At 49.4% G+C, this 271,948-nt stretch overlaps 9 protein-coding genes across 35 annotated transcripts; 3 read left to right on the forward strand and 6 right to left on the reverse strand.

Moving 5' to 3' along the window:
- Positions 1-1,179: 1,179 nt before the first annotated feature.
- On the reverse strand, positions 1,180-9,276 carry MAVS (mitochondrial antiviral signaling protein). 5 transcript variants are annotated; one of them, XM_054202611.1, is made up of 7 exons: positions 9,026-9,276; positions 8,288-8,417; positions 7,991-8,165; positions 7,366-7,598; positions 6,358-6,946; positions 5,444-5,598; positions 1,180-4,933 (listed from the first exon to the last, which is right to left on the reverse strand). In XM_054202611.1, the coding sequence occupies exons 2-7, from the start codon at positions 8,402-8,404 to the stop codon at positions 4,247-4,249; spliced, it is 1,956 nt and encodes a 651-aa protein (XP_054058586.1). In that variant the 5' UTR covers positions 8,405-8,417; positions 9,026-9,276; the 3' UTR covers positions 1,180-4,246. The 5 variants fall into 5 exon arrangements, with proteins under 5 accessions (XP_054058586.1, XP_054058584.1, XP_054058588.1 ...); XM_054202609.1 differs by having other exon boundaries at positions 9,016-9,276; XM_054202613.1 differs by lacking the exon at positions 9,026-9,276 and adding an exon at positions 8,941-8,962.
- Positions 9,277-9,558: 282 nt separating this feature from the next.
- PTPRA (protein tyrosine phosphatase receptor type A) lies at positions 9,559-135,382 on the forward strand. 4 transcript variants are annotated; one of them, XM_054202219.1, is made up of 25 exons: positions 9,559-9,695; positions 37,701-37,837; positions 68,211-68,282; positions 96,559-96,751; positions 106,229-106,307; positions 106,736-107,098; positions 109,881-109,898; positions 116,230-116,314; positions 117,639-117,712; positions 120,574-120,710; positions 122,647-122,737; positions 123,228-123,304; positions 124,462-124,498; positions 125,785-125,882; positions 126,028-126,147; positions 127,082-127,248; positions 128,250-128,385; positions 129,142-129,291; positions 129,415-129,508; positions 130,891-130,967; positions 132,542-132,676; positions 133,051-133,176; positions 133,670-133,821; positions 134,142-134,277; positions 134,974-135,382. In XM_054202219.1, the coding sequence occupies exons 4-25, from the start codon at positions 96,749-96,751 to the stop codon at positions 135,046-135,048; spliced, it is 2,430 nt and encodes an 809-aa protein (XP_054058194.1). In that variant the 5' UTR covers positions 9,559-9,695; positions 37,701-37,837; positions 68,211-68,282; positions 96,559-96,748; the 3' UTR covers positions 135,049-135,382. The 4 variants fall into 4 exon arrangements, with proteins under 4 accessions (XP_054058194.1, XP_054058190.1, XP_054058191.1 ...); XM_054202215.1 differs by lacking the exon at positions 96,559-96,751; XM_054202216.1 differs by lacking the exons at positions 9,559-9,695; positions 37,701-37,837; positions 96,559-96,751 and adding an exon at positions 59,995-60,013.
- A 2,733-nt stretch (positions 135,383-138,115) lies between these two features.
- Positions 138,116-140,065, forward strand: LOC128910484 (progonadoliberin-2). Its single transcript, XM_054203737.1, has 4 exons — positions 138,116-138,137; positions 138,657-138,805; positions 139,747-139,830; positions 139,941-140,065. The coding sequence occupies exons 2-4, from the start codon at positions 138,668-138,670 to the stop codon at positions 139,962-139,964; spliced, it is 246 nt and encodes an 81-aa protein (XP_054059712.1). The 5' UTR covers positions 138,116-138,137; positions 138,657-138,667; the 3' UTR covers positions 139,965-140,065.
- Positions 140,066-140,892: 827 nt separating this feature from the next.
- On the forward strand, positions 140,893-143,607 carry MRPS26 (mitochondrial ribosomal protein S26). Its single transcript, XM_054203736.1, has 4 exons — positions 140,893-141,188; positions 141,952-142,089; positions 142,836-142,959; positions 143,365-143,607. The coding sequence occupies exons 1-4, from the start codon at positions 140,908-140,910 to the stop codon at positions 143,494-143,496; spliced, it is 675 nt and encodes a 224-aa protein (XP_054059711.1). The 5' UTR covers positions 140,893-140,907; the 3' UTR covers positions 143,497-143,607.
- Positions 143,608-144,634: 1,027 nt separating this feature from the next.
- Positions 144,635-145,713, reverse strand: LOC128910485 (neurophysin 1-like). Its single transcript, XM_054203738.1, has 3 exons — positions 145,594-145,713; positions 145,201-145,408; positions 144,635-144,684 (listed from the first exon to the last, which is right to left on the reverse strand). The coding sequence occupies exons 1-3, from the start codon at positions 145,711-145,713 to the stop codon at positions 144,635-144,637; spliced, it is 378 nt and encodes a 125-aa protein (XP_054059713.1).
- A 2,480-nt stretch (positions 145,714-148,193) lies between these two features.
- Positions 148,194-151,044, reverse strand: LOC128910278 (vasotocin-neurophysin VT). The gene is made up of 4 exons (XM_054203298.1): positions 150,972-151,044; positions 149,873-150,105; positions 149,121-149,322; positions 148,194-148,458 (listed from the first exon to the last, which is right to left on the reverse strand). The coding sequence occupies exons 2-4, from the start codon at positions 150,059-150,061 to the stop codon at positions 148,286-148,288; spliced, it is 564 nt and encodes a 187-aa protein (XP_054059273.1). The 5' UTR covers positions 150,062-150,105; positions 150,972-151,044; the 3' UTR covers positions 148,194-148,285.
- A 4,861-nt stretch (positions 151,045-155,905) lies between these two features.
- UBOX5 (U-box domain containing 5) lies at positions 155,906-163,783 on the reverse strand. The gene is made up of 4 exons (XM_054202705.1): positions 163,687-163,783; positions 161,435-162,617; positions 158,329-158,490; positions 155,906-156,855 (listed from the first exon to the last, which is right to left on the reverse strand). Exons 1-4 carry the CDS (start codon positions 163,738-163,740, stop codon positions 156,644-156,646), a joined length of 1,611 nt encoding a protein of 536 aa, XP_054058680.1. The 5' UTR covers positions 163,741-163,783; the 3' UTR covers positions 155,906-156,643.
- Positions 163,687-175,521, reverse strand: FASTKD5 (FAST kinase domains 5). Of its 16 annotated transcripts, none has more exons than XR_008466574.1 (4): positions 171,421-171,499; positions 168,542-170,930; positions 167,759-167,970; positions 167,567-167,644 (listed from the first exon to the last, which is right to left on the reverse strand). XR_008466574.1 is itself a non-coding variant. In XM_054202703.1 (3 exons), exons 2-3 carry the CDS (start codon positions 170,890-170,892, stop codon positions 163,780-163,782), a joined length of 2,355 nt encoding a protein of 784 aa, XP_054058678.1. In that variant the 5' UTR covers positions 170,893-170,930; positions 171,421-171,499; the 3' UTR covers positions 163,687-163,779. The 16 variants fall into 16 exon arrangements, 14 of the variants coding, with proteins under 14 accessions (XP_054058678.1, XP_054058676.1, XP_054058679.1 ...); XR_008466575.1 differs by having other exon boundaries at positions 167,570-167,644; positions 167,776-167,970; XM_054202703.1 differs by lacking the exons at positions 167,567-167,644; positions 167,759-167,970 and adding an exon at positions 163,687-163,783.
- A 3,212-nt stretch (positions 175,522-178,733) lies between these two features.
- LZTS3 (leucine zipper tumor suppressor family member 3) lies at positions 178,734-234,549 on the reverse strand. Of its 5 annotated transcripts, none has more exons than XM_054203327.1 (4): positions 205,902-206,201; positions 192,850-193,338; positions 190,366-191,127; positions 178,734-187,410 (listed from the first exon to the last, which is right to left on the reverse strand). In XM_054203327.1, the coding sequence occupies exons 2-4, from the start codon at positions 193,297-193,299 to the stop codon at positions 186,700-186,702; spliced, it is 1,923 nt and encodes a 640-aa protein (XP_054059302.1). In that variant the 5' UTR covers positions 193,300-193,338; positions 205,902-206,201; the 3' UTR covers positions 178,734-186,699. The 5 variants fall into 5 exon arrangements, with proteins under 5 accessions (XP_054059302.1, XP_054059299.1, XP_054059300.1 ...); XM_054203324.1 differs by lacking the exon at positions 205,902-206,201 and adding an exon at positions 234,339-234,549 and having other exon boundaries at positions 178,737-187,410; positions 190,366-191,196; XM_054203325.1 differs by having other exon boundaries at positions 178,737-187,410; positions 190,366-191,196; positions 205,892-206,199.
- Between the last annotated feature and the right edge of the window lie 37,399 nt (positions 234,550-271,948).

Consider the following 271,948-nt stretch of genomic DNA (forward strand, 5'->3'; position numbering starts at 1 on the left):
TCCTACCTGTCCCCAAAAGGCACACACCACAGGCTGGCTCACCCCTAGGGCTCCCTCACCAGTGAGGGGTGAGCTGGAGCCAGGCACAGCGGTGGTTTTGGTGATGTTGGTATCTCTTTTGTGCACAGCGGGCAGAGCCCAAAGCTGTTCAGCAGATGAGGAGCGGCACCTGGAGAACAACCACCGCTGCACACCAGAGCTGAACCTATGGCCTTATTTCTCCCACAGAGTCTTACAGCTTGCAACAGTATGCAGCTCAGACCTCTACTTAAAAGCCTTTGGTGCAATTCTCCTCCCAGAACTTGTCTAGTTCCCCTTTGGCAACCACAACATCCTGAGGAGACCTTCTCGCTGCCTCGAGAACCACACTTCCTGTCTTCATCCTGAACCTGCCATCTGGGCTTCCTATGACCTGCTGTGGCGGGCATCCTCTAGACCAGGAACTGTGCTGGACGGAAAACTGTCCCCAAATCCTTTCCAGCTCTTCCTGATATGGACTGATGGCGTCAGCCTTGCTGTGTCACTGCCAGTAGTGCCCTTCAAAGTATTTCCTCTGGCAACGGTTTCATAAACTTCCTGCCCCTCAAGACCCCAGCATAGATCCAGACGTTGGTACAAGCAACAGAGAGGGCTTTACCTGCCCCTTCCACCAGAGAGAGGAGTGCAGATTCAGTGGTTCTTAGCACTGTCTGAACCTACCCCCAAACCCTGAGAGGTCACCTCTAGTTTCTGGGATACTGGAACAGGAGGTGTCACCTCAACATGCCCAATACGCAACCCCAAAGATCAAAGGAAGGGTCTTACTGGAACTGGCTGCCCAGAGGCGGACTGAGGAAGATGCATGGAAGCCCAGCAGACGCTCCTCAATACGCAGGCAAGGGCTCTTCAGGACATCCAAACACATCTCCACAGCAAGGGAAACGGTCCAGCTCCCACAGACAGAGTTGCTTAAATTGTATATGGCAAAAGTTATACCAACAGCCTTCTCTAATTAAAAGCACCTGTCTTCTTAAATGGGAAAACCAAGGTGCATGAACTTGAGAAATCCCCCAAAAAAAGCTGAGGAGGGCTGTTCGGATCCTTCTTTGCAGCCCCCACTCCCTGAGCAGGTACGTTAGGTGAATTAATTCTCCAGCCAACTTCTACATGAAAGCTTTCCTTCATCCACAGAGGTTTCAAAAGCTGAGATACGTTCCCCTCATCTTACAAACACACACAGCAACATCACAAGTTGAGCGTGAAGTGGCAAATGATTTTATTACACAGTTAGTAAAGGCTTTTTTTTTTTTTCTTTTTTTAAAAGATTTGCAGGGACACAGTTCCCTCCTGCAGGTTCACCTGCTGATCCCGCTTTAAAAGTGCTACATTGCGACTGTGAAAATACTGGCACTTCACAGCAGAAAACTGAAGGTGTGCTTTCTTCGAGTCTGAAGTGGTGATAAATGAGCTGTTTCACAAAAGTGATTTGACGTGAAAAGGCAAAGCATACAAGCCATTGCTAAAAAGTAGTAGGAAAATACGTGAAGAATTTTGCAGGCGAGTAAAGCATCAGAGAAGAGGGCCTTGGTACAGATGCTGCTGGTTTGGGATCTCACAGACTTCCTCCGAATCACGCAGAAAGCATGTGAAGGCACACACCCCCTCCCCTTTTAATGAATTTTGGGATGGATACTGCAGTGTGGTTATGTAGGTTCACGTACGCTGCTTTAAGATACATATTCTGCTTTATTTCAGTACAATACTCACGAGCCTTTTAACAAGGTGAAAGGATTTGGGGAGATTTCTTTACTCACTGCAAATAAAGAGCAATTCTTAGTGCTGAAAACTGCAGCTTTCACAGGGAGGTGACAGGTCTCTTCCAAGCCCTCACTGACAAAATTACAAAAGCTGAGGAAAAAATACCAGCTTACTGGGGACCACTGAAGGGGAATCCCAGGTCCTTCTTCCTGCTTGCAGGGAGGTTTTGGACAAGTCACCACATTGCCTTCAAATGGGGAAGACAGCCCCCATGTTCCCTCTCCCAGCAGAGGAGGTCAAGGGTATTTAAAAGCACTGTCCCTTCCTCTGAGGGATAATGCACTGGGCGCTGAGCAAGCGATGAACATCTCAAGTTCACCTGGAGAGCAGCCCCATCAGATCAAAGTCAACACCTCACTATTGCTTATATTTATTGTCCTTATCATTTAAGGGAGGCACTTCTTGCATTTTTGGGCAAAGGGGAAGTGGTAGGAGGGAGGAACAGCTGTTTGCCCCACTACAGGGTTGACAGACCCTTCCCACCGCAGGCTGAGCTCCAGGTATGATGGCTGCACTTTGCGGCCAGGTGTCAGGGAGCTCATCTCCCTCCTGCCCCCCTGCCAGCAAGAAGGTTGTATTTCGGGAATTTCCGTTAGCCAAATGGAAGGTATCCAGAAGGAATAAGTTACTGGACACAGTAAAGCAGGGAAGATGCAACAGCCTGGATTAGGAGTGCAGCCTGGCCGTCAGCACCAGGCCAATGCAACAGTTTAATGCCCACGGCATCCTTGCGGGCTTGCCAGATTCAAACCGTGGCAGCCCGTGGCACAAGCCTTCTGCTATGCAAATCCACCACCAGATCGACAAGACATTTTGCTCAGTCCTGCCTCCTGTCACAGCTCCCCTGTTGCCCACACAGCAGGTCATGAGAGGGTAGGACAACCCGAACATCTGCACTGGCATCTTTAGAGCTTAAAAAAAAAAAAAGAGAAATCCTCTAGCTACAATAACCCTCTAACTATGAAAAAAAGTAGTTCTGTTACTTTTGTGCCCCTGTGCTTTTGGGAGGGAGTACATGAGAGATGGCAAACAACCTGCAGGTGCAGCAACACAAGCGGGCATCACTAAACTCTGCCTGGAGTTAGAAATGTGTGCCAGCAGCAACTGAGCAGGGTCGCTTCTGCCCCCGAAAGCTGCCCTGGGCAAGGGGAAGCTGGGATATTTATTTGGGTCTGAGGATTTTATTTTAGAAATTTTGCAAGCCCAATCCCCTTGCACTCCAAGCTGATCTCTGGGGATAGCAGGAAAATTATGGGCTGTAATTTTAAATGGGACCTTCAAGATAACCCAGAGCATCTTAGCCACCAGTTATGGCCTCCCTGCAGTGCACAGGGTTGATCCTATTTGTGTCGTAGGCTAGACCCAAGCTTCCTATTTTCCTATCCCACAGTACCAGGTGTTGGGAAAGGCAAGAACTATATCCACCCTCCTAGCCAGGCTCAAAAAATACAGCCAAAAGAGCAAAGACGCCCAACAATCCTGTGTGGAACCAAGTCTGCTTAATGCTGGCATTGCATGAAATGTTCTTCTTAAAGCATAAACCCTTTCCCTGCTTGGAGCAGGGTGACATGATGCTGATCCTCGAGAAAGCTGGTTAGATGTGGCTCTTTCCTGACCCTCAGCTTTATGCCCAGGATGTCAGTGCTGCATGAATCAATCCCAGAGCCCATCTGCGATCCTCAGCACCAGGGGATGATGCTCCAAAGCAAAGCACCAAAGCAGGACAACAGCTCCCGGGAAAGGAGCTAGCTTACACGGAGCCTGGCCTGGTGTTTTCTCATCATGGGGCCATCTCTCATCACGAATGAGCAGAAGGCAGAGTGACTTGCTGCACCGGGGTCCTGCCCATGCACCCAGCACCGAGGGAAAGGAGCAGCAGAGATGAGCCAAGGTCCCAGCAGCAGAGCTGGAGACACCAAGTAAGGCAAATATAAGGCACCTGGTGAAGGCTGCTGCACGCACCCTTGGACACATTTTCAAGCCGAGATGAACAGAGCGAACAAGATCAGCTCCACTTTTACAGAACATCTGTAAAACCTCTCCTTGCTGCACTGCCTGGAGGGACCCGGGGCAGGGTCACCCTTGGGACAACCAGGACATGTTTCCCTAGGACCAAACAAGGAAGACATGGAGAATCGCCATGAGAACTTTCTTTTTTGACTCCAGGGATCACTCCCTGAGCGAGAGCCTCTCTATAGGTGTAAAAGGAGAAGGCTACAGGCAAGAAGACGCTTGGGAAAGGGGGTGGGGGGAACAGACCTAAACCCAACAGCATCATGCAACCAAGGCCCCTTCCAGCAAAACTTCCAGAAAGAGATTTAACAAGACCTCTACCGCCCCCCTGCTGCTGCTCCTCTTCAGGCTTCAAATGCATTGGCCAAATTCCTACTACAAAGAGGAATCGCCCAGGCTGAGTGAAGTCGTGGCATCCCATCCGCTCACTCCAGCGCTATTTCTGCAATCGAGCGTACACTAGAAATGCCACAGCTGAAATCACAGCGATACCCACAGCTGTAACGGTGTATGGCAGGGACGGTCCATTGCTGTGCCCTGGGGGGACTCTGGCCTGAGATGAGCTGGTCGCAGTGCTACGGCCTCCGTTTGAGACATGAGCCGGACAGTTTCCAAGGGGACCGGCTCCATCTTGGAGGTCGCTGCCTGCCCCAAGCTGGATGCTGGGGCCATGATCCACGTGGACCTCCTGAGTGCCCAGGGAGGTGCTGTCCGAGCTCAGAGGTGGATAGGAGTCTCTGCTTGCTCCAGCTGCCTCCTCTCCCCTGGGGTCTTCATGAGCCGCTGGAGCCGGGCATCCCAAGGGGACTCTGGAGAGTGTTTCTCCTGAGCTCGAGCTATCTGTGCTTATCATGATCGGGTCACTGCTGAAGGTGAGGCTATCAGATGCTCCAGAATAGGGGCCGCTGGGCCCACAAGAGCTCGGGCATCTGCCAGTCGCCCCTGGTCTCCCCCCATCCATGGAGAGGAGGACACCCGGCTTGCTGAGCTCCACATCCCTCTCCATGTTGTTGCAAGATGCCCAGATGCTCGTGGCAGAGCTCACCTGGGGTGCCATCCTCCCAGACGTGCCTTCAAAGCTTCCTGCAACAGTCTGGAGAGGGTCCACCGAGGCCAGGAGGACCTTTGGGAAACAAGGAGAGGGGCTGGATGCCACAGGGAACACCTATCTGGCCTGGTCTCAGGCACCCGTGTCATGCAACAAGCCCACTTCGTCACTCAACCACTGCATCTCCAGCCACTAACAGCAACGTTCGGTCACAGGTAACTACGAGGAGTAGGGAGTTGTTGGGGCTCTGGGGAGCCTTTGGGATTTGGGGAGATACGGGGGATTTGGGAAGGAATGGGAGAAAAGCAGTGACGAGAAGGGGGGAGAGAGGCACCTGGAAGCCAGGAGACTGACTGACAAGTCAAGGAGGGGAAATAAGGAGTCAAAGTCTGACAAATCTCGGCTCCCTTGCCCCATGCTGCAAACTATAGCGTCCGGATAGGGACATGAACACAGTGGAGAAAAAAAGCCCTGAATAAACTCGCCACCAGCTCAAAATCTTACACTGCAGCAGAAAATCTCCTGCCAGGGGGAGCTCGCAAGGACCTGAATGAAATGCAAGTGGTAACAGGAAAGGTCACCTACTTTCTCCTTTGTCAGCATGGAGGGGGTGCTGCTGGCTGTCTCCTCCACGGGCTGGTTTCTCTCTTGTACAGGAGGCTTCAGGGAGGTGTCGCAGGATGGGGAAACATCTCTGGGTGCAGGGGTAGCAACTGGGGTGGTTGTTTCCATCCAAGTATCTGTTGGGGACAAAACAAAATGCATTACATTAATCTGGAGACCTAGAAGGTGAGTTTTGCTCTTCTTCAAGGACACTGCAACAGCATACTCCCAGAGCTGAGAAGGCTGCACGGGGAGCAGGACCCAGCATCGCTGAATGCCACCCGTGTGGCCCTGGCTCTGCTGCGTCACCAAAGCTCTCCTCATAGGTACAGGTAAACCAGACAGCACCAGGAAGCCAGCACCCCCAATCTGTTCCTCCCTTTGAGAGTGAGGTGGCCCCAGGCTACTAAAATGGGGGTGCAGAGACATTCAATCGGGGTGTTCTACATTAGAAATGAAGCAAGTGCCTCTGCCAAGCCCTGGTCAGGATGTTGTGCCAAAATACAGCGAGCAACAGCAACTAGAGGGAAAACCAGGGGAACACAAGCAGCAAGGTTGGATTTCTGCACAACCCAAGCTCTCTCCCTTCCTGGAGGAGGTCACTGCGGCCCAGGAGATGGAAAAGGAGGGCACAGAGAGCTGTTCTCTGCACCTCCATGAGTGCTCATGAGCCCCAAAGGCAGACAAAACCTTGGGCTGTCCTCTACCAAGAGCCACAGCTACCACTGTTCTTTGGGAGGGTCTGCATGGCCTCCCAGCGGGGCCCTACCCCACACCTGCACCTTCTCTGCCACTCTCCATCCTCCCTGTCAAGCAGGATGAGCAACGAGCAGCACCTTCAACCCTGCTCCCCATCAGCACAGTGGCTACATAGAACTGCTGGGAAGGAAACCCACCTTCATCTCCTCTATGCTCTTGCAGCATCATGACCTGCTTCTGCTCCGCATCAAACTGCTGCTGTATGAGGAGGGGGCTGCGCACATCCACGAAGCTGCCCGGGGTCTCGCTATGCTCAGAGCTGGGCACAGCTGGTTTTTTTGACAGTGAGTTTGGGGGCTGCTGCCCTGTGCTGCGAGCGGTCTCTTCCAGCCTTGGGGGTGACACAGTGGAGATGTAGACATCCTCTTCGGGCTCATTCCTGGGCTGCTCAGGGCTGCAAGCAACACCTGTGTCCCTTGGCAGAAGAGACCTTCCCAGACCCAAGCGTGGTGCACCACGTTGCAGGTGGTTGGCATTCCCAAAACACCCGTTGTCCACACACACTGGGTGCTGCTGGCGGCTCAGCCAGTCCTGGCCCCACTCAGGGGTGACAGCCAATGGCACAGCCACGCTGGCTGCCACAGGGGTCCCTGCTGACACCTGTGTGGCCTTAGTGGGGTGTGGGAGATGCCCCTCTCCACTGTGCCCATCACTCACTCCATCATGGACTATGCTCCCAGGTGGAGGTGGTCGGGGACTTTCTTGTTCCAGGAGGTTTTTAGGGAGCTGGAAGGAAACGAGCTGTGTTAAATTTCTGTGCCACGATGAAGGAATCGGGGACCACCAAGGCCCCAAACTCTGACCCAGTGACCCACATAAGCCTGGTGATGAAGGGGGTCTCTCCTTGGCACCCATGACAGGGCTCACAGGAGGTCTGCATGGGGTCAGGGGCGGTGGAGGGGAGCCTGGACTAACAGAGTGGACCCTGCACTCCCACCCATAGAGGGGAAGCAGAAGAGGGGAGCACTTATATAGGCTATAAGTTACCAGATGCAGCAAGCATGCAGCACAGATCAGCAGCGAGAGGCTGCCTGCGCTGTCCCTGAATGAGCCTGGCCGTACCACGGGCTCCCCACACCCTACTGCACCAACACTCTGGTCTAAAAGCGACCTTTATGTCCCTGTCTGACGCGTGCCCTGCTTACCGATTCCTGCACCGGGGCCCTGGCATCCAGGTCTGTGCTCGCAGTGGTGGCATCACTGGGCAGGAGAGGTGGACGGCTGCTGGCAGGCAGGTCTTGGCGTGGCTGCTCAGCCAGCACGGCTCCCGGAGCAGGTTTCGGTCCTGGGGACAGCGTCTGGGCACCGATGGAGGAGATGGCAGGATGGCCAACATTGGCTGCTGGAGGGAGGGAGGAAGCAGCAGGAGCCGGGGGACCTGGAGGAGCCAAGGCTGTTTGTGAGTGGGGATGTCAAGGGAAAAGCCAAAACGAGGCAGAGGATGAGCACGGGGCCAAGGCAACCCCTCATGTGCTCTGTTCCCACATCAGCCAAGCCTGCAGCACCCCTTAATTCACCTTTCCGTTTCCCCTCAGGCAAGAAACCCAGCCCACTGCCAACCCAAGCACCTTCAAACAGGGACCCTGCCATCCTCAGGCATGTCACCGCAGAGAGGGACATCCTTGGGGACGGTCACAGACACCCCCAGGCCCCTAGGAAGCCAGGGCAGGGAAAGAGTCCAGCTGCTTGGTGCACATCAGGAGACGTGGTTCAGGTCCTCATCTCCACCAGACCCCCGGGGCAGCAGCCAGGGATGACCAGGCTACTTACAGGCTTGCCAGGATTCATATATGTGCTGCAGCTCATCAGCCAGGTGCCCTGCATTGTTCTGGCGCAGCGCGTCGATGAGATCCAGCACCCAGCCCTGCCGGCATTTCAGGTGCTGGTAAAACTTATAGACAGTCGCCTGGCTCCCCCGCATTTCCTCCCGGGCGTGAAGCTCATCCTAAATGAAACACACAGCGGATCTAAGGGAGGGTCTGGCTTAGAGCTAAAGCAGTTATATATTTTGCCTGCACTATACATTGGGGAAGGAGCCTGTCAGGACTCAGAAAAGCAGGGAATTACCCTGTCAGCATCGGTCAGGCAGCTCAGGGAATCGGCCAGCGACGCCACACGGATGTGCCTGAAATTCTTGAGGTTTTTCAAAATGTAGTCGTACACTTTGTCTTCGGCAAAACCCATCCTGGCTCAGCACCTGCCGTGAGACACAGAAAGACAACGTGAGCAGAGGGCTGCTGGCCACGCTCGGCTTCTCGACAGGCCCCTGGATTGGGCTTTTCCATAGGAACCTGGAGGAATCGGCACAGGGGGAAATCCTAGGCGGAAAACACACAAGGACAAATCACTCGGGTTAAAGTTCGACTCTCGACTCTGCCCTCACAAACCCAGCCCCTCCGGCGGCTCCCCAGCCACTATTCATTCGGGTGGATCCCAGCCCGGCCGCGCCAGGCGAACCGGGCCTAGGCCGGGATCCTGCTCCAGGCCGCGGGCGAGGCGGCCTCCCCCCGCGGGGCAAGGACGGCGGAGGAGAAGCAATAGCGCGCCTTCCCGCGGGGAAATGGCGGCCGGGGAAGGGCCGGCCGCGGCGGGACGCTGCGCGCTCTCTCCACCCTGCCCCGCAGCTCGGCCTTTCCGCTCCCGGGGGGGGGGGGGGGGTGGGGTGGGGGGGGGTGGAATAAGTTTATTTGCTTGAAAATAAACTTAAAAATCACACACACACACACAGAGAGGTCCCCGCTCGGCTCCGCCACCAACCGGCCGCCCTCCATCCCCCCGCAGCAGCACCCCCCTACCTGCGCCCACCTCGGCCTCACGCCCCAGGGAGCTCGCTGAGCACGCCCCACCCCTCCGCTGATTGGCCGCCGCGCACGCCCGTCGCGTTGATGGACAGGCGGCGCGAGGAGCGGGGCGGGGGGAGTGCCCGCTTTCTCCTCCCCGGGGCTGGACCCCATGGCGGCGGGACGGGAAAGGGGGGGCAGAAGGTCCCCTTTTCCCGTTCCGCCCGCGGGACGGGGCCGCCTTCCCGGCACCGGCAGATGGCAGCACCGTAACGGCAACCTCTCCCCCCCGGGCACCTGGCGGAGGGATCCTGCTGTGTCCGCACGGCCCCGCCCCTCGCACCGCCCCCCTGGCCCCGCCCTGGCCCTGTCAGCGCAGCGCGCCCTGCATGGAGCCGCACCATGGCGGCAACGGCGGCAGGAGCGGGCGGGCGGCTGCCGGGGCGCCGCTGAGGGCCGGCAGCCCCGCGGCGGGGCGCTGAGGGGCGGCGGCGGCGCCTTCCCCCCCCTCCCCTTCCCCTTCCCCTCCTTTTTTTCCCTCCCCCCCTCCGCCCCCGACCCCCGCGCCCTCCCCCGGCGCGGCGTCCATGGTCGCGGCCGGCCGCCGCGGCGTCGCACCGGAGCCGTTGGGCGGCGGCGAGAGCCAGCGAGGGAGAAGGAGCGGGCCCGGCCCGGCGCCGCCCGCCGCCCTTCAGGTGAGCGACCGCCCGACGGGGGGGGACGGGCCCGGGGTTGTTATGGTGACGCGGGGGTCGCCGGGCGGGGCCTCTCCGGGCGGCACCCACGCGTGTCCGCGGCCTCTGCGTGGGGCTCGGCTGGGCCTGGCCTGGAGTCCCACCTCGCCCTCCCCACCCCCAACCCCCGCCGTGGGTTTTATTTTTTAATAGTAAAAACTAAAAGTGAATCGTGGGTTGGGGCGCGTGAACTTCCACACGTGGGTCTGCAGCCCCCTCCTGCCCTGCTGCCGTGGGGGCGGACAAGGGGGTCCGAACTAGGAATGGGACCCCCCTCCGACACCCTGCAGACAGGGCACGCCGCTGGGCCACAGTCTGACCCTGCGATCGCCAGCCGCCTCCTCCCCACCACGGCTCGCCTCGCCCTGCTGCATGATGGCCAGGCTCCGTGGACACCATCATGCAGGACGCCGGGGGTCCGGCACTGGGCCCCCCGTGAGTGAGCCGCCCACCAGCCGTCCTGGGCCTGACCCACAGCCTCCTCCACAGCTCTTGGCCTGTGCTGGGGACATAACGCTTCTTTTTGGGAGTGGTATGCCAGCCAGCCCTGTAGGCTGCTGGCCTGGCTCCTGCCCTATGCCATCCCTCGGGGAGATGCTCCAAGCTGGAGCGTTGGAGGGGACAACTCTCCTCGCCACCAGGTCCGAGGGCTGTGTCCCCTCCTTCCAGGTGTCTCCTGGCACATCCCAAATGGGAATGTACGGGCTACCACGCTCTGGGCTCTCCCATGCTCGAGTAGATGCATCCTCCCTCCTCAGCCAGCACTTGCTTATTTCTGATCTTGGATGTCATCAAGGGTGGAAAATGTGACAGGAAGGAAGGGAGGCTTTTTTTCCTCTTGCTAAATATGGACTGACATTAAAACCCAAATACTGTCGTGAAAGGAATCCCAGCCCCTGTTTGTTGGAGGAGGGAAAAACGATGTTTTCTGGCTTTTCGGCTGTGAGGTTCCAGCTGGGAAGTTTCGCAAGGAGTGGCGGGGTCCTTGCTGAGAGCCTCAGGAATTTACTTGCTTGTTCACAGGACACTCTCTGCGGTGTATTACGCTAAAAAAATTAGTCATCCCTTCTCTGCCTGTCTGTGGCTGGGGGGAGCTTGCTGCGATCATGCAGGATGCTTTGAAATCGCTTAGGGATTTTTCCTCTCCTGTACAAGGACTTCTAGAAATGAACGGAGTGCGGGCAAATAAATCCGCAGCCACAGCAGGAGTTTTTCATCCTTCTTTATTTTAATTCCTGTTGCTGCGGCTGCCAGTGGCAGGGAAGGAGATGCACAGGGTGGCCGCAGCTGATGCAGGGAACTGCCAGGTTTGCATGGAGGATTTATGTCTCTCTCTGTCAAGAATCAGATGCAAACTCATGCCGTTATTCCCATGGTGAGGCTGGGAAACTAGCTCAATGATGAGGAATGGAACCCCGGGGATGGTCACTGTGCTACCAGTTCCCCCAATAACTTCTGCTGTGACCAAGGTGAAGACCCAGGATGTTTTGAGGGGGCATGGACTGCAGCTTCGCTGGGACCTGGGGGTGCTGGGCGAGAGAGGTTTGCTGTCTGTTCTGGGCAGAAAATGAGCCCTGCCATGTTCCTCCTCCACACGTTCCTCTCCATCCCTTTTGGAGAGCTTTTTGGGGTGTATCTGTGTGAAGCTCTGGGGCATTTGCCTGATCTTTATAAAAACAGTTTGTTAAAGCAGTGGGGGGATACTGGGAGGTGCTGAAAATAGATGTTTCCCGTTTCCAGCGGCATTGCTATCCTGGCATTGGTGCGGCTGTATTGTTTTCAAGCTAATAGGATACATAGCTCTGCTTTTCTGAAATGTCACTCTCAAATAACTGATGCTTTGTGTGGACCCGTGATATTGGTCCAAGTCCAACATCAACATCCTTGTGGAAGAGTAGTTTGAATTCCCTCTCTCCCCGTCTCCTCCCGCCGGTGACCTACATCTGTTCTCCTCAAAACCTCTATGTTTGCAGCAGGATGGCAGATCCCAATCCAGTGGGAAGGGAGCAGATTGTGTCTTCAGCCGTGCTCGGCCTGCAGGTCTGCCGTAACTGCTTTGGGTAAGGCAGTGCTGAGCCACAGCTGCACGGTCATGGTCTGCGTGATGCCTCAGAACACTGGGGAGCGTGGGGTGGGTTATTTTGGGTAGAACAGAGCGCCCGTGTGCTTGCATAGGGTCAGGAGCAGTGCAGCAGATGCACAAGCTGCTGACTGGTACTTTATTCTTGGTGTTATATAGGAAGGAGGTCAGACCTTACGTCTGCTTTCTGGTTTCATTCACAAATTGCGTTTTCCTCTTGAAATAAAACAAATCCCCGGGCTTTCCTGTTGCGGTGGAAATCATTTGAATGTGACCAGGTCCGTAAGCATCTCTGAAGCCCACGGACCGGAAGAAACACTAGAGCAAAGAGGTAGGAAATGTCCGCATTTATAGCAGTGGGCTGATTCACCTCCCTGCTCTTAACTCTTTCCCTCCTGCTTTTGGTGAGATCCAGCTGTTTTTCTTCCAGGCTTGGAGGCTGAGGAGAGTGTCGCCTGCTCTTTAGATGGATTGCAAAATACTGCTGGGTTTTGTACATCATGTTTATGTGGTTTGGGGTGGAAAAGGATTGGGCTGTTGGGGGTATGCGGTTATCCGAATCAGATAACCGGAATGTCGGCAGTCACATTAGGAAGGATTAATATTTAATATATGGGGTATGAACCATTGTCCTTAATCACTATCTGAAGGGCTTAGGAAGAGATTTACCAATAAGCAAGTGATTCCTGAACTGTCCAGAATGATTTCTTGCATCTTCATTGGGAGCAGCTGGTCCTGGATATTGATAGAGGCTGGCCTGATCCTGTTCTTCCTGCTGTCTTCCTAGTGTTTGTAAGTGGCTTTCCTCATGAGTGCTTTCTTCTCATTGAAGTCACAAAAAATTTTGGAAACCGTTTTTCTCTGATACAACTCACATGGCTTTCCTGTAAGCTGTAGTACCTGTTAGTCCTTGAAACTTAGGTGTGTAGCCAAAGCTCGTGGGAAATGTGTCTTGGGCTACATGGGCACTGTCACATTCACCTGCCCAGCCACGAGTCCGGAGCTGGCTCATTCCTGCTTTTCTCTGGCTAATGTCTTCAGGAGACCTTGAATTTCATGTGTGCTTCTAGCGTGGTCCTAGAAACCCTTGTGATGGCTGTGCTGCTTTCCATGTCTGCCCCACGTTGACCCATGTGGAGTTTTCTGCAGCGTAAGGTGTTTTGTAGTACAGCAAGGTACGGTCCGCCCGTTAGGGTTGGGTGCCACTGTGTTTGTGCGGGAAGGAGGTGATGGTGGGGGAAACTTCAGGGCACAGAAATGATCAATCTCCACTGCCGCGTGTCCAGTGGGACTAAATCTAGCCTCCAGGCACTGTGCACCAACAGCACAGGCACTCATGGGGCACTTGCTTGTTCCAAACCCTGATGTCCACCCCACCCATGGTCCTCAAGCTCACCACCCTGTACACTCGCTGCTCGCACATGTGCTGTACAACTGCAGTTGATGGAGGCCTGCGTGTCCTGCAGGTCGGTGTTGAGCTGGTTTGGGGTTCAGAAGCAGACGTGGGAGGTGGAGGTCTCACTGTGACTCTGGTAGGACTACCAGGGTTTGACTAAATTTGAGGGTTGTCTCTTTGTCTTGGGAAACCCTGCATTAGGGTGCATGCCTGTGTCCCCCTTCCCTCCCTGCCCTGAGTCAAAACTCGCGTAACTGAAAGCATCATCCATGGCCATCAAACACGCTTTTGCTGTGGATATACTTATGGTACTGCTGTGTTTATGGTGTCTGCAGTTTTGATGGTGGAAGTCAAAACAACGGAGTGTGGGTTGGGTTTTGGCATGTTGGTCATGTAGGAAATCCTGATGGCTACTGTAACAGGTGTGGGGGTTAGTAATCTTTTAAAAAAATGGAGTGGAGACTGCTTTTTTCCCCAAACACCTGTGGGAGAGCACCTCTTTTATTCGATGTACAAAGAGATTGCTTGCTTAGGCAGCAGTGAGTCCTCTTTATTCCAGAATAATTTGTTGTCCTAATTCATTCCTGTTGAAGCAACTCTGTTTTGCATGGAATAATTAGTACTAATTTGGTCCTGGGATGGAGAACAAGAGTTCTCCGACTTCAGAAGAGTAGACAAGATGCTCTTATGCTAACCTCTGCCTCTCCTGCGTGAGTCAGGTTGTGCCATGCCATCCCTCCTCTAAAGCAAAATTAAAACCTGTATGTGAGGCGAAACATCCCATGTTGGTAGGAGGGAGCAGGAGATGTAGGTGTCACCAATTTTAAGTCTTCTGCTGTTGCAGGGAGCTGAGGACATCTGTGGTGAGGGGGAACAGACCACCACCTCCTTCCTTCTTGGCTAACACTGAGGAACACCGAGGAACAAATAAACAAAAATGTTCCCACTGCGCTGATGTAAAAAGCTTCTTCTGAGCAGGTCCGGTGTGTTGGTGTATTCCTGGCGCCCTGGCCAAGTACTTGAGACCTTTTTATTGCGATAATGAGGGCTTCCACATCCTGCCCCACAGTCTAACTTGAGCCACAGCTATTTTCTGTTACTTCCGGGAAGACATCCCTGTTCTCCCTTCCTTTGCGTAGTGAAGGGAAGCCAGCCAAATTCCTTCCCTCCCCCAGATGCCTGCGTGTTTGAAGAAGGGGAGGTGCAGGCATCCTTCCTGGCTTCCCCAGCGTTTACCTGGGAAGGATGAGATGAATTACGGTGCGAAGATACTGCAGCCAGGATCTCCCCTACCTGTCTTGCAGCCACCTTCCTTGGCGCTGGTAGGTTCATCATTTCTGCTGGCGGGGGTGGTGAGCACCGAGGCTGTGTCCTCATTTTACAGAGTGCTGCGTGAACGTCTCTTCTGGCTGAGCCCTGGAGGCAGTGGAAATGGGGGATGTCTAGCCTGGAAATCCCAGCTGGCAGGAGACATGCTGCGAGTGAGACAGGCTTCCCAGTGTCTGGACACCTGACTGCCAGAAACCTTGGCTGATGGATGGTACCTGCCTGCAGGGTTAGATGGGGGATTTTAAGACCTGCATTCATAACTTGGGGGTCCGGAATGCTGTTTGACGCTCCAAGATAGATTGATAAAAGCATGTAACAGGCTTATTGCAGAGGTGCTGCGGCAGCATACCAATCTTAAAAACAGAGTTCAGCATGTTCGAGCTTGTATGTTTTGTGTATCCAACTTAAGTAGTAGGTGACAGGAAACCTTGATTCAGGTATGAGCAGTGAATCAATCAACACTGGATTGCTCTGTGGTTGAGTCGCCCCCCCCGCCCCTTGGGATGACTGTCTTCCCATATCATGCCTGATGTTTCGAAATAACCTCTCCAAGTTACGATTGTTCTGATGATCTAAAACCCAGGGGTTTAGCTCACTTTGGTCTCCACCCTGTTGGCGGTGACTTTGCTCCAGGGCTGCAGAGAGCAGCAGACATTTTTGGTTTAACTGCTGAAGGTAGGTGTCTCTCTGTATCTCTGCTCAGATGCTCTCCTCCAAGGAGGCGGGGATCCTCTGACCAGAAGGCAACTTGTCGATGGTTTCCCCAAAACTGGTACCCAACTATCCTCGCTTGTCTTCTGTGCATCCAGTGTGTTGTCTTTTGTGTCTGTTATTTATAGCGTATGGTCTGGTGCGCTCACAGAGGCTCATCTTTAACTTTGGTTGACCAGGTGGTAGGAAGAGCAGTGATCAGAAGTGGTGTGAAAATGGGATGGACTAGGCAGCTTTTGGGGCTTCTCTGGAGGGTCGCTGCTCTGGGGGGTACTGATAATAGCTACAACTAAGTTGTTTAGCCATAGTGGTGAACCTTACGGTACTTGCACACCAAGAAGCAGATCCCCCTGTAATCCCTGGGATTGTGTGAGTCTATCCTTTGCTTGTGACCCTGCGTTTTCAGAGTTGGTGTTTCCATGCATGCTCTGGGGATTTCAAACACTTCAGTCACAAACTGCAGCTGGCTGAGGGCTGATATTACTAATCTGTGTTAGTAAATTACGTCATAGTACATGTCAGAGAGCGTTCTGCAGCCAGGAAATCTGTTCCTGGCCTCAACGTGCGTTGCAACCAGCTTGCACCCAGTTGGGCATCTCTTACTGCACTCTTTGAAATGGAAGTTTTGCCTTTGTGAGCTTTCAGTGAGCACTGAAGTGATAACTGGTGATGCGATCTCAAGAGGTCTTGACAAATGTGGGGAAGGTTTTCTGTTTACTCATCTTTATTTAAAAAAAAAAAAATGAAAGGAAGAACCTGCATTCACCTAGATGCCAGTCCACTTAATGTAGGAAGATACTGGCCATAGCTGTGCTTACTCCATCCACAAAAGACACTGTTATGCACCACACAGATCCAGTCCCTCACCGGGGACATGAGGAGAAATGGAGATGGAGGAAGAAGCGGCCCGCCTAGACGGTGAAATAGGTTAGTGGAAGAAAAGCCAGGAAGGCAACTTGCATCTGGCTGCTGGTGGCAAGGTGACCTGAGAGACTCAGCTAAACCCAGGGGGCAGAAGGGACAGACAATACACTCATGATACTGTTAGAAGCTGCTAAAAGGCAGAAACCCAAGTAAGTAAATCTGGCTGAGTAAGAGGAGAAATATGAAGAACAGGATTGGCTTTTTTTTAAAAAACAAACCAAAACATTTTAGTGGTTTATAAAGATTCCAGCAGCGCTCTGGGAAAGGGCAGCCTCTTGTTCCAGGCACCATGCGCACAGCACAGGGATATCCTGGCTCTCAACCTAAAGGTTTTGAGGTACCATAAATTTTTCTCATGATAGCGTGTGGCAGGACAGCATGCAAAACTTCCCTGCTGCTTTAAAATTTGAATAATGTTTTTATCATGCCAGTAGATAATCATCTCACTTTTGTTCCAGAAGTGAAGCTCTTATGGATATGTTTGAGAAGCCTGAAAATAAATATATTCGCACGTGTTTGCCAGTGTTGCTTATCACGTGGTATACCTCAGAGCCTCTGCATTTCACTTTCTTGCGAACTGGCCACTCTGGAGTACAAAGGCTCCAAAGTGTAACTTTAGGCCCACTCTCAGCTCTGCAGGTACATATTTAGTTAGTCTCCAAGTGGAAGTATAGGCTTAGTCTTCCCTCGTCCCTCTGCATTGCTAGATCAGAAGGGCAGTGCTTTAGTCAGTCTGTGGCAGCCCAAATGCTGCAGCTCCATGTCTGTCTCCTAGAAGACACTAAGGCCATCCATGCTATGCTGGAATGATGAATTAGAGATGAACAGAGATGAGTTAGAAATGAATAATAAATTGGAAAGCATGGATAATCCTCAAGATTTTCTCCTGAGGAGACTTTAAATCTATTTGGCTACAGACAGAGTGATGTTTTTAATCCCAGTCGCTGTGTAGAATTTGCATTCTCATTCTGGTGGCAGGGTGGGAACGCCAGGCAGGATCTTTGGTCGACTCAATGTCAGCAGCTTGTTTTTTATATACTCGGCTAGCTGGAAGACCATGGCTGGGATTAGGGAGGTTAAATTATTTTATAAGGATATCTAGGACTATATGGAAAAGACATGAGAAGACCGTTTTCATGGCTAGCATGCTTTTACTTTGCAGTTTTGTGAAAAAATTTTTACTACTTTTTGGTTCTGCTTCACTCAGACCTTCAAAATCTTTCTACTGGGCAGTGGTCTCCAGCAGCTTAATTTGTTGAGCCCTCATTTTTGCCATCATTTTAACCATTTGAGAAATTTAGTGTATGCAGGTTGCTGCATAATGGGTGGATTTGCATTTCAGTCCTCCGCTGGGATCTGAAAGTCTGCACGGGTTGGCGAGCTCATCTAAAGCAGGCTACAGACATTTCCCGTGGGGCTATGAGAGAATCTCTTACGTAGCACCGCCTTTAAGAAAAAATATTCAGCCAACTCATCTATCATCTTTTCTATACCTGGCTTGACTTGCAGTGGTTGTGTACGAGTTATTTTGGTTTTTTTACTCCAGTAGGTACTTGGAGGTAAAATCTGTGACCCAAACATTAATCTGCGTGGCAGCAATGCCTGGTCTGGGGCTGTACTTCAGCTCTCACTGTGCTGAGCAGGCGGGTCTGGCCTCCTGGAATCCAACATCCAAACGAATAAAATGCACAAAAGAGGTATTGTTACAAAGGGAAACTGAGGCATGGGCTAGTTGGCATTCAAAGGCAGCTTTGGAAGGGTTAAGATGAATCTCTGCTCTCTGGGGAAGTGAGTAATCTAAATGCTGCATGATCATCCTTTCTCATATCTTAAAACATGATTGAAGTAGGAGTGGGATGGGCAGCTTGTAGCCTTGTCTGTCCATGCAACCCAGTCTCCAAGAGCATCTCCTCCTGCTTGCATCCTCTGGTGTGTAATTCTCCCATACCCTCCTCAGCTGAGGCCCCAGAGAGGCTGACAAACTGGTGGCTCCATGAGTGTTTTCCACCCTAGTCCGTCGACATCACTACAGTGTCTCTATCCCTCTTGGTTGCTATTGAGAGGGTCCTTGGCGGAGGTCGTGTCCCTCGGTCAGGGCTGCAGGGAACTCTTAGTGATGCAGGTTTAAAAGCGGGGCCGCAGGTACATGTTCACAAAGGTAGCGGATCTCTTGGTTTGCCCAAGAAAGGTTGTGTAGTCATCTGTGTATCCGAGATTGCTTCTTGTGTCCATGCCTTGTCCTCTACGTGACAGAGGATTTACTCTTTGCCTTCCTTGAAATTCGTTAAACTGAGTTCAGTGCCTGTGCAGAGGTAGTTGTCTTTTTTCCAGGATACAGCATGTTCTGCGGGGAATGTTTGAGTTTATGTAACTTCCTATATGTTGCTCTCTTCATGTAGAAACTTGAAGATAAATTGTGAAATACAGGGAGATGCTTTAAAAGGATATACTCTCAGCTGGATCTCAGCCTGTTTGTGGCAAGAAAAGAGGAACCCAGGGAGACCTCTGTCCTTATTTTCTCTCTCACACAGCTGAGTGAGCAACGTGGGATGGAGCATCTGATGCTGCCCTGTTGCCCAATGCTGTGGTGCTCCTCCAGGAAGTGGGCATGGTGAGCTGTCAGCAGGCTTAAGATCAGGCACGTGCTGTTAGGAAGAGTGGCCGTTTCTCCATGGAGAATTGTTCCCTGCAAGCCGGCTCCCCTTTCCAAAGCCACTGCATCTCTGTCCAGCAGAGAGATTGGCATTTTTCGTGGAGCCTTAAGTCAGTGTTACTTGAACCAGTTGGCTGGACCTAATCTTGCTGGGTTCTGCTTCGTCTCCATTCCCCTGTAGATCGAGGGGGTTTGAGGGTGCTCAGTGTCTCACGGAAGAGGGTCCTTTGGCTCCTGTGGGACACAAGCGTGGCAGCTGGTAGGAGACTGATGGATCTCATTTGCTGTAAGCTTGAAAGAAGCCGTTCACCCATCTGCCCAGCTTATTTCTGCTCATTATTTTTGAAAATGGTTTAGTTGCAAGTGTAAGAGCAATTGTAGGCATGACTGCTGCCAGAGTTTGCAGCCTGCCTCTATTGAATAACTACACAGCACGTAATGAGAGTATCTGAAAACATCCATTTCCGTTCCCTCTCCAACCCCCTGGGAGCAAAGGGAAGAAGCTCAGCCCCCAAACAACTCCCCCTTTTGAACTTCAAGGTTGAGAAACTGAATTTTTACTCTGAAAACTGCTTATTTGACTGGTGGACAGAGAATGAGGAAGTCTGTGCACACATGGATGGGAGAGGTGGAAGTTCCTGGGGGAAAATGTGCTTCAGAGATGAGCCACACAGGTCTGATGATAGCTAGGTGGAAACTTCAGCCAAGGCTCTTGGGCAGCGAAGCAGTCTCAGCAGTGACGGGAAAGCTGAGCTTCACAGCATCTAAGCCCAGGAATTGACCTATTCAATGTGGTTTTTTGAAGTTACTGCAAGATCATAACTGTTTTTAGGAAGCCAAGGACTTTGCAGTTGCTCAATACTTGCTCAGCTGCTTTCATATGGATTATTTGGAATGATTTTATTTTTGCAGAGTGGATTTAGAGTTGCCAACATGGGATCTTTGGAGATTAGTATGTTTAGCTGCCGTAGAAAGATGTGGTGTGGCGAACAGCAGGGCAAGACTCTCATAGCTGCTGTGACGAGTGGAGGCCTGGCCATTCTCGCTGGCTGCCCCTGTCCCAGCGAGGTGCTGCTGTCCATCAGGCTGGTTTGGTGATCGTGGCATCATTAGAGGTGACCAATCCCTGAACATGCTTGCAAGCTTTGGACTAAAAGACCAAACCTGTAGTCTAATTTGTTTAAGCTGACATTGCTTCCTGAAACAAGTTCCTGCCTGTTGCTGCCCATGATCCCAGGGTGCCTGGCTGTGGAGGGGGGAGATCTTACCCATGGACAGTTTTGCTCAGTTTGGGAGACAATCTTTAAAATCATGTTTTGCAGTGTCTAAGGATTCCTCCTCTAATGGGACTCACGCTGTAGCTTCTTGCGGAGCCGTTAGCCCAGGGAGGGTGTTGCGCTGCGAGTATGATTTGATTTGGGGCCATTTAGTGCCCCATTGGTTGAGAAATGTGACACAGATTTGAGGGAATTAAGGTTTGTGGAGCCCCGTCTGCTGAAATGCCATCCACTTTCATCATAGAAGGTGGCCAGCTGAAATTGCCTCTTTATTTTGGTATTGGATTTTTCTCCCTCTGATGCTTCGTTAAGGTGATGTAATTACAGAAACGTGAGTAATTAACTAATGAAGGACATGGGTGGTAGCACAGTAGCCAGCTTGCATGGGTACGTGGACATTTTTCCCCAGTTCACAGTCCAGCCTGGAAAGGTCATCTCAGGATACCTCTGCCACGCTCATTGTGGCTGTGACTGGTCCCATCCTACAGCCAACACTTTCCGTGTCACTTCAGCTGTTTCCAGCCCCCCAGACGGTTGTGGCAGTGTGTGGTGTCCTGCCTCTGATGCCGGAGTGCAGGCAGGCTCCCAGCCCTGCCAGAAACCTTGCCGGCAGCAGATCCCGAGTCCAAGGGAAAGAATAAGGCTGCTGCTTCCACCTTCTGTTTTTTGTTCCCTCTTTGCTTATTACAATAATTGTTACAGAACTTTTAAAGCATTGCTTGAGTTTTGTCTTCACTAACAGGACTGGCCTGTTGGTGCAGTGCATTTGCAGGAGGATTATTTTGGGGTTTAGGTGACAAATTGGAGCTCAGCTCCTTTGGGATGCTTTGACTTGACTCTTGATGAGGTTAGCCTCCTGAGTGAGTGCCCGGCATCCAGAGCTCAGTCCTTCATGTCCCTCCCACAGTTCGAGACTGGGTTATGGCAGCAAAAAAGGTTTTTTTAAAAAAAAAAAAAAAAAAAGCCTCTTTTCAATTCTGATCTCCCTGCAGCCTGAGACATTCCTGCCTCTCTATCTCCCTGTGCCAGCATCTCCGACAATGAGAATGTGCGATGCGGCAAAGGCTCCAGTACAGCGGAGATGGGCTTCAGGCTGCGGCAGTGTAAGAGGGTTTTTCTCCTGTCCTTTGGTCAAAAGGACTGTCAGCAATTTGCCCCTGGGGTCCAGGTCATGCTGGCAGCGTGCCAGGCCCAGTGGCTTTCCAACATGAGAAGCAGGCTATGGGACTGTTTTATGTGAGGCGAAAGACGTGTTTCCCCCAAGATCTTATTAGAACGGTGCTGTCGGCAGGCCCTTCCCAACAGCCAGGTTCCCCAACAGCCCTGCTCCCCACCCTGGCCCTTAGGAAGACGGATGCCAGAGGGTTGAGAGTGGGAGCAGATGCTGAGCTGTGCTCATGGGTTTGCTTTCACCTGTGATTCTTCATAATGCGTTTCTGTGTGGCTTGATGAGGAATTGGAGAATTATGATTTTTAAAGATGGAAGTGCCAAACTTGGCTATAGGGCTGGAGCAGATGCACCATGAGCAGCAGGGACATAGACTTTCCTTCCACTGCCCTCCAAAGGTATTGCAGCCTCTGGTCCAGAGGACTCATTTCAGCCACTGAGTTCATTCAGTTTGGTGGGGTTTTTGGAGACTTTTGGAGAGCTAATCTTGCATCAAGCCTTGGGAGGTCATGTGGCCTGTAACAGCTACTGTGGCACAAACCCATCATTTGGACTTGGGCTACCAACTTCTGCCTTTGGGCCAGCTCCCAGATAACAGTGGCTTTTGTCGAAGATATGAAGGTATTTTGTGTCCCTCTTGAATGAGGGTCTTCCAGTGACCCTGTTGTAGTTCTTCAATGTTCTCCATCCAGTTCTCAAACATCTCTGAGTACCCCAGTTTATCTGTGGTCATTTGATGTCAAACTGTAGTGTTGGGTGTTACGTTAGAATCAATTTTTCTCATTGCTGATGGTTTTACGTTATATATTTTTGGAAGCTAGAACCTAATTTTATTTTGAAGCAGTCAAAACATTGAATAAAACTCTCCAAAGCTTTCAAAGCATTTGAACTACATTCTCCCTTCAGACATTCTCAAAGTCACTTCCATCCTGGAGCTGACTCTGAGTACTGGCTCTGAGCTGTGCCTGGGTTGCAGAGGCACTTGGATCAACCTCTGGGGAGGAGTGAGAGGCCTGGGGTACATTGGGAAGCGATGGCATGGGGGAGAGGAAATGAATACGTATGTGGTGCTTAAATCTGTTCTTGCTAATAAGAGTGATTTAAATTTGTTTCTGAGTGCAAGTTTGGTCCATCCTGTTCTGGAGCTAAATTCATGGCTAGCTTTTTCGGTTGTCTACTACTTCCCTCTTGTACCCCAGCTGCCAAACCCTGGCTTCTCCACCATGCCCTGGCATACAGCATCACAATGACTTGAATTCCAGGACTGCAGATATATGTGCCAGCAGGAAACACCAAGCTTGTATAGCTATAAATTTTGGAAGCACCAAAAAATGATGACTTCAGAAAAACCTTCTTGTTTCTGCTGAATTCGCTCTTTGCTCAGAGCCCAGCAATGTTGAACAGGCACCTTGGAAGCTTGGCTTATTTCAGTCTTTGTGCAGCATTTGGGTTTGCGCAGAATAACTCCCAGGCTTTGTTGCAGTCCTTGCATGCTCGCTCCTCTAATCGGCCCAGGCTGGAGCAGTGCGACGTGCGTGTGGTTGCAGTGCTGTGGAAGCAGAGCCCAGCGCAGGTGGTGGCAGGAGGTCCACCTCACCCTCTGCCCTCACAGCAGGCAGGTGAGGGCTGCCAAGACCAGTGGTGCTGGGTCACGCTGAAATCTTGCTGCAGATCCATCCTGCAGTACAGAAGTGAGACACCAAGAAGCAGTTTTCACCTGTTTTCATATCCCCACTGTGAGTGGTTCTTGGATCCTGCCCCTCCATCTCCACGGCCAAGAGCCAAAATATGATCTTGGAATAAGGTGCTTGCAGGCAGAAAGTCTGGAAGTACCCGCACTGCCCTTTTTCCCCCTGTCTTCCTTTGTTTTTACGAACCTGTTCCATAAATTGTCTCTGTTGACAAAATCACACTTATGTCAAGCGCTTGCCCGCTTAATTCTTCCACTTGTAGTTTTTCTTTCCTCTGGGCAGGGTTGTTTCTTAGCAGCTTTAAGCGCAAAGATGCCTATTTGTTAAGTCTTTCCTGGCTTCAAGCAGAGGAATTGAGACTCTTTAATATTCCTCTCTTCTGTGAGCTCTCTTCCGTGAACTTTCCTTCACTTGCCATCCTACTCCCATTTATCGATGCCTGCCTTGCTCACAGATTTCGTGCCCAGAGAGGGCCTGGGGTGTTCCTGTTGTGTCACACCAGACTGCCTGCTGCCTGCAGGGAAAAGGGTAAAGATGTGAAATAAAAGGAGGAGTTGGTGCTTCCACGCCTTTTGAGAAGTGATGGTTTTTGAAATACTCTCAGCCTGAAGTCTCTTGCTTGGAGAATAGATATGATGTGTCTAATGAAGCTGACTGTTTCCCACTTGAGTTGCCCACTGCCTGATCCAAAAGAGATTTGTTCCTTCTGAAGTGGGGCTTGTTCAGCTCACTTTAGTTAATAGGCAGCTGAAAAAGCAATACTTTTGCTTTTTTCCTAGCAGAAAACATCCTGCAGAGGATTTATTATTAATAATAAGCGGCTAAACCATGTCATCTTTGATAGCCAGGCATGTGCTATTAGCTGAACTCAGTGGTTTAGTCCTGTCCTATAACCTCCCTTTAACCTTGGTGCCAGCTGTGCCTATTTCACTGTTAATATTTGCACTTAATATTCCCACTTACTGCTTAATAACTGGGGATCAAGCCCTGTCTCGTCAAAATTAGGTGTTCTCTGGCACTCAGGCGCAGCAACATTGGCTCATTAGCTAGTACTTGGTTGAGCAGGGAGGGCTGTCACCACAGTGCCGAAAGGGAATTAAGGTGTGAAGAGCTGATTGTTGTTATGTGGCAGAGGTGAGCTGATGTAAGGTGTAGGTGGTGGTGTTTTGGGGAGTTTATTTTTCTGTTCCCTCTTTTCTGCACGTGTTGGACCACATCTGATGATCGGGTAAGGCAGCTCAGCTTGCTTACCTTGGCATAAAACTGCTCTCCCCAGCACAGCACCCTGTCCCGGCTGACGTTTTGGCAGCTTAGCAATGCCAGTTGGCCCGCTGTGGCTGACGCAGAGCCTGGCACAGGCGGCTGTGGGAACGTCTGGGGTGGGGAGGTGGAGGAGAAGGGAGCTCTCACCTTCTGGTGACAGTGGCCTGTGTGATCACCCAGCTCTGAGAACCCCACGTAACCCACCACAGAACTTCTCCCAGCTCTGGCTGGTGTCCTGACCGCCTTACTCTTGCCTCTTGGTAGGCTGAAATGAAAATGTGGAAAACAGATGTGACCTGACGATACTATCTTGTTTAACTATCTATATCCAGATGTTTCCAGCTTGTAGTGCTAATTTCCACTTACAGTCATCCAAGAGCTAAATCCAAGATGCTCGCTGCCTTCGTGTCTGGGAAGAGGAGTCAAACTAACCTTAGCGTTAGTCCTGTGATCCATTACTTTGCTCAATGCTACATCTCTTGCATCCGGCTAGGGCAAGACTGTCCATGCCCAAACTGTCATAAGCATCTAGAAATCTCCTTCCTGTAGTGAAGGTTTTTCTTCGTTAGTTGGATAAAAGTATTGAAAAGCAAGAGGAAGGAGAGGAGAGTAGTCTATTTTTGAGAGTAGTCTGTATTTCAGGATAAGTACTTTGTAAGGGCTTTTCATCATGTCCTTTTTTGAAGACAGTATGAATAACTTTCTCTAAGGGAAGGGATGTTCTTCCCTCGAGACTGCACATGCTTTTCTTAAATTTCATTGGCACGTGACCACTGAGCACTGAAGGACTCATATGAGTTTTTCTAACTCCGTTTGAAAGGCAAGCTGTTCTTTCAGAATCTGTATGACAAGAGATGCTGTAATCATGCTGCAGCGGTAATTGCATTTGTAATGTGAAAGACAGAACAGAGTCTAAAATTCTCATCCTTGACTGGCTCTGTCAGGACTCAAGGTAGTTAAAGAAAAAAAAAATGAACCCAAAACCAACAAACCCAACCATTGCTTTTGACATTTGAAATTGGTCTGGGCAAAACATTAGGAAACAACATACTCCAGGGGACAAGATGATCTAATACATCTGACTTTAAAGAAACATGCTCCTGTGGAAACTTGTTTCTGTGCCTATTCCAAAGTACTGGCTGCTGCCCTGATCTCTCCTGCCCCCCCATACCATCTCAGCGTAGTCAGCAAGTTCCAGTTAAACTTCTCTTCTGCCTTTTATTTTGGGCATGTACCTGAGTTAGCTCCATTCCTAAGTAACCAGCTCTTTGTCAGAAGAAAGGCTTCCAGGATGCTACTGGAAACTTATTGTCTGTTTCTGGAGGAAAAATGCATTCTTTTAAGTATGTTGTCCAAGATCTTGACTGTTCTAGGGCAGCTGAGGCTTCCTGCATTGGTTGACCTTCTTGGGATGAAGTTCCAGCCACCCACGTGCACCGTCTGCATTTAGCTTTAAGAAGGAGGTTTGGAGAACCAATCTGTGCCATAGGATTTCGCTATCACCCCTTTGTTGTTCCTTTGACGTTGCAGTTGTGATATATGACGATCTTTCACGTAGCAACAGCGATTTACAAGCAGAAGGCCTCTGCTGTTTAATGCTATTCAATTTTGAGGGGTGTGGAAAGGGGAGCTGGGCCAGAGAGAGCCGCAGCAGTCAGATGTCCCCAGCGCTGTGAGAAGTCATGGCTGGAGCTCAGCAGCTTGGGCTAGGGATGCTTCTGCGGTGGCAGATCCTCACTGGTCCTTCTGCCCTGACTGCAGATCAGACCCTTATGAAAATAGCTCTTTGGTACAAACACAGTGAAAGGGGCTTGGCATCCCAGGTGGATATGAGCTTGTTTGCATCTGAGTTACTCCAGGTTTTCCTTTAGTGTAAAGGTTTGGCATTCCGTGTTTGGCTGGCTTGAACACTAGGCTGATGCCCTTCATGCGTGTAATCGTAGGTGTGGCATGGCCTTTCCCAATAGGAGGTTGCTTATGAAGTTCCATTCCTCTTTCCTTGTGCTATATAAAGAATATAATAGACTATCTTTTCTGATTCTTGCTGGTTTGTTCAGGAGCAGGTGCCAGCACCCACCATGTATGAAGTGATACAGTAGAAGCTGTCTGGAATTGACTGTAGCCTCCTTTGTGCCTCTGAGGGATTTGACCTCCTTGAAAGGTTTCCATTTTTGTGAAATCCACGTGTAGCAACGAAACCTGAAAAAAATAAACCACCAGCTCCAGCAGACTGTCTCGTGTTGGTGCTTGGGTTTTAACTGGGGTGAATGCACTAGCATTATCGGCACCTCTTGACCACTGGTTTCCTGTTCTTCTGGAGGCCTGTACATGACTGTAGGAACAGCTCTTGCCTCCATCCTCCTGCCTCTTACGAAGCAAGTATTTCCAGTGTACTAAACTACGGAGAAAGAGGAAAAAGCACTCTGTGAGGTTGCCTCAGTTTGAGAGGGGCAAGTTTTCTGCTCCTTGTGCTCTCTGTTGTCTGTCCCAGCTAAGTCTCAAAACTTCTCACAGGCTTAGTATCTTAGGAGCAATCCTTTTAAAGAAAAAAGGGATACAGCCATTTTCCCCACCCTCCTCTATCCCTGGGGGAGCAGGAATGGTACTTTCTTTATCTAAAGACCTGCTACTTTTCTGAACTCATGCATTTTGCATGGCACACTGGATGAAATTCTTACATTTTGCTGGCTGCACCTCCTACTGACCTCTTCCCTCTTTCATTTTAAGTTGCAGAGATTGTTTTGTCGGGGTGCCACAGGCACTTAATATGCTTCTCCATCTCCCACATCCTGTTCTTGGCTCTGCCTCTGACCTCCTGCAGAGCGAAGGAGATGCTCTCCTCACATTTGTTACTCGCTTTTTCCTTTTGATGAAGCTTTTCAGGCCAGGGTGCATGTTTGCAGGACCGTCTGGATGTTTCGTGTTGTTGGAACTCGTGCGGTATGTGTCTTCTCTGCTTATTGTCTCCAAAAAGAGGGCCAGAAACATGCAGAGATCAAGACCCTGTCTGAACCTGAACTTATGGTATCATAAGTCTAACTGATGACCTTAGGTAGCTATACATAGTCACTCCAAAAAAAAATCTTTATAAATCAGCATTTACACTATAGAACTTCATGCAAGTTGATTGCAAAATCACTTAAAGTGCAACAGAACAAAAAATGTTAACTGTTACGAGGTTAAAGCTTTAAAGGTAGATAAGTACCTATCTAGAGGCCATGGAGGACTGGCGACTAGGAAGTTATGGCAAAATCATACCAGAGTCTTGTTTAGTCTTTGGGATACGGCCTCGGTGTCTCAGGACCATCCTTTGCACTCCTATTTTTTGTTGTTCATCTCTTCTTCCTAATAGAAGGACACAAGGACATGCAATAATGCCACAGAAGAGCATATGTGCCCGGGTGCTGAAGGCATGTCTTTGGCATGTCAGCACATGGGAGTATCTGTATGGAAACTGACACTTGTGGAGATGAGAACCATCCCAACTGAAGTCAAAGCAGATGGGACGCGCAGACTGAACCAGCCCGTCTAGTTTATGCTTTATTAATTAGACGTGTTATCGGAGTCATCTGTATTTTCTTTCCTTTTCTCTTTCCGAACCAGTTCTTCTGCTTCTTCGCCCGCAGAGGTACTAATGAGGAGCGCAGTTTGAATCTTTAAGACTTGCGTGGCAGTGCTTGTCTGCCATGGTTTATACTAATGCTGTAAAAACTTTGGGGTAAGAACTTAGTGGAGCTTTATGAGCTGTGGGTATCATAATTTTTGGAGTTGATGGTACTGCCCTGGTAGCACATCCTGCCCCTGCATGATATCGGTGTTTGTAAACACTTCCACACCATGTGTTGAGCTATGCTGCTACTTGCTGTAGAATGCTTAAAAACTTACATGGATCGAAAAGGTGACTGGATAAACTCATGGAAGGAAAGTGCAAAGATCCTTGGGCAGAAGCAGTCTATGCTGGAGATGGGGAAGTGTTCTGGGGAGAAAATGGCACGTGCTGGTGTTCATCTGACCTTGCTTCCTACAGTTGGTGCTGATTGCTGTTGGAGGTATTGAATTACAGGCATCTTAGATGTTATCTGTCTTGCTTATTTGGACAGTCTCAGACTGTAACTATACGTGCTAATTTTTTAGAGTTTCCTGAGTACTTTGGAGCTTAAAGCACTCATCTGGGAGCTGGAAATTGAAGTTTCCCCATATTTCCTTTGGATTTCTAGCCACCAGTGGGTTAATATCTGCATCCTCAATGGCAGGGCCCTTATCTGTATATGGAGGGTGAAGTGGATTGTAAAACCCTTCAACTGTGGTGTGCCCGTGTCTCATGTGGGAGATGGCAAAACCTCCTAAAGCCAACCTGTACCTGAGTATCTGCCTTTGGGACAGGTGGAGCTGTTTTACAGCTGCCATTTGGCAAGATAAAGGGGATAAAGCTGCCGTTTGGTGAGATAAAGTCTGTGGATTTGCTTTATGTCTAACACTCTTCCAGAAATTACTCGTTCACTGAATGAACCGCAGGATCATCCCTGCACAAATCGGGGGGGAAATGGCTGTTAAGGATCGGTTTGTCAGCTGACTTGGATATTGCACAGATCCCTTCCCTTTACAGCAGGACAAGATGATGACCGTGCACATACATGCAGCATATGTTATCCTGGAAGTCCCTTTCTCAGGCGTGGCATGCCTTTGTGCATGCACAGCATCTACCATGTTAATAAGATGCTGGTGTCTTATATCAGCTAGTTAATTGGGTCCCTCGGTGCAGGGATGTTTCCTGCTGCTGCATCCTCTTTCTAAAGCTATACATCTACCTTGGGTACTTCACTACTGATGAAGATAAGTGATGCTGAGCTATCTGCCATGCCCGAAGCCAGCGGAGGTTAAATCGCAGATAAACCTTTGGGATTGCTTTGAGGCTTGGGGGGATGCACATGCTGAGAGTGCTACTGGAGTCATTTTAATTGTGGTGTGTTTATCACGCTTACTGTAAACACAGCAGGAGATTGCTGCTTCTTTGGAGCCTGAAAGCTGTGCATCACCCTGCAACTGTGTATTGGTCCTAGAAAGCTATGGGGCACAGGGATGCCCTGGTTGAGATCTCAGCTGCGTTGTTTCCAGATAAGGATGAAATCTCTCTGGGTCCTGTGCTTCCTCCTCAACTTGTGCCAAACTTAAGTTATTTTGTAACACAATTTTGTAGGCTGATTCCTCCTCCTGAAAGCAAGCAGCCCTGTTGCTAGGGGAGGAGGGGGGGAAACCTCAAGAATAGTAGTCTTCATCGGTCCAACACTGTAGATAACATTGAGTCACTGCTGAAAGCCTCAAAGCAAAGCAGATGTTCAGTTTCTAGTGACTAAGTATTAAAGGTACCAGATGAGCAAAGTTTTAGCTAAAGTATTTAATTTGTGGTTGGTAACTGAGACAAAGCATGAGCAAACAAGGTGTAATGCAAAAATGGGCTTCTTTTCTGTCTTAGAATCGCCTGCATATTTTCCTGAAAACTATTTTCCATTTTTTTCCCTTTTTTTAAATAGGTCTTTCCGGCTTGACTCATTTTCACTGTAATTGTAACCTTTAGTTCTGGGTGGGAAGGCAATTATTTTGCAAGACATGAGACCAGTGGTAGGGTGAGTGGGCTTTTATTGCTGCCTCTGTCATCTCACTGTTTGATAAGTCGCTTCTCAAGGAGTGTCTTGTGTCTGTGAAGTTGGGGATAATTATACTTACTCTCAAAAATTAGGAAACTGGACTTAATGGTGCATCTGCTTAGCCTTACTTTTGAATTCATGAATGAATATAAAAATTTGAATCTGAATGTGACTCTCATACAGCTGTTAGCCTTTGAGTAAGAGATAATTTTTGAAGACTTATGATCTTAAAAAAAAAAAATATTAAAATAAGATCAGAACTGTGATCCCAGAAACCTGGGCTCTGCAGGCAGCCGACACTGAAAGCTCCTTGAGATGCTTCTGGTTTAAGTATCAGGTTCCCATTCCTTTGATCATTGGCGAGAAACCTGCAGCACTGTCTGGCTGTTTGAAGCACAAGTGCTGTGTCCCTCCTTGCCACTCAGAACTGAGCATCCATGCAGATTTATTGTTGGAACACAAAAGGGAAGGATTTGTGTCCTGGTCCCTCATCTCATCAGTGTGTGCAGTGTGAGTGCTTGTCAGTTCCTCAAGTTCAACGAATATCGTAATATCCAAAGAGTATCTGACGTAAAACACACAAAAATTCCTGAGAAAGAGGACCATGGCCAGAACTTCCCTCCTACCTAATTCCATTAATCACTATGCAATATACTTTTTGGTGTAGTGATTTACATGTTTGGCTACTTAGCATTGTACAACATCAGGGAAGGACAGAAAAGACCATGGACTGACTAGGCTGCCCTGCCTGGTATGTGAGAAGTGGATTTGGACTACTGAGCCCAAGTGTGAGCTTAAGCCAGAGCTCCATCACACTGGTCTTGCAGGATTTAGCTGTTCTTGTTGGCAAGTTCTAGGTGGTTTCTATTAAGAAAAAGGACTTTCGGATCTCTTCTGAGGGTGCTTCCCTTTGTAGGCTTTCTCAGGAGCCTGTATGCAGAACACTTAAATCTTCCATCCCACTTAAGGGAAGAGGGGCAGATACCAAACCTTGTTGGCACCTTATTTCACTTAATTCTTGCCTTTAATTGTTCTTGATTGGGCTTTTAAGAGAGTCTCTGCCAAAATCAAGAAGCTAAAAATTAAAATAATTATTGTGGTGATGGAAGCATCAAAGAGGCCATCGGGTTCCTGGTATATGCGCAGTGGAGAAAAGGAGCAGGCTGGGTTTGATTTGATCTCCTGAGACATGCTGGGCTCCAAGAGTTAATTTTGCCCCTGGATTCTCTCTCCATGATTAATCCATTTGTGCTGGAAGTAAATGGCAATTTCTTGCAGTAAGGATAGGCTTCACTACTGGAGAAAATGGTGTATATTTATCATCCATACAGCTCAAGCTGTCTGCGCCTCTTTTACTTGTTCATCTAAACTAAACTCTTTGGTGATGAGCTTGCCTGTATGATATCAGATTTCATAGTGACCTACAAGAATTTTTCTTTCTTGCATGTGCTGTTTCCCCGCAATTTCTACCACTGCAATAATCAAGCAGTATCCCTCAAGAAGACTGAATAGATAAATGTGAGATTCTCCACCTTTTTTGACCCAAAACTGTAAGTGCAGGTAGGAGATGGAGCAGCTCATCCTGGAAACCATTCCCAGGCACTTGATGGGTGAGAAAATATAATATATAATATATAATCATCAGGAGTGGTCAGCATGGGTTTACCAAGGGGAAGTCCTGTTTGACCAACTTGAGAAATTTCTAAAAGTGACTGCCTAGGAGATGAGGGGAGAGCAGTTGATATTGTCTGCCTGGACTTCAGCAAGGCTTTAGACCATGTCATCCATAAGATCCTTGTAGAGAAGCTTTTGATGTACAGACTGGATGAGCAGACAGTGAGGTGGATTGAAAACTGGCTGAATGATTGAGCCCACAGGGTGGTGACCAGTGGCATGAAGTCTACTAGGAGGCCAGTAACAAGCAGTGTACCCCAGGGGTCAATACCGGGTCCTGTCCTGTTTATCAGCTTCATTAATGATCTGGATGATAGGGCAGAGTGCACCCTCAGCAAGCTTGCTGGTGACACCAAACTGGTGTTTGACTGAGAAGAGTGGCTGATACTCCAGTGGGTCATGCTGCCATCCAGAGGGGCCTCACCAGGCTGGAGAAATGGGCCAACAGGAACCTCACAATGTTCAACAAGGAGAACTGCAAAGTCCTGCCCCTGGGGTGGGGGAAGGAACAACCCCAGGCACCAGTATGTGCTGAGGTCGCCCAGCTGGAAAGCAACTTGGCAGGAAAGGACCTGGGGGTCCTGGGGGACACCAAGTTGACCATGAGCCAGCAATGTGCCCTTGAGGCAAAGGTGGCCAGTGGTGTCCTGGGCTGTGTTAGACAAAGCATAGCCAGCAGGTGTGTGTGGGGTGATCCTTCTGCTCCGTGCAGCACTGGTGAGGCCACACTGGAGCACTGTGTCCGGTGTTGGGCTCCCTGGTGGAAGAGAGGTGTGGACAGACTGGAGAGAATCCAGCAAAGGGCCACGAAGATGAGGAAGGGATTGGAGCATCTCTGCTATGAGGAAAGGCTGAGAGAGCTGGGACTGTTCAGCCTGGAGAAGAGAAGGCTCAGGAGGGTCTCATCAATGTCTGTAAATACCTGAAGGGATGATGGAAAGAGGACGGAGGTAGGCTCTTTCCAGACAGGACAAGGGGCAATGGGCACAAACTGAGACAGAAGAGGGTCCCCCTGAATGTCAGGAAACACCTTTTCACTGTGAGTGTGACTGAGCACTGGGACAGGTTGCCCAGGGAGGTTGTGAAGTCTCCATTCTTGGAGATCTTCAAGATCTGGCTGCACATGGTCTTGGGTAACCAGCTCTGGGTGCCCCTAGTTGAGCAGTGGGAGTGGACCAGATGACGTCCAGAGATCCCTTCCAACGTCAACCACGCTGTGATTCTGAGACAGGGAGGTTGAGGTCCTCATGAGATACAGGGATGGGCTGAGCCCTCTGTAGGGGTATGACTATGTGTATAAATGCACCTAGATTTTGAATCCTATAGCACTATATGATCACATCTTCTTTGTTGTATAGAGCGCTGTATGTAATGTAAAATGGCTTAATAATTCTTCTCTTGCTGTTTTGGATTAATTCGTATCTTTATGCTGTGTGTTTTCTTTTGCTTGCTTCCTCCTTTCACCTTCCCAGATGTCTCCTCAGAGCAAACTTCCGTGACTCTTATTGTTCTGCTTGTTTTCGTTCCCCTTCTTGGGTAAATGTATTCTTTTTTTTCTAAGTGTGGTTTCCTAGAACTCTGTGAAATGCTCTTTCTTTTTTGATACATTTTGAAGTATTAGCTGCAAAAGAAAGGCGAGGGAATCCTAATTCAGGTGCCTTTCTTCCTTTATCTATTTTTCTTTTTTAAAGTGACTGTAGCCACAAATAAATAATGCTAATTTTTGCTGCCATCTGTGAACGCAGGACCAAGCTGTTTCAGAGTGGCATTTTTAGTGCTTGCTTTATCTGTTAAAGGAAGAAGAAAAAAAGCTCTTTGCATTAGCAGCAATAACCTATCTCCCACAAATTGTAGTCTGTGCTCCCATCCACCACTAAAACCCAAAGCAAACAAAGATTCGTGCAAAGACAGGAAGTGTTTTGGGTGTAATTGCCGGTAGATCTTTGCTTTCACAATTTTTGGTTTCACCCAAAAAGGCAGCCGAGCAGTGCTGCGGTTCACTTGGGTGGATTTATTATGAGTTCTCGCTGTGCTCTAATTTGACGTTTTTGGCAGCTCTGTGAGTTTTAAAACATCCTCTGTAAGAGTCTCCTGGCCACACTAAATGAAAATGTCCCATGGAGGGGAGGGAAGGGGCTGGTGTGGCAGCACGGGTGAGCTACGCCCTGATGACAGCCCTGCCTCCAGGCTCCATTTTTTTGGCCTTAAGCCTCCGTTTTCATAATCCTGCTCTGAACCCTCCCCTTCTGCATGGATCGGAGTTAGAGAACCCTCCAGTTTGACTAGATCAAACTGGGAAGCAGGTCTCTCCCATCACCTGAGCGAAGAGCAGTTGGCCTCAGCTATATCAGAAGCCCTCACCAGTATCAGGACCTGGTTTGGGGACTACTTTGCACGGTGAAAAAAAAAATCAAATCTTGAATATAGTCCAGAAAAACATGGAAGAGGTCTGGCTCCTGGAGCCATGTGTTGAATATCTAGGTGGTGCCACAATGCAACCCACATTGGGGGTGAGGTCTCCCTGTGAAGCCCTCATGGCTTTTTCTGGTGTGTTTATCTCTTGTTCATGTGAGTTTACCAAACCATAATTGGACTGTGATTTAGCATCAGGTCTTTAGGGAAGTTTGCCACAGCTATGTGTAACAGCATAATAAAAACGTAACTGCTTAGCTTTAATGTGTCAAAATGACTCATTTAAAATACCATACTGGAGATATGAGGGACTAGAAGATAAGTAAAATTTGCATTGGGAGGGAATACTGATTAATGGACCCACAGCTATAATTGGGGGGGAATATATCTTCCATTTCAGATGTGAAGAAGTGGCTTATCTGCCTGAAAACATTGTTTTTCTCCACTGTGCACCGAATCAGTTGGTCTGGCAGAAGTCAGCACTTGCCTGGATAGATGCATGTGAAGAATTCAGCTACTTAGCAATGCAATCTTATGCATTGTGCAACTTGAGCAATATATAAATTGCTTGAGTATTGATCCTGTTTCCATAATTCTTTCAAAGTAAAGCTTTGTCTCAAAAGCTTCAGTATTTCTGGTCTCATGATCTCCTATAGCACTTCACGAAGCGCATAGGTATTTTTCCCCTGTACCCCAGTCTGTAAGTAAATGATACTGCTCTCAGCTTCTCCAAATATTCTTTGCTTGCTATGTGTAATAATCCTGTTACAAATAACTGCTTTATTGAATCCTAGAGGCAGATGCCATCTGCATTTCTATATTATATGGAAGTTGAGGTCTAGCAGCTTAATGCATAGGCCTGCCCTTTTAAGAGGAAGAAATTGAGATTGAAGCTGGGAAAACATCTGTGTGTCTATAGCTAACACCCCCCTGCCCTTTCCCTATAACTAAACCCCCTTGTTTGAATATAGAGCAGCCACGTACATCTCCTCCTGTCCCGCAGGAGGCCAGGAAAGTGGCAGACAGACACGCAAAGGATTATTATATTTGATCAGGCTTTGAAATGGGCTGTAAATAAAGCCCTTGGTGTTTACTGGGCCATTAAACATTTATTAGCCTCTGTCCCAGTGTGTTGCTAGCACTGTAAATAACAGCTGTGATTAAAACGGAGAGCCGGGTCAGCAGTTGCCTTTTGCACTGATGTTTGTAAATGAAGAAACAGGTTGTGTAATTTTAAAAGCCTGGTTGGGGGAAGCATCTGCCCAGGTGCCTTGGAGAGAAGGGGCAGCCGAGCTGGCAGACTGGAGCTCCTCTTTATCACAAGGAAATGCTGAAATCTTAGGAAGTGGGAGAATTTTAACAACAATGAAAAAAGATTAGGGCCTGCCTAAAAAAAATTTATCTCTGCCTTTCCTAACAAAAATGCTTAATGTCCGTGGATCAGAATGGCTTTTGCATGTGAATTTAATGAGGTTGAAGGAGGGTTCATGCCTCTCCCCCCCACTGCCCCAAATAACCCCCCAGCTGCCCCCATGCTCAGCCATGCATGCCAGGCTCGCCAGGTCCGTGTGTTTCACTTGTCGGCATTTCCATTATCAGACTTTTATTTCCCTTTCACTCCCTCCCCAAGCTTTAACAGCGAGAGGAGAAGCATCGCCGCAGGGCTGAGACTGGGCTTGTGGGGTCTTAGCTGTGGCACCTGGTCGGGTGATAGGGTTTTTGAAAGGAGGAGTATGAAGGGATTACTCTGTATTGCTGGGAGTATCACAGCCTGGTGATTCATACTGCGGGCAATCCCTCTGAAGTCAATGAGATTCTAAAGCGTGTAAATCAGCATGGAATTTGTCATTTTCCTAGAAAAGTGGGGGATATTTGTTTTACTTGCATATGAATTACTTCTAATAAGACTCTCTAGAGATGACTGATCCTTCTAATCACACTGTTGCAGTCCCGAAGTTACTCTTGGTATCCTCTCGTTTTAAATAATTTTTAAAAAAAAACACTTGCGTGGGAAATACCTGTGGTTGCTGCCAGGCTGTGAAGCGTTGCTGGGAATGACTCAGGTGGGAGCGTGTCCTTGTGCGCTTGGGACCTGCAGTGTGAATGGAGAAAGGAGACAGTCTTGTTTTGACACTCTCTCATTCTGAGTCTCTGCAGTATTCCTGTTCCGTCATTTAGATGTTGTCAGGCTGAGGGATAATTAGAGGGAGCCTGTTTTGCTACAAAGCTGGATTAGGAGTCCACGTTGCTGTGAGCAAGCCTGGGTTACTTGTTGGGGAATGCAAAGAGATGGAGTGGGCGTCTGGAGAGCGTTGCTGCACCACGAGGGAGAAAACGCTCTACTGCTTCTTCCCCGTGTCTCAGAATATATCTCCTTTCTACAACAACTTAAAATAATGAAATTGATTTGCCCCTTTTATCACATACAAATATGAAAGCTGTGACTGCAATGCTTTGAGTTGGAGCAGGGATATCAAGTTCTTTCAGCAGTGCTCTGCAGCCTGGCAGTCTCCATCAGCTACACCGAGATGCTCATGGGCAAACCTGGAAGCTGCTGTCAGAACTCCCAGGCATCGGTTCAGCTGCCAGCTTTGCTGCTTGGGTGCGAGTGGGTGGTTTGGGTGCTGTGCACAGTGGCTTAGTCCCTATATGAGAGGGCTTTAATGCTCTAATAAAACACTTCAATAAAGAACATCAGTTTTTCACTTGCTTCAGGTGAGAGAATCATTAACTTTGGCCAAGATGTTCTACCAGCATAGGTGATTTTAGCTATTTGAGACTTGCCTTACCTTGTAAAAATGCATCTTGCCTGTTTATGCGTTGTGCGGCATGTGGAAAGTGTGGCGAGTTTTGATTGAAAATGAAATCTAAAACTGGGAGAAGTCCTACAGAAATTAACTTAGAAATTGAGTATATTTAACTGAATAATTGAGAAAATAACTGTGTCCCATTGAGGTGGTTGCCAAGGCAATAACTTGCTCATCTCTCCCCCAGCTTGATGAGATAGTTATTGTTTTCCTCTCCTCCTTACTAACATACCTACAACTCCAGAAGAGCCGCCTATCCGCTCCCACAGATGGTCTAACTGATACATGCCTAATTCTACCTTGGAGCCATTTTCATGAGCAGAGCGTAGCTTTGAAGGCACCTTCCCCTGTGTCAGGCCTCCAGAAGGGTCTGTGCAATTGAAAGGTTCGTCCCCTTTTTCTGTTGATGCTGGCTGGCGCAAGTGCTCTGCTCCTGCCCACAAACTTTGCCTTCTCTAGAAAAGGGAAAAGAAGGTTGTTTAAGGCAGCAGTCTAGATTTGAATGTAAAATCTGACACAACTGGAGAACTTCCAAGCTTTAGACCAAGTAATATATGTTGCTCATCCTCTCTGCAAAACACAACAGTTTAAGAATAACTATTTTTGTTTGTTATGCTCCTGGTGTATTAGCAGACTGCATAGCCTTGGGTTACTCCCTAAGTGGCCTGAGCTATGGGCTTCAGTCTTCTTGACTGTCTCCATGCCTTCTGCAGGTGTACCTGCAGCTGTGCTTGTAATACTTTGATAAACTTATATTATGTGGAGATTACGTTAGTGGCTGGGACAATCTCAGTTATATGGGACAGTCCCACTCATCCACAACAAAACCCAAGCAGTTGCGGCAGTAAAAAGGCCGTTTGCTTAATATGGCTGATCCGTGTGAAACGACTCGCTCGTCTTGGCACAAGCCATTAACTGGGTGTTTCTCTCTTACAGGGCGCATCGAGAATAACATTCAGCCTTAATAAGGATTGATTGTGTACTACTCATCATCGTCCCGGTTTGATACTAATTGGAAGAGCTTTGACTGTCGTGTTGGGGAGGTGAAAGGTTGAACGATCGTCCCTTTTAAGGTATAGTAGAAACATTAATGAGACGTTTTGGGTATGAAGCTAGTACTACGGTAGCCTACAGAGAATAGCAACCTTCAGAGGTGCTGAGGGTACAGCTTTCTCATGGATTCATATCTCTCAGTTTTACAACATCTACCTGGTGAAACCTGTGCTCCATCCTTCCCCTGTTTGATCTTCATGAGCGTTGTCTTCTTAGACTGGGGGACTGCCTTTGTTTTGATGCAAACTTTCATGAATCCGGTATTTTTTCGTTGTTTACTTGAAAGAATCTTTCATTTTTGAAGCTTTTAGTTTGTGCTGCAAGGCAGCACAATGAATATTTGCACTATTTTTGAAGAGGGCTTTTCTTAAGGTGTTTTTTTTTTTCTTGATTATACAAACCAGTATTAGGCTGAAATACACTGACATCTGCTATTGCCGTGGCACAGATGGGTGCATAATTCTGGCATGAGTGATGGGGAGAGGAAGGAGGGAGAGAGAAAAAATCCAGGGGTCCTTTTTGAGGAAAGGAAGGTCATGAAACAAGAAAGAAGGTTATGGAATAAGAAGGAACATTATTCAGGACGTTAGTGAATTAAAAAACAACATCCAGCAGGGGGGTTGTGGGCAGTTGTTCTGGTCAAAGTTCCTCCCATGGTCTGACTTGATGAAAAGTTTGAGGAATGCTTTAAAAAAAAAAATAATCTTACTGTTAGATTTCTTGTTTGTTATTTCAAAGGACTTTCCAACCAAAATGGATTTGATGCTAGGATAGTGTTGCTAGAGTAGCAAATTGAGATGTGTGTGTGAAACCTGGTGATTTTTATAAATGAGGTCTTTTTTTAAAGCATTTCTTGTTGCTGTGGCTTTCAAAAATTCAGCCTGTCTGGAGATGAAATTGGTGTATGTGGTTTGATAAATCCTTAATGCTTGCACATAGGGTCCTGCTGACACTGCGTGCTTCACAAATTTGGCCAATTTATGGTTTCATATAAAAATTCTTTGAACTCTTTGCAAACTTGGTGTGATACTTCTGTGCCAAACTGAAGCCAGTCATAACTTTTACGGATGACTAAATGCTTCCTTTTGAGTTTGTGTGTTACTTAGCAATGAGTTGCAGATCTCTTAGTGTATCTGTATGTACGTGTATGTACTTAATTGAATTTCATGTTGTGTTTTGCTAGTGTATTTTTTAGTCTGCTTGGTCACTTTTGATTTGGAGAAAACTTCTATTGAGGTCAATAGCTAATTTACTCAGAAGTGGGCAGTTGTCCTAGAAGAAGGACTTTGTCTTTAGTGCAAGCTTTCTCCATAGCCGATCCCAGAAAAGGATTAAGTTTGATGAGAGTAAAGTCAGAGATTCAGAAGAAATTTGCCTGTGATGCACAGCATAAACGTTAATACCCTAAACTCTTTTTAATATTCAGTTTTTGCTTGTATAAGAAAAGCCTTTTTAGAGAAGCAAGAGACTGATGAATATGTACAAATATCTGCCAAAATAACACAGGTCCTACTGTAATTCAGTGAATATGTAGGACAAACATGGTACCTGCACTCAGTCAGTATCTTTCTCAAAAAACTCTGTGGTCTGGATGTGCCTATCAAGGCTTCTTAAGTTGTCTGGAGGTGGAAGTGGGCAATTCAATGGCCAGCTGGAATCCTAAAGCCGTTCAGATCAGCAGGATGCACCTGAACTCACGTGAAGAGGAGCGGCTGTGGGCTGGTGCTTCGCTGTGGCCAGTGCTGTCTGATTTGACTAGCCAGTGTAAATGGTCTCAACAAAATCGGTTGCATGAGAGTGAGTTGTCTTGCACGATGAAGCCAGATGTGGACGTGACTCTGTTGGCTAGAGTGAAACAGTCCACCAGCACTTTCCTTCCACAGCAAAATCTTTTTGGAATAAGACAGCAAGGTCCACACACAGCTAAGGTCACGATGGGACTTGTTCTGCCATTTCAGGTAGTGTGGGCTGCTAGGCAGGATGCAAAGCTGGATGCTGGGGTACCGGAGGTGTCCGTCATACTGTGAGCCTCGTGGTTTTTGTGGGCTGCTGGAAAGTCATTTTGGGCTGAGTGGTTTTTCTCTCTAAAACTGGGGTTATAAAATAGCTGATGTCAGCTGGAAGGGTTTGAGCACCCTTTTATGCTTTTATGGGTGGCTTTTTAAGGTGTTTCATTATACATCCACTTAGTGATTCATGTCACAGGTCCAAAGCATTCAGATTTGGATTACGTGGGAGAAAACTAATACATGAATTCTATACAAAGCTGTCCACTCAGATGTATTGCTAGATTTCTGGGCTTTGTTTTCCCTGGTCATGTTCACTTGTCAGAAGTTACTGTCCTCTTTTTGTCATCCATTTCAGCAGTGTCGCACATTTAGTCTATCTCAGACTTAGCACGGGGTATAATGCTGGCAGACCAGGGTGTTTGCATTTGCAGAACGCAGTTAAGAAGACTTCAAAGTTTAGATCTGAAGCCTCGATTATATCCTAAAAGGTTCTGCATGTGTAATTGGAAACCTTGGGATCCCAGACTTCGTAGTGCTCCCAGGTCTGGTGGCTCCTCTGAGTAGAGGTCGCAGTGGTCTCAAATCAAAACTGGCTAAACTGAAAACATTGTGTTACTGGAGGAGGGGAAGGAGGGTGGGAGCTAGAAACAGACCCACTAGCAAACACTTGCCACCTCTCCCAAAAAGCATAAGTGAGAATCCTGCCTTTGCTAGGCAGGGATGATTGCACTGGCTTATTACTGCCTGATCTTCCAGGGCTTTGCTGTCTGTCCCAGCTTACCCTACTGGATAGGATGGTTTCACCAAGCCACGGTTGGGTTAGCCCAAGTTTTTCCACCATAATTATATTCATGATCCCAACAGGTTTACGAGAAGGGTAGATTGGAAGCATCCCAAGTGATGTGCAAAACTTGCAATGAGAACAAGGGCGGGCTCATCTCCCTGAGCCTTGGGCCACCAAGCTTGTTTTAGGCTTGCCTAAACAGTTGTCTTTAGAGGAATTGAGGGCACTCTTTGAAAACGCTGTGCTGTTTCAGTGCTACACTAGCAGTAAAGGATGTGGCATGGGGTCAGCTTTGTAGGAAATTCAGCTTTCAAAATCTGCAGAGAAGCTGCCGCCAGCACCAACCCATCAGCGGGTCAGAAGCTGCATTTTTAGGATTATTGCCAAGAGACGTTTCTTGGAAACTCTTCCGCATGCAGTGCGAACAGCAGGACAGGAGGTCTTGATTTGAACTCTAGATGATAAAACCACAGAGGTTTTGGCAGGGCTGCATGTTTGGATGCTTGTTCTTGGCCTTTCTCATTTGAGTGTATAGGTGAACCCCTGCCTGGGCTGGCTCAGAAACTTCCATCTGACTTTGTAGCAAGCTGAATTTTCCACTGCATAGGAAAGTTTTTTGGGAGTGAAACAACTCTCTATTTTTTTGGATGGAATTCTCCAACCCACTGGCTACACCCATTCTATTTTTCTGAATCAAAGTAGTGCTGAACCTACCCTGCAGGGTCATTAATATTTCTTAAAGCTGATGTTCTTCTTCCGTGTTTGTCCTCCCTGACGTGTAGTCTTCCTGCTCGCGTTACCTCTTGGCTCATAAGAGGGAATGGTAGTGTAGGTCACCTGCCTGCCTGTGAGTCACCAAGACTCTCGATTGACTAAAACCTGTTTGTTTTTTTTCTGGTAAATCTCATTTTGGACAGAAGGGGAGAGGGGGGAATAGATCTGTAATCTCTGACTAGATCCAGCACCAATTTCTTCAGTAGGAATCCCTAAGCACTGCTGCAGTGGAAGTAACACTGATCATTATTATTTACCTTTAAATTCCCCCAAAATGCTTTCAGTTCCCAGTAGAGGTTTGGAGGCTCACAATGTACGACAAGACATGCTGTTCTTGGAAGGTGAGTTACATACTCACGTCTTGGGGTGTATGAGCATGCAGACAGCAGCAATGTGTGGAGATTTGGTTTCTGCTGCCCCAGCTGCTGTGGTGGAACTTCAGAAAAATAAATGGAAAATGGACAGAGCTGTGGATGTAGCCTGGAGCGGCAATTAGTCTTTAGCCTGGGTCAGACTTTCCTTGGTCTTTTTTCTGTATAGATTCCCCATCGCTTTCTCTGTATCCTGTCCTGCTTTTCAGGAAACTTTGAAATTTCTGTAGAGAAAGGAGGAAAAATCTCTTCCTTACTGCAAGCATCTTTTTTGGAAATCCCTGTGAGAGCAGTTTGTCAGAAAACGTTGGAGGAATTGGAGAGCTGAGCCTAGCAAAGCCAAGCTGCGCTTGAATGCCCCCTTGGTTTGAGCTCATTCGCATCAGCAAGGTGCAGTGGGAGCAGAAATCTTTTTATTGGCGACTGTACAGAATAAGAATGAGAATTTCCCAAAGGCTAAGCTTCCTCACAAAGTTTTGGTCTCTGAGGAGGCCCTGAGAAAAGCAGATACACTGGGAAGTTGGTAACTCCAGACGAGTATGTGCATGCACCGGTGTGCATACCCACATGTATGTACACAGAACGCTTTTCCAAATAGCCTAGAACCTGAGAAAATGGAGATAAAATCAAAAGACAATTGAAGTTAATTATGTTTTGAAGGCAGTTGGAGATTGGTTGAAATCTTGTGGGGTTTCTGAGCCCTCCCAGTGCAATTTCAGGCTGAGTGTGGGGAGGAAAGTTTTGTTGCTGTGGTTGTTAGTGCCTCAGTTGTCATTGTCACCTACTGCTGGTGTCAGGTGATGATGGCTTTTGGGTTATGGATGACACAGATGTCACCACCGAAACACAGTTATCTTCTCACTGCAAATTGTTCTTTTTGTCACTTGGCTGTGTGCTATATGTATCCTTTCATGGTGGAGGAAGCTTACCCTTGCACTTTAAACTGCACAGCACAAATTTGGATTCAATATAAGTTTTGGCTTTAGATTAAAAAACAACAAAAAACCATTTTGACATGTGACTGAACTTCGTTGCTCTTCTTCCACCCACGTACTTTCCCCTTTCTTTTCATCCTCACCGCAAACTGGCCTGCATTTTGTGTTTTGGGCAATGGTGAAGTTGCTAGCCTGACTTTGAACTTAAGGGGAAAAAAAAGCCAAATTCCAAGAAGTCTTGGGTATTTCCTTTGTAGAGGAGTTGGGATGTGACTGAACTCTTACAAATGCCAAATATTGAACATCAAACTCAGGAGTTTACAGGTGAGCTGGTATGGAGTAGCTGAATTAGAAATCCACTGTGATGGTTAAATGTCTTGTTTTCTATAATGTAATCTTGAGAAACAACAGGAAAAGCCTTGCTTTAACCCTAGAAGAACCAAAATCTTTAGAGATCTAGGAGTGGGAGATCACAAAATACATGTGTGAAAAAACTGTATGGGACAGTTTTTCATGACATGCCCTTCTGCACCTGTGTGAATTTAAGCCAAGAAGTGCTCCGCCAACTTCAGAATTTTGTCTGACCTAACCTTTGGGTCTACAAACACGTAATGAAGTGCCATCAAATGCATTATGTGAAATTGCACTGCACATTTTTTCGTATGTTCATACGAGTATTTGTTCAGAATTAGACTTCACCAGGAGAAGCACGTGATTCTATTCAAAAGATAACACATACTTGGTTTTATTCCCTTAAGATGGAAGATCTTTCTTCAAAGAATCATGAATAAAACAAGGCAGTGCCTCATAGCGGGTATTAAGGAAAAAAAATAAATAAAAAAATTCTTTGGAATGGTCTTTCCCTCTGGCATCTTTATTTGGGTTCTGCAATCAGTAATTCAAAGGAGGTTTTGTGGAAAGGAGAGGCAAGATGCAGGAGTTGATATGACTTCCCCAAGGGTGAGAACTTCTAGAGCTGGTACCTGAACATTAATCTCTCTAATCCCAGCTCAGCATTTCGCTGAGAGATCATTATTCTGTTTGATTAATCGGCACAATGCCTCTAAAGCCATAATGCTACATATGCATTGAAGAGTCCTACTGCAAGTCCTTGTTTGGTTATCTGGGAGTCATTTGCTATCCCTGACACCTTTTTGCTTGAACTTTGCCTATGAGGAAGTATTCCCTAGTCCTTGGTTGGTCTTACTCTGATCTGATCATCAGTGCTGATGTATTGCTAGTGTTTCTTGGGGAACGTTGTTTTCAGTAGGGACAAAGAGTTCTTAGTGCAAAAATTAGCTAAAATGCTCATGTTTGGTAGGTACGGATGCAATTGTGGTGATGACAATGTCATTCATGGTTTTCATATAATGATGAGTAAAGTGCTGTGTTCTTAAGCTTAGTTTCCTAAAGATGGGAGAGCAGTAACAGAACACAGCCTGCATTTATCAGCCCCTCTATCCCAAATAGCCTTTTTAACCCTTGAGCAATTTCAGCCACATTTGAGAAACTTCAGAGTCCTCAAATCTTGCAAGTTCTGTGAAAACTGAGTAGCAGAGAGGATGAGTGGAGAGATCATAAGACTTCACAGGCTTGATGGTGAGTCCGCAGCGTAAATTTGCTTCTTGCTTGCCACTAGGTAATCTATATTTGATTTGTAGCATGATGCCAACTCCCCAGTTGAGGTCATGGTATTACCAAAGCCTCACGTGTGATACTGGGCAGTCGTTCTGCCCCTCTGCCGCCTTAACCCCTATTGTACATACGGATGACTTCATCTCTGTTCACTTGGAGGCACGCGCTGCCTCTTTTACAGGCATTAGCAGATTTACCGGCAGCACCTCACAAATCTAAAACGCTGTGTAAATGCCATCAGCGCCCCATGCCTGGAGACCCGCGAGTATCTAATGCATCACGTTGCAAACTGTGAAATTGGAAGATTCAGTCCCACTTTAATGTTTCAACACTGTAAGCTGCAGAACTAATGTAGCTCGGCATACTAATGAGGGAGGTATTTAATGTTAAGTGTCGAGCTGTTAGAGAATGGCTGGTGTTCAGCTTCACCCTTGAAACCTTTCTGTGAGGCTGGTCTTCCTCTTGGGCTGAGCCTTGCAGGATCCTCGGCAAACAACTGCCATCGCAGCTAGAGCACAACTGTCAGCGGAAGGAGAAAAAGCCCAACTTGATGACTTTCAGGGAAATAGCTCAGAAAATTAAATCCTCTATATGTTTACAAAAGACCTTAAGTAAGGAAGGAGGAGGGATTGATGGGGAACTGGTTGTTCTTCTAGGGGAGAAAGTGAAGATGAAACCGAGAAGAGACCTAAGCCAGTAGGTTACCGTGGGGATAAAAGTGAGATGATAACAGCTGATGGTATCTCTTGGGTGCATCAAAATGTTTGTATTTTCATTTTGGAGAACCCCTTCTCCAGCACTGTCTTTTTGGGTCACTGTCATCTGTTATTTTCAGTTGGAAAATATGAGTGAAAGTATCACTTTTAACCTTCTCTACACTTGGTAGAAAAGCATTTAGAGCTAAAAGCTGGTTTTGGTGTTACCTGGGAACACTGAATGGAGGAGGCTTCATTGAAATGAGAGATGACATAAGTACAGGACTACAAAAAAAACAGTGAGTTTGTACATCATTAGGGGCTCACTGGAAAGGAAGTATCATTTACACTCCTCAACTTTGCAGTCTGGGCAGTTTAAGCTCTTTGTCTAGAAAGGGGTGGGGGAATACTTGTGAGAATTTTGCTTGCAAGGATGCTTCCACCAGGAGCAGAAGATGCTGTGGAAAGAGCGCCTGTCCAAGAGGGTGTGGTGGTTTCTGTGAATTTGAGTAATTTCACACCAGCCTCTGGAGGCTGTCCAGGTTTGAAATGGCAAACCTCTGAATTATGTCTGATGTAATAGCCGAATCACTTAAAACTGAAATGGTCTCCTGAATATCTGTCCTCTTGGCTTGGGTGGAGGGCCTCCAAGAGCGAAGATGGTTTTAGTTTAGGTGCCCTTAGCTGTGAAATGTGTATCAGAAATCCCAAACACACAAATTCTGCCCTAATTGCTTGAGATCTCCACATCTAGCTTTTATATCCCTGTGATGATCTTGATTTGTTTCCACTGAGAACATGAAATTCCTGCTGAACTGCATGGTGCAGAACTTGGAGCAGTGCGTTGACACAGTGTTGATTGGGAACCCGATGAGTTTTAAGAGCCTGATGGGAAATTATAGCAAACAAGGGCTGTTGGCAACCAACTTCCAAATCTGAATCCTCCATGAGCACAATACACTACAATTATAGCAGCTTTCCCGGGTCAGGAAACAAATGCTGTGACTGCTGTATTCCTGTGTGTGATATTTATGACACACAATGTTATCTTTGTAATTGTTACGTATGCTTTTATGTAGTGCAATTAGGGTGGGGCTGAGGTTAATGGTAATGTTAATCGTTTTCGTGTTCTTAATTTAGACTCTGAATGCTGTCATTCAGTAGGGAGTGAGTAACAAAAATTATTCATGCTATTGTACTGCTGTCACATCTGTGGTGGAGGGAGATGGCTACAGCACAGCCTAAATCAGCCGAGATCACTCAAGTCTTGGATTTAGCCGCTGAAAAGCTCATTCACTTAAGCTTTGGTGTTTTCTCCTGCTTATTACACATTGGAAAGTCCTGACGGTCTTAATGGACGGACTTGCACTGAAACCAAACCCTGAACTTGGGGGGGTGTCTGTCTGGATGGACTTCCACCCAGCTGAACTTCAGTTGAGGCAGAGAAACTGTTTACGATATACTTATTCAGAGAAACTCACCTCTGACATAATGACTTTAATTCACCCTGAATTTCTCTTTTCTGAAATGTATTCTGGAAATGCAGTGGAAATTAGTGCAGAGTCCATGCGTATGTGGTTATAGGGCTTTTTTCTTCCTCGCTAACTTCCATGAGTTGGGATGTGTCTGGCTACAGGTTTTATAGAAAACACCAAGCTCAAAATATCAAAAAATAACAAAAACTAAAAAAAAAAAAAAAAAAAAACCACAAAGCCCAAACCCCCTTAACTTGTTTTGTTTAGTGATCACTCCTAAAATACTTCTGCTCATCAAAGTCAGGGAAATAGGCATCCCGTGCATTCTGACTATTGGCTGAGGGGTACAGCTTAACGAAAAATGAAAACAAAATAAATATAGGAGATTGGCTTTTTTTCTTTAATTCTGCAGTGTCTGGTGAGAGTAGCAGAAGATGAGGAGAATTACTGCTGTCTCCAGGATCAAGTCTTGCTGCTGCTGGTGGATCTCATGGGACCATTCCGCAGCAGCCTTAAGTTAGGTTGCTGGGGTCCTCAGCTTCCTAATGGGTTGAAATGCATCTTTTTGCACCAATTTAAAGTTAAAAAGATATTAAGTGCCAGTTTCTTTTTCTCGAACTGAAATGTCACAGCCATCTTCGGGCAGTTGCAGAAGAAACACAGGCAACCGTTTTGTCAAGGATCACACTTCTTTTTTTCTTTTTTCTTTTTTTTTATGATGTGCTCAGTTCACAAATAAAAAGCTTATTTGCTAGAGAACGTTTGCTTTTGCTGCAACCAGACTGAAGAGGCTGTACTCAGGAAGCACCAGAGGGCTGGCTTAATTTTATAAGAAAAAAAACCCAACCAACTTCTGAGAGTGCTCTTCGTGTTGTACTTCCTCAGTTCAGGACTCCAAGTCTTTCACAAAACTGAGAAGCATCCCATGGGGCCGCAGCCATCCTGGGGTGGTGGATTGAATGACATAAGTATCTTTTTTGGTCTGACTTGTGACTGTAGCTTTAATTTATTGCCTCCTCTGTAAACCACAGATATGTTTGTTATTTGCAATTACATGGTCAAAAAAAAAAAAAGAGGAGCTTTATTTGGATTTTTAAGTCATTCTTTCTCTTTGCCTTGGCCTTTGTTGCAATGAAATCCTTTTGTGAGGCTTGTGGAGAGAGCTGGTTGAAATAGCTTCTAAACAGGACACGTGATGGGCAGCAGTGGTACAATCCCAAGGAAAGATAAGAACAAAGGTTTTATGGCTTCATTGAGATTCACTGGTGAATGCAACCTTCACCCAACTCAATTTTGTACTTTGGCTATTTTAAAATTGTAGCTTTTTTTTTTTTTTTAACTCTAGAAGCTCTTCTGTCTTAAATTTAAACTACCTACTGGAGTTGAGTTTCTCTTTCAAAAAAAAAATCCCCATGATGGGCACGTACCATGGTCTGATAATGATGGTCACCATATGCACATACCTTGATTCAGCAGCAAGCTTGCTTGTTTGTCATTTGACACAACTTTAAAATGTTTACACTGAAATTTTCTTGCATGTATTACAGTTATTCTGTTTTGCTTTACTGAATCAGATAGACTAAATTTTCCTTTTCACAGTGGAGAGAAACTTGCAGTCCAAAGTCAGTCATTAGTGATAAAATACTTTCAACAAATTTAACAAGCAGTCTTCTGTGTTGGTTTCTAGTCTGTCAATCTCTTACAAAAGCAGAAAGCTCTGTATTACCTGGATGGTTCCCCGAAGTGCATGAAGCTTGTATGATAGGTTTTTCAATGTCCAAAGAAGATGCAGTTTTTGTTTACACAAAAAGCTTTGCTCTCGTAAAATTCTGTTCTGAAAATGGTAGTTACTGACCTCAGCTTTCCAGCAGTGCTGATTTCAGGAGTGTCTTATGTCTGGATTTCAGACTGTGGTGGAGAAGGTGTCTCATCCACGGTGTGGTGGAGTCATAGGCTCAGTGCATGTAGCAATTGGGCAAGAAAAAAAAGTGAAAAAATTAGATTTTTCATTAATATTTTACTAAATTAAAAAAATGTAGCCCCATGATTACTTTCCTATAATTACCCTCTGCCTGCGTGAAAATAACATATGCCAACATGAACCCCAGTGGCAATGGGGAAGGACTGAGTGGGAGAAAATGAAGTTATCTCTTGATCAGTGTTTCATTAGCTTGATAATAATATTTTTATTAGGAGAAGTATTTCACGGTGCCCCCAAAGAGGCACAGGCTTCCTTGTGTTTTCTGTTTCTGTCATCTAGAGTTATTTGGGGAAGGCTGAATAGTGGATGGCTTAAAAATACAAAACCATTAAGATTTCACAAGGAATGGATCATCTTTTAAAAACTCCATCATCTGCTTTAAATACATTTTATTTCCCCAGCCTGAGTGCTTGGAAGGAAGCTGGGAGCTCTTCACTGTTAAGTGATACTGGTTTGCTCTGGCCACCTTTCACTCGGGAAAGGACAACTCCTGAGCAGGGTCAAACGTATCAAAAGGCCCTCTAGTTAAAGGATTACCAACACAGGAGGTCTGGGTGGTCTTGTGGCTGCAGCCACAGCTGCTGTTGCTGTTTCTGTGTGTCCTGGGCATGGAAATGATCTCATGGTTTGGGTCGGAATGGACCTTCAAAGATCGTCTAGTCCAACCCCCCTGCCATAGGCAGGGTCATCTTCAACTAGATCAGGTTGCTTAAAGCACCGTCCAACCTCACCTTGAACACTTCCAAGGATGGGGCATCCACAGCTTCTCTAAGGCAATCTGTTCTGGTGTCTCACTACCCTCATGGTAAAACACTTGTTCCTTATATCTAATCTAAACCTACCCTCTTTCACTTTAAAGCCATTACCTCTTGTCCTGTCACTACAGGCCCTAGTAAAAAGTATTTCTCCATCTTTCTTGTAAGCCCCATTTAAATATTGACAGGCTGCAATAAGGTCTCCCTGGAGCCTTCTCTTCTCCAGGCTCAACAACCCCAGCTCTCTTAGCCTGTCCTCATAGGGAGAGGTGCTCCATCCCTCTGATGACCTTCATTACCCTCCTCTGGACCTGCTGCAACAGGTCCCTGTCCTGTTGGGGGCTCCAGAGCTGGATGCAGTGCTCTAGGTGGGCATCTCACCAGAGCACAGTAGAGGGTCAGAATCACCTCCCTTGATCTGCTGACCACGCTTCTTGTTAGGTATCCCAGCCATCCCTGTGTGCCCTCTGCCCCATCTTCACTCCCATTGGGAGCACCTGTCCAGTTCTGCTCAGAGCTGTGCATGGGGGAAAGTAGAGGAAAGCAGGTTTTCCCCCCTTTTTTCTCCCTGGGATGTGGGTTTGATGGAAGCACTCAGAGGCAGCCTATGCAGGGCTCTGCAGACCATCGCAATGAGGACAGACCCTCTGCCCCACTGCTTCAACATGTGCCTTCAGGGTTGCCTCTTGTCTGTGCTCTTGTGTCACTTTAAGAGCAGCAGCACCCAGGCTCTCAGACAGCACGGGGCCCCATGGAAATAATCTGATTTTTTGGGTGGGTAGACTATTTCAACATCAAGACACAACCCTACGATTCTTGGCTTTGGGGTGCGACCTGAATTAATGGACTCAGCCCAGGCTGCCTTCCACCACACTGCTGTAAAGGAGGAATAAACTGAGTACATGAAAGGAGACGCGCAGAGTGCAGTAGGTGAGAGCTGCGGGGTGCAGGGTGAAAGTCCCTCTCCCTGCTACTACTGTTGAAAATTGAGAATGAAAGGCAGTATCTTAAAAAAAGAAAGTTCTGAAGGTGATGCTTGCATGTAGCTCTTTTTGTTCTATGTGGTAATAGTGTTATCTCGAAGCTGTCTGTACCCCTGATGCCCTTAGGTGTTCTCAAGCTCTGAAGTCTGAAAGCTTTTGTGCAGTGTTTAGCAAAGGACTGCTTCAGGACTGCAACACACGGGTCTTTTGGCAGTGTGGGGTTTGCAGTTGTTACGCAGTTAATCATTAGGCTACAGCTAAAGGAAAACAGAAACCCTTTGCTCGTTAAATGGGTGGAAAAGGAGTCAAGTTTTGCATAAATCAGGGCATTTATGCAGCAGTGTGATTTTTGTCGCGGGAAAAATCCACGGGGACCTCGAAGATAACGGGAACAGCAGCACCAAGCAGCAGAGGGTTGTTTGGTGGTTTTTTTTGGATGTTAGAGAAAATCGTGTGGGCAGAAGTAGTAGGAGAGCCTATGCACCTATATCAAGAAAGCTTCTAATAGGTTTCACCAAATATTTTCCCAGTGGATTGAGATCGTGGGGGAGATAAGATGATACAGCTCACAAAATGCCTGGAGGTTCCCTTGAGAAGGGTGGTAAACTGGATTTCTGGGCTTTGAGGGAGCAGCCGTGGGGGAGTTATCAGGAAGACAAAGCAATAAATCCAGGATTACTGCTCGGATGTTTGCTGATGGTAAACAGATCCGTGAGATGCACAACAGCAGCTGGAAAAGCTGTAAGTGCTGATGCTGGATACAATGCAAATATCCATGAATTGGTTAAGAAAAACCCCAAACCCTCAGCGCTTAAACTAGTTCTGCAGGCAGAAGAGGTGGAGATGCCAAAATTGGGAGGAGCTTTGATACCCAGCGATGAAAAGCTGTTTCCTGACTCGGAGGCTGGAAGGATGGATTCTGTAGGTTAGAGTAACATGGGGACGCTGGCTTTCCTATTGCTGTGTTCCCTTTTCACTGGGCGATATTTGTTATTTCACTTGGGTTATAACTTCCTCGTCGGCGCACGGGGGTGTGGGAGGGCGAAGGAAATGACACTTGCTTTCTTTGCAGGACGTTTCGAAGATTTGCAGATTAAAGGCTGGCTGTAAGAGCTAGGTGTTACCAGAGACGGTAGAAATAATGCGCTTCAGAGAAAATTCTTGCAGGTACATCGGCTGAAACCTGAGACCTGGCATTCGGGGTGCGGCAGAGGAAGATTGCAACCCAGCCAGTTTTGCTTTGTAACATAACACACCATGGAAAAGGGCCTGTTGCTTTTTTTAACGTGGGGATTTTCTTGTTTTGTTTTGGTTTGGTTTGTTTTTTTGTTTTTTTGGTTTTTTTTTTTTTTTTAACCTTGTCTAGGCTCAGTGGTTTTCGGCACTCCCAAGCTCTTGCTCCTGCCTGGTGGGAGTTAAAGGTAGCCGTGCTTTGTTTGCATGGTTGCCTCCAGAGCCCTGTTTCCCTTCACGCAGTCACAATCAGGCAGGAAACGGGTTTCTTGTCCGCTGAGCCAGCCTGGTTTTCTCGACAGCGAAAGCTCCCTCCTTGCTTTCTCCCTGGGTCCTGCTGGGAAGGTCTTCAGCTCTGCTCACCCCCACACTTGTCTGTGGAATTCTTCCAGAGTGATACCGAGCCAAAGCTTTGGTCACTTAGCCTCACCTGGTTCTGCTTGATGGTCCTTGTAGTTTTTCTACCTTACCCCCAAAAAAAATCAAACACCCTTCCCTGCTTCTTTTCATATCATTGTACAAAATGTGGCCGTCACACCCACCGGCTTCCTTTTAGGTTTTGCCCGGCGCTGGGCTCTGGGCGCCTTGAATAAAGCATTTTATGCTGGGACGTGGCAGCGGCAGGCTTTCCTACTGGCATGACCAGACTCTCAATGTGACATTCAGAGCTGTAAAATACTCCCTGACAATAGCTGGTGTTGTTCAAAGAGCAGCATAAATAATCGAGGGTTGTTTTTTTTTTTTCTTTTTTTCCAAGAAGAATAACATCTCCCCGGGCTGGCTGGGGAGGCGGAAGGCTGTTTGCATGCATAGTGCTGTGGGAGAAGTGTTGTAGTGGGGAGAGGGGTCTCAGGAAAGGTGTGACATCGCAAGGGGGGACTTCACGTTGTTATCTGGAAGGTTTTCAACATTGTGGCTCTGGGATGTCTCTTAAAGGAAGTGTTGGGACCTCTGCTCTCTTGTATACCCATTCTTACACAGAATAAAATAATTCCACCCTCCAGATTTTTGTGTGTTTGTAGCATGACAGGCTGACTTTGTGGCACAAGCTTTAACTGCTGATGGGATGCCTGGGAAAACAGGCTCATAGGGTGGTTCAGGTTGGTTAGATGAGGCCTCAGGAGGTCTCCAGTCCAACCTCTTGCTCCAGGCAGGGTCAGCTGTGAGGCTGGACCAGGCTGCTCAGGGCTTTATCCAGCTGGGTCTTGAAAACCTCCAAGGATGGAGATTGCACAACCTCTCCAGGCAACCCGTTGCCCTGCTTGGTTGACCTCATGGTGGAAAAGCTTTTCCCTACATTTTGAACATCTCTTGTTTCATCTTCTGCCCATTGTCTCGTGCCCTCCTACCATGCTGTCCTGTGAAAAGCCTGGCTCTCTCTTCTGCCTGCCCTCCTTGGAAATGCCAGAAAGCTGTTAAGCCCCTTTTTTCACCTGCTGCTGGTTGCTGAGTGTGCCCAGAGAGAAAAAGGGACAAATAAATCTGTATTTGTGGGGCTGCCACATACCTTAAGTTTTTCCTTGTCTTCCCCTGTGCACCTGGGTCTGTCTCACCTCCATAGTATTCATAGATCAAAAGAGGGGGGGAAAGCTTTTCTGTCTTCATGTGATCTTTGGCTTTCTCAACTTAGAATCATCCAAATTAGACTTAAAAGTAAAGATAAAATTTTCTTGAAGAAGCTACCAAAAGTCTGGATCAGCAAGTCAGTGAAATTTGGTCCCAGGTCATTAGACCACATGTCTGGTGACTTTTCTCTTATGTATTCCTAAGATTTTTTTCCTTCCAGCCTTGACGTTTGTTGATTGCAGTGCACCTAACGGGTGATGTGGTGCCAACATCATTTTGGGAATTAGGCAGCTTTTCAGTGCTGTCACCTGAATATGGGGCAGAGCAACTGCTGATTTCATCCTTTTCTCTTCAACGTGATTTTTCTGATCTTTCTTGTAATTCTTTCAAAAAATCAAGAATGTCAGCCCTAGAGCAGCTTTTTTCTTTATAATTTCTCCAATACCATGGAAATAAAGAATTGAAATAAATGTATTTTGTACAGTGAATATGCACAGGAAAAAGCTTTTGTGTATCCTTTAGACTGAAGCTGACCCCAACCTCATCTATTAAAATTACATCTTTGTAAAAACTGATTTAAATATGCTTATTAAAAAAACTCCAACTGTTCTAAAACTAAGCTTAAACTGGAAAAAAAAATAAATACAGTAGTGGTGGCCGTGCATAGACTCTGCTCAGCACGTGACGTGGGTATGAATGAGCCCCGGCGGTTTTGTCTCCAGGCTGGATTAGGCACAGTTGCTACTGGTTACTGCGCAGCCTGGCTCGGCAAGGCTCTGCCGTCGGGGCCATTGCCTTTCCTCTCCGAAAGCACCGCCGAGGCTTTGGATCCAACAGGGTGGTGAGGATGTGCCCTCAGCAGGGGGTGTCAGGGTATGTCTGAGGTCTTCCCAGCCCACACCTATACAGCGTCCTTTAATGTCATTTACTCGGTTTTTGGATGCTTAATAGTCCTTTGACCTCCAACAGCATCCAGAGGAAGCTTTTGCTTCTGGGATTTGCTCTGAGTTGAAATGTTCTTACCTTTATTTTTTTTAAAAAAAGCCTCTTTACAGGACTGAAACCCCACGAAGTGTGCTTTTTAGCAAAGATGCAGTTTGGTTTTTAGCCCTGCCTCTTGCACAGGCAGCTGTCAGTCCCAGAGCAAGTGATGGTGGATTTTTTTTTGAGATGTAAAACAAAAGCGGCTCATGGTTGGTGTGTGCTGCTTTCTGCTGTCGGGAGTGAAGTGGCAGCCTTGTTCTCAGCCCATTCCTGTCCTTGTCTTCCTGTGAGTCCATTGAACTGGCTCCTGTCCATCAACGATGCTTTTAAAACAAATGCGTGGGATAAAGCTGCAAAATCGCTCCCGTGTCAGCTCTGGAGTGATGGCTGCGCAGCTTGATTTGTTGATGTACAGACATACCCATGTGCAATCATTTTTGCTTGTCCGAGGTGTGGCAGAAATCATAATAGGGATAGTTCAGTCAGAGATATCGGAGGGCAGGACAGCTTCAAGCGCCCCGTGTCTCAGTGCTCTAATCTGCAGCAGAGCTCAGGTTATTTTCCTTATGAAAATAATCAAAATCTGGGACCTCCTGGATCCCATACATGCTGGTCTGATAAAACCAGCTTTAAACTGCAGCCTTGCTTAGTGGAGGTGGGACACAGTAGTGTATAGTCCCCTCCAGAAGTAATAATTGGGAGCTCCCGTATACAGTGCATTTAAATGTTAATCTGGTTGCATGGCTAAAGCACATGGTGGTGTCTGCACAGAGGACGCCTTTTGCTGTGGGGAGATCTCCCCTCCTGGTGCTGACCTGCCTGTCACAGGCTAAGCAAAATGCATTCAGGTTTTATTTCACCCTGGCAGCGTATTTTGAAGTATGGCTGACAAAAGCAGTGGACTTGAGAGCGGTGGTCCACACCTGGGCTGCATGGACACAAAAGGTGTGGACAACTTCCCATCTCTAAGTTTGCCCCTGAAATAAGGCTGACCTTGCAGCCCAAAAGTACCGCCTGGAAAAGGAGAACAACATGGTTCCAATAAATGAGTCCCAGGTTTGGTTGTATGGATCACAAAAGCTACTTGCTTGCAATGTTTTTCTCAGATATTTGCTCATACTTCTTTATCATTGAGTGCTGTGCTTGAGTGAAACCACCAGCCGCCTTGCTTCAGTAGATGTTACTGCTGTGGGTAGCTCTCAATGCAGCATTGCCACCATGAACCAGGCTTGTAATCTTCTCTGTTGCCGGTGAAATTCTCAGTCCTTCCAAAGTGATCACCTCCGGTTTATACCTGTATACCTGGAATTATTCCTCAAGCCGTGTTGTGCAATAAGGGAGCGTGATTCCACATGTGTTCTATAAAAGCAGAAGAGGATTTTGGGTGCTGTGTTGGAAAATCAAAGCCCTATTTGGGGGAACTTGCGGTCTGACTATCCAGTTGGACAAGCTCAGCTTTCCCTGCAATTTAAATATACTCTACCAGAATTTTAATCATGCCATTTTAACTCTTTAGGAGCGTGCAGGGTTTCTGAGCCACCATCACTCTCCTGTTTAAATCATACAGTCTCAGAGGAAAAGAGCAGCTTTGAATGTGTGTGTGCATCACCTTCTTATTCCTCTAGAAAGCTTTTACAGCTGCCATGTGTCACTTGGGATAATACAGAATATTTCTGCACAGTGCAAAGATGTCTTTTCCTCACCATCGGCCTTCTTGGAGCTTCCTAATCCTGCCTGTAAGTACGCATCTCCCTCTGAGCAGTTTTTTACCTTTACTCAGCTCCGAAGTTCCTTTGCATCTTTAAGGTTGGCTGTACGATATCTGTAACATCTTGGCACTTGAATGATGTTTTCTTGTTCTCAGTTTTTGCTGGCACTTAGTGCTTGAAAATATGGCAGTTTCCTAACTAAATTCAACCAGAATAAACAGTGTATATAGAGAGAACTTCTAGCTTGTGTATTTCAACAACATTGGAGGAACAGCTGTTCAGCTCAGGGAAAAGGCCCTGAAAATCATTATGTCATTTATGAGAAGCAAAATAAAAGAAATAATCTGCTAATGCGTCAGGTATCGGAGATAGAGATGGGGTTTTCTCAATTTTGTTTTGTTATGGTATTGTGGGAACCAAGTGCACTTAGTCCCAGCTGGAGCTGCTGCAAAACCTGTGCTCTGAAATGCTGGAAGCTTTGCTGTTGATTACATGTATGCAGATGCAAACCCTGGGTGTACCTCGCTCGCAGATTGTTGTTCTGCCATCAATGAAAGTTTTTGCAGGAAAACCTTCATTTGACTAAACAAGATTTAGGATGGTAAGGAAAACAGGGATAGATTAGGGTAAAACAATTTGGTTTTGTTAATGCTGCAGGCTAGTAGTAGAAATAGAAAAAGAAAATTAATCTCCTTTTTCCCAGGAGACTGTCTTACCTGGAGCATGTACCTTCCCTAAGAGGTGGTAGATGGATTTCTTTGTTTTTCCTTAGGCTTGTGAAAAGTCTGGGGTTTGGGAAAGAACAGCTACATATCTTGAGAGTTAGATTTAGATATCTCATTGTAGCCTGTCTTATTAATGCCTGTTGTAGCTGATGCTTCTGGTAGGCTGGACCTATCAACACACAAAGTCTTCTGACTCTGTCCTGGACCCTGCGGCAGCTGGGTTAAGTTTCAGTGCTCAAGGGTCTCCATCAGATGTGATGGTGAGACTATGCCTGGGCCACACTCGTGCTTAGAGCCAAAGCTAAGCTTCTGCTCTTGCTCCAGTGCCTCCTACTGAGAAGCTTCCTACTTGGAAGATTGTCTCAAGCACTGAGTGCCTGACCATCATATGATCCGCAGAAACGTGTTTCACTTCCTTAGTGCCTATTGCAGTATGAGGCATGATCTATGGGGGAAAAAAACCACATTTAGCCCTGCCAGAGAAACCTCTTCCATGCAAATCAGCTGCTTAATCTGTCACCCTCGTGCTTCCCACACACCCTCCCTCCACAGGTTTGTCCAGTAGATGGGGTGGGAGCCTCTTTGTGGGGTAGGAGTTCCTACGCTTCTAACCATGGCACCTAATTTTCCACAGGGCATCCCAGCCTGGTGGGTGCAATGCTGAGAGCTGCACTGGCTGCCTAAAGCTGTATCTGGTCCAGCACTTGATGTAGCTGCTGCCAATCATCCTACTTATAACTTACAGACTTTCAAATTTGGCTGCACCAGGGTTTCAGAGTTTGCAATGCTTATGCCAAGCATTATGCTTATAGTGGGTGTCTGAGTACTTGGCACCTTTGCTGCTATTTTTTTCTTTTAAAGCTTGGGTAATGAATTGTGTCGAACAAATAGTGTAAAGTAGGAATGTGATAATCTGTGTGGAGAGTTAATCCTGGTTGGAGGCTTGCTTTTGCTTGGGTGAAGGACCTGAGCAAATTTGAACTAAAAACGTGTGGGTTTAAATAAAAAACCAAGCACAACCATTTAAAGGAGCATTTCGTATTTTTAAACAAAAAATACCATGGTCGGAGAGGACTTCCGGAGAACCATATGGCTTACTTTACTGCTGAAGCAGGGTCTCCACTAATGAAACAAAGCAGAAACCCCTGAAGAAAACCAAGCCCTCTTGCGTTCTGTCATCTGAAGACTGCAGGAGATCACCATGATGGATTAAAGAAAAGTCCTACAGCTGCACGCGACATCTGGCACCACAGCTCAGTCAAAGATTTTTCCATCCATGAGGAGGTCTCATCCATGACTTTTGGCTCCACTTTCCATCTTCAATGTGTCCAAAGGTTACAAAATTCCCATGGTAGGACTCCTCATGTGATGTCGCAGGGATCTTACTATCGGCATGATGAGTCTCACAGGTTATGTCCTGCCATCCACTGTATCCCTCCAACAGAAACATCAAAAACTGGCAGAAAAAAAAATCGGGTCCTGGGTCTTTGACTGTTAGGGGGAATTTGGGCGGTACAGACCAGGAGGTGACTCCTACAGGGTTGTGTCTCCAGAAGTTTGTCCTATAGCCCTTCTGTAATATAATAGCACCTTACCAATTCTTAATGCTTTTAAACATGTTAAGGATTTTGTCCTGTAATTCTCCTGATCCTTAGGTCCGCTGAGTCACCATGGACTTCAGTGGTGTTTGGGGGTGTGCGTGTCAAAACTGTGAATTTTATCCAGCCTAAAACGTACAACAGAGGCAACATTATTCTTTGGTGCAAAGTGCTAAGTGATCCACAAGAAATAAAAGCCTGCTTTTGCAGCGTGCAAAGAGTCAGTCCCTTGCCTTTTTGGAGTTAGTGCTAGGGCAGCCCCTATTATAGGTGTGTGTTGTTTCAAGCCATTTATAAATAAATAGAAGCAAAAAAAATGTTGATAGTTCCTTGTTCTATATAAAACTGAGTGGATTTATTTGCAAACTTTATTTTGACAGTGAATCTAAAATCAGAGCCTGATAGTCAAGCCTGGAGGTGAAACTATTCCATGAACTCACTGAAGTGGTGCAGTGACAGTGACAGAAGTGAAAACCCTTTTTCCTTTGGTCTCTGCTGCTGTGGCTTAATTTCTGCCCCCCTCCAAGTTTAGCTATTGCTTTCATTAAAAGCCTTATTCTGCGCTATCATCTCTGCCAGAGGTTTGTTTGACATTCAAACGGAGCAGGACTGGGTCAGGGTGCCGCAGAGGTGTGTAATAGGGTGTCCTGATAACTGACAACAGATCTCGCAATGCAGACCGCTGGCTCTCAAAGAAGGGCCAGGGCTGTTGCATTAACCCTGCCCAACCAGAAAGGTGTTGGGGAATCCAAGCATTAATGACAGACATAAAGGAGCCATTGCTTTTTGAGCAGCATGACTCGCTGTAGCTCTGAACTTGCAACCCGAAGGACAAAAGCACAATATCCCATCCCGACTACAATATTGTTGTATTTATAACCAAAGCTCAGAAATCCATCTGTGCAGAGGAATGAAGAACATCCTATCGCTGTCCAATGCTATAACCATTTTTAGAAATCTGGCTGGAGCTGGTTTCTTGGGTTGCTTCTTGAAGGGTCGCTTGGTGTCTCTGCTCCAGCTCTGCCACCCGTGTGCTCAGAAATCTCAGCCGAAACTGCTGCTTGACTCCATCACGCAAGCTGCATCGCGTGGATCTGCCTTAAAAACAGCTCCTGATCACCTTTGAGCAGCTAAAGCTCTGCCCGGTGACTGGGCAGTCTTTGGGCTCGGCTTTGGTGAAATGACAGGGAGGAAAACCCAATGCATGGATCACGAAAATTAAACCTCTCTTGGCAGGAACGAGGAGGTTTCCATCGTGGTGAGTTGCATTCGTGAGCAGAGCAGGTGGTGGCAACTCAGCGCGCAGCTGCATTTGTGGTACTGGGCTGGCATGTGGGTAGGGAGCAGCCCATGTATCCTCTTCATCAGACACAGAAATTCCTGAATTCAAAAGCAGACAAGCCAACAGCCTGATGGGGATGTGGGATATTTTTTCTAGAACATTTGGTGAATCTAGGGATGAGAAGCATGAATGCCAGTTTGCTGTGTTCATTCACTCCTAAAGCGTATAGGATCCTGTAAATAAGTTGTATGTCCCGACAGCCCTGTTCGAGTAGCTCAGATTAGCACACCCTCCTGAAAACAAAGTCAGCCCCAAGCCACCAGCAGAAATTGGCCTCGTCAGCAGCGTGCGTGGTGCTCCTGTGCCATCTGCCCTATGGCAGCTCGTGTCCCCATTGCGCTGCAAAACATCCCATGCCTTATTACCACTTCCGAGCTGCTCCTAGCAAACCCGGGCTGTGCAGAGGACGACTGAGTTGTGCAAATGGGGTTGGTTTTTTTCCCTCCTTCGTAAGTATGTTTATTCATTACGGAAGTCAAAAGAGGAAGAGGAATAAAAAGGGTGCAAATGTTTTGCTAGTTTAGAAAGGAGACCTCAGCAACCGGGCTGCACGTTGCCCTGTGTACGACACGTTCAGTAACTTTAGAGAGTCCCTGGCACGGAGCTCAGGGACACTGATGTGCCTGCCCAACATGCGTTCAGGTAGGGTCACAGCTTGCTTACATATCTACTTATATCGGTATCAGCCCATATGCCAATATTTGACTATCAAATCATCACTGATGAACGCCTCTCGCATACAGTTGTGCATTTCCTCTCTTCCCCATACGTGGCTCTTGGGGTCAGTGGCCACCTCTGCATGTCGGGGTGTCTTTTTTTTCTCCCATCACTTCAATTTGTAGAGGATGCCTCTTTTCAAACAACTTTGCCCTATCTCCTTGCATCTTCCAGTATTCTTAAGAAACAGTGAGACCTAAATTTTGCAAGCACCAAAAGAAGATTGTGCTGGGTGCTCCTGGCCGTGCTGCTGCGCCAGAACTCAGGCATCAGCCCTGCAGCCCATCCGTGGGAGCGGAGCCAGAAGGTACCTCGGAAAATGCAAGGGAATGATTTCTACATGTGCACGCAGATACGGCGAGGAAAGGAAAGCAGCAAGATTTGCCAAGGGAAACGGTCTTGTTACGCGTGGCAGGTTTTCTTTATGCATTTGTTTCCCCCTTTCCTGTGTTCAGGATGCGTTAATTGGGGTTTGAAGATTTGAACCTGTCTGGTTTATCTCTGGGTGTGTCGGTGCTGCAGGCTCTTATCAGGTGTGTCGCGGTGAGCGAAACCATTCAAACAAAACCCTTTCACGTAAGTTTGGGCGCGATATGCTGGGTTCGTGTGTTTAGCCAGGGTTTGGTGTCTGCACTGGGATGGAATTAGTTCACAATTAATGCTGCTACAGGAAAACTGATTATTTTTTTTGTCTTTAATAAATTATTTTGGGGGATGGAAATCCTAGGGTCATTTAGTCCGGATGAGTGGAGGTTAGAAACGTTATGATATATGAGGATCTATGGAAGCACCGGCACCAAAAATTAAGGCTACTGCGTATTAGAATCATGGAATCATTTAGGTTGGAAAAGACCTTTAAGATCATTGAGTCCAACCGTAGAATTAGTTGCGTGCGTTAGAAGTGTAGGAAAGCTTTACTTTCTGAAAACTACCAGCTTGTTCAGTTGTCAGGGAAGAAACCAGATGCTTTCTTTGCTGTTGATTGCTCGTTTAGCTTTGACATGCTTTTTGCTGGGATGAAAGGAGAAACATCAACAGGCAAAACTGCAAGAACTGGCGGCATTTGTTGCTGTCATGCCTGCGCGGTGGTACTGCCAGTACGGTAAATAGGCAGGTAGAGTAAATAGGCTGGATTTTTTAAATTCTTTTTTACAAGAAAGAGATAACAATTGGATGCTGTCCCATTTTCAGGCTAGGAATTGTTTGCCAGACTTGAATTACAGGAATTGCCATAGTGAGGCAGATCAGCGCCTTGTGCCATTAACGCGGAGCTGGCAGGGGCCAGGGCAGCTTCGCACGCCGGGTCTCTGCATTGTGCTACCATTAGAAACAATTAAATAAACTGTTTGTGATGGAAACAAAACCAAACTGGTCTTATGCTTTAAGGGGATATAAAACAGTGAAGAATAACTTTATTGAACTTGTTCTTTAGATCTTGCTGTATTCCCTTCTTAGCAGAAACTGTTCAAACTGATGGTGCAGCCAGCTCATGTTTTGTATTTTCTTTTTTTGAACTGATTTGTTATGAAGAGTCTTTGGACGAAACCTTTTCCTGTTGCTTTGGCTTAGTTGCAATCCAAAACTGATCTGCTAGTGACAGACTTAAACTAATTGTCACCAAAGGGTGGAGAGAAGATTTTTCAAAGTTGCTGCTGTGACAAGGTGTTCGGTGTTGAGAGGGGCTTGGCAATTACTGGGTGCTAAAGCGCTGATGCTGGCCCATGCCAGTATGCACATTACTTCTTAGGAAGGAAGAGATGAGTTTGTTTTCACTTCTAAACTACTCGGGGAGGATTCTGCTTAAAGATGGGGGTGAAAGAAAGCCGCCACCCCGCCACTTGTGCTCGAGGGAAGCTGCAGAAGAGCAGAAGGAAGCTGGCTGCAGGTTTTTTGCTTTGTGCCTTGCTAATTCCTTTGGCCCTGCAGCTGGGACAGCTCAATTTTGCTCCCTGCTCTTGCTGCTTATGGAGCACCCCCCGATTTCCCTGTGCCCCTGCCCTTTTAGTATTTTTATCCTTTCACCTTTTGTTTTCCCTTTCTTGCAATAACTCAATTTTAGCCCTGCACCCTTTGCCTTGGGTTGAGTTTGGGGTGCTCACTGTGCCTGCTTGTAAACAGGATTTGTGGCTTTGATTGTCGATTCCTCCAGATACCTCCACAGGCTTTTGTAATATTTTCAGCCCAGGAGGTCTGCGAGGCATGGCTTGTCCCTGGGCTGCAGCCGGGCAGCTTCTGGGTGCTGCTGTAAAAACCATCTCTTGATATTTATAAGGTTGAAGCAGCAAAGAAGTGCAAAAGTGCAGGAACGCTGACATTGAAGGCATTAAAAACCTTTCACTTGGGCATCTGTTTCTGGGTGGATTTGGTATTTAAGCACAGTTATTCTCTGAAAATTGATTATTTTTACTTCATTCTGTACAGAGCGTATTGTATTTGCTCTCACCCGTGGCACAGTGAGTATTACCATATAGTTTCCTCAAAGTTGATTTTTTTTAATGCTTTTAGTGGTAGGTTAGCACTTGGTGCTTTTCTGCTGTATGTTTTTTAGACAGGAAAAGTGCCAGCATGTCTGTCAGAGGAAAAATCTTAGTTGGATCCTGGAGAATAAACCCTCTGAAGGGAAAGAGCTCAAGTCCCGCAGGTAGGATTTTTCATCTTAGTGATCCCCTTTGGCAGCTAAATTAGAGACCAGTTGTGGTAGGAAAATTGAATGACTTCAGGAGCATCCCCTGGTACGCATACGGAGGAGGGAGTTGCGGTGCAACACCAGACCCACCCCCAGCCCACGGAGCTGGAGCTGAGCATCACCGGCAGCTCCGCAATGCTGTCCCCTGCACAGGGACAACAACCACGGCCCTGCAGGTGTTCAGGGCTCAGGCTACAGGATACCTGTAGGATATCTAAAAAACTCCATGTTTTGGTAGGAGACCCTGAAGGTCTACCTTGATAATTACCTACACTAGGTAGATCTGCTCGTGTATGGCTATTTAGCTGAATCTCAAAAAGGAGAAGCTGTCATTTTGCAGTTTATTTGTTCCTCCGTTATCCTTGTTCACTCAATTGGTAAGATTTAGGTGTTTTTTTTCTTTTAGGGCAGGGTTCCTGAGGGATACTCTGATACATTCCAGATCCCGGCGAGCATCCCAACCTCTGTTGCAATTCAGGTGGGGCCTGGAAGGGGTAAAGTGCAGCGGCTCTGGTTTTTGTGAGGATGACTTGTTTCTTTGTGTTAGGTTTGATATAGCAAAGTGCAGAGATTTGAGTCTCCTGCTCTTTATTTGTCTTGCGTGCACCTTGATGTTTGTACTTTGGTCGTTTATTTTTTATAGCAGCTTCTCTCTGCCCCCATCTGTAAATCAGCCTGTTCCATGCATCGCAAGGGAGGTTAGGATGCGATGTTTAGGAAGTAGAGTTATTTTCTGAGGGTGGCATTATAGCTTACAGAAGAAACCAGCCTTTCAGACGAATCAAATCCCAACAGGTCTCCTCGCCCCTCCTGCATTATTTAGGCTTGCTTTGGGTCATCGTGCGGCCGTCCCTGCCACAGCAGGATGCCAGCGGAGCACCAGCCTTTTCAGATGCAGCAGCTCACTCACAGCGCTGTCCCAGAGGATTGTGGCAGATTGCAAACACACTCTGCACAATCATACCATCCCAATTAGCATAATGATGCTGCCTAATTTATGCACAAATTGCCCTAATTTATGTGTGTCGATACATATGATTAAACCAAGCATGGGCAGAATAGGGTTCAGTCTCAACCCAACCAGGGAAGCCTAAAGCTGCATCCACCCCAAAATGTGTGAAAGGTCCAAAATTTCTTCTCCATATTACTAAAATACGGAGCTTTGTGTTGTTTTGTTCCCGCAGCTCTGGCAGCACGAAGGGGTGTGGGGCAGAACTAAACTCGTGGCAGGAGGTAAAAGAATAAAAGATTCCTGTGCTGAGATTTGCATGGATTAAAGGCAGCTTTAATTTGCCTTGATACATTTGGCTTTCAGGTGGATTACACAGGCGGTGGGATTTGGGGCTGTCTAGCCAACTAATACCTGCCTTACTTTTATTCTAATTATTTTAATAGAGATGGAGGAGTCCTATAACTGTAGGCCATCTTTGCCAACTCCAGATCTTGAACATTTTTGTGCGTAATGTTTTATACCATTAACGTTTCAATTAACAAACCTGCTGTCGTTGTCTGAAGTCCCGCCTAGTGTGGCCGTTCCCACATAACTTTCTCAGCAGGATTCTTCCAGAAGAGACCTCTTACGTTGTGAGCTTGTATTCCTCGTTTTTATAAAAGCAATGGTGTTGCGCCATATCATTGTTCCATAGCGAGCAGAATGATCCCGCACAGAAATGTGCAGCTTGAGTGAACTCATTTTGGGTGCCTGCTGGTCCGCCGTGTCCACCGAAGTAGTATTAATTCCCGTGACTTTAAGTATACCTGTTTGCTACAGAGGATGGCACAACCTGGCTGCATAGGTTTAGCAGCTTTAACATAGTGGATGAAACAGGGTACCAGGCTGTGAATTGGGTTTAAGCTCTCCTACCAGCATGGTCACTGACCTTCTGCTTGAGCTATTCTGGGAAAGAAGAAACACCAAGGAATGGCACCTTTCTCATGGTCCCGGACGGCTTTTTGCAGGTACTGTTTGCAGATGTAATTGCGTTTTCAGGGAGGGAACATCCTACAGTTCTTTATAGCTCATGATAGGGCTCTGACCACAGCTGAGGTGTCAGGACACCACTGTATTAGTAGAAGCTGTTCATCCCCAAGTACGTAACTCACCATCCTTAGCATTTTCCTGTTTGTTGATGGGAAGCCAGCAAGAGAGCAGCAGTTTTGAGACTCTCAAGTGCTGTGAGATAAGCTTCCTCTGTTATTTCTTCAGCATGGTTGAACTCTCTCCTGTCATTAACTTGCACTTTGCCAGTCAATGGTCCAGCCCTTGGACCAGTTCATCTCCAGGTGATGAAGCCTGCAGGTGAGCTTGCAAGCACACAGCTCTTAATCTTCCATTTCTCAGTTTAAATAAAAACACAAACAAAACCAATTCACCTGACTTCTTACCAATAAAACTGTGAATCTAAAATACGAGAGCACAAGGTAGACCTTCTCCTTCACCTTGCTTGCAAGGTTTGCGAAGGAGTCTAATCTTTCAGCACAGCACCATACAGGAAGACATTTGGCTGCTGAATCCAAGGGTCTCTTTCATAACTGAAGCTCTTTCTGAAGCAGCTTTATGTTACAGCATTGCCCAGAAACACCTGGATCAGGTCAGTGTTGGGTTTCCCAATGCTGCTGGACTTGGAAAACTAAATTTTGGCTGTAGAGAATGGAAGCTCCTTCCTGTAGCCAGTGTGCCTTCCTTACTCACAATGTGCTATAACTTCTTTCATCCAAACATATACAACTAACGTATACAAATAATAATTACAAATAGTGATCATACTGTTCCTGAGGCTGGTAGGTTGCAGCCACAGCTTACCGCAGTCAGCTGACTGCACCAGATCCTCAGGATACCATGTTTTTGGAGGATTATCTGGCAAGCAGATTACATTGCTGGCACGTTGGGGCACAGTGGGGTTGGGGGACGGCAGACGAGAGGAAAGGCTTCTGTGTGGACAGGGCTGAAACAGCCAAATGTGGGACACGCCACCTCCTTTCAGTTCTGTCGTACGTTTGCACTTTGGCAGTCGTGTTTCCTCTACGCGCAGGCCGTATGACTAATTTCTAAGAACAGATGTGGATGTAAGATATTCTTGTAAGCATTTATAACGTAAGATGTTTCTGCTCTTACATACTCGAGCAACTTGAGTGCATGCCTGCACCACACTCCTTACCTGTCAAAAGGAATGAGGTTTATGACTCACTGCAAGTCATGCATCATGAATTATTCTCTTCTGGTACTGATCTGTTTTTACAGCCATCTGAAGGCGCAGCCTGCTCTAAAGCCCATTCAAACATGTTGTTTTGACTTTTATAAGCTCTTTTGTTTTCATTCTGCCTTTACATTTGCTTTTTTTCGTTACCTTCCAGTGTCTATTTTTCCTTCAGCAAGATGTTGGCCTCATCCTGGAAGGAGCCATGAGCGTACACTGCATGTCTCTTGCTCCAGGCTTTGTAAAAACTTATCTTCGTTACCGATTCCCTTTTAGCTCTCAGATGATGCTAATAACGGCAGCAGAGTCTTTTGTTCCATCAAGGCTTTCTAAAGCTGGAGGTGAATGCAAGGTCTTCCAACTTTTCTTGCACTTCTCAGTACTGTCCAAGGCTGCGCTTTGAATCTGGCAGCTTTGTGAATGAAGGAATAAATTGACCATGAAAATATTGACAGCACAGTGGCTTACGCCAACTTCCTGATTTGGTCCCGTAAATTTACCCCTTTGTTTAAATGCATATAGCTAACTGAAGGACAGAAGGACCTCATCCCCATTGCATAGGGAGGAGAGGACAGGCTGAAGGCTGGACTGTGTTTCTGCAGCCCCTAGACCCTTCTGCCCCAGGACAGGAGCGTTGCTGGGAGGTGTTGGGAAACGCTGGATCATAAGGACAAAAATGCAAGTGGTATGGGGGGACCAGCAAGTTTGGCACCTCGGGAGTTGGATTGCTCACTTTGAGCCAGAGACAAGAGAAAGCAGACGCCTCAGCCATTCTGGGGTTGCCTTAAAAAAGGAATATTAGGAATGTAACGCAGCTCTCCTCCTCCCTGCCAGATCTAATGTCTTTTAATCTGCTCTCTCTCAGCCTCTCTTAAAATGGAAGTTGCCGGTTGCTGGTGGTCTGCTCGGGTTAAGCAGCGATGCTGGCAGACTTCAGAGCCGACATGATCTCCAGGTCTCGTTGCTTTGAAGCTCCTGGTTCTATCATACTCAACTAAATCAGATTTTTTCTTCTCTGTGAAGGTAGAAATCAGCCTTGCGCGCCCATCTGATTGAAGTGCTGAGACTTGTCTAATTGAACAAGTGCTCGAGTCAACACTTGAGTAGGATGAAAAGCAGCGAGGAGATCACCCAGGGATTGTGTCTGAGCTACGCAGCTACTTGGCATCGACAGAGCAGATGGCTGGGTCACATCCTGCCCAAGGCTGGGGAGAAAAGATGTCTATAGGAAAAAAATATTAATTTGGTTAAATATATTCAACTCTAAAACTAGAACTGCCTCAGGTCTCTAATTTCATAATTTATAGCATCAGCCCAGAAGATGGGATTAATGAAAGGAGGGGTTGGTTCTGCAAACTCCTGCAAGGAGCCCGCTGCTGCCTCAAAGGTGATGTAGGTAAAAAATATTTTGGGAGGGAGAACAGAGATGCAGAGTGGGAGTGACTTGGCTTGTCATGTAAAAGTGGGAATAAACTGGGAACAATCTTGACTTCATGAGTGAACCGTGAGCCCCTGCAGTGCAGCTCTGATGATGAGCTGAGGAACCCACATCCGAGAGCTGGTGGAGAGGGAGGCTGGTTTGTGCAGAGGTGTGAAAACATCACAAACATCACTGCAGCTCACCTGAACCGCAGGGACAAGCTTCAGCCTGTTCCCTGTAGGATTGCACTTGATCCTGCAGCCAAAGTCTGTGTCCAGAGATGTTTGGGCTTGGAGAAGTCCGCTGGTGGCTGTCTCACTGACAGGCCATCAGAAGTCCTGGTGACTTCAGTGTGGCTTTCTGACCTCTTTCCTTGGGGTGGGAATGAATGAACATACACAGAACCGCTTTTTCAAATGCCCCACCCGCAAGGCAAATGTGATGCCTTCGCTATGATAAAAATTATCTGCTTCTTCTAGCTGTGGACCCTCCTAAACCTTGCTTTACCGCAAACAGCAGTGCATGTAGCAAGTGAAGCTGTGAATGTCAGAGTCTCCTTCTCATTTGTAACTGCTGCTGCTGACCTGCTGCTGCCCAAAAAGTGCCCACAAGCACTTTTAACCTTGGAAACTCCCATGGTTTTGCCTTCTGTATTTAAAAGTTATTTTCATTTTTTCAAGTGTGTCTCTAGCGTGAGCAATAATGAAAAGCTTCATGAACTGGAATCACCTTGCTGGTGGCAGTAGAAATACTGTTTTCCAAAGATGTTGATGAATTTTAACTCTGGTTTTAAAAGCTTTTTTATTTGTTTGTTTGCAGGGGACACCACTGGAAGAGCCTTTATGGGGTCCTAATGACATGCAGGTGGACGATTTACTTATGATAATTAAGGTAGGAAGAAGCGTTGTTAATTTTGGCATCTTGGCATTTGTCCTCTCCTTGAAATAAAATCAGGCTCACCGGTGGCCGGCCCGTCATTGCTCTATTTTAGAGTTCACTACACAATGATGGCACTATGGAGCAGCACACGGCCAAGGCATTAACTTGTTGTGTTAAAGTGTCCCTTTAAACACAGGGGGAAGGGAAATCTTATTTAAGAACTACCTGGGAATGTAACTAAGTGGAAAAAATCCGACTTCCTCCCCTAAAGGATAATAAAGTTTCTGTTGGTGAGAGTTGGAAGGGGCATGACTCTTACTTGAGAGCACTCAGCACAGGGATTTTTTTGTTCTGCTGAAATATAGTGGTTGAGTAGGAATTCAGGTTCTAACTTGCCATCTCAAAAAAAACCCCTAAAAATATACTTTATTAGTTTATTTTCGTCATCTTGAGCTTCTGTGGAAAGCTGGTCTATCTCCAAATGTGGCAAGAGAGTACTCAGTTCTTGATTAATGAAATGGAGGAAAATCCCTGATGTTAAATGCACTAAACTATTGGACAGACTTAGAAAAGAAAATACAAATGCATACAGAGTTAAATGTATTTGTAAGTAGTTTTGATGATACTTTAATATCTGGATTCATGTTTTGCTGGGTCATTTCTGCCACGGTTGTTGTGGCTCAGAAGCATCATCAGGGTGGTGCAATGGTTGCTGCTGGTCTCTGCCTCGTGTTGTAGTCGGAAAGAGGGTCTGCCCCATAGTCACCATAAAGACTCTTAAATGTGAGTCGACGTTTCCCCTTACTGTCAAAAAAACCCAGGAGGGCAGAAGTAGACAGCAAGTGATTTGTGATGCAAAAGCCATCTTGACTTTATGCAGGCAAGAGAACCCTACGTCTTTCCAGGCTTTGCTGTACACATTCTCATAACATTTCAACTTACGAGCCTGAAAAGGTGGTAGAGCTGTCCCAGAGTTCCCACCACTATAACAAACCTCTGCAATGTGCAAATACCCTAAATATAGCAAAAGTGGATGCTCTGCTTCGGAGTCCAGTGAGATTTTGGTGAGACCAGTGTCACGGACACGATTTCGTTCTTGCATTTATTCGGACTGTAGACGTGTAAGAAAGCATTGTGGGTGAACGTGGGGTGTGTTATGTCTATCGTATTTTAACACAAGCTTTCCTTTATATTGCACTTGGGGCTTACACTTCTTGTTAGCACGGGTGCAATTAGTGGTTTGGTAGGTGTTTGGTGTCAGCGGATAGTTTACTGGCTGAGTTGTTGGAGGGAGAGGGGGAGATTCAAGCTCTAACAAGAGCAAATTCTTTTAGTACAGGTTTACAGTTCTCAAATGTATTTGTACTTTCTGTTTGGCTTGCGATAAGATGCACTACTGTGGAATTTGCTTGGAGCAGGGATTTGCATGAATTATTGTTTCTTACAAAATGAACATCTGTGCAAGCCTTCTCCCTGTGCTCCACGGTACCAGAGCACCCATTAGAAGAAGGATGTGTGTGCCTGGATGCAGTGGTGAGCAAAAGCCAAGTGCTTGGGGGAAGGAAAGATGGAGCAGTAGAAAGAAAGCTGCTGAAATCAAGGGGAAAACCCCTTCTGGGCTGTGCGACAGCGTCTGGATGTGTGTGTTTATTTTATGTGCTAACTTCTTTCCTTCTCGTCCCAGCACAATTTTTTAAAAAGCAACATCCTCCCGCTAGGAAAAACTTGGGACTCTTGCAGAGTTCAGTTTTGTATTTAGGAAGTATAATGCCATCAATCACAGGAGCTGCTGATTGAAATGGTGTGGACCAAAAATACACCGTAGATGGGAGTAAACAATCATTATGGAAGGTCTCTTGATTCTGCACTTAAAGCATTTCACTTGGAGGGTTTCACGTTCTCGTAGAGAGATCTTTCTGTAAGTCGCTAATTAAGCAAATTAGCTACAGTGTCATCAGTCTGTCTACAAAAAGCAAGAAGCTGGCATTTTGAAGAAACTTTCAAGCTGCAGTCTCAAATTATCCCATATTTAAAATTATGATGTCTCATAGGAATGGAAAAAGTGATGAAAGAATCACTTGAAGTTTGGGTAACTTAAAACCAGGATTCGCGTAGAAAGGCAGGTTTTTTGTTTACTCAAAATTCTACGTGGATGCTAAGCCTGTCATCCTCACTTAAAATACTACTAAACTTCATGGCATTAAATAATTTGCCTGTAATCCTTTATTTTCATTTTGTAGGCAGTAGAAAAGGCTAAGGTAAACATGTCAGGGTGTTCATCTAAAATACTTTGTGTAATGTACTTATTTTCTCAAAAGTTCGTTTTGGTAGGGGAAAACACGGAGGAGAATTTCTTCGTTTACTGAATTAAATCCCCATGACACACAGCATCAGGTATAGGTGTGAGCAATGAGATGGGTGCGGCATTAGTGGTCCCACCATTCGTGTGAATGGTCCTGGGTTGGGAAGAGCGCTGGTGTGTGTTGAAAACAATGGGAGCGAGGTGCATAATGAGATGGAGATATAGCATTGTGTTGTGACATCTGTATTTGAGTATGCAAAACATTGCCAGATATGCTGATTAATAATAGCTAGCTGATGCAGACACCGTTTGGGCTGTGTGTGTGTCCTGGCACCAGTGGGTTTTTTGAGGGTGTTACAGTTGTGCATATGGTTGGAGGTAAGTACAGGCTTACAGTGAGCTACTCAAGAGGGCAGAAAACCATCCGGGCGAGGAGGTTACAGTCATATCAATACTGGTGCAGTGCTGAGCTGAGTGCTGTGTTTTGTTGAGAGGGTGAGAACTAAAACCACATATCTTGTTTCAATAAAGTCCATCCAAAGCCATTTGCTACCTTAGGACCATCCATATCCTTCCACGTGCCTTTTCCATCTGCATTGCCAACATATTTTTGGGGAGGTGGGAGCCCAGCCCTTTGGATTTGCAGAAGGGCTTGACATGTGTGGTTTTCTTTTCACCAGTTCCAGCAGTGCCGATTGCCAAGCTGATGTTTTTGGTGCTGCCCACAGTAACTGAAAGATCTTTCCTGTTCTATAAGAGTCGGTAATTGTGGTTGGCTCGTTCCTCTGCTGTGTGTTCCCGTATTAACTTGAAATTTAATTTTTCATTGGAGTGCTGCGGCTGCGTGGCTCCATCCCCTCCAGCCGTTCCTTCCAGCGTGAAGGCACCGGCTGCTGCAGCACTCAGACCCTGCACCCTCTCTCAGGAGCGGGTCTTAAGGATTGCTCTTCAAAAAAGTGCATTCGCATTGAGTACATGCAGTTGTGAGCCAACTGCAAGAGAAGTGAAGAGGAGGTGAGAGGTCAGGACCTGTCCCAGTGCTGCACTGGTTCACCCTGGTGGCTTTTGCATTGGGTGGTGACCAAGCCAAGAAGTGATCTTATAGTTTTGGTCAAAGCCACCAACAGCTGTAGTCCTTCTCAAACCTTTAAAGATTGCTGTCAAATTTTGGCATTTGTTGATGTGCAGCCTGACCCTTGGAGGGCTTTTTGGAACTCAGAAGTTGCCCTTAGACCAGAAACCACAAATTACTGGTGCTCCTAATTCCCATAGGCACTTCTCCCCATGTCTTTCCTATGAAGCTTCAGACTTCTACATGCAATTTGACGTCACCGATGTGAGCTGACCTGGCCTGCTGCATGCAAAAAATACCCTGGGATTTGTATGAAATGTTTCACAAACCGTCAGTGCTAAGCACAAACCTCCAGCATCTGTCTGTTGAAGCTGAGTGCAGGCTGGGAACATAAAGGAGACAACCGCATACAGAAACCACACCAGGCAGCATGTTGGGACCTGCACCCCGTACCTGCAGCTGCTGTGTATAAATAAACACATCCACCCTCCATCTTATTTCTGACAACTACCTCCCTGAATAGTAATTATTATTTTTTTTTGGTAGCTTGTTCTGCAAGCAGGTTTCCTCTTGCAGGTGTTTAGGAAGACCTCATTTTCATATTAATTCAGTGCTACTATCAGTGCGCAGGCATCGATTGCTCTTGCATCCTTCTGAGGTGTGTGATTTTTCTTGAAATTCAGTCCTGAAAAACTGATACCAGCAACTGATGTACCTGTCACCTGAGTCAGACGGGAAACTGCGCCAAATTGGTGGTTGCCTCAAAAATACGTTGCCAGCCCTTGTTCTGCAGGGTGTAGCAACCACAACTTCAGCTTTCAGGAGGGTTGCAGCTGTGGTCTGTTGCCTGGGTTCAGGTTTTTAGTGGTGTTTCGTTGCTAAGTTGTGAAGGCTTCCTTAATATCATGTCTCCACTTAGATCAAGCAGTGCTAATTACAGCTAAACAGTTACTGCTAATACTGGTGGACCTGAATCTATAGGAACAATTTTTTTCATGTTGATGTCTTCAGACACATCTCTGCTTTGATTATATTTAGTCCCATAAAAGGATAGAGTTGATCGACTTCTCCTTCAAAAGAGTAGATCCTTCACATCAGGCAGATAACATATTAGGCAATTTGACTGACTATTTTTACAGCTCAAAATGGATCTTTTTCTGAGCAAGTAATGCTTACTAGCTCCAGCCAAACCTGCCTTCCTCTGATTGATCAATGTTGTGTAACAAGATGTGAAGGCACATTACTCACCACTGGAGAGTTGATCTGCTGGTCAGAACAATCATAGATGACAAGTCGACAAAGTGAAGATGTAGAAGGGGTGACGTTCAGGCTCCTTCGTCATTGCTGGGAGCCGGGAGGTACCTTCAAAGGATGGAGAATATTGTCTTAATCGTCTCTGGGCTATTTAATTGGGAATTGCTGATAAGTACCAATGTTGCTCGATATTTACGTGGCATTATTTTCCAATAATAGGAAAAAAAAGTTGTTCTGTGAAGGGAATTATTAGAATAGGAAATGTGAACGTATAGCAGTAAATGCCTTTGGTGAGACAATGTGGAGTTGCCTTTGTTTTCAATTGGTGGTGCGCATTCCTGATTTTTCAGGGAGTCCTTCATGCTAATGTTAGCTTTGCATGCCCACATCCTCACTGTTTTGTGAGAGTGTGTTAACAGAGAAGATCCCTGCTATCTGATGGTGGAAAGCAAACAGAGAAGAGCAGATGAAAAGCCTTCAGCAACCCCAACTTTGGGTGGCTGTGGCCTCCCTGTAGCACAGGAGGCTTCCATTAGCAGCTGTGCAGAGGTATTCGAATCTGTGGGTAGACCTGATGGCAGAAATGCCTGGTTAAATAAGACATTATTTAACAAGAAGAAGAAATTTAATCAGACATGCTTTGGGTTTGTTGGTAAAGACACAACTACAACTGCTTTAGTGACAATTTTTTCACGGTACCAAATATAGAGGACACTGAAGCTGAAGGGGCCAGGGAAGAACATCTGGTCCCAGCTGATGAAACCAAAAGCCATGAAATTATGGAATTGCATTCAATAGGTTTCTTGCCCCAAGACCTTACCATGTTCTGTATACCACATCCAGGTTTCAGGAATACATTCAGTCAGCCGGGTGCAGGTCAGCGATGGGATTAGACAGGTCAGTGGTTACTAACACCATTAACTTCTCATATCTCCTTTCCCAGAACTCAGATCTCGTGATGTTATTTAAGCATTTTGTCATCCAAATCCTTGAAGTTCCCTGCTGAAAGCTAAAACAAATGTATCAGTCCTGTCAGTTCTTTCCAAGAGCAAAGCGTGGAAATCCCCTGTCCTCGGGCTGGCACCATCACTGCTATTTTCCTCTCTCCTTTGACCAGTGGCTTTTCCTTTAATATTGCTGTCTAAATCTTCTGTGGCTTAAAAAGAAGAAAAAAAAATTACATATGCTACAGGAATTTGGCAAGCAAGGCGTGGACCTCTTGCAGTTCCAGTCAGTGGTTAGACGGATTTGTCATACTTATATTATACACATGTATGATCTTGCGGTGAGGAACCACTGGTGCTTGGTCAGGGACCTGTTCCCTTTTCACACGGAGTCATTCTGAGGGCAAGCAGATATTTGGGCGGGGGGGGTGGGTGTGTATGTGGATGTAAAAGGGGGGATAAGGCACACTGGAATAATTAATTATTCTCTGGGAGAGCAGAGTACTAACAAGTGCTGCGATGCTTTACCCATGATGGTCCAAGGTAGACATGTTTTGTGGGGAGCAGTATCTGGTAGGACGTAAACTACTGCAGTTGGGGAGAGACAGACAAACTTTTGATGCGTAAATCCTCCAGTTCTGAGACAAAATGCCTTATCAGTCTTAGAAGTTCAGCCAGTTGCTCTGAGCGTCATCCAGATATAATACCACTTTGAGCGAGAGAGAGGACAGTTGGTACCTGTGGAGCTGAGGGATGTGCTTACTGGAGAAGGAGGTAAATTATTTCCTGGGGAACACGGAAGGGTTATCTGGGGACCAAGAAGGAGGACAGTTATACACCGTTGCTCAAGACAGTGAATTTAATTCCTAAACTTGCTTTTTGAATGTGTTTTATAGATACCTATCAAGGTTGATGTGTTTTGCAAGACATACGCCTTTTCTTGCCCGTCCCTTTCTCTGTTACCCAGGTGCTTTTGCCCAGTGTATGAGTTGGCCCTGGTGTAGTGCAGGAGGAAGGTGGTGTACTGGGTGAAGTGTACAGGATTTGGGGTAATGAATACTGTAATCCATGGGGTTTTGCTACTGCAGAAAGCATTTGTGGGGAGAGGGGCTGCGTGTGAGCAAACTTTGCAGCTTGGCCAGGTTCTGCTTCCATTTGATGTGGTACATGTGCCTTGAGCAATTCAGCAAGGTCGAGGAGCTCTTTGAAGAACTGGAGGGAGGGGAAAAGTTCTTTAAAGTAAAATACTTCAAATATAGATGGAGATTATACTACAATAAATCTGCGTTTTAGTTCTGCATGGCTCTTTCCCCATTGCAAGGTGTCTTGCTGGTACAGCGTGCTGGCTTGACTGCATCTCACTTAGCTGATGTTCTTGGCAATCTCAGGTCTTACCTTGGGCTGAGCTTTGAGGAAGCATAAGGTCAAACTGCTGTAGTTCTAGAGGAAGTTTGCAGGTTATAAGTTCAACTAGACCTGGTCCTTTAAAAAAAATTAAAAAGAAAAAAAATAACCACGTGAACTGCTTCCAGTCTCACACAGGGAGTTGGAGAAGTCAACAAGGTTGTGTGAACAAGACCACACCACTAAGGAAACCAGATACCCTAGTGCCTTAGTTTTTTCAGAGGACCTTGTATTTGAGACAAACTAGTTCTGAGAATTAAATGGTGCTGTCCCCACCGAATGAGTGGATATTGTGGCATCTAAACTGACATCCGAGCTTCTGAGCAGGAAGGTCTCTGCAGCTGCAGTCCATTTGTGTTTAGTTGTTGCGTGTTACTGTGTGCAGTGTTCTCCTTGCAGAGAAAAGTTAAGGGGACGTGAGAGCTCTGCAGGAGGAGAAGGAAACGTCTCTGCAACCATAGAATCATAGAACAGTTCAGGTTGGAAGGAACCTTTAAAGGTCACCAAGCAGGGACATCTTCAACTAGATCAGGTTGCTCAGAGCCCCATCCAGCCTGACCTTGAATGTTTCCAGGGATGGGGCATCTACCACCTCTCTGGGCAACCTGGTCCAGTGTTTCACCACCTTCACTGTAAAAAATTTCTTCCTTCTATCCAGTCTGAATCTACCTTCTTTTAGTTTAAAATCATTACCCCTTGTCCTATCACTACAGGCCCTTTTTAAGTCTGTCCCGTGGCTCTAGAGATTAGGCAGCAGGAAAAATCATTTGAGTAACTGCTGAGGCTGTGTTGAGTTGTTCAAGAGAGCGGTTGGTCAGGATCCACATTGCGTTGGTGCATCTTAATCTGTGCAAGAACACTCAGAGAGGTGTGCTCAGTGATGCGCAGGAGAAAGAAGTGATGGACATTGAGCAGGCACTTGCCAGGATGCCCAGCATCTCACTTCCTTCACCCCAAAGGTGAACCCTTATGTTATAGACATGGTAAGGCACAAGGTGGGACATAATGACCCAAAACAGTGTGAGCTTGAAGGATCTTGAGGGAAAGAGTTAAATATGAGCAAAAAGCAAATTGACTGGAAGGGCTGGAGCTCTGCCCTTCAGTGCTTCCTCAAACAAGGACGTGCAAGTCAGGAACCCCATGAATGTCTCCTGCACCCGGCGGTCCTCGTGGAGGGCTGCGTCAGAAGTGGTGGCATTGCCTGGATGTTTTCTTCCAAGTCTGCATCTTCAAATGAATGTGCAGCTTGAGCCGCTCAGAGAGGACAGGTATTCTGCTTGCACGCTCTCCTCCCGTTGCTAGACCAGGTGTCCTCTTAAAGACAGCAGTTACAGTCAAAAAACCATTCTGAAACTCCAGTCGCAATGGATCACCACCTTCAGCTGCAGGGGCACTGACCGTGCACATCAGGCCACCTCGCTGGCTTGTCATCGCTTTTTAAAATACTGCTATTGAAGAAAGGCAGAGCCCTGGTGCTGCAGCTCCCTGCAGGTGCTGGGGTGCACGAAGACCTCAACACTTGTGCTGCTAGTGCTCGTACCAGAGCTCAGAGGCTCAGGTCTGCTGTCTGAGAGCTCAGACACACGTTATGCATAATGAAGATTTGTTTCCTCAAACGACCAGTCACAGGAAACGAATTTTCTGCTCTTCAGCTGCCAGCCCAGCTGGTAGGGCTGCAGCGAGGCAGTCCAGCTCCCACTGTGCCTGGCTTGGCTTGGGTGCTAACAGATAATCCACAGCGGCAAAAGCAAACTGGGAAGCCCCATATAGCACTGATTTGGAACCAGTTTCTCGATGGAAGATCAGCTTTGCTGGGGAATGCTGCCTCCTCCTCTTGGTGGCTCCTTCCCCATTTAGGCTGTTTTGCTTTGGAGACGAATCTGTTAACTTCTTTTCCTGAGCACCAGCCAGAGGCTCGATCAAAACCTATTTAATAGCTATTTCTTTATTTTTATTTCCTTTTGAGTAGGGTCTGAAATGTATCATTTGGGAAGATGTTTTAGTGAGATTTTGGATGGCAACCGACTTTCTCCTCTGTATTAACTGCTTTAAAACATCTACTGCCTGGTTCAATTTTATTTGTCCTTTAATAAAAAAAGATAGTATCTACTAGACACTAGTTTTTTCATCCCTCAGGCAGGTGTTTAAGAGTTTTCATTGTTTTTAAAGTGGCTGTTCCTGTGCTTTTTGAATGGCTGCAAGCTTGCTGAAGAAGATGATTAATCTTTATCAAGTGCTTAATTGAAAATTCTGTTAAAGTGATGTCGTGCAGATCATCACTGGGACACTCAGAATCACCTCTGGTCCACATACTGTGCTTTGAGATCCCTGTTTTGTAAATATAATGAAAGCAGCCCTGTATTTTGAGCAGTAGCAGGAGGAGTAGCTCATTTTCAGTAGTTCATGGTCTTGCTTGTAATGAAATGACTTTATTTTCTCATACGGCAATCATGATAATTTTAATAAACTTTTCTCAGTCACAGAAGGGAAGAGATGTCGTGAACTGATTTGCTGCTTCTCTTCACCGTGAGCCAGACTTTTCCTCTTAAAAGGAAAAGTACTATTTAAAACCTTCCCTCTGCCTTTCAGCATCTCCGATTGAGTTATTTCATCATACACTTATTTTTATTAACAGATTGCAAAAGAAAACCAAGCACTTTTCCTTAGGCATTGGTACTTTCTTCACTCTGAGCTCATCCTAAGTGCAAAATATCTTCTGTGCAAGCTAAACAGAAAGCAAAAGTAACCAAGGCAAAAGCCTTTCTATGGGGTAGGAAAACAAGCTGACTTCTGGAAAATGGAAGTGTGGCATTAGTGCTGCCTTGGAATGAGAGCAGTGGGGATGGCTCCATCTGGCTTCAATAGACATCTACAAAACCTGACGTCAACGTGAATTCCCCTTTGCCATGAATTCTGCTTTTAATTAAAAAGTCGGAGCTGTTAAAAAGCACTCACTAAAGAGTTTGGGTAGATTTATGCCTAAATGTTGGTGATTATGATTTCTTTAAGTCATATTCTTTAATTGAGATTTTGCATATGCTTTAAACTTCTCAATCTTAAACTAACACACATTTTTAAAAATTAGATGTTCCCTTCCATCAAAGTGTTGTCCCAGCCCTTTTTCTTGTTGAGAGCCAAATAGATCTTTTAGATGCTCCTGGTGGATAACAGACTATTAACACTAATTGTGTGTGTGAGGGTGACGGGGAGCCATGCTTACCGGCCACAAGAAACAAGGTCACCAGCTGTGTCTCTCTTCAGGATACCAGGGACGTGCACGGCACAGGATAGAGGGTGGTAACTGGGAAGTGCAAGGCTCACAGCAAGACAGCTTTCAGACCCTTTCAGCTGCTGATCTGCCATGCTCTTTATTCTTGGGAGCAAAAGTATGGAAGAATTTTATGTTATGCAATTTCTTTAACATATATTTGGAAAGTTTCATACAAGTTTTAATTTTTTTTCTAATCATGCTTTAACATCTGTATTTGGTAAAATGTGCTACTTTTTAAGCATTTATATCGGTGACATTTATTTTGCAACTAAACCAGTTTTGATGTGAATTTGTCCAACTTCTGGTTTTGGGAAGGAGCAAAGTTATTTTTTCTCAGCAGTCTACATGGCATTTAATCTGACTGGAGCATGTGGCCGCTGTTATACAGAAAACAACGCTCTGTCTTTGACAAATTCTTCCTTGCATGACTTCAGCTGTTAAAGCTGGTTGAAGAGGTTGGCTTGAATCTCCGGTCCAAGGACTCCCATGCTGTAAGCTAAAAGTTGTTTGTGTTTAAAGATGCTGCTTCTATTTTGGTAGGAAAGTATGCATCATCAAGAAGTGTTTCTTCCCACTAGCTGCACACTCATCCCAGAGTACATACAGTTTCCAGAGCGACATCTTATGAAATAACCCCCTGAGGGCACAAAGCAGCCACCCCTGATTACAGAATCATAGAACAGTTCAGGTTGGAAGGGACCTTTAAAGGTCATGTAGTTCAACCCCCTGCCATGGGCAGGGACATCTTCAAGAAGATCAGGTTGCTCAGAGCCCCATCCAACCTGGCCTTGAATGTTTCCAGGGATGGGGCATCTACCACCTCTCTGGGCAACCTGGGCCAGTGTTTCACCACCGTCATTGTAAAAAATTCTTCCTTATATCTAGTCTGAGTCTGCTCTCTTTTAGTTTAAAATCATTACCCCTTGTCCTATCACAACAGGCCCTGCTAAAAAGCCTGTCATCATCTTTCTTATAAGCCCCCTTTTAGTATTGAAAGGCTGCAATAAGGTCTCCCTAAGCCTTCTCTTCTCCAAGATGAACAACCTCAACTCTCTCAGACTGTCTTCATAGCAGAGGTGTTCTGTCCCTCTGATTGTTTTTGTGGCCCTCCTCTGGACCTCCTCCAACAGGTCCATGTCTTTCCTGTACTGAGGGCCCCAGATGTAGTACTCCAGGTGGGGTCTCACCAGTGTGGAGTAGAGGTGCAAAATCACCTCCCTCAACCTGCTGATAGTGGGCCCAAGCTGGATGCTCCCCAAAAGCAATGAGCAAGGTATTGTGCAGAGGTTGGGTACCATTGAGAGGTTAGTGACTGATCAGATGGTGTTTGAAGAATATTGTTGGCTAAATGAAGTATGTCGTGTTACTGGATAGTAATTTTCATCTTGTAGGTTGAAACATTGGATGCTGTATCTCATCAGTCAGAAAACACCAGGGATAACTTTGTGTGATTTAAATAGACTGGGATGCAATGAGGACACAGATTAGCAGGGGCAGCGTGCCGGTGGTTAATTAACCTATTAGAAATGTGAGGATGTGCAAGGGATGTGTGGATGCAGCTGGTGTGACTAGGAAAGTATCAAACAGACAGCCATTGCCCCTGCATCCAGGGATGTGCTCTTCAACCAAAGAATGGAAGTTAGCAATGCGGTGAAGAGTGAAGCAATTTCTCCCCTAAAAATCGATGTAATAGGAGAGGGGATGTATGCAGGGACTGAAGAAACACCCGTACAGTTATGTTTCCATCACTATCATCACCTTCCTCACATGAATCATGATTCGAGGGGAGAAGGACAGAAAACTGGGTGAGTGGTTGGATGAACCGTTCTGAAAGCCACCATCTACACCAGCTGACAGTCTTGACGATCCTGCTCCTCTTATCTCGGCATCGTACACGCTGTCCTTACGAGTATTTCTAGAGGGATTTACAAAGACGCTGAAGTGAGGTAAGCACTCAGAAGTATTTGAATGTCCCAGTAAGTATTTATCTGCAACTAAGGTCTTGTAAAAACATTGCGAAACGTGAGCCATCATCGAGTCCTGCTTCCCCTTCTGTCAAACTGGCAAATACCAGGCTTTGATTGTCTCTTCTCCCTGTGGATTAGAGACATCTCTTTTTTTCTTTGCACAGAGGACCCACCAAAGCATCTGTGATTGTGCTTGGGCTATTGCAGCCCTGAACAAGCAGCAGCAAGGCCCATGTCTGCAATTTCCAGGGTTCCCAATGCCTTTTGTGAGATGGTACCAGCTTTAGTACTTCAAAGAAAGGTGTCAGAAATGCAAAAATGAGCAATTAAGGATTAATCTGCTTGTGGGGATGGGTATCTGCCTCCCCCTTCCTGATTGCGCTGTAAATTAGTGGTTGACTTGAGCACTGTAGTGTAGCTATTTATACCTTGAAGGTTTGAATTATTGCTGTGTAGATTATATCATCCCTTTGTTTAATCCTTTTTCCTTTCTTCTGTCATGCTTTTGACCTCAGTGATTTTCAAAGCAGTCAGATTCGCTTCCTATGGTTTTCTTGTGATGGTATTTGTATCCAGGAAAGGGGAGGAGAATTTAGATGGCTTTTTCTGTACCATTTTATTTTCTCTAATGCTCTCCCTTACTCATTTCCTCATTTAACAGCCGAGTCCTTTTTTTTAACCTTTTCAGAGGTTTTTATATTACAACCTTCATAGCCGTTCTAGTGCTTTTTATTTTCTAGGGCTTCAAAACAGCATGCACAGTGCTAGGGGACAACCTGGATGAAATTGCACCTTATGGGCTTGAATGCTGCACAAAAAGCTTCAGAAAGGAGGTCTGCTGCCGTGCACCTGCCTTGCTTGTTGGACCTATGCCTCTCCTTCATTCCCCCCCACCAAGGAACAAGCGATGCGAGGGAGGGTATTGTTGCTATTGGATTTATTGGCTGTGATTTTGCAAATAAATGCTTTATAATCACTTCCTTGCTGCACCTCGCAGCCAAGAAAGGGAGACGTGCAGCGAAGGAAGGACAGGCTGCCTGCTTGTGCTCCGGCTTTCCCTTCGGATTTGCATTTCCTATTTCCAAGACTGCTTTCTTTTAGACCTCTAATAAGTGTTAAAGCATTTAGAATACATATTTATTCGTATAGCTCTCTGTAAGTTGCATTTTAAACAAAACCCCCAAAGTTGGCCCCAGGCCAGTGACTGCAGTGGTTCCTGGCTCTTTGCTGGTTGCTGCAATTTGACTGTTCTTGTGCTTCCCATCCAGGAGAAGACATCAGAAAAATAAAGGGGACAGGAGATGCAGACATGCTGAAGTTAGATGAATATTTTTAAGTATTAGACCCTGCTGTCCAAAGGTGGGAAATAAACTTTGCTGGTAATGCAAGCAGGTAGTCCCTCTGCAGTGCGAGCTTCCCTCCCATCCCTTTTGATGGGGAATTCCGTCCTGAAGCAGCCCTCCCACCAAAAACTCTCCCTTTGGCTTTCAGACCCTTGTATAGCAGGACTTTTTATTTGGCAAAGCGCTAAAAGGATTTATGCACATGGTTACATGTTTTAAACAGGAAGGAGTTCAAATAGCCAGCCAGCAATACTCCTGAACACGAGCGTAGACCTTTGAAACTTGAAGTTGAGCTGAGCTGGACACCAGCTGTAATGATAATGGAGGCAGCAGGAACACTAGTGTGGTGGGAACAGCCTTTAATTACTTGTAATATGACCAAGCTGAATGCATAACCTCTAAAAGAGGGGCTGTTGCCTGTTAACATCCAAATGTTAGCACATCAAACCTAAGAGGGGAGTTCAGCCATTTGCCATAATCTTTCCCTGTAACTTCTTTTTTTATACGCTTTCCAGACTTACCTGGAAATGAAGAGCTTGCATTTAAGTTCAGTTAATAATGAAGAGAAACCTTAAAAGCGTAGGCTGGGAAGGTATTGAGTCTTAATTGTCATTTATTTTCCTTTTTGTGGTAGTTGGGCAACTGAGAGGCAGGACCCTGAAGTAGCAGGAGGGCTCTTAGATCCAATAGGTAATTATTTTGTTGAAGTTTGAGAATTTCCATTATGATTTAGCCCAGAATAACCATCTTCTTGAATAACCTAGAATAGTTAGGACTAACAGCTGGCCATCAAATAGGTGGATCTGGGTGTGAAATTCTGTATTGAAAATTGTTGGGGAAAGGCACTGGCAGATTGGAGTTAGCTTTTCCAATCAAGGCTTTCTTTAGGATGTTTTCAGTCAAAGCCATTGCATTTGTGAGGCTCTTTACCAGTATATTCTGTAACCACCAGCCTGATGGATATTTGGGGGTTCTTTGTCTCTTGCAGCTGTTCCAATTTTTCTGAAATTTTTTTTTTTTTTGAGCAGCATTTCAGACCTTGGTCCTGCTTTTTCCAAGCTGCTGCCCGCAGTCTGGCCAGAAGTCAGCCTGTCTCTTCCTTGGTGCCTATTCAGTGTATTTATGTGAAGCGGAAGTTATTGCCCACTGCAGAAAAGCCAGTCATTGGATAAACCCAGATCCTGCGTCTGAAATGGAGTTAGGAATATTCATCAGGCAAAGCCGGTATCGTAGCCAGCATTTTCATATGCCTGGGGAATGTGGCAAGCAATTAGACTGGTCTGATGGGATGGGTCCCTCTCCTCTCTCCCCTTATCCCACCCTTTCTCCTTTTTTTCTCTGCTTTCCTTCCCTCTTCCCCAAAAAAGGAGGGGGAAAAGGAAAGCAAAGTAGCTTGTATGGATAGAGGGGAGGTGTAATTATGAGCAGTGGGACCAATTTAAAAATGGAAGATTTCAGAGAGACTCAGACTTTCTTTGACATGTTGGGCTTTTTCATAGAGGATAAAAGGAAAATAAACTAATTTATTCCTAAATTGTAATTCCTTTTTGGTAGTAATGGGTTTAATTAGTGTAGTTCATAAATGCACATATGCAGGGGAGAGAAGGGGACTGCAAATTGAAATGAAGAAATTTTCAAAAGGAAAGTCTTGATAGGAAAGGCTTCCTGGCAGTGAGATGTTTTAGGCTGCAGGGAGAAATAGTATCCCAAGAGAAGAGGTGGAAACTCCATCGCCTTGGACTTTTATAAGTGAGACTGGATGGAGTAATTTATGAAGTTTCTTGTAGGGAACAGTCTTTTGCTGCGTGGTGGGTAGGACAAGATGATCTAATAGATCTCTTCCCTGTCCAGTTCATATGGTTTTCATTTCCTTGTGTTGAGAGGTGGGGAAGGGAGGTGGACTGGTGAGGAGTCTGGTGATATTAAGGCATTGGTCATTTGTTACAGGGTTAATGTTTTTCTGGGCTGTGATTCTGCTACTCCAAAATATTTCAAATTAAAAAGGACTTTTTAGGCCTTGCTCTGATTATTTCTAGATGTAGAAGGGTGTAACCATCTTAGCGATTATTGCTCTTCAGCTTTCCTGAAACCACAGTTGAGGCATCTCCCCAAACTGTCTTGTGTCAGTAGGGTGTCAGCTCCAGAGCTGAATAACTGAATACTGGTTCGCTGAGATTTGAATGGCTTTTTCTCTGCTTTCACCCACAAGAAATCCCGTATCCTGTTTGCACCACCGTACAGAGCTCTGAGAATGGGTCAGAAGGTAGCTGGCCATGGACGTTTTGTTTCCTCTCTCTTCTGACCTTGGTCATCATGGAGGCTGGTGTTGAGAAAACCTTTTGAAGCATGTTTTGAAGCATGTTGACCTGCTCTTAAGGCTAAATTCTGTGGCTAATGGCTCTTGATACATTGTGGCTGAATTGTGGCTTGAAGGTCACAAGTGGTCTGCCACCAGCCTTATTTATCTACCAAGGTGGTTGCTGTTTCTATTTATGGGAAGAAAAGCAAGGATATATGACTGTGTACGGATTTCTGAGGAGGCATGGAGAGATCTGAGAACAATTTCTTACCTAGGAAGGGTGGCTTTGCACTCAAGCTAGAGATTTTGTGATGGAGGAAAAGGTTGTAGGACCTGGGAGGAGGGAAAAGACAGAAGAGTGGGCTGAGCACAGCATTTAGGAAGAGGGTGGATTAAAGTTTGGTTTAGTGCTAAATGCGAAGGTTGGAGCAGGGAAGATGAGGACTGTAAAGCATCGGATAGAGGAGCAGCTTAAGTAGCTTGGGTGTGTGGTGCAGTCGAGCAGTAGGATGCTGGGTTTGGGCATTTAACTTAAGCCCAGCAGGGCGCCTCCTTGGAAGAGGAGATGGCTTTTCAGGAGGAAATTCACAACTAATTCCCTTTGCCATAATATTAGGAAATGGAAATTGGACAAAAATCATAAACGTACCTATATTGAATGAGTGTGAAATCAGAAGCAGCTTTCCAAATCAGTAGGTATATATAATAGCCAACGCAGGCATTACAGATACAATTGAGTTGCTAAGGCAGGGCTTTCCAATAGTGCCTTGTATAGCCCCGTATCGTCTAATTATTCCGCTTCAGTGTAAGTTAACAATGAAGAGAAGATAAAAGCTTGGCAACCCGTTTGCTTAGAGGGGTCAATTTATCCCAGTTCTTTGTAGGGCAGTGTAATTTTAGGCTTTTACACAGCAGATAACACTGTCCCCCCTGCAGGAACACACACTGCAGCGCTTCTGTAAATAGGTCAGAAGAGTACGGTGTATCATACTGTGTGGAGAGCGATGCCAGAATCCTACCTTGCTTAACGTGAATTATTTTTTCTCAAAGAAAATAAGATGGTTTTGTCCTTATTCACACAGTTTGTAATAAAAACTGGGTCAGTTGGACAAATGCTGGTGCCAGCAGCATGTTTCAGTGTGCTGCATTTGGGATGGGAAGGTTCACCGAGCCTGGGATTAACACTTTCTTCAGCAGCAGCAAGGAGTGATGTCTTTTTTCCCCCCAAGAGGAACTTCTTATGAAATAATATATGGCAAGTGTTTCACCTTTTTAACATTATTCTGATATACTGGGATCACTTGGCATGGTTTATAAACCGATTCCAGGGCTGTTTATCGGTTCCAGCACTTCTGGTTGACCTTGGATCTCATCTTTGGAAGCAGCTTAATCCCCATGATATCTGAAAAGAAGAATCTCGGTTTTCTTTTATAAGTTCTGTATTTTCTGATACTGCAATAAATTACAGCTGTTGGGCATGGTCAAGGGCTTGGCTACAGTGGCAAAGGACACAGCAATAATGGGGTGAAGTTCCTCATTCCTCCTCTCCCCACCAGCAGGCTACTAATTACTCAAGGAGGAAATAGGAGGACTCTGGAAGACAGAGCGTTGACAATCAGATGCCAAGGTAAATATAGCCTGGGCCCTGCCTTTAACCGACTCAGGGCCATCATGATTACATGAGGAGTCCTGCTTGAAAACAGCTGGGATGATACGGCCTGAGGTTAACAGGCAGCTTTGAACGTCCACGAGCAAAGCGATGCAAAACCCTGGGAGCATTCTTCTCTCCCTCCATATACGAGCAAGCAGCAGGCTGAGACCTGTCCTCCCAGAGCTGCTAAAGAGCACTTAGGATCAGAGCACTACAAAGGATCCATAAAAAAGAAAATAAAAATCCACTTCTATCTGCATTAACGTGGATTTTGCTCCAAAAACCACATGGGAGAGATGGACGTGTGGGGAGGGTGAGAAGTTGCATTGGAAACCTTTAGTTCTTCTTCCACCCAAACCACAGACGTTGCTGGTGGGCATGGGATAGCCAAATGCCGGAGATGCTTTTCATTTTGCAGTCTTGCTGGGGAAGAGGAAGGAAAAAAGGCCACTTCTGTTAGTCCGTTTTGCAGGAATGCTGGGACTCGGCTCAGCAGGGACTTAGCTCCTCGTTGTGGTTGCTTCACTTCCCAAGTAGAGCTTCTTTCATCTAGCACAACCAAAGGACTTCTGGGGTAAAACTTTAAATCAAATTTTCCTCTTCCAGTAAAACATGCGGGTCATTTGAGGATGACCCAGTGCAATGACACTAAGTAGAAGCAGAAGAAGGAGCTCACTCTTTTATTTTGTCACCCAGTTCTTTCATTAATCCAAACATAGGCCTTTTTTTTCTCTCCTTCCTCTGCTTCTTGGCATCTTCTGCACTGGCACTCAGGTTAAATGGCCAGAGGCTCCAGCACAAAGGAGCGACCCCTCAATTTGCTCAGCCTCCATACCCATTAACGTGTCTCCTTGCTGCCACCTCTCCAGTTACTGCCCTTTCTCATCAAACGCTCGCCACTCCCTCCCAGGAGCCTCCTTTGATCCTTGCGCTGGTTTCCTTTATAAAATGGGTGGAAAGAGGTTGAATGGCAACTCCCTTGGGCTGGTAAAGGGAAGGTGGGTACGCAGCAAGACACACAAAAAAAGTGGAAACAATAGCTGGCTCCCTGAATCCAAAGCTTCTGTGCAGCAAGGAAGGATGCAGATGATGGTAAAGACCAAAGGCTGGGACTCAGGATGCCTCACTGTCCTTGGCTGCCCAGCTTTTCACCTGCTTCCCAGCTGGCTCCCTGGCTCCCCTGTCAAGGCAAGCAAGCAGTTCCTCATACCGTAGGTGTGGTTTGGGGAGTACTTTGCTCCAGGGACCCACTCGGTGTGACCAAGAGGTGCCATATTTCCCTTCTCCTCACCCTCTGAGTCCTCTGGTTGCTGCAGGGCTTGTGCAGTTAAGTGGCCCCATATGCTCCTGTACTTGTGTGACTCATCTTTTTACCTGCCAAGCTGTTGAACCCCCAATTTTGGTGTGCTGCATCACAGCTTGCAATATCTCAGGTCTTTTGAAATGGAAAAGAAGCAAAAAATGCCACAGACGAGGGCATGAGGACCTTGTGGGACTCAGACACAAGCCAGGCACAGTGCTGGGCAGCGGGGACAGAGCCTGCTCCAGGTGGGCTGATGCAGTGGGGTTGCTTCAAGGGGATGGGGATCACTCCTTGGTGGATGCCTTTGTTGGGTAGATTTAGCTGGCAGAACCTCTTGACAAGTTGGTTAATGTTTTTGTAGCTGAGTGCATCCTTGGCTGGCAGTAAAGGTCCAGGTGGGTTTGAGTGCTTTTGGCACCGTGTCTGATGTGGTCTAAGGATGACGGTTGATCCCAGGGATGGCTGCACAGGTACTTATCCCAGAAAGCTGCAAGGGGTTGGGACCATCCACCTGGTCCTCAAACCTGGGATACCAAGTTGGGTACTTCCCTGCAGCAGTGAGGCAGGAGGGGGAAACGCCAACTGCACGCTGTGTTTCTGGCAGCTCCTCTCTGACTTATTAGGAAAACACTGACCACAGAAAATGTATAATTTTTCTTTCTCTGCATTTTCTTGAAATCTGTTGAACCACTTTGCCTGTAGAGGGAGAAGAGGAGGGGTGATATGGGGGATGGGGAGGAAGAAATAATGGTGTCTCTGTTCAATGAAACTCCCCTAACAGACAGTTTGTGTTGGTTTTTCCCCCCTCCAAACACGTAGATCTGATCTGAAAATCCAGGGCTTAAAAGCACAGATGTTTAGTCTGACACACAAACATGGCATCTTTCCAGCAAGTGAAACAGCTTTGCCACTGGTGAGTTCAGAGGAGCTAAACTGGGATGAGAGGAGTTAAAGCTGCTTAGCAATAGCTACATCCTTGAACCGGGTCATCTGTAACTTTCCTTCTCTTCCCTTCAGGTGAAGGGCTCTTTCCCTTTGTACCAACGCACCCTTCAGAGATGTTAATGCTTCTGTCCCTCAAAGCGTCCTCTGCAGCAGGGGGAGAGGCAGTGGTGGGAATGTAAACCGGATGATGGCGGTGGCACCATGTCAGATCTTGGGAGATGGTTTTTGTGGGTCTTATCTCTGTGCCCAAGTAGGTCAGGGGGAAATGGTAGTGGATTAATTCTGTCTATATGTAAATCTCATAGTCAGAGACATGTTAGGGTGTGAGTCGGGATGGCTAGCCGTTTATTTCTAACTCATTAATTTTAATTCCAGTCCACACCAGCAAGGATTACAAATAGCCCCACTGCTGCTTTTCCTTGCTTGACTCTTAATAAGTATCTCAGCATCTGCCATTTATAACTGGTTCCTCCAGCTGGTTTAAGAGCATCCCACACCTGAAATGCCCTTCTACTGCTAAGGAAGGCCACCTGGAAAGAGGAGGGGCTGCCCTACTTTTGCCTGTGCTCTCCCTTTCCAGAGTGTATCTTTTCAAATGGTGCAAAATCTGCTTTAGATGTCGAGCTGTGCCCATTGTCTTCAGCACCAGCGTTGGAGCTGTGAGGTGGTCAAAATTGCACTCACAGGCATGCTGGCAGCCTCTTCAAAGTGATGGTTGAGATACAGGGGTTTTCCTTCAGCAAAGCAACCAGCAAGCACTTTAGCGCTAAACCCTTTCTTGTGCTGTTCACAGGAGAATTAATTAATTGAGAATGAAGATGCCACCACATTTTCCAAAGCCTCCAAGTCTGCCTTTCCTGTAGCTCATGCTCTACAGCAGAGTTCGAGATGGAGAGGAGTCAGCATCCGACCTTATAACCATACAAGCATCCATTTATCAGAGCACCAGGGATATAAAGAGGATATAAAGAGATCCCATTAACATATGGAGAACTTGTTTTTTAAAGCCAGCTAAATCACACCCAAAACCCATAGGATGCCTGTAAAGCTGTGGGGGGAGAGGAGTAGAGGCTGGTTGGATACACCATGCAAGCACTCAGGCATGAGGTTCACGTTTATGTTGAGGCACTTCTGGAAATGACACCTAGATTACTGAAATTATTTGGAGACAGTGTTTTTGAGAATGGTGTCCTAACATGAAGGTATTATTACGGTAAAAATGACCAAAAATAATGCTGTAATCAACTGACCACTTGTAACATCCCGCTTACTTTGTGTACGTATTAGATATTGCTCCTTTTCCGTCCGTAGGACTCTGTTTTCGACCCTTGTGCAACTCCCAAAATGACATTTCCTATTCTTCTCCCTCCAGTTTGGTGCATCCTTGCATTTGGTTGTGGCAACATTGTTGGGAGGACGGGGGGGTCTTCAACAAGGCCAAGTGCAAGGTCCTGCACCTGGGTTGGGGCAATCCCCAGTATCAGTACAGACCAGGGGATGAAGGGATTCAGAGCAGTCCTGCAGAGAAGGACTTGGGGGTGCTGGTGGACGAAAAATGAGCCGGCAATGTGCGCTTACAGCCCAGAAAGCCAATCATACCCTGGGCTGCATCCAAAGAAATGTGGTCAGCAGATCAAGGGAGGTGATTCTGACCCTCTACTCTGCTCTGGTGAGACCCCACCTGTAGTACTGCGTCCAGCTCTGAGGGCCCCAACATAAGAAGGACATGGACCTGTTGGAGCGGGTCCAGAGGAGGGACACAAAAATGATCAGAGGGCTGGAGCACCTCTCCTATGAAGACAGGCTGAGAGAGTTGGGGTTGTTCAGCCTGGAGAAGAGAATGCTCCGGGGAGACCTTACTGTGGTCTTTCAATACTTTAAGGGGGCTTATAAGAAAGACAGGAAAGGCTTCTTAGGAGGACTTGTAGTGACAGGACAAGGGTTTTAAACTGAAAGCTTGGACATAAGGAAGGAATTTTTTGAGATGAGAGTGCTGAGGCACTGGGCCAGGTTGCTCAGCGAAGTTATGGATGCCCCATCATTGAAAGTGTTCAAGGCCATGTTGGATGGGGCTTTGAGCAACCTGATCTAGTTGAAGATGTCCCTGCCCATGGCAGGGGGATCGGAGTAGATGATCTTTGAACCGTGCCACGGTGCTATGAAAACAAGATGAGTTTGTTAGGCTGGGCCACCGCACCACCAAATACAGTTTTAGTCGTCAGCAGCGCACTTTGTCTTGTATTTGTGCAGTGACAAGCTGCTACAGAAAGCGCTCTCTGTTGTTGTGTGCAAGTTCCTGTACCATTTAATGCCTGGTTAGAGGGGTCTCTTATTTAACGGCGATACTGAGGAGCCTTCTGTGTATTATGCTCATAGCCAGGGCGTGATGGAAATGGGTGTTTTTGTAGGAAAGCTGCTTTTCAAAGCCTTTTGAAAAGGCTGGGACAGCAAAGACTTTCAAAGATGGGGATGTCTCGGTTGCTATCCACTGCATTGCTATAGAAATTAAAATATGTACCCTGAGTGGAGTGCTCCATCATTCCGGATGGGTTTGAAATGAATTTAGTTTAGCATAATTTTTGTGGCTGTTTGGCCTAGGTGCCTAATACAGGGGAATTTGAGCTCTATTTTAGCCTTTTAATGTTTATTTGAATATCACTAAAATATAAGTGACACATAGTGATATTTAGTGCCTTCTCAGGGAGACCTTGTTTATTGGCAAAAAAACAGAATGGGCCATAAAAACTGAATTCCGGCATTACCGTGACTCTGTTTTCTCTCTCATATGCATCCAGGCTGCCGTCATCAAGGAAACTTGAAATTCCCTCTTTGTATTTTTTTTTTTTTGCATGCAAAATGGTCAAGGTACATTGCTTAACTGCTGCTTATGTGCTTGCAAAAATACTTATGGTCCCAGTGCAAATAAAATCTCCAAACGTTTCAGAGAAGTCATTCCTCCAGGCAGCTGCCGCTGGTGCAGAGCTCTGTTGTGCCCAATTGCAGCAGCCCTTCCAGGCTTTTGAGCAGTTTTGGGGCTGGGACTTTGCTGCCAAAGGAGGGCTAAATTATTTGGAGGGGGCTTTGTACTTTGACTGCAGTTTGCCACAATAGGCATTTTACTGACATATTGCAGGAGGGAATCATTACTCTGATGATTTGTTGGTTTTCTTGAAATTGCCTTTGCAAGCTTGTCCTCTTTTCTACCACCAAGCTGCGGTCAGGATGATGCTTGGAGATGATGGGATGCGTCTGCCTTCTCTTTGGGGAGGGACCTCAGGCTTCTCCTGGAGCTCCATCTAGAGGGGAGGAAGATGGGCTGGTCGTGGAGGCTGGTGGCCTCTTTGGATCACCATGGCTCTGCTGTCACCTTACCTAACCTTCTACCTTGTGGCACCTTGCCAGGGCTGTCAGCTGTGGCTTTCCTGGCCCTGTGGTCACTCTTGACCCTGGAGCTACTTTGCTGCTGGAAACCCTTGCTGCAAAGCCAGCAGCTGTCTTTAGCAGGGAGGACACCACAGCCAAACCCAGTTCCTTTCCTTTCCACCACTGGGGAAGGGAATTTCTCTACCGAACCCCAAAAGCAGGTGCCACTCCCTTGGCTGAGCATGTAGAAGCCACGCAGTGCTCTGCGGTTGCTTTTGGTGTCGGTTTCACAAGAGAAATGGTTGCGGTTTGGGCTGGGGCTTTCCTTGAAAGGATGTTCCAGCTGGACATTCCCAACAGCTGCGCTGTGGCTGTGCGGGCAAGGTGGCCAGCATCTCCGTGGACCTCTTTGCTCCAGCAGAGCTTGCTCCTCCAACTTCAGCTTTCCTCTTGCCGTGCTGACAACCGCGCTGTCCAGCCCTGCAACACAGACATTTCCAGCAGCCATCTGCTGAGCTTGTGAACACCTTAGCCATCAGTGCTGCAGTAACCTTGAGGTTTCACCACGGAGGTCTTCAGTCATGGTTCACCTCCTGCCCTTGCTGGAGTAAGACGTGAAGCACAGGACTGCAGAGCTTGGAGCAACACACGGGCTTAGGTAGAGCATCACCTGCTGCAAACAGCAGCATGCTCCAGCCCTTGGCTTTGGTTTAAAGTCCACTATGTGATATTCATATTTTAAATGCCTTCCATTTAAAACACAACGGGGCTGAGCATCAGATTATTTTCCCCTATCCGAGTCCTAATTCTCCCCTGTTTTTTTACAAAGGGTGACACCGGGATTCCCAGCTACCCGGCTGTGCCCAGAAAAAAGGCTGATTTAAACCTTAGCAACAGGGTATTTTTGTTTAGATTGTATTTATTCTCCTGTGAGAGTCATTGTTCTCCCCGTTTTGCCTTGACCGTTTCGAAGGCTGATGATAAAAGCCCTTGCTGACAATAATATGGTTGAGTTCAGCCTTTTGTTGGGGAGATTAAAATAGAGAATGAATTGTGAATAACGTGGGAGGGCTAAAGTTTAGTTGTCCCAGGCTGATGTTTAATCACTTTAAGGGTAAGAAACTGCATTTTAATTATTTTCAGAACTACCGAGCATTAGGTTTTGTGTTGATATCTCTGGGAGCTGCAGGGGCTTATACCCACCTTGTTGTTTAAGACTAGGATCATTTCAGTTTGCAGGAAATAGGTTTATAGCAATGATCTTAGGCTTATGATAGGTTTATAGCTATATATATATAATATAATAGGTTTATGATATTAGTTTTATAATAGGTTTATATCTTTATGTATAAAAATATAGAATCATAGAATCATAGAATTGTTGAGGTTGGAAGGGACCTTTAAGATCATCGAGTCCAACCTTTAGCCTACCCTGACAAGAGCCACTTCTAAACCATGTCCCTAAGTGCCCCATCTACCCTTTTTTTAAACACCTCCAGGGATGGCGAATCCACCACCTCCCTGGGCAGCCTATTCCAATGTTTAATAACCCTTTCAGTGAAAAAATGTTTCCTAATATCTAATCTAAACCTCCCCTGACGTAACTTGAACCCGTTTCCCCTCGTCCTATCACTTGTCACCAGGGAGAAGAGGTCAACCCCCATCTCTCTACAACCTCCTTTCAGGTAGTTGTAGAGGGTGATAAGGTCTCCCCTCAGCCTCCTCTTCTCCAGGCTAAACAACCCCAGCTCCCTCAGTTGTTCCTCATAAGGTTTGTCCTCCAGACCCCTCACCAGCTTTGTAGCCCTTCTCTGGACATGCTCCAACACCTCAATGTCCCTCTTGTAGCAAGGGGCCCAAAACTGAACGCAGTACTCGAGGTGGGTCCTCACCAGTGCCGAGTACAGGGGGATGATCACTTCCCTAGTCCGGCTCACCACACTATTCCTGATACAGGCTAGGATGCTGTTGGCCTTCTTGGCCACCTGGGCACACTGCTGGCTCATATTCAGCCGGCTGTCAACCAGCACTCCCAAGTCCTTTTCTGTCGGGCTGCTTTTGAGCCACTCCACCCCAATCCTGTAGCGCTGCATGGGGTTGTTGTGACCCAAGTGCAGGACCCGGCACTTGGCCTTGTTGAACCTCATACCATTGGTCTCAGCCCATCGGTCCAGCCTGTCCAGATATATATGCTAGGTTTATAGAATAGCAATGATAGAAGATGCCTGGTTTCTTGGTGTGGCTCTAAGACCTGTGCCTACAGCATCGCTTCGTCTTGAACAAGGTCATCCCTCTTGGGCATGGAAGATGGAAAGGAAAATAGATGAAAAAAAGGCAGATGGAAAGTGGAAATAGAACCACCGGAGGCAGAGTTTGGTCCTTTTTCAGGAGTTGACGAGAAGAAATGTTTGGGAGACTGATCTGCTCAAAATGCCAGCAGCGTGAATGATAACGGGGATCGCCCTGGAACTCTGCTGGCCCCAAAATCCTTTCTTTGCTGAGGGTATTTTGGCTGCTCTCTGGGCGCAGGCTCCTTTCTGCCAGGTTATTTATGTTTCCAGTGAACTTCCCGCTCACATCAGCATCTTGAAAAACCTCACATCCCTTCTCATAGACGGCCTTTCTCCCCAGCTGCTCTTACCTGCAGTCCCCATAATTGGCAATAATTTCCCTAATTGCTCACAAAAGCAGATGTTCTCTCTGTGGTCACATCAAACCGGCTTATACTGTACTATATACATGAGCATAGAGCATTAAAGGACTAATTCCTGTAAATAAGCCTATTAAAAGGTTAGAAATAATGCCGCCAACTAAACCATCAATGGCAGCTGGATCCCACTGGTTTTATTAATTTGTTATATGTAACATTGCAATCCCCATCTGCTCGGGACTGGGATGCCCTTGGGCTTTGCCAGTTGATCTTCTGTTGTGGATGGTGAATGTCTTAGCATACAAGATCATCCCTTTGCATTGTTTCCAGCTAATAAATCACATTTATAGGTAATTAACACTACACCTAACATATCCCTAGTATTACTGGTGAATGGGAGAAGAGACCAGTTCATGCAATTGCGAGTGGGGGAACTGTGCTTTCAAGGCTTTAGGTGATGCTACTAAAGAAAAAAATTAATTTTACTTATTCTCCTGCCTCAAAGCGGGAAAAAAAAGTGGTTCCCCGATTCTTCTCCAAGTGCACTTTGCTTTTCACCCTTCATAGGGAAAGGGTTACAGACAGCAGTGCAGCACCGATCCCAGGGCAGCCTAGGGAAGAACCCTTACCCAAGTTGTCAGCTTAATTGCCATCATTAATCCCCTGCGCTACTTGAACGAGGAGCTGATAAGGTGTAATTAGGCTGTGGGAGTGTAATTGTTAGGAGCTCCATCCAGTGGTTGGGGTAGCATTGCCTTCTGGAAGGCCCCTCGATGCTCTTGAGCTGTCCTTTGCTGGTGGGTGCCATTGGCGCTTGCTGTGGATGTGAAGTCCCCATTGCCTGTGCTACAGGGAGAGCACAACCCTGAAGCATTCAGAGGCTTTTTCTATATAGAGAGTGGTTTTTTCCTCCAGTTACTTCTGCTAATTTAAGAAGTAAGGGCTGGAATACTTTCTATAAATTGGGGTGGCCAGAAAGTGGTTGTTCCTTTTTTATTTTCTGGTGGGTCACGTGTGATCTACCATTGCTCCAGCTTTTAATACCTCCAGCAACTGCCTCAGAGCTCACAGTGTTGCATTTTGATCCAAATTTCACCTGCAACATGGATGAAACCTTCATCAGCCATTTGCATTTAAGCTGTAGCTTGTTTTCATGATGGCCTTTGGCTGGGCAAAAGATACTTGTAAAAACAGCAGTCTTGCCGTCAGCCAGGTGGTAGCTGAAGTCCCTAGGTCACCCCCAACTGATTATACTGTGTTTACCACTTTGGACATTTACATTTTACTTACCTAAAGCTCCCTTGCTGCTTTCAGGTGAGAGCTCTTCTCTCCCTCTTTCTTGGACCAAAAGTTTTAGCTCAAGCTTCTGACATCCCATATACTGACACAGAGGAGAATAAAGTTATAGCCCAAAAGCTCTGCTGCATGTCTGGGTTTAGGACATCACAGGTCTTGCACTGGAAGATTTTGGCACTGCTCGACTCCTGCCCTCCCTAGGACTAACCTGAGGACATGCCTGAGCTCAGGGTATGGCTTTTGCCAGCAGTTTGTTTTTCAGCCTCTGCATCCCCTTTGGAGGTGGTGGCTCCTGGTCCTCGTCAGCGGTGCTGGCTGAAGTCAAGCAGCTGGGCTGTGCATCATGCGGTGGCCCTGGATTATGGAGAAATGCAGAGTCTGCCGTTACAGTAAAGAATATTATTAGCTATTAACACAGTTTTGGCCTCTGACCCTGCTTTTTTATTACCATTTCATCCTCTTGGTGCATTCGCCATCCGGTGAGAATGGAAAAATTAAGGCATTTTGATGAGCTGAGTTTTTAAAGCAGCATCACTCTGGGTTTGCGGCTCCAGAAATACCTGTCAGGCCATTTTCCTTTTGCCTGGAAATGCGTGTTGGTATCTTATTTGAAGGTTTTGCTGAGAAATACTTGTGTCCGGCAGTGCAACTGCTCCCAGTCACGTTTTTCAGCTTGAAGCATTCAGCAGAAGACATGCCTCAAAATGCTTTTGGCACTCGAATGAAAGTCAGAGAGGAAAATGTTTGCAGCTCTGGTTCCCCTTGTTTGCAAACCTTGTTTAAAGACCCTTGCAGCCACTGGTAAAATTATGCTTTTGGTTCTTTTCTCTGGCAAGCTGCAACAGGAACACAGTTAATGTGAGATGCAGGGGATGCATCCCTGGCCCCGCTCTGGCTATCGCCATTTGTACATCATCCTCGACCCTTTTTTCCAGTCTAATACATGCAAATATATGTAAAGAGAAAAGACTGTTCCACCGAGTCTTGCACGTTTGTTTAAAAAGAGGGAAAACAGCCTGAATTTACAGGGAATTTGCAAGCTGAATTTTAAGACCCATATATAAAAAGACCCAAAAAGCAGCTGGCAGCGGCCACTGATGCTGACCAAGGCATTGCTTTCTGGCGTCTTTATTTTCCCTGTCCTCGCAATCATAATGTCATTAATATGGAGCTTTTTGAGAACTGGAGTATATCCTAATTAGCAGCCTCTGATTTTTTTTCTAGTTTCATAATCAGTGATCTTGGCTACACCAGAAGTGTTACTGTGGCAACAGGGCTGAACTGAGCAGTGGTGCAGAATTACCGCAGGTAAATTGGTGATTTTACGGATCCACAGCACTTTCTTAGCCCAAGGGCTGCTCCGTGGGACGGGCTGGCTGCTCCCTGCACCCTACAGGTGTCCCGGGCGGATTTCATGGTAAGCACAACCAGCGATTAAGCTGCATGACCGAACGCATGCGTTTTAATTGGAGCTTAGCCTCTGTAATGAGATTTTAAGGCTGTCATGCGAATGATCCCCTCCGACACCTTTGTTTTAAGTTGGATGCTCTGACCGTTTGCCACCCGGCTGCTCCGGCTCCCCAGCTCAGTCTGGGTTTGGAGCTGGGAGTTCGTCTTGATCCTGCAGAAAGGGCTGAGCCCAAAAGCTGGGCTTTATTTTTTGTGGGTTTTTTTTTTTTTTTTTAAACCTTGTTTCTCCTCCCCACGAACCGTTGCTCGCTCTCCGAAAGGCATCTTGCTAGATAGGGATGTTATTATGCTAAATAATGGCCATGCTTCATCCTGACTCCTTGATCAAATGCAACCGCTCTTTTTCATAGCTGGTATGTGAACTGCACTCGTATTTTCTTTGTACATGTTGCAAACGATGCCTGGGACAAAAGAAGGGGACACTCTAAAATCGAATACTTAAAGAAACATATTCCTGTATGACTTGACTTTAAAAAAAATAATATTTGTTTATTAGTTATTTTGAATAATGAGATGAACCGGCGTCACTTGAGCCATTTGGGCAGCCAGTCCCTGCTTCCCAGCACCACATTGCAACTGCGATACCCATCCTGTGGGGGAAAGCATGCCAGGAGACCATATTTTTTGGTCTCATACTAGCCAGGGGTTTTTACAAGCTCTGGAGTAGTTGCTTCAGCAGATCCATTTTAATTACCCCAGAAGGAGGTCTCACCTCCTTCTCTCCTTTGCAACACAGCTTCTGCCACCCCACCGACCCTCACCAACCTGGCCTGCAGCAAACCCTGCGTCCCCAGCTCAGAGTCAGTCCTTCATCTTCATCCTCCCTGACCTGATAGCTCCCTTGGGCTTTAGCTCACTGCTCCCCTTTTTCTTAGGACTTCACCTTCTCTCAGCTTTGTGGCTGTCCCACCCTGATGCTCCTTGATGCCGTGTCCTTTAGGAAACCCTGTACAGCTGGTCGTTCTCCATTGCTACAGGTCCAAGAAGCTCTTCATACCCTTTCGTCTCCCTCCACAATTTATTCCCCAACCCGTGCTGGTTTGTTCTTCAAGAGGTGCAAGAGCAACCAGCATGCACTCCCCCAATCAGACAGCGGCAGCGCTGGCAGAAAAGAGTGGCTGAGGGCAAATTAAACCCGTACTAATCATGAGGGTTATTCAGAAAAGTATTATTAGGAAAATAATTGGGCGTATTTGTAGCTCTTCTCCTCCAAGGGACTCGGGGCGGCTTCCAGACGGTGACTCTGCTCGCTGTACCAGCAGTGCAGCTAGGAGCACCCGAACGTGCAGCACAGTGGGCAAGGACTGGAGATCATCAAGCACCTTGCTCTTAGCTGTGCCACCAATCTGCCCCTGGCATAGCCAGGGATGGAGCCTGCGTCTCCTGGCTTATTACTTCTGTATTTTTAGCAAGAGACCATCGAGTCTCTCAGCTCTATGTTAGTATTTGCCTGTTTTTAAACACACAGAGAGATTTCTTTCCTAAAAGCAAGGCAATACAGAAAACTAAGGTTCTGGTATGCCAGAGTTACAGAGGACAGATACCCACAGTCAACATTTCTGCATCTCTGCATAGGAGCCTGAACTATTTAATGTCTGGATTATTTAAGCATCCACATTCATTGATGTTTTTCTCTGTGTTTTTGCTTAAAACCTCATCAGTTTAGTTTTCCTGTCTCCTAACTGGGACAGTAATTCCCAAGTCTCAGGACTCTTCTAGGAGGCTCGCTTGTCAGTCTGGAGACGCTCTAAGCTCCTTTAGAGGAGGCTGTTATAATGGGCTTGTTTCCTCTGAGCAGCTTTTTGACTCTTTGTTAGTGGCTGCTAGAAGGTGTCTCATACATGGCAAAGGGCTGTCCTGGTGTGCAGTAACTGGTGCTTGTTCACTGAACAACAGCAGAGAGCTGGAGTGACACTGGTGGGATCCGAGGATACATCCTGAACAGTGCAGGGGTCTCCTTCTCAGTGCTGGATGTTGTCTTAATCCACTATGACCTTAAATCCTAGCAGGGTTGCCTTCTGAAAAGTTTGCAGGACAGTAAGTTACAGAATCACAGAGTGACTGAGGTTGGAAGGGATCTCTGGAGGTCATCTGGTCCAACCCCCGTGCATAACCAGGGCCACCCAGAGCCAGTTGCCCACAGCCATTATCCAGACAGAATTTGGAGTTCTACAGAGATGGAGGCTTCACAACCTCCCTGGGCAACCTGTCCCAGTGCTCAATCACACTCACAGTGAAAAAGTGTTTCCTGATGTTCAGGGAGACCCTCTTCTGTCTCAGTTTGTGCCCTTGTCCTGTCTGGAAAGAGCCTGCCTCCATCCTCTTCCACCCTCCCTTTAGGTAGGCAATGATGAGATCTCCCTAAGCCTTCTCTTCTCCAGGCTGAACAGTGCCAGCTCTCTCAGCCTTTCCTCATAGCAGAGATGCTCCAAACCCTTCCTCATCTTCGCGGCCTGTTGCTAGACTCTCTCCAGTCTGTCCATGTCTCTCTTCCACCAGGGAGCCCAGCACCGGACACAGTGCTCCAGTGTGGCCTCACCAGTGCTGCACGGAGCAGAAGGATCACCCCACACACACCTGCTGGCTATGCTTTGTTTAACGCAGCCCAGGACACCACTGGCCACCTTTGCCTCAAGGGCACATTGCTGGCTCATGGTCAACTTGGTGTCCCCCAGGACCCCCAGGTCCTTTCCTGCCAAGTTGCTTTCCAGCTGGGCGACCTCAGCACATACTGGTGCCTGGGGTTGTTCCTTCCCCCACCCCAGGGGCAGGACTTTGCAGTTCTCCTTGTTGAACATTGTGAGGTTCCTGTTGGCCCATTTCTCCAGCCTGGTGAGGTCCCCCTGGATGGTGCAAGACCATCTGGCATCTCAGCAAATCCTCCCAGCTTGGTGTCATCAGTAAGCTTGTTGAGGGTGCACTCAGCCCCATCGTCTAGATCATTGAATGAAGATGTTAAACAGTACTGGACCCAGTAAGTTATTCTTAACTGTGGTCTCAAAGGTCCTTGCAAATATTTCTGAATGAATTAAACCTGTCATTCACTTGGGAAGTAAAACAGACAATTTGGGAGCCTTTTTATGGTCAGTCAGGTTGAAGCACAGGGATTTCCAGTTTTCGACGACAGAGGTAGGAAGGGAGTGTGGGGAAACTTTCCCAAGGTCTGGTTGGTGAACACCTGATCCTCTCTACATCCACCCACGATGGTTTCAGGCACATTACTGCACCCAGAGCATGCTTTGAGAGTCTTATGATTGGCATGGGATAGACTAACATCTTGTTAAAGATGATCTCCATGAGAAAGACTGATCCTGGTTCAGGCCAGCACTTTTTAAAATCATCCTAATAGTGTTAGTTATTTCTGGACACCCAGAATTCCAGGTGGGAGTAGGATCAGGTTCCTAGAATGTCGCTCTTTGAAAGATGACAGTCTGTTCCTCTGTTGGACCGAAGGTCATGAAAATGGTCAGAGGGCTGGAACCCCTCTGCTATGAGGGAAGGCTTTGGGGCTGTTCAGCCTGAAGAAGCGAAGGCTCTAGGGAGACATTATTATGGCCTTTCAATATAGAAAGAGGGCTTATAAGAAAGATGGAGAGAGACTTTTTACCAGGGCCTGTAGTGACAGAACAAAGGGTAGTGGATTCAGACCGAAAGAGGGTAGGTTGAGGTTGGAGGTAAGGAAGAAATGGTTTATGGTGAGGGTGGTGAGACACTGGACCATGTTTCCCAGAGAAGTTGTGGATGCTCCATCATTGAAAGTGTTCAAGGTCAGGTTGGATGGGGCTTTGAGCAACCTGATCTGCTGAAAGATGTCGCTGCCCATGGCAGGGGGGTTGGACTAGACGATCTTTGAAGGTCCCTTCCAACCCAAACCATGCCATGAGTAAATATCAAGGTGCTATAAAGTGGTGGTTTGTTGAAGGTTGGGCAGGTGGAGAAAGCAAAACCCCAAGCTCTTACCGCAGGTTTGTCCTCCTCCTCATGCGCCATTTGTTACAGCGGCTGTCACTCGTGTGGAAGCCGCCTGTTTATTTAAAAGAAAAAAAAAAAAGAAAACGAAGTGGATTTTCAGAAAGGGTGAATGGTTGCTGTGATTCATCTTTTCTGTTGAAGAGTGGAAAAGCAGAGGGTGGGGCGGGGGAATAATGTTCAGTGACACATCAAAGGCCTTGTTTCAGCTTCAGAGACACATGCAAGGAATTAGTCACTGCGTCTTGGTGCAACAAAACCCTTTTACCTCCCTCAACTCAAAAGCTCCTCTCTCTGCAATGGCCAGCTCGCCGCAGCTCTGGAGACAGCCCTGCATTAGCCATCCCAATACAATTTGGAGCCAATTGCATTGATGTTAAAGAAGGGAAGAAATCAATGCACAATGTAAGGAGCCCCCCTGCAAGACACTTGGCACCTGGGTGATTTCCCATAAGGGACCGGGCTTTGCTTCTCGTTGCAGAGCTCCCAGAAGCGGGGCTCACCCTGAGCATTATTTTTACATCTTTTGCATTTCATCCAACGCAAGAGGTTTGGAGCTACAGGAAAGGGGAACCTGGTGCCAGAGAAATCGTTCTGACATCAGATGAGCCCATGGGCAGCTCTCCTCTGCCACAGATCACAGCTCCAGTAAGAGACTGGAAAACCACAAACGGGATTTAAAAGGAGCAGGGAGGGGGAGAGGGAATGGCAGGTTTGTTTTGCAGGGCAGCTGAGCCATGCTGATGGCTTGCTGCCACCAAAAAGAAAAAAAAAAAAAGACCTTTTTCCCCTTTCTTTATGCTCATGCTTGCTCTCGTCCTACTGTGAGCTGCTTCAAAGAGCTAACCGGTGCAAATGCTAACCTTGCTCCTAGTTTTGCCCTCTTCCCTGCCAAAAAAAAAAAGAAGAAAACTGAACTTTGTTTTTAATTTTTCACTGCAGTTGGGGCCAGCACAAGGCAGTCGGGTGGTCTTGGTTGAGCCACTACATTTTAGCATCTTACTGATCGCAGCAGTGGTTTCTAGGGTCCCAGAAAGCCGGATGGAATTCAAGTTGTGTCTCCTCCTTGCACATAGAAAAAGATTGCCTCATTTTCCAGGAATTAGCAATATGTCAGAGGTGGGGGTAAATCCTGCCTTTGATTGTGGACGGCTGTATCCGGGTAGGATCTGGGCAGTTTCTGCAGCACTAAATACTAATTCTTTGCTTTCTGCAAGCACAGGGAGGTGGTCTTGCAGCCAAACCCCCCTACAGAAGCAGCACACACAAGGACCATTTTTAGGCCTCTTATTACTTTATAAAGAGATTATTTCCTTTGCTCCCGCCCCCCAGCATCAGTCATCTTGACAAGATGAACTTATTTTAAAACGCAGGTCCTGCAGCCTAAAACCCAGCCTTTCCTATAGGAAGCTCCTGAGCAGTGTTCGGGAGAGTGTAATGCATGTACACTGTCTCTCTATATATATAAAAAAATATTGCTGGAAACACCGGTAGCAATTATTCAGGTTTCTAACCCTGATTTTTCAAAAGGAAGGTTTAAAATGAAGATGCGATGCTGAGCATCCCAACCCACGGGGGCCGAAGCTGGCTCCTTTCTCCTCAGCAGAGCCGGCGCCGTGACGTCAGGGTGTTTTTCTGCAGAGCTCGCAGGATGTTACAGCCAGCCAAGAGCTGTGTTTATGTTGATAACATTACAAGTATTTCCTCTCCGTTTCCGAAACCAGCAGGGAGGGAGCCGAGGGGGAAGGGAGACTCGGGTTTCTCCAGCTTTGGGGTAGGACTCTGGAGGCCTTTTATGTTAAGAAGCGGGTAACAGCGTACCGCTGGCATTTATTTTTACTGCATTTGGGAATAGGGAGTGTTTAATAGCAGGGGCTGGGAGCCGGGAGCTGGGCTGGCACAGCTCTCCCCTTGCGCAGGGCTCTTTCGCTTGCTCTCTGCTCTGGATCCGGTTTTAAGGTGATAAAGCAGCGCTGGCAGCTGATTGCTGGTCACAGGAGCGGCTCCCAGGATTTTTGTGCAATGATCTGCACAGCAAGCCGTGATGCTCTTGGGGCTGCCCGGTGTCCTATTTCTTTTGACATTCACAGTAATAAAGCCATAAAAACTCAGGATCCACACGGACTGCCTGCATCCAGCTTTCTTCACAAAAACGGGGTAAGGCTTGGGGAAATTTGGTATTCTCTCCCCTTGCCAACCCTTTCCTCCTAATGCGATCCACTCAAGGATCAATGAACTTATTAAATGTAATATCAAGGGGGTTTTAAAGGCAGGCAGCTGCCTGCCCACTGATGTAATCCCAGGACATCAGAGCTGCGCTGCTGGCTCAGCAAAGGAGGGACCTGCATCATCCCACTGTCCCGAAGGGGTTTTGCAGCCGGTACCCATGGCTGGTCCAGGAGTTGCCTTCCGTTCTCATCCATATGGCAATCACAGTCATGGAAATAAAACCAAGTTCTTTTATTGTATGTGGGTTACTTCCCTGTAACGGAGAGCAGAAAAAAGAGAGGATTCGCAGCTTTTACTTCATTTCACCTACCCTCCATGTCCTGCTTTTGATACCAAGGGAAAATATGTTGAGGATGGGGCAGAAGAGCTTCGGATGCCAATGGGACATTCGGCTGTTGGCTTTAGGGAGAGGGAGAGGTCATTATGGGCTAACCCATCAGTCTTTCTTTCCTTAACTTGCTCAAAAGGACTCCAGGGACCACAGATGGGAGAGGAACCGAGTCCTCTGAGGTCCAGTCTCAGCTCTACCACCCCTTTGCTGAGTGACCATGAACAAATTTTCATTGCCCTGGTATATGAGGTGTGCTGCAAGAGCTGGAGCAGCCATCTCAAAACGATCCTTGAAGCCATTGAGAAAGGCTTGGAAGAGATTAAGATCTATATGGTTTTCCAATGATCGGTTAATTATGAGCCATACAGTGAGGAACAAGATCTCAGTGTGAGGAGCCAGTAGGATGCCACATGGTGGAAGCGTCCCCGTTAGCGACTGGTTTGTCTGTTCTCGGAGCAAACTGCTGCTGCAGAGCTAGCGCTGGTATAGCTGTGGGAATCCCAAATGAATAGGATCCCAAATGAGCAGAATCCCAAATGAACAGGATCCCAAATAAACAGGAATCCCAAGTGAATGGGAACTCCTGTTTTGAGAAACAGGGCAGGGGCTTCTTTCCTGGAGCCACTTCCACCTGTGAGACTGGCATTTCTGCACAAATATTCATCAAAACACAACAAACAGTGACTTTTTTTCCTAGCAGTGTTTGCAGAAGGTCTTTCCCTTTACCTTGTTATTGTTTTCTTGTTGCGGTAGCGGTGGGTTGCCGATGAGGGAAGCGGTTGCAATGGCGAGACTGGTGCCTTCACATCAGCCCTTGCAAGGTTTCAGGAGCATCTCAGTGCTGCCATTACATTCATTTGGAGATTCACCACGGGCTTAGGGTCCTTCTGCCTTTGCGCACGGGTCTGATTGCAATGAGAGCCCGTTTTCTATGGGTTTCTGCAGTGGGATGCTCGAAGGATCTGTGTCCTGCAGAGAGTTGCTTTCATTCTTGACAGCAGTGCATCTTCGCGTGCTTCCCAGTTGCAATTAAACATGGGGAGGACACAAACTCCCTGAGGACAACACACTGCGGGGGTGGAAAACCTCTTTGGCTTAGGACCATCTCAGCTCCAGAATGTGATTACTTGTTGAGTGGCCTTAACAAGCACCAGGAGTGGAGCGTGCCATCGAAACCCTACCGGTTGTGGGTTTTCCAGACATCCCATCCTGGAGCAGAGCCTCGGGGAGACATTGCAGGACGAGCCCCGCTCTCACCAGCGATGGGAGTGCCAAACCAGTTCAAATTCATCCAGGCAGATATTTTAATCGGTAATGAAATCCGCTGGAAAGTTGGCTGCTTGCACCAGTGGGACCCCTTGGAGAAAGCCCCGTTCCGCTTGCAGCAGCAGGGCTGGCCATGGAGAGAGCCGGAGGAAAGCTCTTATCTCTGGAGCTTGGTTTCCTTCTGGTTCAGGGTTTGTCTGACCTTTTGGTCACTGAGTAAGTTTGATTTTTGCCAGGTTTTTTTCTGAGGGGAGGAAGAATATGTAAGTGGGTGGTGCTGGTGGGAGGATACTCACGGGTGGGGAGGATCTTGTATTTCTGATATCGTTTCCAGCACATTGATGACTTCAGTGTTGTCCTTTTGCCCAGAGTTTGGGATGGGTCTAGATTGAAGCAGATTTAAATAAATAGAATGAGAACAAACAACACAAGACGTATTTAAGAGGGGGAGGCTTAGACCGCGTATCAGGAATAAAACACTTTCTTGGCAGCTTGTTGAGTTGACTTGGCAGTGAGATCTCGCAGCCTTCTCCCAGGAGACGCTCAAGATGCAACTGGAGGCATGACAAAAGCCTGAAGGACAGAAGAGAGTCATACGGCAGCTGCTGGTTGATGGCACGTAGCAGAGCCATCTCCGAGCCCTCTCTGGGCTCATAGCAGATGAGGGATGCTGGCCCGACCTTGGGAGGCCCCAGGCTCTGAGGCTTGGCAGCTTTGGGCTCTCTTCTGGCCAGGACGATGACGTCTCGCAGCTCACTGTCGTTTGCCTCAGCCTCTGGACCCATATCTGTTCGGGAGGAGATAACTATACCCATTTCTCAGGAGCTTTTTGAGGTCTACAGAGGAAAGAAATCACCATAAAAAAACTTGTATTTAAAAGGGCTGAGGGAGAAAGCCTGGGGGAAGCAACTCCACTGATGTCATCATCCTGTAATTTTGCAGGACGTTTCCTGGGAAGAAATTTACAGTACAATGAATGTGCAGCCTGCACTTGCAGATGATCTTGGATTATTATTTATGGGTATTTGTTTTGTCCCCACATGCAGGCAATCTGATGGGGTTTGAATGGAGCTGAGCCTGTCCTTGTGCGGGTATTCTGCCCAGCCAGTAACAGGCAGGGGCTTCAGTGAGCCAGCAGGGATCTGCTGGGCACTGCCCGCAGGAGGAGCTAACCTCTCCTTCTTCCTTGCCTCTGGTTCCTGGGCATTTTGGATCAAGGCTCCTTGACGTCATCACATGTATTGAATTTCAGTTTGCTTGAAGTATGCTCATTTGCAGACTGTTATATGAACACATTATTAATTTTCTTTAAGACCAGGTACTTACCTTTGCTGCTCAGCTTCATAGCTCGTTCCTCTCATGCTCTCCCACAGTTCACCCATTCCCTGCTTCATCTCTGGTGACCTTTGCGCATCCACCAGACTAGGATCTCTCCATGTGCCCTCGCATTGGGAATGTATGAACACATCAATAAATCCTTCCCATCCACATGTCTGCAGAGACTCCAGCTACACATTCGCTCCTCCCTCCAGCTCTGCACATGCAAAATGCACAGCAGCGTCCCCAGTTTTAATTACTTTGGGATGATGTATGACAATTTAAATAACTTTTCTTTGCTCTCTTCCCCAGGTCAACATGGATTTGTGGTTCTTTCTCCTTTTGCTCGGAAGTGGCCTATTAAGTGTAGGTGCTAACAACAGTACGACAGGTAAGCTACACACATTGTCTCCTCTCTTTTGTCCCTAAACCATCTTTAGCATCAGAGGAGTAAGTGCTCACGTGCTCTGTGACTTACCCCTTCTGCCCTCCACTTAACTATAATATTAAGTGTCAAAAAGAGGGTGACAGGCTGCAGGTGCTCATAAATGGGACATGCAGGTTTCACTTCTAGCAAATATTGATCCTTTCTTACAGGGGCTCTAACCTTTGTACCTCCTCGATGTCATAATATATATTCAAGCTGCTTTTATAGCGTGTGCATCACTGTGCTGTGCAAAGCATTTCTTGTCCTGGATTCGGGGTTTTTTGCCTGTTTTGTCCTTGGAGTTACAGTTGTGCGAATCTGCAGCATCTAAACCCTCCAGTGTTGCAGAAAGGTATCTCATGGAGGTTCCTTTGTGCTTTGTCCTCTCGCAGAGTCACCCACGACAGTGCCCACCTCCCCCAGGAGTCCCACCAAAGGTCCTACAGCACGTCCTGAAGATGGGACTACGACGAGCGCAAACAGCCTCACTATTAGCACTCCAGTGCCTGTTTCTACCATGGCGTCAAAGCCACCTACAACCACAGCCACCAGGATCTCCCCCAACACCACCACTGTCAGCCTCAACATCTCCACCCTGGGGACAACCGTGCCCATGCCTCCAGCCACCTCCTTGCTACCCAGCGTGACGCCGTCTGCTCCACGCACCACTCTCCCTAGCACAGAAGCCGAGACGACAGAGAGGAATTTCAGTGCGACAATGACAACACAAGAGACCTCTTCCGCTGCCCACAACGGTAGGCATCTCCTTCACCTCTTCTTCTCCAGGCCACCCTGCCTCCAGGTTGGTTTCTTTTCTCTTCTTTTGTTTTGCTGAACAAAAGAGAATGAGAAGACACTTTGGGGCAAATTTCACAGTGATACAAAATAATATAACTCACTGAAGTGACCAGATCAGAAGAGATTTATCCTACCGAACGTTCGGGCTTCTTGCCAAGATGCTGGGGCACCAGAAACCCTAGGATCTTGTTCCACTTTTGTCACAGATGAATTTCATCACTTTTTGTGGTTTCCGGAGTGAAATGGGGCTAGTGCTGCACAGCTCCCAGCTGCTGGCTGAGAAGTTGATCCTTAACGGGTCTGTGTAGGAAACAGCAATAAATCACTCCGTATTGCCACTCAGCTGCAGAGCTTCGGTTATCCAGAGTGTTAGTGCATTTATTTGTATTTTGGTAGCCACCGTGAGCTCAAGCCACGGGTTTTGGCACTGTACAAGCATACACACAACAATGCAGTCCCTGTCCCAAGTGATTTAAGGCTTAGACTAGAGGTAGCCAGTCAGGGCTGAGATCTAGCTCTTGGGAAAAGCTTGTAAGTTGGCTTATTATCCAAAATTAGCCAAGCTGGGGATGAAGGATGATGTGGTAGGATGGTGCGCTGGCCCAATTGGTACGGTAATTTCTGTGCTCCACCCAATGGTTGCTAAACTGCTTGCAGACACAAGCCACACATGACAAACCGTCTGAAGATGCTCTCTCCACTGCGATGAGCACCAGGAACAACATGGTGAGACCTTATTGAGCAGAATATTCCACGCATTGGGTTTCTCAGTCTTGCATTTGCTGGCGCATCCAGTGATTGGGTGGATGCCCCATCCCTGGAAGTGTTCAAGGTCAGGTTGGAGGGGGCTTTGAGCAACCTGGTCTAGTGAAAGATGGCCCTGCAGGGGTGTTGGACTAGATGATTTTTGAAGGTCCCTTCCGACTGAAACCATTTTGTGATTTTATGCTTACATTATCTGTTTTTTCCCCATTCCCTGGGCTACTTTAATCTTTGAAAGGTCTGGATGAGCAAGAATTGTCTCTGTTGACATCTTGCTGTCATTCCCCTCTTGGTACATCATCAAAGTGGCCCCTAAGAACATAAAGTTTGGCTGCTCAATGTTGGTTAAAAGCAAAAATCAGGCAAAAAGAGGCTGACGTGACCAGAAATTTTAGCTGATCTGTGATTCTTCAGCCACTGTTTGCCCAAAGCAAAGACCCAGCTTTGATACTACATGCCTCTCAAGCTGCAACAGTCACATAGCAGTGCCTGCTAAAGGTTATAGTGAAAGCCTTGGCAGTGCAGGATTTAGTGGGAAAACAGAATGGGTAACTTGGCAGTGGGTAGAAAAGACTGAAAGAAGGTAATATTGGACTCTCATGCAGGGACAAGTCAAGTGTACATTCCTTAAGAATAAATTTTTCAAGGGCTATTGGGTGTTGGGTATCTAAACCCCTCTTCACATCAGTGAGGTGTGTGTGTCCTCTTCCTCTGGGCATCTTTGGAAACCGCAGCCCATGAAGCTGCAGTGAAGTTGTCTTTGCTACCAACATAGGAAAGGATGTGGCTGAAGGAAGTTTGCAAACCAACTTTCTTAGTGTCCTGCCGTTCGTGAGCTCATACAGCTTCTTTTCAAACACAAATCCTCAAGGCCTCTTCGCAGAGTGAAGGAGCCCAGAGTAACCTTAGGTACATGCACGATGCAAGTTTAGAATAAATCAAATGGGAGTGATGGAGGCAAAAGCCTTAAGTACTGCTAAGATTTGCATTTTGTAATACAATGTCTGATAACAGAAGACTGAATATATCATTTTTGTGTCTTTGCTACCTTTTTTATGACTTGGGTTACTGGTTTTGGTGAACTGCCTTGGTGTACACTATGACACGTTGGCCATTACACCAATCAAGGCCAGATGTGGCTTCTCATTTGATGTCAGTCCCAAGAACAAATGACCAAACCTGATTCTTTCTTTATTTCAAGGAATTTGTCAAGGAGTAAAATTAGTTATAGGGCTGTCCTTGCCATTAATCTTAATGGGAAATTTGGATATCAGTCGTGGAAGATTTAAGTGGTACTCAAGAGAGGGACAGGGGCAGAAGGCGACACATAAATTATATGTTGTACAGGCAATTCCTGCTTCTCCAAACCTACCAAGATTGTCATCAACCCCATGCTGCAGCTTCTAAAACAGGGGCGTGGGGTGCCTGTGCCAGCAGCGTTACAGCAGGAGAGCTGGTCTGTGCTCTCCTCAGCATCCACTTGTTCTGGTTTCCTCCCGATGAGGCATCCAAAACAGCAGGTAGAGGCTTTCGTTGGATACTCCTCATCCCCATCCCCGAGCCCAGCTGCTCTTAATTGAACTCTTGGCTCAGCCAGTCTTTTAAAATTATACACAAGTGTTATCTCTTAGTATTTAAGTGCTAATGAATTACACCAGTAACTTGCTGGTTATAGGGTTAAACAGACTGTGTTATTGATTAAGAGCAGTAAGTTGTGTTTATCAATGTTATAGCTTAGATTCAGCTCCTAGCTCTGCTGATAAAAAATTGGGGTTTGTTTCCTTTTTCCTTGTTATTAAGTGAAGGCTGAAATTTGTTTTAACATCCTGGCTTTGTAGCTGGTGTTTTAAATGAAAGATTTACAAGAAGATGATGAGAGTTACTAAATTTATTACTGTCTTGGTCTTTGATCCTTCCTGACTTATTAAAATGTATATTTCTTTGTTGCTAAGAGACTTTTGTTTTCTTTTTCTGCAGGTAACTCTGACAGAAGAGGTAAGAATTATATATTTCATTGCTCTTTATTCAAGCCCTCTGTAAGACATTTCCAAAAGTATTCTGCTATTAGATAGCTGTCCTTACAACACACTTCTAAAATTGCTTTTAAAGAGCCTATCAAGCTCTTTAGAAGAGCTGGTGACACACTGATATCTAATTTGTGGTGGGCTTCTCTTTTTAGAAATAAGCAATCCTGTACCAATTTGTACATGTCCTGTTAGATACAAAGAGTTCCTGCTAAGTGCTCTGAAAATGTTAGCATTACAGTGCCAAGAGCTGGGTGACCAAAGTCTAAGAAACCATTCAGGAAACTTCCTTCTTTTTTTGCTCATGAATTGTCTTTATTGACTGTGACTTACCCTATTTGATCCGTACCCATTCTGCAAATGATGTGAATAATTATTATTCTCCTTAATTCCATTGGCAAGCAGTAGCACAAATCCATTTCTTGTAATATAATAGCACTTAGGAGCATTTTCCCATCTCTTAGTTCTGAGAACTGGCATCACTACCGGAATATTTGCAATTACTCATTGCTTTAGCAGTATAGGAGCGGGTAGAGTGGAGGTACAGCCAGTCTGGTTGCTACCTATAGAAACACACTTCCTCTGTGTGTTTTCATCATTCCTCTGATGGGTGTTTCAGCTTTGTAAACTCCATGGCAATCTGCTTTCCACTGCTTGGTGTGACAAACCCACACTGTCCTGCTATAGAGGAAAAGACAGATGCTCTGTGATAGTTACTGTCAGTACACATTTGCGCAGAGGAAATAAAAGGGACGCAAGTCCAAGGGAAATAATTTAAAGCAGTGGTTAAGGTGTTGCAGAAATATTCTGCATAATTCCCTTGAATCTGGCATGGCTTAGCTGTTGTTTTGTGCTATCTCTGACTTTGTCCATCCCTGCTCCTGAGAGCACAGAAACAAAAAATGGGGAAAAAATCTGACTTCCTAATGATATTCATATTAATATTGCAAATATTAATATTACTGTTAATATTAATCAAGTAATTAATATTTTCTAAGTGCTGTGACTTGGAAGATTATTCTGGGGGGATAGAATCATAGAATCACTTAGGTTGGAAAAGACCCTTGGAATCATCAAGTCCAACCATCAACCCCATCCTACAAAGTTCTCCCCTACACCACATTCCCTAACACCACATCTAAACAACTCTTAATATTTGGAATGATATTGCAAAATTAAAAGTTTTCCTAACAAAATGTTGGTTGAGGGTTATTTTGAAGATGAGGAGCAGAAAACTATTTTTTATCCAAATTAGTGAAAATCTTCTGCCTCTTATTGCTAGCACTCGTACTACCACATGAAACCACCCACCGTGGTGTATCTCAACCACCAAGTACACTTTCACAACTGATTATTTACAACTCTTGTGGGAAACAAGTATCCTTTTATTTCCACCCCTCTCCCAAATCGGCATTGGCAGAAGAGATCTCTGCAAGCTTTGGGGTTGTTGGGTAATGGAGCTGCCCATGCTGGAGTGTCGGTGCTGAGCAGGGCAGCATGGAAGGATGTTCTCAGGTGGCTCTGCTTGCCCTGGTCTTCTTATTTGGCATCAGAAGCGGATTTTTCCTGGAGTCCAACTGATGGAAATTAGTGGTTTGCCTTTCCCAGCAGCACCCAACTCTCACAGCACCTGCAAGTCGTTCCCCATGGCCTTTTAGTGACTGTGGCCTTTTAGGGCATCCATAAAATCTTTTTGTGCTACAGTTCCTAACAAGACAGTTTAATCCTTTGCAAGCCTGTAAGGGAGAGGGTAACTCAGGCATCTTTGTCAGGCTTGCTAAAAAGTCTTGCCTGCTTTCCCAAGGGGGAAGAGAGAGTAAAGCTGCACAAATATTTATGACTTTACCTGTTCAAGGGGTGATTCTATGCTCCAGGCTCAAGCTCCACATCTGAGACAGCTGTGGGGATATATCAGCAAGACAGATCCCTTCCCAGTGGGGCAGTGTGGATGAGAAATGCCTTGCCTTCTCCTGCTCTATGCCTAGAGTTGGTACAATGGATAAAGCAGTCATTTCAGCAAGCAGAAAACCTTGGCTGGAGGTTGGCTCTCTTTGGCTGAAGAGATGCTAATGCCTCCTGGTGTGCTGCCTCCTGAAGGGATCACCCGATGGTTGCACTATAGAATCACAGAATGGTTTGCGTTGGAAGGGACCTTCAAAGATCATCTAGTCCAACGCCCCTGCCATGGGCAGGGACAGCTTCAACTAGACCAGGTTGCTCAAAGCCCCGTCCAACCTGACCTTAAATGTTTCTAGGGATGGGGCATCTACCACCTCTCTGGGCAACCTGGTCCAGTGTTTCATCACGCTCATTGTAAAAAAATTTCTTCCTTATGTCCAGTCTGAATCTACCCCTTTTCAGTTTAAAACCATTACCCCTTATCCTATTGCAACAGGCCCTGCTAAAAAGCCTGTCATCGTCTTTCTCTTTCTTATAACCCCACTTTTAGTATTGAAAGGCTGCAGTACGGTCTCCCCGGAGCCTTCTCTTCTCCAGGCTGAACAAACCCAACCTCTCAGCATGTCCTTGTAGGAAAAGTGCTCCATCCCTCTGATTGTTTTTGTGGCCCTCCTCTGGACCCACTCCAACAGGTCCATGTCTTTCCTGCACTGGGGACACCAGAGCTGGAGGCAGTACTCCAGGTGGGGTCTCACGAGCATGGAGTAGAGGAGCAGAAAATCACCTCTCTCGACCTGCTGGCCATGCTTCTTTTGATGCAGCCCAGGGTATGATTGGCTTTCTGGGCTGTGAGTGCATGTTGCTGACTCATGTCCAGTTTTTCATCCACCAGGATCCCAAGTCCTTCTTGGCTGGGCTGCTGTCAATCCCCTTATCCCCTGTTCTGTACTGATAGTGGGGATTCCCCTGACCCAGGTGCAGGACCTTGCACTTGGCCTTGTTGAACTTCATGAGGTTCACATGAGTGCAGAAGGGTCCACGTCTACCTTCCAGAAAGGCATCCAGGCATAGTTTGAAGAAAGAAGGCAACAAACCCTCTCCTGGTTTCCTATGGACAGGTTGAAATAATGTGTCCGTATCCCACTGGGTTGGACAGAAAGCAGCAGAGAGACCTGAAGCTCAGGAGGCTCCTCTGGCTTTGAAGCATTGATCTGCTCATTGCGTGCTTCTCCCAAAGCTCCTCACTGCCATAGTAGCACCTTGTAGGAGATAACAGCCGAGGACCCTCTGCCGAGCAGCATACAATGACAGTCTGGCCTTGTCCCAAGCAAAGCATGTGCATGTGTGCAATGCAGTCCTGAAGGAGTAATTTAAGTGTTTTGTGAATATACTCACTGGTTTATCCTGAGCTGCGATGTCTGGTGTGGCTTCTTCCACCTCCCAAATGTGACCAGGAAGGAAATATTACAGGAAAACAAATAGAAGTTGCATCACAGATCTGCTTCTGCAAGCTCTTTGTGATGTTTGCAGGGAAAGTAGCTGGCCTTGTGATTTAACCTCTGCTTGAGATCTAAGAGATAGCATTTAAGCTCTTTCTTCTGCTCTGCTCCCCCTCTGCAACTACTTTGCAGGATTTACTTTTCTGGGAGCTCCACATCTCATGTGCGGGACAGTTTATTTAAGAAGTATTGACCCTACGGCTTTGCTTCCATTTCTTTTACCCCCATTTTTTTTTTGCTTATGATCCTGTAGTTTCTTGTCTGCTTGATTTGACTCAAGTTTTGTGGGCAGACATTGACAGCAATGAGCAAGGAGGGCTGCTCAGTCCTGTCCCTCTCTGCTGGGTGGCTGCACCTGGGTCTGCGTGATGTATAGGGGACAGCCTATAGACCAGTATATAGCATCTCTACCTACAGTTAGAGACATGATCTTGAGCATCAGAAGATGGTTAGCTTGTTCGTCGGGGGTGCTAGGACAAGACATAAGCATCCCGATGCCTTGCATGCTCTGGACCGATGTGGGTGCTTCAGCACTGCAGGTCTGTGGAAGAAGGTTGAGTCCTTGTCTGGTCTCCAAGCGAATTGCAAGCATGAAACCCCCGAGGCCGAGGCTCAAGCGGGACGGAAGCTGCAGGAGGGTTGGCACCACTCACCAGGCTGGCTGGGGAAGGAGGGACCGGCTGGGGACCCTCCAGCTTGTTTCCTGCCTGGGCTTTACTGGGTGGGCCGGGCAGCACGCCGGCAGTTAGCGGCCGCGGTGGAAAAGCTCTAACTCATCCAGCCAGATGTGTCGAAAGAACAGCTGCAAAAAAAGAAAAGAAAACAACCCCCCAGGCTCCCTATATCCTGCTGCCAGAGGCACCCCTGCCGAAACCCCTGCCCGTAAATCACGTTTCCTGCCAACCGGCGCTGCTGCAGTGGCCCCTGCCTGGCTCAGCACCAGTTAGGCTGAGCTTAGCTCTAGCCAAGGCAGGAGAAATGGTTCAACAATGCATAGTCGGGGCATAGCACTGCAGGCTTTGTCACCTTCCCCTCTTCCGGCCAAGATGGCCATGATGGTTGCAGTCAGAGGTCCCAAGGAGAAGCACAGTAGAGGAGATGCAAGGGCCGGCTGTGGTTGGGCTAAGATGCTCCGTGGTTGCTTTGCCTTCCTGGTCTTGCTTTTGGAAAGCCTCACGGTGGGTAATACTAAAGGCTCAAGCAGCTACCAAGTGTGCAGGAGGCAGAAATGTCTCCCAGTAAATTCCTTGGCTGCTTGGCTGGGGGAGATGCCGACACATGAGGACAGTAGATGGAAATATCAAAGACATGCAAGATTGGGAGGATTTCATGTTTTTATTTGCCATACCAGGTCATTGACTTCAAATCATTACACAAAAACCATATCTTTTGGTCGGAAGAGCATTTGTAGACCTTTGTAGACAAATGCAGAAATATAACCAGAGTGCCCCGTGGTAACTCAGTAGTCAGAGACAGACAAAATAAATCCCATGTAAGAAAATCTGCTGGCTGAAATTGCTGAGACATGTAAAGCAGGAATCTGCCCTGGCAGGGAAATGGATACACAGAAGGTGGAAAGGGGGGTCATGCCCTGCAGTCTCAGGGGACCGAGGCCTGTAGGCACAGTGCGGTGGCCCATGCAGATTGAGCAAACTGATGGAAAATGAAAATAGCCCCAGCTAGCGTCGCTGGCATCCACATTTATCTGAAAAATTGCCCTTCAGGGCCATTTTCCTATCTGGTTAGCATTGCTTGGCTTCCAACCCCATCTGGGTAATTTGCCTGTGCCGACCACTGTTTCACTGACCTCCAGGCCAAGTTACAAATAGCTTATTTAAAAAAAAAAAAGCTGTTGTGGGTCCCAGAGGATGGGAATGTTTCAGATATGGCTAATCTAAGTGTGTTTGTAAGGGAATTGTGCGATGCCTGCCCTTGAGAAGCATCTGCAAGGGAGCGGATAACAAAGTGAACCAAATTAGCTCATACTTGGTGGCCTTGTGGTGCAGAACGTGCACAATGGGTTGTCTAACAGCATCTCCTCTCTAAATTCAGTATTTCTAGGGAGGAAAGAATGGGGGTTGGACTAGCTGATCTTTGGAGGTCCTTTCCAACCCAAACTAATCTATGATTCTATGAAATAAGTCCCAGCAGGAGCCACCTCTTTGTGATGAGCCTGGTGGACAGTAAGTAGCTCAGTAGCCCTGAGCTACTTTCTTCAGCAAACCTCAGCCTGAAGGTGTTCAGAGCCCAAGTGCAGCACAAAGCATTGCCCTCTTGTCCTATTTGACAAGGAAAGGAAGGAAAATCATGACAGTTTTACAAATATAGTATCTGTGGGATCTTACAAAGGCCAGCATTTTCACCTATTTTAATATAAGGTTACTTACCATGTTATACCAAACTCATGGACCTGTTAGAAACTTCTCGTATGGATTCTTTCGTCTCAGGAGGAAGACTTTGTAGATCCCCAGGTGACAGAGCAAACTTCTACTGGTGGCTGATGAGCCACCATGGGCATGTTCAATTGTGCAGAAGGAACCCCTAAAATAGCCCACTCACAACTTTCTCAATCGCTGTTTTCATCTTCAAGGTCACAATTTCACAGTGAACAACCCTTAGAGAAGATTGAGGTGCTTTGAATAGTGGTTACAGGTTTTAATCTGTCCTCAGAGTATCTGAGATATGTGGTGCTCGCTCAGCTCATGTATCTGTCTTCACTGTCAGGCTGGAGAAACGTAACCTTACTCTATTATTATTATTAATAATAATAATAATGATATCGTTAATGTTATTAATATTAATTATATTATTTTGCAAGCAGAAATTGTAGAGCTCTGCCCTATTAAATGATGGCGCTGGTTGTCTTTCAATGTTGATAACCACATCTTTCTTTTTCTATTGCAGATGAGACTCCAATTATAGCTGTGATGGTGGCCCTGTCTTCCCTTCTAGTCATAGTATTTATTATTATTGTGCTGTATATGTTAAGGTAAGAGATGCGTTAATGCTGACTTTCCTTGTTTGACAGAAATTAATTACTGAATGAACAGGAATAAGCCTTTTGTGCTGTTTCCTAAGCTAAAGGCTGACACAGACGGTGTTTTAAAAAGAAACCTGTAAGGATAATGAAAATTATGTTTGCAGTTATCTAGTAAATGATACTTATTCCTTTCTCTATAAAGCTGATCTTCGTGTGGGGTAATGCCTGTTCTGCTACTGAAAATGTCATATTTAGTGGGATAGATTAAATTGAATTCCTGTCAGGGCAGTTAAAAAGCAAGTAAGGTTTACTTGCAAGGCTGAGGGTGTTGGCCTGAGTAATCCAGGGAAGCTGAACACAGCTCTTGAGGCAGAAAGTCCTTTGTGTGAATAACCAGGGGCGTTATTCCTGGATTCCCATCTTGATATCGAACATGATCCAGCATCTAGAGCCAAACTCAGCCTTGAGTACCAAACCTGCATGTCGTGCCCGTGCTACAAGATGGCATACAACTGGATCTTGTTAGAAGAGTTAGGTGATTCTATAGCTGGAACTATAACATAACAGAGCGTTTTTAGGTCCATCTTTAAAAAATCCAAGCATCTGGGCTCCTCAAATGTACCATTCCCGGCTCCTGAGTGAATATCGGCTCAGCTAGAAAAGAGTGTTTATTCACCTGCAGTAAACATTTTAATTTACTCAACAATTTGGTGAATAAATAAGTAAGAAAAAAAAAAAGAAAAAGTGCTCTCCTTAGCAGTGGAAAAATTCCCTCGTCTCCTGGCTCCAGGCCTGCCCTCGCAGCGGTGAACCTGATGGAGAGTTTTGCCTCAGGAGTTCAGCAGCAGCAGAGTATGAGTCCTCCCCACCTGGCTTCCAGCCCTTAAAAAAAGGGTTTCTGTTCACCGCTGCCTGCCCGGTGATTCAGCAAAACCCTTAACTTCAGGCAAATGGAGCATAAGCATCTGCTTCAAGTTAAAAGCACATGGAGAAGGGCTTTGCTGCAGAAGGATGGATCAACCTGGGGTTTATGTGCTTTGCTGAATCAACGTGTGGAGCGGGAACTCCTTGGGGTGTCCTTCGTAAAAGCAGCCTTAAAGCTTCTCCTCCTGGCTTTCAACTTGCTCTGGTCTCCCGCAGCCCTTCCAGACGTGGTGAGTTAAAAGTCACACTCATAGGCAGGAGTTTAGAGGGCCTCTTGGACCCACCGGCTAGTTCATCAAACCATAAGAAAGTGAGGAAAGCCCTTTGTGGCTGCATCTCTCATCCAGAAGGCAACCTGGGCTTCTTGGTGGGTGTCTACTGACGTTCTCTACTCCCTTGTCTTCGGTAGGTTCAAGAAATACAAGCAAGCTGGGAGTCACTCCAACTCCTTTCGTTTGTCCAACGGACGGACAGATGATGCAGGTGAGACCCGCGTCGGTGCGACACATGAAGCAAAAATGCATCTTACAGAAGGAATAAGCTTTGTTCAGATCAGAACGGGTCAATGCAAATGTTCTTCAGAATAACAATGGAATATTTTAGTTTTTTATTTTTTCCCCCACTTGGAATCAGCCAAAGTGAAATAACAATCAATTCTCCAAAAATTGGAAAAATGTCATAAAACCATTGAAGTGGCAAAAGCAGGTTTGGTTTATGCCCTCCAGGGTGGCTTGCTGGGAAGCGCAGAGCTACCCAGCTTGGTCTGCTAACCACTCTGCCTTTCCCATTCCTTCCAACATGGCAATGAGACACGTGCAACCTGTTGGGCACGTAGCCGACGTCTTACCCAGTGTCATCTTTTACTGGCCAGCTTGAATGGAAGTGGGAACAAGCTTGCTGAATGCTGGTTTGCAGAGGTGATTTGCTGGAAATGTATAAGAAGGAAAATGAAGATTGCGTTCTTTTTAAGTGTGGTCTTGGAAGGGCATGTGAAGGCGGTCCTGAGTGTATATTTACATTATTCCTGGTGGGAATAATATAAATATTATACACCAGAATAAATATAAACACACCATAATATAAATGTTATACATCAGAATACAGACCTCTGTAAAAGTCCAGCAAAGCCTGTGGATGCAGCTCTGTCACAGTCTGAGCCCAGTGCAATGACAGTACCCGAGGACTCAGTGGGCCGGATGCCACGGCTTTGTTCTCCCACCTCATATTTTTGTAGAAAGTATTTTTTCATCTACATTTTTATTTATTTCTTGTTCTGAACTTTCTCTGTTTTCCATGATTTTGGCAAACCTTTATAGAATGAAAATTTATTTCCCAACTTTCATTGCAGTGACAAAATGTTTGCCCTCAAGCAGTTACTATTAAAATGTGCAATCACTTCTTACACCAAACTACTCACATTCCTCTTGAATTTTCACAATATCTCTGACTCAAATAAGAACCTTTTTTGACAAAACACATCTTTGGGGAATAATTAAATATCCTTCTACCCTTTCAAATTAGGATGTTGGCTAATTAAAACTCTCATGCAAATCTTCATGCTAACTGTAGGCACTGAACTAACGTTTCTGAGAAAAAGCAGGGAATACATTGTTTTTTCTTTATAAAAACCTTTTGGGACCTCTTAAAGATGGATAAATGCGATTTTGAAGTCTTGTGCAAGCCTGCTGTAATGTGTAAACTCTTCTGTCCCTGAGCTTGTCTTGTTTTCTGGCTTTGAGCCAGAGCTGCCCGTTGAGGGTCTGAAGTTGGGCATCTCTGTCCATATGTAGGCACCAAAGTAGGAGTTGAATAGGAACCACCACCTCTTAGACTCAGTTCAGATCCTTTTTCTGAGCTCCCTGCACATAAACCAAACACCTTCGGAGCAAGCACTAACTTAAAATCAGCACCTTTTTTTTTTACGTTGGCAGCTAAGACCTTCCCTACGCGAGTTTTACATTGCTATAAGTGAAGGTGTGAACTTCATAAACTGTCAGTTGTGTTGGTATAACCCTTGCGTGGCTGTTCTTGGCTTCGCTGAGTAACCACAAGCAGCAGCTACCTTTGCTGGTTCCACCTGGGAGTTATGTCATGGTGATGGTGCCAAACTTTCCATGTGAGTGAGGGTGAAGTTCAAATTCAAAGTGAGGTGGTCTTCATCCCCCAATATTGGGGGGGGACTTAGAATCATAGAATCATTTAGGTTGGAAAAGACCCTTAAGATCATCGAGTCCAACCATTAACCTAGCACTGCCAAGTCCACCACTAAACCATGCCCCTAAGCGCCACGTCTACACATCTTTTAAATACTTCCAGGGATGGCAGCTCAACCACTTCACTGGGCAGCCTGTTCCAGTGCTTGATAACCCTTTTGGTGAAGAAATTTTTCGTAATATCCAATCTAAACCTCCCCTGTCACAACTTGATGCCATTTCCTCTCGTTTTCATCCTATCGCCTATTACTTGGGAGAAGAGACTGATACCCACCTCTCTACAACCTCCTTTCAGATAGTTGTAGAGAGCGATAAGGTCTCCCCTCAGCCTCCTTTCCTCCAGGCTAAACAACCCCAGCTCCGTCAGCAACTCCTTATAAGATTTGTTCTCTAGACCCTTCACCAGCTTTGTTTCTCTTCTTTGGACACACTCCAGCACCTCAATGTCTTTCTCATAGTGAGGGGCCCAAAACTGAACACAGTACTCAAGATGCAGCCTCACCAGAGCTGAGTGCAGGGGGACGATCACTTCTCTAGTCCTGCTGGCCATGCTATTTCTGATACAAGCCAGGATGCCACTGGCCTTCTTGGCCACCTGTGCACACTACCGGCTCATACTCAGCCAGCTGTCGACCAACAGCCCCAGGTCCTTTTCTGCTGGGCAGCTTTCCAGCCACTCTTCCCCAAGCCTCTAGCATTGCATGGGTTTGTTAGACTTGATCCTCATTGTCCAATCCTGTCTCGATGACAGTGTAATGCTCAACCACAGGGGGCTGAAAGAGTTTCATGTTATCACAGCATCGCCAAATTTTTGTGCACTCTCCACAGGAAGAGCAAAAGGCCAGGCAGTGTTCAAGGCCAGGTTGGATGGGGCTTTGAGCAACCTGATCTAGTGGAAGATGTCCCTTCCCATGGCAGGGGGGTTGGAACTAGATGATCTTTTCAGGTTCCTTCCAACCCAAACCATTCTATGATTCTATCTATGAAAATATGGGATAGTGAGGATGCGAGGTGGCCCTAAAAGTGGACAGCCCAGGCTGTCTGAGGTCCCTGTGCCCAGCTGGGCATGGATGAGTGCTGAGCACAAGGAGTGGCTGGGTGGGCACTTCTAATGCATGGGTGTCGTTGCAGAGCCACAGAGCATGCCACTGCTCGCCCGCTCCCCCAGCACTAACCGTAAATACCCACCTCTGCCTGTTGATAAGCTGGAAGAGGAGATCAACCGCCGGATGGCAGATGACAACAAGCTCTTTCGGGAGGAGTTCAATGTGAGTCCCTTTGCTTCTTGCCCTTAAATCCCACAGGCTGCTCCCGGCGTTAGGCTTACAACGCACAGTGGGGAAAAATCTGGTCTCAATTCATAGAGCAGGGACAAAACAGCTGGTACATCAGAGAGGAACTGCAGTGTGCAGTGGTACCCGGCTTAGGGACAGCACATCAACCCAGGGAGTAAATGAGTCAATAATATAACAGTGCCGGTGCTGGATGCCGTGCTTCAGAAGAGCTTGTCTGGGAGCTTCATAGTAGGAATGATGGCCTGCCCAGTCCTCAGGGGTTTCTCAAAGGGTTGCAAGGTGGGAGGACTGATTCTGGTCCTAAATCTACTGTGATGGTAGGCAAGCCACTACCCTTCACATTTACTACAGAGAGCAGAGGTTTGCTATCAAGCGGCGCTACAGGGTTATGTTTTTCTGGGTTCAGGAGGTTTTCTGGGTGCCGTCCAGAGTTCTCTGCCTGCTGCTTTCTTCCCAGGCACTGCCTCCCTCTTCGCGATCCTCATGGCTACAAGGGAAGCAGTGCCAAAATGAGTGGCATGTCAAGGTGTGATGTGTTGTTGTCTTAAATCCACAAACAGCCAAAACAAGAGCTCTGACGGAGAAATAGAAATGACCCCATCTATTTCAATGAGCTGTTAACCCTGAAACAGAATGATGGCAGTTTATATGACAATGGTTGCCCTTCAGCAGCAAGTAATAATTCCAGTATTGTGCTTATCCCACAATGCCAGAGCATCTCTTCTGAGATGGCTACAGCCTCTTCCTGACATTGCTGAGCTCTGCACATGCTTGTGACAATAAACCTGTTTCACCTTGGCAATACAAAAATAGGCAGAGCAGTAATGAGGTAGGGGACAAAGTTAAATAACTGGCTGGAGTATCACAGCATGTGACGTAAGAGCTGCTGAACTACCTGGACTCCCCATCAGCCTAATTAACAAAAGGAAACCCACTGTTGATATGGTTGTCTGCACTGCAAAGATGTCTGCAAATACATTAAGCCTATGTCCAAGGCACAATATGGCAATATGAGGATGATGAAAAGAAAAATAAAAAGCCACTCGGCTTTCTCCAGCTGTTGCACAACTTGATACCCTTCCTGGCTGTGCTTCGATGAAACTGAATAGGTGAAATGAATGCCCAGGGTGGGGAATTTTTCGGGTTATAAATACTCAATTGCCCTGAAGGCTTCTGTTCCCAAAGCATGCCTGTCCTGTCAGCTGGAGGAAGGGATGGCAAATACCTCCAATATGTTCTCATCCTCTTCGCTATTCAAAGAGGATGTGGAATAATGGTGCTGGGGAAGCACCTCCTCTGCTCGAGCATGAAACCCAGCTGCTGTGACCAGGACAGTATCGTCTGTGACCCCAGCACGTCCCAACCCAAAGGTCCCTGGTGCTGCTGGATGAAGAACAACTCCCTGCATGGGTGATCCTTCTTATCACTGGGTGTGCTTGGGCGATGGGGGCTTTAATCGGGTCACCGTTAACATCACTGTTAACAGAGGAATTCACAGCAGTAGCCTCCATGAGCAGAAATGAGCTCCTTGATCGCTGGGCTGGTGGGTTTGGTGTCGGAGGCTTTGCTGCCACCTCGTGTTCATGGGTCCTGAGATTCCAGATAACATGTTTCGGAAGGGATTTTCTCTCTCTGGTCCAACCCAGGCTATTTAAATGGTCACATTGAGCTCGGTGGGGACAAGAAGCTGGTGCTGGGGTGAAGGTGAGGGGTGTGGGTGGTGGGGACATGTCCAAAGGGGCAAGTGGACAAGGGACTGCTGCTCACCTACCTCCTGGAGGCCAGCAAAGGGTGACCACCCCTAGATGGGATGCTCAAATGTAATGTGCACCAGTGTGCTGGTTGCATTGTACTTACTGCCATGCCATGAGTAAGGACATAATGAAAAACTCCTTTTCTGGCATTGTAGGCTCTTCCAGCGTGTCCCATACAGGCCACGTGTGAAGCTGCTTCCAAGGAGGAGAACAAGGAGAAGAACAGATATGTGAACATTTTGCCCTGTACGTATCAGAGCATGTTGGGCGGGGGGTGCATGGCCAGTGCTGCTGCTGGCGCCTCCTGTTCCTGTTTTTGGGAAGGGCAAGGACATGCTTGGGCTCATTTCACCTCCCAGATGGGTGGCTGCATCCGCTTTAGCTTTAGATACCTACTAGGAGGAGCTCCCTGATGTTGTCAGCATTCAGGACGCCATGGAAAATTAAATGGATGGGAAATGCCAAAACGGCCAGCTCCTGTTGGGTGGCGTGGGGCGGCAGCCTGCCTCAGGGGCTTCCTCAAACGTGTGCACTCCGCAGAAGAAAAACTTCCTTGGGTGAGGTCTAGCACCTCTCCAGGCTGAAGCAAAAAACATTTGGGGGCATAAAGGTGTTTGTGTGTGCAGGGGAGCCAGCGAGCCTGGAGTCCGCACCAACACCCAGCTTTCTCACTACACCAGATATCAGCTACTCGGGAGGGAGTTGTTTTTAATACAAAGTCTTAATTTTCTTCCAGATGATCATTCCAGGGTTCACCTGACTCCTGTTGAAGGAGTTCCTGACTCCGACTACATCAATGCCTCCTTCATTAATGTGAGTTCCGTGATTTGAAGAGGAAATCCCCACTGGCTGTGCCCTGGCCAGCGGTACCTGGTCCCACCAGGGGTGTGGGACCTTTATGGCTTGTGGCCTGTGCCTGGAAGAGGATGGTTGGGAGACTACCTCCTACATTAACATCTCCCCAGCTCCTCTGGAGCAATGAATTACATGAAGTTTTGATCTCGTAACTTTTGTGTGGCTGCGGTAGAGCTCACTTTGCTTCGCTCCATGCCTTGAGCCTGGACGAGCATGGTTGGAGTAAGAGGCTGAGAGCTGGAACTCAGATTCTAGCTGTAGCTCTGCCCTTGTACAGCTACTTCGCCATAGTCTCATCTTTTCCCGACTTCTAAAATAATGAGAAGCACTTGCACTCCTTGGGTTGCTGCAAAGCCAAGTTGTCTGGTTTGGAAGGGCTTTGGGAACAATTCCTGCAGGAATTGGGGATTTTTGATTAATGGGTGATGAATGGTGAGGTTGGTTAATCATCGGTACTTCCAAGTTTGTGGTGCTGGATGTGGGAAGGGGATGAAAAAGAAAGCAAGGAACCCAGATAAAGCAGAAGCAACATTGCCGTGCTCTGCTCCTAGGAGAAGATGGGTCCTACATGATTATCACCATATAGCTCAAATAAATTGGAAGGTTAATATGAAGAAGTAGACTTTGAGAGAGATGGAGGCACGTGAAGAAAAGCAAGACCCAAAGGAGCTTTTTACTTTCTTGAGCAATAAATAAATATCCATTAGGAAATACACAAAATCAATTCCCATGAGTTCAACAGCCCAACCTCCCAAAGATTAATACTGATTTTCACATGATGCTCTGGATGCAGGGTCTGATTGCAGCAAAAGGGCTGTCGGATACCACTTCTTTAGCGCTCTGTGCGAACAAGTGGGGTTGTTCCCACATTACTTGAGCATGCAAAGTGTTGCTCTGGGGCAGGGACCCTTTGCACAGGGATTTTCCATTATTTCTGCCCCGCTGTTGGTGCTGTTTCTCCCCTCAGAGGCTGCAGCCCCTTCTCTGCACAGGGGGAGTGAGCAACAGAGCAGGTGATGTCTCTGTTTAATAATGGTGGAGATGCATTTCATGACTCTTGATTTAGAAAAATACCCATCTTTCATTTGTCTTCCTTTTTCTCCTTTTCTTTATAGGGGTACCAAGAGAAAAACAAATTCATTGCTGCACAAGGTAAATGCTCAGTTATTCCTGTAACGCAGTATGGTGGCAGTTGGGCTGGGGCCCATCTGCTTTTCAATGCTATGCTACTCTAACCACAGCACAGTGCCTTGCAGATGTGCCCTGGTCAAAAGGAGGCTTGGCTGGTCCACAGTTTGTTCCCAAAATGGTTTTCCCAGTCAAAGATGAGTGCTGGATGCACTGTGGGAGGAAGAAAAGCCCTACCTGTGCAATACCAATTGCTGGAGGGTGTCAAAGCCTTTCTTCCCTGAGCCTTGTCCTTCCACCCTGGCCCACAGCTGCAGGTGGTTGTGATCTCTGGAAATATTGCCAGTGAGCTGCTTATTTAAATTCCCCAAATCTGTTATTACAGAGAGCACCACACTGATCTGGTTTCATGTCTGCTCCTTTTTAAACCTCAGCAGGCAAGAACGTGGGCTTGTGCCCTTGGAGAGAAATTTCTCTGTGGTCTTTAGATGAGACGCAGGACTATAATCTCTTGAGAGCAACAAGCATCACAAGTCTTCCCAAGCTCAGCTGCCCCCAGCCAGAGCATTACCAGCTTGCATGTGCCACGTGTAGCCCTCCAGCTCTCTTGCTTTCCTTGTACCGGTCCAAACAAATCCCTAAAACCAAGTTGCCCACTCACAGGGATGTTCATGTCAGCAAAAGGGGGTTATCTGACCACGGGAGGTGGTTTGCATTTCCTCTCTTGAGTTGCAAGTGGGTTAGGACATCACTTGCCAGTTTACCTGGCTCTTGCTGGAGAAGGAAGGCTGGATCAGGTCCATCAGCTATACCACGCTGCAGTAAAGTTTTGTCTCTACTATTCTCTTGGCTTACCCTTAGCCTCAGCCTTGGCAGGGGAGGTCTAGGTTGAGTCAGCTCCTTGTCTGGCAGGCAGCAGGTAACTATTCTTGTGCTATATTGAAACGGGATCCCGTGGTAAAAACACAAGGTTCGGGGACAGGACTTCTGCGAGCTACTTGCGATGGCCACAATATCCCTGTCTGACCTTGGGCAAGTCATTTCCGTGCCGCATTTCCGATTTCCCCTTCTTGGGCTAAAAATGGAATTCCTCGTCATAAAACGTATCCAAAAAGCCCCAGCTCTTGTGTGATAGGATTGTTCCTTGGGTTAGCCGACATTCCCAGACACCAAAACACCTCCTGTGCTGACATCTATTGGCAAAAAATGTGTTGCATCATCCACAACGTGTGACTTCACATGCTGGGTTTCAGTCTCAGTGCTTGAGGGATTGATCCCAAAGACCACATTTCTTTTTACCTTCCCCTTAGGACCAAAGGAAGAAACCGTGAATGATTTTTGGAGGATGATTTGGGAGCAAAACACAGCAACAATTGTCATGGTGACCAACCTGAAAGAGAGGAAAGAGGTAAGAGCCAGAAGGCTTCGTGGACTGGTATCTAACCCAACTTTATCTGAATCCGGCACATCTCATGCCCTTGGGCATGTCTTGGAGCTGGTCTCAGGTTTGTGAGGGACCAGAGCTCACCTGCACCCATTTTCTCTCCCTGCAGTGTAAGTGTGCTCAGTACTGGCCAGATCAGGGCTGCTGGACCTACGGGAACATCCGAGTGTCTGTGGAGGACGTGACCGTCCTGGTGGATTACACTGTGCGAAAGTTCTGCATCCAGCAGGTGCCGTGGCTCGCATCTCCCAAACCATCCCTCCCCTCTCTGCGCTGGGCATCCAATAGGCGCTGGTGTGCTCCTCAACTCCACCAAGATGTCATGAGTGCAGAGTGCAGAGTGTGGATGAAATGACCCCCAGCATCCATTTTTGACCAGAGCTATTAAGAATTTACTCACCTTAAACACGTGGGAGCCTGTTCCCAGCGGGTACCAGCATGGCTGTACCAAGAGCAGGGAAGCTGATGGATGCCAGGGCTGAAATTCTGTCCACTTGCTGTTAGCAGTATCAGTTCCTGCTCTCGCCCATAGATACTTAATGCCTGCAAATAATCAGATTTATCCCATGAGCTGAGACAAAATCCAGTGCCGTATGCATTGGTTTTCATTGCTTTCCCATCTGTCGCTACATTTTCTTGTCCTCCAGAGGAGGCTCTAGATGCTTTAGTCGCTCTGTCTGTTTTCCTGCTGCTCTCGAAAGCAGGCAAAGAAGAGCTGGCAATTGAAAACCTGTCTGGACCCTGAGCAGGGTTCTTCTGAGCCTTTGCTCCAACAGCCTGGATGTGGGTGGTTTCCTCTCCTGTCTTTAATTAAGGATGCTGAAGGCAGAGGTGTGGGAAAGGACAGAGTGGCAGCTTCTGTTTGAGCCCACTGCAGATGACATACGGCAGCTTCTGCCAGGTCAGAGACACAGCTGAGGCCGGGCTGGCATCTCTCACCCCTAGGAGGCGGGATATGATGTTAGGCAATTAAAATGTCATGCCTTTAGAGACTAATTTGGCCCCGGAGCCTGGGCCCATGCCCTTTCGGTTTGTAGATGCTACTGCTTTTTAAGCCATCCAGCTCAGTCCTGGGTCTGTAGCTCCCTCTCTGCCCTTGCTTTTGGGGAAAGAAAGGAAATATGAGTATTTATCATTAACCTGAATACACATTTCCCCTTCAGGTCGGTGATGTCACGAATAAGAAGCCTCAGCGCCTGGTAACTCAGTTCCACTTCACCAGCTGGCCCGACTTTGGGGTCCCTTTCACCCCCATCGGGATGCTGAAGTTCCTGAAGAAGGTGAAGACGTGTAATCCCCAGTACGCAGGAGCAATAGTAGTGCACTGCAGGTAAGTCCTGGCCATGGCTGATTTCTGCCTCTCCTGAGTGGCTTGGAAAGTATCTCATGTTTAATATGTGTTGTGAGATAATTTATTATGACATAATAGAAGGTGAGGTTTTTTCAGTCAGGCCTCTTTTATTATTTTTATCTAACTTTCCCATATTAAATGGGAATGTTCCACAAGGGAACATTCGAAAAAATGCATGTGAATTGAAGGAATTTCTTGGAATCAGCGATGTGATGGTGTTGAGTGGTCTTCATTTGGGTTAGCTGGATGCCAAGTGAGCCAAGCAAAGCACCACTGCTCAGCATTGGTGACATTTCCCTGGGCACGAGAAGGCAACACCCCTTGTTGCAAGAAGGCAGTACTCAGCGTGCCTGGGAGCAAGGACTGTTGTGTTTGACCACACATGGAGTTGTTTCAGGCACAGCAGCAAGCCTGGGGAAGCCGCGGAGACATTCCACGTTTCAGTAAGGGAAAGCCCCATGGTTAAAGGCAGAGATGATCACATTTGCAGCTTCCCAAGTCCATTTCTCCAGCTTTCTTCTCAGGGGGCAGCTGGCAAAAGAGTTTTGTCTTTCCATAGCGTCTGCTTGGCCTTATCCTTTTTATTCTCCTCAATGGTTAAGTTAACCAGCACAGAAACCAGGCTTCCGTGTGGGCTCACCTTCACCTGATGGAGGTTGATTGGAAGGAGCAGTGGGCAGCTGGTAGAAACACGCAGCCTGTAGGACTCTGGAAGCCATAGCTGGTTCAGTTATTGCTTTGGCTCACCCTGCTCTGTGCCTTCATGGATTCCCATCACAGCAGTTGCTGGAAATGCTGTGTGCATCTCTCTGCAAAAGCCAGGCGACACTGAACACCAGGCTGGGGATCTCTCTCATCTCCAAAACAGATTTTGCTATTTATTCACTGCAGGGAAGCGTCTGGCTTGCGCCTGGGCACTCTACAAGGGACCCCGATGCCAACACGACTGCACTGACCACTTGTCCCCTCTGTTTTTTCAGCGCCGGGGTAGGACGCACGGGCACTTTTATCGTCATCGATGCCATGCTGGACATGATGCACGCAGAGAGGAAGGTGGACGTTTATGGCTTCGTGAGCCGGATCCGGGCTCAGCGCTGCCAGATGGTACAGACAGATGTAAGTGTGCTGCTGTGGTCTCGGCTTTGCTTACTGGAGTTAGATTTCGGTACCCAGCCTGCTGCGAAGTCTACATGCGGGTAGAGCATCATCGCTCATTTTGAAGGATGCTGCCTCAAGTGAGCCTTTCACTGGGTCCTGCTCTTCTTAATCCCCTTCATAGAATCATATAATCATTTGGGTTGGAAAAGACCTTTAAGATCATTGAGTCCAACCATTAACCTAGCACTGCCAAGTCCACCACTAAACCATGTCCTAAGCTCCACATTCACATGTCTTTTAAATACCTCCAGGGCCACTTCCCTGGGCAGCCCGTTCCAGTGCTTGATAACCCTTTCAGTGAAGAATTTTTTCCTAATATCCAGTCTAAAGCTCCCCTGGCATGACTTGAGGCCGTTTCCTCTCGTCCTGTCGCTTGTTAGTTGGGAGAAGAGATTGACACCCATCTCACTACAACCTCCTTTCAGGTAGTTGTAGAGAGTGATAAGGTCTCCCCTCAGCCTCCTTTTCTCCAGACTTGGAGAAAGTTTTGTGTCATGTCAGCTTTGTGTCACATAGCAAATAAGGTCCCAGTCCCCATATATCAACAGAAAGGTTGTTAGCCACTTTTCTGGGGTCTTGAAGGGGTGCCATGTGCGCAGCCAGCGTGGGTGGGGAGTAGGGTGGTGGGTTTGCTGCCAGCATGTGCGCAGGCACCGAGATGCGCTTGCTGAGCATGGAGCAGAGGCTGATGGCTTCTCCCTGCAACCATTGCAGATGCAGTATGTGTTCATATACCAAGCACTTCTGGAGCACTATCTCTACGGTGACACGGAGCTGGAGGTGACCTCATTAGAAATCCACCTTCAGAAGATCTACAACAAAGTGCCAGGAACCAGCAGCAATGGGCTGGAAGAGGAGTTCAAGGTAAGTGTGATTCTTGTCCTGGTGGATCTGCTCAGATGGTGCTGAGCTGTGGGGACCACCATGTGCTTGCCTTGCCTGGAGCAGCTCTGAACGCTACCTCTGCTTTCGTTCCTTCCTCTGCAGAAGCTCACTTCAATCAAAATTCAGAATGACAAGATGAGAACGGGCAACTTACCGGCAAATATGAAGAAGAACAGGGTGCTTCAGATAATTCCATGTAAGACTTGTTTGTTTCTTGGGGAAAGCATGCCCAGTGGGTGAGGGAACCATTTGGGTGATTGTGGAGACAGGAGTCAGGCTGGAGAAATGGGCCAACAGGAACCTCACAATGTTCAACAAGGAGAACTGCAAAGTCCTGCCCCTGGGGTGGGGGAAGGAACAACCCCAGGCACCAGTATGTGCTGAGGCCGCCCAGCTGGAAAGCAACTTGGCAGGAAAGGACCTGGGGGTCCTGGGGGACACCAAGTTGACCTTGAGGCAAAGGTGGCCAGTGGTGTCCTGGGCTGCGTTAGACAAAGCATAGCCAGCAGGTGTGGGGGGGGTGATCCTTCTGCTCTGTGCAGCACTGGTGAGGCCACATTGGAGCACTGTGTCCGGTGCTGGGCTCCCTGGTAGAAGAGAGGTGTGGACAGACTGGAGAGAATCCAGCAAAGGGCCACGAAGATGATGAAGGGTTTGGAGCATCTCTGCTATGAGAAAAAGCTGAGAGCTGTGACTGTTCAGCCTGGAGAAGAGAAGGCTCAGGAGGGTCTCATCAATGTCTGTAAATACCTGAAGGGATGGTGGAAAGAGGACGGAGGTAGGCTCTTTCCAGACAGGACAAGGGGCAATGGGCACAAACTGAGACAGAAGAGGGTCTCCCTGAATGTCAGGAAACACCTTTTGTCTGCGAAAGTGACTGAGCACTGGGACAGGGAGGATGTGGAGTCTCCATCCTTGGAGATCCTCAGAAGCTATCTGGACACAGTCCTGGGTAACCAGCTCTAGGTCGTCCTGCTGGACTAGGGAGGTTGGACCAGCTGATCTCCAGAGGTCCCTTCCGACCTCAACCACTCTGTGATTCTGTGAGCACTCAGGAGCTGTCAAGACAGAGCCATTTGTGCACACAGTAGTAGACTCACAGACTGGCTAGGTTTGGAAGGGACCTCTGGAGGTCATCTGGTCCAACCCTCTGCTCAAGCAGGGGTAGCATGAAGGGATGGGGCAGAGTCAAGGGCAGGTGTTTTTTCATGGCCAAATATAACATTGGCCTTGGCGCTTTCTTGCTTTCATTCTGCCTTTTCACTGCCATGACTTTCTTCTCAGCAGGTTTATGCTGCTGAGGCTTTCAGTCTCGAGGGAGAAGGGAGTCCCTGTGTTGAGCAGGGCCTGCTGCTGGGGTCCTCAGCATCCCCTTCTCCTTCCCCAAACCAGGGCATGGCAGAAGACAGAACTGTCTCCTGTCCCAGTCGGGTGCTGTAAACACAGAGCTCCCCTTCCCATATCTCTGTCCTCTCACCTAGGGCTTGGTGACTTCCCAGCTAAAGACCATGCTGGTTATCACGGAGTCATGCTTTGAAGGTGTTCCCCAAAACTCAGATCATTCCGCTTCTGTTTCAGATGAGTTCAACAGAGTAATCATTCCAGTGAAGAGAGGTGAAGAGAACACAGACTATGTAAACGCTTCCTTCATTGATGTGAGTCTTCTTTAATCTTCTTTCCTTCTTCACACAGTGGAAACTCTTTACCTCGTGCTGCTTCCTATGGAAAGGATTTTTCTCAAAACGTTTCTTCTCTGGGTTTTGTGAGGCTCTTTCCACTTGACTTTGCTCTGTGTCACCAGGTGATGCTAGTTTCTTTCTCCAAAAACCCCTCTGTATATACAGTTTCCTTGTGACCCACGGATAATGGGAGAGGAGAGCTGGAGCTTGAGCAGACCCCCCAGATCCTAGTCTCACTTCTGCAACTCCAGGCTCTGATGATGGCTTTGGAGAAACGGATGCATATAGCCGTGGAAATGATTGCTATACAGCACTGTTCATTTGGTCAGAAAACATCCACTAGATTAGGTAATGGAGCAATACACAGATCCCAAAACCCTTGAGAAAAAACAGGTCAATCCCATTATACCTGTCTGGGTGACGGGAGGAGGCAAGGCAGAGAGGTTAAGTGCTTTCCTCCCTTCAACGAGGAGGTAAGTAATTGCACATCTTTTTCGTGTGAGTAATACTGTTGACTTCAGGGGACATCTCGTATGAGTATTTATCTTCATGCAGTGATGCCAGCGCTGGCTAAGTAACAAAGCCCTGCTCTTTTCTTGCCCAATTTCTATTTTCATCTCCTAATGGTCGGGGGTTTTTTTCCCCCCAAAGGATGATTACTCCCATGGGTTGAACCAGTAAAACCAGCATATTCCTAGTTATAACATCCCAAATTAATTGCTCCCTGAAATCTCCTTTCCTGGGTCTCTGCGGGTTGCTCTGGCTGCGTGAGCATCTGACACAACGCAGCCGGGAGCAGCTGCCTTGTTCTGTCTGCATCGAGATCAGAAAGCTTAAATGTCACGTAAGCAATTTTTGTTGAGGATTCAATTTCCTGCCTCTGCTGAACTTTGCTTAAATGACAAGCTCCAAATGACGAAGCATCTTTAGTCACAGTTTGCAGCGAGGGCACAGGGGAACATCGGAGGGGTTTTGGAAACAGAAGCACTTTGTGGTTGTGGAAGAGCCAGAGTCATCCAGACTTACTACTGGGTTTCATAGATCATAGAATGGTTTGGGTTGGAAGGGAACTTAAAGATCATCTAGTTCCATCTAGTTTTGCTTACTTCTTCCAAAAATCCCCAGTAAAAATCATACCTGAAGTACTTGGAGCTTGGGCAAGGCTCTGCAATGCTCAGACTTTGCAACGTCACTTAGGAGTGCTGGAAACCCAAATCTTTCTTCACCAAATGGATAAGGCCATGTGTGTGTAGGGAATACGATCCCCCTCCAGCTGCATTTCTTTAAAAACAAAGGTCTTACCACGGTGAAGCGCTGGTTGATGGCACTTCAGCTGCTGAGCGGTGGTGTGGCCCGTGCACGAGGACGTAGTGAGAGCCGGTTTCTCTGCCCAGGCTGTGGGTATTCACATGCACAGTCACAATGGTCCCAAAATTTAACTGAGCTTGCTAACCTGACCATGTCCAAGAGCGTTCCTCCCGCTGCTAACCCTCGGCGCCTCAGCAACCGGGCACTGCCGATTCACTGCTAACCCTGTTTTCAAATTGCAGGGTTATCGCCAGAAGGACTCCTATATTGCCAGCCAAGGACCGCTGCAGCACACAATAGAGGACTTCTGGAGGATGATCTGGGAGTGGAAATCCTGCTCCATAGTGATGCTAACAGAACTGGAGGAGAGAGGCCAGGTAAGTGCGCGGGGATAGCTGCATTTGAGCACCAGCGAAATAAATCAGTGTGACCCCTTAAAATGTCCCGACGGCCCCTGCGCTGCCAGCGTCACCCACATTGGGTACTATTTCACCCCTTCTCTGGCAGGAAATGTATTTCATCCTCTACTTCTAATGCAAAGAATGCAATTGTGTGTAGACCAAGGGTGGGGAGATGTTCAATAAACCCACTCTGGACCCTCAGTTCTCAATGCAGCAGGAAGTTCCTCTCCAAAGTGAGCTCATTGGATCCCACCTGGCTTTGGGCAGCTGCGAGCCCCAGGAGAAGACTTCTTCCATTCAAGCCCATGGGGAAAAATACAGGGTTTTTATCCTGTGCCCTCCTTTCTTAGGAGAAGTGTGCCCAGTACTGGCCATCTGATGGCTCTGTGTCCTATGGAGACATCACTGTGGAGCTGAAGAAAGAGGAGGAGTGCGAGAGCTATACAGTGCGGGACCTGCTGGTAACGAACACCAGGGTAAGAGTCTGGCCTTCTCCCCGTGGAGAGCTCTGGGCACTCTTGGGTTGGCTGTCATTAACCCTTGCTGATGTTTATGGCACTTTGCAATTCCTCTTGCAAGTGCTGGACCTTCCTTCTGGCATCTTCAGCTCCATTGTCTCCCTGTCATCCCAAAGTAGCATCCATCCCTTGCAAACCCACCTACTTCCCTATGCTTACCTCCCACCTGTGGGGATTCCTGTCCTGCTGATCTCTTCTCATCCAGCCCCTCTGCCCTGCTGCCACCCAGCAGCCCTCATCCTCCTTCTACTACGTCCTTGTGCCCACCACCCAGCTTCCCTCCTGCTCCCTGTTCCCCACATCCTGCCCTGCTCCATGCCACAGGAATGCCTCCTCTCCACATGCAGACAGCTTTCCTAAGCAGATGGTTTTCCCAAAGCCTTGAGCTGGTGGGTTTCTTGATACAGGTCTCCCACCAGCTTACTGACCTTGAACTGTGCTCTTCCACCAGGAAAACAAGAGCCGACAGATTCGGCAGTTTCATTTCCATGGCTGGCCAGAAGTTGGGATCCCTGGGGATGGGAAGGGAATGATCAACATCATCGCGGCTGTGCAGAAGCAGCAGCAGCAGTCTGGCAACCACCCGATCACTGTGCACTGCAGGTAAAGCTCAGGTGGAGCAGCGGTTGGCCACCCCTCCAAGGGGACCTGCTCTGCAAGAAGTTTTGAAGATGGTCAAATGTCCATCAGAAGACTTGGGCTGAGCAGGAGCAGCTGGGGCAGATGTGGTACAGGGTTTTCCTGCTCAGCTAAGCAACAAGGCTTCAGTCTTGTAGAGCATGTCCTCACTAAACTAGGAGAGGATGGGGCAGGACCATCAGCTCCTACAGTTCTCTGGTGGTTCCCCTATGGATTGTCCCCTGAGCAAAGCCAACATGGTCAGGACAGGCGGTTTCCTTTACCTTCTGGTTTCCCTTTGCCAGTGCTGGAGCAGGAAGAACAGGCACCTTCTGCGCGCTGAGCACTGTCCTGGAAAGGGTGAAGGCAGAAGGGATTCTTGACGTCTTTCAGACAGTGAAGAGTTTAAGACTACAGAGGCCGCATATGGTGCAGACACTGGTAAGCACAGCTGAACACACCCCGTGCTCCTCCTGCCACCCCAGACCTCAGCGACAACGAGCTGGGGACTCGATGTTGAGCAAAAACTTCCTCAGTTGAAGGTTTTCTCTCTCCATGAAAGAGTAAGGGATGGAGATGGGTCAGAAAGTATTGCCCCTTCCTCCTGTTAGGACATCTGGAAGAGTGGAGCTTGGCCGGCTGACGGCACCTTTTGAGCACTGACACAAGCCGTAGGAGCCTGCCTGGAGACGTCCTCAGCCACAGCCTACATTTTTATGGGCTCCAAGAGCCTGGAAACCTGTCCTGGAGCGGCTGTGACACGGGCTTGGGCAGGCAGCAGGGCAGGGAGGGGAGGAGAAGGCAGGACTAGATGAGGTCTTGCAAGAGGGGTTTGCAAGGATGCTCAGGGATTCAAATAAAAGCATTTTTGGGATCAAAATCGGACCTCAGAGAGGAAGGGGAAAGCAAGTTTCTTTTGCTGGTGGCACCACAGGAAGGAGGGTGGGCAGCCCATTTTTGGGGGGCACAAAGGAGGTGGGACATGCTGACGGGTGGGAGTCCTGTTCCTGCCCTCAGTCTGGGCTGAGGACACCTGACTATGCTTGGTCCCAGCTTGCCACAGACCATGAAACATCAAATTATGTCTCAAGTGTGAATTTTCTTGCTCTAATGTTGTGCTCTTCCTGAATCCCGCAGGAACAGTACGAATTCTGCTACAAGGTGGTGCAGGAATATATCGACGCCTTCTCAGACTACGCCAACTTCAAGTGAAGAAAAAAAAACTCCACGCCCTGAAACAAATGACAGAAGAGTTGCCTTCTTTAATATTTTGTAATATTCTGTTTGTTAATATACCCCCCCAAAAAATATGTGTATATATCTTAACTGTTTTAGAGGTTGGTACCATAAGCTTCATATTAGCTGGAGATTTTATATGTAGCAAAGTGTTAGTGCAGATACTGTTGGCTCCTTTTTTTCCAATGTTTTATTGGGGAATTAAATAGCGTGATGTTTGGATTAATATTGTCATACCATCTCTCTTCTGGAGAGTTGATACAGGCTGTTATTTTGTTTGTAAATCTTTTTTTTTTTTTTCTTGAGGGAGTAAAGCCTTTTTAAAAAAAAAAAAAAAAGAAGAAAAAGATATCCTGGATCTCATCTGAAAAAAAAACAAAAACAACAAAACCACAACCCCACAAGCACAAGCTTTTCCGAACCTGCAGGGAAATGGTTTCACATTTTTCTGTGGGTCAGCTCTTTCAAAAAAAAAAAGGAGAAGAAAAAACCAAAAAGCTTATTCTGTGTGTGTGTATATATATATAAATATCCTAATTTTTGTATAAAAAACATAAAAGGTTCCTCCTTCAGGGTCAGGCCACCAGGTGCTGCTGGTTTGGAAACCATAATGAGCAGTGACCGTTGGGATTTCAACCCCAGGAAAAAAAAAAGAAAAAAAAAAAAACAACCCAACAACAGAAAAACAAAAGGGTTTTTGCTCCCTGAAGGAAACGTCCATGTATTTGGTGCCAGATTTTAGACCTGCCACAGGGGTTATCACGATGGACGCTTGTGATGGCCCTGCCATCCCCACTGGTCCCTTCCAGGAGGGAGCGGTACCCGCGGGCTCCCAGCAGCAAGGGATGCTGCTGCGTGGGGTCTGGGGGCTCTGGCTGGAGAAGAAAGCGGCTCCACGCTGTCCGAGCTCCGTGTTCTCACCCATTGTGTCTCTTCCCAAGTGCCATCCACACCCTTCCCTCCTCTTGCTCTGTAACAGCAGTGAAAGAGAAATTCTGGAGCCATCTCAAAACTGTATTTGGTGGTGCAGTGGCCCAGCCTAACAAACTCATCTTGTTTTCATAGCACCATGGCACAGGTCAAAGATCATCTAGTTCCAACCCCTCTGCCATGGGCAGGGACACCTCCCACTAAATCAGGTTTATCAAAGCCCCATTCAACCTGACCTTGAACACTTCCAATGATGGGTCATCCGCAACTTCTCTGGGGAACCTCTTCCACTGTTTTACCACCCTTGTCATAAAGAATTTCCTCCTTATGTCCAATCTCAACCTACCCTCTTGCAGTTTAAGACCTCAAGATGGTCTCCAGATGGTCACTGCTAAAGCATTCACAGGTTTTTAAAGCTGAAGGAGACCCTTCTCCAGCCTGGAGGGTGCCCTTGCTGCCTTCCAGACAAGCTTAGGGAATATTCCTCTTTTTTTTTTTTTTTTTTCCCCTATGGAGGCTCCATCATGGAGATGAATTTGGGTTGTCAGAGAAAGAGGATTTTTATTGTTCCCTTCCCAGAAGAAGAAAAATCTAAGGAAACCCTAATGCTGGTGATGGGACAGGGCACAAGAAGAGTCCTAAGGGCCAAGAAAAGTCCTGAAGACCCAAGGGTGCAGCACTTCTATATTAAAAAAGAAAGGTTAATATGGTTGATTTTAATAGGTTTTTTGTTACAAAGAGGTGTCTGATGAAATACCTTCCTTGTTCCTCCTGCAGTGAGGGGGACTATGCCCTGGTTAACCGGGGGAGCTCCATCCTCTGCTGCAGGCACTGGGAGAACTAGGGTCGGAGTGGAGGTTTCACCCCAAGGATGTGTCTGGGCACCCGGGGCGGTGATCAGGAGCATGAGGGGGGTGGCAAGGCAAAGGGACGGTGACATCCTTGCCCAGCCAAGGGAAGACTCGGGGGATATGGGGTGGAACTCTAGGAAACCACGGGAAAAGCCACCCCATGCATCAAGGTATCCGAGTTTTCCAGTGTAGCTTTTCCATCCCAGGGGGATTTCCTGGGGTGGGAGTGGCTCGGTGGGGGCACACAGACAAAGGGACACCACCCCCCAGCAACCCAAAACATGCCCCAAAAATTACCTCACTGCCGTTGTCGTCCCCGTTCCATCACCTGCCACCCCATCATGAACCCCAGCATCATCACTTCATTAGTAGACTTTGACTCCTGAATTTGGGGGGCTTTTGGACAAAGCTGGAAGTCATGCTCGGAACTAAACCTGCTGATCCCAAAAGAAACGCGGACCCTCCTGGGATGGGGGAGGGGCGCACTTGCCCACTACCGATGCTCTCCCTGGGGACACCGAGCACCCCAAGCGGCTCTGTCCCTCTGCCCGCTGGGTGCTGGCTGCTTCCCAGTGATAATAATGAGGTTTTTCCCCTTTTCCTTCCTTCCTGGGATCGCTGTGGGGATGAAGGAATTTTAGGATCTTGGGGAGCTGCCCTGACCTTTTGCCGCAGCATCTGCTGTGGCCCAGTCCTTCTGCCGCATCCCACCGCAAATAGCAGGGATGCGAGCAGTTGCTGGAGATAATCTGGGGACGGATCCTGCCAAAATCCCTTTCCCAGGCTCCATCACATCCCCTGAGCCAGAGGCTTTGGGCTGCCTGGCCGTTGCCAGCACCTGGCCCTGACGTGGGGGTGATGAAGCTGAAATTGGGGGAGAACGGGTGAAATTGGGGACGGTGCTGGGTGGGGAAACTGAGGCACCAAGGGTTTGCTCCCCCCCACCCCCTTCACTAGGAGCGTCCCCCGGGGCTGCAAAGCGGCTCCTGGATGTGTTGGTCACAGGGCTGGGGACCATCTGAGCCAGAGCAGGGTCAGAGGGGCAGACCCCCCCAAAAAAAGAGGTGTCAGGGTGTTGTCCTGCAGTGTCAAGGGGATTTGTGGAGGGAAGGAGGCGGCAGGCGCTGACACGAGGAGGCCGACGCCATCGGCGAGGTCACGGTCCCCCGTGGGAGCAGCAGCGGGGCCGACGTCACTGTCGCCCAGCCCTACAAATAGCGGTGCCCAGCCCGGCCGGCCACGGCACCAGGCAGCCACTGCCACCACCGACGTCCACCCAGCCAGGTGAGGCTGCCCCAGCGGCGGGGGGTGGGTGGGTGGGTGCTGGCGGCACATGTGGACCCTGGGGTGGTGGTCCTGCTCGCCCTGAATCAGACTCTAACAGCACCCCAAGGTGTGCGTCCTTGCTGGACCCGAACCCCAGCAGCACCCCGGGGTGCTCATCCCCTCCAGCATCTCCATCCTCAAACCCACCCCAAAGAGCACCCATGGGTCCTCATCCCCTCCAACATCCAAGCCCCAAACCCACCCCATGCAGCACCCCAGGGTGCTCATCCCCTCCACCATCTCCATCCCAAACCCACCCCAAAGAGCACCCATGGGTGCTCATCCCCTCCAGCATCTCCATCCCCAAAACCACCCCAAATGGGACCCCGTGGTGCCCATCTTCATTGCACCCAAGCCACCCCAGGCAGCAGCCATGGGTGCTCATCCCTCCAGCACCTCCAGCCAGCCCCCAGCAGCCCCCCCGGGGCACCCACTGGGGTGGGTGCCGGTGGGACAGAGACCCCTCTGCCCCCGCAGCCCCCCCGGCCATGGCACCCCGCGTGTCCCTGCTGCTGCTGGCGCTGCTGCTGCTGGCCGCCGCCGTGCCCCGCTGCCCCGGCCAGCACTGGTCCCATGGCTGGTACCCGGGGGGCAAGCGGGACCTCGCCCCGCCCCCGGCCCTGCAGGTAGGGACCCGCGCCCCCCCGGTGATGACACCCCCCACCCCCGGGGTGTTACCCCCCCTGGGGTTCCCCCACCCCCAGGGTGATGCCCCCACCCGTGTCGTGTCCCCCTGCCCTGGGGTTACCCTTCTGCCCCAGGGTTTATACCCCCCCTGGGGTCACACACGCCCCGGATTGTTGTACCCGCCCCCCTCAGGGTAAAAGCCTCCTGCTCCCGGGGTTATTTCCGCCCCCCCCGGCATTATCCCCCTCCCCGGGTTATCCCCCTCCCTGGATTATCCCCTCCTCCCCCAGGTTATCCCTCCTCGTGGTTATCTCCCCCACCGAGTTACCCCCCTCCCACCCCCACCGATATTATACTCTCCCCCCCGCCTCGCATTATCCCCTCCCGGTGGTCATCTCCCCCCCACGAATTACGGCCCCCGGATTTATATCCCTTCCGATTTCCGCCCCCCCCCCCCCCCCCCGCCCCGGGTTACCCTTTCCCAGATTATCCTCCCCGATTTATCCCCCGCCCCCAGTTTATCGGCCCCCCACCCCACCCCGGTACTGCTCTTCTCCACCGAGATCACCCCCCTCGGAGTTACACGCCCCCACGGATCGTCACCCCCCTGCGCTCATCTCCCTCACGATTTACTCCCCCTCCTCGGATTATCCCCCCCCCAGATTATACACACACACACACCGGTTATGCTTCCCCAAATTATCCTCCCTCGATTAGCCCTCCCCTTGGAATATCCCCCCCCCGACATCATCTCCCCCCCAAAATTACCCCCCCGGATGTATTCCCCCCTCCGGGTTACCCTCTCCAAATTATCCTCCCCGGATTATCCCCTCCCGGATTAACCCCCTCCGCCCCGAGTTTATATCCCCCCCAGCCTCCCCGTCCCCGGGGGTTGTGCCCCGCCGGTCCCGTCCCCCCCACGGCGGCCGCTCTCCCGCAGGTCCCGTCCCGGCTCTGGCGCTGCAGCCCGCCCCCGTGCCCCCCCCGGCAGCCGCCGGCCCCGCGGCGGGAGGAGCCGCTGCTGGTGAGCGGGGACGAGGGGGGGAACACGGGTCGGGGGACCACCGCGGGGGTGGGGGCCGGTACCGGCCCCCACCGGCCCCGGCCCCACCGACCCCGCTGCCGCTCCCGCAGGGGGCTGCGCTGCGCCGCCGCTGAGCGGCACCCACCGACCCCAGGCGGGAGCGGGACCCACCGAGCCCACCCGTGACACACCGAGCCCCCCCACGACCCACTGGCGGGTCCCCGCGGGCAATAAAGGGGCTCGAGGGGGACCTTGTCCTCAGTGGTGGCGGCTGCCGGGGGCGTCCGGCCTGGAGGGTGTCCCGCGTGGGGGTGTGCTGGGGGGGGGGGCGGAGATGCAAGTGTGTGTGGGGGGCTGTGTGCCGCGGGGAGCTGTGTCTCGTGGGGGGGATGGGGGTGTCCGATGGGGGGGATGTGTCTCCTAGGGGGCTAAGTCCCGTGGGGGATGCCGTGTCCCGTGGGGGCGGGGGATGTCCCCTGCAGGGTGCCGTGTCCCGCAAGGCTGTGTCCCGTGCGGGGGGGTGGTGTCCCGTGGGAGGCTGTGCCTCGGGTGGGGAGGGGCTTGTACCACGGGGGGCTGTGTTTTATGGGGGGCTCTGTCCCGAGAACGGGCCGGGGGGGGCGGGGGGAGCGTGTTTCCCGTGGGGAACTTGTGTCTCGTTGGGCTTTGTCCTGCGGGGCCGTTTCCAGGGGGTGCCGTGTCCTACGGGTGTCTGTGTCCCGTGGGTGGCTGTATCCTGCGGGGGGTGCCGTGTCCCCCGCGGAGCTGCCGTGTCCCGGTGGGGTGTCTCTGTCCCGTGGGGCGCCGTGTCCTATGGGCGTCCGTGTCCCGTGGCGTGTCTGTGTCCCCGGGGGGGGTGTGCCGTGTCCCGTGGGTGGTGCCGTGTCTCGCGGGTGTCTGTGTCCCACAGGGTGGCTGCTGTATCCCGTGGGGCGCCGTGTATCACGGGGGGGGTGCCATGTCCCGGGGAGTGCCGTGTCCCGCACTACATTTCCCGTCAGCCCCCGCTGCGCGCTCCCTTCCTCACGGTGCCTCGCGGGCGGTTCCTGTACGTCACGTCCGGTCCGGCGGGCCGCCATGCTGCCGGCGCTGAGGCGCTGCCGCCTGGGGCCGGCCCTGGCGGCCGCGCTGGGCCCTGCCGCCCGCCCGGGACCCGGCTCCGGCCCCGGTACCGGTACCGGCCCCTTCCCCGCCTGGGGGCCGCGGCTGGTCCCGGCGCGGGGCCGTAAGACGCGGCACGACCCTCCCGCCAAGTCCAAGGCGTCGCGGGTGAAGGTGCCGCCGCCCGTCGACCCTGAGGAGCTGCTGGTGGTCACCGAGCGGTACCGGCAGCACCGGCTGGTCCTCGGCGCCCTCCGGTACCCGCCCGGGGGATGGAGGGGAGGGCAGAGGCTGTGGAGGGGGGAGTCGGGAGGCCGGGCCTTGGGGCCGTAGGGCTGCTGTGAGCCAGGGGCCTGGGTATAGGGCTGTGGGGCTGCTGTGGGGTAGGGGAGAGTTGGAGGGCTGTCTGTGGCTTTGGGTATGGGACTGCTGTGGGGCAGGGGGCTGGGTATAGGTCTGTGGGACTGCGGTGGGGCAGGGGGCTGGGTATAGGTCTATGGGGCTGCTGTGGGGCAGGGGAGGGTTCGGTAGCTGGCTGTGGCTCTGGTTATAGGGCAGGAAGCTGGGTATAGGGCTGTGGAGCTGCTGTGGGGTAGGGGAGGGTTGGGGGGCTGTCTTTGGCTCTGGGTATGAGACTGCTGTAGGGCAGGGGACAGGCTGTGGGGCAGGAGAGGTCTGGCTTGTGGCCATTTGGGGCTGCTGTGGTGCAGAGGTGGGTTGTGGGGCTGGCTGTGCGTTTGTGGTGCTGCTGTGAGATGGCTTGCTGTGGTGCAGGTGGCTGGTTATGGGGCTGTGGGGCAGGGGAGGGCTGAGGGGTCTGGGGCCACTTTGGAGCAGGGACAGCTAGACTCCAGTTACTGTGGGGTACAGCAGAGCCAGGGTGGTGGGGCTGGGATAGCTGTGGGGCAGGGGAAAATCGGGACGGTGGGGCTGGCTCTGCTATGGGGTAGGCTTGGGAGAACCCCCCCATGGCACCCAGGCCCTGGTAGCAAGCAGCTCAGTGGCCTCCCCTCCCGGCAGGGCCGAGTTCAGGGCCGAGGTGCTGCAGAAGAAGCGGGAGGCACTGCTGTCTGGGGAGGACTCGGCAGAGCTGATGGAGGAGCACCGGCGCCTGATGGCCTGGAATGAGGCGGAGAATGCCCGGCAGCGGGCACGCAGGTCAGCCTGGCCCCATGTGAAGCTAGGGGCCCACTTCCCTTCCTGGCTTTGACTTTTGCTTGTACAGAACTAAATTCAACACCTGGGTCGGTCAGAGTCATGTTCTATTTTTCACAAAGACACTTGACCTAAATTTTGACCTTTTAAAAATAAATCTGCATACAGAGCAGTCGTGTTTCCAGGGCCTCTTGCTGCTGAGGGGTACGTTACCGAGCTCTGGACAGCCTCCTGCTCTCCTGCAGAGGTGCGTGTCATTCTCCACATTCCCTCCTGCACTGCTCCCAGGGAGCCATCCTCTGGTCAGGCACAGGAACTGTGTTGATGCTTCCAAGAAAATCAGCATCTGCTGAATCTCAAAATCTGGAGAAGGTTAATGGGAAAAGCCCATCTGCCCCGTCCCTGCTGCTGTCCCTTGGCCCGTCACAAAGCACTCAAGCTTCCCCATCCAGTTACTGCTAGAAGAATCACGTGCTCTGACTTAGAGCTCCTGAACGGAGCCAGACCCTGCTAGGTCTCAGATCAGCGTCACGCATGTCCATGCCAGTCACTTTGAAAGCTTTTGCGTTAACGTTTTGCATTGATTTTTCTCTCACAGAAGGAGGGGAATTCTCCTCCCTCCCTGCACTGGGGACAGCACAAGCGCTCTTTGCATCCTGAGGGATTATTGTGTCTCAGAAAAGTGCCACTCCACAGGGCGTGAGGATTCACCAAAACTTTGTTGGTTTGTTTTCCTTTCCATATGGCAGAGAGGAAAGAATTAGGAAAGAAGAGGAAGAACGGAAGAGGCAGAAGTTACAGGCTGCAGAGAACAGGGCCCGGATAATGGAGGCTTTCCTGAAGGAAAAGGAGAAGGAGGTTCTCCAGCTGCAGGTGAGAGCAGCTGGTGCCTGCTGGGGAGAATGCTGCCAGCAGTCCCTGTGAAGGGTTTGACAGCAGCCCGTGGGAGCGATGTGGAAGCCGTAGGCTTATTTTCTGGAGATTTTTTGTTGGTAGCTGGGAATGCAAGTGTTGGCACCTTCCAGGAGGAGTGTTGACAGTGTGTGAATGGGAAGGAGGTTGAGTGAGAGCTCTGAAAACAGGGTGGAATAATCCTGAGCGGGAGAATAAAGGTTTCCTCCTTCTGGACTCGGCTCCTGCTGAGATCCTGGCAATGCTGGTGACATCTCGGGATCTGTCGGAGATCCACGAGCTCTGCAGGCACCAGCAGCTTGTGTGCTGCCCGTAGTGACTCGTCCGCTAATGTGCGTTAAGAGCCACTACTTGTCCTTCATACAGGAGGAAGCCAAAACGTTCATCACCCCCGAGAACCTGGACGCGCGGATTGAGGAGTGCCTGGACAACCCTCGCAACTACAACTTTGCCATCGACAAGGATGGACGGATCGTCAAACGGACGGTGTTGTCTTAGCGGCCCCGGCCCAGGACAGGGGGTGCTAACCTGGCCTCTGTACAGAGGCTCCACTTACGAGCCCGTTTCTTCCTTTTAATGTATAAATCGACCACAGAATTGTTGACAAAAGCCTGCGGGTCTGGCTGTGGTTCTTCTGAAGGGTTAACGCCTGCAAGGGGGAGGGGGAGGGAGAAACTTGGGCTTTCGACAAGCAGCAGAGGCACCAGTAGTCTGTCTTAGCCCTGCGAGGCAGCACAGAAGCTGCCTGAGAAGCTGCTGGTGTTCGTATTCCTGTCACTGACTCTCTGCGAATCCACCTCCCACGTGTTTGGATCCCTCCTGCTTTCACACAAAGCATGTAGGGGGGAAGAGCGGGAACGGTCCCAAGGCGGGTCCTGGCTCTGAGCCTCCCCGTTGTAGCCCCGGCACGGTTTGTATGTCGACCCGTTTAGACGCTTTTGAAAGAAAACAAAGTTGGAATCGCTTCGTAGGAAACACTGACCTCTCACTCTTTGCTGATAGGGGAAAGAATTAATTGTCTTTCTGGTTTCTGCTGTGGTGTAAGGACCTGCTGATCCTTTAAACCCTCCTTTGCACTCTGTTGGTGTGGCTAAATGAGAAAACTGTGCAGAGGATGGCTAAATGATACTGACTTTTATGTGTGTCCCCCCCGCCCCCCCCATCTTCAGCCTTATGGTACTCATCGCCTGGGGCTTACGTTGTAGATAATACTGTAATTACTCTGGGTCCTCTTTGGCGGTTCTGGCTTAGTGTGGTCGTTTTTGGGCTGCCTGACACCAGCCTGGAGTTTGCTGTGCTTCAGCCAGAGCCCAGGCAGGCTTGACCGCAGGTCCCTCTGCCCTCCCTCACTCAGATAAAACACCAGCTGCAGGAATCAGCCCTAAATCCTTGCTTTTTATCTACGCTTTCCTAAAAATGGCTTTTTCTCTCCAGACAGCCCTCCCAAGTGTACCTAAACCAGGCAAGAACATGAAAAACAGAGACTTTTTTTTTTTTCTGTACAAGTTTTATTTCTAATTAAGATCATTCACTGAAATCTGAGTCACAGACCTTGGCTCATCTGTTCTTGGCTTGATTCGGGGCTGGTACAGCTTGATAGATAAGGAATCCTGCAGGTTCTTCTCTCCGGGGTGGTCTATGCAATCAGCATTTCTTGGTCGCAGGATGAATCAAGCACGCAGCCCTCTGCGCGGGGAGAGAAAGGGGAGAGCACTGTGTAAACCAGCCCTCAGAGACCCCCTGGTGCTGATTTCTAATAACCTCGAGCAAGATCATGTTCACTTCGTGCCCTGTAACTCCCCAGGATTTGTAGCAGGATCTCTGGTAGCATCTAACTTAGGGAGCAGGCAGGGATTTTTGGAAAACCATAATGAAAGCAGGAGGGGGCATGGGCTGCTGTGCACCGGAGGGCTGCTGTGCACCGGAGGGCTCCTGCTGCTTGCGCAGCCTCCTGAGTGTGGTTGCTGTCTGCTTTCCCCCTTCCCCGAAACCTCATGGTCTGTTATCACCTTCCCTGGCGTCGGGATCAAGTCTGTGCTGAGTGGGGTGGCCCTGGCTGTTGGGGAGATGGATGGACAGGACAAAGGCGATCCTTTGGGTGACATCCCCTCTCCCACTTATTATCTCTGGTGCGTGAGCGCCCCCCCCACCCCCGTCATGATGAGGGTCCCAGAAGGGAGGTGGACCCGGCTCTGCCCTCACCGCTGCTGCAGCAGATTCCGGGGGTCGCACAGCTGCCTCCGCTGCCGCCGCAGGGCTTGTGTCCCGACTCGCAGGGCGTTGGCAAGAAGTTTTCCTCCTGGCACCGCAGGGTTTCAGAGGTGCCGATGTAACAACCCAGCTCTTCTCCACAGCAGATGTTGGGACCGAAGCAGCGGCCGCCCTTGTTCCTGGGACCACAGGGCATGCACTGGTTGGGGAAAGGGGAGAAGAAAGGTGGGGGGAGAGTTAAAAGCATCTGGGGTCAGGCCGAGCATTTCCCTGGTCTTTTCCTCCCTCCTGCCGGCATCTCCGCAGGAGCCCTCGGGAGGCTTGGGGAAGGTAGGGAGAAGGAAAGGAGGGGGTTAGGAGGTCTCCCAGCCCGCCAGGACTTACCTTCCTGATCTCCATGTCCAGGACGGCACGTTTGCCCCCAATGGGGCAGTTCTGGATGTAGCAAGCAGAGGAGAGAGCCAGGAGCCCCAGGAGGCAGAGGGCGAGCGCCTTGCAGGGCATGGCTGTGGGGTCCGGAAGCTTTTTGGCTCCTCGTCCCAACGAGCGGTGGTGTATATATAGTGCCGACTCCTACTTAAAGATGCTGGAACCGGCGTCACCCGTTTCCCTTAAAAACCACAAGGCATTGCTTTCCACACCGGAGGGCTCTGCTAATAGCCGGAGGTCGAGGACGTGAGGTCAAGGCCAAGGTGTTGGTTTTCTCCTTGGTGATGACGCCGACCGCGGCAGGGGAAACGTGCGGAGGCTGCGGATGCTGTTTGGGGCTTGGGTCCCTTCCCTGCCAACCCCTTAGGGCTGCTGAGCTTGTCACTCTGTGTCCTGTTCGGGACCCCTATGGCATGGGTTGGGTAGGGATGAAGGAAGGCATCTCCATAGCCTGGTGGGATGCATTCACCCGAGTGGGGCGAGAGGGACATTGTTCTTCCCTTGGCTTCAAATCCCTTCTGGTGGGGGGGAAACCAAACCCGTATCTTCCTCTGGGATCATGTGTGGGATCTGGGGTGGGAAATGTGGTGGTGGTCCTTTCTGCCTGTCCCTGCCTGGCCCCTGGGGGATGCTCAATGCTGGGCTTGTCCCGCTCTGGGATGGTGGTGACACCAAGCCTGTCCCTGCCTGCTGTCATCTAACAGCACCGAGGCAGCCTGAAAACACCAAACCTCATCGGCAAAGGCCCGAAAACCCAAATTTCCCCATTGTTTCTGCCCTGGAGCTGCACATGGGGCTTGAAAGTGATGGCCTGAACCACGTCATCAGCAGGTGAAGGATCCGCAAGAGAAACAGCAGGGAGGATGGGGCCGAAGGCTGATGCAATCACACAGAGTCCTGCTAACCCTAACCCCTTGCCTTCGTTACTGCAATTAAGAGCATCCCGCCTTGAATAAACTCCTCTGCTGCGGACAAATCTTACATCTATCAAGACCATTAACTTGGTCCCTCCCTGCGCCTGCTTAATTGGGAATTAGGCAGCCTGGAGCCTGGGAGCCATGACCTCCTCTCATCCCCTCTGGCTTGCTTTGAAATCTGCCACTTAGTGTGGCCATGGTGGCCGGTGGCGGGGGCAGCCAGGTCCTTGTCACCTGCCTGGGGTCAGGCAGCTGATGAATCCTGCTCCCTGGGGACAAGCTGGGCACTGGGGTCCATGTTAACGGGTTGGAAATGGGGCTCAGCAGCTGCGTGTAGCATCCCAGAGGCTCAGCCCCGGCTGCCGTCCCGCTGCAGTGTGGGGTGGAGGGGAAAATCACTGTCCTGGAGCCCCTGCAGCTGGTTTGGGGGTGTCTGGACCCCCGTGGGCAGGGTTGGGATGTGACTTGGGTGGAGAAGCGTGGGGAAAAAAAATCCCGATTATCAGCTCCTGGTGCTTTTGGAAACCTTGACGCCCCGATGCCAAGGCTTCCATCAGCCTGGAGCATCATCCCGGCTTAGCGATGCACCCCCCTTGCTGTAGGAGATGTTGGAGTTCACATCCTGGGACAGGCTGACTGCCAGGGCTGGGCTTCAACAGCCCAATTTCTTTATCCCGCAGTTTAGGGTCACCCATCTGTGCTTTCCCAATGATTTTGGGGTGATTTCAGGTCCCCCACCTCCCCGGGGCTGGGATAAGATGCTCGTCACATGGACTGGGCGCTGGGTTAATCCTGCACCCCCTTGAGGTGCGGGGAGCTGACGTGGGCAGGATGGGGCCCGCCGGCGCAGAGGAGCTCCACCTCCCAGGAGGTGCCACCTCCCTCGGGGACATTATAAACGATGAGCTGTCCCCCGTGCTGTGGCCAGATCCCAGCCCCGAGAGAGCCCGGAGCAGGGACCCTGCCAGGGTAAGACACCTGGGAGGGGGTAGGAGGGTTGGGGTAACGGTATCCCAAATTTGGGGGGTGTGCGTGTGGAATAAATAGGGGGCTGATCCTGCTCATCGGTGTCTGGTGGGGATGGTGGGGAAAGATAAGACCAGCTGGGAGGTTGTATGAAGCTGGGAACCCAAAGCTTTCCAGTCTTGCAGTTTTTTTGGGGGTGGTTTTCCTTACTTTTAATCATTTTTAGTAGATGTGGCTTGAAGCGCCGGCCGTGCCAGTTCCTGAATGTAACGGGGCCCCGAATCTGCCTCGAAGAGGGCTCTTGGCTAAGAGGTAACATGACGGTGGCACCTCCCGGGGTGTGGTGCTCCAAACTGCAGGGGCTGGGGGGGCTGGGAGGCTCAGCGCCCATGGGTGCTGCTGGGGCTCCCGGGGTGGGACTCCATGGCCGGATCCCAAAGGCCAGCTCTGCCTGGGCTTCTTTCCCTTAGTGCTGCCAGCACGGGGCCAAATCCTGCACCCAGCCCAGCAGAACCACTGCGGGTTGGAGCCAAACCGCACAGGGATTCTGGGGGGAGGTGTGGGGATGAAGATCCAACAACCTCCAAACCCCCTCACCCCACCATCTCCGAGCCCCGGACGGGTTCCCTGGAGCCCCCCATAACCCGTCCCCAGCACCCCGGACGAAGCCACCACAGTGCACGAGGACTTTTATTGGGTCTCGTATTTACAAGGCTGGGGTTGGGGGGGTCGGTGGCGGTGCGGGGGACACCCGGCGCCCCGACTCAGAGGAGGGGATGCTTGCCCTGCTGCTGCTGCTGCTGCCGGTTTGCCAAGTGCATCAGCTTGAGGAGCAGATCTCCAGCCGAGCCGTCCAGCACCGTCAGGTTCTTCTCTGCCGCCTCCTGAGCCCCGTCGCTGCCCTCATCCAGGCAGCTGGTGTCCATCGCACAGGTTTCTTCAAGAGGAAGCAAAACGTCGTGATGGTACGGGTTATTTAGGACCACAAGTGTTTTATCTTCAGGTGGGGAAGGGGTTGGTGGCATCTAGGGGTTCCTGCACAGCTCCAACTTTGTCCCTCCTGTTTACCAGGGAGTGGGGCTGGCTGGGATTTTTCTGGCACATCGGGGAGGCTGCGTGTGCCTGGCTGGGAAATATCTCATGGCGGTGGCTCGGGAAGGAGCTCTGAGCCCAGTCCTTACCATAGAATCATGGAATGGTTTGGGTTGGAAAGGACCTTTAAAGATCATCTAGTCCAACCCCCTGCAATGAGCAGGGACAACTTCAACTAGATCAAAGCGCCACCCGACCTGACCTGGAATGTTTCCAGGGATGGGGCATCTACCACCTCGCTGGGCAACCTACTCCCATGTTTCACCATCCCCATCGTAAAAAATTTCTCCCTTTTATCTAGTCTGAATCTGACTATCCCAAAATTATCCCAAAATGGGGACAACACTGCTGCTGCTCTCTGCCTCAGTTTCCCCTTTGGAAGGTGAGGTCTAACTGCAGGATTGACCCATGCTATTGCCATTACCAGCCCCCACCATGGTCCCAAGACACCCCAAACTCTCCTCTCTGGACCCCCATCCCGCTGACCCCCAACACCCCCCGTATTACCGGTGGTGCAGCAGATGCCGGGTGCGGCGCAGCGGCCGCTGGAGCCACAGGGCTGCCCGCCGGCCTGGCAGGGCGAAGGCAGGTAGTCTTCCTCGGCGCAGCGCCGTGTCTCGGCCGTGCCCAGGTAACAGCCCATCTCGGTGCCGCAGCAGATGCCGGGGCCGAAGCAGTTGCCTCTGTTCCCGGGGCCGCAGGGCATGCACTGGGGGAAGGAGCTGCTTGAGTCTCCCCGGACCCCCCAGAAAAGGAGGGGTACACCCTGCTTGCACCTCCTTGTATTCAAAAGCAGCCCCCCTCCTGCTCCGTCAGCCCTCGGGGTGCCGTGCTGGCATGGGGTGACCCATCTTGTCCCTGCCACCAGCAGCGCGGCCTCGTGCTGCAGCGATGGCCCCGCTCTGGGTGCTCCCTGCTGCCCCCCGTGTCCTCCCCATCTCTGCTCCATGGGGGTGCCCTGTCCCCGCATGGGGCTGCTCAGCTGTGGCCCAGCCCAGTCCCCTCTTTGAGGTAACAACAGCATTTCGGGGGGGGGGGGGGGGGGTGTGTGTCACCCATTCCTCTGCCACTGCCCCACCATGTGCCCTTGGGCATGTCCCCCAGCCTCCCCCCAAAACAGGGTGCTCCGTGCTGCTCAGGGGAGCGTAGCACGGCCAAGGGTGCCCACGGGTGACGGGGAGCCTCTGCACCCCACGGAGCTGCGTCGTACCCCCCAGAGCCCCATCCCGTCCCCCCCAAGCCCCCATCCCACCCCATACCTGTCGGAGGGCTGTGTCGGCCAGGGCCCGCTTGCCGCCCCGGGGACAGTTCTGGATGTAGCAGGCGGAAGACAAGGCGAGGAGGCAGAGGAAGGAGAGGGGCAGCGAAGGCTCTGCCATGGCAGAGGGTGCTCGCAGCTGTGCCACGCGTGCTAGGGGAAGCCGGCCACCCTGCCGCTCGCTCTGCATCTGGCCCCGTGCTGCGCCAGCCGCTATTTATGCTGCTGTCACCCCTTCCCAGAGGGGAGGAGGAGGAGGAGGAGGAGGAGGAAGAAGAGGGCTGGGTTGTTTTTTTTGTTGTGAGGTTTTTTTTTCCTGTCTTTTTTTTTTTTTTTTTTTTTTTTTCTCCCCCAAATCGCATCCAAGCAAATCTGTAATTCGAGGTGATTCAGTGTAGGAGAACAAGCGGCAGCTCTCAGGGCTGGTGAATTCCGCCCCACACACTGAGCCGTGGCTGCTCGGAGGGGCACAGGCCAACCCAGGGGTGGCCGGATCCTGGGGAGGGGTGATGGATGGGGGGGAGCGTGGGTTTGGGGAGGAATGTGGGTTTGGGAAGAGATGCTCATTCATAAGATGAGGTTTCAGAGAAGGCTGGTTTGGAGGATGCTGCTTTGGGGAGGGATGCAGGTTTGTGAGGGATGCTGGTCTGGGGAGGGGAGCTGGTTGGGGAGGGATTGTTGGTTTAGAAGACGCTGGTCTGGGTGGGATGCCAGTTTGGGGAGGGAATGCTCATTCAGAAGACGCTGGTTCAGAGAGGGTTGTTTGTTTGGAAAGGCACTGGTCTGGGAGGGATCCTGGTCTGGAGGCAGCTGGTTTGGGGAGAGGTGCTGCTTTGGGAGGGGTACGGGGTTTGTGAGGGATGCTGGTTTCAGCGTGACGCTGGTCTGTGTGAGTGACGCTGGTTTGTGGAGGGAAGCTCATTCAGAAGATGCTGGTTTGGGGAGGGATGCTGCTTCGGAGGATGCTGGTTTGGGGAGGGATGCCAGCTTGGGAGGGGTGCTGGTTTGAATGGTGCTGGTGTGGGAGGGATGCTGGGATGCTGGAGGGGGCGCAATGGGGTCAGGGCTGGGGAAGGGCACTGGGGTGCACAAAGACGCACCTAAAGCAAGGGGCTCAGCTGCAGCGCTGGACCACTCAGCAGCGGGGTGTGGAGCAGGACCCTGCCACTACCCTGGCCCAAAGGCATCTGTCGTCGCCACCCACCGCTCACCTGCCTCTTCCACCTCTTTTTCTCCAAGAAACAAGAAGGCAGAGAAAACACCGGCAGAGGGAGAGATGAAAAGAAAAAAAACACGTATCTTTGGAGTTGGCATTGACCCTCCTGTTGGCATGCAGTGTGTCCCACCTTCCCTGAGACACAGCATGCTCATGTCACTGATGGGCTGTTGGGAACGTCGGTACGGGGCAAACGGCAGCAAAAAGCCCTCCCCGCACCATCCAGCCATGAGTATTCCTGCCAGCCCCAGATGCCCTTTCCAGCAATGCCGAGGCAATGTGAAATTAATATGTAGAGGGCAATCAGGTGCCTAACGAGCATCTGCAGCCCACCCCTCCCCAGAATGCTGGGGCTGGCTCAGGGCATCTGGGGGGGGCTCGTTTGGGGGTGCTGGAAGGGATGGGGGTGGGCAATGGGGGGGGTGTGTGCCACTAGCTGTGGTCGAGCCTCTGGGCTGATTTTCTACCCTTCAGCCCGTCCTGCACTCATCTTCATCAAAGACGGGGAATCGAGGCAGAGAACCATAAAAATCAGCCCGGGGTTTACATGGGGTGGCCGGAGCGTGGCTTTTCCCCACCCTCATTAGCATCCCTCATTTTCTCACCTTCATTAGCATCCCTGTTCTGCCAGACCAGCGACCCACCCTGGCTCAGCCCTGGTTGGAGCGGGAGGGATGGTGGTACCCTGGGTGGTGAAGGGGCTGCTGCTCTGCTGAAGCATCCCTTGGGGGAGCCGTGGTCCTGCTGAAATCCACCCTGGCAAAATCAAAATCCTTTTAAAAGCAAAGTGAGCGCTGTGCTGGGCTTCAGAGGCACCATGCAGGGATGCTGGAGGGGGGGATGAAACCAAGAGCATCGCTTCGCCGCCCAGAGGAAACTGAGGCACACAGGGGTAAGGGCCAGCATCTATTTGGAGGTGTTGCTTGCCGTGCTGGGGGTCCCAGCCCACCCCCGCCTCCTGCCTGTGATTTTGGAAGGATGCATCAACCTGGTGGGATGGTGGTCCTGGGTTTTGGGGGACTCCTGGCCTTTTTGATGGGTAAAATGAGGGTGATTCCCCCCCTCCAAGAGGGGTGAAGGTAACTGCAGCGCCTAACTCAGGTCTCCCTGGGAGAGTTCCCAAATTTGCCCCGTGCCCACCACCAGAGACGCTGAATCACCCACGTGGGGCAGCCGTGGGCAGCTTTAATGACCAATATTAGCACCGGCCACATTTCCCCATCCAAACCCGTCCCTTCACAGCGGGAGCCGAAACCCACTTGCGTTGTAGGACTGAGGAGGATGCAAAAGCCCTCGGCTGGGAAAACTTTTCTTTAAAAGAAACCTAAATGTCAGCTCTAAATTGGGTGTTACATGCTCATGCTTCGTCTCTTCATTACTGTATCGTAAAATTACATTAGCCGGGAATGATCTGCATTCAAATGACTCTGTGTCTGGAATGATAACGCGGGAATATGAGATTAAAATGTAATTATGCTCTTTAAAGTCAAGGAAGGTTAATAAAATGTTTTTCCAAGTTGCAGAGGCTCCGCAGCCGCAACGCAGAATCACTTACAGGAATCAAGGGGAGGATGAGGTGGGAAGGAGGAGATGGGGAGGCAAAAAAATGTGTAGAAAACCCAAAAGGGGGTTTGGGGGATGAAAATATTGGGGTCACCTGGGGTGAGTCATGGGGGAAGTGATCGCAGGATGATGGGGTTTCATGGGACTGGGCAGATCCAGCTGGGAGCATCTTTGCTGGGCATCCAGTAATGCCCACTGGTACCCGGCCGCGGCCCTGGGGTGATGCTGGGCCCCCAACCCGCATCCAGCTCCTGCTTGATGCTTTGGGGCTACCCAAATCCATGCCCCAGATCCCCCAAAATCAGCCACGAGGGTCGCTTCTCTGCATCCCTGGCACCAGATTTGCTCTGCCACGTCCCTGCTCTTCCCCAGGCTCTTCCCGGGGCCCCAGAGGAGCCCCCTTCGTCAGCGCTGATCTCCTAACGACATGCGAGGCAGGCAATGTGGGCGCCGCAGCATTAATCAGCGGCGTTAGCTGCCTGCTATCTATAACCCAGCTCGCCTCGGCTTGCGAAGGAAAGCCCCAAAGGCCTGACACGGGGTGGGGAGTGGGCAGCATCCTCGAATCCACCCCCCAGCCCTCCTGCTCAGCCGAAATACGGCCCCAGCTCTCCCTAGACACCAGCAAAGGGGCTGGGGGCTGCCGGAGAGGCTCAGCCGCGGGGCTCCGCTGCTTGTGCTCTGATTTTCACATCAGGGAATAACCTGGATGGTGGGAAACGGGGTGTCCAGCAGCAACCCACAATGTCTCCGCGCTCTTTCGCACATAAAACACCCTCTGGCTACACCCAGAGCTTTAAAGCATCGTTGCTGCACAGAAATTAAGATTTTTCCAATCCTTGAGTGATCACACCCTTGCACATGGTCAGGGCAAACCACAAGACTATTCTCCCCATCCTTCATTAACAGCGGGAGCTTTGTCACCTTTGAAACCTCCACGGTGGTTCCTAAGAGCCTCCAGAGGCAGGAGAGAGGATGGAGCTGGTGGTGCTCTGCCGCAGCCCATGCGTCCCTGCTGCCCAACACAGAGGTCAGAGCAACAAAGTTTAATCGGAATAAATAAGAGGACACCAGGTACCGCGTGGAAAACTGGATTTTCACCAGATGATTGTGCATTTTTCTGCCTTTGCCTGTGGCTGGAGGGGGATGCAGCTCGCAGCAGAGAAGGAGAAACTTCATTTAAACACGTTGCTCCTGCAGTGGCGATAGCGAGCAGGTCAGGCTGGCAAAGGAGCACTCCCATCTCCTGTCTGGGTGAACTAATGTTCCTCAAATGGGCCTGTCTTCATGGCATTTAGTGGTGACTGCTTCTCCCCCGGCCCGTCACAAGCCTTTCAGCCGGTCGCTGTGAACTTGTGGATGATGAGGGTTAATGGCTGGAGGCTGATGGGGGTGGTGGTGGGGGATCCTGCACCTTCTGTCTGAGCACAGCACCTTCTTTTTTTGTGTCATGGCTAAAGATGCTTCTCTGCTTCCATGACAAGATGGACAACAGCTTTGATGCTCATTTAAAGAAGGCAGAGCAGCTGACGTCAAGATTTGCCTGGGTGCTGCCTTTATCACTCGCCTGTCCAGATCCAGCCCGCTGGGATGCAGACGTCACGTCGGGAGGTCACTGACCAACAAGGGCTGGATTTGTCCTCCTAAAAGCGCTTGAAGGAGAGCGTTAGAGGAAATTGCTCAGGCCTTCAATCAAAGGCTGTTCCCCACCTCCTGAAGAGAAGACAGGCTCGGTGCCGGGAAATAAATTTGCCCGTGGCATCTGCCCATTCTGCGTGGGAGCTCAAGGGGAATTGCTGTGTGTCCTGGCCGAAGACCCCACAGGAAGTCCTGGCTACGTGTCACCCACCACCAAGCCCATCTCCTTGGGGTGTAGAGAAGGTCTCTGCTGCCCACTGCGGTTTCAGAGCCCCGCTCGTTTCGAGGGGAGCGATCAGGAGGACTCATGTGTCTGGGGGAACATGATCCCTCCCAAAGCCATGAGAGGTGGGCGCAGAGAGAAATTCATCCCTTCTCCCTCCCTGAGTCAGCAAGACGGGTCGCAGGGGTCGAAACTTGCTGCCAAAGGGTCCTACAGGGTTAACAAGAAGGAGAAACAGGGTGGATGATGGGTCTGAGAAACCTCATATAACACGGAGATGAGCTCTCCTCCGAGCAGGTGTTGGACCAGATGCCCCCTGCCATCCCTTCCAACCTCTGCTCCGACAGGCTCAGTGCTCGCTCCCTGTCCCTCCCCGGAGAACAAAAGGAACCTCGAGAGAGAACTTGCCTTCAACCCCAGCGAGACGGCTCCCAGCCCCAGTTGCTGCCCACGCGCAGGATATCACTAGAAGCTTTTGGGCAGGAGAGATGCTTGGCTGCGCCGGTGGCTTTGGGTTTTGCTGGAGGCAGCCAGGCTTGGTTAGTGCCGGAGAAGAAGGAGATGGCTGTGGGGATGGGGAGCTCCTGTGGCAGCGATGGCTCCCCAGAGATGTGGGGCGGAGGAGGTGCGAGAGCTGAATCACGCCAGGATGGTTCACCGCAAACGTGAATTTGTCACAGAATTAAGAGGATTTTTTTTGCTGCCTCTGCGTTGTGGGACTTTTAGGAATGTTTTTGCCTGTTTTCTAACAGTTTATTATTTAAGGATGGGGGACTTCCTATTTTTGCTACAAATGGAGATGGATTATAAGCTCCCACTGATGCAGACAAAGAGCAGGATCAGTTCAGTGCTGATACAAAGCTGGGTTTCAGCTGCTTGATGAGCGGGCTATTTCCCGAGACCACAAACATTACGGGTTGCTCAGCAAGCAGGTGCCTTTTAAGAGAGAATAAAGGTATTACATGCAAAGGTGAGTTGAGTCAGCTGGAGGCTCATTATCCCAGAAAACTGGCACAGAACATCAGTGAGGAACGTCTGCTCTGAGGAGAGAAATTACCAATTAAGTGACAACAGCAGGGGGTTACACAGGTGACAAAACCCTCTGCTGTCACCTTACCCTCAACACATCCAGGATACGCTGGAGACAGAACTTATCTGAATCATTTTCCTTCTGGCTTTTTTCTGAACAGCTCTTTGAAGACCAGACCTCCTCGGGTTTAGGTATCTGAGTCTCAACCCTGTGACGGTCCAGGCAGCCGCTGTGACAACTCCCCTAAAACCCACGGGTCTGCAGGTCCTTTGTGTCGACTGACTTAGCTTTTTCCAGCCCATTTATTCAGCACTCTGCAAAGAGATTCACTCCACGAAATCATTAAGACACACAATGAGACCAATTACGAGTCAGAAAGAGAACCTGACTTTAAACATAATTTTATTAAGGCTTAAATGTCTATCAGCCAGACGGGAGCTGGTCCAGTCACACGACATAAACCGAGAGTGACGTTTGGTGTAACGCGATGGCTTTTCTACAAGGGTTCGTACGAGCAGGATGAGATCGCTGCTGGTTACTCACGCATCAACCACGACCTCTCTTCGTGACTGGCTGGACTCCAGGATGAACGAGGTGCTCCTGCAGCGCAGGGGGGGCACCGCAGGGAGGTGGGGGGTGAGGCGGGGAAGGGGAGAAGTCAGGTAGCTTGCATGTTGTCAATCACAAGGACTTCGCCTGGTCCACGACCGAATGGCTGCTCGTCAAATATGTAAATGGTTTTAACTCACAGGGAAGCTAAACTCACAGTCCAAAAGGCACCTATGCTAAACCACTGAGCCACGGGGATGGTGGTAAGAGGGCGGGTGCGACAGGTGGAAATCAGTTCTGTATAAATACATATTCCTCGTTAAAGAAGCTATGGCTTTTATTATCCTCAGATCGCTTTGCTCTGGCGCGATGCTCTAACCCCCCACCCCCCACTACTCTGTAAGCACAAGAAGACCAAGTCCTCTCCGCCATGACGGGTGCTCATCTGGCAAGCTCTCCAAAGGCCTTTGTCCTCCTACGGATCGATACGGACACAGGGAACAGCAGCGGCTCCTTGTTCTCATCCTCCCGGCAGGCTCCGGCAGCCGAGGGCTCAGAAGTGAACCCTCCTGACGTCGTGCGTGGCAGCCGACCTTTTGCAGCTCCCGCACAGTATCGATGATAGAGACTTCTGCTTCTCGGCCAAGCACGGGCGACACATGAGGTGGCCGCAGGAAAGCTGGTAAACAGGCTCCGTTTTGAAATAAGCGGAGAAGGTTTTGCCGCAGGAAGCGCATCCTTGCGTCTGGCTGCTCCTGCCCTGCTCTGCAAAGGTGAGAGGAGAAGTGGCTTGGTCAGGGGGGGCGGGTGACAAGTCCACACTGTGCTGCCCTTTATGTGCCCAATCCTGCCTACGAGCCAAGAGTCCCACTTTCTGCGGGTGTACGGCACAGCTGTAGGCACTCACGGCTCAGGACTGTGGCCCTTTTTCTCTATCACTACCACAAGGAACGGGAATGCTCTGGCTTCTGGGGCAGGTTGTGCTCAGAAGGGGTTGGATCACGTCAGCATTTGCACCATCAGGCGTTTAATTGAGGACAGATGACTACAAAGGGCTTTTCACTTTTACTGAGACTAAATCAGCCTCCCTTCTGCTTTTCCAATGAATTAAATCACCGATTCCCAAGTGGAACGCTTTAGGTATCACTTTGCATTCCTGTCACACACCACCTATCAAGGGCTACTCAGTCAACTCTTAAACAGCAGCAATTTTGAAGGGGACTGGAAAAAGCTTAATAGCTTAATGTCACTGCGAAACACCAAAAGCTATTCAGAGAGAGAGAGACAGCCACTGCGAGCTGCACAGCCCCGGCCTGTTCTCAGAGTCACTTGGCCCCCCTGAGCCCCCTCCTCTGCCACGAGCAGGCAGATCCTCATTCAGGGGAAGAAAAGGAGTGAGCCAGGAGTTAGGGCATCGGCCTGTGGAGGGACACAGGAAGCTTCAATGCTTCCCCGCATCCCGAAGAAATAAATTTGGGAGTGCATACACAGATGGATTAGCATGTCTAGCTAGTAGATGGGATGAAAACTGCAAGGACTCAACATCCTGGCCTATATATATTCAAACCTGATGGGATTCTGGGCACACACTTGGCTGCAATGTTGCTACCGTCACCTGTTCCTGTTAAGGCTCAGCACGCTACATGGCATTTGCTAGATTTACACCTCTCCAGCCGCATCTCCGCACCAGACTCATTCCCCACCCACATGGCAACTGCCCAGCTTGCTCTGTGCAGCGAACGGGCAATGTTGAAGCCCCTCAGCCCAAACTGCAGAGCTCTGGGGGCAGCCCAAGCTTCGATGTGGGGCGAGCTCTCAGTCCGAGCTAACCTGGTGCAGGCTGGGCTGAGCAACGTGTCTCTGCACAAAACGTATCCAGGACCGTCCTCGGGCAACGCAGACAAGACACAGCCAACAGCACAGGGAAATCATAGGACTCATGCTGAAGTCTGCTCTGACTGTGGACACGGACCACATACATACCTCACTTTCTGGAGGCCAACAAGGTCTAATCTGCCTCACTGGGAGAATAAACCACTAAAACTGCTGAGGTGCAAAAGCAGAAGTCAGGGATTGTTAAGTGAAGCTTGCTAGGAGACAATATAATATTTTTATATTGAATATACAATATTTTGGGGTTCGAAGAGGCATAGAAAGATACTGGGCAGCAGCATAACCCTCCCAGTTCTCCTCTCCTCTCTCGCTCCCAAAGGGGAACCAGAGGCGCCTGCTGCTTACCGAGGACGGTGCCCAGGCTCCACGAACTGCTGCAGCCTCCCTCGCTCTGTGCCTGCTGCTGGCTCTTCATCAGCTTGGCCGTAAACGAGGGCATGGAGCTGAGCGCCGAGTTCAAGGCAGTGTCCAAACTCTCCGACAGTTTTTGTTCGTGAGAGACCAGATCTGCAAAGAAAAGCACAAGTTTGAGAAGCGGATGCTGGGAAAAAGCAAGCTGTCAACGCACAACAGAAATGCTGCTTTGCCTCTGAAACTTTGGGACAACACTTAGGATTTTAGGACCTCTGCCACTTGTTTTGTCGAGAGGTTTCTTTCCCCCACCGAGGTGCCAGGATGGGGACGAAGTGCCTCATCTCCTTTGAGTCCTAAAGATGAAAAGCCCTACGGATCAGACATTCATGTCATGCCCCGGTGCCAATGAACATTCAGGTACTGGCTGATACCCACAGGTCCACAAAACGCCAAAGGATCCAGAAACCCATCTCTCTCAGAAACCTCAGGCAGCTCCCTCAGCCTGCTCCACCGAGGGTCCCAGCCCAGTGCTCCCAGGCTCGCTTTGTGCAGCTAACTGGGAACACTTAAGCCACTAACAAAATCTGGGCACTCTCTTTTTTCTCTCCGTCCCAGCTCTAAGTCAAGGGATAAAGCCAAAGGCACAGGGATGGATTTGTCCTGTGCAATACCAAAGGTGTTAATTAAGACTATGCATTAAGAGAATGATGTCTGCATCACTAATTCTGTTAAATCCATCTCCCAAAGGAAGATCTTTGAATTAGTGCCGCACATTTGCTACAGCAATCAAGGCTGATGAAATACTGAAGCATGAGCTTCCTGGGATGAGCACTGGGATGAGCTCCCTTGGGAGCTCCAGGACCCCACAGGACAGTCCCTGCTCACGTGGGGCTGGGGCACACCCCCAGCCGGAGCCGCTACACGTCTCTGCAGTAAAAATAAGTGATTCCTTCTAAAACATGGAATGATCGCTAGGCTGAGATCTCAGAGAAGAAATGTGTCGTCTGACTTCTTCCTACTCTTTCCAGTATCACCAAATACCGATTATTTTCAAGCAAATCTTTAAAGAATTTGTTTAAAATCAAATGACCACCTAAGTTTTTTCCTCGAAACAATTTTGGGCAATTTTGGGAGAAAGCTGATGGGAGAGACAGGTACCAGCAGGCGCGAATAGCACTCAGAAGCTGTGGGCCACATTTTGACTTGTTACAGACCACTAGTTTAGCGAACACAAGAAAACTCGACTTACCTGCCTAGAGACAGCCCTTACGTGACCAGAAGACACGCGTGCACCGGGTATTTATACCGTCCTACTCAGACCAGACTGCTTGCAACAGACGGCCTCAGACACTGCTGTTCTTGTCAAGCTCATCTAAAGATGAGACTGCTGGAGATGTCTCTCTCCCCCCTCCCAGCTTACGTTTACCTTCCTCTTCCAGCAGCATTATTACCTAAAGCAGTAGCGCAGTTTAATAGTAGGAAATATAAATGTTGCTGTATGAAGTACAGTTACATTCACGTAACAGTTGCCCTGGCAGCAACTCCAGTATGTTTCAGGAATTCCTGTGCCAACAAGGGAGAATGCAAACATGGCAAAATAGTTGTGGATTTGGGCAAAAGATCTAACATGGAGTCAAGAGGAGCAATTGCCCGTGAGCCAAGCTCTTCGCCACGGACTGGAAGCTGAAGGTACTAGTCATTAGAGAATAAACCACAAGAGGGAACAGATTTTGGGGAGAGAGGTGTGAATCTCCTTGGTATTTAAGCCACAGATCACCTTTGCTTTCTAAGGACTGTCGCCTCCTCACTGGTCCAGCCCACCCCAGCACTTGAATGCTGCTGGGTGGGAGCTGCCAGACCTACAAGGAGTATCCTACACTCCTGCTCCAGGTGCTCAAAGGATCCAAAGGTCTGTCAGCGCTGCTGCAACGCTGCCTTGGCTGCTTGGTGAGAAGCTGTGGCATGGCTGGGGACCAAGATGGGTGGCAGGACTCAGCTTTTCAGGGAATTTATCTCAGGGCTGCAGGTCTGGACTGTTTTTCTGCCTCCTGGAGCTTATGCCCAGTGACGCTGTGACCAGATCGCTGAGAAAAGCAAGGACAAAAGGAAAACAGTGGCCATTTCCTTCCTCTGTAGACACAAGTCACATCCCTTGTCTGATGTCTCTACCTGGTTTTCTGCTTTAACTAACTGCAAACCCTGTGGCAAGTCTCTCACAGCCTGTGCTGTCTTCTCCTTCCTGCTCTGAAGGCAGCGCTGGCTGCAATTCCCTTCCTGCCGTTTGTTCCACTCCCTTGCGCTGCTGCACCAAGATTCGTGTAGACGGGAGGCTGTGCAGCAACACGCTGCCCAAGCTCAGCCTCTGCCACTGCAAGAGAAACCCTGTGAGAAGACAAGCAGCCAGCGTGTCCCAGAGACACAATCTGTGCAATGACACTGAGCGTGCAGGGAACTAGCTGCCCCAAGAGCCCAGGCTGGCAGTGCCTGGGTAGGGAAATCCAGGAGCAGGATTAGTGTCCCATTCCCACTTTCCTCCCCACCTCACTCCTTGTGATAAGATCCATACCAGCCAGGACTCCCCATGCCATCACCACCGCACCACCAGACATTTCTTTTTCCTGCTGTTGCTTATTTTCTTGCTGATGCAAGAACATATTGGATGGCCGGGATAATAAATCACCCATGATAAAGAAACTTCAAACCAGCACACAGTGAGAAAAATATTGTCTCCACATGGACAGTGGCTTAAAAACAAAGTGGAGAAAAGAAATACAAACTAAAAGGGAAACACAGCGACCTGAGCAAACACGAGGGCTGTGAAACAGACTGCATGGGTAACACAATGGGAACAACGAGCCTAGAGATGAGAAAAACTGAAAGAGAATGGGAGCAAACACCACCCAGGATGGCAGGCTGTGCTGAGGAGAAGGGATATGAATGAGATGATGACCTGACTTCCACGACATCTATCTACAGCAAAATACAATGCCCTTAAAGCTTTCTAGAGGTGGGATGGGAATCTCTACTGGAGCCTCCTGGCTTGAAAACCTGGCCCCAGATGCTCAAGAAACACAAGTGACTTAGGGCGCCACGATACCTGTTGAACAGTCCATTTGGATCAAATGCGAGTCATTGTCAGTTTTCATTTTTTTAGCACTGTTCTCTGAGGTAGACGTGACAAGTAAGTTTGTAGAAGAAAAATAGGGTGGCTGCACAGAGCTCTGATCCATACAGTCCATCTTCCTTTTCAGAGAAGACATTGTTATGGAAGAAGGTACAAGCACTTCCGAGGCATGAGCCCTCCCGAGCAGGTTGGTGCCAGGGATGCTGTGCTGTAAGAGGAAGTGGTCTATCCTGGCCTTGAGGGTAGGGTGAGGTAGGGGCTGCGAGTGCTGGCTGAAGGCCACCCCAGTGAAAGGATCGCTGGGTACCCTGCCCCAAGACGCCTCACTCCGGTTGCATTTTTCCAGGGTAGTCTGGTCGATCACCTTCCCGGAGGGCAGGAGCATGGGGAAGGTCATGATCTCCAGAGTGATGGGGTCCAGAAATTCTTCAGGGATGTCTTGGACGATGTCCACCAGCTTGTGGAGGGTCTGCTGCTCGCTGTCATTGGCGCTGAAGGGCACGCAGTCGCTCTCCATCGGTGTCCAGAGCTCTGGCTTGAGGCTGCCGACGTCCTGGGAGAAGAACTGGGAGGCCACCTGAAAGACACCCTCGATCACCTCCTGGGGGCACGATTTGGCAGGCTGTCCCCACACCTCCAGCCTCTTAATGCAAGGCAGGCCACCTCCGGCCACGTGGGTGATGCAGATTTTTAAGTGCGACACGTTGCTCAGTGAGGCAGGCCCTTTGTTCCAGAGGTCTTGAGATGCAGAGCCAGGGTAGGAGAAGACATTTTCCATCTGATGGAAGGGAGGCCTTGGCTTGAAGCCTCTGTGGCCAAATGTCACTTTGCTTTGATTTTTCAAGACAGCTTTGCCCACCAGTGTGAAAGTGTCTTTGTCTGACACAGGCTGACCGGCCAGACCTGAGAATTGACCCTCAGGGCTCTGCCAAGAGGTTTTATTGCATGAGGTAGAGGTGTAAACTTCAAGCCCGGAGAAGGTTTGGTATCCCCCAGATGAGATGTCGATATTAATCCTGCAGATCTCAATGTTGAAAGGAAAAGAGATCGTGACATGGACTGGAGGTTTGATAAAGTATTCACTGCGGAAACCACGATTTCTCCTGGCAAGGTCTTCAGAGATCAGATTCTCCACTTCGTAACCATCAGCAGAAATCTGTGTTTCAAGAGAAAAATGGATTTAAATTGAAGCAGTTAAAGAATTGCTTTGAATTAATACGGAGTTAGTTTCTAGGAGATTCTGATGATGCTAAGTGAAAATGTAACTACTTGTAGAGTAGAGTAACTTCAGCAAACGTTGTCAAGAGCTGCGTATTCTACTGGACAAAGGGAAAGCTGTAATATTGAAGGGGAAAAGGTATCTCAAGTCAAAGGTATCTCAAGTCAAAGCATGCAAACCTGTAAGCATGTAACATTGTCTTGTTTTGAGATCCTACAAAATTAGGGCTTTTTCCCTCCAACACTTAGTGTGTGCCACATCAGAGCCGTGACATGAGGTTATACAGTGTTCTAACGCTACCTAGCAGAGATTGAAATAAGCACAGACAGGACAAACGAAATTTTGAACAGTAACTTCTGCGAAATCTCTTAATACTGATTTTTCAAAGTACTAAGCCTTCAGCTCCGCTTTATCTTTATGTGAGCTGCAGATCACAAACACCCAGACATGGGTTCTCTCAGTGTTTGCACATCACCGACTCTCTCAAGACCAAAGCACAAAAGGGGAAGGGGATCCGGGAGCCCAGATTCTCAAGAGCAGTTCACAAAACCTCCTTGGTGGAAATGACAGGAGACTGGTGAGCTTGGAAGGGAAAGCTGTGAGCAAACCCACCCAAATCACAACCCTCCCACATCTCTGGAACACGATTTTAATTGACAAAAATGCTCTTGGCTTTGCAGACTAACAAGCCTACACTTTACCTGCATCTGTCCTCGGTGCTTCTGCTGCCGGTGGACATACACAGTGTCCCATGTTAAAATCCCACCCTGAACCAGCCAGACCACACAAAATGACGGGAGTTTGCTGTGAGTTGCCCCTGCTTTGTTTTCTCAGGGAAGTCTGGCATAGCCAGCCAAAAATCAGTCTTCCAGGAACACTGATAATTACCACAGATGAGCAGCAAACAAGCCCTCCCCAGCCCCAACCAGTCCAGCGTGCCACTTCCAGCTAACCTCTCCAGCTCCCTAACCCCCACCCCCCACCCCCCACCCCATCATTATTTTACCTTGTTGCAGTGAATTCTGGGCTTGAACTGTGGGAGACAGACGTTTATTACCATCTTGGCAGTTGGAGACAGCTCACTTTCTGAGCATCAGATTCAGCTTGTAAAAAAAAAAAAAGAGGCAAAATAAAGACAGTGAACACCCACAAACAGTGAAAGGATCTCATGTTTTGGAGCCTGCATGAATTACAAGCTCAGTAGTTCCTAAAATGTAACTCAGATCAGAGTCTAGGAGGTGAAGCCAATATAAACCAAAATGACTGTCATGGAGAGATGGGACTGAGAGAAAAAAAAGTATTATATTAATTAGTGAATCCCTGGACAAACATCAAAGAGAAAATGGCTATTTTAACTAAAAAGTCTTACCTATGGGTAGACTAGCAATTAGACCTGAAAGCTTATCAAAGATGTAGGAGGTTTTGTAGAGTATCACATGAGGATGTCAAAGCTCTCAGCAGCTTCCATTGGACCTGGAGGACAGGGGATGGTCTGTGATCCAACCAGGACATTCAGCATCGCAGACCCTCACTGCTGCGAGGCGGAAAGAGGCAGTGTCATAGAATCATAGGCTTGGAGGGGACCTCTGGAGATCATCTAGCACAAGCCCCCTGCCAGAGCAGGGTCACCTAGAGCAGGTTGCACAGGAATGCATCCAGGTGGGTTTTGAATGTCTCCAGAGATGGAGACTCCACCACCTCTCTGGGCAGCCTGTGCCAGTGCTCTGCCACACTCAGGGTAAAGAAGTTCCTCCTCATGTTTAGGTCCATTCCCACCGTGTGTCCTTGAGCTGCCTGTTTAGTCTCTGTGCCTGGTTGCCCCCGCACGCCAGGTCTATCTGCTGCCTTCAGCAGTCTGAGGCAGGACCTGCCTGTGCTCTTGGACAACATCCAACACGCCAAGCTCGGATGGGGCGTCTCAAGACAGGGCTAACACCAGTCAGCACTAGCACATCGCTGCTGCAAAGAGAAATGTTTCTTGAGAGCTTCAGATGTAAGCTAAGATTAAACACAAATATTAATAATCGGTATTTTATAGCTCCGAGGGAGCAGAGGGCATTTAGTAGCTCTAAGGAAATTATCTGTGTTCTGAACACCGACCCAGCTGATTCTTCCAACAACGTTCATTAAAGAAACTCAAGTGAACGCACCTTCTTTTCCATTGAAAAAAATGTGACTTGAATTGGTTATATCAGTTCCCTTTTAAGAATGAAATTATCTGCGAGGTAAGAGTTTTAACCTCACATTAACCTTAGTTTTAACGTGTCATTGCCTTGGGCAACCTTGCAAATCAGGAACCCACTGCTGTCTTCAAGAACAAGCAGCCCTTTAATGATTTTTCAGCTGAAGTTGTTAGTTCAGCCAAAATGAAATTGGCCTTCTGGGGGCACGTCAGTCCGGCTGCTGAAATGCAGAGTGTTAACAAGCTTGTTTTGCCTGCCTGCTAAGCGTGTGGGTGCAGCCTGGTCTGCGTGGGATCGAGTGCAACAGCCTGAAACCAGAAATGCCGTATCCGCGGTACAAATCCCACATACAAAAATCAACACAACGGAAGCCAAGCCTGCTGAGAGCAGAGTAGAGCTTGAAGGTTACAACGCCAATGCTTGACCGAAGCAGGCGTGAACCTAAGGAAAGCTGTAGCAGGCCAGACGAGCACCCCTTCTAGCCCGGTATTTGGTCAGACAGCCATCAGGAGCAATTCCTGCTCCTCAGCAGGGAACACGGGAACAGGACAAGCACAAACCAACGCTCCCTCAGCGCTACTTTCTTGGCTTTCTGAGCCTGAGAGGCTTCGAGTACAGGGCTGCCAGTGAGGAACTCTTCAAACAGGCTTTTGAACCGGTCTGACTTTTGGCACCCACATCTTGTGGGAGTAAGCTTGTCAGTTTAACTACAGGCTGTGTGACAAAAACTACTCTTTTTGGTTCATTTTGAACGTGTTGCCTGGTAAATTAGCTTGGCCCTCAGCGCTGGTATTATGAAAAATGGCAAATCGACTCTTTCTGCTCCTTTTCTTGGAATGACTCAATATTTGCCCTCTGATCTATTTCTCCTCACGTCTCTTTCCTGGTCTGAAGACTTCTCCGTTCCCATCTGACCAGACTGGTGCATTCGCATTCAGCAAGTCTCGGTGAGACCTTCTCCGAACGACAGTGAGGAAGGAGAGGCTCCTTCACCTCAGCATCCCTGCAAACTCATCCCTTTAACTCACTTCTCATGAGCCGCTGCCTACTGAGATCCTGCCTACAGTGCATGCCAAATTCTCCCGTGGACCTTGTGGTCGTGCAACCTCCTCTTTCGTAGTGCTGTCTTGTGCTAGGCAAATCATGGATACAAGGAAGCCATTCCTCAGGACAGACTCACGTCTCCTTCCAAGCCTAAGGCTGTTGTGGAGGTTGAGTCTTTTCTACCATGCTTTTAATAATCTGTGGCAATTACCTCTGGTTAATTACAAATAATTTATTCTCTCACTAAACTTGCTGTCTTTCAATTCAACAAGTTGCTCCTTGTTCTGTAGCACAAGGAGTTATGCATGTATATATTGGTATATTTTATTGGATTTCCTCCTAGCTGTTTGTGACCCTGACAGACTTAAACAGCTCAGGCTAATTTTTCAAGGTTCAACGTCTCAGTAAGAAAATGCATTATTCTCCATGACCCAGTCACCGCTCCCTCTTCTTCTGAACAGCTCTGCTATGCTCTTGCTACACTCAGTTGGTCACTAAATTGCTTTTACCCATGGCTGTGGTTTTTTTTTTTTTTTTTTTACTCTTTCCACGAAAACGCAACTCAGAAGACAGACAGCAGGGATAAAGGGACAGATTAAATGAGAAACCAGAATGAGATTGGGACTAAGCTTCTTCTCTGTAAAAAAGGAAAGCGAGAACTGGCTGGACACACTGTGATAGGAACGTTAAGGCTCTGGCTGAGGTCAGAGAAGCAGGCTGGGGACAAGAATCAGAAGGGACAGGCAAAAGCAGGTGAGAGGAACAGATCAGAGGAGGAGCCAGGATCAGATGGGGACAGTGAGACCAAGACCCCGCTAGCAAAGAGCCTGGGCTGAAGCAGACTGTAAAAATCTCTGGAAAATGAATGGGATGGGGCAGCAGATGTGGCTTCATAAGGCTACTGCTGCCATTACACACCAAATGTGTGGAGGTCTCCTGTGCTAGCAAGAACTCACATGGTTGTGGCACAAAGGAGGTTCTGAATTTATGAACACTTTAAAAATACAATACCCACAAAACTGCATTACTAAAGTCACTACTCGTCAAAACAAATGACTCAAAGATCACAAAGGATTCATGCCATCAGGATGTTACACAACTGTCCACCTATCTGGAGTGCGTACCTTCCTTAAGGTGAACAAAGATCTTTCTACTGAGGCACTGAAACACAGACCTGAAGGACTGTATTCTGTACTTTTTTATGCCAGCAAGATCATCTGCGGTCTTGGACATGTCATTTAAAACCAGGCTTTCTGGAGGTAGTCACTAAGTGCCTTCCTGGTGTCCTACATATGACTAGGGAGCTGCTGCAATAAGGAACGTGCATAGTGGACACTGAACTAAGGTGCTCCATAGGCTGAGTATTTGAGGGAGAGGAAAAAAACAGCCCAAACATTTTAAACCAGGCAGCCAAAATGAGCTAATATACAGTATCTGTCTTGGGACAGCAACCTGCTTACTGGCACCTCTCCTCCCTATCCTTCACCTCCATACGCCTTGAAATGCCACACTGCAAAATAGCCAGAACAGCTTGTCTGCCTTTGCAAGTGGGAATGGGAGTTTCACCTGCTGCTCCATGTGAAATAATCCCTGCAGCTCTGGTCAGATGCAGGGCCTGCCCTGTGCACCTCAGGAAACGTCCCTCCTCTGGCAGAGAATCACCACCTGCAAGCTCAGGAAGAAGCCAGCAACTCTGTCCTCAGAATGGCGTGCAGAAATCAGACACCAGGCCGCATCCTGAGCAAGAAAATAATGTGGTAAGCCATGTGACAGAGGATGAAAGCAACAGCCTCCAGAGCAGATGCTCCACACAGCTAGAATTTGCACTCTAGTTTGCACAGGACTCATCACCTGGGCAGGAGAATCACCTAGAGGCGGATTTGTCATCCCCATTCAGTGGCAGACATTATCAACAGGGTCAACAGGATGCAAATCCTCTCTGCCAGGCATTGCTGAGAGCTGAGCACAAAATTCACATCTCAGGGTCAGAGCACCCCGACCCTCAGCTCCAGATTCCATCTCATCACTCAGCTTTCACCACCTGTCCTGCTCATGCACAGCTCCTAAAGGAGAAACTCAGACTGCGTGCCCACCAGCCACAGCTCGATGGTGATGGAAACAGTAAGGAAACACCTATGTGTATTCCTGGCACCCAGGTCAGTTTCATGACTAAAAAACATTCCAATTCTCTCCCAAATATCACTGTTCTGCTCTCAGAGTCACTAAATACATCCACTTTCATCTAGGGCGGAGAAGAAAGTAATCACGGAGAAAAATGAATAGGACAGTTTTTATTTGTCATGGAAGCATTTGAGGATCTACGTACAAAAGGAGAGCGCGGGATATATGACTGTCAGCAGAGCAGAATTGACTAACATAGCAAAGCAGACCGAGCATACAGAGGACCTGCCAAAAACTTAACCAACACTTAGACATTGTTTTAACTGGTAATCAGAAAGAGAGATGCATCTGGGAGGCCGTGTCAGCCTCCGAGCAAGCACCACACCAGACTAGCCAGCCCTGCTAAGCAGAGCTGGGTCGAATACTTTGTAATGGAGGTAGCTCAGTTTCTCCAAACGTGTGCGTTTGAGCAGAGGAAACCACTCCCAGAAGGGAAGCTCAACCACCACATACCCTAGCTGCCGCAGCTGCCGCCGTTTCAAACAGTGCAGCCCCAAGAGCCGCTTGGAGCAGTAGCAGTAGTGGTTTCGGTTGGACACCTGAATAGCCAGTTTCACCCCCTGAGGCTGCCGATTCAGTGTAAGAGACGGGAGGGCTTCAAGACAGCGCCCCAATTTAGGCTCAAGTTGCAATCTGGCATCTGCAATAAGAGGTGCACCTGAAAATGCAGCACGATCCCCGGTGCGTGGTGTTCGTGCTTCTTCCCCTCTTTCCTGACCGGGAGTCCTGTCTGCATTTTCCACTTCCACAGGAGACTGGTTATTAGATCTGCCTTTTATAAGCTGAGTCATTAAGTCATCTGTTAGACTAACTCCGATGTCTTTTAGTTTCCTATCTGGAATAGGGTCTTTTAAGTTGAAAGGGATGGGATGCCCATCCATGGCTAAATGAACCTCCAGATCACTTGATCTCGTGTGAGGCAGGATCATGTGGTTCTTCACATACTCAGGGCCACCTAACATGCTCTGAAGAAGAGACACGGCTTCCACAATTTCGGGCCTGACATAGATTTCTTGCTCTGCAAAATTCAAAACCATCTCGGTAACCTCTTCATAAAGCTGAGGTGGAAGGCGGTTGCCTTGGTAGCTTGGGCACTCAATTTCAACGCTTTTACTCAGGGTGAACAGGTCCTTTTTGAGCTCGTATTTACTACTTCTCGTTTTCTGGACAAACTCATCCCTCAAAGCATAGTCTATCAGCTCCTCTGGGAAGCGTTTGACAAATGCCAGGCCAAGCAAACCAGTAAGGAGATGCTCCGGAAACTTCCTAAATTCATGGAGTTTTCTATGCATCTGCTCTATCAGGCTGGAGTAAAACTCCTCCTCATTCGGAGGTTCATAGTCCAGGCATCCAAACGACCACAAGAACTTGGCAGCATCTTTGCTTCGGCAGTAAGTCACCTTAGAAGGCAAAGACATGGCTACAGCAGCCATAATGCCTTCATCAAAGTAGTGTAGGGATGAACAGGTAAGAGTGATGTGCATGATGCCTTGGATGTTTACTGTTGGAATCCGAGCGGGAATAACCTTCCCAAGTTTCTTCATGACAGGTAAGTGGTCCATGCGAGTATAGCGGAGCATTTTAAGCACGTTCACCAAAGCATAAGTGCTCATGTCTTCCATCTGCAGGGAGACTCTGTCTGCAATTTTTCTCATGATGTGGTCAGAGATACCACTGAGGGACTTGAAGAGCCCTAAGCAGACAGCACCCACCTCCTCCAAGGTGAAGGAGTCCAAGTACTTCAAAATCATGCTCTCCATTTTCTGCTTCAAGTCCACAGGTGACCTCCGGCCTTCACCTATGATATAAACAAGCTGAACAAACTGGGGCAAAGTGAGGTCTTTCCAGTGCATGTTGGCATAGCTGAACAAAATGCACAGGTAGGAAGGCACACTACGCTCCAGACAGCGCCAGCAATCAGCCACCAGCAGCAGCTGGTCCAGGTTCATGTCCCACACCCGCCGGCAGAATTCGTTCTCGCACGCGTTCAGCAGAGGGTGGGTGGGTGGAACAACCAAACGAACACAAGCCTTTAAAATATCGATGAGATCTGAAGTACTGAACAACCTGATGTTTTTCACAGCACAGTGACACAGTGTATTAAACCTGAGTTCGGACACTAACACTGCGTGTTGTTCCACTGGCAAACGACTCAGTCTGCAAAAATAATCTGTGATAGTTCCTGGGCTCTGGCTGCCTTTGCATACGGCCACACTGTGTAAAATCGATTCACTTTCTTCTAAAGGAAGGGTCTCTATCGGCTCAAACTTGTCATAGCTGAGAGATCTGTATTCAGGCCTCCCCTTCTGAAACACACGAGGGTCCTCCTTTGAGTTATGCATCTCTGTTTTTCCCTTTTCTGCTTCCTCCTTGGTTTGTGCCACAGAGAGCAGTGCTGAGACGGTCTGCTCAAGGACTGGTTTGGACTTGGGCTTTGGCAGGGCATCTCTGACGGGTGGCAAAGCTTGAGAAGAGGCGGTACCAAACGTATGCTGAACCTGTGCGGTGCCAGGGCTGGTGAAAGTGTCACCGAGAGCCTGGCCACTGTTCCTAGCAGTGTGCTGCTGGGAGGCAGCTCTGCTTTTGGCATAGGCAGATGGATTATACGATACTCTGTAATCCAGTGGATTCAGCAACTGGATTGTAGCTGCAGATTCGGTTCTGGTGTTGGCTGTTTCTGGGTTCTCCTCCTTTTTTTGCTTACTTTTGTTGCTTCCGCTCTCGGCCTTGCACTTGGCTGTAGTCGAAAATGTAGTCACCCTGCTCAGTCTTGGAAATCTTCGGCGTATTAGCACTGTAGCCATGGATCACAATTTACTGGGGTCAGAATTGCTTCCAGGTACTGAAAAAAGGGCAGACGAAGAATGAGTGGCTTCCACCTAACAAGAAGCACTTTTTAATCTATCCTTTAAGCTACCAAAAGTGAGGTGATGCCAGTGTTTCCCCTAGCCTGGGCGGCTGTTTTTCTGCAAAGCTGTAAGGCAGCTGCCATCGAAAATCACTTCATGCAAAAAGCAATCCAAGACAAGCACCCAGGTGACCTGATATACCCGAAGTCGGGGTACGCGGCAGTCAGGTATTACCTGCTACTCAGCAGCTACAAGTAACCTGGCAGAGACTGGGGGAGTTAAGAAGAAAGTAATCTCCTTTTCTTTTTTAAGAGACCCAAACTGCTTTCTTTCATTCTAAACAATGAAAACAGATTTTTGCAGTAGAGCTGCAGCTTCAACAGACTTTATGTATTCAAACAGAGCATTCTGCTACTTCAGTCACCATAGTCTGAAATACCAACCACCACCCGAGAAGCTGTCAAAATATGCAGGCTGCCACACCGCTCATTGCACCTGGAGACAGGATGTGGAGGCTGTGAGCAAAGTCTCTGCAAAATCAGTCCGCAGAGGGAAAGCGGGCCCATAACCTGCAGATGAAGATTAGTTGAAAGGAGAAATTTGGTACCAGAACAAAGTCGGGAAAGAGTATGGCAGAAGTAACACAAATTATTATCAGATGCTACATTCTGAGTTGAGAATCAGAGGGAATAGAGCTTTACGCTTACGCTTCAGACTTGGGAGCGTTTCCCATAGTTTTAGGGTACAGAAGGCTTAAAAATGCCAGGTTCCTTCCTAACTCCTGCCTAAACCAGCTACAGCACAGAGCGTGAGGATGAGAAATCTGTCAGGAGTTAAGCTCTGTGCTGCCAGCCTGCACAAGCTGCCAAACGAGCCTGTTTACGATGATTCAGATGCTGATTTAAAAAAAGCACCGGGTCAGCGCTCTGTGTAACACACCCTTATCCCACCACTGTGTGGCCAACCCCAAAGATGCATTAGACCGGGCATTTTCAACTTCTTTAAAGTCCCTTGTGCTCTCATTACCACAGGGCACTGAGCAATCAGGAAAGCTGAAGTCTGGCAGAGACACTGCAACAGCGATTCGCGTTAGCTTCTGTGTTCCCCACATGGGGGAAATAAATCCTGTATTGGCATCCCTCTGAGCTCTGCTTATACATGTGGCTTCCCGATTAGGGCTAGATCAAGATGTCGAATCAGAGCAGGCAAACTCAGCTTTGCAGCAGTAAAATGGATACCTTGGGGGAAGAAGAGGTGGGGAGAATGGTCTGGGATTGGTCTATCTGAGTAGAGGAGGGCTGCAGTGGGATGGGGCATCACAACCAGCTCTGGCTAAACATAAGCTAGATATTTTTTATTGAGTACAAGAATCCCCACATCTCCCATTGCCCATTAGATGATCTATTCCTGCATCACAACGGCAAAGTGTCAGCTCCTCCCAGGGAAGGGTGAGATGGAACAGGAGGGTAAGGGGAGACAGGAGGATGGGGAGAGTCGAAGTGATGGTCTTTGCTCCCTCTTGGTATAGATGCGGAGTGCTGTCTGCCAGGGGATGATTCCCTCTTGTGTGCCCTGAACAGCAGCAAAAGCAGCAACAGGAGCAGGCAGGCAGGCAAGAAAGACATCTCTAATCTGGCACAGGCAGAAGCAGCCTGCTGCTCTCTGCAGGCCATTCTCTAATCAGGTAGCTTTATCTCTGCCTTGTTGGGGCTCGGCTTCTGTCCGAGGACAGCATCTCAGCACAAAGTTGGCATCGAGTGCTCCTGATCTGCTCCAGTGTAAAGTCAAGTGGCTCAACTCAGCCCTCTGGGATCAACCACTTCGACTCGCACTGAGGCAGCCAAGGAGACCTCGCACCGTCTGCTCCGTGGGCAGAGCTTGGGGGCAGCAACTGCCACCTGGCGGGTGAGGAGAAGCTGCCGAAGCAGGAACCCTCTCAGCCACTCCAGCAAGAAGGTGAAAAAAAGCAACCTGGGTGGAGAACAGGGGCCTCTGAGGGAAAAAGAGGGAAGGCAAGCTGAAATGAAGATTTCTGGAGACAGCCATGCAAGGAGGAACGTACAAGAAAGAGGCCAATGCATTTTTAAGAGGAGTAGTAAAAGGCTGATAAATACTGTGAGACTCCCATTAGCCATGAAGCTTGCTGGGCACCTTATTTGCATCTCAAGGCACACCATGGGGCAGCCCCCTGGTCCAGATCAGGCTCTGCTCCACAGACCCCAGGCAGAGCCCAGGCACTGCTGACCCTTACAGCTGGGCTACTCCCTGCCAGCCAGGCAGCTACAAGGCTGTAACCATCCCCTTCCCACAAGAAAAATTAAATCACGACAGGCAGAAGAGACTCTACCCCTTCCCTACCACTGACCATCTTCTGAGTCTGGGAAAGGAAGAGCCCACCCAGAACCTGGACAGCAAAACCCAAGCCAAGAACCACGATGGCACAGCTCAAGTGTCACAAAGCCATCAGCAGCAGCAAGCAGGAGCTGGATTTCAAAGCTCTCCCGTTCAGCACATAGCAATGTTTGATGAAAATTTAATTTCTGTCTCTACTGGCTGTGATGTCCAGCCTGACCCGGCCACAAGTGACAGATGCCATCTTTGTGTGGCTGCAGACAAGGCAGTTGTGAAGCGGGCAAGGCTCAGATCTGCACTGTGGCTGGGGAAAGGAGACCCTGTCCCCTCTAGCATTGTTTCCTCTTCTAGCACTTTGCAGAGCTTGTCCCAGAGGACACTTGGAGGGGCTGGTTCAAGCTGCAAAAACGATCTGGGACAAGAGGAGGTTTACCCTACCTAGGCTTTCTGACAGACTTTCATGTCTGACTCTATTTTGCACGTCCTCTATTTTTCTGTTATTGAGAGACAGGCAAGCACTATGGAGAGACACACCATTTATTTAAAACAAGTTCTATTTGCTGTGGAAAGGTGATGCTACCTATGAAATTCAGCACTCTGCTGTTACTAGAAACAGCCCTCTCGGTGAGGACAGCCCCACTTCAAGACAGAACCCAAGTCACCACATTTGCACACCAAAGGCTCCAAAGGTGAATGTCGTGTCCTGCTAAGAAAACCATCCACATAGTTTAGTGTTAAGCTGTGATGGATTTGGGAAACTATTCAGTAAAGAGAATATTTCTCTATTCCCTTGCTCCAAATCCAGCAAAAAAAAAAAAAAAAAAGAGACCACACGCAGGGGAGCGAGGTCAGGTTGGCTTGAGGTAATTCAAGTACCTTTGAAAGAAACAGGCTAGGTGGAAATGGCCTTTTGCCTGTGACTTTCACCCACGCCCAGCCTAAATCTTTGTGATCTTTAAAGTTTCTACAGCATTTCTCTTCCAACTCAACCTACACCTCTCTTCAGTTTTCCTTTCTTCCTCTTACCCTGATTAATCAGCCCTCCTTCCTCCTCCCACTTCTCTTCTTGTTCAAACACAGCCAAACTCCTTCCCACCTCTGGGCAAGTTTCTCCAGAAAATTCACTTCCAGTGACTCCAAAAAGCCAGTCAAAAGCGAGTTTTGGAGCTGGGCCTTGTAGGCTGTGAATGCACTTTGTGGATGTCCTCTGGGATGGAAACATCTGTGTGTGTGTCTGTGTGTCACACTTACAGCTGAGTTCTCGGCCAAGAGCGCAACCGCACAGCTGATCGTTAGCTGAACACCAGGGAAAACAACATTCCTGGAGGGATGCCACCCGCCTCAGAGTATCAACTCTGTGAAAGGGGATACAGGTGCACTCTAAAATGTTGTCTGTCCTTTTGGTCCCTCTGAAACACACAAAGGGGCTTTCACTAGTGCTGGAAAACCCTCGCGGAACCCACACTAGGAGACCACTCACTGCTGCAGCACATTGCCCTGACCCTGCTTCCCCTTACCCAGCACCACTGACAGCAAAAGGGTACAAAAGGGTACGGCACCAACTCAGTATGTGAGAGGAACTTCAGATAAGAGCAGTAAAATGCTGGGAGTAAAACCGCTCGTTTTGGCCAAGCGTGTACAGTTAACCCCTGCACCTGGGCTGAAGAGGAAAATTACAGGAAAGGAATTCTTCTTCCCCCCCAGCACATTACACCGTGAGAGTGGAAACCCGTCACTTGCTTGCTTGTGCCTTCCCCCTTCCCCTCAGATGGCAGCAGGCACGACCAGGGGCTCGACCCCACCCGGGGCAGAGCGGGCGGCAGGCCTAGCCCCGGCAGGCACCGCTGGAAACCCGAGCCCCGCTACTTACCCGCGTGGCTGTACCTATATATATATATATAATATATACATATATAATACAGACATACACAGAGGCATACAGGTCAGCGCAGCCCCCACCACTGCTGCCCCCGGGCAGGGCGGGGGGCTCCGCGCATGCGCCTGTGCCACTCCCCCCCCCACCCCCCGCGGCTGAGGGTGCGGGAAGGGGAGGGGAGGGGGAAGGGGAGGAGGACTGGGGAGGAGGACTGGGGAGGGTGCCGGCCCGCGCTGCCCGCTCGCACTCACCGGGGCCCAGCACCCGCCGCCGGCTCTGGCCCTGCCGCCCGGCCGCCAGCCAGCCAGCCAGCCAGCCCCTCCGCCCGGCCGCCCCCGTCGCCTCCCGCCGCTTCCGGCCACCTGACGGGTGACGTACTTCCGGCCGTACGGGAGCCGAGCGGAGCCCAGGCTCCCGAGGAGGCAGGAGCGGCGCGCGGCCGGCAGGTGGCGACGCGGCAGCGCGCGGCCCGGCCCGGCCCCACGTGATGGGGGAAGTCATGTGACGGGGGCGTGTGTGTCACGTGGCCGCTCATGGTGGCGGCCGCCATGTCGGTGGCGTGCGGGGGGTCCGGGCCCCACAGGGCGCTCTCCGGCTCCACGGTGCCGGCCCGGGGCGCGGCGGCTGCAAGCCCAGGGGGTCCCCCGGGGAGCTGGGCCCCAGTCCTCAGCAGCCCCCCCAGCAGCTGATCTCTGGGCCCCGCCGGGGGCCCGTATCCCCGGTGCGGGGCTCGCGGGGGGCTGGGCTGGCCTTGCCTCACAGGGAGCGGCTGCGGGTCGCGGGCAGCAGGGCAAAGTCCGGCCCTGGAGGGCAGGGGGACGGTGAGAGAATCCTGGCTGGTGGCCATGTTACCAAAGCGTATCCTTGAAGTGTCGTTAGTAAGTTGTGTTGAAAGGCCCTATGTGTATTCTCATGAATAATGAGGATTCTATCCTTGAATCTGTCAAGCATGCGTTAATGAAAGAACTCTTAATCAAGGGAGGCAAGTATTGTATCATTCTCAAGGAGGCACATCCTGGGACATGTGAGCATAAGGACCTTGAAGATGGTACTAATCATAGAATCACAGAATGAATAAGGTTGGAAGGGACCTTAAAGATCATCTAGTTCCAGCTCCCCTGCCACCTGCCACTAGACCAGGCTGCTCAGAGCCCCATCCAGCCTGGCCTTGAACACCTCCAGGGATGGGGCATCCACAGCGTCCCTGGGCAACCTGTTCCAGTGTCTCACCACCCTCACAGTAAAGAATTTATTCCCAATATCCAATCTAAATCTTCCCTCTTTCAGTTTGAAACTGTTACCCCTCATCCTATCATTACTCCCTGATAAAGAGTCCCTCCCCATCCTTCCTGTAAGCCTGCTTAGGTACTGGGATGTTTTGAGCAGTTTAGCCAGCTAGGCAGGAAAGTGAAAATTCTTAATGTCATAAACTGAACTACCTTCGTTATAATATCAAAAATCACGCCCATAGGTCAAGAAGACCCTCGACCAGGTGAAGACCCTTCCTTTGAGTGTGCGTGGTAGCTATAACTTGATTGAGTAATTGTATGTAAATTACTAAGCAATCAAATATAGGTAGGTGGTACTAATATTACAATGATGTTGTAAAACGTGTATAAAAATCACATGGAGAGTCCTGACAGGTGTGCTTGATCTGTGGGAAACCACCAAGCACCCAGCCTTGTGCAACTCTGAAATAAATCATCAGTGTCTCGTCCTGGCGTATGAGACTGGCTATTGCACACCGGATAACGGATCCCACTTTTCGGACAACAGCCAGAGCACTGCCTTTGGGGGGTTGCTCCACACCAGTGTGGAGTGGGGTCACGAACCAAGGAGTGTGGTGGAGGCACACCTTCATTGCAGCCTTACCAAGAGAACTGGAGGGGCTGAGGTGGGAAGGGACCTCTGCAGGTCATCTGGTCCAACCCCCCTGCTCAAGCAGGGCTACCAAAAGCCAGTTGGCCAGGGCTGCGGCCAGGCAGCTTTTGAATATTTCAAATATTAATGGCTCCGCTGTGCCCAGACATCTCTGCTGTCCACTGTGGGCTTTAAGCATTGGCAAACAGTAATTAAAAAAGGCCTTGAGCATGGAAGTGCGTTAAGCAGGGAATGACACATAAACTTACTTAGCACTTGCATCCGTTCCTAATCTGTCTGCCAGGTGAATTGCCTTTTCACTTCTTCCTTCGCATCAGCCTTTTATCCTCTGACAACTGAGGAAATCACATCTTTAGAGACCAAAATGGAGTTGGAGGAGAGCCATGCTGGTTGCGGTAAACTGTAATAAAAGCCATGTGTTGTTGATGGCATTTTGGGCCTTAAACCTGGTCTGAGGGAAATAATTGAATTTGCTTTGCGCTGGGACTCACTTGCTGTGCCCTGGGAGGCATCAGCGTTGTCTTGAGAGGACAGAAGACATCTCTAGCAAAGCTGGTGTTGGAAAAAGTGCTGGATTTGTTGTTTTTTTTTAGAAAAATAGTGTTCCTCTGAATGTTGCTTTAATGTGACACTGACAAAGCAGCTGGGGTGGGATTCATTTGAGTAAAAACCTGCAATTTGGCAGGAGTTTTTGGACATAGTGTTAACTTCCTGGTTGTGAGGGAAGGCGAAATGGACCTCAGCCTGGGGTCAGCTTCCAAAACCGCCTCCCTGGCAACATCCTCCTCCCCACCCCAACCATATGGGGATCCAACATGAATTTGACGCGTTTCAACTGCTTGTGTCTTCAGCCACGAGAAGGGCTTGTGCCAGGGAAGCAGCCCTGTTCTCCAACCCGGGGTCAGATTGCCCATCAGTGGACATCCCACACCTCCCTGCAGCCCAGACAGCAGCTCCCTCAAACCATCTCCCTTCCCAGCCTCGCAGCCTGAGCTCAGCGCAGGTTTCTCTTGGGGGTGGCATCTCTGAGACCCTGAGCCAGGGAAACCCCAGAGAGATACTGCAGCATGAGATGTGGCTGCTCAAAGTGAGGTCTTGGCATGGGAGGGAAGGGGTAACTCATGCCGGGTTCCCACCACTACAGCTGGCTCCAGGACTGTGCCTGGCATCTCCACCTGGGTCTTGTCTTCCCCAGTGTGTCCTCACCTGGAAATCCCTCAGGTATGAGCCTGGCTTGGGAGCCAGTGGTGGTAGGCTTGGGAGCAATTCAGTCACCTACATGAGTGTTAGGAGGTCTTGGACATCCACGTGGGGCTGGGAGACACCATGTCTGTGGGACTGAGGGAAAGCCTGTGTCTTTCTCACTTAGCCCTGGGATATCCTCAGGGGCTCCAGACACATCCATGGGAATCTGAGCTGTGGACGGGGGTGAGACCACAAACACAGACGTCTTGTCCAGCACTGTCCCACCACTGCAGCCACCACGGTGGCCTTGTGGTGCTTGTTCTCACGTGCTTGAAGAGCCTGAGCAGCCCTTGTGCCCCGGGAAAGCAGGACTGGGGAACGTCCCATCCGGACAAGGACATGCATAATGTCTCGCTGTGCTCCCAGCAACCTCCACCTCTTCCCCTTGTGGTTCTCACGGAGCCATTTCCCTGCGGTTCCCCAGCCTGGCTGTGGGCCCCTCCCAAAATCCCACGTGGGTCTTGCCACTTCTACCTCCCACAACACAACCAGACAAGCCACACAGTCGGGTTTTTAAAATGGGGCCTTTCTCCATTTTATTTCGCCCAATAAAAATCCTTCACAGTCAGGTAGAGATAGGAGAGTGAGAGATACGTATACATATAGATCTTCATATATATTTATATATATACATACCTCTGTACAGATATATATATATATTCACTGTAGAAAATCGCAAAGGCAGTAGCTCTTCACATCTTGATAAACCAATGGAAACATACAACAGACTAGCAGTAGTTTGGGAAGTGTGGGATAGTTTTAACGAGAATTTCCGAAACGGATACACCTTTGCTGTACAAAAATCCCAGAATGCTGCGTTTTATCTCTTTCTTTTTCAACCTCTTGTGTTTAAATACACTGACCAGAGGCAGAGTCAAGACAACAGTGTCTGGAAGTGACCGGTGGACAGGAGAGACACCCAACCTTACGGAGTTCTTTTTTAAATATTTTATTTTTTAAGTATATATATATATATGTGTGTATATATATATATATATATAATTTTTTTAAGTTTTTTTATTTTATTTTTTGCAAAGTCTCATTAAACGCAGTTCAGGGAACCAGCAACAGTCAACGCAGAAACGAAACAGTAACGCAGTCGAGTTCAGAACACTTCTGGTTTGAATTCACAGTAAGAGCAGAGAGAGACCGAGGCATCAAGAAACGAACAAGAGGAAAGAAAGCACAAGTCTGGGACTGAATTTACAGTCGGGTAGGTCCAAAATGTTGGACGAAGGGTCTAATGCAGAGGTCCTACACACAGACACAGCCTGCAGCTCACCTGGCGGTGGAGCGGCGGCGGAGAGCTCTGGCCGCTCCTCCGCGGGGCTTTTATTGCTGGTGAAATCAGACAGCAGGCTTGCTCGGGGGCGCCGGCTGGCCCAACCTGACGTTCTCCCATAGGGGAGCTGGGTTTTGGGGGGGACACCTATTGATCTGCTGGAGAACAGACGCAGAAGACAGGCAACTAAGCAACGTGCATCGATTTCGGATGAGGAAACCCTCACAAGCGTACTGCCCGGTGCAAGGCAAAGACCAAGAGGGATTCCTCTCGGCTCACAGCGTTTACCAGGTCCGAGTGAGTGCAAACGAAGACACCTTGGAGGAGCTCCAGCCCTGGGCTGGGCTCTGCGGGGACACCGCTGCATGGAAAGGGACTGCATAGACACATTGGCCGGTTGTGCAGCATTTTTTTTGCACCGGTGGTGGAACACTTCTGCACCGGTGATGGAGCTCTGCCTGTGCACGTTTTGCTCCCTTCGGCCACTGGAAGGGAACCCACATGCAACCCATGGGGGAAAGGCGACCTTCTGCTCTGAGAGGGCTCCTAGGACAGCCTGGCTTTCAGGAACGGCAGAGCCAGCGCCATGGTCTCCCACTGGTGTCTAGCTGTCACTGAATGTGACTCAGTGAGCTCAGATGCCCCAGGGGACCCAGCGTCTCCCATGTGGGTGAGCTAATGGAGAAGACCTGCTGCAGGGACCCAGTAACAGTCATGGGATGGGCACAGAGGGGGATGGACCGCACCTCCTGGGACCCAGACTGGTGGCCTGCTGGATATGGGCAGCTTCAGGCTCTCTGGGCGAATGGGTATCGCCAAGCTCAAACTGTTGGTTATTTGGAGCCAGACTGGACGTCTCATCCCTTTCTGAAGGAGGAGAGCCCAGGGCTGGAGCTATGAAGGTATTCAAGGGAACATTGGCTTGCCTGCAGGTATCAGAGTTGGGAATAGTCCCTTTTAAATCTCTCTAGAAAAACCTATTGCTTTGAGACAGAAAGCAAAAACTTTCTGCCTGAGAAAACAGATCTGTAAAAGAGCCATGAAAACACAACCCTGTGGTTGTCCCAGGCTCCAGACCTGACACAATCCCCTTCATTGGGAGAACCAGGAAGCAGGCTTCTCCTGGAAATGCAGAGGCTCATTTCTGGTGTTTCTGACAGTTGCACTGCCAGCATGGAAAATCCTATTGGGAAGCCAACATCTGCAAACAGCTGGATGTGATCACAACCCCTTGGTACACAGGGAACCAGGTGGCATGGGTGCTGAGTGCCCCTACACACCAGGGATACTCATACACCCCTCACATCCTAGTCTTTCCAGAGGGTGGAAGGACCAGGGAAGCCCCAGAGCTGGCTGACTGTGGTGGTGGGATGGTGTGAAACCCCATGCAGTCATCTCAAGTGACTGCAAGCCATGGGGTTGTCCTTCAGCAAAAAGCAAGATTGCTTATGGAGATAAAGCATGGCTGATCTATCTGACATGGGAATGACGGAGAGAAGAAAATCAGTAGTCTAGAAAGCTCCTCTGAGGGCAGGGTCAGGACATGTCACTCTCAGTGGGGGCTTTGGGCTTCAGCTCCAGCTTGGTCAGACATATCTGTCAGAGTACTGGGAGAGGCACTGACTACTCCTAGGACGGTGTGGGTGGTGATGATCTAAAAGAAGGCAGGGTAGTCTGGAGAGCTGGGACAGAGGAGAAGCAGGACACAGGCAACATGATGAACAGATCTTTAGCAGGGGGTCTTGATGAAAAGTAACTCTAGAAAGTGGCTTTCAAGGCTTAGGCTGAAAGGTTGGGTTAGAATAACGGCAACTTGGACCCACTCCCATCCAGGGCAGAAGTGAGGACTGTCACTGCACATCATCAGGATTTCATGGTCTTGATAGGAATGGAGCAGAGAAGGCTTAGCACATTTCAGGTACAGAGGCATGGTGAAGGGGTGGTACGTGCTCAAGGCCCAGACCCACCTGAGCACCATCCACAGGACCACTGTGGGCAGGGGAGCACAGATGTCCCACTGTACCATGCTTCACTTGCCAAGGCTGGCACCAGGTTCAGGAGCCTTCATGGAGCTAAGGTAGGCAGAGATGCCTTCAGCACCCCAAGCACGAGAGGCAAAGACCAAGGTGCCTTCACCTCGGAAGATGGTTCCGTGGTAAGGAGGGTGCTGAGGATGTCCTGTGGTGAGCTGGGGAGAGGACGCCAAAGAGGCAGCCAGCAGGACCACCAGCTCTCAGGATACACATTTTTCCTGGCCAGTTCACACTGAGCCAGAACAAGCCCTTCACTGGACCCTGTAGCAACATCTGCTGCTAAAGTAGAGGAGACCTGTGGCCCTGAAGACAAGTGTAGTGGCTTGGCATGCATCCTCTCTTCTTCCCAAGAAAAAAGGGGAGTTGCATCTGTCCATTATACCTCCTGGGAACAGCCCCTGGTCCACACTCTCCCTGAGCAATGCATGGAGCTAGTTGGCACAGCCATGGAGGATACTGGTCTAACCAACTGGAGACAATCAACTCTACCAAGAACTCTTTTCTACGCTGTCCTGTCTAGCACAGGAGAGGCTCCTCATGGCCTTGCACGTGTTCCCAGGTGGGACACAGGGAAATCCAAGCCCTGACTGTCCCCTGCCAGCTCTTGTTCCCCCTTCCCTGTCCACACTGGCCTCATCACTACCCAGGAAAGCCAGGAGGCAGCTCCAAGCGTGCATCCCTTCAGAGATCTTTGGTCATGTTGCTTTTGAGCTTACTGTCTTGAGCAAGCTATAAAGTGCCACTGTGAGGGGCAGGAGTGGGGTGGGTTGGTCCTTTCCATGGGCAGAGCTCATGGGCAGCAGGACCGAAGGGGGACACTGCTGGGAGCCACTGTCTGCAAGGGGTTTTGGGGGGACACAAGGAGAGGCAGAGGGAACTACAGTGCAGCCTTAACCAGAGGACAATTGCAAATCCTGGCTCAGGATGACAGCAAACATTGAAGCAGGACGGAGGGACACCAGGCTGCTCTGTCAGAGCCAGTCCCAAGTGGATTGCCTTCCTGGGAGGTGCCAAACACCCACCATTTCCACTGCAGCCAGTGAAAGCTCAGGGCATGCTGAGCATTCTCCATGTAGCGCTCAGCGCCCGAACGCAGCATCTGCTGCTACTATCAGTCCCGCTTACCAATATAGAAGCCACAGAGCTTTCTTGTCTCTTCATTTAATCATTGTATATACAGAGCTGGGCTGTTATTTACATCCAAGTACACTTGTCTCCGTATAACGTAGCAGCATAAGAGCAACAGTTAGATTCCTATTTTGAGTGCGGAAACCCGGAGGTGATCTCCCTCCAGCGTGACGCCAGCGACAGCAAGAACAGTGCAGCCGGCTGTCACAAGACAGTGGCAGAAGCTAAGTGGGACTGTGTGAAGCACAACAACGTGCGATGGTTGCGGTGTTCACACCCAGGGTGAGACAGGAGTGCTGACAGCATGAAGGGAACTAGCCCAGCTGGGTCAGCATCTTACAGCAACAGCTACCAACCTCAAAATGATGGTGGAGCAAAGCAACCCCACTTGCAGCAAGTGGTAAGAGGGGCTGCTTAGACCTTCTCTGGCACCAGGATAGCCTGCTTAGACCAAATCCTCAATGATGGAATTTGCTGGAGCTGTTCAGTGTCCTCAGTTTGCTCATATAATAACCATATGGACATGCCTGGAACATGACTCAGTTGCCTGCACATGGGTGAAGTGCCACTAGAGATGCTCCAGATCTTCCCACCGCTGGCCTGGCTCTCCCATAGGTCATGGATCACGTTGGCCAGCCCCATGTATCAGGTATCTCATAGCATTTCTAATGTCCCTGGACCCCATGTGTGGGCAACTGACCTGAGACCCTTGTCACCACAGCTTTTGCTGTTGACCAAAGGCAAATTAGAGATGACTTCTTGTTTCAGTGGAGAGACTAACCATGTGCAAGATTTTGAGGGCAGTACTTGGAGAATTACACGTGAGCCAGTACATCACACTGAATCCCATCAGCTCGAGAGCTGGCTGAGCAAAGGTGGAGGAGACAGCTGAGTTATGGTCAAGGCCAAACTCTGGGGTGAGTTTCATGGGACAGAAACATTTTATTGGCCCTGCCTGAGACTCCAAGAGACAAGATGTCAGCTTCCTTGGCCATTTCCAGGATATGTCATCAAAATGCCAGTCTGGCACCCCTTGGCTATCTCGCTTCAAGAGATAGACCCCAGATCCTCAATACACATCAAGTTTGTGAAGGGAGACTTCATCCAGTCAGTGGGTAAAAGTGTTAAGGTCTGGGAAGAGCAAGGTGAGCTCCCATCCGAGCCAGATCTGAGCACAAACAACAGGAACCCAGGTGTCCTACCATCATTTTGCTCCATCTCTGCTGAGCAAAGGGTAGTCACCTCCAAGAGAGACTGGTTGCCAGCATCTGGCCACACAGTGCTAGCACATGGGAGAGGACATGATGGGAAGCAGGGCATCCAGTTGTGGGGAAGATTCCTGAAGAGCAGGAATCTTTCATGGCAGTTTGTCTGGGGCACTTGCCAAAACCATCTGTATTTTATGTCGCCGTAGCATAGGGGAGTGCTTTCTGCAGGACAGCTGAGTGCTTGGGGTATGCCGGGCAAATCCCAAGAAACAGAAAACTGTCATCAGCAGCAGAGCATCTTAATAGGTGTCTGCAAGGCTCTCTGTCATCCAGGGAATGGCCACAATCGAGGTTGCTCAGATCTGGATCAAAACTCTAGATCAAAGTGGTGCAGTGAAGAAGAAGGTGGAGTGTACCTTTCCTCCTCCAAGGTGAAACATCTCTCCTTGCCGCTCCTGCTTCATCCCAAGGAGCTCTGCAGCCCCTGATGGATGCACTGTGAGGCCATTGAGTCCCCAGGTAGTCCAGCACCCCCCAGCAGTCAAACAAACCTGTATGCCTGCAGGTTTCACCAGGTCCATCAAGACAAACTCATTCCTGGCACCACTGCAAAAAAGATCTAGGAAAAAGATGACGTGGAGCAAACCTGGCACACTGGAGGGCTTGGCTGATTGCTGCTAACTGGATGCAGGTATGTGAAGAGGCCAGACAAGCCCCTGCTTCTCCTGCCTGTGGACTAGCAAGGAGCTCTGGTGAGAAGGTGTCCCGCAGGGTGATGCCGGTGTCCATTCCTCTTGAGCACTAACGCAGCGGGGGATTGCGGTGTACACCTCCTCAACAGCAGATCCTTGAAACTCAGTCACTCTGCATGTTCTTGAGCCACTGACTGAAATGCTGGTTTCTGTGATAGTTAGTGGGAAACCAACCTCACTGTCAGTGCCACAACAATGTTTGATCCCAACTTGAAGGTCAGACCTGGTGAGGGAGAGGGGGTGCTTTTGAGGAAGCAACGTGGAAAGTGAGTAGCTTCAGGGCTTTTGTTTGGAAGGTCTTCAGCCCCTTAGCACCCTGAGGTTCTTCACTGGTATGCAGATGAAATGCAATCTGGCCAGACTCTCCCTGGAGTCACCTCACAGGCATTCCCAGACATCCCAGTGGTTATTCTAGCATTGTTCTTCTTGCTGCTCCCTAGGACAAAGAGCCAAAATTCCCACTTGCGTTGATCTTTTGGCCACTGCCCAGTCAGTGCAAACTCCACTTTGCAACATTTTTTACTCTTTGCTATGGATCATGGTGAAAAAGTGTCCATGAAAGGGAGAGCCAGATCCACTTTCCCCACCTTTTAAAGCTGAATGCTGGTTTTTGATGCCTGCACCATTCTCAGTGACTGTGCATATAGGATGCGGTTATTATTCTGCCAGGGCATATGCATTTGCGTGATCTTAAGCCTTTTCCCTTCTTGTGGCTGCTTTCATGCTCAGAGTTAGCTGCTGAATATTTTCTTAAGCTAGGCCTGTGTTATCTCTGTCCCTGGAATATGTGATGCCACGTGGGATGGCTGTGGCTGCTGTTTGAAATGGCTGTACTGAAGGCTAATGCTCTCCCCGTTGTAATCTAGTGGTAATGCTGATATGTGCTCACTGCAACTCCTGAGTGAGGCTCGGATGCCATTTTTTATGTAGACCCAGGACCAAGAGAGTGCACCGAAGCATCATTCATTTGGGAATGGGGTAGCACAATTGCCCATTGTTGGGGCAAATTGCTAGTGCTTCAGTTTGCATAAACATCCCACAGGTTTGGAGGCTTCCCCAAACCTTGATTACACTGACTTTGGGAAGTAAGAGGGCTCTTGGAAAGGGAAATTAGCTTGGATTTCCAAGTTCTTTTCTTGCTGTAGCCAGCTTGAGTATATGGTAAGAATAGGGGGATGAAGTTTGAGGTGGATAGGTATTTCGGCTCCCAGGATCGGCCACAACCCAGGAGAGAAGTGGAAGTACAGAAGGAAACCACAAGAAAATGAAAACGCAGCATATGTCAAGCTCTGCTGAGCCTACAAAGAGGCTCCTGCTGGGCAATCATTCCTTGTTGGCTTATGTTACCAGGACAAGCTCATCCTGCTCCTCAAGGATGTCCTAACCTCTTGCAACCATGGTAGACGTGGGCTGGCAAGAGGGAGTCATCTGGTAGAGATATGTCTGGTTTCACTGAAATCAGTGGCCAACATCCCACTGACTTCACTAAGACCACCGTCTAGACAGGATACTTGATACAGAACAGTGAGTTTGCTCATGATCCCGAGAGCTTTGCTCCATTAGCCAATGTGGCTAAAAATGCTCTGAAAAAAACCCCACCTGCCACTTTGAACTGGTTTGCTGCACGTAAATGCTTGGAAAACCAAAGAAACCAAATACAGCCCTCCAAAACAACCAACCAACAAGGGGTGAATTGTAGGAGAGGAGATGGCGGCCTCTAGCAAAGTAACAGTCACGGCAGATTACAAAAGAGCCAATTGACCCTCACCAGCTTGACTAGGAAAAAACCCAAAAGAGATGTCGCATTATTGATAGAAAAACAACGCACATCCACAGTTATTTTACCTACAGAGCACAGAAGTATAGAGTAAGGGTGGTGAAGCTTGGTGTGAGCAGATTCACACCGCTCCTACGGTAGCGTATTATCCTTCGGAAGATCACTGGCTTGAGTAGGTAGTACATGCACAGCAATAAAAAACTTATGTTGTATTCTCTTGGTCCCACCTCAGATCTCGGTGGACTCTATTCGCTCGAGTCTGGAGGGAGTCCACGGTTTTTTCTCCTCAGTGTGTGGGGGGCTGGTGGCCTTCGTGTTCATCTCATTCACCTTGTGCTCCAGAAGCTGGTTCTTCTGGTACATCTCCACATAGTTCAGTTGCAGCTGCTTCTGGTACTTGATAACTTTCTCCTTCTCTTCTTGCCACGTGCGCCGCTCCTCCTCAAAGTCCATCACCTGCTGCTCCCGCTGCTGCCGTTCCAGCTTCAGCTCGGTCTGGAGCCGCTCTACCTCTTTCCGCAGTGTGTTGACACTGTCCTCGCTCTGCCGCTGCATCTTGGCTTCATCACTCTCGCAGGCCAACGGGTCCCGTAGCTTCTCACCAAGGTCCCCACCAAAAGGCCCTGGAGGTCCCATGCTGGCAAGTGTCCGCTTCAGGCCGGAGACCTCCTGCTCACAGTGGTTCAGTTTTTCCCTCAGCACCTGGACCTCACTCATCTTCCGCTGTAGCTCGCTCTCGCAGATCTCCAAGTTGACACTCTTGGAGCTGTAGGAGTCCTTCAGGGTGAGGATCTGCTCCTCCTTCTCCCGTAGGAAGTTCTTACCTTCCTTGAGCTGTGTCCGCAGTCCCACAATCTCATTCAGCTTCTGGGAGACATCTGCTTGGGAGTCCTTCAGCTGCTGCTTGAGCAGGGAGATCTCCCCTGCCTTCTGACACACCTGCAAGGAGAGCATCCGTGAGGCAGGAGGAACGCAGTGAGGAGCCACCACTGCTGCTTGTTGCCTGCACAGCCCATTAATGTCTCCATGGACTCCTGTTGGCAGCAGGCTCAGGTAATGGAGGGGACAGACAGCAACATTGCTCAAGGAATGAGCTCCAGCCTTCACCAGGACCCAGACCATGCCAAAGACCTAGAGGTTGTGCCCACATTTGTGGGCGAGATTTGGTGTTTTTTCTAGGCTCCAAGGGACCTGGTGCTGTTCCCAGCTGGAGCTGACCAAACAGCTAAGCTCAGTGCTGTGGTTCTCCCCAGTGGTGAGCAGACACTGCTTCCCTCCCTGTGTTCATCTTACTTACCTAACCACAAGCCTGTGGTGCTTGACGCCAAACCCTCTGCTCTCAGGAGGAGTTTTCCCACTGACCTCAAAGGGATCTGGACCTTGAACAAGCCTGAGACAGAAATATCTCAGACCCAGATACTACCCAGGCTCTCCCCAAGCACTGCGGGGGTAGGACAGGATGCAGAGACAGTAGATATTACTTACTTGTCTTATGATGCTTTCCTTCCCAAAGACTCCTGAAGAACCCAGTTGACTAAATTTTAGGGTTCACCTCACTGGGGACAGTCCAGGGACTGATAGCTATTTAATTCTTTTGGGGCAGGGCATGAAGAGTGGCAGCCTCTCTGCCAAAAATCAAGGAGAGAGCTGCAACCCACCCTTGCTGAAATGTGACTGTCCTTGGGCACCAGAGCTTCAGGTTTCATCCTGAGTGACTCAGGTCTCACTCGTGTGGTAGGGTACACAAGCCCCATGGAAATACCCTTGATGGAATGTGTATTTGCATTACGTAGATGTCACAATTCAGTATGACACTCCTCTGCACCTGCATAGTCCACCAAAGGTGATAGTTGCATGAATAGTTGGGGGTACTGGAAGTGAACCATAACAATGACCAAACCCTCATTTTCCCATGAACTGCATAGTTTTCAGGGCTCTGCACTGGCAGATCTGACCTGTCTACTGTGGATGATTGCAGAGGCACACAGACCCTACCTATGCTGGCAGGAGTCTGGGCTGGGGAGAGTCACCAAGGAACCATCAGTGATCAGAGAGGATAGGCATAATTAAAAATAAATTTGGTAGCCACCTGTAGACCAGGGTGTCCTATCCTCCTGAAGCTCCTGTCTCTTGTCACACACGAAATGCTTGTCCTTTCCTCCCTTCTGTTTTGCCTGCACTGTCCCTTGCTGCTCTGCTCCAGTTGGATCCATGCTCCTCACACAAACTCTTCTCTCCACTGCCTTCATTACAACCTCCACCTTTCTCTGCTATAGAGGACTTTCCCGGTGCATAATGTTGAACCAGATCTTGAAGCTCAGATATCAGGAGAGTCCAGAGCTCACTACAAATGGCTGAAGAGCTAGGAGATGTACCCAGTCACTTCCTACTGATAGCAGCTTTCCCCAGAGCTGACAACTGTGGTGGTTCCCCGTGCAGACCTAACTCTGTGAGTACCCACTTCCACACCAGCACTTGTCTGCAGCAGATGCAGAACTGTGTCACACTGGTTTAGCTGTAGTTAGAGGGGTGTAGTTACTGCCTAGCTAAAGAACTGCACAATTTACTGAAAGTGCTCTCCGTGGGCTAGCTCTTCCCAAAAGGCAGAGAAATACATGATGAAGAACAGCTTGGATAGGAATCAACTTACAGATTAAAATATTTAAATTTAGGCCTCTATTTGGGTGCTGTGGAGATCTGGGAAATACAGTCCATGGAGCCTGGAGAGCAAGTCAAAAAGTCAACAAGTGTAGGTGTCTACAAATTTTAGGTATCTTGATCCACAAGGTGAATCCCTGTGTTTACATTGATATCACTGTGTTTAGCTGTTGCAAACAGAACTATAGCAGTAAGCAAATAATCAAAAGCCCATCTGCAATTTTACTGCTGCAAAATCAGGGAACTTTCCAGACCTAACTTGTTAGAAGAAACAAAAGACCTGGGCAGAGCAGCTGGCCAAAGGAGGCATCATGTGGGGCAATGCAGCCTGCTTGTTCTGGGATGCAACATGCAGAGATTTTACAGCAAGCCTGTAGTAAGCTCTGCTGAACATCTGCAAATAGCACATTTCAGATCTTAATTAATCCCAGCTTCATTGACTTTTCACCAGGATTAGCAGAATAGGGTCTTCTTGATTCTAGAGCTACGTGTTGCCTCTGCGCTCTTAATACATTTAAAGTTTCTAGCCAGTCCATGGAAGGATTAAAATTCTTCACATGATCAAGCTGAAAAAAAATATGTTAGTACTGGCTATACAAACAGACTTTGATAAAATGTTCTAAAAATAGAAACAGTAGGAAAAAAATATGTAAGACTCAAAAGGAGAACTAGAAAGATGAATTTGCCTTTCAGCCTTTTAAGAGAGATAAACTTATTAGCAACTGAAAACAGTGTGTTACAATGGAAAGCATGAGGTAGACTTGGCTATCGGTATAATTCTTAGCTCACTTGCTTTATATCTTAAATAAAAAAGAAAATCAAATATTTGAAAAGCAGTTTCAAGGTTTGCCCAAACGCAAATGTTAGAAGAATTTAATTAAAATAGACTTAAACCCATTTTTGGTAGGCACAAATACCTGTACAGAAAGACCTGTATTCACTGAAACTGGATTCAAATGTCACACGTTGGAGTGACCTGACTGGGAAGCCAAATTATTAACTAGCATAGGAGGTATGCACAAAAATTTGCAAATTTAATGTTTTAAGTTTAATTCAAAACTACAGGCTTGGGACTCAGACAAATGAAGATGTGACTGAAGTGTCATCTGTTACCTGGAGGCCACTAACCCGTAGACATTGTCTGTGGGGTCCACTTACAACAAATGAAATGTATTTTGGGCTATCAGAGCCCACAATGAAAACCTCACTCAAGGTCTGTTACAACAAGGCTCTTACCTCCCACTTGGTCTCTTCAATCTTTGGGAGAAACTCAGCCTGTTCCTTCTTGAAAGCCACAAATTTCTTCTCCAGCTCCTCTCGTTGCTGGAGGAGTTGTCCCATATCATCTTGGAGTTTTTTTTTCTCTTGCTGGAGTTTGAAGATTTGGAGCTGCAAGGCCTGCTGAGCCCGCTGTGCCTTTTTGGACACCTGTTGCAATTTGTTGGCATAGTTTTGCCTCAAGTCCTCCATTTCCCTCTCCCAGATCTTCTGCTTCTCCTCGAATACTTGGAAGATGGCTGCCTCGCTTTTGTCCAAGTTCCTTCGCATCTGGAGGACCTCCTGCTCCTTCTCCCACAGGCGGTCTTCCAGGTCTTGGATGATGTCGTCTGTTGAAGGCGAGTGGAAAGGCATCGTTTCGTTGAGATGGTTCAGTCTGTTGAACGAAGAGGTGCTCTTGCTTGAAGACCGCCCGCTGTCTGAGGTAGATATCCCGTTGTATCCCACGATGTTCTTGTCCACGTAGGTTGTACCAATGCGGTTGATGTGGCTCGTGGAGGCACTCATTGGACCCACGTGCTGGCTGTAGCCTGTCCCGTACGTGGGCAGGCTTGTTAATGAGTTACGGCCTGAATCCGAAAGACCCCCCACTTGATTTGTAGTCCTGTTAAGGCTGCTCTTGTCGAGTCCACTTTTGGGTGCGGACGGGCTATTGCTGTTGGCATGGTTCAAGCTCTTTCTGTTCTCTGTCACCCCGTTGCTCTGCGGCGGGCAGAGGTTCTGCATGGAATGGAAGTTTTTAGGAACTACTGGTTTAAAGGCTGAGGGTCTAACTAAGGGCTCATTGCTCTGCAAAAGGAAAAAGGACCACGCATCAAACATAGCAGGAAGCTTGGTAACAACACACAAAAGAGACACATGAGCACAGGCTGGGGCTGATGGAGCTAAGATGACTTGGGCTAGCTCCATATTTCTCAGCTTTATTACGCTCTGGGCCACTTGGGATTTAACACGAGGGACCTGTGATCACTCATAGGGCAATACTTTGTCTTTCTTCACCCCAACTGAAAAAAAATAAAACTTGTCTCACCCCAAATCTGCTTGATTTTTCCCTAGAATACTCCTTGGTTCCTGTTAGTGTTCTTTGCAAGAAGGAGGGCTGCCACCTGCCTACTAGACTTGATCAAAACAATTCTTTGATTTTGGCAGATTATATTTTGAAGGACTTCTAGTGTTGAGGGTGCATTTCCCTTTTGCTGAAAACAGAATTGTACCCTTGGATTTGCAGCCATTCTGCCCCCGGAGCATCACATTTGCCCCCTGCCGTCAGTGATCACTTCCCTGTGTGGACATCATGTCCTGGTCATGCTCAGACAGGAATAAGTAGGAGCTGTGACCCCAGCAGCAACACCAGCCAAGGAACATGGTGAAGCTGCTCTGCATTTGAATGTTTGTGTTTCCTGTGGCTCTAAGCAGTGCTGGGAGGAGAATGGGCCGCAGCTGTAAAGGATTTAGAAAGGATTTTAAAACCTTGCACATTCCTTGTCCATGAATGCACCTACAGAAACAAAATTATCCTAAAAATGGGATTGAGTCTCCCCTTATGCGGGTTGGGCTTCAGGTGATAATTAACCAAGAGGAAGCCACCTTGTATTAGCAAAGATATTTTGAAAATGCCTTCCAAGTGAAAGAGAACGAGCCCTGGTAAGCACGCAAGGTTGGAGACCAAAAACCTGGCAGCTGGCGTGCAGGACTGAGATGGACAACAGGGGCCGGTGGATTAACAACCCAGGAGACAAGGCTACCAAACGCTGCAGAAATAATACTGCACAAGGCAGTGTCCCCATGACACAAATTACGGAAGTCGCTGGAGCGGAGCAGCAGGCGATATAAAACACCACTGGCTCTGGGGCTCTGCTCCTGTGTGCCTGGGAGGTGTTTGCTCCCTGAAGCTGATACGAGCTGTGAGGACTGGGCTTGGATGGGTGATAATGCCTACAGGGATAGTTCTCAAGCCTTGTCAACTTGTCCCACACAAGAAGCACTGGGATTTTGAACAGATGCTCATAGCATCTTTCAAGCAACACCTTTTGGTGGAAGTGGCCTGTTGGAGATTGCCTATAAATGACACAAAACATAGGAGTGCGACTCAGATGCTGGACCTACTGAAATGAGAAACAGCTCCAGCTCCTTCCCCATCAATCAGGGAGGTAGGCACAGCATCTTGTCTGGTTTGGAATAGACAGTGACTTGAATACAGGCTTAAATGAGCTGGAAACTTCGCTATGGAAGATCATGCTCTTGGGTCCTTAAGAACTGACCCCTTTGTTCAACCCCCTGAAAGTGATAAGAATTATATTATCTGTACATAAAAATGATGCCATCTACAAAGTAAGAATTAGACTATCTGTCTGGATTGCACCATTGCCCAAGGCTTCCTGATCTGTGTTTTCAGAGATGTGCCATGGCCATCACACTGTTTCAGGAGGTGGGGATTCTCACCTGGTCTAGTTTGCCGGAGATTGGCAATATCTTTGGTGGGTTACTGGGCTCTCGGTATTGTGGAGGAGGCGGCATGTTCTTCTCATTGTTGGTGGTCACATTCCCACAGATGTCCATCTTCACTTTCTCGTTCTTGCGCAGGTCGCCGTTGATGTAGAGAGAATTGGAGACTTTCTCCGACTTGTATGTCTTCTCCTCGCCAGAGTAGCGATTAGAGATCTCCCGCGTGGAGTACCCATTGCGAGACCCCTCCATCTGCCGTCCACTGCTCTGCGTCCGGGTCCCTACACTCTTCATGGCGAATTCTTGGTCATTGGCGACTCCGCTGCCTACGCTCCCCATGGTGTTCTGGGAGATGGGTTGGGGTGGCCGGCGAGCAAAACTGCGGAAGTTCTCGGGGATGGGGTAGGTCGAGTCACTAAGAATGGGCAGCGTCTCTAGTGTGGCCATGGCAGTGCAGAGGTGAGGTGGAGGCACAGGTCAGTGGCACTGGGAGAAGAAGGAAGAGGAAAGGACTGTTAAGGAGATGCCTTTTATCTACCATACCCTTTGCAGATCAGCATCGTGCAGAGATGAGCAAATCTCTCGGCTGGGTGACGCAAGGACAGAAGCTGTCATGTCTCAATATAGGTTATGGAGCAGACAATGGGGCTGTCCTCCTCTCCGTGACCCTTGGCCCGCCTTGGAGGAGCAGTGTGCACTGGTCCCCCAAATCCCACTCACTGCTATGCAAAATAGCTGCTTTTAAGCCTCTCAGCCCAACGGCTGGGTGCTTTCAGGGGAGGGGGGTTGCATGGGTTTTAATGGGCACAGCTCTACAGCATCGGTTGGACACAACCATTTGCAGTTCCCAAGCTTGAATTATTTCTATCACTTTTCTCAGGTTTGAACACGTTTGTGTGGCCATGGGGTTGGGAGGTTTCCAGCCCTGGTCCATCTGTAGGCTCAGACTTTTGCTCTCCCCAGTATATCCCGTAGCGATGATTCAACAGGGTTTAAGCAACACAATTTCCATCTCTTCCTTGGGAGTGTTGTCTCATGGACTTGGGCTTTTAAAAAGATGCTTTTGTCCATGTGTCATCCTAAATTTTCTTTTAAACCTTTATAAAAGGTTTAAGAACCTTTATAAAAGGTATAAAAAACCTCTTTAAACCTTTTAAACCCCTACTCCATTTTATTCTTACCTAGGCTGTGCCTTGGATTGGCCAAAACTAGGCCATGGGAAGTGGATAACATGCAGATAATGGTTTTAAAAGTTGTCTTTGACCAGGTCAAGGTCATTGGGACTAGCCCTCACATGTCTGGATGCTCTTCCTGAGCTCCATCACCATCACAAACCCCAGTCCTGCAATTTCAGCTCTGGCTTCATAGGCGCGCAGGCCTGTTCACATCCGTGTTTTGGGGAAATTCTGTAAATACTGGTGGTTGCATTGGTGCTGAATTTATTATCAGCTGAGGCAGTCAAGGTCCAGAGCTGCTGGTACTAAGAGATTTCACATGGGGATAATTTATAACTTCATAAAAGGCCTTTTGAAAGTCCCTTCTGAAGGTCCTAGCTGAAAATCAAGTTGTTTCTGCACTCTTGGACCCAGCAGTAATCTGGTCTGGTCTGCACTGCTCCACTACCACCCTGAGTGTGACAAAGCCTCTGCAGTCATGCCCCAGTGTGGACTGTGACTAAGGAAAAAAAAAACCCAAACCAACCATGGATTTATTTCTCTCAACAGAATTTCTTTAGTTACAGAAACCTATGGGTTTTCCCTGATGAGTGTGCCCATAAAATATGCGTGTTGGGGAAGCTGCTCTGTGTTGAACGGAGCTGGAGCAGAAGATGGAGATCTCGCAGAGAGTGGCTGCATTCCCCACAATTCCCATTCTATCTGCTTAGGTGTTAACTTGATCTCCTGTAATGCAATCAGCCCCCCAAAGGTGTAAAATCTTATTTAAGGAAATAAAAAGCCCCGCAACAAACTTTTTTTGGTTGCCTCTGAATAATGGTGAATTTGAACCCATACCAGCTAAGGAACTCACTACCTGAGGGAAGGGAGAAGATGCATTGGAAAGTTTGGGTGATTGCAGTGAATCCTGGGGTTTCTGTATTTGGGGAAAGACACAGCTCATTTCAGTCACTGGTGCATGAGTGTCCAGGTCTCTGAGGGGAGGTGTATATGTCCTCCCAGTGCCATTCCAAAAAATCTTGGGTCTTCCTGGAGTCCTGCCTCATATCGGCCAGCCTGTGCAGATGTCTCTGATACATTCAGACTGGACACAGCTGAACCAAGTCTGGAGCAGCACAGTCAATGTCATGTGTACAGCTGTAGACACTTAGCTGACCAGCGTCCACCCAACCCTACTGATTTCATAGGCTTGTTCCCCATGGGCCAGGAAGGCTGCTTTTATTTTGGTCCCAGGAGCCCTCAGTTCCAGGTTTCCTAGGATAAACCATCCTGGCAGCGTGGGGACTAAAGCAGAATTTAGAGGGAGTGGGAGATGCAGGTTTCCCCCTGGATAAAAGAGGGATAACAAAAGTGATGCCCTTTGAAGAGAGGTTCAGTGATCAGGGGGCTCAGGCAGGGCCAGCAGGTAGGGCAGATGGAGAAAACCCCCATTTCAGTGGGATTTCTCCTATTCTTGGAGTAGGGATGTTAAATCAGCCCTTCCCGAATAAAGCAGGAGAGAGATGGGTTTATTTCCCTGGAGAGCTAGCTTAGGTCTAGAGCTCGGCTCCCATGTGGCGTCTTGCTATTTGCACTAATAATGGAATGGAAAAGAAAAATTAAAAAGGTTAAAGCAGGGTCTGTGCTGTTCGACTTCGCTTTTATTAAATTGCATTTCTAGAGGCTTCTGCCAGGCACACTGTCTGTAGCCGCCTCTTTTTTTTCAGTGTCCGGATCTTCTCATAGAATGATGCCCTGTCTAAAATGTGGCCTGAGTGTCAGGCTGGCAGACAGACCTGGCAAACTGCTCTGCCAAAGGGAGAGGACACAGAGCTGATACCTACAGTGAGCTGGCAGAGCTCCTCTGGGGCAGAGCAGGGTATGGTGGTGGTCACAGAGGAAAAAGTGGTTTAAGGAGGTGCTCTGGTGAAAGCCACCATCCCAGTTGAACTCTTGTTGAGGCGTGAAGGAGCCTTTGTGTCCTGAGACACACCAGATGTGTCCCATCATGGACAGGGAACAAAACAGCTGCAAGGCAGAGGAGAACATGTCTGGTGGTGTAACCTTCTCCATCCCCTTGCACATCACCCCACCCAAGGAAGGTCCCCAGGGGACTTGCCCCACTGAGCCACCAGCAATACAAAGTGATGAGTATTAGGTGGTCATTTTATAGTCACTGCTAATAACCTTCCTGCAGCTTGCACCTCTGTCCCCCAACAGAGATGTCTCCATGTCACACACTGGTTGAGGTCTAAAGGCTGAGCGGTGAACAAATATCACACAAGCATTGCATGATGTGGCATGGGGACCCACTACAATCAAAACACACAAATGTTTATCAGTCATAAGTAATAAAACATCCACCATCTGAGAAGTGTCCAGGTCTGGTCACGCATCTGGCATGCAGCATTTGCACATGTCTCTCTCCAACACATTGATCAGGACTTAAAGGCTCACGACCCCATTGCACCCTCAAGACACTTTCCAAAGAGCAACACAATAAACAAGTTCATGAGCGCACAATGCCCAGGGATTAATCTAGGTGTGTGCTGGCCACCTGGAGACTTGGTTGAGCTGTGGAGCGATGAGGAGGGATGGAGACTGCCCGTCTGAAGCTACACTCAACCCATGGTGCTTTTGGATTTTATTAGTCAAGGGAAGACGTTTTGTTCTGCTAATTTAGGAATTACCCGCCTTTCAGTGACTTTGGGATCTTTATATGCTCTATCTTTTTTTATGGGCCACCAGCCACCACAGGAGGGATGTGCTGGAAGGTCTCAACTCCAGACAAGGGAAAGGCAATGGCTGTATCGCCTCCATGCAGTCCTCCCTGGCCCTGTTCAGCCAGCTGAGGAGAAATCCAGGTTACCTTTTCCTCGCTGGGTAAATTCCACAGTGACATTTGCACATTTACATTGACTTTGTGAGGGCAAGATAAGGTCACTGGAAAGTTTGTTCCTTCCAAAAAAAAAAAAAAAAAAAGGCCAACACAACAACAAGCAGGGAGGAAGGCATGTATACTTAGCCCAGTGAGAGCCACAGCCTGGGCAGAGACGTGGCAGTGACCTCCAGGACACCCCTGGGAGCTGCTCAGTGCTGTGGCATCTCCGTCATTGGTCTTCACCAGCAGAGTATTGCAGCCTTCCTCTGCCCTTGGGGACCTCCTGCATCCCGGGCAGTGTTTTGCACATCAAGCAGGCTTCTGCTTAGGGCCATGTCCCGAGCCCACTGGGATGTTGGGCTGGTGTTTCTGCTCGATACCAGCAACCCAAAAGCAAGGGGGGCTTCAGCTGCCTTCTCAGGATGTGTGATCAAAGCAGCATCACAGAGCCAGACTGTGAAAACGGACCTTTTTCCATGTTTATTTTTTTTCCTCCTAGCTGGGAATCAGCCAAGAAAATATTCTGGAAAAAATGGTTATTAGCTTATGTTTACTGTAAACCCGGGATCTGATAAACAGAGCATACGGACAAGCATTACACATATGTTATTAAGGAGATTCCAGAAGTGCCAACAGATCCCTGACAGTACAGCTTTGTTTGCCAAAAAGGGCCATTTTTTCGAGAACAACGGCTCTCACTTCTGTGTCTTTTGGCCAGCTCCAGTTCTCAGTCAGGTTTTACCCGAGTCATTCCTCAGGTGAACTGTGAAATAAAGTTTTGAGTACAGTGAGGTAAAGAATAATCCTGCCAGGCTACAGTGTAGAGCTGGAGGGTCTTTTTCCCTCCTTCCAGGTTTGGAGGAATGCAAGGTTAAAAACTTCCCTGGGGCATTTCTCCTCCTTAAATCTCATAACCACCTCCCTGCCACGGGAACATGAACTAAAATTGGGTTTACGGGTGATTGCCAATGAGAGGAACAAGGATGCTGAGCCTGGCAGTCCATGAACACAGTAGGGCTGAGGAAAGCTGAACTGGCTTGCCTTCACCAGCGTTTCGCTCCCAACTCTGTCCCTTAGAAGGAAAGAGAAGTCACCTCTGAGCACAGCTGGGCTTGGAGAAGACCCACGAGCCACGGCAGAGGGGTGAAAGTGGCTTCCTCTACCCTCTGGTGGTGTAGAGAGGCTACAGAGAGGCAGAAAACCAAAGCAGGAGTTTTAGGCGACCTGCCAGCCACTGCCCTTTCCAGATGTTACGTCCCATCTGCAGTGGTGAGGAAGCACCAGAACCACCTCACTCTTCTTCTGCACCAGGCTCTCAAGAAGACACCAGGTCCATCCCACCTCCCAAGAAGGACCAGCTCTACCCAAATCACTCCCAAGTGACATCCATCTGTCTGTCCACCACAGCAGCCACCACCTCCGAGTGTCAACACTCAGCCTTGGCCGAGCTCCAATTGCCCAGAGCCATGTTGTTACAGCAGGAACCCAAGTGAAGGGACTTTTGGCAGACACAAAGGGGGAAATGGGAACCCTCCCAGAAAAAAATGCTGAGCTAATTTCCCATTTCCCAGTATTACTGTGTCAATAAAAGCTGAAAAGGGTTTCTTTGTCTGCCTGGATTGATTCAAAGCACCCTTCCTGATAGGCATCTCCACGCCAGCACCGTACCTAGGAAGAGTCTGGTGTCTTATCAGTACAGCCAGCCGCCTCTCTGGCCAGGGATACCAGGACTTCACACAACAGCGCAGGTCCCCACCATCTTTGTGTTGCATGACCTCCCCATCCCATCCAACCACGGTGGCCCCTTGGCCTTTCCTCCAGCAGCCCTGCCTTGGAGTCAGCAATATTTTTATGCCTTGTGCAGAAAACCTGGGGTAAGATTTCCTTTTCCCGAGCTGTGGTGGTGGGTAAACTCTTCACGGCCACCTCTTACCAAGGTTTCCTACCATGCCTGCAGCTCTGGGGGACCCCTAGATGCTATTGTAATTATAATAATCTGTAAAACAACTCCTGCGCCTTCACACTTGCTTTACCCAAATGAGTTAGCAAATGCCTTCCAGTTAGACAGAAGACAAATTGCTTTCAGATAAGCAGATGAATGGTTAACTAAGCCTAGATTATGAAGGCCTGGCTCTGTTTCTGCCTGAGTAGGTTAATTGTTAACACTCTAGTAACAAAGGCCTTTGGGAGACATACCTAGGCACCGTGCCATGCGAGAAGGAAATCAATCACTGGTCTCGAGCAGAGCGAGCTCCAGCAAACAGCCCGAAAGCAAGGCAGTGCCTTGGCACACGCACCATCCCAGGCATGTGGTCCTGGCAGGACGGGCAGCAAAGGCATCTGAAGGTCAAAAATTCCACCCCCCCACCAATTACGGTAACAGGTGTGCCTGTGACCTTCAATAGTTGGGTTTGTTTGCGTCTGTTTTAATGAGCAAGCAATTACCGACACAATGAAAACATGCATATTTTTTTTTTTTTTGGGGGGGGTAGGACCTACACCTGCACTGTGTTTAGAGCTCAGGTGGCTCTCCAGTTTGTTGGCAACCGTGCCAGGGAGCTGGTATGTCTGGAGGAAAGAAGTCATCACATCCTGGTGTGGTGGAGCAAGTTAGAACTGGAGTTAATAAGGGTGTAAAAAATATTTCCTGTGGTCCTTTCAGCTTCTTCCAGAAAGATATATGGAGAGGGAAGGGAAGACCAGTAATGGATTAATGGCAAGAAGACAGCAGACCCTGTAGGAAGCAAAACCACCTGTGTCTGGTGAAGCATTAACAAGCCCTGGAGAAAAAACACCACTGAAATCCAAGGCCTTCAGTCAGACTGGGACGATATATCCATGGGAGGTGTTTGAGTCTGGATCTCAGCAATGCTACTGGCACCTCAAAGGTTGTTGCTTGGGTTGGTGTGGACATCCTGTGTTCCCATGAGGCAGTTCTAGCAGTGATGGTGAGACGGGAGCCCACCTCCTGCTCCCTGCCCGGGCTGGGGAGGGTGGATGTGGGCACAGGGGAGAACCACTGCAGTGCTGGAGGGGATCAGATGGACCTGCCTCTCTTCTCATTGCTCCCATCTTGCCCTGCAAAATGTGCTGCTTGCCTTACTTCCTGCAAGTACCACCTTGCACCTCCAAGAAGGTTTTTCTCTTCCTAACAGGTGGTTGCAGACACAACTTGCAGTCACATCCCTCTTCTTCCCTAGGCTGAGCAAACAGCCCTCAGCCTCTCTGTGCACATCACATCCTCCAAAAAGACCATTCAGCTACTGCTGTGCCTCCTCTGTGTCATGGGCCGTCACGAGTTATCTTCTTATGACCCAAAACTGGCCAAGAGCACCTCCAAAAGGTTCAATTCAAGAGGCAGGGACACCACTGCTCCCCTCCCACCCAGCTCCAGTGCGTCACCACCTCCTTTTCTTCTACACCCTTCTCAAGTTGCCTCGGTTTGAACAGGGGAACAGAATGAGCTTTTCCCATCTCTCACAGGCATTTTTTCCAGCCCTCAAGTAATTCTTGTGGCTCTTTTCTGCACCTCCTCCAACTCTTTTCCCCCCCACCCCCAACATCCTGGCTTGGTGGCTGCCAGGTTTTCCACCACCGCTGAAATACGGCACGAAGGCACTTGAACCTGTCTGCAAAAACATTCAAATGTCAGGCTTTTCAGCCACAAGCTTTTTCCACAACCAAAATCCAGACGATGTCAGACGAACAACTCCCACTGCTTCCCTAGGACACAGACCTCCCTTTTCCCATTTACCCCTACTGAAGGAAATAGGAGCTTTGCGATGGGGAGCTCTTCCCCCAATTCAGGGCCAAAAAGCAAACTTGGGAAGGTAGGTTGGAGGGTCAAGGAGTGCCAAATTCTTGTAGCCACCTTCAGGCACCTCTTTGGCCATGGGGTTGCTGTGTGTTTGCACATCTTGCATCCATCTGTGCAAAGGCTTTACAATTACTGCTGGGCTACAAAGAGAGGGACAAGCTCTCCAACAACACCTGATCCCTCAGTGCAAGGGCAGGCTCCAGACTCCAGCAGGACACTGCCCAGCATCTCCTAGGGCACAGCTGAGCTGCGCTTTGAGCCTCAGCCCCTTTGGCACCATGAGGGGTGTAGGGCTTTTGGACCAAGTCACTGCAAACCTGTGCCATAAAACCCACCCAGGCCGGAGAATTCCCATCGTTACGTTTTAAGGAGGTTTTGAAAGAAGCTCCCGGCTGCAATGAGCAGGGCAATGGTGTGTAGTGAATGCAGCAGTCCTGCTCGGAATATCTCAATATTTGCTTTTGTTAATGCAAATGTTAATGTCGAGAAGGGCTGATTTGCTAGGGCCATTCTCCGTCGGGATACATCGATGCTGCTCGGCTGCCCTACATCTCCGCTCAGGGCTTTTAGGACGGTGTTGATTAGGAGCTACATGATACTTAAGCTCTGGCGCTGGTTTTGCACGCAAAAATGAGTGGAAAGTTGTTTTCTCTCCCCAAGACCCTGTGGTTTGAGAAAACGCTGCAGTTTTTCCCTTGGAGCCAGGCAAATCCCCTGGGAAACAGCAGGAATTGTGGCCCATAACCAGGTTTCCATCAAGTCCCTCCTGTAGGAGGGATCCCATCCGGATCTGCTGCTTGTCGGTTCTCTCCATGGCCTGATCCAGCTCACAAGTCTGTCAGAAAGTCAATCCAAACCAGCAAGCAGTTTGCTGCTGCGTTGGCAGCTTCCAGCCAGTTCACTGAGGACTTAGGCCAGGACCAAAGAGCCTGTAGGGGAATAGAGTGTGGGCAGGAGCAAAACCCACCAGAAGGGTGTTTTGGAGACCTCAACAAGGACCAGCTCCTGACTGCAGCCCAGGGTGTTTTGCAGAGACCTTTGTGGCTTTGCGCCCCGAGGATTGGGTGTTTAGCTAGAAGCAAGGAAGGCATGAATTCAGAAAGCAAAGCAACACCAAAGCCATCCTAGATGCCTTCTCCTGGGAGCAACCTCCATGTGTCCTAAGGCTATTTCCTATCACATTATGTCGCAGGCATGCAACTGCAGAAATCCATCCTGAAGCTCTGTGCTACAATTCCAGCTTGTGAGTCCTGCCGAGGAACATCCAGTTTGGGAAGATAGGGACCATCCTGTCCCTCTGTGTCCCCCCGCTTTCCAACGACACCTCCTGTCCCAGCATCCGAGAGCACTGGGAGTCCGCACAGGCACCCGCAGCATCCTCAGGATAACTGGGCCCAGTTAAAAGCCATCAGCCCCCCCAGTACATGGCTCTGTCTGAGATGTGAGGACCGTGCTTTGCTTTTTTCTCCTGCAAATGGAGCACCATTGGGGTGGGGGTGACAGGATTCGGGGCAGGGAGGTCCCCTTTTCAGGGGCTGTACTTTCTTGGGCTGCTGTGGGAAATAAAAGCAAGCGGCTTAGAAACATTTCCTTTTCCTTTCCGCCTGCTAATGAGATAATTACAGCCTTTTGTATTCTGGGAAACTACTTTCTCATTACCGGCCTCATCAGCTATTTACATAATAAGCCTGAAACAAAAGAGATGAAAAGACCCAGGCGGCTCTTCGGGGAGAGCCTTGTTGCGCTGCCGAGGGAGGGCCCGTGGGATGATAGTTTTCTCTGTCCCCGAGGTCCTTATGCCAAGGTCTGAACTGGGTGGAAGCACTTGGTCAGGGATGTCCCCAGCATGGGATGCTCCTCGCTCTCAGCTGCAAGGGCCCCTGAGTCCCCAGGACAAGTGCAATGTGGTCTCATGAATCACCCACCATGATTCCCATTGCTGAAGGATTTGGGAAGGGTGGCCGTAGACCCCATATGTGGGCAGTGGGAGGAGCCGCGTCAGCTCTGCCTTGATGTGGTCAGCATATGTGGGGCTTGCAGTGACATCCTGGGACAAGTCCCACCACCTGAGGATACGTTAGGTACCAAACTGGGTACCCATCCCATGATCCATCTCCCATGTTCCAGTTTTCCCATGCCCCCAGGTGTGGCTAAGGGACATGCTGTGCCATCCTATGTCCTATGTCCCATATCCCCCCAGTTGTCCAGGGGACACTTTTAGTACCAGACTGTCCCACCCCGTGTCCCACAACCCAATTCCCTTTTCCCTGAGCTGCCCAAGGGGTGCACTGGGTACCAACCTGCGCCCTCCCACATCTCGGTTCCCTGACCCATCCCACGTCCTGATTCCCTGCCCCCACAGCTGGCTAGGGAACACTGGGTACCAAACTGTCCCATTCCACATCCCAATGCCCTCTCCCCTCAGCTGACCAAAGGACACTCTGTGTACCAAATTGTCCCGGCCAGCTTGCCAACCCGCCACCTCCCTTCCTTAATAAAGGCCCCATTGTTCTCCCCCGACAAAGCCTGAATAGTGCAGCCTGCTCCACCTTCCCTCATCTAATCCTCCCGGTTTGCTATCAGTTTTCCTCCTTGGTTAGTCGCTGTGTTTAAGGGACACGCTCCACCGCCACCCCTCCCTGTCCCTGTCCCCCAGGAAGCGGCAGGAGGGGGAATCATGGCAAAGCACAGCTGAAATCTCCGCCACGGAGCGCGTGGCCTTGGCTCCATGCCCTCCAACCTTTCCTTCTTCCCTCTCTGCTCCCCGGGGGTGCTCCTGGGATGGACACCCCACCATGTATATGCTACGCCTGGGCTGTGCCTCTGTCGCATGCAGTGACACGAGTCCCTGTCTGCACTCACTGTGCTTTGCTGCAGCAGCTGCGCTCCTCCCCAGGAGTGATGATGGTGAGGATGATGAAGAGCACTAGAGGCTTGTGCTGGGTCCACGCTTGTGGACCATGCCGCTGCCCCAGAGCATCCCTCTGCAAGCACAAGGCTCAGAGAGACCTGCAGCTACTTGGAAACCCTTTATCAACAGCAAAAAACATCAGTAAATCGATCTGGGCATTCCTATTGCTCCTCTGGAAGAGCTGCTCCGCTTGTCCCAAACCCAATCTCACCACAGCTCCTCATCTCAGGGCTTTCCCAGTTTTAATCCACAGTATTTTCTGGGTGCAAAAGAGCAGACAAAAGTTTGAAATAAAAGGTCAAGCACCGGGCAGGCTGCACCAGTCTTGAGCTACTCCAATAAGGAAAGAAATAAAAATTACTTTGGAGGTGGCAGCAAGGTTAGCAAAGCCCCAGAGAAACTTCAGCGAGTGACGTGGAAATGTAATGTGGTGCTCTGTGATTTGTACAGGGTCCCAGGGGACGTTTGCAGTCTCCATCCTTGGAGATTTTCAGACCCTGAATGGGCCAGGCGGGGTCTGGCCTTGTAACTGAGCCTGCCTTGAGTGGCAAGGTGGCCTGGAGACCCCCAGGGTCCCTTCCACTGTGAATTATCCTGCCACGGAGGATGGAAGTTTTGGCAAGCTGCCTGAGGGCTGTCTGTCAGCATTGCCCTGGCCGGAGCAATGGGGCTGCGTTGCTGGCACAGTCCTCATCCTCAGGGGCATTTCCCCCCCTTTCCCAGGCTGCTATCAGAGCCCTGGGTTTGGATCCAGGCTGGCATCCTCCAGGATGGACCCAAGGGCAGATGGGAGACGTTTTCCATTACATGGCACGTCTGTCCCCATCACCCCAAGGAGTAGAGTGCCAGTGGGACAGGATGGTTTCAAGCTCAGCCCAAACTGCCAACCCAAATCTTATGTGTCCATCAGGAAGGGTTTGGACATGTTCTCATCCATGCCCACCTACTCTTGTGGCTGCCCCCAGAAGATGCTCAGTATTGGCTGTGGGCTGGTCATCGTCCCCGGTGAAGTCCCGATGACAACCGCTGCCCAGAAAACACCAGCTTTGGTGGCACAAGGAAAATTCCTTGAATTCACTCAGTACAGGGAAAGGATGGTTTGATGGAGCAGTCTTGGCGCTGGCTGCAAGGCTGAGGGTCTGGGGCGCTCCATGCTGCAGGCTGGACCACTTGAAGTCATCCCAGCCCTCCGTGCCTCAGTTTCCCCTTATTAAGGCACTGCCTCCTCGGCAAGGTGGCTGGAGGTGAGCTGCTGCCGGTTAAGCCCATGGTGCTCCCTGATGCAGATTATTGCAGTGGGGGGTATGGGGGAGCTCCTGGCACATTACAGCGTGTGCTGCTGTCCCCTGAAAGTCCCCCACCAGGGGGCCGGGGGCGGGGGGGCAGATGCCACTTGCCTGGCATCCCAGCTGTCTGTCTGAGCATCCTGACCCAAATGTGAGCCTCTGCTACAGACCTGCTCCTGGCCCCGAGTGCCTCATGGTGGGAGCAGGGGGAACCCCGTTGTCACCAGATCCACCCCCTGCACAATTTAGACCCCTGGCCTGTGTGTTGCTGGGGGGAGCCCTGATCCTGCCCTTTGGGGTGAGCCATCATTGCTGGAGAAGTGACAAGCAGCCAGCCTGATGGCCCCTGCCTGGCTCTGCTGTCCCCAGACATTGCCCAAACCTCTGTCCCAGCAGGAAGGACAACAAGGGGACCCACCAACGGCTCCCACGCCACCAACCCAGCCATGATTTATCATTAACTCACCCTGAGGAATTTCAAGGGCATGGAGCCAGCTTGGGAAGTGCTCGCTCCTCCCCAGACACTGTGCTTGGAGCAAGCCCCCATGGTGGCTTTTCCTCATCGTGTCTTGTCCCCACTGCCAGGGTTAGAGCCACTAACCAGAGTGGCGCCCCAAAACCCATTGGGGTGCAAGATCCCAGTGCTGGTGGATGCCAGCTGGATCCAGGGTGAGTTTAAAGGCTCGGGGGGGGGGGGGGGGAGGGCAGGGAGAGCGACATAGCTGCTCCCCCCACCCTGAGGAACCCACCTCCGTGCACCCCACCTCTGCTCTGATCCCACTGTGCAAATGCAGCCCAGTGGGTACATCCCACCCCAAAAAAGCACCTGCAGTGGGTCCCACTGTGGTGGGCTCAGCCCCACGCTAATCCACTGAAAACCCTTCGTTCCCCTGCCTGGCCCCTTTCTGGTTTCAAACAAAGACACCCAGCGAGACGGGGAAAGAGAGGAAAGGGAAAAAAAAAACTCCCCCCCCAAAAGCCGGCACCCACCGGGATTTACCTGGGCAGCCCAGGGGTGCATCCTCCGTCCTCCGCAGGTCTCAACGTTCATCGTCTCCCTGCTTGATACCTCAGGAAAACCCCTAAAATAATACCTGCGGGGAGCAACCTGCTGCTGGGCTGGGGCCAAGGGCCGCACTTTGCTCGGTGTGATTGGCCACCGCCGGCCCGCGCCTGCGGGATCTTAACTCTTTCTTCCCATCGGGACGGAGATGAGCCCGGCGTCCTCAAACGGGGACTTTGGGGTCCGATGGCTGGGTTTTGCTTAAATAAGGGGCTTTGGAGTCTGATGACTTCTTTTTGCTGAGATAGGGATTTTGGAGTCTGATCACTTGGGGTTTTTTTTCAAATGGGAATTTTGGGGTCCAACAGCTTTGTTCTGGTCAAATAGGGATTTGGGGTCCCATAGCTGGGTTTTTATTTTGTTTTTCCAAATAGTAAATTTGGGGTCCGACTGCTTGTTTTTACCCAAATGGGGATTTGGGGATCTGATGGCTTGGTTTTGCCTAAATAGGGGTTTTGAGGTCTGATAGCTTTGTGTTTTTTTCCCATGTGGATTTTTGTATTTGACTACTTGATTTTTGTTTTAAAAGGGAATTTTGAGGTCTGACAGGTTGTTTTTGCTCAAATGGGGATTTTGGAATCTGATGGCTTGTTTTTGCTCAAATGGGGGTTTTGAGGTCTGACGGCTTGGTTTGTTGTTTTGTTTGTTTTTTTTTTCAAATGGGGATTTGTGAGTCTGATGGCTTGGTTTTGCTCAAATAGGGATTTTGGGTCACAAAGGGTTGATTTTGCTCAAATAGAAATTTTGGGGTCTGTTGACTTGTTTTTTTCAAATTATTATTTTGGGGCCTGATGCCTTGGGTTTTCCCCAGTGGGGATTTTGGGGTCTGATGGCTTGTTTTTGCTCAAGTGGTGATTTGGAGGGTCTGACTGCTTGTTTTTTTCAAATGGGGATTTTGGGGTCTAATGGCTTGGTTTAGCTCAAATGGTTATTTTGGGTTCTTCCGAGCACAGGACCCCGCTCCTCAACTTTCCCATCCCAATCGGGATTGGGATGCTTCCCAGCTGCATGGCTGAACCGAGAGCCCATTCACTGCAGAGAGAGGGGCAGACAGTACAAGTCCAGCCTGGTATCTTTGAAAGAGCCTCAGCTTTTCTTTTTGAGGTGATTTGGGTTAATTGATTTCCTAAATCTCACAAACCACACAAGACTCTGACACCCAGAAGGATCACATTTTCTTTATATGCCAATGCCGACCCATCTCAACCCCAAACTCCCTGATAAAGCTGTGCACACATTGAACAACAACAAAAAAACGAAGTTATGGAGGGATTCAATCCTTCTGTAACCAATTGGCACATTTAAGCACAGAGGAAATGGAAAGGGGCAGTGATTTTCTTCCCTGGTTAGTGCAGATGAGGAAGCAAGCATCAAATGGTCCATCTGTCATGGAATCATATAATTGTTTAGGTTAGAAAAGACCTTTAAGATCATCAGGTCCAACCGTCCATCTCTCCTTTCCTAATTCTGTCATTTTATGGCTGTTTTCAGCCTGTTTGGACAAATGGGATGATGCCCATCACCCCACGGAAGCCGGACCGGGGATCCTGCCCTCCCTTCTTTGCCATCATTATGTGCCATCTGCCTGCCCCCCCCCCCCCCCCCAGTCTTTCAGAGCAGGGCCCTGGTGACACAGAATGGTCCAGAGGTTCTTCTCCCTCCTCCCTGGCTGCCAGTGCTGCAGCGGGAGAGCAATCAGACTTCCCATCGGGGGCCGGCTGGCCTCAGCACTTATATTGGGTTATTTGCAGTCGTGAAGGGAGTGCAACGAGTGAAATAAAGCTACACAAAGCTGCCACTAATTTAGACTTATTTGCTCAAGTGAATTTTCTATTGGCAGGATGTCTGCGTATCAAAGGAGTTGTTGGTCGCAGCCTCGCAAACATAGCATCGTCATCAGTGGGCTAATAGCAGCAAGAACAGTAAAATAGCAATAATGCTAACAATAATCAAATATGGGTTACGCATGCATTTAAACTACAGCAAAATGCACTGCTGGGGTGCATGGGGAAGGTGTAAATTATACCAAAATGGATTCCTGCAGAGACTCAAGCTCTTAATTTTGCCCTTTGACTTCAGAAGCAAAGAATTCCAAGAAACAGGCTGGTTTATACATTGCTAGAAGAGATTCCCAGCAGCAGGGTGCTGGGCACACACCTTGGAAATAGCCACATATATAGAAAGCCCTTTCCGCCCCAGGGATGGCTCTTGCAGTAACCAGAGATGATCCAGGAGCTTTGTGAGGGCATGGACCTTCACCCTTGGTGAAGCTGCCCAAGCAAAGCAGCCCTCGGTCGCAGGACGTGGAGGTGCAGCATCCCTCAGGCTCAGCAGATCTTGCAGGAGGCAGGCGGTTTCCTGACATTACAGTTGATTAAGGCTGTTCTCAGTCTCTCTTTGGGAGTTGTGTTATGTCTTAGCGCTTCCCACAAATGAATAAATCATGATGGAAGAGGCTTTGGAGAATGCTGGAAACTCAGGGATAACCCACGCTCCTGGTGCTTTCAGGCAAGTCATAAACTTTTGAACCCTGAACTCCCATTTCTAACCCAGGTCTCCAGTCACTGAGGCATAAACCTCTCTACCCATCAAGCTCTACTTTCACCAAAGCCCTTCCACCACCTCTGAGAGCCAGCAGAGACCCCTGGGTTTGCAGTCAGCATCCCGTCGTGCAGGGGCTCCTGTGCAGCCAGCTGCATCCAGGCCATCGTTGTTTCCCTGTCCCCATAGGACAGAACCACCGAACTAAAAAGCCATCCCTGCCCATCCACAACAGACTGGTCTCCTTCTGCCTGGGAAAAGAGGCTTTGAACATCCACCTGGACACAAAACTACATCCCTCAAAGGACCCTCAAAGCTGGTTACACCCTTACCCCTTTCTGCCTCAGTTCAACAGTGGGCAAGGCTGTCGTTGCACATGGTTCATGTTGAGAGCAGGCACAGCATCCATCGCTCCCTACTCCCGGTTTGATCCTTTCAGATGAGAAATTACGGCTGTGGTTTTCCCCGTTCAGCCCTGGTAGAGGGCTTGGGGTCAGCCCTGTATCCAGCAAAACGCAGTGCATCCCACTCCGGTTTCACACACACGGCCAGGGCAGCAACACCAGTCTTTGCCCCAAAACAGCCAAGAGAAACACAGCAGCCCCCAGGCAGCACCCCCAGAGGCTCCTGCATCCCAAGGAGGGCACCACTGGCTCCCCCATTTTGTACACATCCCTTCCCTTGATGGGAGGAAGGTCTACCCTGGCTTTTCCAGCTCCAGCAGCTCACAGCAGGGCAGCAGCCCCTCTCCAAACCTCCCTTTCTGCCATGGCTGAAGCTGGCCATGGCCACCGTGTCTGTGCCAAGAAGGTGATGGATCTCCAGCACAAGTCTTGAGGCTGCAAAGCGTTTAGCAGCACAGAGCTGGTTAAAGTTATGGAGGTTTGCAGCTTTGGGTGGGAGCCACAACAAAATAAGCACCTGTAACTTCAAAAAAAAAAAAAAAGAAAGAAAAAAGGAAAAAAGGAAAGAAGCAGATCCTCTTCTCTACTCAATGAATCCCTTGGACTGGCTGCTGTCAAATGGGGGGACTCCTGTTGAGTTTCTTTCTTCAGAGAAATTCTCCTGTTTGAGAATTATTTCTGTGGAAATATTCTGGGATTTTGGGGCTTTTTTTGGCAGTGAGTTTTTTTTCAGTGAAATGCCCTCTCCTTCTCTTGAATAAAATAAAATTCAGTTTTCAGAAAGAAAAATACTGCTGTTTTCCCTGTTTTTTCCCCAGAGCCTTCTTCCTGTCGAGGAAAGGAAAAATTAACCCTACCAAAAAAACAGACTCTTTGTTCCCCAGATCCTTTGTTTTCTTTTTCCTTTTTCTCACAGAAGTGGTATCCTCTGAGCACCTCCCCGGACAGGGTGATTTCACTCCTGTTGGAGCTATTTCATTTCTAGATCTCAAAGCTCTTCTGAGGTCCCTGGACTGCAGCTGCAGAACTGGTTAAGAGTTTTCTGCACCTATCAGAGAAGGAGCAAAATGTCAGCTGTAGTGAGGGCTGAAGGAATGGGACTTTCCCTGGGGAACAGCAGCAGAAAACATCGAAGTGCTCAGGCATGCGGTGAGGAGGAGGTAGAGATGGAAATAGGTGCTCTGGGGAGCAAATGCTTAGTGCAAAACACCCTGATGTGAGCAAGAGCCTTCCTCCTCCCTTCACTCAGAGTCCTTTATTTACAGGGAAGATAATTTTCAAAGCCTTGAGGAGCAGAAAAACCTCTGAAAAGAGGGTCTCCCAGCTATTGCACATACTTTCAGGTCATGAGTGAGGTGGAGGTGTCTCCACCCTGGGATGTTTTCATGCCTTGGCTGAGCAATGTTGAGGCCAGCCTGGTTTAGTGATGATGGTAGTCTCACACAGACCGTGGAGTTGGGCTGTAGACTTCCAGAGCTTTCCAACCAGCATCACAACAACTTCAGACCTCAGCTGTGAACTGATTGCACTTGTAATAGGTGCTTGACATCCATCAGATTGCATGCTGAAAGCAGATCTCATGTGGTACCTCCAAATCAGCCTTTGTTTGAAGCTCTTCTCCAGTATCTGTTATTAGAGTGGAGATTTCCAGCCTGGTCTTGGGAGGAAGGACCCGAGCCTGCTTTCTGTGCCAGTCAATGGGTGTCAAGCATCCAAGGGCTTCCCTGTGTTTCTGGAGCGATGCTGCTTCATCTGGTTGTTGTGAGTCTCTTGCAGGGATCGCAGAGACCATAGTGAAATGGGCTGTGTGGTAGGGGAGTATGACTATGCAATGACAGAAAATTCAGCCTTGCTGTTACAAAACCTGATAAAATCACCTCCAGTCTGCACAACCTGGGCAAGCTCTGTGGCTGAGCTCCTATAAAAAAAAATGTCATGTGAACACCCACTATTTATTTACACTAGAACAAACTGTTGACTGCTTACGTGATGTAAAAGCTTTTCTGTACCTGGAAGTTCACCTGCACCAGTCCTTGCACGATGAGATCTCACCATTGCACTGGTCTGGAAGTTAAAATGCTGAGACAGTTTGTTCCTGCTCGTTAGGTGAATAATTTGAGTCCGTGCGAGGCCCCTTCATACGCACGCAGAGCTGTGGATGGGAGAGGACCTTCTCCAAGCTGCCACAGGGGACTGGAAGGGGGTCCCGAGGCGGGGTTGGCACTGCAAAGCTGGGTTGATGCCATCTGCTGTGATCGAGGACACTTTCTATCTCCAATCCATGACAACATCTGCCTGCTCAGTTTGAGGCAATGCGAACAAGCCAAAAGACTCTGGTTTATGTCATCCGGAGAGATGGTTTCCTATTCTGGCAAAAACATCCCTGCTGGTATAAGCTGTCTCCTCTTGTATTGAGACAGGGCAGACAAAGCCTCTGCAGCGCTGGCAAGCCACAACCTGGTGCATTGCCCAGGTCTTCCCATAAGTCAGGGGAGGCTCCTGCATCTCCAGCTGCGGGTGCTGAAAGCCCGGCGTGTGTGCTGGGATGCTCCGGCACGGTGGCTTGGCCATGCTATGTAGGTCAGGTCTGAGCTGCATAGGGGGAACATGTGATGCTCTGTAAAGGCTACTCCTAACCATATGGCACTCCTGTCCTGTGCCTGCTTGTCATAAGTGAAGAAATGCACGTTAAATGACCACCTTCCTTCCTGCAGCTAGTGAGAGGAATGAGTAGAGTTGGGTTTTGTTCATCAATCCTTCAAACCACACAGCCTCTGCAGAGGAGGAGGGAGCCTGTTTCTCTCACAGGAGCTTGAACAACATTAATGCTGTCCAAGACCTTCATCTAAAACTTATGAGCTGAAAAGCGAGTGAGCAATGTTGTCCTTTTTCCCTGCTCTTCCTTCATGCATTGGCTGAACAACCCCAGGAGGGGCAGCGGTGGTGGCAATACTGATGAGGTCTCCGACAGGCAGCGGCCAATACTCTTTGAGAAAGCCAGGCATTACCAGGTTTCTCAACTAATTTCTAGACTGGAGAAGCTTGCTTAAACAACCTTGGGTGGTTATCCAGAATGAAGGAAGCAAATGTCCCAGTCACAGCAAGCCAGGTCTGGTAAAAATAAATTGTAGCATGATAAATTGCATCCAGGAGGTCTAAATTTCCACTGAAATCAGCAGGTCAGCACATATTCTGTATGAAAGTGACATTTCTGTCCACATCAGGATTCAAGGATTTGGCACAGCCCTCTTGGCTCAGGGTGGAAGGTTTTTTTCAACATTACAAGGGAGGAATTTGGGGCTAGATCCTCAGTTGTGTGTATGCATGAAGCCCCGTCCAGCTGCTCTGTCTCCATCCACCCACTCCATCTCCATCCTGGCCAACCTCTCTGGGCAAGACAATGTGGATGAATGGCTTCAGCAAAAGCAGAAGCAAGAGGGTCCTCTAGCCCTGGGAAGAAGGAGCTTCTGAGGCGGTGGAGAACCAAGCGGGAAGCTTGGAACATCTCTGTGGTGTCTACCAAGCCTCTTTGTATAGGACCCAAGGTCTACAGTCCCTTTCCAGTCCATGGGGATCCAGCTGACACAGTCCATGGGCTACAGGGAGGGATTTGGCTGATCGAAGGTGAGCATGGGCTGAAATGCCATTTCAGTCCATGACCAGCTAATGGCCCTGGGCTCCGTTGGGAGCTTACAGTTTGTAGTTAATAAATGCCATGAGTACAACAAACAGAACCCTGAGCTATTGCCTTCCCCATGGCTTCCTTGTCCTCAGAGAAACACAGGTATTCCCTGCCCTGAAGACAAATTCCTCTGCAATCACTGGCAGCAGACTATGTCTAGAAACAAGTTTCTCCGGTGGGTGAACCAGTGGTTTTGTCTCTACTCCCAGCTCTCGCTTCCTTTTCTTTAGACCGTACATGGCCAGTTTCCCCTTTCTCAGCTCTCTAAACTCTGCCTGGGGTCTGCTTCCAAGCTATGGAAGGATTCAGGCTTGCTTCATCTCCAGGCTTGTCCTCAGATGATGTGCAGAGAAAATGAGGAGGAAGTGTCTTCATGACTCAGTTTTGCAACCTCAACTGGTGACAGGATGGCCCAGAGCTAGGAGTCACCTCCCCCTACCATGTATTAGTCCTAGAACACAGCAAGAAAGGACGCAGGTTTGACCAGGCGAGCGGGATGGAAGAGGGTAGGAGCAGAAGGGTGTACAGCCATAACGCGTGCTGCAGGTATGGGGTGATGCCTTCAGGATGTTTATCGACCTTTTCTGCTGAATATTTGCAGTCAAGGTGGGGTTTACTGGTCAGGGGACTGTGTCCCTCCTGACCAGCACTGGTACCGCTGGTACTGACAAACCGGCTTTTTTTTATGGTTTGGTCACAGCGTCAGCATCCCCCAGCCTCTCCTTGGGGCCCTGGGGCCCAGTGCCGGCCCAGGGAGGGGGCAGCGAGCTCTCTGTGCAGGTGGTCCTCCATGGTATGCTGGAGAGAGCAGATGGCTGCCTGGCATCTGCTGATGTTCAAGCCACAGTAGATGCCAGGGCTGGGGGGAGACCTGGCTCTGACGTGACCGGCGTCAAGTCCATCAGGTGGAAAGGTGGATGGGGGCCTTTTACCAGCCGCACTGAAGCCAACGCAGCAGATGCAAAGCCATTAACTCCGTTTGCTCCTTCATTGACGAGGCAGACAGGGAAATCCATGAACGGGCTTTCTATGAAACTGCCCTTCTGCTTACTGTCCATTTGGCCTACTGACCTCACCCCATCACCTTTTGAATAAGCCATAGAGAGTTTAGGGCGAAAAATGAAAAGAAGGAGTTGAGGGGAAAGTAGGGGATGGGCCAGAGAGGGAAAATTTCCGTAACTACATAATAACAGCCAATTACATAAGGGCATCTTGCATCATCTGTGTCTGGCATCTCCAGAGAAGTAATTACATCTGTACCACACATCTAAAGAAAATATTATCACGTTAGCTTCCAAATCCTATAATTAGCTCTCGCAAGATATGTACCAGGGGCTTTATCATTTCATATACATTGGCTATAGAGCTAGACACAGATAGACAGATTTTTTTTATTATTTGCCAGCTAGGAAAATATTTGGAGTTTAGTGTGGCAGCTGACACAAGTCCCCGTGGCTCTGAGGTGGCTCTGAGGTTTTGAAGTGGTGTGTGAAGAGTGAAATATTTTCTCAGTCTCCCTCGGTGCCTGCCGTGCTGGCGGGTATCTGGTGGGAGGGCAGGAACGGCAAAGCCAGGGCTTGGCTTTCCCTTCTCCTTCAAATACTCTTTGATTTCTATCCTGGTGCTGCAAACCTTGGGAAGCCATTTTTCACTTGCTAAATAAATGACCTGATTTGCAGGGAAGTGTTGCTCTCACAGGTTTCTGGGCTCTCTGCTCTGTCCTATTAAACAAACCCTTTTCCCCTCCCAGCTTTGGATTTCAGAACCATCTTTCGACTTTGAACGCTTCTCCCCCCCGCCCCAGATCCTCTGCAAAAGGAAAGTATTGCTTTGACATGGATGCAGAGTTTGCAAACAACTTGGTGTGATGGTGGCCTTTTCATGTGCTCTGTCTTGCTTGTGGAGGTAGAGATGGCCACGGGATAAGGCTCTGCTCTCCGAGGGCAGCTGCGCTTTCACAGTGCCTGGCAGCACAAAGGACATGGCAGCAAGCTTTGGGTCAGGGATGGAGGACGAATGAGGCACAGATTTGGTTTATTCTTCACTTTCCATTTGCTTGTAAATGGCCTAAGAGCACTGGAAAGTGCCAGAAGGTCTGCTGCAAATGCACCGGTGAGGAGATATATCCAGATCTCCCCTAAAGAAGCTCCTCCAGCAACCTGTTGTGTATCTCTAACCTGACATCGTTTTTCAGGGCACTGATGGACCAGCACCACTCAGCCAAGCATGGACACCATTTCATACTTCCCCTGCGCCCCATCCCGTGCACCCCTAACACCAAATTTTTCAGGTGTCTGTTTTGCCTGGGGTCATCTCACCTGGAAGGCCTCCTCACATCAGAAAAGCACCCCATTGGATCCCATCAAGCTGGTGCCTTGCTGGATAGTGGGTCTGCGCACGGCCAGGAGCGTGTGAGGGGGCACCAACATCCCCAGGACTTGATGAGAAAAAGTTTCTGGTTGTGTTATGGATGTGAGAGGGGGCATGTGCAGCTTGGATTAACTGTCCTCAGATGGAAAAATGTCCTCAGTATCCTGGACTCGCAGAGAGGGGTGACAAATCCTCCCTGTTTCTCTGTTTTGCATTTTTTTGTAGATACAGAGAGCTGGAGGATAGAGCAAGAGGGAGACTACAAAGCTCAACAGAGATATAATTAGGGCCAGATCTAATGAAACCCTGTGATATGCCCTGTGATGGCTAAATAAAAAACCCAGCAGATGCGGGGGGAGACTTGTCCAGAAGGAAGACAATTTTACTCCTGTTAACAGTCACTCTCAGGGGCTGCAGGACCTCTGCTGTCAGTGATCAGAAATAGTCATAGAATCATAGAATCATTTAGGTTGGAAAAGACCCTTGGGATCATCGAGTCCAACCATCAACTCCATTCTACAAAGTTCTCCCCTACACCATATCCCTTAACACCACATCTAAACGAGTCTTAAACACATCCAGGGATGGTGACTCCACCACCTCCCTGGGCAGCCTATTCCAGTGTCTGACCACTCTTTCTGTGAAGAATTTTTTCCTAATGTCCAGCCTAAACCTACCCTGCTGCAGCTTGAACCCATTCCCTCTTATTCTATCACTAATTACCTGTGAGAAGAGACCAGCACCAACCTCTCTACAATGTCCTTTCAAGTAGTTGTAGAGAGCGATGAGGTCTCCCCTCAGCCTCCTCTTCCTCAAACTAAACAGTCCCAGCTCCTTCAAGGGAAGGCAAGGCAAGGGAAGGGAAGGGAAGGGAAGGGAAGGGAAGGGAAGGGAAGGGAAGGGAAGGAAAACCCATAGTGACTCAAGTCAGACAGCACTGAAAAAATCCATGATGTCCCTATCTCTGCTGACCTGTCTCCAGCCCAAACCTTCTTACAGTGCTTTGGTGTCATCTCATGCATTTTCTACAGCACCCCATGACTGATGCAAAACCTTTCTCCACTGCCCCTATCAGCCAGAAGATGACCATCACCTGCCAAAATCTGATGGGCAATGGCCCTGTCCTTACTGGAAACTTTTCGACCCTCCCATTACAAGCTTTCATGCCCTTTGTTGCTGTTGCATTCACCTGAGCTTTGCAAAGCAGCTTATGGACGGATGGTGTTTGGGGGACTCCATAACGTGGCATTGTATGGTGTTTTGTGCCTGCACCTCCAGGTAGAAAAACCTGCTTGCGTTGCCCTCCTGCCCTAACCTTGCTTACATCTGGTTTTCATTTTGCTTGCTGACAAAACAGCCTTTGGTTACAACTGTGAGAAAAGGCTTCAAATGGTTTTACGAGGGCAGGGGTAAATTTAGCATGTAGATAACCTGCTATGCAAACAGTCCTTGAGACACTCCACATCGGGACTGCCAACACGGCTTCTGCTACCAAAAGGAAAGTGTCATTGGGCTTCCAGGGTACTGCTTCCACCCCAGCACTCCTGGGGGACCATTAAAAGTCCTCTTCGTCAGAAATTGTTTTGCCCCCAGCATTGGTGTCACGGGGAGAAGGTGGGGAATGATACTGCAATCGCAAAGCAGCAGGCACGTCTTTCTGAGTGGAAAGGAGAGAAAGGTGGAGAAGGATGGTGTGGGAGTGAGGGGAAAAGGGAAAGCAATTTTGTAAATGATCTGCAGAGGAGAAAACAAGGTCCTGGATGTTTTCAAAGGGTCACAGCAATTCTCAGTTCAGCCTGTAGAGGGGACAAAGAGGTATGGCCAAGGACTTGGACACAGCTAATCTGGTCTAAAATGACCATATCCATTCAGTCCCTTGCTCACCATCAGTCAGGAGAGGAGAGCAGATCTATCGGGTCAGGTTAACATCTACCAAGCCCAGATCCTGTCTCCCAGTGGTGGCCAAAAGCCTAAGGCAAAGCAGAAAGACCAGGGCAAGCACATCTAATATTTCTGCTCCAGCCTCCAGACTGTTTTCATATCTCCCATTAGCCACCATTTTTCTAGGCTGAAGAGTCCCAGCCTGCTCCTCTTGCAGAAGCCATGCCAGACCCTGCCACATTCCTCTTAACCCGCTCCCATCCCGTTCCCATCACAGTTGACATCCTCCCCACCCTGTCCTCCCCTGTGCACGTTCCTGCACCTCTCCCGGTGAAGCAGTCTCCTGTACCCCCCCCAAAGCTGATTTTCTTCCTTAACAACCTCTTGGACCTCAGGCTCCTTTTGGTTGCTGATAACCAATTAGTGCTGGATCCGCAGGAACCAGCCATGAGGACCCAGGAGGAAATGGTCACCACATTAATTCTGGGCTTGTGCTGAAGTAGGAGGGTCTCAGCCAGGCACTGCAAAGCTCCTCATGGCCAGGATCAAGTCCCAAACACCTCTACTTCTGCTCCTGCCTCTACACCAGGCAGCAAGACACCTTCTCCAAACTCAGTGGTGCCCTTAACACCCATACGTGTCCTTTGGAAGAAGATTTAATACTGGATTTTCATTTACAGCATGGCTCCCCTCCCTCATCTCTAGCCCAAACCCAATGAACATCTCCTCCAGAGCTGCAAATCCACCAGAGGCAGATGCTCAGGTCAAGCTTATCTGCTCTCCCCATCCTATCCACATCTCTCAGTGAGGTGTGTAATTGTTCACATCCCGTACACAGTTTCCCCCCTCCCTTTTTCTCAAGCTTCAGACACAGTTTAGGAAAGACCTTTAACCTCTGTCTAGCTGGGGTTTCCACCATGTGTGAAGCCAAGCGTTCCCTGGGCACTGACACACTTCGGCAGCACGGGGAGTGTGATTAAGGAGCCAGGCAGAGCTTTCAGGCAAGAGGAGCTTCAGCCTGTTTTGCACTGGGGCTGTTGGGGCAAGTGCATCCTAAAGCAGACCCCAGCCTCTCTCAAGGTCATGCCAATGACAAGGCTACCTGAAGGTGAAAGCAAAGAGCAAATGACCTCTAGATGATGATTTGAGACCCTTTATTCTTCCATTATGAGAATTATTGCCCCTGAAATTGATGATTTTATAGGCCCTTATATATAGAGCTCCTTCTCAGTCATTTCTTTCCCAGGCTGGAGATTTCTAGCCTAGATAGTTGTTCCCCATAAAACCCCACTCCCTACCCATTCCCTTTCCAATCCTATTATATCTTTTATGGGATGTTGTGGCCAGAAGTCTTGAAAGAGTAAAGCAAGACCAGGGAGAAGCTTCAAGGTACTGGTTTTAAGCAGACTTGTACGTGTCGGGTGGGGATGAAAATCACTCCGTAGCAGTGCTGGCTCTGGAGCTGGCAAAGGTTGAGAGGTCAGACACTACACTCCTGGCTGCTGTCTACTCCATGAAGACACAGCAAGACATCTCTCCTGCCATATGCAGGGACATCCAGCTCTATGCACAAAAGCCATCCATCCCTCCGGCCTCTTCATCCTCACTTAGAGATATCCTGACCATAACCCTGTGTTGCATTTCTTCACGGGCTGTATTTGGTGCATTTAGCATTTTTTTCTGTCCGGGTCCAAGCCTTACAGATGACAAAAGACTTGAGAAAGAGCTTGCTTGACTTGTGGTTGGGAGGGAGACATGGAGAACTGGATGAGGTGACCTTTGGTTCCTGGCCCATGTCCATGAAGCTGAGAGCTCGTCCTCTCCTCATTGAGAATGGACCACATGCCAGCCCTCCAGAGCATCCCTTTTCCCTAGTTCCAGTACGTTTGCATATGTTGCTCAGTTCAGCACAGCCACCTCGCACTGAGCAAATAGTCAATACACCCTCAATCAGGCCAAGGATCCATCCAGGATACATCCAACCCCCATTGAAAGAGAAGACCTTGGTGATCAAGCCTCACACCTTCAGTCCAGCTCCCACCACCATGCTTTGTGCTGTCCATCCAACCTGCATCAGCTCAGCATCTGTGGCCTAAAGCCAGGCAAAGGCTTCCGGTACTTTGTGCTGGTATGGGGCAAAGACATGCAAAGGGAGAAGGTTGAACCACCACCTGGTCTCACCACTGCTGTATTTTTTTCTCAGCCCTGCCTTGGGCTCAGGGCAGCAGGATGCCTCAGACGTGCGTGTAAAACGGGAAGCACTTGTGAAACAAGCTCCAGAGGAGCTTGGCACATGTTACAAGCTTGCACTTCATATATTTAGGGAAGAATTCATCCCAGCACAGCATTCTTATTAATTTGTCTGGTCTGTGAGCAATCCCACGCCGTTTGTCTCACCTGTGCTGCTGACAGGGACTGCCGTGGGATCTGCCTGTACAAATACCAGAAGTATTTTCAGTGTTTTCCCTCTGTAGGTTTTTAAACGAATCCGTGCTGACAAATTGCTCAGACATCCCTGGGAGACTTTACAAGAGCGTCAGCAGCTTTGGGGCAGTGCTTCAGACAGCTTGCTGTTGGGAAGAGGACCACAGCCACAGCCAAATGACACACAGATGTCGATCTCTGTCTCCTTTTCAGCATGGAAAGGAGCAACATTTAGCCAAAGCGCATTGGGAGTCAGGTAAAGGAGGAAATCAGGAAGAAAAGGAAGAAGCCCCTTCCTCATGCAGCAGTAGCTGGCCTGGGATGCAGTTGATGCTCAGTGAACCTGGGTTCAAGGGGAAACTTGACAAGTTCATGGACCAGAAATCCATCAGGAGTCAGTGCAAAACGCACATAAGTCACATTTGTGAGTCAATTGAGGAAATGTAAAGCAGTCTGTCTAACAGGTCCTTTTCTATCATCCTTCTCCGTTGTTTGTATTGATTTTCCCTGCTGTTCTTCCCTGAAACACCAAGTGCCCCCACCACGTCCCAGGAAGGCAAAACATTGAAGAAAGATCAGGGAAAACCTATATGATCAAGATCCAGAGGGTCCCCTGTGCATGATACTAAAAAAAAATAAATACACAAACTCCCTTAATATTTTTTGCTAAATAAAAATAAACCAGGAAATTTTCTAAACTATAGATTATCTGGCATGAAGGTTGCTAAATTTGTGTCACTTGCCTGGCTTAATTGCTTACACTCTGAAAATGCAGAGTGAATTTTTCAATAGGGTCATCCCATACACAGTCTCCATGAAAACACATTTCACCTTTGGGAAAACCTTCTTTTTCTTGTTTCAGTCCAGGGCAGCCAGGGTTATGTGTGAGCAGGACAGCAAGGAGAGGACATAGCTCTAGAGAGGAGAGCAGCAGGCTGAACAGATGTGGGAGGAAGATAGGACAAGAAACTCTGCTCGAGCGGGAAGGTGGGGAGATGGGGAGGGGGAGATGGTGGATGCCATTTCAGGCATGGTGTGAGAAGAAAGAGCATCCCTGGGAAAAGGCAGTTTGGCTGCTGAGGAGAAACAAAGGACCCAGATTCCCTGATAAGGACAGATGCAACATAGCGTGGTGGACTGTGGGCCACCCAAACCATAGTTGCCCTGTGGCAAGCACAAGGAGTGGCTTGGCTAAGAGGCAACACTGCCCTGGAGCCCAGCTGGAAGCTGGACAAGTCCCGTGATGCCACGCTAGCAGATAGATAAGCTGGAGGAGTCATCAGAGTTGACTCCCAGAGAGGGGATGCCAAGCAATGCAGGACCTGATGGCTCACCAGCACACAAACCTGTGAGTGACACCAGGCAGGGCAGTGCAGATGGCACAGGTACACTGAGCTTCAGAGGAGGACAGAGCCACATGAACATAGCTACACTATGCTGCGATTACAAATGAGCCCTAGTCCCAGGAGGAGTGTAAGCTCTGGAGAAGCTCTCCATGACTTGGTGAGGAGCTCAATACAAGTGGATTCCTAGCAGGGGAATCACCCTGGTGCAGACAGACCTTGGAGCACTTGGAGAAGCAGGTCAGCACAGCGTGGATGAAACATCTGTGCACAGCTTCTCGCCTTGTCTCCATGGCTCCTAACAGCCTCTTCCTGATCACCTTGATCCTGCCTCCTTCATCCTCTCTTCCCAGTCACCCTGACCCTGCATCCTTCACCTTCTCATCCTAGGAAGAACCACCCCATGAGGTTGGCACCTATTGGCCTTGGGAAGGGTCTTTTTTGCCTGCTTCTAGTCTGGCACTGCCTCTGAAGAACCATCATTGCTAGAGTGAGCATTGCACTGGTGATGGCTTTTGAGCTATGCCTTTGACTTCACTCCTGGACGGAGGTGGCTGCGCCGCAAGCAAGGCACTGCTGAGATGCTGGCTGTGGGAGGAGGGAGAGGGGTTAAACACCCCCAAATGTCAGTGGTCTTAAAAATAGCTGGACTTTTCCCGCTCACATTGACTCACCCATCACAGACCGCAAATTCCTGAGACATGTCACGGGCTGTGGGGAAATCGCCTTTTGCTGCACTGCTCCAAACAGAACATGTATTTGTCTCCAGAGCGACCCTTAGTCCTCCTCTGAGGGACAGCAACGTCCTCACAAGCATGCAGGGGTGGTGGGGTGGGAGACAGCACTAAGAGGGACAGGGGAGATGTATCAGCATCCCAGCAGAGGTGGGCTTGAAAGGAGGGTGGGCTGAGCACCCTCGCATTCCTCTCATTCTCCAGAGATTTGCTGGGCTCCCTTCTGGGGTTGAGCCCTACCACTGGGATTTTCTATACCTGCAGGTGGCCTCCTGCACTGCAATAAGGTGCCCAGCTGAAAGTAGGACCTTGTGTGTGTCCATTCCCATCCAACTGGATTTCAGTTGTCTCTGGTTTGAAATCCACCCCCTCCTCCAGCTCGCAGTCCTCCCCATGTCTTCCTGAGTGCCAGCACTTTAACCCCACACAGGAATAGCTTGAAGGCCCCTTCTCAAAAAGCCTCACTTAATGGTTCCAGGTAAAGAGCAGAAATGCAAGACAGACACAACCCAAATTATTTTGGCGAGGCGGGGACCAAGATTCTGTCCAGCTGCCTCCAGCCATCCAGCTGGGATCACAGCCAAGGGCAATGCAGCCTCCGAAAGCCACCAGACAACCCCAGGAGCCCACACAGCATGAAGTCCTGCTGCCAGAGCGTGGTGGCTGCAGGAGATGGGATAGAGGAGGGGGTCCATGCTGTGTTTAATGGTATTTAAACCAGATGCAAACAGCTTTGCAAGCTTTGGTGCCAGATGACTCCATTGTCCCTGCAGGACCATCCTATCCTTCTTAACCCTTGAAAGCCTCCTTCCCACCAAGAGATGTCCCCTCTCCAGTAGTACTCAGATCCTCATGGTCCTAATGCAACCTGCCCAAAGCTCTGTGGTTTTATCACTGTGGCCCTCTCCCACCAAGAGAAAGGTGCAGAAGGATGTGCTCAGATCTCCTGCCCTGCTAGGTCCCTCTGGTGTAGAGACACCCAACCTACAGCTGCAGCTGGCGTAAAAGGAAGGGTTGTTATTGATATTTTGGGAGCTGCTTCCTTTCCCGCCCCTCGTCCAGAATAGCTTTTTGTCTTTGGGTTTATTTTCATTCTTTCATTAAAAAGGTTTGACCCCGACATTTTGAATGGATTCGAACACAGCATTGAATGCCTCTTGGCATGTGGCTTTTTTGAGTAAGAGAGGGAGGAGGGATTTTCATTGTGTCCAACCTTGCAAACCTTCAGCGAGGAAAAGCATCGCCTTCTCCTGCTGCTGTTGCTCTCTGCCTGGGTCTGTTTCACTCTGATGAGTCCCGTGTCCTCACCCAACTCCTCCCTTAGATCAAACGAGCCAGCCACCCCCACGCATGCCACTCATCCTTCGCAGAGCTGTTCAACAACAGCTCCACCAGCAAAACTCCTCCGTAAAAACGGGATATCCATCTTGTGGCCAGCTCGTACCTGGGGGTCTTCACCTCTCTGCTGCAGCAAATACAAGTCATCACAAAGTCCCAGTGTTCCCCTTGCACTGCTGAGTCCAGCTACTTCTTGTGTGTTTGGACACCACCAGGTAAATAGTGCAAACCCAGGATCTCCTTTAATAGCCACCATTGCCTGCTTTCTACCTCTGCCAAGTGCTCAGAATGCATCAGAGGTGGTTACAGAGGGTAACGGGAGCCTCAGGTGATGCCAACCTGCAAACCTGGCTGCAGAGACGGGTTGCATTTGCTGCGACTGTGACACTTGTCCCTGGGACTCTCTGTGCACCCCCTGTGTGATTTCAGAGGAGGACGAGTGACCCACACAGATGGCAAGGTGACAGCGTTCTGCAGCTGGGGTCGCTGGCAGTGACTGATGGCGTTACATGTGCTTGAGACCTGTTTATGATGTTTATTCAGCCAGTGGATGCCCAGCTAATAATTTCACCCTCTTAAAATAAAGAATAAAAGGCCTAGCTAATAATCTGGACTTTTGGCAGCACTGGCAGAGAGTCAAAGGGTCTTGGAGACCCCAGTTTCATTTGGGCTTTTCTCCACCGAAAATACAGAAGAACTAACATTGGCTACCAGGAAAAGAGCTAGTTGGTATTCTGGTTCAAGAAAGTTGTGGCATTTACTCTGCAGTTCAGCAATGGCCATATCAGATCTCTCCTGGAGGTTCACGGACAACAGGGAGGAAGCGACTTTTGATCTGATTTTGCAAAACGTAGAGCAGTGAAATAACTGAGCTGCAGCAGCTTTCCCTGTCCCCAAGCTGGAGATCAGAAAATTGCTGATAACAATGGAGAAAAGGCAGAAACGCTCAATAATTTCTCTTCTGGCCCAGGCAAAAGCAGGCTGATGGTCTCTGCACAGGGGCAACAAAGTGCTTTCTAGGCCATTAGTAACCTAGGAAGACACTAAATGGCACGGCCTAGGGATAAATATTTTTAAACTGTGGGCTCAGATTAATTTGCTCCCAAGGGTCCCCTAGAAGCAGGGTGAGGAGTGGTGTGGCCTGCTGCTCATCTTCTCTGAGAAGTCCTGGGATTTCTCTCTGATCCCGGAAGACTGGAAAGATGATAATTGCAGGGCAATATTTCAGAAAAGGGGAAAGAAGGAGAGCTGGAGTGATGCAGCTTAGCCCAGCAGAAAGTGATGCAGGACTGGAGGGATGGAGTGTGGGAAGCTGTCAATATAAATAGATGTCTCATACAAAATAGGACTTTGCAGATTCGTTCAACTTCATCTGGGGCAGGTTGTATTAGATGACCCAGGCAGCTTCACAGGTGGAAATATGCTTGTATGAGGTGCTTTGGTTTGGAGTGACATGGTTATTCTGGTTAAAAAAATGAGTATTGTTTGTCATTAAAGTGTATGACGGGGAGTGGTGAAGTGATGGATCTTGACTGGATCCCAAGGCGCTGGGACAGGTGTGCTTCAAGCCGGGCTCCATGGAAGTCCTCCCAGACTCCATCCTCCCTGTGCAGCTGGTGCTTAGAGAAAAATGGACTAGGAAGAGGAGAAACTTCCTGATCCTTCCCCATATCTCTGCTGCCACAAAGCTTTTCAGGAGTACCTCATGCCTTTGGATCCTCCAAATGGTTTGATGCCATCAGAGGGCACTCACTCTCCATGACACTGCCAGGTCCCTTCTCACCCAACCTAGCGTCATTTTGTCCTCCATTAATTTTTGGCGGTGAATTTTTGCAAGGGAATTATGCCATCTGAGAAAACCTGCTTTGTTTGGTTTATCTTTAACTCAGTATTTGAGTGATCTCCAGTTGCGCTTTGAGGAAGAGCGAAGAGTCGCCTCCACTCATCACTTCATGCCGTAAACAGGCACTTTAATACATTTTAAGCTCTATAGTAGCTAGTATGAATATGCTTAAAGTTTTGGTGCCTCTCAGGCACTCTGGGAATTAAAAATCACTGTACCAGGTTTTAGTTCCCCTCTTGCAACTCCTCTGCATCTCTCCAAGTCACAGGACACCTGTAAGAGGTGTCCCTGGAGCAGAAGCCATCTCAGTGCTGTGATTCCCACCTCTTAGGTGGGACACACCGGACACTGCCGACCCCTAGGGAGGCAGAATCCCCTGAGGTAATTCATGCCAATTACAGCAATCAGCTAATTAGCAAACAAGATCGATTCAAATGAAGTTACGGTGTCAACAGCTATTATGCAAGCTTGTCTGTGCTGGAGTAAAGCCATCCTGGGAGGGTCTGCGAGAGCTGTTGTGGTTGAAAAGCCCTTGTGGATGGGAAATGGGAAGAGTTAAAGGGGATACCATGGGTAAAAGTGAAACTAAGGAAAAAAAAAAAAACATCGCTGAGACAAATTAAGGAGGGAAGGTTTCGAGAGTGGAAAGCGATCCAGGTAATTGCTTGCAAACACGAAGGGGATGACAGAGAGGGATGATGCCCAGGTGCCAACCTGGATGATGCACAGGTCAGGATGAGAGGGAGAAGTCAGGGAAATACCTGTGCTCCTCTGTAGAGAATCCCCTCAAAGGAGGGGAGTGTGAGAGTTTCTCCCTTCCAGGGCAATGCCGGGGTCAAACAGCCTGGGAAGGGCTCTCTAACCTTCCTCCCTAGCCACAGGCACGGTGCAGGCAGAGGGCAGGAGATAACGCTCATCCATGTCCTCGACCCACACCAGAATCGGCTCTGCAATTAAAAATGACTGCCACTTTTGGAAGTGAATTGCCAGATGGGGCTTGCTTGGGATGCAACGATCGCCTGATGGGAGTTAGAGCCGAGCTTGCTGTGTTTCTGCCTGCAAGCATCTCCTTTGGAAAAGCAAGGCTGGAGCTAGATGGGACTACCAGGGTGGGACGTGAAGCTCTGGGACCAGCTCCAACCCGGAGCCAGAGGCCAGCGTAAAGCCTGTAGAGGCATTGGCTAATCCTCCGCTAAGCCCGCTGTGATGGATTTAAAGGGTGTTTGTGTCACTCGCCCCCGGGATCAAGATCCTTAGAGGATAAGTGTCCGAAGGAAATGAAGGGATTCTCGTTCCCACGGCGGGACATGAAACAGAGACACGGCCCCCGCTGGGATGCGCCGGGGGGGGGCTGGTGTTATCTCCTGCATGCTCTCCCTCGGAGGAAAGGGATGCCTGCTGTCATCTTGTGCCGGACTTTTGGGCGGGGACTTTTGCTGCCTGGCTCCGGAGCTGGCAGATGCTCTGGTTTTATCAAGGCAGCTGGCCCAGCGAAACGTTATCCGGCAGCCCAAATCTCTGCCTATCTCTAAAGTCCTGGAGGGGTGAAAAATTGCTTTTCACCCCCGTGTCATGGATGGAGAACTGAAGCAGAAGGATTTCACCCAGGTCCTGGCCTGGCCAAAGCTGGGGCTGGGGCTATAACCACCAGCCTGCCCTACTCTTCCTTGACTTCTCTGCTCATTCACATGATGGGAACCAGCGGAGGTAAAGCCATTAACACACTTCTGCTTCTTTGAGGGCTAAGGAGAAGGGGAAAAGACATCAACAGACTGATAGCAAAGTTCAGTAAAGAAGGAATAATTAAGTTTTCCAGCTTTGAGGAATAACCTCTGGGTGGTGGATGCTGACCCAGATGCTGAGATAGCTGTGCAGGCTACGCGGGCATTCACGGCATGGGGAGGCTGCTCAGGGATAGCTCGGGTGACTGGTAGGACTTGTTTTTAAAATAAACAGATCTCTTTTATCGCCTGAAACCCCACACCCCCGATGGGAGGAAACATTCAACCAAGAAACACTACCATTAATCACCTCCGGAGCCTGAGACTTTGCTCATGCCGTGGCTGAGGGACCTCTTCCCAAAAGCCACATACTCACCTCCCACAACCCAGCCCTACTTGGAGCCGGGGTGGGTCCCCTCCTGCCGCCTGGGATGGATGGTGCTACTCACCCAGCACATTGCAGGGAGAAGGAAATAGTCCCTCCTTGCTTTTCCGGCTATCAGGAATGCACCACACCTGGTGCCTCTTGGGGAGTGTTTGCTGTCCCGGCGGGCGCCTGGGCTGGATTGTTTGCCCAGGGATTTCTTTTTTTTTTATTATTATTATTATTAAAAGGTAATTTGGGCCCCTGAGAGCATGATGGGGAACACAAAGCCCTTGGCTGGCACTGAGGAATTTCAACAGGCTGTGGGTTGGTTTGGCCGGTCCCTGAGGTGTCGCACAGCCTTCCTGAGATGCAGACCACAGGTGAGATGAGTTTGTTTGGACTCTGCTGGAAAACAGACTGGTCATTGCCTGGAGGGGATTACCTGCCCCAAGCATGTGCAGGATGCACATTCACTGCTTTAGCCACAAGAGTGGGTTTAAAGATACCTCACCATAGTCCTCCATTTAGTTCCCACTCAGTATAATCGGTTACCATTGCTGCCTGGGGCTTGGGGGGCTGCAGTACAGCCTAGCAGAGCGAAACAGAGATCTGCGAGGTTAAGGAACATGCCAGGGGCCACACGAAATGCCAGTAGCAGAGCACAAAACCAAGACCAAACTTTCCACCTGGGACTCAACACCACTAAACCCAGTCCTGGCTGTTGGGGACACCCTAATCCCCAAAGAGATCAACCCGTGGGGTCTGCAAATGCCACTGCAACTGCATCCCAGCTCGGAAAACCACTGAGAGGGAAGAAGAGTGCAGCAGCACAGCGGCTCGCAGATTGGAGGAAAAAGGAGAACAAACTCCTGCTGTGCAATGGCTGGCCGGGGACCAGCTGAGCAGCAGTGATTTATTATTTGCATTACAGGAGAAGCTGGAAGCAGTCGAGAACATCAGGGTCTCCCTGAGACTGGCACGAGAGCCGTGCTTTATGGGCTGTATTCGGCTTGCTCCTGGAGACAGGTATTTATACCCTTGCTGAGCTGAAACTGGGTGGGTTTGTGGCTTCTTCTAGAGGCCTTTTGAGAAATGTATTTATTTGAGGAAGGAGAAATTTGAGCCAGGAACAGGTCCTGGTCTTTCCCAGAGGCCAGGCAGAGTGGGACCACAGTGCCTGGGGAAGGAGAGCGGCAGGAGCTGAGGAGCTGCTCTGTGCAGTGCAAGGGGCATGGGAGTGCAGCTGTGCCCATCTCAGCCCAGCATCCCAGACGGCTTTTGGGATGTTTTCATCCTCTCTTTTCTGTCCTGACCTCTCTGAGCCACCCTGAGGAGCCAGCCCAGCTGCCCCCCATTGCAGGGACAGCCCTCTCTGGCTTTCCACCCCACTGCTGGGAGCCATCACCCTGGGTGGACAACAGCAGGACAAGGTGCATGGTCTGGCCAAATTAAACACCAACATGTCCTTGTCCCTTGTCCCCTGTCCCCTCTCCCCTCTCCCCATCCCCTTGCAATTCCTTGCATCACTGGAGGCAGAAGACCCGTCTGCAGGGAAATGTCTGAGGTGGGACGTCTGGTCCTCCCATCTGAAACATCTTAGGTGGGATGGCTTGGCTGTTACTCCAAGTGCTTGCGAAGGGCAGAGCAGGGGATGTAATGAAGGCATGGTCCACAGGGAGTGGAATGAGCTTGTACTAGATCAAATGATATAATTAGAAAGCAGGAACAAGGAGATGAGCTCCTGTGCCTGAAAGCTGGTCTGTTTTTTCCAGCTCAAGCAGCTGGGCTAATAAAAAATCTGACCTCCCTTTGCGCATCATTTCCAGCGTGCGTCTGCAGGGCACTGCGATGGCCGTGAGCTTGGCGGGGAACTCCCACCCTTGAATGTTTCCAGGGATGAGGCATCTGCAACCTCTCTGGGCAACATCCACCACCATGACTTGGTCCAGTCTGTCTCCTCTTGTCCCCCCTTACCCTGGGCCTTCCGAGAGTGGGCAGTGTCGCCCCCCCCCCAAACCACACAGCTGAGGTTTCTCACCCAGTTGACTTTGCCTACCAGTTTTGTGTCCAGGTTGTCTCTCTTCCATGCTTTGGTTCAGGCAAGAACTCCAGAATGTCCCCAAAATGACAACCATCTTGCAAAACCCTCAGGCCATCCTCTCTGGTGATGGTGGGGGGGAGATGGTGGATTTTCATGGAAACATCCCCATCACATCCCAGCTCCACAAGCCAGGGCTTCCCCATGGAAGGAGGAACCGGGCAAGAGATCTTCCTTCATCTGCGAACCCGCCCTGTCTCCTCTGGTAGCACTTACTCCCCTAAGAACCCCCCAAAACTTGCAAACTGGCCTCACAGAAAGGATTTAATGTGACAGGAAAACAGGAAAACCCTGGCCATCTGCAGAGTGCAGACCATGCTCGGGCAGGCAATGTTCCCACTGGATTTATGGGACATAACCACTTGGATTGGAGAGGAAGAGGTCCAGTGTGCCCTGCTGCTTAGCCTCGAGGCTGGAGGGAAGGAAACACGGAGAACCACCAAGAGATATAGGGTCTACAAGGTATCTTGAAAACCTGAGCCTATAAAGAAGCGCAGTCCTTAGGTATATAGGAGAGGTGCATTGATGCAGGTTGAAACACAACCAAGTGCACTGGGCTTGCTCTCACCTCCCCTGCAAAATAAACACCCCCATCCCATCCTCCTTCCCGACTGGTCCCTGGCAGACACAGATCTGGCAGGCATTGCTCTATTTGCAAAGCTTCCCGGCAGGGAACCAATTTCCCCCAGGATTCCCTGGGTGCTGGACACATGGTCAGAAATTGCTTATCCCATTTCCTGGCTTGAATCATTATTATTTTTACTGGTGCTGGGCTTCCAGAGGAAAACATGTCTTTGGGCCACATACCAAGGGATTTGGTTTATTCATCACCCGCAGACGCACATATATTTATTTAAAAGTGCCTCTTGTTATGTTACTTGGCAACTTCTGAGCCCGTGTATTTCTCCAGCTGATAAATATTTGTGAGGTTGGTTGTGTGAAGAGCGACATGTGTTAACGATATGATCATCTTTCTTCTGAGCTTCCTACAAAGAGAACGGGCTCTGTTACATCTGTCTAAACCTGGAGCATCTCACTGGCCTGCAATCAGGATTTGGCCCAAAAAGAGAGGGAGGGTTGCTTGTCTCCATACTGGTGTGAGGATGAGGCATGTGAGTTAATTTTGCATTGATAAATGCTGCAATTCAGACTTCAGCATGTCCCACTTGGACCAGTTGAGGACCGAAAGGCTGGAGGTGGCTGTTGGGTGGGCAGTGGAAGCAGGGAGGAGGCCAGAGGATGCTAAAGGGCATGCAGGGGCTCAGAAAGCAACCAGGAAAAAAACGTGGAGCAAAAGAGAAAGCTCAGATCATTAAATAAATCCCATAACTACCAACTGCTGGAGGCTGAGAGAGTTTCTCTGATGCCTGAGATAGCCCAGACTGCTGTAGCCATCCTGGATCCTTCTGTGCACAAGAGCTGCCTATGGTCTACATGCTCCAGTGGGACTCCAGCTGCTGGAGTCACGTTATCCCATGACCCCTACTACTTTCATCCAAAGGAAAACCCAAAACATTTCCAGCCCCTGTGACCACTTCAAAAGTCAATGCATGCACTTAAGAAGGAAGGTGCCAGCCATGGCAGCAGTCAACAGGGAGGAGGTGGAAGGTAGAGACTGGGCCACCAGGTCTCATCTTGGGGCAAACTCCATCAAGGCTCAGCCAAAACTTGTCCTTCTGACTCAGGAGCCAGATAAAACCATCAGGTTCCACATATTCATTGCAAGAACAATTTTGCAAGAGGGAAACTCAGCTAAGATCACTGGGAGCCTGATTTCAAGCCTTTGCAGCAGCTCTGCTGAGATGAAGCAGGAGCTTCTGCAGCTCCTCCACCAGGTCAAGGGAACTTTCACGTCTCTCTGCCAGGAGAGCTCTTGGCTTCAGCCAACCCTGGATTGTAAGGCATAAACCATCTCCCTCTTTCCCAATAGCTGCTTTAACACTTGTGTTTCCTTTCCTTGCTGCTTAAGGAGCTACATGGACCTTCTTGCCCCCCAGGAAAGCGAACTTCCTCCTGGCTGTGCTCTCCCTGCCTGGTCCCCTCCTGTTCTGGGACCACCACTGTGAGGGTCTCAGAAGAGATGTCTTTCTCACCCACCACCCCACTGAGATGTGTTCCCGCAGGAACAGTGGGAAAAGGCAAAAGTCTGACCCCTGGCTTCCAAAAAAAGAGGTGTGTCAGCATGGTCCTTTTCCCCAACGATGGTGCCTGGGGCTCTGGGGTGATGGGAGAGCTGAGTTTTGAGTGCATGTTTCTCCCTGCTGGGAATAACCGGGCTTATTGCAGGGTCTCAAAGCACTTGGACCACCACCACCTCTGGGATGGAGCATCACAGCCTACCTATGGCTCCTGGTGCCACCATGTCCTGCATGAAAAAGACTTTCCCAGACTGCGGAAAGCACAACCAAAGGAGGAATCCAGTGACCTAGTGTGGAGTATAAAGGCTTTACCCATGGAGGAGAAGCGTGGGTGAGCCGGAGGGGCTGGGGGGTTTGCTGCCTGCTCCCCACAGCCTGTGGGGCAAGGATGTCTGGGCTCCTGGACGTGTGCCTCCATTTCACTTTCAGATCCCACAAATAATAACCATGTTTGCCAGCTCCTGTGACAAGAATGACTAATGGGGAAAGATCCTCAGCAAAGGGAAACAAGAAATCTCCTTGCTTCACCCTTTGTTTGCTGGATTTCTCTGACGGCCCCGGGCATCGCTGGGCTTTCCTTAGTGTGCTCAGTTCCCCTTCATGAGAAAGCAGATTTTAAGCCCTACAACAGCTCCAGCAACACTCTACTAACCCTTAAGCTTCCCCCTCTGGACATGACTCCCTTCAGAAACTTTTTTGCAGCCCAGTTTATCCAGATTCCTGCTCCACACTGAGTTATCATGCAGCGAGTGCCTCTGACTGCTGATGCAATGTGATTTTCACAGTGCATTTGGAAATCACCCTCCCATCTGCCTTTTTTTACAAGGCAGGGGTCCACCTTTCCGCCTCTGGGGAGGGCATAGAGAAATGCCTTCATCGTGCACCATGACGCGGTGATGCCCCTGCGATGGATGCTGCAGTGGGTGCCCAGGGCTGATGCTGCAGCCCCCGTGGAGGCTGGGGCTCTCTCAGTCCCGTCTCTGGTAGGACAAGCGGCGGCTGTCACCCACATTATTTAGGCTCCTGCAACCAGATGCTGGGCTTTCACATGCTTTGCTACTTCCTCCTTTTGGATCTGGGGGCTGGGGTTTGCTCCCTTAGGACATCAGCCCAGTGACCCAGCAAAGAAGAGTTCAAGGAGGAGGGAGTCTCGTCCCTGTATGGAGCCCATGTGGCCACGGATGCTGCTACACCGCTTTTTAAATACCCATCCCCGCAGCAGGGAGCCAAACAGGGGAAATTTCAGCCCCTCCACCACATTTCTCCTCTGCTCCATTGTCATCGCAAGGCCAACGCTCAGGACAACGTGCCTGGTTCCCTTGCAGGAGCCCAGACACTGCAGATGGGGAATTACACCACTCTGGCATTTCCACGCCAGTTTTCAGACCATTCGCCTCCCAACCTTTGCAGAAAATAAATTCCCCAGCCAGGCTGAACTCGGATGACAGCATCACATGCTATATATAGCCACGGTAGATCGCCGCTCGAACTGGGGCCACACATAAACAAACTGCACGGTTCCCTGCGTGGAAAGGGGACGGGCGAATGAACCGCACGTGACGGAGGAGCCTCCCACCCCTGGCTGCTCGAGACCGGGGGTGCTTTGAGATCCTACACCCTCTTTTAATGCCAGCACCTTCCTTGAGGGCTCAGCTGCTGGCATCATCCACTGCCCGAGCGCGTTTGCGGGTAAAGGACGTGCTGGAGGGTGTTGAAAGCAGAGCACGGAATTGCTGAGGGAGTTGCCAAAGGTTATCCCATGGGGCAAGTGGCATCCCCTGGCTTGAATCACACCTGCTGACTCCCAGCTTGAGTCAAAGAAGCTGTTGGCATCACCCCTCCTGTGTAGCCTGATGTGGGGCAGAAAATGCTGGCACAGACCCCCTACAGCATCTGCCCGCCCCTCCTGCCTCTGCTCCACATTTCCCTGCAGCCCTCCTGCTTGCATCTGCCTGCTCCTGTTCCTGCCCGACCTTCTGCTGCGGTGCACGGGGCTGCACAGAGCTGCATGGGGCTGCACGGAGCTGCAGGGGGCTGCAGGGTGTGCGGAGCAGAGGGAAGAGGGTGTCGATGTACAGCGGGGACCCATGCCCAGCTCAGCTGCCAGGCCTTGCCCTCCTTCCCCAGCTCACCATGTGCACGGGGAAGAGGCAGGGGATGCCCAGGGGGATGCTCAGGGTGGAGGGGGCGGGGGGGGGGATACTGATGAAGCTGTGGAGCATCCAGCAGCCCAACGCTCTTCTCCACAGCAGAGGGACCGGGCAGCCTGCGGGCTGCTCTCAGCCACAGAGCCCCAGGCTCTCGCCTTTCCTCTGAGGAGTGGATGGAGGTGTCAGAGAGGGTCCCTGCCCTCCCCCCCGGGCACACCCGCATCCCCGGATGGGGCTCAATGCTGCAGTGCAGCAGCTCCAGCCCTGGTCTCTCCCGGGGAGCTGGCAGGGGGGATGCCTGCCTTCATCCTTCCTTCATCACGACACCCTCTCTGGCTGCTCCAAACCTGGCTGCCGGGCCAGTGAGCAGGATGAGCCATTGGGAAGAGCGGCAGCTTGCTCCTCTCCTGTGTGGGGATGGAACCTGTGGGCCCGGGCACCCCGGGGAGCAGAGGGCAGTTGGGTGGGTTTGCACCCACAGCCCTGCCAGCGTGCACCCATGGCTTGGGGGTTGCAAGGGGTGGGGGGAAGATGCGATGCCCGCGCCAAGCTGGGGAGGCATTGGTGCCTCCTTGGGTGAAGTCCCAAGTGGGGAGCCCCGTGGCGTGACAACCCCCCCCCCCCCCCCCCCCCCACCACCCGGCGTCCTCCCTCCTTCCTTCTCTCCCTCCCTCCCCGCCGCTGCTGGGCGAGGGCCACCCAGCACCGAGGCAGATGACATAATTCCCAGCAACTGCACGTTAATCACTCGGCCGCCAGCAACCTCCTTTGCTTGAATCCAACCCCCAACCCCAGCCACCGCTCCCCTCCCTGACATCACTGCAAAAGAAATAAAGAAATAAATAAAACAAGCTGAGGAAGGGAGGAAGGTGGTGATGGTGGTGGGGGGAATAACCTGATCCTGCTGGGCACTGGCAAACAGGTCTGCCCCCCCACACCCCCCTTCCGCCCCTCCCTGCTTTGCACTCTATTTTTGGGTGCTGTCATCTCCAAACGGCCCCGCGGGGCCAAATCCAGGCAGCTGCGACTTTAGGCACAAACAAGGCTCCCTCCCCTCCACCACAACAGAAAGCGGCGCTGGCAGCTCATCCTCCACCCCACCCCCCTACTCCCCAAAATCTTCCCCTCCCCCCTCCCCCCCCCCCAAATTATATCTGGGTGGGTGGTTCAAGAGAGCGAAGCTCCAGCATCAGGTCTCTCTCCCCACCACCCCTTTGCTCTCTGTGTACCCCACGTCTCTCTCACTCTCCAGGGACCCCCCCTTCTTGTCACCCCCACCCCGTCCCACGTCCCCCCTTTCCCAGTAGCGCTTCCCAGTTCCTCCCCACCCGGAGCCTTACTCTTGGCGGGGATGCTGGGGGGTCTCGCTGGTCCCCGGCGCGGCGGGCAGCGGCGGGCAGCGGGCGGGCAGGGACGCGGCTGGGGATCAGGCGGCTTTCGCTGCGCAGCCCGGTGGCCGCTCCCGTCCGAGGGGTCTCATCTCATTTTGTCATATGTCACCAACACACACGCACACACACACACACACTCGCAGCCACGTTTCCCCCCCCTTCTTGCGGCAAACGGCGGCCAGCCCCGACCCCACCCCCTGTCAAAGCAGCAGCCTAACAGCGAGGAAGGGAAGGATGGAGGGAGGATCTGCTCGCCTTCCCTTTAACTCTTCCCTCGCCACCCCCCCAGGACAGGGCTCCACTGGGTCAGGCCATGTTCCTGGCTGGGGATGGTGGGATGATACATGGACCGCCACCCCTCCCCACCCCGCCCCCGGCACCTTCCCCCATAGGGCGCTGGGACAGGGGACATTTGGGGTCCGGTAGCACCTTGGCTCTGTCCCCTGCAGCCTCGCTGTGTCTCATCACCCTCACGCCCCAGAAACAAGAGCCCCCCAATACAGCTGAGCCCCAGCATTGCTCCACGAAGTGGGCTGGGGGTGTGTGTGGGTCTCTTGGGGCCCGGCTGGTGTTTGAGGGGCATGGGCGGCCCCACGGTGTGTGGCTGGGGGTGGGAACTGTGTCTGTCTGCCTGTGTCCACCTTGAGACCATGGAAAACCCATTTTGGTCCTTGAATCTCCCCCATCTCCAGGGGCAGAATGCTTTGGGGTGGCACAGCCTGAACCCCTGGGGTTCTCCAGCGAGGGTGGGATGAGGAAATAATGTGGGAGACGAAAGCTTCTTTTCCCACTCCACAGAGAGACCAAGGACCTGAGCTAGCAGAAGGGCCAAGCTCCCCAAGCTCCCTCTTACACAGATTAACTAGAAAAGGGACATGCAAATGGCATCCAGATTTGGCCCAGGACTCAAACTGAAGGCAGGGCAGCTCCTGACGATGAGGTAGCACGGAGTTGCCTTCTCCAAGGAGAAAGGCACCTTCCAAGGTGCCAGAAGGAAAAGGAAAGGAAAAAGCTCACTATGCTGTCCATGGAGCAGGGCTCCCACACATGGAGAGGCTGGTGGCACGTGTCCCTGCTCCCAGCTTCACCCCAGCGCTGGGGTTGCTGCAGCAGAGTTAGGTCCTGCAACACACACTGTCAGGCTCCGGTTCTCCCCTCGGCCCCTTCCATGGATGTCCAGTGGTTACACGACTCCTGACCACCTGTCAGAGATCTCAAGAGAGGGAGAAGAGGCAGGAGTTACTACCACTTGTTTCTGCTGCTTTCCAATGAAATGGCAGATCAGGTAATTAATTATTCCTGCTAATGGCGCTGGACAGGCACTCAACTGCTCCCACAGAATTGCAGGCTGTGAGTATCTCTCTGCATAGGCTGTTGCTGTCAGAGCTCCAGGGGCTGTGTGTGATCCTCTTTGGATGGAAAGAGAAACCAAAGCCCCCTGACTTACTTATAGTCACCTTTGTGGACCAGGATTAGAGCCTGGGAGAAAGCCATCCCTCCTGTGGGTGGGACTCTGCTGCTTCCCACCAGCAGTGCCAAGCAATGGAGCCGTTCGGGTCCTGTGTGGACAACTGGGTGGTCCTTCTGGCTGTTAAATCTGGAGGGGCAAAGGGAGAGAGCAGGGTTGCCAATGGGGGATGGAGAAGATCAAATAAGACACATCTGCTGGGACTGCCCCACCACAAATGAAGATGTGCCCAGGATCCATCAGGATTACCCCTGTCTGTGCAACGCAGCCCCTTGCTCCGAGGCAGCTTGGTCTCCTCTGAGCGTGGTGGTGCAGCCTTTTTCAGGGGATGTGTAAGGGTATGAGGTGTCTCACACATGAACTTCCCACGTTGCTGCCAGCCTCAGATGAACCCCTCTTGATCGTCACCCGGCCACACACCTCCAGGATTAAGCATCAAGGCTGAAACAACTGCACCCGAGGGAAGACGGGCTCCAGCTCCCCTCTCTGACCCTGCAAAGGGCCCTGGCCTGCTCCTGGACACCCTGGGGGGATGGGAGGGGATGAAGGGGGAATCTGCATGTGTCCTCCCACCCCATGATGCGACATGACTAGATTGGGGCAGGGCCAGTTTTGTAGCTGAGAGGATGCTCCGATGATGTTGCAGATCCACCAGGTCAGCCCAGCATCCTATCCCCAGCAGCAGCTGCACGTGGACACCTGAGGAAAAGCAAAACCAAGACAATATTTCCCCCTAACACTCTCCAACCATTTTCAGTTCAGGTGGTTTCTGGAGGGTGAACTGTCTACAAAGACACCCAAGCAGCGCAAGGGACCAATGGATGGACCCTCGATGGCTGGAGCAGCAACATTTCCCAGATCCTTTTCCTCACTGATGCAAAGGAGAGGTTTTTGCAGAGTCCAGATCTCCACAAGGGCTGAGAATCCTTCACGTGCTGTGTGTCCCCACTGAGTCTGTCTCACTGCAAGGCGTTGCCTCCTACAGCATGGGTTGAAGCCCAGAGCCTGTAGGACACTTCACATGGTTTGAGTCCATGCAGCTCTAGCTTCCTCTCCCATTGCAATTGCCAAGTCTTTTTATAAGGATCATCCTGGACTAGCACTGGGGCAGCAGGTTTTCTGCTCTCCTCTTCTACGCTACTGTTGATCCCTTTCCAAGAAGTGCTTGCAGATGTCGTCATTTTCTTCAGCAGGCCAGGATGAATGCTCTCTCCAGAGGACATTGATCTGCCGCTGCTCCTTGTCCTCAACATGGCCCTGCTAACATCTCAAGTGGACGTTGCTTTCCCTTATTTGCTGAGTGTTTTGTGCGTCTTGATGTGGTTATCATGCTCCAGTCGTCAGATTGTAGCGAGTCCCAGGGAGAAGGTGCCAACTTTAACATATGCCTGAACAGTTCTTTTCAGACATATACAAACTGGAACAATGCCTCACTGAGAATATGCTTGTTGATGCAATTTGCCAACTGTGGTTTCAGATCTGCTCTTTTCAGCAAGTACCAACTATTTGTAGGCAGTGCAAAATCTTGGATAGCTGGGGATTGATGAGGTCTCTGGAAGTCTTTCTCCAGGTATGGAGAAACTAGTAGAAAAGACAAGCTAGGGCTGAGTGAAGTCCTCCATAAGTATCACAAATAATGTTCAGATCAAATGCTTTGCCTCCAAGAACTTCAGTCCTTTTTCTCTTTGCTTTAGGAAGCAGCCAGCATTGGGCAGTCACTTTGTTTCTCTACCACACAAACTATGAACTCATTCTCACCTTGTGGAAACAGGACTTTGCTCAGCTCCTCACATCTCCTGGTTCAGACATACTCCAGTCCTTCCCCCATCAGTGGCACTCATCATTCAGGCAGGACATCACCAGCACATGTGCACCTGGACCTAAGGCTGCCCTAGCACAGAGCCAGCCAGGGTGTCTCTGCTCCGGCATGTCCTTGGAAACAGGACGGACAGCCCTTGGCTGGTAGCTGAACTCTCCCTAACTTCTTCCCAGGATTTGCGGACATCATGGCAACACTTTATGGAAGAGTTGGAAGATGATAACAAGGTGGGTTTGGGGTTGTGTCTAAAGAGATGGGCAAACTCACCAAGTGGGCAATGAAGACTGCCAGGTCTGACAAGGCAGGGGTGTTTTCTTACTGCCATCCATTAGGATGTGGCGCTGCCATTGCCCACGTGTCTGCGTTCAGCTTGCAAACTCCCAGGGCAGGGATCACGTCCTGTTCTTTGCTGATGAAACCCCCCCATCAGCTGGTAGCATTGGATGTGTAAATGTCAACGAGTTGGTCCAAGAGCAGGAGGGTCAGCACTTGAACTGCCTGTTCTCTGTGGAGGGCTGCCAAAGGCATATGTGTTTAAGACAGCAAATAATCAAGAGACCATTGTTCATAGCAACCTCAGTGGAAATATTTTTGTGTGTGTATGTGTGTGTGTGTGTATGTGCTGGCATCCAATTTGGCAATGGTTACTCAGCACAAGTGGGCGGCCTGTCCCTTTCTCTCAGCTGGAGTCTCCTCCTCCTCACAAGGACCCAGAAGAGGAATGAAGCTAGAGCAGATGGTTTGGGGGTGCTCAGAAATACCAATGCCAAGGGCTGTCTCATCACCAGCTAGAGTTTCATGGCGTGCTGAACATGCTCAAGACCAAAGAGGTCTCTCCATGGAAAGGGGGATGCAGGGGGCTGTGAGCAACTCTTGGAGATATTGATGGTTTCTGCTTTTGGTTGGATTTTGAGGAGAAGGAGCAGAAGCGGAGATCTTTGGGGTATCGTGCGAAGTATGGGGTTCTGTGGCAAATCTTCCCTCCCCAAGCCCACGAGAATTTGAAGCCCTGATGCTGAAGGGACACTGGGAGAGTCTATGCTGGTTTTGCTAGGAAAAGGTCTCAGGGCTTTCTCCAAGTGAGAGTCCAAGGATGCAGGCCCGGAAAGCTAGCCAAGGCAGGCATGCTCCAGATTATCTCCTCTTTGAGTGCCATGCAAGATCTGCCACAGTCCCTCAGTGGAGAAACTCCCAGGCTCCCATTGAAAGCTTCGCTGCTGCTCTTATCCCCTCAGAAGTGAATGGAGAGATTTTTCCTAACCTCCATCCCCCTCCATAGCTCCCAGCATTTTATTCTCTCTGAAGCAATATGCCACTGCTAGAATCAGCTGAGATGAAACTGAGCTGGCTCCTACACACCTTGGGAGCTCAGGCAGGGTTGCTTCCCACACAGTGTCTTTCACCCAAATTAAACAGCTCTCAGCTGAGCTCTGCCATCCATCATGCCAACCCGCACGCAGAGCTCGGTTTTGGCAGCTTTCTACACCCTTGGGTTCATGTTTAGTGGGGAAAGAGTCAGGACCTTTTTTTGTGAATGTGTTGCAAGGGGCACACAGTCGGGGAGGCTACAGGGCCATCCTTAAAATCACACTGAAATCAGTGGGAGGACGATAGTCGTTAAAGATAGTAAAGACCTGGGCACTGAGGGCTATTTTCAGACTGCCTACTACAGTGTTCCGTATTCACGGGGGCAAGGATGGATGCCTGCTCCCCAGGGCTGTGTCACTACACAAGGTGGTATCACTGGGTTTCTGCAGTAAAAATAGCCCGTAGACCTTGATACAGCATCAAAGGAAATAACAGCTGATGTTACAAGGACTTTGCTGGCCTGGGATTGAGGTGCATTAGGACACCCAGCTTCAGGTGACTGAATGCGCTTGCTCTTTGTCAGTGGTGTCTGGGTGTCATTCAGTTGGTGTCTACACCAGCGCCAGGTGAGCAGCTCTCCAAGCTGCATTGGCTGTACTGATTGGAGCTCAGTTCAGCTGCCCATGCCCAGTGGCACTGTAGGTGTCCTGGCGTCTTTGAGGCACCTACACAGAGCGGATAGACATAGCGTAAGGTCTCTGTTAGCATCACCTATGGTGGCAAATCTTGGTAGAGACCAAATACTGCCTGTTTTCTCCTGCAACTAAGGTATCAGCCCACATGAGTGGGCGTCTGTGCTGATGAGTGTCAGATCCACAGGTTCACATCCGGCTATTTGAGGTAGGAAACTGAGGAGCTCTGGCTATCTCAGCTCCCTATGCTGGACACATGTGCACTGTTCATGCCCATGTCCAGACTTGTTTCAGATGTCCACAGCCAGCTTTCCTATTGAACCTTCTGCACAAGAGGACTGCTTTCCAAGGTGATTTTAGCAGCTCTCCCCTCTCCCACTCCAGCAGGTCTCTGGGTGGTAAACAAAAGTCTCCCAGCTCTGCATTGCACAGGCTTCACCCTGGGCTCACCAGATCAGCCACTTCAGCAAGGTGGAAATCTCTGTCTCTTTGCCACAGAAAGGCTTTTGGGAGAAATCATCATTAACTCACTTTTCAGATCCCCTTTCAGGGACGGTAGCCTTGGCTAGCAGATTCTCCAGCCTCTTGCTGTTTGCTTGACGGAGACTAGCCTGGGGAAATGACCTTAGACTCAAATTGCATTAAGAAAGGTCCTCATGAAACAAGGCTGTTCTCAGAGCCAGAGTTTACAGGCATCCTAGGCAACTGCCTTGGGCTTTTTCCAGTCCTCCGGGGAGAAACACAGTCCCCAAAAATCAATAACTGAGTTCTTTTGAAAGTCAGCAGGACTTTGGCTTGATCTAAACCACTCTCTTCAGTGATTTCACTCTGCTGAAAGCAAACAAGTGTCCCTAAATGAAAACCCTGGATTCATGCAGCCTGAAGAGGACCAGTCCTGACCTTCTGTCCCATTGCAAGGGGATGGCTTGCTTAATGCCTGCTGATCACGCCTGTGCCCCCGTCCTTCTGGCCAGTGGACTGTCCAGCTTCCCCCAGATTGGGGCCAGACAAGGGGAGCAAAAGCAAGTTTTCACTGAAAATACCTGTTTTTTTTTTAAGTGGAAACACCACACTGAGGCTCCGCTGAAGCAGAGAAAGTCAATCCCTCCTTCTAGCAATAGGGCTCAGCCCACAAACTCATTTCATATTCAGATATTCTTCCTCATTCTCTTTAAATCCAGGATTTCTTTCCTGACTACATCACCCCAAAGGCTTCTTATTTCACATGCAACCCAATGAACACCCTACCCCATCCCATTGTCTATCTTTTGCCCTCCCCAAAACACCCAAAATAGCAAACACATCTTGCTTTTATACTAATTCCTCTCCCAACAGACAACAGACCTTTCTCTCTCTATGTATCTGGACTACAACTCCCAGACTTCCCTCAAGCTTAGATTAACAAACTTGGAAAGGCCTTGTTCCCCTGCCTCATCCCCATCCTGCATGTCTCCTGAAGGAAGTCACCATAAACCAGTAACTTTCGTAGCTCTTGGAGGAGGCAGGCTGAGGACATCCTTCTATAATCCCTCCTCCCAGCTCAGCTCACTGCTGGGCCATGTAAAGCACATCGAGGGTCCCTTCTGATGCTGGAGCACCACATAGTCAAAGCTAAGCCTGCTGTGTTCTCCTCCCCATGGACAGGAGGTGGGTTTTGAGCCCAGTTTAACAGAGAAGATGCTTAATGCCCATTCCTGTGATGAATTCATGCATAATTCTATGTAATATGCTTTATGAGCGAAGAGGCTCATATGCTTTATCAGCTGAGAGGCTGAGGGATGCATCAGACAAAGAGCTCCATGTCCCACCAAGGGTCAATCCTGCATCCTGCTTGTGTGCCTAAGGTTCAAAGGGAAGACAGAAAAATTGAAGGAAGTTCAGGAAAGCACCACATTTATAATGGCCTGGGAAACCTGATTCATGACCAGAGGTTTAAAGAAGTCGGTGGGATTTGTGCAAGAGGAGGCTGAGAGGCGAATGTGTCATGGACTGACACCAATTCCACTGTGAAGCCTTTTTGGGGGGTTCATAGCTTGTCAGTGTCACTGGGAAAAGGCACAGTGAAAGGCAACGATGGGAAGATGTAGCTGCCTGAATTCCCAAGTTCACCCGTTTTTCAACAGTGAGGGTGTTTTACCAGCTGGACAACTTAAAATTGGATCCTCTCCCAGTCTTTAAACTGAGCCCATCTGTGTTTTTAAGTACTAAGTTTAACCCCAGAAATTATGATCCGGACAGAAAAAATCAAGTTGTTAGCCACATTCTGAAAATGCACATAACAACCCCTTGGAAAACAAAACGAACCCATGCACCTTTCAGAAACAAACTCCAAGATGTTTTAAAATATGTTTGTGCTACGCCTAGTGTGATGTAGCAACAGCTGAAGGTCATAGGCACTGTATAAATAGAAAGGAGATTTTATTGTGACATGTCCATCCGGAGCCGTTGCTCTTGGGTATGCCATCTGGGATGGGAACAGGAGCCTGTGCATTCCTACTATAATAAAGAAAAAGAGATCCTTGTCCTTGCAAGGGGTGTAAGATGAAACCATGTGGGCGGTTAGCGATGAGGTTGTAACTTTGATCCTAATTTTACCAGTTCTCAAGAAAAATCAGAGGTGTCATGGTGACCTTTGGAATGCAAAATCCTCCTGTGGGGATTAAATCACATACCCAAGCGGAGAGAAGGAATGTTTTCACCCATAAAGAACATTTTCTATCTGCTGTAGATGGCTTATAATGACCGTGCTACTAATTTGGGTACCTCAGTGTCCCCATCAGTAGAGGTGACAGGGGCTCTCTGATGCATGTGCTGGTAGGACTTTATACCAGTGTCTGACAAAGTGCTATCAAAGACCTTTTCTGGAGATGGCCAAAACCCTGCTTCATGCAATTTCTCTGTGCCATCCATCATCTCTCTGCACCCAGCCATTTGTCTTCCTCATGTATTTGGGTGACAAAGTCTTCAGGGTCTGGAACAGTGGATGCTGCACCCTTGGTCCATGCCAGAGCAACAGCTTCAGGCTGTTGCCTGCAACAACCAGTAATGATCACTCCAGCCACAACCTATGGACGTCCTGAAAGAAGGGGAGCACGGGGAGCCATTGGGGAGTAAATGCAAGAATCATTTAGCAAAACCAGAGGGGATGAAATACTGAGATGCAGGAGCTTGATGCAAGGAACCTGGCTGAACAGCCAGTGGAGGTCTTTGCTGTTGCAGTGCACCACAATTACTGCTGCTCCTGAAGCAATGAGTGAAGGTAGCTGCAAAGAAAAGACGAGACCTTCACTTTCACTGCTTGGCGCCAAAGATAACTCATGGTATTTACTTAAGGAAAGCAATTTGAGAGAGACACAGGCTGTAAATCTTCAGATGTCATTGCTGGATGAGAGCCAAAGAGCCTCTCAGCTCTCTCTGTGCGAGGTCCCAGTTCATCTAATGGGGGTATCTGCTTCACCGATGAAGGCAGCAAGGTCATGTCCTGTGCCATGATGGGATGAACCCCAGCGAGATCCAGGTCTGGGTTAGGGACCAGAGAGCTGTGCGTGCTTAGTGAGGACCTTTTCTGTGGAGACCTGACCCTCATTTGGACGCAGGTCCTCTGACAGCTGCTCAACGCTACCTCCTTGTGCTCCATGATCCCACCCTTGGGAGGCATGTTTGCACCACGAATACGGATCAGGAGCAGCATCCTGTCCCCCCACACCTCCTTTTGCAAGATACAGGTTGTCTGCACCAGTTTGAGCAGGAAAGCGTGGGTGACTCCCCAGATTACTGTTGCCTGCTACTGTGGTCTGGAAGGAACTTGCTGGTCTAGGTGGCATGCTGAGGAAGACCTGAAGGTGAGGGATGGCGTAGCCACGGCAGAGTAATCAGGAGCTTCAGCAGCACAGGTAGTGCTACATGTACTCCAGCTGGGTCTTGCTTCTCCTCCTGCAGTAGAGGCTTGCTTGGTTCACTTGTTTTTTTCTCCCTAGGGTTATTTTTAGGCAGGTGACCAGGATGGGCTTGGTAAGTCTCATGAAACGCTGAAGCACATAGCAGTGGCCTGTTGGAAACCCATAGGAATAAAAGGAGGAGGGGGCCAGTACTTCTCTGCAGCGTGGAGGGAGCAACTGCTTATTCCCGTCCTCGAAGGACAACTCAGTGCGTGGCATTATAACCGCAGAGAGGAAAATCTTTGCTCTTCTGCTATGATTGCTGGTATGGTATTGGATTGTGCGATGGGTCACACCTATTGATCACAGCAGGCTAAAAAAGAAACAACCCATAAATAACTCCTGACATCCCCAGCTGTGCCAGAAATCCTGAACAAAGGACTCTTGGGAAAGCTGTTGTTGGTATTTGTCTGTCCCTCTCCTCTAGAAAATGCTTGGGACAGGTTTGGTTTAAGCCAGGTGACTGGGGCTCACTAAATGTTTTTGCAGGTATTTTCTTAGCAGGGCTGAGTTATCTTATTCCTTAATCCAACCCTTCCTGGAAGAGCATCACCAGCCACACTGGGATGGGGCATTGCTACTGGTGTTCAGCCCTGTGCTGTTCCCATGTCTGCTCTCACTAACGCTGGAACTGGTACATGGGCAGATGGTTATGACAAGAAGGCAAAGATGACTCTCCTGTTCATTCACTGAAGCTAGTAATATCTTGTGCCGAATCTGGCCTTTGAATTAATGAAATGGCATGATTTGGGCAAAAGGATTTGTAATAAATGCATGACAGGGAGGCTCAGGGGGGTTCATTTTTGGATTGTGCTTTCTTTAAGGAAACTCAACCCGAGATGGTGCTAGGATGGACAAGCAAAGCATGGTCCCTGCAGAGTACCAGGGACCCATCCAGAGCTTCTGCCAGAATGCAGCAATGGGAAGGGTCAAGAGGCTATAAGAGATGCCTGTGGGGAACAGTGGTGTCTGCAATGCTGAGGGGTGCAAACTACGGCAAAGGGACAGACAGACATACAGCAGGAGCAGGTGGGTCAGCCTCCCACCCAGCCCAGCTTGCCACTGGCCAGGGCCAGGGCATGAAGGGCAGCAGGCCAGCCCTTCCATAAAGCACTTACTGATGTTCCTCCGGATCCCACGTGCTCCTTGTGGACTGACCACAGCAAGGGACACGTGAGAAGGGGAGACGGCCAGGCACCATGCCTCTCCTTCCCCCTGCCTCTTTCTTCCTCTCTCCCTCCCCCTCTTTCTTGTTTTTACACTGCAGAAAAAAAATGTTCCCCACATAATGATGATTCGGCCAACAGGTCAAGTCAAGCATGATAGATTTCATTTTCAAGCTGGGGTCAGGCGGTAAATTGCCTTAATGCTGCTGGCACGGAGATCACCGTGCTGAGAGGCTCTTGCAAATGAGGTCCCCCCGGCATTGCTCAGACCTACCCTTTCTGCAGGAGCAACGCCTCAGGTTGTTTGGGGGCTGGGGGGCCCAGCCACAAGCAAAAGGGTCTTTGAGAGCAGCACCGTGCTTGTAACTCGTGGCCTAGGGGCATTTCCCACTTTATAAGGGGCCACGGCAATGTGCTTCCTTGATATATGAGTTATCTCTGCTGCCAAAGGGTCCGCAACGTAGTATGGGGCACACTGGGTACTGCATTTCCATGGCAGGAGGGAGAAGACAGAAAATGACTTTGTTAGAGCAAGAGAGGTCCAACAGGGGTGAGGAGTTGCAGGTTCCTTCCAGGGAGCGGGGCTGGTGCTGAGAAAGCTCCATGAGATACCCAGGCCCTGATACGAACCCAAGAAATAAATCCATCCCATTGCAGAGAGATGGAGAGTCAGCCAGGGAGGGGAAGGTTTATTTAGAGAAACAACCGTGGGCTGTCTGCCCACATCAGGCTTTTAGCTGATGATCTGCACGTGCCGTATTTGGGGGCGGCTGGGGGAAGGAGTCCACTATTATAAGCCTTACAGCATCTCTACAAAATCCTGCTGAAGGCTGTGGAGAGCCCGATCCAGCAGGATCCCACTTCTAGTGTCACCTTTTCTGACCTTGGCCAAATCAGAGACAACCCCATGGCAGGTCGCTGATGGCAAACACCAGCAATTCCTGAGAAACTGGGTCCTTTGAAGGATTACCCAGGATTTCAAATGTGGACAGAAATCTGCATATGCCCTGATCGTCCTCTGCCAGGGCAGACAGGGAAAAAGTGGGAAAAGGCTAAAGGGACGGATGGCCTGGAGAAGGTGGAGATGCACGGATTCACCCACTTCTGAGCAGGATGCAGTCTGAAACACCAAGGATCCTGGGGATTAATGGCGATCTGGGTGCTGAATCCATTCCCTTTACGCTTCTCATTCCTCCAGACACAGCCAGCACCTGATAACGATGTGAATCAGCACGGGATAATCTATCTCTTTCCTTCTCCATTTCTGCCTCCGTTAAACATCCCCTGCTCTGGGGAAGGCTCTGTCTACGGTAATTAAGGCGAATAGATCTCCTGTAGCAAAGGGCACTTCCCGGCTCGTTAACACAGGGGAGGACTCAGCAAGGGCATTTCTTCCCTGCCCTGGAGGAGGACGAAGAGAAACAAGTGCTGGGTATCCCAGGGGTCCTGCTGTGGGGTGCCAGGCATTCAAATGCATGGGCGGAGACATGTGGCCAACACGCTAAGAGGTTTTGAGGTCCCAGGTTCACCTGTGCTCTGGGGTCAACCACATCTGATGCCATCCGAGCAGTGGGGAAGCTTTGGTGCAAGCCTGTGCTTGCACAGGGAATGGAACTCTTTCTCGTTATTGCAGGGACTGAGACCTTCCTCTGTGGGTTAGTTTGGCCCATCTTGTTGGAGCTCAAGTATACGATACCATCCCAGCTAGCCGCAGCTCCTCTCAGCATCCTGCAGGTGCCAGCTAGCTGGGCTGGAGCAGGAAGGGCTGAGATATGAAGGCTCAGTGGCCATCAGTAATTAACACATGCCCAGCAGGTCCAAAAGATGTGCTGTAGCAGGACTGTAGGCTGTGGAAGCAGCCTGCAAAACCCATCCCAGATCATGCAGAAACAGGGAGTCTTGCTGTAAGAGGGATGAGAGAGTGCCAGTGCCACGGCTCAATGGCTCTGGGATGAGCTCCTCCTCTCTTCTCTCAGCTTTGCAGCTCTGGGAGCCAGAGAAAGGATGCAGAAGGACCTGCCAGACTCGCCCCACAAGGGTCTCTTGAACCCAGCAGGAAAGTGTTGAAAATACATTCATTTCAAAGGCTAGTTTGCTCCAGCCTCTTCTCATACGAGAGTAGAGATGCATTTCCTACCCAGAGTTTACCTGCAAGAGGTGAGAAAAGGGAAAGAAACCCCCCTTTGCAGTGTTTGCCCTGAAAACATGTGCCCCGGTGCAAAATCAGCCGTGGAACAGGCAGGGCTGGTGCTGGGTGGCTGTTCCTGCATTCCCCTCCTGGGCGGAGAGCAGCACCACCTGGGCTCAGCCCGGCCCTGCAGGTTCCCTGCTCTGCTTGCTGCCTTGCACTGCCTTCCTTGCTCACACCGCCCTGTTTGGCCAATACTGCTGGTCCTCCATCCCTCTCCCCCTGCCTCTCTCTGCAAGAATGCTCTGTGGTGTGCCCTGGGCAAACCCCCCAGGAACCAGCTGGGATGGAGTGGGGGAAGACCAGGGTCATCAGTGCAAGGAGCAGTGAGGTCAAGAGGGCTTTCATGCTTCAGCATCTTAACTGAAATGGGTTTCCCTTCCTCCCCCCTCCCTGTGCCCACCAACTCACTCAGGCTCCGTCAAGGGCACCGGGCTAACGGCTCTCCTGGCCCGTTGCTGCGCACTCTGCATCCCCAATGAACCACTCGCATCCCTTTAATTAAATGTCAAGATATGCAGGTTTTTTTTAAGAGCCCTGCGCTCAGGAAGATTCATGGAGAGCTCAATTACTGTGTGGTGAGGAGGTAGGGAGGGGGGAAAGCTTCGGGTAAGAAAACTGCAGAGAAAATGGGGATTCCAGACACATGGGATCAGGGCACTGCCTTAAATATGCCTTGGCTGTGCTCAAACCTGAGCTGTGCTTCCCACCTCACCAGGCTGTGAAAACCGATGAATGCCATCATGCTATCAATGCCGTCCACTGGGGGTTGGACTAGATGACCTTTAAAGGTCCCTTCCAACCCAACACATTCTATGATTCTGTGTCTCTTGAATGCTGAACAATACCCATCTCTGAGATTTTTCATGCGATGAAACCATTAAGCCCCCTAGATGAGCTTGCAAAACAGCACAATTAAAACTGATATACGCTTATGGCCAGCCTGCATCTGCTGGAAATACTTTGGGTTCTTCATTTGCAAAGATCTACTAAAACCGGCCACCTCCATGCTTGAGGTGCAGCTCCTTCACCTCCAAAGTGATGGCCAGTCCTGTGGCATCATCCCAAGGGGAAGCCAGACCCATCTTGCATCAGCATGGGATGTCCTGAAGGACAAAAACGGTTTTCGTGCAGCAAAGGGCTGCCTGGCACGGCCCTTCAGAGGTGTGGGTAGATGCTACCATCTTTTGTTGCGTCTCCACACCAAGTCCTCTGAAGCCACCTCCTTTCCTGCGTGCCTCTTCATTAAAGATATCCTGTAAAATGTGCAGTGACTGCTGTGGAGAGATGCCCAATGTGCTTTCTTGCAGCTGATGGAGGGCTGGATGCCGAGTGCTGGCACTCTCAAAGGAGGTGTTTGGATGTTTCAGTACAATTTGTCCTCCCAAGGAGGCTTGGAGGTGAAGCAGGAGAAGTGGCAGCACAGCAGGAAGCAGCAGGCAAGACAGAGGGCTGGAGGCAGGACATATTTATCCCCTCCATCTTCCCATGGTCCAGTGCCAACTGTAAATGCATGCAGCTCCTGCCCCAGGCCACCACCTCGGGTCAGCTTTATCTGCTCTCTGGCTCGCTGCTTCAGCCTCGGACCTGGCCAGAGCCAGTGTTGCACCTGGCGAAAGCCTTTTTTAATCTTGATAAACTTTCAAATCTCAACATAAATCTTGCAGTGATGACAGTGGGATTTTGGAATTGCCCTGGTAGGATGCGATGCATTTTTATCAGCTTCTGGGAACCCCACAACACAAGACAACTTGGGAGGCAGAGAAATTTAGTGTTCCAAAATAACCATAATTTCTCCAGGAAAGCACTTTAGCAGGGCTTCTCAGATGTCAGTATCAACAGGCAACTGACTCCAGCCCTAGACTCCTCTCCATCTCCCTAGGCTACAGAGGGAGTTGACACGCTCCACGTGCACACAGTTCGAAATTCACGTGAGGTAATCTCCACCAGATCCCACCCTGTCCACCCCAGCACTCCAAGCATGGTTCAATGATCCCAGTGTGAATCTGAGGATGGGAGATCCTGGACTATCTGTTGGGTACAGCAATGGGCGCATTCTCCATGTTGGATCACAGCTCCAGGGCTGCAATGCTGGTGCTTCCCACTTTCCCTCCCATCACTCTGCAATTCACAGTTGCTTTTCTGTTTTGCTGCCTGTAATGACGTGATGCAGGAGGCAGGAGAATGGTGGAGTGGTCAGTCCCTGCACCGAAATAAGGAGAACGGTGCCTCTGTCTGGACAGAAGACCCATGACACAGGGAGAGAAGACTGGAGAGAAGCATGTCCAAACTTCGGTGAAACCCTTCAAAATTTCTGTGCTTTAAGATAAAAATTGCAGATTTTAGATGCTGCTCGGGTAGGATGCCAGAAGGACCTGGGAAGCTGACTGGACTCCCAACACCAGTGTGTTGATCTCACCCCCATGGAAAACCATGAGCTCCCCAATCTCAGCAGTCCTCACCTTCACCCTTCTGCGATGCTCAGCCATGCATGGCCTTAATGAAGCTGCTCCTTGTCCTCAGTACATTTTGGGGGCCTTGGCTGTCTGGGAGGCATCACACTATGGTTCCTCTGGTGGGATCTCATTATGTGATGAGCTGAACATCTGGATTAAAATAGATCAAATAGGCACTAAATCCTAAATAAGCCTGAGAGCTCAGCAGCAGCCATATGCTTCCTACTGACAAGCTCAAAAAAATCTCTCCTTGCCATTAGCTCACACTACATGCAGCGTTTTATCCTCCTCCAACCCTGCTCTGAGAGAAAACCTTCCTGCTCTTCCTCCCCAGCCGTCCCTGCTCTGACCATCCTCTGAAACAGTAGCCCGAGGCTCTTCTTTGGCAGGGATGGCTGAGGGCACACATCACATCTCAGCTCTGTTAACTAGAAAATGGGTGGGCGTTTACCCCACTGTGCAAAGGATTTTGTGATATTAATTAAAGGTATACTGCTAATAATAATCAAAGGGAGATGAAAAAGAAAGAAACCCAGAGCTTTGTTGTTCAGTGTTCATGTGTGACTCAGACGGGGTCAGTTAGCAAAAATCCTGTAACAGCACTGTAAATATTAATGCTTTGTTGCCTGTATCACTATAACTTTGAGGCCAAGAGAAATGTGGAGGTCTAGTGGCCTCTCAGAGCAGCTTCTTCTTGGTTGGGGAACATGGAGGGTGGGATGGCCCCAAGGGCATTGCAGATGCAAGAGGATGCAAGACTGCAGGGATGCTGCTCTTCCCTGGGCATCACACGGGCTCTCTCTACGCCAGCTCTGGAGCCTGCTGGGACTGATCCATGCAGGAGAGGACAACCTGTGACCGGTCTCAGTGCCACTGAGGCTGGCTGTAGCTGCCTCTGCTGATGCTGCATCTGGGTGCGAGCATCACTCCAGGGAGGACTCAGAGATAAAACTTTTCAACACTGCTTTTATGGCCTGGTAGCACAGAAAATAAGGTATGGCCATTGCCTTTAGGTCATGAGCCTTATTTAGCTTAGCAAGACAAGGGCTAAGGTCTTGTGAGGCCTTGGCAGACTCGTCTTGGCCTGAGCTTTTTTTAGCTGGTTTTAGCCGTAACAGCGTATTGCCCAATGGTCAGATGAGTGTTGCTGGCTGTGACAGCCAATCTGCCCAGCGGTCGGGTGATGAGCATCTAGCTTTAGCTAAGCTTTTTGCAATTGCGCAGTTTCGCCCTAAAAACATTCTACCAGCCAATAAAGGTCTAAAAAAAAATAAGGGATCCTTGTATAACCTGGTCTGCCAACCAGTAAGCCAGAAGTGCCAGCAGCAGGCTGCTTGATGAGGTATGAAAATAGCACCTCATCAACCCCCCAGCACCAACCGGGGCAGCACTCCCACCCTCAGCACCTCCAGCAAAAAATTTTGGGTGCTGGTAACTTACCAGGACAACTCTAAGGAGGGGTGGGCACAGCACCAGGGGTGGCTGAAAGTCTACGTATATCAATCATGATTGCAATATTAGTGGGAATTATCGGTAATTGGAGAATTTGGACACTACATGTTGGTCTCATTGCAATGAGGGGAGGTCTAACGACTTACTTTATTGTTAATGAGACTAACGCTAAACTCCCTGCTCTGTGCATAAGGTCTGCTCCCTTTTTGCCTGCCACTAGATTTTGAGTGTAACACTTCAAAGTTAAGAATCTGGAAATGGTCTTAGCTGCTATGCATGGAAAAATTGGGACAGCCCATGACCTAGGTTGGCTGGAGAAACTCTCCCTCCTTCTCTACCTCCTTTCCCCTCCCAGAACCCAGTTTGAGGGAGAGGATGGTGGTGGCTGAGCTTTGTGTTGGGTCATCCATCTATTATTTATTAATAATGAGTTGAAATGGCAGCATGGGGGTGTCCCACTGGTGTCCCCTTCCCTCCATCACCCATGGGCATGGTGGCCCCAGGACATGACTGAAGGTGGAGGAGGCACATGGCAGCCTGTGTTCATGAGGGCCACATCCTGCTGGCGAAAGTCAGAGGGCCCAGTTTGGGCTTGCTGATGCCTCTTGGTGTAGGGAAGGATGAGATATTCACCTCCAGGATGCACAGCCCAAAGGAACCAGCTCTCCCTTTACAGAGGCATCTCCCCAGCCTGCCCCAGCTTCCCTTTTTTTTTTTTTTTTTTTTGCCGAAAAAGTGTTTTTTTGCTGTGGAAGGGGCTGGTTGTGCTTTGATAGTGCAGGATCCACGTGCTCCATTTTCCTTCTGGGCAAGATCTCATGATTTTACAGGCTGATCTCTCAATTCTTTCAGAGGGGAAACTAGGGGGCAGGCGAGGAAATGACATACCCCAGGAGGGGAATTGCTAACCGAGGAGCACCCCCCGGCTTTGTTTCGGCTGATGAACACCTTCCTTCCCCCTGCCCTGTTAGCCTTTCTTTTTGCATCCTGGGAAAGGTCTGAATTTCGGCTGCGGGAAAGTGCTGGGGGAAGGAGCGGGGTGGTGGGGGAAGGGATGCTCTCTCTGCGCCGCCTCTCCCGCCTCCGGTCCTGTCTGCTTGTGGCCGATCCCTTCGCCACGCAAGGTGATGGTGATGTGGAGTGACACTTGACTGTGCAGAGCGGGGAGACGGCAGCCCCCCGCCAGCCGCTCCCCCTCCCGCAGAGCTGGGGACGAGCCGACATCGCCCCGGGGAGCTGCTCCCGTGGTGCCAAGCAGCACCCTGCTCCCCACAGCCAGCCTTCCAGCTTGGAATGAGACTGTTCGAGGGGTCCCGGAGATCTGAGGTGTGATGGAGGAGGTGTTAAATGGGACCTGGTGTGGCAGGGCTAGAAAAATGCCCCTGGTCACTTGCTGGTGACGAATCATCCCTTGCATGGGGCTGTGCGGTGTTGGAGGGCAGGAGCATCTCTGGGACTGGGACTCACGTGACTTGCAGATCTGGGTGATGGGCTGGAGGAGATGTACCCAATAGATGATGGTGAATGGTGCCTGTTCAGCCTGGCTTCACATCCTCATGGCTCAAATGCAAGCAAGGCCATATCTCCTCCATCCCCAGCCTCCCTTTTCTCCATCCCCAGCCTCTCTTTCTCCATCCCCAGCCTCCCTTTTTCCATACCCAGCCTCCTGGCTCCTTCTGCTAGCCCTGCGTTTGGGAAAAGCTTGCTGTTGGCTGTCACACAGTGTGCTGTCATGGGTTTGACTTGACTCTATAAAACCCAGCCTTACAGGACACCAAGCTCTGTGCCATGGGGCTGAGCTCAGGAGCAACCCTCTACTTCGAAGCCTGGAGCCAGGAGGAGAAAGAAGGGAGACTCCATGTCTCCCCATCATAGCCAAGGTCAGGGTGGGAGGGGAGGACCTGAAAACACTGCCTGCAGAAAACAGACCTGATTTCTCACCCCTGGATCAAGAAGGCACAGGGCAAGGGACGTGACCTAGTTTTTGATGGCAGCACTTAATATTTCCCCTGCAAGGCAAGGCAAGCCAACCCAGTTTCTTCTCCCTCCCACTTCTCAGCCAAGCAGCCAGGCTGGGCTGGCCTGCTGCCTTCCCGGGGCTTAGGAGCACATCGGCATGGGATGGAGGGGAAAATGTGACTGTGCAGCCTCATCAGGCGCCCAGATGTGCTGCTGATTCATCCGCTAATTGCGTAAGCCCCAGGAGCGGGATGCACTCGCAGCCGCTTGCTCCAGCAAGAGCTGTACGGGGAAGCATCTGTTTCCTACTTGTGCACCGGCACGGGGGTTGTGTGGAGGGACCACCCTCTATACGGGAGAGGAGAAGGACCGCCCGTTGCTCAGGCTACAACTTGGACGAGGGCAGAGGGCTCAGGATGGGGTGCAGCACCTGAAAAACACAGCAGCAAGAGGTGAAGACCTGGAAAAGACAACACTGTCATGCTATGGCTGGTGGGAACCAGGTGTGCAAATCCAGAAGCACTCAAGAAAGGCAACCAAAGGTGGCCAAACCAGTCCTCCCATCTCCCTGATCAAAACCCAGAGGAGCATTTTGCCAGTCTGAGTGATCCAGTGGCCCTCGCAAAGGGACAAGGGACAAATCTCTATGGGATGCTTCATACACTCATTTGTGTAATCGTGTGGATATAATTTGATTATTCCTTCCTAGATGTTTAGCATCACAAAGGGAAATGCTGCTTCCAAGCTGAGCCCTTGCAGCCACCGCTATGAGACTGGTGTGGGGGAAAAAGGTCCAGAAACTGGGCTGGAGAGGCTGCAGCACAGTTTATGGCATTAAAAATATCCTGTCTGGGCCAATCGCTGGCTCCCAAGCTCCTGGCTGTGCCTGTGTCAGGAGTAAAACAGACTGTCAAGTGCACGTGAGAGGTCCTGTGTTTCCTTGCCACAGTCCAGGCATCACGAAGATCACAAAAGCTTTTTAAAATTTCCTTTGACAGATTCACTTGCCTTGGCCTAAGATCCTGGAGCTCTCCTTGGTTCACCCCGTGCCTTGTCAAACAGGGAGACACCGTACATGGAAAGCCTCAGGCAGCTCCTGGCACAGTGTTTCCAGAAGTGGGGATCAACCTGACCCACCACGAGGGTGTGCAAAGGCTTACCCCCCCATCCATTCCCCCAGGTCCATGAAGAGGAGTGTGGGACACTGTTAATTTAATTGGTGTTGCCTGGATGTGAAATATTCTTCCAGCAGCAAATAGGTCGGGCCTTTCTGGAGTAGATGCAAAGCCCAGATACTGCTTTTGCCCCAGGGCACATGGAAATTCATTTGCTTTACTGGAAAGACACGTGCATCAACCAAAAACACCAGGATAGTCTTCTGCCAGGGCTGCAAATTCATGCTGTGCAGTGAAGAGGTTTCAGAAAGACCCCAGAACTCCTGACTTGGCTTAGCAAGAGCAAACCATGAGCAATAGCTGGAATTTTAGTGTGTGGGGTTTTCTACAGATGATTTGGTAGTAGATGTGTGTGTGCATCTCTCGAGTGTGTATGCACACATATAACACAACAGAGGTTTTGGAGGACAACATTGTACAAGAACAGCATACATTATTTTTTATCAAAATAACACTAGCAAGCTGAGAATATTTGGGTGCTATACATTAGAAAACAGCCATTACCTTGAAAAGGACCCCGTCACTGTCTTCTGCACACCCATGTTCACACTCAGCCTGAGCTGCCACGTGCTTCTGTCTGCAAGTTTGGGCTTTTGACTTCTGCAGGCTGGCGTTTATGAGGAAGAGCAAGACCTTGGCCAACCCTTTGAGGAGGCCACCTGGCCGTCTCCTGGGCAGCAAGTCCTAAATCAGGGTCACCACGCAGGCGAAAAGCCATGCAAACATTGAATCTGGACCTAGCAAGAGGCAGAAAAATCCCTTCAGCGTTGGAGCTGCTGGGTGTGCATGTGGAGAAGGGGGTGCCAAAGCCAGCGGTGTCCTTCTGGGCTGCTGGAGGAGGGGGAGGAGGCTTTTTCTTGCAGGGGGAGTGAAGGAAATGGCTCAGTGAGTCATCCAGGACCCAGAGCAGTGTTTGTCTAAGCTGGGGGTTTAGCACAATTATAAGCGGCTTTAGGAGCGGCGAACGCGGGAGTAGCACACACAAAAAAAGTCAGGAAGGAAAAACAAACAGTGTCAGTGGTTATATAAGGGATTAGAGAGTTGCTGAAGTGTCAGCCGGCTGCTGCCTGTTCCCCGGGGTCTTCCACCGCCCCGATAACACACGGATGGTCTTTTGGTTGATCCTTATCACATCTCATTAAGAATTTTGGAGGCAGATTCAGAGAGGAGTGAAAACACATCCAAACATCCACGATAGCTCCCACTGGAGGGACAACAGAGGAGGATTTGAATGGAGCTGCAAAACTAAGGGTGGCTGGAGAGTCAATGAGTGGACAAGTGGACAAATGGACAAGTCTTCACTGGCCCCTCTATCAGGACACCAGAGCTAGGGGTCAAATGAACCACCAAGTGACATTAGTGTAGGGCAGGTTCCCCAGTCTAAACTGGGGAATTATTGCTGCAGGATGTTGCAAATACAAAAAATTTACATGGATCCCGAAACTTCAGCACCTGGTCATCCTCAAAAGGCTCTTCCAGCTGAAGATCCCACCTCTGCCTTTAGAAGCTGTTTGAATTTGATATTGTTGGAGGCTGGGAGGGAGTTGCTCCATGTTGGCTTGATTATTTTTTTTCTCCTCTTCCCTGCTCTCAGAAGTAGGATACTATACTAGATGGACCAGTAGCTGGATATGCCATGGGATGGGTGGTCTATGGGATGAACAGGCCATTGATCTGCCCCAGTTTGTCCACTTTTTTGTTGCAGGACACAGAAGGCACGTGGTTAATATCTAGCTGCTGTATTGAGATTTGAACCCTTTTTTGGGAAAAGTTCCCCCAGGATCTTCCCAACTCACGTGTCCAGGAAGGCTGCCCACTCAGGTGATTCTCACCTGCTCCTCCCAGGCAAGACCGTTACCCATGGACCTGCCAGATTTGGAGGAGGAATAGGGAGACAGTCCTGGGAGAGGACTGGCTCAAGGTCATCCCAGAGGCTGGTTGCAGGGCTTGGGGCAGTGCTGTCCCTTAGCAATGCACCCACGAGGCACCAGGTCCTCCCAAGCTGGAGCCTGGAGAGAAGCAGCAGGTCAACTCAAGCAAACCCACAGCAAATACTGATGCGATATTAGCAAAGTTCACCAAAGGGAGCCAGAACAACATGTGCTGCAGCCTGTCTCGCAGACACTCGCTCCAAGAAAGACGCCCTGAGCCTGCCCTCTCTGCTTACTGCTTTTTTCCCGTACTTATATTTAAAAGATTGATTCCTCTGGCTGGAAAGTTTGTGCAACCCTCAGCCACGGCTGTTGCATCACACCGCTGTTTGATTTGGCCAGCAAAGCAGAACAGCAATAAGCATCCTGACTTCATCTGGATCGCGTACCTCGCAGTGACACCCATAAATAGAAGCTGGTTGGAGATGGGTGGGGACATCTGCGTGGAAACCCAGCACAGCTGGACCATAAAACACCTCTGGCTTCCTTATGCCGGGCCCACCCCTGGGATGCAAGTGCTACCTCTCATTTAGAGAGTGGTTAATTATAAAGAGAGGTGATAAATAAGAGCTGAGATATGGGGTGCTTTGCCCTCTGGCCCAGGAACATTCCTTCCTAAAAGGGAAGCACAACTCTAGGAGGTCTGACATCAAGAAATCAAGCAGCCAGCACCTTTTATAGGAGGTGGAGAGCAGAGACTTGACCATGTATGGGCAGTAGAAGCCTGTAGGGCCACAAGGATAGAAAATCAATTGCAATGTTTTAGATGTAAGAGGTAACCTTTCCTCTTTGGGGCCATCTCAACACTGGGAAGGTCTCTCCATGATGTCAGTGTAAGAATTTGTCAGATCCTGATGTGCTCTGCTCTGTGCCTCAGTTTCCCCTGCTCTGGAGTAGGGCAGAGATATACTCAGCGTGTGCTGAAAAATCTGCAAAACCAGGTTTGATGGGAAGTGATGGAGTTTGCTCCACAAGAAGAAAAATAAATACTCGGGAGGAGGCGTTTGCTTTCCGCATGGAGTTTCAGCATTTCATTAAAGCAGAGCCAAAAAAACCTCTTTCAGGCAAGGCCACGGAGAAAGATTTCCACTTCTCCAGCTAAACAGGAAGGGCTGTGTCCTGAAGCTGACTAAGACCTCCCGTTACTGGTGATGGTCTCTGTGGAGGAGAGGACACCTCTGACCACCTCAGCATCTGCCTTAACAACATTTGCTTCCAGGGGATCATCCAGCCATGCCAGGAGGTCAGGGAGAGCCTTGTCTGACCAGGAACCAGCATAACAAATTGTCCCTTAACAATGGGACAAGTGAAATAATAACATCCGTTAATGACACTAATAGACCTGCTAGGCTAATTATGTTCTCCAGGTGGCCACTTTGCCTTCAGTGGCTGCTCCTGGCTTGTTGTATAATGCTGCCCAACTTTTACCATTTGCTCATGTCAATATCCTCAAATTGCTGTTTTCTTCCCATGGAGAAGATGAGTTGTATCCCTGCTGCTGTCACGTCCACTCTCTGTGTGGGAGCGCCTTTTTGGAAGAGGCTGATAAATTGTCACCTGCCTCCTTGCTGGGTGGAGGGAATAGACACAGGGCTTTCTTCAGCATCACTTTTTCCCCTAAAAAGCTGGAAGTAGAGTCCTCATCCAAAGCTATAAAACTCCTGATTGAATTACCCTTTCCCACCCACTCCCAGGGTGCACCATCCCGTAGAAAAAATGGGATGATACTATCAAAAGCTACTGTTGATCCACTTTTCCACTTTTGCTTAAGTATCAGCTTCAGCTCATTTGAAAAGGGTGGATCTCTGCCTTCTCTGCAGTGTCCCAGGCCTTTTTAAGACATCCAGATTTGTTTCATTTCCAAGCCACCATCTGCTTTGGAGTGTCCCTTGAAATCTGGTCTCTTTTCTCATCCCTTTTTGTTGCCTTGTTACCAGAACCCATTTTCATGTGGAGGTTTCTCATGACCTTCTGGATGCTCCCATGCATGTTCTTGGCCTCAGTGCCTGATGGGGATGAGTCAAATGGCTGCTGCCTTTTGCTTCCTGGGTGGAGGAAGGATCAGGAGCGGGAATGAGGTCCTGCTTGGTGGAACACAGACATCCTCCAAAACACGGACCTCAGAGGAGCGAGTCAGGTAGCGGCAGCCAGCTCTTGGCTGGTGAGAGGAGACAGGGGAGATGGTTCAGGCAGGCAGGTTGAGGAGTGGATGCTTCCATGGCTGGTTTCATCCTTCTCAGAGCCTGTTGAGGAGGGCTTTTATTAATGTTAAGAGGATCTTGGCTGCGTGCATGTGGAGCTGGCACCCATCTGCTAACACCTGGCCTCGGATGAAATCATCGTCCTGCCGTGGGGGGTGGGGGGAGGCTGATTCACTTTGTCACGAGTCCTAATTATACACAACATGCTGTCTGATTAGTGCTCGTGTTTGGGAGAAAACACTCGGCTGGTTAGTGGCTCACAGAGGAACTGCGGATGGAGGGAAAAGAAAGCCCCCATCCCTCCTTGCCTGCAGGGCCAAATCCACCCTGGATGGCGTGGCTGAACCTGGGTAGCACCAGGCATGGACCATCAAATCTGCTGGGACATCTGACACTTCTCCTGGCCTCATTTCCATGCTTTTCATGCACAACCTCACTCCTCTCCTTTTCTTCCCATCCCATCTCACCACACCTGGCGGAGGGGGAGGTTTGGCTGTAGCCAGGAGGAGTTCAGGGAGCTCATTTATTGATGCCCTGGGTGTTGCTGGGCCCTGGTTCCCTGCCACAAACCAAAGAGGGAAGCTGTGCAGGGGTTGTTTAGCCGGCTGAAGACAGTGTTTTGTTTTCGGTTATTTTTAGCCTGGTTCCCTCAGGAAACCAGGTTTTGCTCTCCATGGCGTTGCTGCCCTGAGCGCAACCTCTCCCTGGGGTCTTGGCTGGGGATGAGGGAGAAAAGCTGAGGCGCCGAGTGGTGAGTGATCGCTGTCTTCCAACAGGCTCCTTGGCCTCGTCTTCACGGTTGTGATCATTGCAGAACAAGGTTTCCCAGAAAAACAATTTAGGTTCAAACCCAAAATTGTTGTCATAAAAGAAATGTGAGGCTATGGGGTTTTGTCCAACAGCATCACCCCATCCTAAAATTAATTGTAGCCAATACCCTCTGCAGCTTTATTAAAAAAACCACAACTACATATTTTGATACCTGGGGGGGGGACAGGGGGTGGATTCTTTCTTTTTTTTTTGAATGAAAGGCTTCCCTGCAATATTCAGCAGGCGTTGCAGCTGGCTCTGTTCATTCATATCCCCACTGGCTTCCAAAATATGCAGATGCGAACAAGCCTGTCTCGATTCGGCAGAGACGGGAACTCCTGCAGCCCGATCAGACGACAGCATCCTGCGGCCGGCGAAATACTCGGGGGGTTCACCGTGACCCCAATCTGCCCTCACTTCCCGTTAATTATAGCAGCATCACCAGCTGGCAGCACGCTCCCGGCCACGTGGGCTTCTCCCTTCCCAGATGCACAGGGAAACCGCAGCCACCTCGAGTCCCTCGGACTGCAAATAGCTGCTGCCGGAGGGAGCAGAGCATCATACCCTGGCATGCAGGACACGGGGGAGACAGGCAGACCACCGGTTTCTATGACAACCGGTTCAGGTGTCACTGATGGAGGGGTTGCAGGTGGGGATGCCTCCTGGGGCAGGGGACCAGAAGATGGGGATGTTGCATTGCCACGGATCTGCGTTTTGCAGTGCAGCGGGGAGATGGCAGCTCTCGCGCTTGAAATCTCCTCTGGCAAATGTCAAAGCGAAGCTGGGAATAGTCTTACACAGCTTGTTTTGTTTGGCTAATCTCAGCAAGTGAGCTCACGTCTCCTGCAAACCTAAGGAGATTGTGTGACAGCAGCTGGCAGGGCTGGGGGAACGAAGCCGGATGGGCATGGGGGGGTGCTCTGACTGTGTCCTTCTTGCTGGGAAGACCCCATTGCTTCCTGGGACCTGGTGGGACCACATGGATTTTTCCCAGTGCCAGCTCCGGCTTGCCGATCCTGGCAGCCTGGAGGAGTCTTCAGCTCCCGCTGGGACTGCGGCTCTTAATAGGCTGCCTGAATCTGGGCCAAAATGTTTTCCTAGCTGCTAACAAACCCAGACACTCTCCCGGGAAGGTGGAGAGGGAGGAAGAGTGAAGCAGAGATTATTTCAGACTCCAACACAGCCTTCGTTTTGAATGTGCCTGGTTTCTTCTGAGGTCCTCCTCTTTTCCCCTTGGCCTCCCTCAGATCTGCCCTGATGGCATCCCATCTTGACCACCTGCCAGCCACATTGAAGGATCCCTCCTCTACCTGAAGGACCTCTTAGACTTTGTTCTGGCATTCCCATCCTGACGGGTCATCGTTTTTCAGGGTCCCTGTCCTCTGTATGTTAAAGAATAAAGTTTCTATTTAAAGCTATGAGCTCTTGACAGAGGAAAGAGCCATGGGAGCCTGGCTGCGACTACTCCAATCAGTGTAGGTTTTTTCCTCACATAAGGTATATATGCATCTTAAGAACAAGCTAGCTTCAACACCCAGAATTGTAGTGGAGGGATCCGGTTTCCAGTAGCCAGCATTAAGTCCTGCAGAAGAAGAAAAACTCCTTGTGCTCCCTTCTTCTGGCCTGAGCTCAGTAGAGTTGCTGTCAAACTCAAGATCTGCTTTCCCTGTTGAGCTGCAGATAAATTTGCCTGCTGGTTGGGAGAGCAAAAGGATTCCTTGCATGAGTAAAGTCCTCTGGAAAAGGTATATCTGCCTTGGTCGCATGTTTCTGCTGTGTCTGAGATCAGTGTCTGGAGTAGATCAGGGTCTGGACTTGGAAGGAAGGTTTGAGAAGTAGAGGTTGGTGGTGAACCCTAATTCCTATGGTCTACAAGGGACGGAGCCCTTGATCGTTGCTATAGGTGATCCCTTGGTACGTGAAAAGTGGAGTGGCCCACGACGTTCTCATTACAGAGCTTAGTGAGATTTTTAGGTGTGTGTTTCTGTGTTGACATTTTTCCTTTTCTACTCTTTCACACAAAGAGGAGACCCAACAGGCTGAGGGAACATTTCAGAAACACTTCTAATGTTCAAGGCTCTCTTTGCTCCAAAAGGCTGGGGTTATCTCTTGGGTGGAGCAATCCAAGAACAGGATCTTGTTTCTTGGAAGTAGCTGGGCTGACCTGGAGGTTGTTTGTGCAGCTCATCCTAGCTTAGAAATGAAGCTCAGCCACTGGTCATTTCTTACACTGCTTTGTACAGCAGTGTAGACCATTATGTTTCCTTGCATAAGCAACCTTCTAGCAGAAGATACCAATGTACTTCGCAAACACCGCTGGTGCTTTCTGCTATCTGCATAAGCAGTTTACTTTGCATTCTAGCTTTATATTTACCCAGAACGTCTTGGTATGCTGGTGAGTGGCAGTTCTCCATAATGTCTGCGTATGTGAATAAACTTCTGCTAACTCCGCGTGAAACCCTTCTGCCAGTCAGGCAAATAATTACAGCAGGGAAAATTAGGAAAGGAAAAAGAACAAAGACTTGCAGCATTTCTGGGGAATGACCAAATAGACCGGTAGACCTGGCCTGTGCCAGGTGCCTGCCATTTCATGATGTCTGTGAGATGAGACGTGCTCCTGTGGTCGGACAGAGATATGGGAACTGGCTTCAGTTCTTAGGTCATCTGTTCCCCAAGACAGAGGATGACACAATGTTTTCCACTGGGTCAATGTGTCCCATGGATGATGAGGACCATTTTCGCAAAGAGCTATGTTTGACAGGCACCATCCCATTTCAGCTCAGCCCAGGGCTCTCAGTCCTTGCCCAGGCTTCATTGGAGGACTGCTGGTCTCCAGCTCAGCCATAGCTGTGACCATGGCTGGCCATGGACCCTTTGGCCCTGATCTGGAGGTTGACTTCAAGGCTTGGCCTTAGACCTGCCTCATCACCACCAACGTGCCTGATGATCTAGCCTCTTGGTTGAGCATGGCTGTTGTCCATGGGCCTTTCCTGCTCACCTTGCCTGGATCCTGTGGAGCTGGGCACTAGCTGGTGAGGTTCCTGCCCTGCAAAGTCCCTGCCTGCCACTGTGCCATCCTATTCAGCTCCTGGCTCTCCATCCCTTGGGGATGTGGCCTGGGACAGTGCACATCACACACTGTTGAGCAGATAAAAGCTGTATCCCACCACAGCTGTTCAAATTATAAAATGAAAGAAGGCGGGATCTGCTCAATGCTTGATCAGGAGACTTCCAAAGAAATGAAGAGAAGAAACCTGAAACTCTACAAGAGTAGGAGCCATCTGGCAGATACCTAAGGATCCAGATGGCCCAATGATGTGTTTTTTTCTACAGAGCCATATCTGCTGTGTCAGTCCATCGCTGGGACTTGAAACCACAGCAGTTCATCAGCCAGAGTCAGGGCTGGAACACAAGAGAAATGTCTGGTTATGCTGTGTCAGGTCCTAGCAGGGTGACACCAGCTCGATCAGCACCTCTTGCTGGAGCTACGGTCCCAAAAGGAAAGATCTAGCAACTAGAAAGCGGCCCTGGGACAGGACCAGCTCCTGATCTCTGTTGGAAGGAGGATGAACCAGCTCCAGGGTTCAGCTTACAAGTCTACAAACAACGTGGAGAACAAGTTACGGTTGGTGACTTATCCTCACCAGTGCTGAGGGGACTAACTAGCATTTGAAAAGGAGCTTTCAGAGTGTCAGATTGAGTGGCCAAATGCAAAGTATTAAGGCAGCAAAGCAGCCTTGAAACCTTACTACAAATCCCTTTCCAAACATCTCCCTTGCCCTCCTCGAACAACTCTTTGAGCAATGCCCTGACTCCAAGGAACGACGGCACATTTGTGCCAAAGAACCCTTCCTCGTGGCCTTTCAGAGCTGGTCTGAGCTGGGTCCCAAGAGCTCTGCTGCACGACCTGCCCATAATTCACCCCTTGCGTGAGTGGCTTTAGCCACAGATGGAGGGACAGGTCCCCAGCGGCAACTCAACATTACATGGTGCCTAATTGCAAAAAATTCAGTGTGCAAATAAACGGCAACAACCGTAACGATTTTCCTGCTGTAGGAGCTAGATTTTGTTAACATGCATATTAGCGCATGCTAATTAGCTCCCACTGCTGCTCCTGCCACAAGCCTGAAGATGGATTATACCACATGTGATAAGAAGCTTAGTTTGGGTGGTAGCTCACTGGAAAGCAGGGAGTAGAGAGGGACCAGCCAGCTTTCTAAATGATGAAGATCAACTGTTTCTGAGCAGCTGGAAGGAATCTCAGCTCATGAATGTTTCCCTGCTCTGGCTGCTCTCTGCCGACGGCCGTTAGACTTGGTTGATGCCGCTGTAAACAGTTTTCTGCCAATGCTGCCATTTTCCCTCCTTGGTACACCCAGGATTTGTGCAAGTTTTGCACCAGCTTTTCCCTCCTGCTAAAAAAAGAGAGTAAAAGAAAACTCAGTGTCCTCGTCTAATTCAGCTGCAATACCCTGGTTGTCACCTCAGTTATTTCTCTGTGGTGTTGGGCAAGGAGCAAAGCAGCAGGCAGCCTCCTTCCACCTTTCCCCAGCCCAGAGAAGCTGGGAGATGGGCTGTTTGCTGGGAAGCAATGGCTTTCCCTAACCTTGTGGTCGCCCTCCAAGCTCTGGGGGATGCTTCACTCCCGTTGCCATAAGAATGCTGGACGGGGGGATGCTAGATCTGCTGCTGCCATCTCCTGGAGGAGGTGTGGATCGCGGGGGGTGTTTGAGGAAGAGCACAAGTAGCTGGGGAGATGTTTCAGGGAGGGCTCAGCCCAAATCCAGGCATGCCAGGCCCAGGTACATTGGTACCGTGCCGTTTGGACCCCAACAGCACTCACTTGTTGCCACCTCTTACATGCCAGAAGCTTGCAGAGCATCACCCAAAATCAGTGGACTCTCTGCTGAACAAACCATTAAACAATTCAAATGTCCATGAGCCCAAATCATGCCCAAATCTGCCCAGGTAGTACTTTGTCCCCAGTTTTGCCTTGGTTAGCTTCACCCTAGGGAGCTTTGGGCATGCCTTCTGCTGGACTGGGCTCTCTGGGAGGAGTCTGAAGGATTGGTGAGGTCAGCTCAAGGACAGAGGATGGCTTGGAGGTGACCGTTCTTGGAAGAGAAAGCCCCAAACAAGTTAGTCCCATCCTTAATGCACTGATCTAAGTGGCAGCAAGGAAATACATCAAGTAGCACAGGGTGACGTGTAAATCAGGCAGATGGGAAGGAACGGGTGTGAGGTTTAGCTGCGTGCATGGAGGCAACACAGACAATGAATGTGGGACGTGTTGGAAGCTGCAGCCGATGGCTGTTTCTCAGTGTTACGACCAAGAGCTGTAGCTTTTCTGCAGATTGCAATTCACTCTCATCTTTCCTGTAAGCAGGCAGCCCACAGAGATCAGAGCTCCCAGGGCTTCTTCCATCCAGATGGAAACCTTGGGCTGCGGATGGCTCCCTTGCAGTGAAGGTGAGGTGAGTCACGGGCCAGGCTGTTAGACGGCAGGGACCCGATGTGGGTCCCACTGTGGGGAGGCTGATGGGAGACACATCCTCGGTTCCTGCAGCCGATTGTTAAGGGGACAAAATGACTGGAGCTGAAACGTGGCACTGCTTGTGCTAGTGGCCAAAATCGTTGCAGTATTAAACGATTTTACATGGGGGTAACCTGACTCTGAGCTGTGTCGTCATCATCATCCAGGAAAAGGTGTTCTCAGGAGCTGCTATGCCCCCTTGGGATGTCCCCGTCCCACCCTGGGGCTGACTTTGCACAGGAATGGGTGAGAGATGCTTGGATCATCCCTACTGCCAGCTCAGCTTCAGCTTCAGTGGCACCTTCTGCAATGGTTGCCCCATCGCAGTCCCTCTCCTTGCTTCGAGCCTTCCCTCCACAAGTCCCGCTGCTCCCCCTCTGCCATCTGAATCCTGCCCTCCCCAAAGAGCTCATGCAAAGTGGGAAAAGTTCACACAAGACAGTGCCGAGGACTAGCTTGCTAGCAGGAGGATGGAGGAAGAAAATAAGCCACACAAATGTTCCCCCGCTCTGCTGGTGTGGGAGACCATCCAAAGGTACCAGCACAACCAGGACACCTACGTCCTGCACTGTGCAGCGCAAACGTGACTGCGGTACCCGCGCTCCTGATTCCAGATTCCCTTGCTGGGCTGAAATGAGGCCGTTGTTCTGCTCCGTCCCCTGACCTTAATTTGATGCTGGCAGAAATTTTCCTTTGAGACAAACTAAAAATCTTTGTCATCTGCAGTGACCCGGGATCCACCTGACCAGGAGGTGTTTTAGGAGGAGATGTCAGTCCCTCCTACAGTTCACATCTGATTTGTCTCTGAACATACAATGCGATCCTTTCTGTAACCATTTTGGTCCTGCTTTAGGTCTTCTTAACTAAATTTCAGGCCATTAAAATGGTCTGAAAAAAAACCCCAAAGGGAATTGTGCCTCTCTGCTGCCAGACTACATCCCGCAGTGCAGGTCTGCATAGGACCTGTAGGTGTTAGAGAACCATATCAGCTGGGTAAATTGCTATGCTGAAGTTGCCCAAAGATCAGGTTATAGCTGTAAAAGTCCTGCTGTGTCCATTCTCTGCCCTCCAGAGCAGGCAGTCATGCATCTTGGCTGCCACCTCTGCAGCCACCCTTTGCCTGAAGAAGCCCCTGAATTCACCTGGTCCCTATTTACATTGGCACAAGAGTCAAGGAGAGATTGTCCACATCAAAATCAGCTGGCTGGGAGCACAACGCGCAGCTGAGCTGGGTGTCCATAGCCCGGGGAGGAAGGTTTGGATCCCATCTCTCTGCATTTCAGTTGTCCATCTCTCTGTGTAGGATGCATCAGGAGACCAGGGCACAGGCCCAGGTGGGTCCAGCCTTTGAGAGGCTGGGAGCATGACTCTTACCCACAAGGAGCCATGCAGCAGAAAGAGAGTCTGAGCTGCAATGCAGAATCAGATCGTCTACTGGCTTCCAAGCTCAGGTGCCACCTGGGAACTAGGAGGGTTCCCACCAACAGCTTCTCTACTGGGTCATTTGAGCTGGAGACCCTACAACCTTCTCACAGCATCCCCCTGCTTTGGGAGCCCTTCCATGGCTGCCCGAGGGAAAGAAAAATAACTCAGAGCACAGGCTGATGTGCTTCAGGGGCAGAGCTATACCCAGGCGCAGCAGCCACTGGAAGCACTGGGGCTGGGTGAGGTCCAGGGTCCCTGTGATGGGTGGACATGACTTCCCTGGTCACAAGGGGAGAGGCTGTGACAGCAGGAGGCTCCCCTAGCGCAGAGACAGTGGCTGGGAAGCAGTCAAGGCTCTTCCACCGCCACGGATGAGACAATTTCAATGCCTTGAAACCACTTGGGGACAATGGCACCTGGCCAAGATGCTCCACAGCCCACTGCGTCCTGAGTTACGCCAGTTAATTAATTTTCCTCTCTGGATTGATGAGTTTTGGGTTTGCCTCCACCCCTGAGAAACCATGCGGTGCCTTGGGAGAGGGCAAGGATTCACACCCGGCTGCACGGCACAAACCCAACCGGCACCTTTGGCTTTTGAACCGGGCTCACGCTCACCCTGTGGTTTGCCAGCTGCAGCTGACATTTCCACCCCTCCCCGAGGAATACCATCACCGGGGTTTCGTGGGGGCTTTCATGGGAATTAAAACACACAACAAGGGCAAAACCCTCCTTAAGAGAGAAAATGCCCCTTTTGTGTAGGTGGTAAAAGAGGAAAAAAAGTTTCCTGTGTCCAGACTTACCTGCCAAAACACGTAGGACAGTTGTGACTACTGTGCATATTTGTGCCAGTCACTTGATTTTTTTGAAGGCAAGGAGGACAGTGAGGATGCCAAGGAAACCACTTCTATCAGCAAGTGCAATAAGCTGAAACCCTTTGGGTGCAAGGGAATGACTTGCGCTGCCAAAGGAGAAAAGGAAGAGAAAAAGAACACAAGGTGGAATAAATCCAAACCACGATTGCTTCAAGTACCTGAATGAAGGAGAACGGGTCCCAGAGAAATCTTCTGGTTGCTTGGGGGCCTCCTTTCACAAATGCTGTGGTGCTGTTGGCCAGCAGAAGAGCTGACCTGGGTGGTCCATGCTTTGCCCAGGGCTGGGGAGGTATCCTGCCTCCAGAGCCTCCACTGAACACTTTATTCTGAATTTATTGATTTTCTTAGCCTGCATCCACCCCAACTCTGCATGTTCACTCACCTCCCCCCACCATGGTTTCTGCAGTTCCCTTGCTTGCTCTCTCTTTCAAGCAAGGCTTTGGCAGCTCTAGTTGTGCCATTTTCTGCCCAGGTTCTTCTAGTTCCCTCCAAGCCCCATGACCATCATCTCCACGTTTGCTCCTAGCAGGCAGCACAAACCAATGGCATTTTCCCAAATAAGTCTACTGTCACACAAATGCTCCACCTGGCACTGGTGTGGATGTCTGGTCCTTTCTCTCTTGTCTCGGCATTAGCCGGGCTGCGGTATCTCACCCTTTTCTGTGCATCCTCTGGTTCCTTTTTGGCCCGTGGTCTCTGGCTAGCATCCTCTCTTCCAGTGGGGCCTGCTGCTCACTTCATCGTCATCTTCTTAGTCTTGTTTCTGCTCCCCCAGCTGTCCTTCTCCTCTTTTTTCTTCCCTCAAATACATACTTCTGGGTTCACTGTTTTTCAGACCTCCTGCTCAGCAGGTACCCGCAGCTTCTCAGTCATATGTGCACGTGCATCTTCTACTATCTTCCACCATGCCCTCAAAACCTCTCTTGCAGAGTTCTTCAGCGTCCTATTTCCTCAAAACCTCATTAACGTTGCCTTCACTTCAATTCACAGCCTTCAGCTCCCACGCCATGGATCCTTTCTTCTACAAACTCTATCATTTGAGACCTGTTCAGTGTTAACATACAACCCGGAATCATACCTTTTGTTGGTTAGAAAATGATGGAAGCTCTTTGTTTATCGGGCACTCGGGGATATCCATTAGTCCCTGAAAACTTGTTGGACCTCTGGAAGGGTCAGTAAGACAATTGCACCTACATACGAGTACACATGCATTTAACATATGGGATATTTCCAGGTCACTCCTATATAGGAGCTGCGAGACTACAGAAGTGACTGGCAGAGGTGACTTGTGTACGCAAACCATAAGGGTGGAGACATTTCGGACTTCTTGTGCATGCATGGTCAGCTGTACAGGTGCCCTCACGCACAACAAGTTCAGTGCCTGGTTCTCCTGGAGACACCCATGAGTTTCCCTGCGTTTGGTGCCTCTGATCCTTCCATTCGAGCTAATGCACAAAACCAGCGCCTTGACCCACCTCCTGTTACTTTGTCTACCCCTCTCTGTCCCTGCAGTGCAGTATTAGAAGTTCTTACCTAAAGCCAAATCAAACATGCCTGGAATTGCTCCCCATACCAGCTCCCCCTCAGCCCCCATTGATGGGCTCCCAGCACCTCCACCTCCTGCTCCTTAGGCCTTGGGGTATTCAGAAGTTGGGGTAAACTGGGTTTCATCAGCTGGAAATGGCTGAGCAGGACTTTGGCTGAGGATGTTGGAGGTATTGGATGGTTCTCCAAACCACCATGAGCTGCCAGTAAAGGTCCTGGAGGGAAAGCCAAATGCAGGATGAATGCTGAAGAGATGTTTCTGCTGCAATGTGAATGCTGCCATCCAAGACCTGCACAAGATTCCACCTGTGGCGAGGACAGATCTGGTCATTCATAGGACTGATGCGTACATCATAACTTCACTCTCGAATCTCACAATTCTTGTTTCATATGTCCAGCTGCCCAGCAAAATCCACTGCCTTGAAAGACACATTCCTGCTGGACCCAACTAATAAGGCATCCGATTAGGTTTCTGGGCCAGATCCTCAGCTGAGCAGCCCTGAACACAGCCTAGCTGGCTTCCAAGTCGTCATCTGTCTCCAAAACCGACTCTTCTCTGGAGCTCCTCTTCTTAGGGGCTGGTTTTCTTTGCAGCCTCCCCTGTTGACAGGGCAGACCATGCCAGTCCTTCAACGATTTTGGGTGCAGTCATCAGAAGCTTGTTTGTCCTGACGTGATGTGCAAGCTCCGCACCTTTGAGAACATCAAGCAGCTGTGCAGGCACTTTCAGCAGATAAGCTGCATCTGGGCGGTGGGGGGGGTGGTTATTTGGCAACAGACAGGGAGGTGCACATCTTGGACTCAAAAGGCAAATGAATTGTATTGCTGGTCAACAAATAAATCTGGAGCTGTTCCTCTGTCTCACCACCAAACCAGCCTCCCCTGTAACGAGAAGCCTTCTGAAGGGTGAAGAAGGCAAAGATAAATCTGGACCGGGTGGGATGAAAAGGGCTGGGGCACCGCTGCTGTGGGGCCTTGTCCCAGGCCAGGTGAGGACCCTCCAGAAAACAGTTCCAAAAAGCCATTTAGCTGCTGCCACTCTGTGTTTCACCATGTAAACAGATAGGAATGACTTGTCCCCAGGGGCAGAAAATGTCACATTTGATGAGTACAGATGTAGCCAGAGAGATCATAAAATGTTCCTTTGTCTTTAAGGCAGGAAGGGGATTTTTTCCCCCCTCCTTTGTTTTACTTGACTTTCACTTTTTTCTTTTTTTTTTTTTTTTTTAATATCAGAGAAGATGAAAAGAATTAAGGTCCCATCCCTACACTGCTGCGGGCACAATACTTCCCTGGATATCAGCTCTTCCGTGAGGATCCCTGCATCAAAGCCATGGCTTGATATTAATGCTCTGAATTCACTTTTGGGGTTAAAAAAAAATATCTGTGAATCCAGAATGTGGCTGTTCCCATGCAGAGGGGAATATTGGAATATCGCAGCTTTGTGATTCACTGCCATCTTGTGATATTTAACGTTTTCCTAAAAGGATCAACACACAATATCAATTAAAGAAAAAAACCCAAACAGCAAAAAAAAACCCCAAATCTGTTCCTAGTATCCATAGTTACAGAGAAAAGCTGGAAACCATGAGTCTGCTGGGCTCTAAAACTCCTATCACAAACAAATAAAATTAAAACTTGTGACATTTGTTGCTTTTACATTTTTATGACCCGCAAACGCTTCACAATCAACTATGCTCTTTCATTGAGACGCCTGAAAAAGAAGCTGGAGTTTTCCTTGATTAGATCTCGCCTTGTATGATGTGAAGACAAGGTTTTCAATCTAATTTTTTTTTTTGGCCTTTGCCTTCGGGTGGAACAGCAAAATTAGGACAAGCTCGCTCAGATGAGCTGGTAATTACTATTATTATTCCTTCCATGTACAAGCGGAGTACCTGGGAGCTTTTGTACTAGTTCAGAGAGGAAAAACACGGTGATTAATGCTGCATAATGCATGGGCAAAGTTTAACAGAAAATAGGGATTTTTAAATTTATTTTTTTTTAAAAAGCCAAATAACAGGGGGTTGTTCCAGCTTTTTAAAACTGATAAAAGTAGACTGGGCAAAGCAGCAGGAAGCAAAACGTCAAAACCATCCCACCTTTAACAAAGGACGAAGGGGTGGCGGGAGTAGGTGTCCTTGCCCAAAGCTGCTTTTGAGGAGGGATTGGCATTCCGATCCTGCCTAAGCGAAGCGCCCCGGCGCAGCTCCGCCGAGCACCGCGCCAGCTCTGCCTCACGAGCGGCAAACAGCTGACCCTCGCTTGAGGAAATATCCATCAGAAACTTTGGAACACGTTTACGTTTTTAAAATGGTAGATACTCCAAGAAATCCTTCGTTGAGGAGCTTTTGAATTTTTATGAAGCCAGAACACCCAAAATCTACAGCGCACCCCAGTATTTTACTCTTTTACTGGTATTGTACTGCCCCGTTATTTTACCGCTGACTGCGCCAGACGTGACAGGAGGGACCACGCTGACACAGATGAAGGTGGTGGCGGCTGGGTTTTGTGCTTGACCCCGTAAAATTGTCCACAAGCACGCGGGGAGGATGGCTGCTCCGGACGAGTCAGGCAAATCTCGTGTCGCCCAGCAGGATGGTGGTTCCCTGCGAAGGAGGGTCAGGGCCAGCTCTAAACATGGCGGAAGAAGGAGAGGACCCGACCCCAGGCGCTGGTGGACCGTTCCACCTCTCCACCACCATCCTGAGCCTCCACCCTCACCCAGGACGTTGGGGACACCTCCCATCTCAGCCATGGCCACCACACCTGGGGGTGTCCCCTAATTTAGTGCCAGCGGGGATAACAGCCTTTCCCTTAGGTGTCCCTGCTCATTGGATATACGAAATTTGAGTTATCATGTCATTTATGAATCCTGTCAGCGAAATACTTTTTGGGGCATGGCCCTTAATTTCTTCCCCCTCCACTTCCACGGAAAAAACACGAACACCGATTGAAGCAGCAACATAGGTTTGAATGGCTTCATTTATAAGCCATCCAAACAAATGTCCTGAAGTAACTGCATTCACCCTTTTAAACTGTCTTTTTGGACACCATAAGTGGATTCCCAGAAAATAGCATAATGCTCTTTAATAGAAAAAATCGGTTACAATTTAGTAGTGGTGGCTGCTCTCCTGGGGCACCGACCTGAAGGGGACCTGGAGGTCAGAGCACCAACACCCGTTTCTCCTTACCTCCTGCCAGCTCAGGCTCTACAGCGATCTAGGAAGCCTCACCAAGTGAGACAATTTCTTCAAGGCAGAGCACAGTTTCCTTCCCCGTAAGTTTTCATAAGAGTTTGCAGCCCACAGGTGCTTTTTGTTACCTGTACTCTTTCCTCCTATATTTTTTGGCTGATACACGTGGCTGGCCTCTCGGTTCCCATGCAGCAAAGATTGCATAGCGCCCAAACCCAATCCGAGTGAAACGAGTTTTCCTGAACGCTGATATGATGCAATTGGGTGCAAAGAACAGGACTGGAAACGGTGAAAGAGGATTAGGACAGGCAGACCAGCTGCTGGCACAGCTACACGGTCACATCTTATCCTGGCTGATGTTACAGCTACGGCTACAACACAGTCAAGCCGGATGACGTCAGCTCTTCCAAAGACCATTACCAGACCT

Source organism: Rissa tridactyla, chromosome 5 (genome assembly GCF_028500815.1).
Source record: "Rissa tridactyla isolate bRisTri1 chromosome 5, bRisTri1.patW.cur.20221130, whole genome shotgun sequence".
Lineage (NCBI taxonomy): Eukaryota > Metazoa > Chordata > Aves > Charadriiformes > Laridae > Rissa > Rissa tridactyla.

What these genes read in the sequence shown, in the direction of transcription:
- LOC128910278 (XM_054203298.1), bottom strand. Translation starts at nt 150,061, where the DNA reads ATGCAGAGCGAGCGGCAGGGTGGCCGGCTTCCCCTAGCACGCGTGGCA. An exon ending in CCGACACAGCCCTCCGACAG is followed by an intron (nt 149,323 to 149,872) that starts GTATGGGGTGGG and finishes TCCTTCCCCCAG; the next exon opens with TGCATGCCCTGCGGCCCCGG. An exon ending in CGGCATCTGCTGCACCACCG is followed by an intron (nt 148,459 to 149,120) that starts GTAATACGGGGG and finishes TTCCTCTTGAAG; the next exon opens with AAACCTGTGCGATGGACACC.
- MAVS (XM_054202611.1), bottom strand. Translation starts at nt 8,404, where the DNA reads ATGGGTTTTGCCGAAGACAAAGTGTACGACTACATTTTGAAAAACCTC. An exon ending in ATATGAATCCTGGCAAGCCT is followed by an intron (nt 7,599 to 7,990) that starts GTAAGTAGCCTG and finishes TGGCTCCTCCAG; the next exon opens with GTCCCCCGGCTCCTGCTGCT. An exon ending in AGAGCATAGAGGAGATGAAG is followed by an intron (nt 5,599 to 6,357) that starts GTGGGTTTCCTT and finishes TGTCCCCAACAG; the next exon opens with ATACTTGGATGGAAACAACC.
- LZTS3 (XM_054203324.1), bottom strand. Translation starts at nt 193,299, where the DNA reads ATGGCCACACTAGAGACGCTGCCCATTCTTAGTGACTCGACCTACCCC. An exon ending in TCTCCGGCAAACTAGACCAG is followed by an intron (nt 191,197 to 192,849) that starts GTGAGAATCCCC and finishes TTCCTTTTGCAG; the next exon opens with AGCAATGAGCCCTTAGTTAG. An exon ending in TTGAAGAGACCAAGTGGGAG is followed by an intron (nt 187,411 to 190,365) that starts GTAAGAGCCTTG and finishes CTCTCCTTGCAG; the next exon opens with GTGTGTCAGAAGGCAGGGGA.
- MRPS26 (XM_054203736.1), top strand. Translation starts at nt 140,908, where the DNA reads ATGCTGCCGGCGCTGAGGCGCTGCCGCCTGGGGCCGGCCCTGGCGGCC. An exon ending in CTGGTCCTCGGCGCCCTCCG is followed by an intron (nt 141,189 to 141,951) that starts GTACCCGCCCGG and finishes CCCTCCCGGCAG; the next exon opens with GGCCGAGTTCAGGGCCGAGG. An exon ending in GCCCGGCAGCGGGCACGCAG is followed by an intron (nt 142,090 to 142,835) that starts GTCAGCCTGGCC and finishes TCCATATGGCAG; the next exon opens with AGAGGAAAGAATTAGGAAAG.
- LOC128910484 (XM_054203737.1), top strand. Translation starts at nt 138,668, where the DNA reads ATGGCACCCCGCGTGTCCCTGCTGCTGCTGGCGCTGCTGCTGCTGGCC. An exon ending in CCCCGCCCCCGGCCCTGCAG is followed by an intron (nt 138,806 to 139,746) that starts GTAGGGACCCGC and finishes GCTCTCCCGCAG; the next exon opens with GTCCCGTCCCGGCTCTGGCG. An exon ending in GGCGGGAGGAGCCGCTGCTG is followed by an intron (nt 139,831 to 139,940) that starts GTGAGCGGGGAC and finishes CCGCTCCCGCAG; the next exon opens with GGGGCTGCGCTGCGCCGCCG.
- UBOX5 (XM_054202705.1), bottom strand. Translation starts at nt 163,740, where the DNA reads ATGGTAATAAACGTCTGTCTCCCACAGTTCAAGCCCAGAATTCACTGC. An exon ending in CCAAATGGACTGTTCAACAG is followed by an intron (nt 158,491 to 161,434) that starts GTATCGTGGCGC and finishes TTTTCTTTGCAG; the next exon opens with ATCTGGTCTCTCACGAACAA. An exon ending in GAGCCTGGGCACCGTCCTCG is followed by an intron (nt 156,856 to 158,328) that starts GTAAGCAGCAGG and finishes TCACCTTTGCAG; the next exon opens with AGCAGGGCAGGAGCAGCCAG.
- LOC128910485 (XM_054203738.1), bottom strand. Translation starts at nt 145,713, where the DNA reads ATGCCCTGCAAGGCGCTCGCCCTCTGCCTCCTGGGGCTCCTGGCTCTC. An exon ending in TGGACATGGAGATCAGGAAG is followed by an intron (nt 145,409 to 145,593) that starts GTAAGTCCTGGC and finishes TTCCCCAACCAG; the next exon opens with TGCATGCCCTGTGGTCCCAG. An exon ending in CGGAATCTGCTGCAGCAGCG is followed by an intron (nt 144,685 to 145,200) that starts GTGAGGGCAGAG and finishes CTCCCCGCGCAG; the next exon opens with AGGGCTGCGTGCTTGATTCA.
- PTPRA (XM_054202215.1), top strand. Translation starts at nt 68,250, where the DNA reads ATGCAGGTGGACGATTTACTTATGATAATTAAG. An exon ending in ATTGTGCTGTATATGTTAAG is followed by an intron (nt 116,315 to 117,638) that starts GTAAGAGATGCG and finishes TGTCTTCGGTAG; the next exon opens with GTTCAAGAAATACAAGCAAG. An exon ending in GGTGCTTCAGATAATTCCAT is followed by an intron (nt 129,509 to 130,890) that starts GTAAGACTTGTT and finishes CTTCTGTTTCAG; the next exon opens with ATGAGTTCAACAGAGTAATC.
- FASTKD5 (XM_054202691.1), bottom strand. Translation starts at nt 170,892, where the DNA reads ATGGCTACAGTGCTAATACGCCGAAGATTTCCAAGACTGAGCAGGGTG.